Genomic DNA, 288,358 nt, shown 5'->3' on the forward strand with positions numbered 1-288,358 from the left:
ACAGCAATGCAACCTCTTTGTTTTTTCGTTTCAGTAAATTTTTTTTTAAGATTTATTTATCTTATTGGAAAGGCAGATGTTCAGAGAGGAGGAGAGACAGAGAGGAAGATCTTCCATCCTAGGGTTCACTCTCCAAGTCACCGCAATGGCTGGTGCCGCTCTGATCCGAAGCCAGGAGCCAAGAACTTCTTCCAAGTCTCCCACATGGGTGCAGGGTCCCAAGGCTTTGGGCTGTTTTCGACTACTTTGCCAGGCCACAAGCAGGGAGCTGGAAGGGAATTGGAGCTGCCGGGATTAGAACTGGCACCCTCTGGGATCCCGGTGTGTTCAAGGCGAGGACCTTAACCATTATGCTATTGTGCCAGGCCTGTTTTTAGTAGTTTTAATAGTATGCCATCTATTATACCTCATTTCCTAACTGTTTAATTTCCTATTTGCCAATGCTATTGAGCATCCTTTGACCTTTATTTGCCATTTGTCTGTTTTGGTGAAGTATCTATTTACATGCTTTTCTCATTTTATTGGTATTCATTTTCTTTATTAATTTTACAAATAAATTCTTAATTTTTATGATATAGTCCTTAGGATCAGGGGTTTCCCCTTCCATGCTCCTCTACCACCTTTCCCCAAATGTTTTCCCTTGTGTTGTAACAACAGTTCAGCTCTTCAACAAGAGTTGCAAGTCCATCATTCTGCTATTTAAGTGTATCCTGACATTGTAGGTATAGACAATTGTGTATACATATACATACATATATACTATATATATATCTGTTAATATTGTATTCTATAAGAAAGTTGCCTTACATTAGAGAGAACATATGGTATTTGCCCTTTTGAGATTGTTTCATGTCACTGGGCATAATGGTCTCTAGTGGGCACCTTTTGTTACAAACTATAGAATTTCATTCTTTTCAATGGCTGAGTAGTATTCCATTGAATGGATGTACTACAGTTTTTTTATTCACTCCTCTTTTATGGGCATTTGGGTTGCTTGCATGTCGTTGCTATGAGAAAATTTTGTTGCTATAAATATAGGAGTACAAGCCACTTTCTCATGTGTAGATTTCATTTCCTAACAGATGTTTCTGCATTTTGGATCAAGCTGTTTATCAGATAAGTATTTTGCAAACATATCTAAGTCTATGGCTTGTGTTTACATTCAGCTAACTTTTTTTTTTTAGTAGAGGATTTTTAACTTGTATTGAAGCTAACTAGGCAATTTAAAAAGCTCATGCATATTTGTCACAATTTGTTGGAAAGATGTTACTTTATCATTGAACCTTACAACTTTCTTGTTGATTAGTCTTACATTGGTTTGTTTCTGATTTTGTTCTGTTCCATTAATTTTTATAATTTTACTGTTTACTTAAGTGTTGTGTTACCTAATCTAAGTACTTAATCTTTACATATAAATTTTAGAATGACTCTTCTTGCCATCTGCAAGATGGCTTTATAGGATTTAATCAGAATTTCATTGAATCCATAGATTGAGTTATCAGTGTTGAATCTTTTGTATTATAGTTGTTCACAATTTCTAGAGATATTTTCTTAGGCTTACATGAAATAAATTTACTGCAAATGGCATTGCCTTTGTCACTTCAAGTTATGCTTGCTGTGTGTTGACCTCATGGAGTTTTATATATTGATCTTATGCCTTTTTGCCTTGCTGTACTAATTTATAAGTTATAAAACGATTTCTACATCATTAGTAGCAAAGATGTGGGTGTTTATTTCTACCTTGTCCTCATGCATTTTATTTCCTTTGTTTGGCATCGCACTAGATAGGACTTTTGGGAGAATACTAATTAGTAATAGAGAATACCTTTGCTTTCTCCCTTAAATGGGGAAACATGTGTAAGTTTTTTTTTTTTTCAAATATATACGGAGATATTTATGAGCTTGAGGATGTTCTTCCTCTGTCAAGTTTGCTAGGGAATTTTGTTAGGTTAGATTGGTTTGATTGTTGTAAGTAGTGTTTTAAATTATTAATTATTGCTAGGCTTCATCAAATTTTTTGGTACTTGATTGTACTATTTTTTTCTTGATTTAATCTTTTTCTTTAAGTTTTATTTAAATTGAAAAGGCAGATTTACAGACAGAAGGAGAGACAGAAAGATAAATCTTCCATCCACTGGTTAACTTCCTAAATGGCTGCAATGGCTAGAGCTGAGCAGAGCTGAAGCCAGGATCCAGGATCCAGGATCCAGGAATTTCTTCCAGCACTCTCACATGGATGCAGGGTCCCAAGAACTTGAACCATCATTCACTGCCTTCCCAGGCCACAAATGTGAAGTTGGATTGCAAGTGGAGCAACGAGGAAATGAAACAGCACCCCTATGGTGTGCAGTCACCACAAGCGGAATCTCAGTCTTCTATGCTATGTCAATGGACTGGATTCTCTTCTTTTAAAATGTCTGTGACATTTGCTTTTGTTGTTATTTTTAAATATATGTTGCCACACAAAAAGTCAGCATGACCTGGGCAGGATGGGGTGGGGTTGGGGTTCAGGGACTAGACCACAAATCCAGCTTGTAATAGGACATCACTTTTGGGAAATAGAGATGCTGACAGATAGTATATCTCAGATGTCAATAATAGAAACCAATCACTTCCTCTAGATCTATGTCACCAATAATGGGGAAAGACTTTCTCCAGTCACACTTTTTTATCAGGTCATCTGAGCCGTTTGGTTCAGACAAGATCACTGGAGGCCCAAGACACTTATTATTCTCAAAGAGAAGAAGGGATCCACGGATAATTGCTGAGAATGGCACCCACTAAACTGTCATATTGCCAACATTTTGCAATAAAGAGTAACTAAAACAGCTATTTTCTTCTTTAAAAAAAGATTTATTTATGTAATTGAAAGGCAGATTTACAGAGAGAAGTAGAGTTATATAGATATAGAGACCTTCTATCTGCTGGTTGACTCCTCAAGTGGATGTAACAGCAGTGGCTGAACAGCAGGATCCAGGAACTCCTGGATGGGAAGTGGAGTAGCTGGGCTACGAACCTGCACACATATGGGATGCTAACACCACTGGAAAAGTATTAGTCTGATACACAACCATGCTGGCGCCTAAATGTTTTCATGCATGTGTGTATTGAGCTACATCTCTTACAACCTTACACGCATATGTACCAAGAGCTTTAGGACAGCTGATATAGAAAATTTAATGTTAAGGCTTCCTGTGTCTAAACATAATGAAATGTTATAAAACTATAAGCTCTTTTTATGTATGTATGTATGTATGTATGTATTTATAAAGAGTCCGTTTACTGTGTCACTCCCAAATGCTTGCATCAGCTGGAACTCACAGAACTAAAGCTAGAAGCTGGACATTAAATGCTGATGTCCCATAGAAGGCAGGGTACAAGCCGAATCCTGCTACCTCCCATGGTATGCAGAGGTAGGAAGACAGAACTGACAACAGAGCCAGGCTCCGAACCATGGCATTGGCATAAGATCCAAACCTCGTAACCAGCAGCTTAAGCATCAGTTCACATGTTGGCATTCAACAGCCTTTCTAAAGATCTTATGTTGGGCTATTTAGCTTTTCTGCTTATCTCTGTGTCTTTTTTTTTTTTTGGAAGTGTTTTTTATTTGTTTTTTTAATTTTGAATTTTATGGTACAATTTCATAACCCAAAATCCCACCCCCAACTGATTTTCCCCATATTGTTACAATAGTATAATCCTTCATAAGGAGTTACAATTCCATCAGTCTGATAAACTGCTTTTCAATGAAAGTTTTTCTTCGCATTTAATTTACTATCTTAGTGATCAAAATCATTGTTAATAGTTTATCTTTCTAATCTTTGCATCAATGATTATGTTTAATCTTATTTCTTATTTTCTAAATTAGGTGATTTGTAAGTTTTTCAATTATCTTGATCTATCTTGCTGGAAGATTCATCCTTTTCATTCATTATTTTTCACTAAATGATTCATGCTTTTTTGTATTTTTTTGTTAATTACATTGTATTATGTGACACAGATTTATAGGCTTTTTAAGATATTCTCTGGTGTAGTTGTGTATTACATCAGTAAATTTCCTCTCCTATTTTTAAAATTCTGTTTTGCTTCATATTATTTTCCTAATATATTAAAATTAAAGCCTAAATCTTGAAATGCAATCTTGCTTTTTTTTTTTTTTTCAGGGATATAAAGTTAAAAATTTCTTTTTTTTTTTTTCAGTTTACCTGTTTTAAGCTTCATAGTTTAAACTTACCTGTTTAAGTTTTATAGTTGCTTTAGTAGGCCATATTTTTCTTTTGTTTTAGTCAAAATAATTTTGCGATTTACGTTGTGATTTACTCATTGATCCATGACTTTCTTTAGGATTGCTTTGGTTAGAATAAAGAGGAAATATCATTTTTGTACAATATGATGTGAAATTTTTTTTGCTGTATATATTTTGTGTTACATTGTTAGCTATATAGGTAAAATATATTTGTGCTTTGCCTGCTTTTTTGCCAATTATTGCGAACTTTTTTTTTAAAGATTTATTTTTATTATTTTTTATTGGAAAGGCGGATATACAGAGAGGAGAGACAGAGAGGAAGATCTTCCATCCGATGATTCACTCCCCAAGTGAGCCGCAACGGGCCGATACTATGCCGATCCGAAGCCAGGAGCCTCTTCCGGGTCTCCCACACGGGTGCAGGGTCCCAAAGCTTTGGGCCGTCCTCAACTGCTTTCCCAGGCCACAGGCAGGGAGCTGGAAGGGAAGCGGGGCTGCCGGGATTAGAACCGGTGCCCATATGGGATCCCGGGCGTGCAAGGCGAGGACCTTTAACCACTTGCGCCACCGCGCCGGGCCCTATTGCGAACTTTTTTACAGAAAATTTTAAATCTCTTGTTCTGACTGCAGCTACACCACTACACGTTTTTTATATTGACACTGTTAGTGAGTAAAGGTTTATTTGTAATTGTTCCTTTGTTTCTTTTTATTTCTAATAAAGTTTTTCACTTTAAAGTCTACTTTGATGTCATGATTACAGCTGCCCTAGGTATATTTTGATTAATATTTGCAGAGTTTATCTTTTCCCATTCTTTTAATTTAACCTCTTTAAATATTTGTTTATGGTGTGTGAGACTCATAAATTGATTCTGTGTTTTTATTTTGAATCAAATCTGGAATACGAATCTGTTTATAGGTAATTTATCACTGATATTTTTTTCCTCTTTATATGCTATTTACTTTTTACTTGCCCCTTCTGTTTCCTTGTTTTTTTTTTCTCTCTTGTTTTAATTCTTTTAGAGCAATCATGCTTTCTTAAAATTGTTCATTTAGCTTATGAGAGAAGATATATTATTGTTCTCTCCTTGCTTACTCTAAGGACGACACCGTGGATTCTTGGATGATTAGTGTCTATTCATGTATGATTTGTTCACTTCTCAGGAAATGTACCAAGTTAAAAACGCTCTTATTTTTTTAAATTTATTTTTTTAAAGATTCATTTAATTTTTATTGGAAATGCGGGTATACAGAGAGGAGAGACAGAGAGGAGGATCTTCCGTCCGATGATTCACTCCCCAAGTGAGCCGCAAGGGCCGATACTATGCTGATCCGAAGCCAGGAGCCTCTTCCGGGTCTCCCACGCGGGTGCAGGGTCCCAAAGCTTTGGGCCGTCCTCGACTGCTTTCCCAGGCCACAGGCAGGGAGCTGGAAGGGAAGCGGGGCCGCTGGGATAGAACCGGCGCCCATATGGGATCCCGGACGTGCAAGGCGAGGACCTTAACCACTGCGCCACCGCGCCGGGCCCTAAAAACGCTCTTAAATACTACTTATCACATTGAAGCTTTTCGTTCTTTTTGTAAAGTAATTTAACGACACATACAATCCACCATTTAAACCCCATTATTGCTGGTATACACTAGCAGAAGTCATTTTCATTTTCCTGCATATTTAATTATTCCAGTGTGTTTTCCCCTACCTGTATGTCTTGTGCTTCTGTTTGACATAATTTTCTTATGGCATTTCTGTGTAGGATCATTTTCCTTGACCCAAAGGGTAGCATTTGTATAGCTTTCCCTGTATTCTTGCTGTCATTGAATTTTCTTATTCTTTTTTTAATAAAATTCTATTCTTCATAAACTTTTAAAAAGTTATTCATTTAATGTTATGTATTTGAATGGCAAAATGACAGAGAGGAGGTGGGAACAGAGAGAGAGAGAGAGAAAGAGAGACAGTACAGCTGCTGCCGCATTTCCCCAAAGCTTGCAGCAGCCAGGGCTGGGCAGACCTGCAGCCGGGGGTCTCAGCTTGCAGCAGCCAGGGCTGGGCAGACCTGCAGCCGGGGCCTCGAGCTTATCCTAAAGGGCTGGTGGGAACTCAGGTAGTCCCTCCCAGTGTGTGCTTTGGCAAGATCTGGATCTGAACTGGGCGCAGGACTAGCTGCCAGGCAATTCCAGAGAGGATGGGGGGTCCTGATTGCACTGCTCAGTGCTCTGTATTGCAGCTTCTGCTCCTGTCATTGAATTTGATTGTAATATACTAGAAGATTTGTTTATCTCAATTTCTAAAAATATTTTCAATTGTCATATAATTTAAGGTAATTTTTATTTTTCTATACTTTTTAATTTTAATTTTATTGTATTGTTGCTTTTCCATTATTTCCTTTGAAAGGCATCTTAGTGTTTTACCGTCTTACTAAAAGAAATGTGATAATTTTTCTTAGTGATTTGATTTTTTTTCTTTTCATCTTTATTCTTCAGCAATTTTCCTTTAATTTGCCTAGGGATGTTTTTGAGTTTATATTTATAATGAGATACATAATTTTTAAATACATGGGTCAATTTATTTCATTAGTTAAAATTATATTTTTATCTTCTTATTTATATAAGCATTTCACTTTTTGTGTGTTTTCCCCCTCTTTGTCTTTTAATTATATTTTGTAACAATTTGAATCGTGGATGAAATAACTGATATGGCAAAAAATTATAGCATTCTCGCACTGTTTGACTGAGTGAGCATGTGCTTCTCTTTTTAGTTCACATATAAATTGCAGGTAGACCATTTCAATTCTATAAGGGGTTTTTAAAACTGGAAGCTAAATTTCAATCTTTTGGAGAATTGGCCTTTTTTTCTCCATTCTTTTTCTGCTAACCAAGTTATGGGAGTTGACTAAACCATACAGTTTGTTTTTTTCGTTAGTTGACAATGAATTCTATGTTATGTTTTATAATAGGATAAAAACTAAGTAGGCTTTGTTTTGCATAAATTTATCTTTTTCTTATAAGAAATGTTTCTTCACTGTGATTTAGTTCTTACTGTACTTACTTCAACAATGGTAAAGATATTTAAACACCTTTTAAAATTCATTCACTGAGCATTTGTTAGCATTTACCTATATTATTTGAGACCACAAATGGTGCTCTACATATATGAATGCAGTTGAATTAATGAAATTTGCAACTCAATAACAGAACAATAGGCAGCGAAATGACAGAAAAAAATAGTAGAAAAAAATGTTCCATGTGTATCAAGCATGTGCTGCAGGAATGCAGACAACAGAATATACAATTTTCCTAGTTTAGTTTAATGTAAAAAGTCCTAGAGGAGTTTTGAAGAATGAATTGGGTTATCAGGAGAGGGGCTGTTACTTCTGGTTAGGACACAACACGATGAAAGTTATAAAAAAGAGATAAGCCAGGGTGGTTTAAGAGGATAATCTGGTGGAAGAAAGTATGAATAATGTGGAAATGATTGCTGTGGGGGTGAGCCATGGCAGGGCACAGCTTATTCAAAAGCTAGTTTGTGAGATTCTTAAGCCAATGACTCTATTGCTACAAACATGGCCAAATATTGTTGTTTGGTGACTTAAGATGTGTGTGGGTTCTTTAATTACCTCGCAAGAGATTTGTTTACTGAGTAAAAAAACAAGAAACAATTGCTGCCTCTAGGGCTAAAAGTAACTAAGGAAACACACCTGTCTTTTTGGTCACCAACACTAATATTTTATTTTCTTACATCTTGAATGGTAAGCTGAAGCCTTAAGTTGGAACGGAATGCAGGCTGCTCTAGGGGAATGATTCAGAATGACTGTTAGACTTGCAAAACCAAATGTGGGTGGTTCTGTTGTGCAATCTTTTGCCTTAATCTTACTGCCTTTAATGAAATGCTTTGGCTTTCTCTTTAAGTGTGTTCCTGTTAGAAGGAGGATACGCATGAAGGTTCTTAATGGAACCTCATCATACTTAAGGTGTGATAGAGAAAAATTTTGCCTTAGGTTAAAATGTCCTGTTTTGTTACAGAAAAAGAGAGAAAAATAATCAAAGTCAGACCTAGAAGTTATTGTTTTACATTTGGGAGTTGTAAAATTCAGAGAATAAAGTAATTTGGTAAAGGCTGATTTCCATTTAAATGAATTATAATTTTATGATTTAATATCTGAAAAACCATACTGTTACAGGAGATAAAATCTGGCCATAAGTTAAGAGGAAAATCATTGTTTTTTTAAATAATAATGAGATCATGATTTATAGATTTTGGTTACCATTTTGAAAAAAATTAAAAATTACTTTTTTGAACAGCCTGTCATCACTTCAATGGCTTCAATCAGCACTCCTTCAGAAACTATGAGGGTATTTTATTTCTAGTGGAAAATGTAAGACAATAATGCAAATCTTCTGTGAACTTTTTGGAAACCATTCATATACATTTATTGTTTTCATGATAATAATTATCATCATTATTTGTAGCAGGAGTGTTTCTTTTTATTTTTCATAGGCACAGAAATTCCCTCTTCCTTTTTCCATTCCTCCCCTCTCTCTCCCCCCATATTATTAAAATAGTATTTGTTGTCTTCTAAAAGTCACGTTTGCCAGTAGTTTTCAGAGACAGTGATAATCAGAATTCAGGGCTATCTTTTGGAGATTAGTGTCTCCTGTAGATTATGAGACAATTGCTATATAATTACATAAATGAAACAATATATCCAAACTGAGAAAAGTGGAATGTAATTCTATGTTATCCAACAGTAAATGGATGGTGAATAAATCCTTACATTCCTTTTGTGACCTCAGGAACGGAGAGCAGGCTGTTGGTCCAATGACTTGCTTGGTGTAGAGAAAGCAGAAATTTTAGACTCTGTAGATAGAGGTTTCCACTGATGTTCTGCCAACAGTTCTCCTTAGTTCTTCATCCTGAAGTTAGCTTTGTTCCCCCAATTAAACTAGCACTTGCATTGGTTGATTGCATTTCTCCAATCCACTATTTTGTTGCTTTCAGAAACATTTCTACAATTCAGAGAATTTGTCTTGCCCTATAACATTCATATTCATATATTCCATATTCATATACAATCAAGTCCTACCCTTTGGCAGACGAACACTGCATAATCTTATAGAATCCCACCAACCTCATCAGATATGTGATCCGTCACTCTTCTCCAAACACTTTGCACCCAAAGGTCCAGCCTCAGTTAATTTTTGCTGCATAATTACTACTTTGCCTGAAATAGTCACATGCTATTGCTTTTTTTTTTTTTCTGGGAAGCATTCCATACCTTTTTTGTCTGGAAAATCACAATATCCAGGTCAAATGTGGCTTCCTTGCTGCATATCTCTCTTATACCCTAAGGAAGAATTAGTCACTTCCTTTATGGTGTCACTTCAGTGTTTTGTAGCTTTAGCATTTATATAAGTATTTCAAAGGTCTCTGTAAAATGGAATTAAAGACAGGTTTATTTGACTGCAAGATATTTTTATAATTTATGCAAATTTTCCTTATAACATACATTTTCCATTAATCTTTGAAGAACCCTAATCAGTTTTATCTCATTGAACTATAACTATTCAATGTGTTATTTCATAAATTGAATTGTGACGTTTCCAATGGTGAAAACTAGGTGTGATGCACTTCTAGATTCTTCTTGTGGCCTTCCCATAAGGATATATACTACCTCCTTTGCATATGTTATCACATGATTACATAAGGAAATATTAAGCATAGGCACCCCTTTATGTCAGACCTTCTTTATGCATAATCAAATGATGGCACTTGATATATTCCTAAAAGCTCGCTTGTATGAATGAAATCAAGAGCTCAGAGAATTCTTAAAAGTGATATTTTAAAGATCAAAATTAGACGACACTTTGGTAATTAAGAATAAATATGGACCCCATTTCAGTGACAGGTCTGTAAATGCAAAAGGTTGCTCTTTTAGCAGAGTCCTTTTCTTCTATCTATAGGAAAAATTGTCACTATTTGTTTTTATGCCACACAGTGTTTGTTTTCAACTCCCCAGAATTACAGTAGTAAATATACAACACTATGATATCTGAAATACATTTCCCAACTTCGGATGTATTCGAATAAGCATTGTTCAAAGTGTGTGGACTTTTGGAAAGATGTCATGGTCCCCATTGTAAAAGACACTGGACTTCTGCTTTAAGAAAAAAACAAAAACTTACAAGTTGACCTGCAAATGGACACTGTTATCCTTACCATCACTAACAACACATGTCCTAAATATCTAGAAAATGTAGGCTATTGGGCAAGCCTTGGAGAAGATAAGAGAAAGGAATTGACTGCTTTTTCTTCTGCTCTTCTACACTTTATCTCTTCATTCCTTACAGTTGACCCACACCCACTTTGAATGTTTTGTGTAGATTATTCCTTCTATTTTTGCTTAAGCAAAATCTTCCAGGCCTGTGACACCAGTGGACCAAATTTTAGGTCAAAGGTCAGTCTTCTTTGGTATCTAGTTGCATGCACAGGATTAATACAGACACATAACATGAGGAAATATAAATTGATTCCCAAGCTGCTGGCTTTGATACAAGAGGAATACAAGCTCATGCTACCTATGAAAATAATTGTGATTGGATAGTATTTTTAAGCCAATGAATATCTGTTTCTTGTAATTTTTGTATCTGTCACCTACTAGATTGAAGTGTTGACCCTTCAGGCACTGCTGTGTTAGGGGAGAGAAGTGCCAAGATAGAATTAAAAATTATGTGTTAGTATTTTCCTGTAGCTTTGATATAATTCTTTAACAGTAACAGGAAATTTGGACAAAGAAAAAATATAGGAAGGAAGATGAGGTTTGGCTTTCTCCAGACAATAAACTTTTCTCACTTAGAAAGAACCCGAACATTGAAGAGATGAGCAAAGAGGCATTGAGAGGCACTAGAAAGAAAACCTCAGCTCATTTTTTTCAAGAACAGAACTATTTGAGGGTAGCAAGGACAGAGCCCCAAACAACATCAGAAAACTCATTGTGATTCTGACCCTAACAGAGATTGAAGATAGATATTGGCATGGGAGAAATAAAACTTCCAGAAATGACACCCAGGGAATGGTGATTAAAACCATAGGGGATTACAATATCAAAAAGTAGGAATCTGAATGGACAACTCACTGAATGAGCCCATTAAAAACAACTTAGAGAAATTGTCAAGTGAAGTCAGTTTACTTGGATAAGCTGTTGCTTATGATGCTAGCATCTCATATCAATGTTGATTCATGCTCTAACTACTCTACTTCCAATCCAGTTTTTTGCTGCTGAAACTCGGAAGGCAACAGACAATGGCCCAAGAAATTGGGTCTGCAGATGTAAATGCTGCAGCCATTCTGGGGATGAGCCAGTTGATGGCCAAATTCTTCTCTCGTTCCCTCTCTTTCTCATACACACACACACACGTGGATATGGGTGTGAATATGCATTCCTTCCCTCTCTGTCACTGCATATTTGAAACAAATAAATGAATCTTTAAAAATATCAGGTAAATAAAAGATGAAGACTGAACTGTCAAGAACTCATTTTTCCAGATTTTTGGCCAAGCTGAATCTTGAAACAGAAATAAAACAAAAATGTAAGTTTTTTTCACTGAAATTCATATTTATTGCAAAAATGAGAAATGTAGAAAGTGTAGTTAGGATTGAAAGATATGTTAATTAGGAATAATGCAGTAATTCTGAGTTAGAATTTTTCAGGGGAAGCCCAGATGGTATGTGTATAGAGCCTCATATACAAAGATGTAAAAGACAAGATCATGGCTTTGAGAAGTTTGCAGCTAGCTTATAAAGATATATTCCTTCAAATATCAGTTGTAATACAAGGCATAAGTGTAGCAACTACAGAAATAATTCCGATGAGGAAAGGATAAGTGAGTTTTGAATAATTAAGAAAACTCCCACAACAGAGAAAAGGCCAACTTGAAGGCCTTGAGGGCAATATTGCACTTACACAAATGAAATAAACAAGATTTGGCGGGAAAGCTGATCACAGTGTATTTGAGGGATTGTGAAAACGGGCAATGTGTACAAATAGCTGCCTTGAAGTAGAACAGAGGTAAAGTACACTAAGGTGCTCTGGGATCAGGGAATAAAATGTGAGAAAGAACTTCCATCTGGAGTACAGGAGGAGCTAGTCAGGACTTTCTGTGAAAGACAACATATCAAAATTAGTAAGAGTAGCTGTTCTCAACAGGTGCTTCCAGCAAGTCAGGCACACTGTTAGAGAAGATTATCAACAAAGAACTTATTTCAGTGAGAACATGTTAATTCGTGCTCTGACTACTCTGCTTCCAATCCAGCTTCTTGCTGATACAATTTGGAAGGCAAAAGAAGAGTTAGAAAAACTAAGTATACAAACTTGAAGGCATCAAAATAATGACAGCTCAAGGTTAAATGTATCGAGATGGTAGATTTGCAGTGTTATCTTTTATATGTATTAGATTCTTTATGTGAACTTGTTTCGCAAGTTAAAGAAAATTCATTATCTAAAAGACAACATGATTATATAAGTGAAGTGAGCATATTTACTGTAAGAACTTAGTTTGCTCATTGAGGTTTGTTTTGTTGTTCATTGAGTTTTAAGATTGTATGAGAACCCAACCTTTTTCTGGAAACTGTTTTGAATAGATGTTACTGCGTCCAGTGTGGGTATATGCGAAAAAGAGTAATCTTCTGCAAATGTGACTCAAATTTGACCCTTTCTGCTCCAAATCCTCCACTTTTGACTTCCTTGCTTGGATGAAAATCAGTTTGTCCTTCATGGTTCTGCAAGATCTGCTTGGACATCGTGATATGACTGACTTTGTCTTCTGCTGCTCTGGGCCTGCTTTTTCACAGTATTTTGTCTATCTGCACTGGACTTCTTCCTATTTCTTTAACATTGCAAATATATTCCTATTCGGGCATCTTTGCATTAGTATCTCAAGATTCTTCTCAATTGTTCTCTCCAGAGAAGCATTGCTTAATCATCACATCTAATAAAAAAAAATCATCTCCTATCTCAATGTTCCTTATGTGTTTTTTTTTCTTTTGTTCTAGTTTCAGTTTTCTGTATTACTTGCACCCCAATAATGACCTTGCATTAGTTACTTATCTGTGTGGTTTCCATTTGCCCAGATTACTAGAATAAAAACTATTCAATCAGAGTCTTTAATTCCTGGCTTAGAAGCAGCTCGGGGCCAATATTACAGTGCAATGTATTAAGCTATCCCCTGCAAAGACAGCATCAGATAACGGCACCAGTTCAAGTCTCAGCTACTCCACGGCGCCAGTTCAAGTCTCAGCTGCTCCAATTCAAATCCATCTGCCTAGAAATGTTTCTGGAAAAGTAGCAGAATATGGACCAGGTTCCTGTACACATGTAGGCAACCCAGACAAGGCTCAGCTCCTGGCTTGGCTTTGTCACATTAGAAAAGTGAATCAGTGGATGGACAATTTCTTCATTTCTCTTTCTGTAATTCTGTCTTTCAAGTAAATAAAATAAAATTTCAAAAAGTAGCAGGCTTGACACCTAAAACTTTTAGGAACTCAATAAATATTTGAAAAAAACAAACAAATAATGTTATGATTGATATTATTTTCATCAGTGTTGTTAGTCATCACTATTTGAGAATCTACTAGCTGCCATGGACGTATTATTAAAGGTTACATGAAGTCATTACACTGAATTCTCACAACTCATTTCCTAAACCTCAGTCATGCAAAAGGGGGTAAAAAAGGAAAACTTGAGCAATGTCACTTAGCCAGTACACAGATATATTGACATTCAAACCCAGGACAGCTGAACTTCCACTTTCCTGTTGCTCCATCCATTATTTGTGCTAACCACCATGTTAGACCACAGAGCATATATAAAAACATCTGTACAATGTATAGAAATTGCAAAAATTAAAGTAGCTGTCTTCAACGCAGATCCCCAAGTTAAAGAGTTTGGGAGACAGTATCTGAGAGAATGTTATTGGGTTAATGTCTAGATACTCCAAGAAATTCTTAGATAAATTTTTCTCAGACTTAAAGGTACAGGATTTTGAAATCTCAAGCTTCATGGTCCCAGGTTGAGCTCTTCTGGGGGCAGTTTGACATGACAGAGTTCTGCTTCAAGTTCAATCTGTGGCCACACTGCCTGGCACTAAGCCTTTGGTTGGCATCCTTAACCTTCCTGCCAGTCTCCACCTACTGTTACTGTCTTCCCTTGAATAAATAACTTCATCAGTAAATCACTGGTACACTCTGAAATTTTGTTGCTTTGTATAACAGTATAGAATCATACATAAGATAGCGAAATCAGCCTCTCTGATGAGTACCAAAGTGAATGCTCCAGCCATACCTCAATTATCCCTGTGGATATTCATGCCTCTCTGTTCATTCATATTCTTTTCAGATTTGTAAATATGACATTTGTACTTACTCAACCCAAGCACTAGGGGTGACTTACCATAAAGTTAAGCATACTTTAAAGGTAAAAATCATTGTTGGAAAATCACCTGGGTGTGTTCATAGACCCTGATTCATTGCTTTATTGAACTCGAGCATAGATTTGATATAATTCATTTCCTTCCTACATTCCTGGCTGGTAAATCAGAGCAGGGATAGGGAGGGGCTGAGTGTCATTAAGCTTAATTTACTTGTCTATTTCTTCGCCCCTAGAGCTTGGGTTAATTGAAGAAGCTTTCAAGAGGATTAACTTTACTGCAAAAAGTACATTATATCTTCTTTCAAGGCAGGCTTTTGCTGCATTGGAGTAGCCGGAATACTTAGGTTTCTGAAGAATATATTTTCTGAGTTTGTCAGGTCTGCTTGTCCAGCTAAGCCCATAGAAGTCTTCATCTTCTGAAGGAATTTTTTTTTTCTTTGCTTTAGAAAGAGCCCAGACACAACAGTAGATTGGTACAGTAGTAAAAGCTAATTGCAACAGATGATCTGGACAAGACTTCTTTTTGTAATACCCAAGTGGGATTTCTAATCTATAGGAAGGTTTAGCAGAAAACACCAATCTCTGAACCATGGAAGGCTTGAACAATAAAGGTAGGTTGCAGGACTCATCTAATAGCACAGGGACTGAATTTGACTTTCAGGATAATGCTAGGTTACTATTACTTGGCTCAAGTTGAATTGAAGATTGCTTTGCACAAGAAAATCAGAGAAACATCTAGCATTTATGGCAAGTGCATTGTCCACACATGGAGAAGGGACCTTAGATGTCATCCACGCTCAGTCTTTGACTAGCTTCATGATGTCAGGAAACAAATTTACATTACCTGGGCAATAGAGCATTCTCCTGCAGAGTGAGGTGGATCCTTTGCGTTTCTATTGTCAATTTTTTACCATGTCATTACTTTGTAACAATATCCAGCATTTGTATGGGCTTGGAGTAATTTCTATGGCCTAGCCGTAGCACACAAGACTTTGAAACTCTTCATACAACATTCACACTAAGGCACAGGAGACTTCCTGCTTGTCCTACATGTATTGGTATCAAAACTTATTAGTTGAATGATCTGAGAGTGGATAGATCAACTATTAAGTTGAGAAATTTAGCTGAGCTGTGGAGAACCAGGAAAAAGACTTTTTTTTTTTGTGCAATGCTGGATTCCTTTCAGAGATAAACATTGCCCAAATTGGCAGAGTTACCTCTGTTTCCTGGACTCTGGACTTCTGATTATCTGAAAAACTGCCAGCATCTACTCCAGTGTCTAGCTCAATGAAATCACCTATTGACATGCTATGACATGTTATGACATTATGGTTTTATAATGTTCATCATACACTGCCATCAAAATACTTTTCTAACTAAAAGCTTATTTTCTTCCTTTAGTTACTCCTAAGCATTTCATATCAGTCTCACTGTTAGAGATATTTGTTAATGCATCTGACTATCTAACCAAATTGTAGACTATGTCAATCTAAAAAATAAGGATCGGGTCTTATTAACAACTCCTTTGCTGCTAATAGTGCTTCATGAAGACTGACATACAATCATGGACTTCCGAGATTGGTAGTATTAGCACATGCTGTTTTCAATCATGTTCAAAGAGGCAATAACATGCAAATGAGAAAGATTCTTCAGAATAAAAGACATTACTACAGCATTTTTCACTTCATGTCTGAATGGCTTTGGAAGACCATTTTAAATAGTCATATTTCTACTTTTCTTGTTTTTTTTTTAATTGGAAACACGGATATACAGAGAGAAGAGACAGAGAGGAAGATCTTCCGTCCCATGATTCACTCCCCAAGTGAGCACAACGGCCGATGCTATGCCAATCCAAAGCCAAAGCCAGGAGCCTCTTCCGGGTCTCCCACGCAGGTGCAGGGTCCCAAAGCTTTGGGCCGTCCTCGGCTGCTTTCCCAGGCCACAGGCAGGGAGCTGGAAGGGAAGCGGGGCTGCCGGGATTAGAACCGGTGCCCATATGGGATCCCCGGCGTGCAAGGCGAGGACCTTAACCACTGTGCCACCGCGCGGAGCCCTACTTTTCTTATTTATGTGATGGGTCATTTTAAGCATCAACTTAAATGGGTTAGGAAATACTCATATGCCTGAATCTATATTTCTGAAAGAGAGAATGAGAGAGTGAGTGTGTGTGTGTGTGTGTGTGTGTGTGTGTGTGCGTGTGTGTGTGTGTGTGTGTGTGTCACTGCATGTGTCACTGCATGTGTTTCTGATGGACACCGATAATATATCGAGGGCTTAAATAAAAGCAGAAGCTGATGGAAGGATAGGTTTTTTTTTTTTTCCTTCAATGCAAGCCACATCTTTTCCCTGCTTCACATGTCAGGGAATTGCATCATCCACCCTCATGCCCCGGCTCCGTTCTTGTAGCTTGCGACTCGTGAAGAATTCCAACGCTCGCTTTCCTGGTCCTGCAGCTTGTGAGCAGCAGATCACAAGATCCCTTATCCTCCGCAGTCATGTGCACAGACTCTTGTTTTTCCTGTTGCTCTTTTCTCTCTAAAAGCCCTGACTACTATAATCTTTCATAGGAAAATTTGCATTAGTCTCGTGATCTGAAATACAACTATCACTTCACTTGACTTGCAGGACTGTGTGGGTTTATAGAAGCTGAACAAAATTATAGATCTTAATGTAGCCACTGTCATGATTTTGTTATGATTATAACTCTATGATAAGTATCTGTACTGCAAGAAAGCAACAAAAATAGATGGAAGAAATTATTCCAAATTTAATAATCATATTGCTTTTAGTTCAATGTATTGGGAGGAAGTAACAGGGAATGATGTACAGATCTGATTGAAGATGAAGAGGATTCTTACATTGCCACTGTATTTGTTTATATGAAAAAAACTGCACATAGCTTTATACTAAGTTGGAAAAATCTTAGAATCATGATTTCCTGGAATAAACGTTTAAATGTGAATCATAGTATTTTCCCAATATTTCTATATTTAAAATATAATTTTATACATATAAAAGAAAACATTCATACCACACCACAGAGCATAAGGTATGATTTGTTGATATTATTATTTTTTCTTCAGGAACCATAACAGTGGCAAGCCGCCAGAGAATCGATCAGGTTCTGAAGTAAGGTATTTTTTGAGATTCAGGAAGACTCTGCGAGAGGCATCAGATGAACATGAAAAGAGCAAATGATATATCGAAACTTCAGCTCCTCACAGGTTACTTGTTTCTAGAAATTAAGAATAGACCCATCACCACAGCTCTGTCCCTTCCATAACAAGCAGACATCATTCCGTAGCTGATGTCTCTTTTAAGTGCGGCATGATTGAAAACAAAGCTTTAAGGAAAGAAATATACACACATCTTAAGATGAATTTTGAATATTTGAACATCAGGAATGCTATCAGATTTACTTTTCCTTTTCTTGGTAGTACTCTTATTTATTTTATATGAAAAATCTAGAAAATCACAACTCCCCCCTGCCACCACCCTTGGGTTGATATTGTTTTTTCTTTTTGTGAAAGAATAGTAAATGGTTCCCAGCTAGGATATCCATGGTGTGAACATAATCATGGAAGATGTCTATAACTTCTGTCTCAATTTTTGCATTTTTGCCAGCCATTTCTGCTTGTATCATTTGCAAGTTTTCCTTAGGCTTGTTAAATTTCACTATTTAATGTCAGTAATTGTAATTTTTTCTTCAAACAATGGGCTATGCAATATGGAACTATTTATTTCTGGACTAAATAAATGGAGAAAACTTAAAATTTTTATTGTTCTACTTTCTTAGAAATTAGGAAAACCAAGACCCATATCTACCACCCAAAACTACAATTTTTTTGCAGAAGTATTACACCATAGCAGGCCCTAGTTGCACTAACCTATGTCCCTTTCTTTCCTTGAAGAATTTCTCTTCCCATCTCAGTTCTTATTATCTCCTCATTCTGGTTTTGGAATCATTGATACAGCTGAAAAATCAAATAGAGAAAGAAAACTTAACGTATATCTTCTAAACCCTGGGGTAACATTTACTGCAAAAAATGTTCCAGGGTACAGTCTCCCATTTAGTAACGTGGTAGCTAAAAGGGACATTCCTTAGAACTTTTCTTCCAAACTTTGGAGGTCCAACAAGGGGATTTTAACAGTAGGAACCAAGCATTCACCCAAGATAAAGATAAAAGAGGTTTCTTATGTGAAATATAAAATACAATGGACAAATAGGAACCATTAAACTGTGCCTTAGCCCTGCTTAAAAGCTCTTCAGATGTTAATCCATTTGGTTCTCAGAACAAAATTTTGAGATAGCATAATTTTCTCTATTTTACACATAAGGCAAGCTAACCACAGAGAACCAGTAACTTTCCAAATGTTACCAACTTGTAACATTCAGAGATTAAGCTTACATTTACTCTTTCATATAGCATGTATTTCCCATTCTTCCATGAAAACATCAAGAATAAATTTAGTATAAAAATATTGAACATAGTAAATCCTACATAGTGAATATAACATTGTAAACAGATGTAATTTAAGTTATTAGACTTTCTCTGACTTCCATGGATTGTTGAGCTGGGAAAGACACTTGTAATATCTCTTCAGAATTCCAGGCTGAATGCAAGAATGATGTCATCTTTGGACCAAAGAACACCATAGAACTGGCTATGCAAATACATAGTTTATTGCTTGGATAGTCAGGTTTCATGATTTTTGTGTTGTTTTCATTCCCTGAGGGCAAAAATGGTGTCCATCATTCAAATGAGATTCTATTTTATGATTAAAAACAAAAGCAAAAAATAATCAAAATATGCAACAAAGTGACAGAAGCCAAAAAATATCACTTGCATGGCTTACAAAACAGACTTTGTTCCAATACTCCCACTGTGTGCATTGCTGAATTCTTCAGACCAAGGATGCTGGTGGATAAACAGCCAGCAGGATAGGTTGGAAAACAACAAAGCATACAGAGAGGGAGAGAAAGAACCGCTTGTAAGTAGCACTCAAAAATATTCACTGACAAGTTCCATTGAGAAGGAGATTAATTAATCACACACACACACAAAAAAAGACCTTGATGTGGCATAGAAGAGAGATCTCTTTTAAGTAGAGGTTAGTTTGGATTATACTGAAAATGGAAAAGGGAGGACTGGATCAGCTAATCCTAAAATGTCATTCATTGTTTGAGTGTGGCCTTATGTCAGCTGCTGACAGTTTCATTTTCTAACTCTGCTAGTTTTCCAGTCCATAACGTGAAGACTTTAATTTAGGTGATGCTTAAGGTCCTTCTTGGCCTGTGCTTTGATGACAGAACTGTGTTTCATAGAACTGTGATCTTTTCAATGATAAATTTTGCATAGTGATTTCCACCTGTCGGCATCAAAAGATGCTGAGTAACTCAAGACAAAAAGGACAAACACTTTCATAGCAGCAAAGCCCACGTGCCACCCCTGTGCAGATCTTAACCAAGCTGCCACCTAGCCACTGCAATTCTCACTTTATTAAGATTTACTGCCCCTGGTTTCCTCATCATGAATGCATGCAACCTATTTAATACAAAGAGGAGAGGAGTTATATAAGAGTATCATGGAAATAATTAGAGTGGAGATTAAGAAGAAAATAGTCTCGGTGAAGAGACAGGAAAGCTCTTTTCCTCAGGGAAAGAAAGGATAGATTACAATCATGGGAGGGATGTAGACATTTTCCATTCCTGCCACCCTCAGTAAGGGAGGTCAGAGTGTTACAGAGGCTGTGAGGATGAGCAAAGACTGTGGTATTGTACTGAAGGACGAGAGGTAATGAGGCAAGGCAGATGAGAGATGGAGGGGGAAAGCCAGCCAAAATGTACTCTCATGAATAGGATATTATGCTAGGGAAGAAGAAGCGCAGTATCTGAGGAGACAGACCTCTCATTGATTGCCAAATGTTGATTGAACATCAGCCAGCCATGAGACAGTGTGATGCCTTCCAGTGAGCCTCGGTGAACTGAGCTGAGACATGACTTCCTGCCTTGCATAGGACTCTCCAAGGCATCACAGGTCTGAGGGTGGTGGTTGGTAACAATGTGCTGCCGAGAAACCACCCGCAAAGAATGGTTTGAAATCCTAGGCAAAATGCAAGTAAACCTGGTGTCTTTTTTCCTAAAAGATTTACTTATTTCTTATTGCAAAGTGAGATATACGAAGAGGAGGAGAGACAGAGAGGAAAATCTGTCGTCTGATGATTAACTCCCCAGGTGACCATGACCAGTGCTGTGCCGATCTGAAGCCAGGAGCCAGGAGCCAGGAACCTCCTCCAGATCTCCCAAGCAGCTACAGGGTACCCAGGTGTTGGGCTGTCCTCGAATGCTTTCCCAGGCCACAAGCAGGGAGCTGGATGGGATGTGGAGCTGCCAGGATTAGAACTGGCGCCCATATGGGATCCTGGTACGTTCAAGATGAGTACTTTAGCCACTAGGCCATCACGCTGGGCCCAAACTTGGTGTCTTATCTACCATAAAAGGAATGAATGATCACTGAAAAGAGTGGAATACAGTATGACTAGCAGAGAAGAAAGAGGCAATAGATGTGATGAGGGCTCTGAGAATAACAAAGGACAGGGGAATGAAAAATCAGTAAGAAATTATATTCCTCTGTGCACATGCACATACACTCACACACACACTCTCTCTCTCACACACACACACACTAACACTCACACATACACACACTCATGAGGCAGCTTCAAAAAAGTTCAAGGAAAGAGGAAATAAAAGTCTATTTTATTTCAAAAAAGTTTGAGATTAATGCACGTGAGGGACTCTCAAAATGTAGAAACTTCTCTGAAAGCCATTTTGAAGAGTGGTGTTGGCAAGCATTCCCTGGGGCCTGTGCTGCATAGGTGAGATTCACAGAAGGGAGCATTTCCTTGAAGCATTCTTTCCTAACTTCTGTTTTGGATAATTGCAAATCTTGGTATTTGCTCTAAACCAAATGTGCTGGTACCTGGATGCCACTATAATTCCAAAATTCTTTAGAACAAAACTTCTGAACATTTCTCAAATACATTTGGCAGTAAGCCCTGTGGAATGACACAGCGGAATTCTCAATGCATTCCAGAACGCAGAATCTGACGCTGGGTTGATCCCCATAGTTTTTTCTTTCATTCTATTTTACAATTTCACCTTTTCTGTATCCTGTTTATTGTGAAAGCTTTCAAATGCTGCCTCCAGCTTTTAGTTATTAGTCAGCAAAGTAGTGTTAGGAAGGCATTGATAAACTGCACACATAGTTGATAGGGCTGATACACATTTAGCTAAGATGAGTAAAGGAGTGCTCATCTTACATGAAGATGTTTTCTAGAGTATAGGCATACCGAATCATTATGAAGTCATGGTAATTTCTCTTAAAGATACAATGGTGTTGTACCTGAGACAACAAAGCTGCCATCAGATGAGGTAAAGCGCTCGTCATGTTATTCCTGTCTGCCTGAACTTCCAAGTCCAACCTCTATGTTAGAAATATCTTCATATCCCTTTTTCGTTCTAACTTACTTTTATTCAAAGTAAAAATCACAGTTTGTACGAAGTGCTAGTCTTAGAGTTTTGATCAAAACCTCACGAGAAAAGCTAACCTGCCAGTCCACACCTGCCACTTGGCACACGGGTTCAGGTTGGTGAGAGAAGTTATGAATCTCATAAATTCAATGACACACCCAGCAAAAATGAAAGCACTTGAAATAAATGAAGTACTTTGATCTAAAACCAAACAAAATAGAAAATAAAACCAAAAAACCAAAACCGCAGAAAAATAAAATAAAATAAAAGCCACATTCTCTCTCTCTCTTTCTCTCTCTCTTTCTCTCTTTCACACACACACACACACTCACTCACACATGGGAACTTTCACCAATATGGGAAAATGGAACTTGGAGATAAAATATTAAAATCTATGAATAGTTTTTTCTTAAGACATTTTTGAAGTACCCTCATGTGCGCATGTGTGTCTCTGTGTGTGAATTTTTTATGTTCTATAGAAATTTTCCTAGAGATGGAATAGGTTTCTAGATCTTTTTAGGCTTCTACTTAATTCAGCTTAAAGTTTTGAAGCTAGTTTATTTAGAACTCTTTTATGTCATTTCTGCATAGAAATGCCATGCCATCTTCCTCTGCCTTCCCAGACACAGTAGCAGGAAGCTAGACTGGAAATGGAGATCACATGGAATGCTAATGTCACAGGCAAAACAACAACAACAAAACAAAAAAACCACTATGGTACCAGCTCCAAAACTTTTCATTTTATTGAAGATTTTGGGGTGCAAGGCATTAAATATCTGTCCAGGTCACCAGACTTGTTTTTGTATAGTGTTCCTTCTATTCCATATTTACATGTTTCCATGAAAGTTTACACATCGGCAAGGCTTCTGGTGGATGAATGTGTTCAAAGCACAACAGGACAACATGATGAGAATGAGAAAAATGAGAATGGACACTACATCTTATATATCTATAAAGAGGATGATGGGAAATCTATATTGTAGCTCTAATTGTCCAGTGTTATAGTTTAACTATTAAGGAACTGTAAAATAATAAAGAGAAAAGATGGCTATAGGGAAAATAAACCCATTCTCTTGCCAGGCAGTGGCATACTGCCTCAAGAGAAACAGTACATTCATCTGTCTAGGAAGGATACAACTTGGATTCCAGGTCACCCTTGCCCAAAATGCAGATGCTCAGGCCTGGCCTGGCAGCCTAGCCTAATCTAAACACCTTACCTTGCACACACCAGTATCCCATACGGGGGCTGGTTCCTGTACTGGCGGCCCCGCTTCCCATCCAGCTCCCTGCTTGTGTCCTGGGATAGCAGTCAAGGACAGCCCAAAGCCTTAGGACCCTGCACCAGTGTGGAAGATGCTGAAGAAGTTCCTGGCTCCTGCCTTCAGATTGGCTCATTTCCCGTGGTTGCAGCCACTTGGGGAATGAATCAACGAACAGAAGATCTATCTCTCCTCCTCTCTGTATATCTGTCTTTCCAATAAAAATAAATAAATCCTTAAAAAAAAAAGAAAAAATGCAGATGCTCTACCCATCAGGAGAAATTTGGCTCCTTGATCTCACACGTCATGTAAATTTTAGGCATCTCAAGTATATGTAATCAATATTATCTTTTGTTTTCTAATCGCTGTTAAATAACATTCTAAAATCGTTGCATATAACAGAAAAAAATGTAGTAATAATCCATTCTCTTCTAGGTGTAATTAACCATCTTAATTTTTTAAAGAAAAAAATTTGTGGATCTTGTGCAGTTGCCTAGTGATAAAAGTCCTCTCCTTGCACATGCTGGGATCCATATGGGTGCAATCCCAATCCCATATGGATCCCGTTCCCATCCAGCTCCCTGCTTGTGGTCTGGGAAGGTAGTTTATGACAGCCCAAAGCCTTCAGACCCTTCACCCATGTGGGATCCCTGGAAGAAGCTCCTGACTCCTGGCTTTGGAGTAGCTAGCTCTGGTTATAATGGTCACTTGGGGAGTGAATCAGTGGGTGAAAGATCTTCTTCTATGTCTCTCCTCTCCTCTCTGTATATCTAACTCTTAAAAAAAATCTTAAAAAAGAAAGCATTTATTGTAAAAATGGAGTAACAGAGAGAGAGACAAAGAGAAGGAGGCAAAGAGAGAAATCTTCCATCTTCTGGTTTACCTCCCAAATGACAGTAATAGACCTGGATAGGCCATCTGAGTTCAGGAAGCTGGACTTCACCTGGATCTTTCAAGTGAGCTAGAGGGGCCCACATATTTGAGCCATCCACCCCTGCTTTTCTCAGTGCAGCTGCAGGGAATTGAACATGAAGAGGAGCACCAAAATCTTGAATAAACACTCTGAGTGTCACTGTTGTAGGTTGTAATTTTTTTTTTAATTATGATTTATTTTTATTGGAAAGGCAGATATACAGAGAGGAGGAGAGACAGAGAGGAAGATCTTTCATCTGCTGATTCACTCCCTAAGCAGCTGCAATGGTCAGAAATGAGCCGATCAACAATCAAGAGCCTTTTCCTGGTCTCCCAAGCAGGTGCAGGCTCCCAAGGTTTTGGGCCATCCTCAACTGCTTTCCCAGGCCACAAGCAGGGAGCTGGATGGGAAGCGGGGCTGCTGGGAATGGAACTGGTGCCCACAAGGGATACTGATGTGTGCAAGATGAGGACATTAGCCACAAGGCTACTATGACAGTTCTTGTAGGTTGTAATTTAACTCCCTGTATTATAGTGCTAGCCCTATCCTCTAAAAATTTTTTGATTATATTAATTGTACTAATTAAATATATAATAATAAATGGGGACTGGAAGATAATTATAAAAAGAGTCTAGGGGCTGGTGTTGTGGCCTTGTGTTCTAATTCTCCACTTGTAGTGTCTCCATCTTATATGGGCAACTGGTTTGTGTTCTGATGCAGCTCCCTGCTTCTGACCTGCAAATGCAGCAGAGGATGCCTCAGATCCTTGAACCCCTGCACCCATGTGGGAAACCTGGAAGAAGCTCTTAGCATAAAATATGATCAATCTCATGTGTAATTATGAAGAATGTGGTGGGTACTTCCACATCCATATGTAAGTGTCTGAGTTGGAGAGTTTACTCCATTACTGAATCAGGCTTCCTGCAATTACGCACTCTGGGAGGAAGCTGGTGATAGCTCAAACACTTTAGTCTGGCACTCATATAGCAGAGCCAGGCTGAGGGTCCTGGCTGCTGACTTCAGCCTGACCCTGCTTAGGTTATTGCAGGTATATGGAAAGAGAATTAGCAACTTCTCTACTCCCTCTCTGTCTCCTTCTCCCTCCTTCCTCCTTTTCTCCTCTCCTTTTCCCATTCAGGCTCATAACATTTTAAAATTTATTTTTAATTTTCATATTGATTACATGGGTGAGAGGGTTGCAGACTGATATTGGTCTCTGATTGGGATAGATCAGGTTGAGAAGGGCGAGATGGTAGGTGAGACAAATGTTTCAGTTTTTATTCCTGTGTCCGAAGAGGCATGCAGGAATAAAGCATTACTCCTTGCTGTCCCCAGCCTCTGCGCCTGTGTGCACTGGCAGGTGCTACAGGCTAGTGAAAATGGCATGGAAGAACCCTTACCTGAGCCTCTCTGAGCCCCAGGCTTCACGTATCCCTGTGGGTGCTGCAGTCTTGTAAGGACCCAGCCCGCCTCCAGTCCAAGCTTTTCATCATGGGTGCAGCTGTCTATTCCAGCCCAGCTCACCCACGACCCCAGCTCTCACTTGAACATAATGCATTTTATATTTGAAAATGCTTTAATAGATTCTATAATAACTTAGGTAAAATATATTTTCTTAGTCTTTTCTGTATATTTCAGAGGACTTACAAGGAAGAATAAAAATCATGATTCCTATTATGACAAAAAGAATTGCTAAAAATTGAAAATAAACACTGAGTCAAAAAATCTGTGATGGTAAATAAGATTATAACCAGTTTTCATAGCTCTTTATGTTTCTCTTCCTCATAATGGCACCGATCTATCAATTATTTCTTTTTGAGAGATTTACTACTTAGATGTCTGGAAGAGATAAAGGAGTCTTTGATAGCCTTAATTTCAGCTGCCTCAGCCTTGCCTTATAGGAAAACAAAATCTTACCCTTAAATATCATGGATTGCATATGGTATTCTGTAAAGTTTGTAAGGCACTACATATCATCAATGATAGTCCATGAGAGAACAAATTACCCATTTAATAAAAATCATTAAGCCATTTTGATAGAGTTGATATTTTGATTAAATGGATATTCATAACTGAAAGATGATATTTAACACAGGGTTTAAAAGAGACAATGACCTATTTAGTACCCATCATGCATGATGTGCTGTTACAGAGATCAAAGGCCATGTGTATCACATTTCCACAGTGATGCTGAGGCCCAGACTGAGCAGCGTGGAGAAGTCAAGGAATACTGGGGGTACCTGGAGTCTAGGTCCCCTGGGAGAACAGTCCTTCTGATCCTATTAAATGAAGCACTAAACATGTAATTGTCCCAGATCCCAAATGAAAATGGAAAATGTCTTCATCTTTCCTCTTCAGTAAAGTAGTTACAATGAGACAAGAATTATTCGTGATACAGTAACAAAGCAAAAACCAAACCAAAACAAAAAACCCTCTGTGCCAATGTTATTTCTTCTTCATCTGATATAAATTCAACCAAAAGAAGGGAAGGATGGACAAAAAGGTAGACAACACGCACACATGTACACCAGTGCATTTTCTCAATGCATTTTTATTTTTTAAATTTTATTGCATGTCCTGGTAAACACAAATGGCTTCAAGATCTGCCTCTAGCTCATCAAAATATATAGCACAAAATACCAAAAGACAAGCAACGGAAACTTTAAAAAAAAAAAGTATCACATCTGTGAAAAAGAACCTTGACAAACATCGATAAGGCATATAAAACTTCTGACATTTGCTTAATTTTTGTAAAATTATAAAAATAATTAAAAAAAAACCACATCTCTTAAACATTCAATATCCCACATACTGTACTTTAGGGTAATATCAAGGAAATGAAGCTTTAAAGAATTTAAGGAAGAAAATTCTGCTCCTCACTTCTGTTTATAATCACCTCCAAAGAAATAACATTCAATTCTTTAGCTAACTGCATTGAGCTGAGTCAACAAGAATCCCATTAAGTCCTGGTTCAGTGGCCTGTTCTTAATAATCTTCAACCCCTTCTCCTGGCTACTCAAAGGAGCATGAATCACCACCCAGAAAGTTGTGCCCAGTTTTGGCCAATGCTAAACTCATGAAAAATAGTACAGGAATTTCTGAGTCCCTAGTACCACCTAAATAGTGCTGAAATAGTTCAGAAGTCCTAGGTTTATTCAAACACTCATGTCAAGTAAAGGAAGTCATTTATCCTCCTAACATCACCAAGACACAGCTTTCCTTTTACCCCTTAATGGGTTCGCAAAGCTGCATGCTTGCTCCAGAAATTAACCGTGCTTATCATTTAAGCACAATAATGTTGAAATCAAGGACTCACTCTCTTTAACGTACAAAATTAAAAAAAAAAAATAAAAAAACTCTTTCCCTCCCCTCCCCCTTTCAAATATGATATTATATCTTATTTGGCATGATATTTTTACTAAATGGTATTTTCATGAAAATACAAAAACAATACAAAACGTTTCAATTATGGCTCTGGAAAACCCACTATTCCCCAAGAAAAATTAATCAAAACACAAAGTATGCTGCATATACTATATATATATAGAAATATATATATATATATATATACATACTTTTCAGAGGAAACTCATACATTAGATTTTTTGAGCCAAATTAGCCCCTTTGCACTTTAAAATAAAAATGGTAGCATATGTGCAATGACAGCCCTTTACCAAAATATAGGGGATTATTTCAAAGCTCATTAGCATATATACAAAATATTTGTTTAATATTTTGAAGAAAACAGCATGTTTAAAAAAAAAACTGGGTGGGGTTGAGGGGATACTGTTCTAGAGATGTATTCCAACAGTTTTGAAGCAATTTGGGTCTCATGGTTGCAACAACAGCTTCCATTAGAGGTTGACTTTGGGATCTGCAGAAGCATTTTTATATCTGTGCACAGCCCCAAGGTGAGACAGACACATTTTTCTATCTGTGCACAGTCCCAAAGCGAGAGTTACTAATACTCTTATTCATTAAAAAGAGAAAGACAGGAAAAATCAGTGATGCAACCAATGTTTGGGAATGCTGATCTCATAGTTTTGCATCTTCTCAATCATTTGCCTATTTTAAATCTTCAACAGAGAAGGGGTAAGGAGTGCAGACATGCCGTTTCTTGACTGAAGTGTCCTTGGAAGGAACATTTACCGAGAAACACCATTATCTTTACTTTGAAAGATCATTTAGGAACTACAACTCACAGCTCACTGAGATGCCTTACTTTTTAGTAGACTCAATTTTTTTGAACGATTCCCACTTTTCCTGGATATTCCTAATAGACTAAAAATGGGACTGCTGCAAAGGTATCTATTCCAATTAAGTCAACTTGAATTCTACCAAAAAAAAAATACTAAATGTGCATTTAAGGTAGAGAAACTAGTAAAAAAAAAAAACCTATATTTAAAGGTTTGCATAATAGTGGAAAAATATTCCCAATCAACATGAAAATGCCATGCATTACATTTGAGGAGTTCCTGATAAATGCAGATACATGGTGTCAGATGCTTTGAAACTAGATGACTTTTTAGGCAGAAATTTAGACCGATATCCCTCATTCTCACCCTAAAGCAAGAGAGGATATATATGATGGTTCCATTAGGGTGTGATAACATGAACATGGGCTTTTTCTTGTGCCTGGACTTAATGTTAGCAAAGAGAGCTAACAATACTGGAAGGGAAATCAGTAATGAAAAATACACAACTGTGGAAAATCGTGTACATATATACAGTCTCAAACACTCGGCAAATGAGGATAAACGCAACTGGATCCACCTAGTGTTTGCTGTGGCATACCTTTTGCATTCAAGGGATTTAAGGAACTATATATCTTTATCACTCCTGTGTACCAAACTGCAGATACCTATTACCATCCTTAACACCTCTTGAGAACAGGGAAGTATAGATAAGTCATCCAAAAAAAAAAAAGTAAATAAAAAAGTAAGTGCAACTCAATTTCCTTTGCTTTAAATTACATTTTAGAAATAAATGCCCCCCACCCAAAATATATACTGCATATTTATATATTTATATATAGTCTTAGACTATAAGGCTGAAAATGCTTTATAAAAGTCAATGAGAGATCTCTGCAGCTTAAGGAGACACCCACTGCTTTTGCGCTCGTTTCTACCTAGCCATGACAACTCAGTCCAGCAAGCAATAGTTTTGAAGGCTTAAAGCCTGAGTCAGACTCAGAGGCCAGGTCAGACGTTGGGTAAAAGGACTCCTCTTCTCTTCCCCTTAGGAATTCAGATTGAGAAGAGAGAGAGGTGGAGCTAGGGGGAATGCTTTAATGATTAAGCAGGAGAACCCTATGAGGAGTAGCCGAGCACACGGAGAGCCCATCCAAGGAAGCTCATTCCCCCTCTTCCTTGATGCGCTGTTGCTTGTTTCGTCGGGCATCCATGTCAAAGTTGAAGTCATTCCACTCATCACGGGGTGGGAAAGAGATGGTCTGGCGGAGGGTGAAGCGCACAGCATCGATTACTCTCTCGCCTCGGGTCTCACTGGAACCCACGCTGACCGTAGAGGCACCACTTGGGGTCCGGAGGAGATGGGGAGGTGAGGAAAAGTCGTGCAGCTGCCGGTGGTCCAGGATGCCCTTCCAGATGGCATGTCGGAATTGCTCAGGGATTTTTAGAGTTGCCAAATCCTGTGTAACAGGGAAGGGATTCAGGCAGGTGTAGAACAAAGAGACAATTTGACATGTATTCTACACCACGTTATTATTTCCTGGCACTCTGACTTTTATAAATATTTCTACCTTTAAATTAGGAAATAAAATTAACTTTCGAACAGGCTCCAGTGTTCTGTAACTAAGCACATGGACACAGATGTGAGGTGTCATCTCTAGAAAATGCTTGTGGAAAATATTACACTTATTCCCTACTGGCCTCATTTCCTTCATTGGTAAACACAGAGGTAATAATTAGATGAGAATACAAGATTCCAAACCATAAATGTAAGTTCCTTCCAGCCCTTGAATCTACCTGGTTCTAGCTACTAGAAGTAAGGTATCATTAAAGGAATATCACCCCTACTGAGGGAGGGGATGGAGCAAGAAACATTCCCAATAGAGCTTAAGCAGCATTAGCATGCCAGGCACTGAGGTCATTGTTTGATATTCATGACCTCATTTGGTTTTCAGATTCTCAGTATATATTGCTACACATGTTTTGAAGATGGAGAAACTCAAGTTCTGAGAAGTTGACATGAATAAAAGGACACAGGAAGGCCTCTGAGTACAGAATTGACCTATTGACAAAAGGTTTCTTGCTGTTGGATTAATCAAGGCATCAAAAGGCAGGGTAATTGTGCGTGCACTGTATAAATTGATTAGATGGACAAGTAGGTTCCATCTTCACTAATCATGGTGACATTTCAGTGATAGCTCACTTTTTTTTTTTTTATACAACAGCCTAATGATTAGAAAACATATTGGTTTTGGAATAAAAAAATACAGGTTGAGGTTCCTATCATCACTAACAAACTATTGATTTTTAGCAGTTTTAGACTGTTCCTTTGGTAGCAAATTGGCATATCTCCTTTTTAAAGCCAACACATGTATTCAAATGTAAATGTGGCTACAAAAGTGTTACAAAAATATAAGAATTCATGTATGTTAAGAATGTATATTATTAGCTCTGAATATTTGGGGGAAACTTCGGTATTTAACACTACTCCTCTGTTAGAAAGTAATGCTAAATAACTAGACCTATTATGAGAGAGAAGCTGAAAAAGAGATATCTGTTTCTAGAAATATATAGGAAAAAACTGAGGTGTAGATATGAAAATTGTACAGATTCTCAATATTCCCAATGCAGTCAGAATTTCCCAATTGTGTGAATTTTCAGGCATCAGATTTGCTCCAAATTCCTTCTGTAGCAGAAAAATACATTAAGAAGAAAATAACCCACAAACAGATAAATGAGTGTAACTCTTTGTGCTTATTAAGTTTTTATAACTATGCTAGTCTCCATAGGTCTAAACTTCTTTGTAAACTATCATCCCCTAATCTCTAGGATTTTCTGGATAGATTTTTCACCAGTGACTGACAGATTAAAAGCTTGGACTAAACACTGGCACAACACTTGGTCAACACCAGTAGAGACAGTCTTCTCAACCCAGTTTGCAGATCCTAGTAGCCAGGGAAGCATCCTGAATACCTCCAGTAGGACAGGAGAGTAAATGGAACATCTGACTCCAAAAACAAGGGCAAGCAGAAGTTTCTCTGCACTGCCATTCAGGACTTAAGACAGGAAGCTCTCTCAAATATAAGACAACTCTGTCTATAGTAGAGAGAAGTGATGACAAAGATATTCAAATCTTGTTGGAACCTGCTTGTAAAACTTTCCCTAATGTCCATTCTATCACGGGGCAGCAGTTATGGGGTGTAGAAGGGTGGATAAAGAGTTCACATAGCATGTACTTGTCAGCACAGAGCTGGGGCATCCTCCTGCTGTAGGGGTATCTCAAGCAACGGTGCTCAAGGAGGGGAACAAAGAGGTTCCAATTACAGAAGCAGCAGAGGCAGAGATAGTCTTCTTCCACCAGTCCAAAGTACCCTCTGGAAGCAAGAGAGCACAGAGAACCTCAAAGAAAGCAATGTGAAGAACAGGATGAAAGAGCACTTGGATTGCTAAAAACCAACAGTAGTTCCCATGTGAGCAGCAGGACATGATGCAGAGTAGGAAGCAAGAAAAAGGTGTCCTCCCCTTCAGCTTATGACAGAAAGCAGAGAGCACAGCCAGAAGGGAATAATTTTCAACCCAATATCATTAACTGAAGCCTAGGTAACTCTTGGTTCTCATTGCTATTAAGAGCTTGGTTAGGACTTAAACCCATTATAAGTGATCATATCCTATTCTGATACAACTGAAAATAAATTAAGGAACTTAGATTTTTAATTAAGCATAAGTCAATCTCCTAAAGATTCTAGTTTAAGGAGAGGAAGAAAAGGCACATTGATACAATTCTGTACTAGACATTTATAAGCCAGGATTCTATTCCTGGTTATGTCATCATCTCATCATGAAAAGTGACTATTTTGTCATTTCTTCCATATTATTAAGTGAGAACAATATTTTCTTCATACTATCCTCTTTTATGATGTTAAAGAGAACATCAAAAAAGTTGTGTTAACTATTTAGGGATTACACATTTCTTGATGGTAGTATCAAATCTCTTCTTTCCCATTTTGTATATGATGGGTACAATACACAAATGACTAGTCAGACACCTAAGGAAGTCTAATTTAATTACTTTATTGTTTCTCTTCTGAATAGTCTGAGGTCTAGAAATCTTAGTCACCGGGTAATGGGTCCTATCCAAACAGGACTGGGGTCATGGCAAGAATAAATAAATAAATAAAACTTGTAGGGTTGGATCTCCAAGGTAGATGATACTAGAGGAAGGACATGAAGAAATACAACTCAAAAGAAAAGGCTAGCAGTTACTTACATCCATGGAGTAATGCTCAATCTGATAGATGGTGGTCAGCCCCTGGGTCGTGAAATAGTCCAGACATGATGAACAGCCCAACCTTGCTAAGAAACTGCAGAGGGAGGAGGGAAAAGGAAGGAAGAAACAGAAAAAGAAAGTTCACCCCAACTGCATTGGCGAGATAAAGGAAAACCCAACATTTTGCCCTTGGATGCCCTGCATCACAGAGTAGGGTAAGATAAAGTACATGTGCATGTGGTATTTGAGGATTGTAACTAATGAGTGACTTGCACTTTAAGTATTTAGGAAAGAAAATCAGCCATAGGTGTTCAAGTACTCAGTTATTGCTTTTTATTTAAAAAAAATTATATTCTGTGGAATTCTAATTTGTGGTGTGTCTTAGCAGTCATTGTGGAAGATACAATGAAGGAGTCTGTGAACTTATCAGAACTCTTGCCTCATGGCCCTTCATTTCAAAAAGAGCATCTCATCTAGTTGTATTTGTATTTGTGGTTTTTGAGAATGATTGATATGGTAAAGAAAAACTGTAAATCACTACTCTATAAAGTCATTAATGGTTTTTAAAGTGTATCCTCCTTTTCAACCCCTTCTATTTGGTGCCTTTCTGAGACTGATGACACTACTACATCATAACACATCCAGGTACTTGGAGGATTAGTCCATAGGCTCTTCTATCTCTGTCATGCATGGGCATGAATGTAAATCAATCTGCAGATAGAGGCAGAGGCAAAAATTATATAGTAATCACAAAATTTCGGAAGCTCCCTTTGCTTCTGTGCGTGTGTGTATGTGTGTGTGTGTATGTGTGTATGTGTATGTATGTGTATATATATATATGTTTATGTGTATATATATATATTTCCAGCTTTATGTGTTTCTTTTTTTTTAACTCCTCTATCCTGGTCTGTATCCACTTCTCATATGCAAAACAGTAGAAGCCTTTCGGTTCTTAAAATTTAATGTCACTTTGCTAACGTATAAGTTTTGATGGACATCCAACTCCAAAATTATGGTCCCTTGGTAGCTGAGAGCTGTGAGGCCTAGTAGCTGAGAGCTGTGAGGCCTAGAGAGCAAGAAAGGGAGAGAGACAGAAAGTGTACTTCCCTTTTGGAAAACCCAGCCCTGAGCACCAACTTGAGGGCCACAATTGACAGTGCAAAATGTGAGGGAGGAGGCAGGGAGTAAGTGAAGATGGGCAAGATAGACATGAAAACCATATGTCTATAAACACACATTTTCATCTTTTCCCACGCTCATTATAATAATGTAGTAATTCTCCTCAATTACCATTATTGACTACATGACAGATCAAACAGTGGCTGAACTTTAATCAAGAACTGCTTTTTTTTTTTCTCCAATTCTTTATCAACTTTGCCAGTGTCCACCCTCCACCAACCAGATATGTTTAGGATAGGCACCCAGGGGCATATGTTATGGACTCACCTGACAATGCTGCAATCTGTGGGGTACGGAGGTGGGGGAGTGCAGTGGGAGGTGGATGGCATGGAGAGAGGGGGAGGGAGGGCTTGGGTAGGGCTGAGTCCATTCATGTCTCCAGCCATTGGCATGTGGGTGCCCATCATAGGAACTGAACAGAAGCAGGGGGAATAGAGAGGGTTACTGCCATCATCACATTCCAGCATCCCAGGGCCCATCCTGCCTGGTTTAAGGTTGGGAAGGGACTTAGATACTGGCTTTTATTTTTTATCTTTTGTTTCATTATCCTGTCCCCTTCAAACATGTTGTATGTAATTATATAGAATAGTCACTGGACTCCACAATAATTACATATTTCTTGACCTCCATAGCTCCTCTGATAATCTGTTTCCACTTCTTTCTCTGTGTCTACGTCTGCGTCTAGCGGCACATTATTCCTAATGTTTATGCAGTACCCCTTCTATTTGCCTCCATGGGTTTTGCTTCATCTCTCTCACTATATGAATTTCCTCAAGCGCAGAGATGAGATGGCACTATGTTCAGATTCTTACCCACTTTAGCACTGCATACACAACTAAATGAATAAATGGACAAACTTGTGAGTGAAAGTGATATTTGTCATATTTATTTGTGAATTATGAAGGACATACTGTAATTTCTGTAAGGAAACATATCCGTAATAAGGAAGGACATCACTAAAGATTCCAATTCTCTTATGGATCACTGCTTGTCTCAAAATGTATAAGCATTCACTGATAAAGAAGAGAAGGTTAAAATGAATGCTATTTAGGAAGCAAGACTTTTTTTCAATTAACAAAAGAATTAAGGATATATAAATAAAAAAAGATAATTATGCTTTGTTTTGCTTGATTAATGGCAGTGTGTCCATGAGGAAAGGCCTCTGCTGACTAGCTAACTAGAGAGCACAACCCCAGCAGATTTTCCTGATTTACCCTCTAACTTTTCTTAGTTTAATCAAAGAATCACAAAGCATAAATATTCAAAGCAGATAAAATATAAAATGAAAATAACCATCCAATTTCTGCTATTTTGTCATCCTATATATCAAGTTGAAGATTCTTAGAACTTGTTAGAAGGAAAAAAAAGGAGAACACAAAATATTCATATCCTTTCACTATCAAAATAGCAGATCTGTAAAAAGATCTGGTTCTAAGTTCTAGAAAGCATTCTTCACTACTGAGAGCATGATTTGGTTTTAAAGTCTTGTTGCCACATCATGCAACCATACCATACATAACCAAATCTCATTGAAATGTGAATTTGTTCCAACAAACCATTCAGAGTCATAAACCTACCATGAGTTCTTTGAGAAACCACTCAAAGTGCTATACAAATGCAACTATGGATTTCAGTGAACAAGATGGTGGGGTGGGGATTATAAGGTACCTATTTAATCTTCTGCATCCCAAAATGTATTATAAATTCTTCTGGATTTTTACAATCCTTTTCTTCTGTTAAGTTGGGTATCTACTTTTCTAGTGGGCAGGATAATTATTTTAATAGCAAAACCATATGCCAATCAACATATATTTGGAGGCCCAATTTTCATTGTGCTTTAATTTAAATAATATGAAGAATTTGTATGTGAAAAAATAAAAGGCAAATCTCTCTATAGGTCAATCCCATAGTATGGGTGAGATAGAGCAGATGAGTTTAGAGGGCAAAGTCTGCAAGGAAATTAGCTTATAAGTGATTAAGAAAGCAGAGTGGCAACTTTACTGATGCAAAATTGAGTAACACAGCAAAGAATTTGTCTAGTTTTAATTTTACCATATTTATGCTACATCCTACAAGTTGGATACATTTCTTTTTGAGTCTTGCAAAAGTCCTAGGAAGTATATTCTTTCAGATCTCCTGATCACCACAGAAGGAACAGCTTTTCCCAGTCCACTAGTGTGTTCTCTCCTGAATCATACACCCAAACCACTCAGATGTTGGGATTCACCCCACTTATCTTAGAAACATCGTTTTACCCAATCCACAGCAGAGTTTCAACTACACTAGCCCTATTCATCCCCTGTTTGCTGATTAAAGATGAGGGGTGCTCTTACTGTTGGCTCCCATGCCATCGGGAATGGTGGTGGGAGTGAGGGCGTTGCGCTGCTGGGGGTTGATAAGCTGGCTCACAGAAGGCAGCTTGTTCATACTGTTCATTTTGTTCAGAGGTGGGGAGCTGTTACCGTATGACGACTGAGACTGAATTGAGGTCCTAGGAACACAAACACGGAAAGATGATCAGCATGGGACATTTCGAGCAAGGACTGGTAATTCCCAACAAGCCTCAGAGTAAAGTATGGCCTTGAATTATACACTTGCAAAAATATTCCTCCAGAATTAATGTAAATTATACACATACACACTTCTTGTGTGAATTAGTTACCAGAACTAAACTAGGCATACTAAAGTGAAATGGACGACACCTTTGAGATGCTCATAGAATGGCAGATAACACGAGGATGGTAATCCATCCTACCCTGTATGATGATTGTAAGAACTGACAAACAGAAGCTGAGAAAGAACTTTCTAGACCATGAAGCATTCATATTTTGTAATTACTATGACCACAGAATGAAGATTTGGCTTTCACCATTTTTCTAAGCCTGTATTGAGACAAGCTGTCTTTTAACAATCCTCTGATACATTACTTTATTCCTATTTTCCTTTTTTCCTGTAATTATATTTGAAGGACAAATAAAATGTCTAAATGTCTTCATAGGGTTTTGTTTTAAAAAAAACCTGTAATGCTGAATACTCTTTACATGTGCCTCAGTCAGTTACAATCATAGTAATCATCATACAATAGTATTAAATGTAAAATGATTATGTTTGAAATATTATAGCTGCAATGCTAATTTTTAAAACTGCCACTGTATTTTCTCCACAATTATATGGAATCAGGGAATTCTATATTCCACCCCTCTGAAGTGCTATAGGTAAGGGAATGTTAAAGCCATAAACCACACAACATTTGAATAAAATAGCAGGACAAAATTTAATGTACAATGTACAAGTCAAGTTCATTTTACCACCACAGCCTGCAGGATGGGAGGGCATTGATCGTCTCATTAGCACATCACAAGTACAATTATAGATCCAAATTATAGAAACAGGTATTTATAGATAGGATTATAAAGCCTCTCAGGTGTAATACACTTCAGGTTACCAAGCGCTCCTTCATACATGATTTCAATGATTATCACAACAGCCCTTTGGAGCAAAATATGGTATGACAGAAATAATGATTTCTTACACATAAATGAGTAAAAATGTTGTCTGAGATATATGTGTGTCCAAGATTATACAATACTAAATGGATAAGTTGAGGGTTAAATTAGGTCTTCTGGTATCTGGTCCAAGAGTTTAATTCACTCTATGGCACTTTCTTAGAAATAAGACAGTAATGGAAAGTAGGTTATAGGATGAAAACATAAGTGAAGTGGAAGAGGAAATGCAAGAGACTGAATTAGAGCAAGGAGCAAGATCTACAGTAAAGGGGTCACTCCAGCTATTAGCAAGCACTTCCATTACCACGCAATTCCTTTACATTGATATATTTAGACACATCCTCAAGCTCCTACTACAGTGTAGGGCACTACACAGGGCAAGTCAGCTAAGAGAAGTTTTGCTAGTTGCTTTTTCTCCAGTTTTCTTTTGCCACAGCAATTCAGTACTCGATATGCTACAAAGTAAAATTTTCAATGTAAGTTGGTCTTTTATTGCCTGAAGACCTTTACTAATATGGCCTGCTCTTCCAAGCCAATTGAAAACACAATAAGGTCTAATGAAAACATCACTTGAACCATAGTTTTCAGAATCAGGAAAATAAGGATACACTTACAAAGTCTGGGCGTTCCATGGATCCTCAGTTATCATAAGCGCCTTCTTCTGAATTCTGTTACAACATCCTTCTCCATGTCCCTAGGTTTATTATTTTGACAACCCTTTCATCAGTTAATGTAACGTTTTTACCACAATTGACTTAATTTAAGGAGGGTAGGTCATAAACCACAGACGAACAAAGAAAGAATATAGATTTTGGAGTCAACTAAACCATCTAGGCTAACTTTGGGATCTGATACAAATTAATTATGTGATTTTGAATATTAAATAAGTCTCTTGAGTCTCATATTTTTGATCTATACAATAGGCATAACAACTTTTCAGTGATCTTTTTCATGATAATTAAATGAGAAAATGCAAGAGTCATGGATGCTGATCACTGACTCGTAAGTGTGCAATAAGGTTTGCTTTCACTCTTACTTATAGCCCCAGATGTTGAACACTCTAGTAAATGGCTAAGGGAATGGGAGGTCCAAATTCAAGAATTAAAAGTAGCCAGAGAGATAAAAATTGTAAATCAAACAAATCTAGAAATCAAGACAAGCAAATAATTGGGGATAAGAGAATCTGAAAAGATCAGAAATTCTGAAAATATTTTCAACGTAGAGTGTCTTAAAGCCACAAGAAGGCAGATAAAGTAGTAGGTTGTTAATTTCACAATGTCAGGAGGAAAAAGAGCATTCTGATAGCCTTTGCACATTGAGTAAAAGGAAATGGAACTAGAAAAATTCACGGTCAATTTCAAGGCCTTGTAGGACAACCATATTCTCTCTATCACCATTACAGATGTAATGTCACAGTCCTTGAATAAACAGTCTTTGCAATTTCTGGGGTAAACTGAAGAGCAGCAAAATGCACTCTACAACAGCAAGATCTGTGCAGGTGATTTTTCTTACCCAGTACCCACCAAAATAACAGTCCAGAACATGGAGAGGCAATGCCCGTCAGGAAAAGTAGCACTATGTACACCTAACTCTGTTTTCTTTAGATGTTGATCAGATTCCTCTAGGAACTCAGTGGACAGGATATCACAAGTCATATGCAATGCCTCTTCAGTTTGGAGAGAAATTCAGGTGAAGGGAAGTTGTAGTTCATAGCTCTAACAAGGTAGGCATCTCTATGCATTGCTGGCATTTCAAATTTCAGGGATATTGGTATTAGATCATCTGGGATTAGAAGGTAAGTTTCCCAAGTCCAGCTCTGGTGATTACGTAGTAAGATGTCAAAATTCCTGAGAAGGCACAAGTTATTCTCTCCAACTACAAAATGCTGTGAATTCCATTATACCTGTGCTTTTTCTCTTTATTTTTTAAAATATTTTATACTTCTAATATATCATATAATTTGCTTGTAAAATGTATTAATAGTTAAGGCTAAAACTATTTTAATAAACCATTTCAGAAGTATAGAATTTAAGTAGGGAAACAGATATTGAAGATAAAACTGAACATTACTTGTATGAAAAAGGTCAAAAAAAGAAAAAGAGTCATGAAACATAAGAAAAAGAAGTATAGCTCCTCTAAATTTTGCCCAGTTCAGTACTGTCCCACTATGATCTTCCTCTAGATGGATGCAGCTACATTGAAAGGCTAAGGGCAGCAGTTATTTCCCAGCTTGGCCAAATGCCACTTTTAAATAATTCCATCTATTCAAATATGTACAGTTACAGATGAGATATTATAATCACACCAAACATTTACATTATCAGATAGTTCCCTCTATCAAAACTTAACACTACTACATCTAAAATAAATTCTAAGGCAATTTAACCAATGTAGTTAATTTTTAGTATTGATCACTTTGATAGAGTGTTCATTAAATAAAACTGCAAAAACAATGCCAGAATAAATCTCAGCAGGATCAAAATGACTGCTCTATTACTCATTGGCCTACACATGGCACTTCAAGTATTTACCCAAGAATATTTTAGAAATTCAGGGTCGGGGAAGGTGAGCAAAAGAGACAGAAACAAACAAACAAAAAAACCTGCAAGATAAACCAAGATGCAAAAGTTTATTGGAAATTGAAATCACACATCCATGAAAGCAATAGCCTCAGTAACAAGATATGGTTGTCTTGGTGATACAGAGTGAACTGATTTGGTGTGGGATGATTGGGAAGGAGAACCTGGGGAAATACATGTGAACAGTGGCAGAAACATGGTTGTTTTTATAATGGGTAGCACTGAGGGCGTGAAGTTCCAAATTAGTTACAGACTTGGAGAGAGGTCTTTGAACTCCATTTGGGGCACTTCATAATAGAAAGTGCTGGAGACAATATGAGACTGGGGTGGTTTTTATCTTCTTAATGTAACCACAATATTAGGTGACCAACCTCGGGGTGCACGCAACAGTTTTAGGTTAAGTCTCCAGGGTTTCACGCATCAGAAGGCTGTATTAGACCAGTTATATTGAGATGGTGGCAGACACAGGATCTCACAGAGCACTACTGAGCTTTTCATTTCCACATGAGGAGAAGATAATAATAAGGTAAGTTCTCAATAGGAGAAAAAAACAGGGACCTACTTCTCCCCCACCCCGCAAAGTGGTTGTACTAAGGAATTTTCACCCCTCTGCCCAGCAGTACATTTGACACCTTTGTTTGACACCATTTGCAATATTACTGCATGACCAGCATCCAAGGGCTCAACTGAGTGCCTAAGTCACCTACCATCTACCTAGGCACAGACAGAAACTATGTTTTTCTCCTTTTCTTAAAAAGACATCTTAAGTTTGAGACCTGCTCAAAAGCTTCTATATGGGTTTTAGAAACACAACAGAAGGTCATCGAGACAAGTTCCAATAAACATCTTAATGCCCCTCTCCCCATCTGACTCCCTTCCTCCCAGGAAACAAGCAGAAGCCCACAGACAAACACAGAAGTTCTTGAATGGCCAACACCAGATCTCAGGACACGAATCTGCAGAAAACACCCTTCCTAGTAATGTTTTGAGTCCCTTCCAAAGATTCTCCAATTACAGGCTGTGTTCCTCTGAGCAGTTGGGTCTCTGAGCCAAAGTGTCTTAAAGTCCTGCTTACGAGGGCTGGTTCACTCACATATACACAAGAACACACACAAGGACACACAACACACACACTTCCAACACAGAGGGAGGCTCTATGGATATACTGATCGGTTGGGAGGGTTGGAATGTCTAAAGAAGACGTCAGACTGTTTCGGAGTTTCTCTCCGGGGCTCCACAAGCTCATTCCTGAAGCAGGCTGAAAGGAGACTGCAGAGAGGAACCAGAGAAAAGAAAAGATGAAGGCTTAGGATGTCATGTATTCAAATCGACTGAGCTCAGAACACACTCCTCATACCTTCATGATCATAGCACTTGCAACAGACAGCCTGGGAAGTTTTTTTTTTTTTCTTTTCAACCTTTTTAAAACTCTTCAGTTAACTTTTCATTTTTACAAAGAAGAATTCATGAAATAAGGCAGTAGGAAATAATCAGATGTACACTTCAGAACCACCTGTGCAATTTACACAGAAAGAATGCATGTTCCAGGATCCCTTCTGAGACTAGGTTAAGGCCCCAGTACATATATGTTTAACAAGTTCCACTTAGTACAGTGCTTATCAGCATGGTTTATTGGATGCAATTAATTCAAGAAGGCAATGGAGAAACAAGAATAAGCTTTCAGCCTGGTAAAAATATCATCTGTTCAATTACTAAAGCTCATTAATGTTCTTGTCTAGTCTAACTATGAAATATGAAGAAATATGATCTTTTTCAGCACAATGTCTGTGTCATCACACATTGTAAAGCACTATTAATGAGTATTGTCTATGTGCCCACATTGAGACGGATAGTATCTTAATCCTTTCAGTCACAAGCTTGGCCTATAAATGCATACATCAAACTCATGAATGCAGCCTTTGCATAATTAAGAAATCAATTATGTCACAGGATTTCAGGGGGAAAAAAGCCCTTTTTATTTTTTAGAAGTTGTGTAACTCCATGAATAGCTTGGCAGTTATTTCCCAGAGTGTTTTTTTAAATCACCTTTGGCTATGTTCAGAAGAAAAGGCCGGTTCTATTTAGTACCGGCTGGAAGTCAGCAGGCCATCTCATCAGCAAGCATTAGTATCATCTTAGTTTATATGACACAATAAGGAACCAGTTTACTGCCAGCTGAACACTATAGCTCCAAACTCTGGATTGGTTATTAGAATTGATCATTTGCCATAAAGCGAAGATGAACATACAACAGCATGCTAAGATCATACAAGTGTTCTACCCATTAAAAGAGTATGTGAACTATAAATATTTAAAATTACTAACCTAGAACTTATACTATTGAGATGTGAGAAAGTGTGTTCATCTTTGATTTTTTATATTCATTACCAACTCACAGCCAATAAATTACTCTGAAAAATTCATAACATTACTCTGAAAAATTCATAACATAGCTGTGAAGTTAAGGTAACAATATGTCAACAGTAAAAATGTTTGCTGTTTCTTTAATCTATTTTGAACCATATTAAATTTCCAGTATTCTTCCAATTTTACCTAGAAAGCCGGACTTTCTAACACTCAGGAAATGTAAAGTAGGTTTCTATCAACAGCAAAACTAAGTCAATACCTTCTATCAGTTTCGAGATTTCTGTCCTCTGCTCTCTTCTAGATTGATAATCCTGAAATATCGCTTTCTTCTCTTTCAGTCACATGAATGTGATGGGAAAAAAGGCAATATTCTTGGTGATAACCACAACCAAGTCAGCTTAAGGAAATAGAATTTTAACTGGAAATGGCAAAGTACCATCTGATGGGCTTGAGCACACTGGCCAGGAGCAGGTGAAAGCTCAAATACTTGGATCTTACACGTGGATCTCTCACAATGGAGTCCTGTATAGTGTTCCTCCTGTTGGCTTTGACTTGGCCCCACTCTGGCTGTTGTGAACATTATAGGCAGCAAATCAAAAGATGACACAGGTTGGCCTCCAACTCTTTCCCTGTCTTTCAGATAAAAAAAAAATTCCACACAGAGTTTTTCATTATATGCATTTTCCCCAAATCTTGTGGAAACTCCTTATTTGCAGAGACTTCCAAAGAATTTTTTTAACCAAAAATTTAATCTTTTAATTGCTTTTCCCAGGAATTTTTTGAAATACATGTGTAGTTTGTGCTTTACTTTCATTAAACTTTAAAAAATAATTTAAATGTATTCTTACTAGAAAGGCAGTTTTACCAAGAGATGGAAAGACAGAAAGATCCACCATGCTCTGGCTCACTCCCCATATGATTACAATGGCCAGAGCTGAGCTGATCTGAAGCCAGAAGCCAAGAGCTTTTTCCAGATCTCCCATATGGGTGTGGGGTCCCAAAGTTTCGGACCATCCTTCACTGCTTTCCCAGGCTGTAAGCAGGGAACTGGATTGGAAGGGGAGCAGCTGGGACATGAACCAGTGCCCATATGGGATTCTGGCATTTGGAGGTAGAGAATTAGGCAGTTGAGCTAATGTGCCAGCCTATTTTATGAAAATTTGCTTAACCAGTTAAGCAGACCAGAGACTGCAATGTAAATCCTCTATGTTCCAATCTGATTTTGTAACATTACTGTAAACTGTATATGAAATCACCAGTATAGTCTCTGGGTGTCAGTTTGCCAAGATATAGTGGGAGAGACTGCAGAGCCTTCTGGACTCAGTTTTGTAGCATTATTGCTTGACTTGTGTTGCTACTGAAACACAATGGTCAAATCATACAGAAATGCACTACAGGCACAGGATAGACACTTGCATTCAAATTAAAAATTTGCCCTATAGAAGCTAAAATAAATAAATACATAAATAAAAATAATTTTCCTGAGAAATAGCAATGCAATTTTGTAACAAAGTGATGTAGGCTTGAAATCAGGATACCAGGCAAGATAAATGATGAAGTAAAAAAAAAAAAAAGTGGAAAAAAAGGATGAATCTGCTTTGAAATATAGAAATTCCAATACTGCAAAATATGTGTTAAGTCGGTTTTCTAAAACTGTCTGAAGAATCAATATCCCTTGAACACATAAAGGCAAGCCATCTAGTACAAAAAGGAGTCCAATTTTTTCAACGCAAATGCTGCCTTATGTAAACCTAACTTTACATATTTACACCCATATGAGCAAATCAACTAAAATCAAATGTCTTTCAAAAAGAATGCAGAGACTATTTATATTTGTGACAATTTGATTAACAAGAAATCTAACATTCACAAAAGCTTATGATCATGAAGGTAATTTTGAAAGATTTTTTTAAAAAGAAAACCATGCACAAATAAAAAGTTAGCAGAGAAAAAAAAATACAGCATAAAACTGACAAAATAGTTAAGCAGAAAATATTTGTCACCCTCACACTAATTTTCCTTTTACTATAAACGAAATTGATTCCTGAACAGTATAAAATCGGCAGTATGATCTTGAAGGCTATTCGCAGCATTTCCCAAGAAATGATTGCCAGAAAATTATATTTCCATTTTTTCTGATCATTGCAGCTTTTTCTTCGTATTAACATGAAAACAAAAGAATTGAAAAAATCTCAGCAGAAAAATGTCAGGATTTACATTGATGGATATCATTCATAGGAGGTCCATATATGTGTGATGTTGTAAAAGCATAATTAGACAAAATGTGTATATTTTCTCAAACGTTCACTTTACAGTCTGTTAGATTTTCATGCACAAGTTACCAGAGATGTGAGATATAACTCAAAATCATGCATATGTTACTTTTAATGGATCACACCAAAAATCAATATAGTTTCTCATTTTTCATTGTTTTTCTATGGCCACACATGCAAACAAACAAAAACCAAATGAAAATGTGTCCCTAAAGTCTTATGGTCTGTTTAACAAACTCAATTTTAAATAAAAGAGTCTTTTCAGATGAAATAAATTATTATAAGGCACATGGGTAATAAGTAAACTTTATTGAGAGCGATGCTAACCAGCGAGACGGGAAGCCCAGTGTCACTCACCATGTAGGAACAAAGGATTACGCATTTGCATGTGCCTCACTCCAGCAAGCACAGATAGCATTTGGCTCTACTGGAGGTCTATCCATGTGGATTACAAACTCTAAAACCACTGTACCAAACTATTCCCTTTCTTGTGTGATCCATGGATGTTACTTAAACGTTTGCTACTAATTTTTACAACTTTGAGACTGAATTTCTGGACCTTCATTAATATTCAAAGCATATTTTAATTACGAATTACCCATTGTGCTGCCAGATAAAGAAAGATAGGAACACCATCTTCTTTTTCCTTAATACTAATGCTAACGCATGGCAGATCTTTGATGAATAACTGTTAAATGAGTCAACTATTTGGTCTTATCTGATAAAGGGGCTGCATCATTAGCCATATTCCATTCCTACATGGACATACCTCACTTTCTAAGAAGAAAGAGATCTCTGTTAAAAATTGTTACAGTGCTTGTTAAACAATGGAATGTTGCTTAAGACATTCTAAAGTCATGTTAATACCTCCATATTTTGGATATATATATTAGCTTGTAACTACCAAATAACATCTGAGTCTCAAGAACCAACTAAAGAAGAACCACTCATCTACGGACTATAGTGATTGGTATAAATGGCAGTGATGAAGCCAGACTGGGCTCATAGATTGACAATGTTTTTGAGCATAAAAATGCAGTAGTGAGAATCAAAAGGAAAACAGTGTTTCACAGAATCTAAGAAAAAAACATACGAAGTTCAATTTCAGGGTCCACAAGTTAAGATTTTATTGCAATAACCTTTCCCACTTCACACTTATGTATTCCAGGTATCTGTTTTTTGTGCTGGAATCATGGGATGAATAGTTGCAAGAGGGCACAGAAAGTCTGAAGTGCCTACGACCAATATTTTACAAGAAACAGAAGCTGACCTATCTTTGTGCTAAATAGTCAAACTTTTCCTGTAAACTAGAAAAACAACAACAACAACAAAATAAACAGGCGACAGAAGAGCAGATCAGCCAGTTCAGCATAGTGCTTCACTGTGTGATTCTCCTGGGGACTTTTCAACCAGTTAAACTTCACCAGAGTGAACTGGAAGCAATTTGGAGTATTTTATGAACCACCAAATCTTGGGAAAGGCAGTTCTTTCCCTTAAGTCTATAAATGATTTCATGTCTTCATTTCTTTGATCCTTGTATGACTTATACGAGAACTAAATCGAATCTGTATTTGAATATATTAACGTGCATTTCCATATGATTTCACAGCAAATCCATGTGATCAGCACTAGGAATTCTGCCTGCAACCCTGAGTTCTAATTCTGTTAGAACACTTTGTGTCCCCAAGGAATCGGCTGATTAAACTTTCTGCAAAGCCTTAGGTAAAAATCCCCTGTAATTTCAATTTGCAAAGCTTTCATGCTAAACAGTAAATGGTGAGATTCTTTCCAGCCAAAAGGGTCTTAAACACCTAACAACTAAAAGTTCTTTGAAGAGAGAACATGCTTCTTTTCTCTTTCTTTGCTGCCCACTTCAGCCCACAGCCAATAGATGCTATCCAATACCTCCTGACTATCTGAGAGGCATTCTAGTCCACATTGACTTTTGTGGGTTAATAAAAGAAGTAGGATCCCTGTTTATTACACTCTCTATAGCTGTCTCTTTACAGTGGCTAATAACATATTGGGAAAGAGTATTATTGTATTGCTTGTATGAATTTATTTTAAAAGGTACTCTTTGTTTCAGGAAAGATAAATGTCTTATTTTTTAACTTCTTCATTTTTATTTTATTTTATTATTAATTTGCTTAAACTTAGAGGAAGGTAAGGCTTCGTTTCTTTTTTTCTGTAAGGGGGACTGTATTAGGTAGATCCTAAAAAGTATATACTTTATATTTATCTGCAAAGACTGGCAATTCTTCTTACATATATGAAAAAATCTTAATTCAATTAGCAAATGATTATTGTTAACCATTGAAAGTTAAGTATAAGCAGAGTTCTGATTAGCCAAATTCTTATGGATTTATAAAATCTACTCTTCTTATTAGTCATGAAACAATTGGCATTATTAAAGATTCAATATTCAATGTAAAATCTAACATACGAATTAGTTGTTTAGGTGACCAGCTTTGTGGCACAGCTGGTAAAACCACTACCTACAATGGGGTATCCTACACAGGCACTGATTCATGTCCTGGCTGCTCCATTTCCAATCCAACTTTCTGCTAATGTGCTGGGAAAAGTAGCAGCAGCAGCAGATGGTCCAAGTGTCTGGGCCCTGCCATGCATGTGGGAGAACTGGATGACGTGCCTGGTTCCTGGCTTCAGTCTACCTTGGCTGTTACAGCCATTTGGGCACTGAATCAACAGATGAAAGATCTTTCTCTTCTCATCTCTGTCTCTCCCTCTTTGTAATTCTGTCTTTCAAATAACAGGCAAAAGCAGTTGGGCTGTGTGTAATGCTAATATGTTTGCCAGATTCATGCATAAATGTGTGCTAAAACATACTATAGAGCAAGGATTCTAAATCACAGTATAGTACTGTTTTGTCCTCTCACACCAAGACATTTCCAGTAAGCATGCACTAGGTTTTAGAATCTTTCTCAACACAGCACTCATATAAGAAATCCTGTAGTAAAACCCATTTGCTCTAATTCTACAGAATTATTCCCAGACATGGACCTTGTGTGTCCTAGGAGATGCATGAGGCAATCCACTAGGATGAGGGAAGATTCTACATTTTTAAATATACATAATCTGTAATATACATTTAAATATACATATACTGTATCCTGGGAATTCGTTCATTGGTAGATATGTACGGATCAGAAACAGACCGAATTCTCGGTGATTCACTAGTCTGGAGTCATTATCAGAACACAGGAAAGTTGAAACTAAAACTGAAAGCCATACCAAGTAATGTCAAGCTAATGCAATCAGCCATTTCATAGTGTCATCTTCCCTGTTACCCATCTAGCTCCGAACCACTAATAGGAAAGCATCAGTCTTGCTCATGCTCCCTCAGGACATGTGGACACACTCACTGTTTCTGAAGTAAGTGCTGGTGCTGCTGCTGCTGTTGTTGTCTGTAGGTTTCAATCGTGTGCTGAGGAAGGTATTGCATGAGTTCCAGGGACTCCTTGATCTTCAACAGCATCTCATAAGTCTCGCGGCCCCTCACCTGTGTAAGAGGGTAAATGCAAAGAGGCAAAATAAAGAGCTGGAGTGCAATCTTCATGATGTATGGACTTGGGCTTTGCAAAACCTGCTACTCACTAACACTCATTTGTGACATCAGAAATCAGGACTGGTACTTTTGTGATCATTCAGAGACCTGCAGAGTGTAAACTAAAGCTAGAATCACCTGAACATATTCAAGCTGAGGGCAACAAGGAGATGCCCTTACAGTTTAAGCAAGGTTCTTTTGTGAGCTCTATTTAGCTTTGAATTTTCCACATTTTTCTGCTTCTTGTTGGTGATCTTGCTGTTTATAACAGCCTTTAAGGTAATGCCATCATGCTGTTTAGTACACTTATGTACAAGAAAGAATGCCTTGTGGAGAAAATAGATGTGTATGATGAGCATTGTCTAGGCATGGTCTATCCCCAGTGCTGTTGGCTGTGAATTCCATGCTATTAAGTCAATATTATATATCAAATAAGAAAACGTATTCCAGTAAACACGCAAAAAAGGTCATGCATATGTCTTATAACAAAAGCGTTGAGGTCAGAGGGCCATAGAATTGTAAATTTCTGCTGTCTGTAGGAGCATTGATGAAAACAAAGCTACCATGAAAACTGAGCATAATTTACTTCTATCCATGGAAGGACAAAAGTGTTCAGCCTGGCAAAAGTTTTAAAAAGCACAATTAGGACCACAGGCAAGCAATGTCCCTGCAGAGTGCTGACTGAAAGCCCCTTCACAGTATGCACTGTGGCATCTTACTCATCTCACTTCTATCCCAGCCTGAGGAAAGAAGCATAACATGTAAAAATTCAGAAATGAAAAGATTGTCTTAATTTGTTTGGATTATCTTCTCCACATCCAAGCCTCGGGGGGGACCTTCTCTATGAAGCCTCCCTAAACTGTACACATTTGGTCTGTATCTGGTTTTCCTTGTGTCTTCTGCATTCCACGCCCAGCAGTTACTTCATCATGTTGTAGCTGCCTGAGTCCTCAGTAGAAGGCAACCTCTTTAAAAGCAGAACTATGTCCTACAAATTGCTAAATGCCTAAGGTCCAGCCCATCTGGTATTATCAAATACCAACAAAATATATACTAAGTTAGTAATTTTTCACATACGTTGATTTTGCTAGTTTTTCACTTAAGATACAAATCATTACATGGTGCTGCTTCCAAGAGTACAGACTGAAATTTGATTGAACATAGCTTTTTCAGGGACAAGTCCAGACTAATACATACGTTTAATCTAATGCATCGGTTGAAATATGTGTATCCCATATCAGAATTCCTGGGTTAAATTACGAACTCTGCCTCCTCAATTAAGTTTCCAGAAAATATTCACCATAGAAATCAAATGATAATGGCTCAAGTAACTGAGTCTTTTTCACTCATGTTGGGACATGGACAGAATTTCGAGCTTCTGACTTAACCCCCAGCCATTGAATGTGTTCGCAGAATGGACCAAGAGTCGGGATCTCTCTTCCTTCTCCCTCTCTCCATTCCTTCCTTCTCTATGTCTTCCTCTCTCTCTTTTATCTTCCTCTCTGCCTCCCCTCCACCCGACTGTGTATTTCTCAAGTAAGTAAGTAAATAAATAAATAAATGATTTTGGATTTTTTTTAGGTATTTATCTCAGCATCTGAAAGCATATTATATCTTCGGAGACATTAGTACATCAAGTGTAATATTTTGCTGAAAACTCTAGTGAGTTTCTGTATTCAGCTTTACAAACAACACATGGACAATTCCAGGTAAGTCACTGTACAGTTGGCCAACCAGCAGTCTATTTCCTTAAGCACTGCAGCCCAAAGAACATGTGACAAAAGCTGTGACACACCCAAACCTGTTGAGTTGCTTCAACTTCAATCCCAGGGTGATAGTTTTAGATTGTTTTCATCCTGCTTGCCTTAGTTTACATTGCATTAAGGACTATTCGGTCCACCAAAAATCTATTGTCACTCTAGACAACAAAGAACTAATGTAGCAAGAATTCGACCAACTGGAAGCATAGTCTAATAGTGTAGCCTAACTTCTGATTTAGAGAGGTTCAATGTTCCCTGTGGAAGTGAATAATCTATTACATAACAATAGGACTGAAGCTTCCAGCTATGCACATACTACTGAGGACCGTGCCTTGTTGAGGTATTTTTCATAAAACTTCTTAAAAAAATCAAAACAAACTTTCTAGAACTGCTGTGTTATTAGCTTTTTATAATCTTTCTGACAATATTTAGACCATACTTTCCAGGATAATTTTATCATGAAATAATGAAGTGTATATTAAATTTAGACATAAATAAAAAATATTCTGTTGTGAAGATAGCTCTGATTGGGTGGATAGGTAAGAAAAGGAACTCATTCTATTACTACATTCTAAATTATGGAAAGATATAACATTTCCGTATTATTTATTTATTTGACAGAGAATCAGAGAGGGGGTGAGGCTTAAGCACAGACAACCCCCATCTGTTGCTTCAGTTCCCAAATGTCCATAATGGACAGGGATAGCTCAGGCCAAAGCCATCGTCTGGGAATGGGTGCAGAGAGCACCTGCTTCCTTCCAGAGTGTGGGTAGCAGACAGCTAGAATCAGGTGTGGTGCTGTAAACTTACACACTGCAATACAGGATATAAGAATGGTATGAGATACCCTAGCTACCAGACCAAATGCCTGACCCTCCTGCTTTAAATAATAGTAGTAATAATAATAATAATAGTAATAAATCACACTTACTTCATCTTACTAACCTGCTTCCCTCCCACCATTCTGCCATTATTACTAAATGCTTTAAACTCCCTTCAAAATGTGTATATTGAAATCCCAACTTCAGACATGATGGGATTAACTTTGTGAGGTGTTTGGATGGTAATTTAGGTTATAAGGGTGCTGTGTTTGTCAATGGCATTTGGGTCCTTATGAAGTGGACCCTACTGAACTCTTCAGTCTTACATCTGCCAGCTGAAGATACAGGAAAAAGTAGAAATTTACAAATGGGTAAAAGGCCTCATCAGCACCCCACCAGGTTGGCCCTTTGCAGGGAGTTCTTGTAGCCTCCAGAAGTTTAGGACATTAAAAAAAAATGATGCTAAGACACCTTTTTTGCCATTTCCAAAGGTAACTGGAGGATATCTGTATCGAAAAACTCCCACAAATATCATTACAATGAAGTAAAATAATGAGCACCCAAAGGAGACTCACTGGTAAGTACAAGAGCTCATCATCCGGGGATCTTCGTTTCTTGATGGATGTCATCTGGATACCGTGAGTGTTCTGACGAAAGGCTGGGAAAAAAAATACTAGTTTACCTCTTAGGAATATTTCTAAAGCAATGATATATATTAAACCTATTCAACAATTAAATATTAATATTAAATGCATATTAAACATGCAGTAGCACCAGAAACATGTTAAAAATTTTATTCTTAAGTATCCATTTAATTGGTGATGACTACTTTTACACCACATGCAGTCTGAGCAAGAACAAGCGCGGGAGCACCCAATGAAAGGAGGATGATCCTAACACTGAGCATCAGCCTTCAGCTTAGGTGGTGCAGAAAGAACTCTGCCTAGCCTGGGGCTTTCTGTGAATAGCTGCTCAGTACAAGAACAGAAATCAGTTTTGCATTTTATTTTTCAAGTAGGCGAATGCGTATTGTGGACATTGTCTTATTCAAGTGAATGAGTGGTAAGCTATCATAGTTTTCTGAAATATAAATTGTATCCAGGATTGAAAGAATAGAGACGATCGCTTTACAAAAATTCAGATAATTTCTTCTTATTGAAGATAATTAATTTGTAATCCAGGGAAGAGTTTAAAAATGAACTTACTATGCAAAGATAAGGGTAAAATAACTTTTATCAAATAAATACATAACTTTTTGAGGAATGACTAAAGACAGAAACAGCCTAACAGTCTAACATGTCATATCAAACACTTAAACTTGATGTGATAGGAGGTTCTCCAATAAAATATTTTGCATCTTCTGAATGATAATGGCTAAATCTTTGTCAGAAAATAAGGTACTGCACAAAATACTTTAAAATATTTGTTGGAGCTGGCACAATGTTGCAATTGGCTAATCCTCTGCCACCAGCTTGTCTTAATGGCGCTGATTTGTGTTCTGGCTGCTTCCCTCTCACCCAGCTCCCTGCTTGTGGCCTGGGAAAGTAGTTGAGGATGGCCCAATGCCTTGGGACACCTCATGATTTCAGGCTTCAAATTGGCTCAGCTCCAGCCATTACAGCCCTTTAGGGACTGAACCAATGGATGGAAGCTGTCTCTTACTCTCCTCTCTGTAAATCTGCTTTTCCAACAAAAATAAATAAATCTTAAAAAATTGTAAAAAAGTCAGGCTTATGCAATATATTTGTTGGGAGAAAATTGCAAGCATGTTAGAACATCTGTAAATATATGGTTTTCATACATCATGACCTGGAATTGTAGGCTCTGTGGTGGTACATGTCATCAGCAAATTGTGTTTGATGTTAGAACATAGAGCCAAAAGCCACCTCCAACTCCCAGCTGCAGTAACCCTGCTTCCATTTATTTTGCACTGTATACTCTTTGAAATACTTCACTTAAAACAAAACAACAAAAAAACAAAAACCCTCTTTGATTAAAAGGTGAAATTTGGAAAGCAACTAAGTAAGAGAGACCTTGAGATAGTCATAAAGTGAAACACACATAATTTTGATCTGCATATTCTCCAGAACCAGCTTTAGGACAGAGATTCCAAGTCTCGCTGTTTCCAGTCATGAGACAGGCAGATGCTATTTTCAAGCCTCATGTTCAGCCACAAAGATGTATTGATACCAACCAGTAAGATACTGATTCTCAACCTTTAACTGGTAGAATGACCAGAAGACCTTTCTACATACAGATTGCTCCATCTCTATTCCAGTTTCTGACAGAGCATATCTGGGACTTCAGAATTTCTGTTTTCACCCAGTTTCCAGACAGTGTTAATGCTGTTGGTGTGGAAGTCACATTATGGGAACACCACACCAAGAAATCCTAACTGTGACTGCTTTTTGGAGTTCACAGTGCACAGCTGCTGTCCTCCGTCAATGCCACAACTATTCCCATGAAACATGGGCAGTCATCTTGCCACTAAAACTCATGGATCTTCTCATAAATTTTCTTTATTTTCCCGCAATGTTTGTGGAGAACTCACTCCAACCTCTTTCATCCACTACATCTACTTACGGCGCTTCGTACCGTCACCATTCTTTGCGCTGTCCGAAACCTGCTGCTTTCGGATGCTGTCTTCATCTGCCTTCCGGTCTCTTCCTGGACAAGCACAGATGCGGGCCTCAAAGCAACGCCTGCCCAGGACTTGCCCACTTGGGAATAAGAGAAGAGAGGATACAGAGTTAAGTTGAAGGAATTTGAAAGGTCATTTGGACTTTTCCCCTGTCTATTTCTACTCTTGGCCATTCCCACCAGCTCATCCATGCATTCTTGGAGGATGCATCAAAATTACTTGGCAGAACACAAAAGTGCTTATATGCCACAAGCAACATTAGAAAATAACATTCCATTTGTTCTGCAAAGAACCTCCAAGCCATTAGCTGAACAGCTGTATTTAGCTACATATTTTGAAGGAAACTTGAGTTAAGCCAGTGGGTGTCTTGTGATAAAATCCCCTAAGGCAGCCCAGACTTACTCAAAGAAACTGCTAAATGCTTTGAGGGCCACATGAAAACAAACACTGTCTAATCAGAAACAATTCCAGCTGAATGTCAAGAATTCAGGTATGAAGTGAATTGCACACCTCCTCAGCTCTTTCTGCCTCCTCTACCTTTACCCACCCCTTTCTGACTCCACTTCCTTAGATCTTTTATGTAAGCATTTGCAGCATGGATTTAAAGCACAAAGGACAAAAATCACCAGCAGCTCTCTGATGCACTTGCAAAGTCCACAATAAAGCAGACACAATTTCACTTTGCCCTTAGCCCATGAAATTGTATTAGAATGCACAGCTCTACATATGTCACTTACTCTCTGGTTTCTAGAGTAACAATGATTAAAATTGGTCGGCGGTTCATCCCTCCAACACAACTGCTGTTACACATGAAATTGTACAGGACTGTCGTGAATTCAGTGCCCACCTGAGTAAAGAGGGAAAAGAACCTTTAGTTACAAAAAGGTCCCGCTTTTATTTACAAATTCCACTTCTGATGAAGTGAGATACTTCCTTCTATTAATGTAAACTTCATAGCCTACTGTCCATCTCTCTTGACCTCACCTTCTGAAAAACTTAAAACCTGATGCTTGTAATAGCGGATACATTTAGAGGTACATTAAATGAGGCAAGTTAATCTTTACAATAATTCAAATGAGCTATACTACATGTGCTAATATAATAGAAAAGCAAGGGTTAAAAATCATCAAAATTAGCAATAATGTTCCAAATGTACTTCTGAGAGTAGATAAAATGGAATGACAAATAGTTGAATGTACAACTCCATGAACAACACCAAAGAGCTCAAACATTCCTGAAAATGTAATTGTTTGTGCAATCCTCAGCTAAAATCAAGGCAACTGAAGTCTAGAGAGCAGGTTACACATCAGAGGTTCGAGAGAGCTGCAAAACAAAGAACTGCTGTGGTCGTTACTGTTATGTACCATCCGCCTTCCCAGTCTACCTTCAACAGCACTTACACGTGTGCTACCTATGCATTCAAACTTCAGCTAAGATATTGCATTGAGGCTCTTCAATTTCCAGAGTAAAATATTTACACCCATTATTCATGTATAATCACTACCAGTTCAATTTCTGGTTGGACAAAACAGTTATATATAAACCCAATTGCTAGTTGAATTATGATTTGCCTTTCAGATGGGAATATGAGTACAGAATCATGTTAATGAGTCTGTTTCATCCCTCTTTATGAGTTTGGAAAGTAGAGAATGTGGAAAAGAAGGATTGAAGAAAATTGAAAGGTCACACATTTGATCACAAGAATTAAGATATCAATAGATACTGGGCCTGGCAGTGTGGTCTAGCAGCTGAAGTCCTCACTTTGAACATGCCAGGATTCCATATTGGTGCTGGTTCTAATCCCAGCAGCTCCACTTCCCATCCAGCTCCCTGCTTGTGGCCTGGGAAAGCAGTCAAGGTCGGCCCAATGCTTTGGGACCCTGCACCCTTGTGGGATACCTGGAGGAAGTTCCTGGCTCCTGGCTATGGATTGGCATAGCACCGGCCATTGCGCTCACTTGGGGAGTGAATCATAGGATGGAAGATCTTGCTCTCTGTCTCTCCTCCTCTCTGTATATTTGACTTTGTAATAAAAATAAATAACTTTCCAGTAACTGCTATCAGCACTTTCTCATGCATGTTTTATTTACACACACACAAACACACACTCACACATATATATACACATATACTTATAGTTATACATGTATTATTGTTACTATTATTATACCTGTGGTGGCTCATAAGGTACCAGCACACTCTGTCTTCCTGTGATGGGGTCTTCTACATATTGAGCATGACTGTTCCCTTCTACTCGAATCAAATGACTAGGAGGGGCAATCTGGCCTGCAGAACAGAAAAGAAATATCATTACTTCTTTTCTCAGGATGAAATTGCAAGGACATGATGCTGACAGTCAAGAAATGACCTGTGTAATAAAGGAAATGCATATGTATTTTTTTTTTTTAAGGAGCGGATTCCAGTTGGGAACTTGTCCTGGCTGCTCTACTTCTCATCCAGCTCCCTGCTTGTGGCCTGGGAAAGCAGTAGAGAATGGCCCAAAGCCTTGGGACCCTGACCTGCATGAAGTCCTTGAAGAAGCTCGTGGATCCTGGTTTTGGATTGACTCAGCTCTGGTTGTTTCTGCTTAGCCCTGTATTTCTCTACTAGGCTATCCCTGGGCAGATCATTCTGAGAAAGATGAAAGATGAAAGATTGTGTAGCCTGAGGCAAACAGATCAGCTCTCACATTCCTGTCTTTATACCCTTTTATTTAAAGAAAAGAGAAAGAAAGGAAGAAAAGAGAGGGGGAAGGATGGGAGGAAGGAAGAACTGGAAGTAAACTGATGTCTAACCCTAACTCAGATTATACACTAGATATCAACAGTAAAGGAACAGTTCAGTCACTGTGTAAGCCACAGTTATTTATAATCATCATTAGACACTCCGTTAATGAAACAGGCAAATCTGAGTTTCCCTCAGATTGCATAACTCAATTAGACAAGTAGGAGTCCAAACAGTGATGCCCACAGGGCCTTTAGCTATAGATTTCACTTCTTACCTTCGTTGAATTCACGGCTAAGCTCATGGTTTGGGCACCGTTTGACCACTTCAGTGACATGTTCAGCTTTTTTGTAGACAGGCATGGCACGGATGACAGCTCCCTGAGGAGGTGGGGTCATCACCTTGATCTGAATGGGGCAAGTCTTTGCAATTTGGCAGTATAGTTTCTTCAGTTCCGTGGAATACTGCTTAGAAATTGGGTGGGAGTAGAGAAAAGGAGAGAACCAACAGGAGATGATATTATACACAAAATCATATTCACATTTATAGCCTTCACAACTATACCATTGGGTATTCTCATCTCTGGCAATCTTTTATGAAAGTTTATATGTATTAACCAATGAATAATTTTGTGCAATTTTAAGTTGATGTTTGTTTGAAACATTTATCAGAGTATATTTATATCACTATTGCCTGTTACCTTCCCTGTAGGATGAAAGTATGGCTTCAAACAATATTATGAGAAGCTTCAGACATTACCAGAAATTAAATGGAGAAAAATATTTTCATGCACTGACAGCAAATATTAAGTAACAGATGTCAGCTTAGCAGGTTCTAGTTATCCCGCCCTCATAATATTCCAGAGAAACTTACAAAAATTAGGTTTCATTCATCTTCATCTGGTCAACAGTAAAGTGATTTAAAAAAAAAAGATCTTAATATTTGAGTTTTGACCTGTGGCTGGCCAGCTGGAAAATTACAAAGCAAGTGCTCCCCTAGGCTACTCAACTGACACTGTCATACTGCAAGACATTTTAAGAGTTGGAAAGAACCATCCAATCCTACGGTTTCCAAATGACAGGCCTGGTATAATATAACTAGCCGCAACACCAAAAGATCCAGACACAGATCTTTTTACTGACTGAGCAAAATATTTCCTTCCCAGGATTCCTTCTTCAGGCGAGGAAGTTCAGCAGTGGTTGGCTGATGTAGAGTTAGGAAAAGCATAGTGGAGAAAGCATGAACCCTAATCCAAAGCAGAAAAAATAAGTCCTATCTTGTGGTGTTGCTTTTTCCTACCTGCACAGGACAAGTCTCCTTCCTCTCTCAGACTTTATCACCCCTGTTCTCTGAGTCAGGGTCCCATCCCGGCATTCCTCTTCTCTCAGCATTCACTGAAATTGCTGGCCAAGAGTGGGGCACCTAGTAACACTTATGAACACAAAGTCTAAACACACACACACACACACACACACACAGAGGTTGCAATCATGACTTGGCAACATCTTCCCAGAGGAGAGACACAAAAGCATGGGAGCCAGAGACCCACTATTGATAGGCCTCACCCCAACTCTGACTAAAGGCAAATATTTCATCCCAAATCATACTTAAAATGACTATTTTACTTCTTCCTTTAGAAATAAAATATTTACTTAAATTATATTCCTTTTCCTCCTATTTCAATATAAGAAATCTTTAGTTAAAATTTCCCAACGCAAGGAGAGGATTGCAAAATCCATTCTCCATGCCCACAGGCCAAGGATTAAACAAGGGTTTTAGATAGCTGGAAGTAATAGCAAACATGCCAAAAATAAACCACAAAAATAAAATTCTACTTGGGAAAACCCTGAATGAAATCTAAATGGATATTTTTGCTGCTATACTTTTAACCAATGACTTGATCTGAGGGGGTATCATATGAGGACATATCAAGATGTCGTTTGTATTGACTACTGTATTTCGGGCTTCTGTTAGCAGATGAATGACACATAATGTCACCATGAGTTTCTTAAGAGGGACCTTAGAAAAGATGTCTGAAAAATAAGTCCGTCAGCTTACACCTGTAGGCAGAAAAGGCATTCTTCCAAAAATGTAAAGATTGCAAAAATGATGGATAGGTGTTCATAGAGGGACAGGTCCATCACAGAAACATTCCAGCTGAATAATTAAATCACTACAAATCAAGCATGACAGAATAGATATACAAGTACCAAGAAAAAGTTTGCATAGTGTCAAAAAATAATTCATACTCAGTCTCAGGAATGGGAATAAGGTATATAATATCTGGATTTAAACATAATAATGCCAGGATACTTAAAAAGGTCCATGAAAAAAGAATATATTCATTAGGCACAAAAATAATTGAAATGCATGCATATAAGGAACTGTCCAAAGTTCATAAATATGTGTATTATGAAAGAAAACTGCATGGACTTCAACAATTTTTGGACCAAAAGTAATTGAGAAAAAATAATTTTTTCTCTACTCCGTTTTAGATGGACTTTTTGAAGCATCTCATGACTGCATCCTTTACAGAGATCTGTTATTAAAAACATAATCCCTTACAACCGTTCGAGGAAGTCATCACAGGCATACTGCCTCTAATATGAGACTTGTGGGACCAAAAGTTTCAGAACCCAGGATGGCGTGGTTTTCACAACAGGAGGCTTGTTCATGTAGTGTGTATTCTGTATACCTGCGGCAGGAATGAAGGAATTTATCCAGGATCACGCAGGAATATTTCTGCAGAAATCACATAGGTGCAAACTCACTGGGAAGCACTTTCGAGCCTCAGAGTTTGGGCTGGGTTTCACAAACTCAGGAAACAGAACAATTTTGGGGCTTCAAAGAGGTCGTTTCAGAATTTCAGACAACAGATAAAGGGCCTATATTATTTTCCCAGTCTCACAGATAAGAAAAGTAAGGTACGGAAAGGACTTGCCTGAGGTCACCCAGATCTGCTCTGTCGCAGTCTTATAACAACTGTGTCTTAGCTCTCAGCTCTCTTAGCTCAGCGGTCCAGATTGCTGCACTTCTGCATATTTCTGAATCCTAACACTATGGCCTCCTTCTGCATTGATTTTTATTGTATACCACCTTCGCAGGATTAAGACAGAGTTCAAAAGTGGTCTCCTACACATCGGCACTTTCTATGTTTATTCCTCAGTATAATATTTGCTCATTTGATTGCAATAGCTGGAGCTGAAACAGCCAAGCTAGGAGGAAGATGTAGCCTCAAACACCATCTGCCTTTGTTTGGTCAACAAAAATAAGAGCCGGCTCCTTTGCCTGACTTATTAACGACCCTGTATCAGGCCACTGTCTTCTACTTATTATTCAACTTCTCAACACCCGTTCAACACATACCACAAACATGAACATATTTCCAACACCACATTCTACACACATTTTGATGAAAACTTCTTAAAGACAACACACATTCATTACTCAACCATGCTTTCCCCATGTGCCACGCCCTTGTTTCTCCTCTGTTCCCTAAAAATGCCAGAGTAGCTCAGATATTATTTCTCAAGTAGAATTGCACCGGGTATTGTAGGACATATTTTCCAATTTTAATTTCTGACCAGGGTTCAGATGCATCATGATGGCTGCCTCTGGTTAAGTACCAGACAGGCTATTAACTTGTTGGAGCCTGGCAACCACTGTTCTTCACAAAGTCTCTACCATCACATTTGCTTCACTGTTTACAAATAGATTCTTTAAAGATGTGTTTTACAATATTAAACTCAATTTTCCTTATCTAATTAGGGGGCCTAATCCCCTAATCTCACTATAGATTTTTGTTTACAGATTTTATAGAAATGGAATATAGTAAATAATTTTACGTGATAATGAATTTAAAATTCATTCATGTTGCTTTATGTGCCACCATTCTGATTTTTCACTAAGATTACCCTTTTTTTTAATCAATTCATCAATCATTTCTAATTTTAAAATTAATTATATTGTGTAGGTTCTCCTTTGACCTCACTAAATTTACTGATTACTTTTTCTAGTTTTTAGTAGACACCTTAGGATTTTCTACGTAACTAATCATATCAAATGCAAAAGAGGAGGTTTTTCTTCTTCCTTTCAAAGCTGCACTCATGGGCCCAGTGCAGTAGCCTACTGGCTAAAGTCCTCACCTTGCACACGCTGGGATCCCATATGGGAACCAGTTCCAATCCCAGCATCCCTGCTTCCCCATCCAGCTCCCTGAATTTGGCCTGGAAAAGCAGTCCAGGACGCCCCAAAGCCTTGGGACCCTGCACCTGCATGAGAGACCAAGAACAGGCTTTGGGTTCCTGGCTTCAGACTGGTGCAGCTCTGGCCATTGTGGCCACTTAAAGAGTGAATCAGTTTTCAGAAGATCTTCCTTGCTGTCTCACCTCGTCTCTATTTCTGACTTTGCAGTATAAATATATAAATCTTTCAAAAGATGCACTCATTTTTAATATCTGAAGTGACTACTGAATACAGAAGCTCTATGATTAATCTAACTCACTCATTTCCCTTTGGTTTTAGAAAATGAGTAAGAAAATAATCTTGTAGTTTTGCTTGCTTGATTACTTAGCAAATGGACTTGTCAACACATAGAAAAGGGAAAGGATGATTTTAATTCTGAAAAAATAAGATATTATGAGGAAACTCTTACTTTCAAATAAAAAAGTAAATATTTCAAAACCTTAAGAAAATACTTATTTTGCTAGACTGTTTTAATTCATTTTTTATAATATTTCTCCTATACAATTTTTGAAGTTCCTTTGTGTAATGTCTGTTATAAAAGCTCATAATTTCTCAGATTTTCTGCATAGCATGTTTAATGTAGCGTAAATAACGTTGGGAAAAGTGTAAATCATTATTTCAACCTAGTAGGGAAATGCTTGTTGCCCAACAATAAAAATCTGCCAGAATTTGAATTTAATCATTCACAATTATAATTTAATCCATATTTATCTGCATATAGACAATAAAGTTCAACCATGTCAAATTACTAGAGTCATCTGTTTAACAAAGACTTTGATTCATCCACATACACATATTTTAAAATACATACTCATCTATCAGTAAATATGTGTGATATAATTTTACGTGTCCTTATATTTACCTGAATTACACTGCACCATATTTGTCCTTAATCATCTGCTATGTTCTCTTCCCTTACCTTAGAGATCTGTCAATGCTCTTATTTGCAAATGATTTCACTCATTTTACAGTTTTGATGAATGAGGAGTGTGAGATAATTGACAACAATCTTCTGCACTTCTGTATTTAGATATCCCATTATGTGTAGTTTGGCTCTTTAAAATATGTCTTATTTTGAAATTAGAACATGAAATACTATGATGGAGAAAAAAGAATAAAAGTGAAGAACACATATTTAAAGGAGCATACTTCCACATATAGGAGCACATGAACGTTGAGACTCATAAATTGCAGGCAAATTATGTGATCTCCCTGAACTTTGAATTAAATAAACCAAAATGGAAAAATGGGAAACATTTGTCAGATGAGCTATACTGGCTCTTGTGTTTAATGATTTGGTATAAATTCTTGTCAGAACACATTTACTGCATTCAAATACCAACTCTTCATACAACAATGTAGAACCTGACATATTGATTTAGTTTCTAATCAGAAACAGATCAAAAGAGAACTCACTATGTTTCTATATTCATGTGTCCATATTGAATAATTTGCTCGCTGCACAGAAGCATGATCATGAATAAACTGGCATTCTTTTCAGTTGGTAGCTACTCAAACCCAGAAAGCTTTGGAACAATCCTGAGCAAAGACCGTTTATAGTGTCACAGACCAGAACTATTTGAAAATGAACAAACTATCTTGCTAAACAACAGCCCTGACAAAAAGGGAAAGCAAGTTGTATCTAAGTTGTGTTTTCTTTGGGGAGGAAGAGGAGGAGCTTTGGCATATTGAGGGGTGAGCTGTTTAAGCCAAATATCATGTTCAAATAACATAACCACTGTGGATGTTGGAAAATAAGAGAAAATTCAGCTCCTTTACTAATAATATGTTGCATAAAGAAGCTGGGGGTGGGGCAATCCGAGTGACTAGGATCTAACCATCACCACCTGCCTCAGTGACATACTATATTGCATGATCTTGGCTGCCAGACTGGTAATTCAGTATCACGATGCATAGACATGCCAAAAAATGCCAGCGAATGCCAGCTTGCACCTGCATGACTTCAATAGCTTCCTCTGCTGAAGGAAAGACTCTCCTTCCCTACTACATCATAAATGAAAAAAACAAAACTACTTCATTTAATCTCTCCTGGAAAGAATGTCCTATGCATAAGCAAATTTCAAATCAGATCGCTTTCATGATGCTTACGTTTTTTTTTTTTTTTGATTTATTTATTTATTTTTATTGGAAAGGCAGATATACAGAGAGGAGAGTCAGAGAGGAAGATCTTCCGTCCAATGATTCACTCCCCAAGTGAGCCGCAACGGCCGATGTTATGCTGATCCAAAGCCAGGAGCCTCTTCCGGGTCTCCCACGCGGGTGCAGGGTCCCAAAGCTTTGGGCCGTCCTCGACTGCTTTCCCGGGCCACAGGCAGGGAGCTGGAAGGGAAGCGGGGCTGCTGGGATAGAACCAGCGCCCATATGGGATCCCGGGTGTGCAAGGCAAGGACCTTAACCACCGCACCACTGCACCAGGCCCTACAAATTGTTTTCTAATGTAATGATATATTCATTATGTTCGTTGGTCCATTAATTCTGAGAATATATAAATTTGACCTGTAAACATGGATACAGCTGTAGTCCATTGATAACTTAGGATATTAAAAAAGAGAGATAGTCCAAGAAAAAAAATTAATTAATAATTAGTGTCTCTTTATTTCTGGACTTATGAATACATTTGGCTTTATTTTTTTAGAAGAATGAAAAATAGTGAGGCCTCAAAAATAGTCAAAAAGATAGCCACCATCGCTAAGGTGAAATATTAGGTACACTCCTAATTTGTGTTTCTTATTTCTAAAGAGTGCAAAAAAATGGAGCAGGCAAAATGTGGCCTGTTCAAGCTCAAGTAAGCTAAATGACTTGGCAAGGGAAAACAAAGGAAGCTCTAAAGCTATCATGGCAGTTTGATTCATCCAAGGCTGGTCACGATGGAGTAAAAGGCCTGTCCTAATTAAAGCAGCATGATTTTAAAACACTCAGGGACTTGCTTTTTAAAACTGTATTTCAGCAAGTTTCCAAACAAATGTCCTTATATAAGGGTAAGAAAATGATAAAAGTAATAATTGAAATTAAATTCATACAGCAAAGATGGGTTATTGGATGATGACAAAATAAAATTGCAGCAGCTGATTTGGGTATGTTATGAGTGTTGTAAAGATTTTTTTTTTAATTTTAAGATTTATTTATGTTCATTCCCCAAGTGGCTGCAATGGCCAGAGCTGAGCGAATCCAAAACCAGGAGCCAGGAGCTTCTGGGTCTCCCATGCAGATTCAGGGTCCCAAGGCTTTGGGCTGTTCTCAACTGATTTCCCAGGCCACAACCAGGGAGCTGGAAGGGAAAGTGGAGCAGCCAGGATACAAATTGATGCCCTTACGGGATTCTGGCACCTGCAAGGTGAGGACTTTAGCCCATAGGTTACCATGCCAGGCCTGGCTAAGATTCTTAAGAAGAAAAAAAAAGAATACATGGACAGAAGACTATAACGATTAAAATATATTTTGACCAGAAGGCTTAGAAAAATGGATTCTAGAGGTCAACATAATAAAATGCAAAAATAATGCAAGTCATCAAAGGCTTGACACAACTACCATTTGGCACACTCAAAAGCACACATTTAATAACTTTGAGGCAGTATATTCAATAAACTACAAATATACTTAGATGTACCCAGACTTGTTCTCTACAAATAAACTCACCTAAGAAACATTAAACATTTAATTTCCAGGAATTATTAATTGATGATTAAAAGTGCAGTTTCAATTGTCTTAGGTTAAATATATCCACTTCAAACAAATTCCACTTCAGTGCTGGATAATGTCTTAAAATATCCGAAATAAAAAGTGCGCATGAATGCACATATGTCAGGGCGAAAATGAAAGAAGCATCATTCAAGAAGCACGCAAAGATGCTGCTGTCTTGAGCCCACTGTTTTATCATCTCTTTGCTGATCTGTACATGGGTCAGGGGCCAGGTAATGTTACCCTGGGAATCACAGACAGGCTACCATGAGGGAAAGATTCTAGTCCTCTGCTGGACAGCTGACCTTCCGTATCATCTGCAAAGATTCATTTCTGTTCTTCAGCCTCAACTTTTCATATACGCGTAAGAACTTCCTCCTTAAAACTGGATCTGCTGAAAAGGGAAGCAAAGGCAGCTTGCAAACAGGTCCTCAGTCGCATATCCTACTAGATCCACCATAAAGATCAGACAGCACCAGACCCCAAATCGGCTGCGTTGTCTTTTGGCAAGGTATTCATTTCTCCTCCCTGCCTCCCTTACTGCCTTTGCAGTCTGGCTGCCAGACATATACAAATCGTGTTCTCAAGACAGGCAAAAAAAGAAAAGAAAAAAAAAAAAGCCTTCCTCCAAGCACTTATTCTTAACGGCCCTAGCCAAAGAGCCGCCTGTTGCCACCTGTCAGTCCTGGGGATTAATTACCTGAGCCCAGGCTGGGAGCGGCACATTCTTGATGCAGCCTCACCCACAAATGTTGACATCAAGCAGGTGGGCTGTCTGCTACCTGCTTACCATGAAGACCAGCCGGGAGCCCAGGGGGCCTGGCAGGTGGGGGTTGGGAGATCCTTGGATTCAGTCAGAAAGCAGCAAAACTTCTGCAGTCAGGAATGTGTCCTGAGCCGGCACCAAGAAGTCACAGCCAGCTCTGAGGCCAGCCCTGGGCACTAGTTCGAGAAGCAGCTGTAACCTCTCTGCTGGAGGGCAGTGTGTTGGCACCAACATTGGGAAGGGGCAGAGCCTGCCAGTCTCATTTAAGTTGCTCGAGGGTATGAATTTGGAAATCAGTTTAAACAGATTTGCCAGACTTGATCGGTAATTTTGCAACTTTATCTCCCCAGGAGGGTAAAATGGCCTTTCATTGAGTGTCTCTTGCCAATGCAATCCCTGCTAACCCAGCCTGACCAGTAATACCATTCACAGTCACCTTCCCAAGGCAGACACTGGAAGGCACTCGCCAGGTATACAACAAGTGCTCAGTATATGTTAGCCTATGTTGGCATGTTTTCTGAAGCCACAACAACCATGAAAAAAGGTCAGGATGGTATGATTGCTGTTTTACGTGTGGAGTATCAGAGCTCAGAGGCTTAAAGCAATACTCTGACAAAGGACAAACTGAGCAATGGCTGCAGGTGGTTTGTATCCAGAGGACAGATGGAGCATCTGCAGAGGACCTTCCTGATTCCTTCCCATAAAACAGAGTGGGTTTCCCCCAGCCACATGGAGACAAATGGAGTCAGGATTCTTCCAGTAGGAAAACTGATGGTCAAAGAACTCTTAGCCTCATTCCTCCCAGACATATCTAGATTGTAAGTCTCTCATAAAAGAAGAAACAATGACACCAGAAATGAGCTATAAATCAGAATTAGAAGCTGACTTCTAATATCCAACCTCATCAGTTTTTTACTGTTTAATACATCTTTTCTTCCAAAAGACTTATCTTGGTGGTCGCATGGGTGCCAGGTGAGGTAGTGTTGTATACACTAGAGTACACACACACCCACACAGCCTAGAGACTAAATGCAGCATTGTCCATCCTCCAACTCTGACACAGCGCATGTCTAGCTCTGGGCACTGCTTCGGGTTTCAGGCATCCTTTGCCCTTAAGGTACAGGAGCTGGCATTCCTCCCTACTCATGTGACTCACTCTCCCAAGAGCCTACAAGAGCCTGGGCTACTCTATCTACCCTTTCTCTATCCTCTGGGCCCAAACACACACTCTGTTCCTTGCACAGCCCCTACCCTGGCATACCAAAAATGGAAATATCAGTTACGAAGGCAGCAGGTGTTTCCGGAGCTCACTGCCCACAGTGCCACAGATTCTCTGGTCTAAGACACAGTCTCACTTAGTGGCACTCCAGGAGTCTCACCCTTACGTAGCTACCACTCTTCATCCCCCAATGCTACAGTTGAAGAACACGGGCTGTACTTCTACATGCATACCTGTGCTTTATTTCTGAAATGGTTGTATTTTTTCTTGAATCTCTAATCCATACTGACAGTTACACCACTCCCAACAGAGGGAAATACAGAGACACTTATTTCTGGAGGCACTTATGACCCCATATCCATATAATGGCCCAGAGACTCTTTCCAAAGTAACACCAAAATATTAAGATATTAAATTTCTTTCACTGTGAATGTGTTGCTTGCTCTGGGGTTTTATTGAAGATCCATTGTAAAAGTGATTTCTCTATTTTAATAAAACTTATTTATTTGCATCCGTGAGATCCTCCTTGTGGGAAGAGTAAGAATACTAGGTAGGCTAGTATAATAGAACAGTATGTATTCACAGTAGGGAAGATAATGCCATCTATTAATTACTGTGAATGACATCATCACTCGCCCACCTATCTAGTTCCTAACAAATAACAGGCTCATAGCATATTTACTTCAACCTCTGGTAACACTGTAAAAATCATCTTCACTCCTTTGTTGTCAATAAAGACTCAGAACCAGAGGACCGAGAATGGGGCTAAGGGCAGTGGCTCAGCAGTTCTCCTCCTTCTAGAGCAGCACCCCTTATGGGTGCCAGTTTGTGTCACAGCTGCTCCACTTCCAATCCAGTTCTCTGCTTGTGGTGTGGGAAGGCAACAGAGGATGGTCCAAATCCCTTGGGCCCCTGTACCCATGTGGGAGACAGGGAAGAAGCTCAAGGCTCCTGGCTGCAGACTAGTCCAGCTCTGGCCATTGTAGCTTTATAGTTAATGAACCAACAGATGAAAGACCTCTCCTTCTTTTCTCTCTGTACAATTTGCCTTTCAAATAAAAAAATAAATGTGTATTTACTGAAGAAAAAGATTAAGACTTAGATGTAATACATTTGAATTCAAAATGCTTCTTAGCTTCTAAATCAAGAAAATTATTGAGAAGCCTTTTAAAAAGGGTAACATTTCTCATAGACACAGGGTTGTAAACAACCTGATCAATATCTCCCATGCATTTTCTGTGCACTCACTTTCCCCATCTTTCTCTTTCCTGCATTTAACACCATACACACACACACACACACACACACACACACACACACACACACACACTTAAGCTGTTTTTAATACCTGATGTGTTTGAAAATCTTTGAAGAGGGAAAAAAATAAAATGCAACTAATCTCTAAAACAGCTTCCAATTTCAAATTTCAATCCACCTGAATCATAGGTAGACAAGTATTTTGAGGCTTATCATGTTCAACAACTTACTGCCCCTGGATACATATTCATATACTCTAAGTAGAGGGGCTGGAGTGATAAAGCAACCAGAGCAAATATGAATCATGTTTGATATAAAGAAGTTAATATTTATTGAATTTATAGTGTAGGTTCCTTTCTAAGTTCTTTTCTGTCTCACTGATTTTCAAAGCACCTTGGGAAGTGGGTTCTAGTATCTTCATTTGCCAATTCTGTGAGTTGAGATTTCTTCACAGTTGTTGGTAGGAAAAGCCAGGTTCCATATCAGCTATCTCTCACCATGCAATGCCCTGGTCCCTCACCTGTATAGCAACAGCCAGCGTACTGGAAATGAGAACAGCACCCCTGCTGTAAACCCCCGTGTGTTACTAGAGTTAAGTAAAATAATTGCATGAGCATCAGTCATCATCTCTAAGATGGAGCTAACACAACTGCCCATTACAAATTCATTCTAAGCCTTAGTGGAAAGAAGCTCAGCATGTTCACTGACAAACATCTGCTCCAGGATAAATGCTTGATGAACAGCAGTCAGGGTTGTTGTATCACATAGTTTAGTCTCAGCAGTTTTTTCTACTCTGCACCTTTATTGTTAGAGCAATGATTACCTAAATTATTTTAGTGATGTAAGATATTCTCAGGACAATTTCTGAGAGTTCAGCCTGCACGGTAGTAGCTGTTACTAGTGTCAGAGGACTTACGTTCCTAGGGTGATGGGAAAGGGCATACCATCATTCTAATTGAACACGTTCTATTCGGACTCTCAATCTACTCCTGAAATTCCTTGCTTTATCCAAGGTGGGGGAGTATAGGTTCCACTCTATGGTTCTACACACTGCATTTAAACTACAGACCTACTATATTATGCTTCAGACAGAAACTAAGATTACCAAAGAGTCTTAAATTTCTTCATGAAAGCGCACCAACAATAATTGTTGAGAATCATTGTTACTATGATATTTTATATCTTTGATTCCTTTCACATCAGCAAAATGGATGCCCAGGGGTAAATATAATAGGATTTAAACATGACAGAAATGCACGTCAAATGGAGTCAACATAAGCAGAAAACATGCTTGTTGATCATTTTCAACTTTCTATTTATAGTACACCATATACTATACTATATAAATATATGTATATAGGGCCCAGCGCAGTGGTGCAGTGGTTAAGGTCCTCACCTTGCATGCCCGGGATCACATATGGGCACCGGTTCTATCCCGGCAGCCCTGCTTCCCTTCCAGCTCCCTGCCTGTGGCCCGGGAGGGCAGTCAAGGATGGCCCAAAACTTTGGGACCCTGCACCCGCGTGGGAGACCTGGAAGAGGCTCCTGGCTTTGGATCGGCATAGCATCTGCCGTTGCGCTCACTTGGGGAGTGAATCATCGGACGGAGGATCTTCCTCTCTGTCTCTCCTCTCTGTATATCCGCCTTTCCAATAAAATAAATAAATAAATAATAAATCTTGAAAAAATAAATATATGTATATATGTATGCATTATATAGTATATATCATAGTGTGCATGTACACTATACATGCACATCTGTAGTGTGTTTATATATACACATATATATACCATATATACTAAATATGAAAGTATATTTTAACTTATAATACCTGGTGCTTTTTAGTGTGCCATAATAGTAATTTATAAATACTATGATATACTATGAAAACCTTATAGAACTTTAAGGATCTTTGTACTATAGCTGCTTGCAAGTGAATAAAGATGAGACCAATTTATTTCATGGCTTTACCAGGTTACAGATAAATTGCGAACCTTCTTTGCTTCATACAAATATAGAAAACCAACACGCTGAAATGGTGAGATCCAAGAAACACTGTTAAGATTTTGCCAAAAAATAAAGGTAAAATAATAAATTAGATCAAATTTCTTCTTTGATACCTTTAAACTAATTCTTAAACTGTTCCTCCTTTTATAAATAAAGCTACAGGAATGGAAATAATTTTGAGATGTCTGCTTCCCTGGTTGTGAATTTGGCACTCTGCTGGGAACATGAACAGATGCCTATGTTAGCAGGGGCTGCAAGGCTGGGACTCAAACAATCCCTTTCCTCTACTTACAAAGCCTCTTAAAAGCTTATCATCATGTTACTTCCTATGTCTTAGAGTTCAAGCATTTGAGAAGGAAGCATGCTTCATCTTGATCACTTTTTCTGAATTCTTTATAAACTTAATATTCTAATTAGCTCCAACAAGGAAAAAAATGCAACATAACCATCTCAGTTACACCATGAAGTTATAGAGGATTCTGTGGAAATATTATAGTTAGAAAAGAATAACAATAAGTCCTCTAAGAGCAATTTCTGTCTGCAGTTATTTTGATGAACTATCAGAATCAAAAGGGAGGGAAATAGGTTAACACATTTACAATGAACAGTAAGGAAGTTAAAGAAGAGAGGAAGTAAGAGAGGTTTAAAGGGCGATGGGAAAGAAGGCAGGAGGAAGCCCAGGTGGCCACACAAAGCAAGTATGATAGCTCAGTTTATGTTCAACGTCCTGGGCAAACTATTTTGTTGCCTCACTGTTGCTCAGGCCACTGTGTTGAGAAAGATGAAAAACCGACTCTTTTTAAAGAGCTTTTACTTGGGCTGGGAATAAAGTTGCCACAGAAAATCCAACACATCTAATGAAAACAAACAAATAGCAAGATTACATTTTGTTTTTTAAGCATAATTGTCAAATAATGTATGAGAAACACATGGCTCTAAAATCACCTTTTTGTTATTTATCCAAAATTTTCTCTTTTTTAATATGCAATATAAAGCAACTTGATTTCCTGCTTTCTGTAAGTACAGTACCAAGAAGATAATCACAGTCCCCTTCTCCCCGCTCTCCCCATCAGAGCACCCCAGCTTCCTCCCTTCCCTCTCAGTCAGGCTTTGCAGGCATAATTTTAATCCACTCTGTACTCAGAGGTTTAATTTGCCATTAATCATAATTTTCAACAAACAACAAGTCTCAGACATTTATTATAAAAGCTTTCATATTGGATGATTTCTGGATATTTACCACATACGTTCAACAGGTATTAAAATTTAGCAGATCATTTATAACCAAGTGAGAATTTTACAGGCAGGAATGAAGGGGAGAAAGGAATAATTTGGCCAGAGGGGATAGCAGAGAATCAGTTCTGAGGGCAAGTAAACAAAGCAAGGGCTTGGCAGGGTGGCTCAGTTGGTCAACCCTCTGTCAGCAAGCGCCAGCATCCAGTATGGGCACTGTCTTGTGTCCTGCCTGCTCCACTTCCTCCCCAACTTCTTCCTCATGGCTTGAGAAAGCAGTGGAGGATGGTCCATGGCCTGGGAACCCTGCACCCACATGGAAAACCCGGAGGGGGCTCCTGGATCCCAGCTTCAGATTGGCTCAACTCCAGCTGCTGCAGCCCTTTTGGGAATGAATCAGTGGGTGGATGATCTTTCTTTTTGTCTCTGCTTTTCTCTGTAAATATGTCCTTCCAATAAAAATAAATAAATCTCTAAAATAAAAAAAAAGGAGGGGAAGGAGGAAGAGGAGAAGAAGGCGGCTGTTGATAAAGCAAAACTACTCTTTCCGTGACTGTGAAACACCACTTCCAGATGTTGGTCAGAGTACACATTTGGAACCATGGCACACAGTGCTCTTCACAGCTTACTCCTGCACTCTTCAAACTTTTTGTATAAGTGTCAGAAAAGTTGCATAGCATTTTAATTAAGAAGTGAAATTTGTCACACCTACCAATGTGACAAATTTGTTATGAGAATTAAATATGACAAATTCTGGTTATTTTACAAATAGAAAAAGGATTATTCCCACAAATGGAAAAGGTATCCCAAAAGGAACATTTTGACCAGAGTATGACATGCCAAGATGTCAACGTGCAGTAACCAAAAATGGATTATCAGAAATCCATGATTTGAGTTACGTGTCTAGAAACACTTTTGCATGACACTGAAAAGGAAGCGTGAGAATCCAATTCTAAAAGAAATGATGGATGGCACCAATTGTGCCAGCTGAACAATAGGTATGTACATATATGGATGGGCTTACCCTGGGACTAAGATAATAACAGGGATATGAGATGTTGCCAAAATTGAATTAGCAGGATGCCATCCTCTAAGTTTCTGAGATGAGAAATGATGGCATGCTATAGCTAATCAATGTCATTATTTCATAATCATGGGACAAATGTTTTGATTTGCCCAACCCTAGCGAGTTACACTTTCCAATGCTAACAATCACAGAATTATTTCCTACCAGTGGCCCTCCCACACTGAGTATATACTCAATTTCATATTGCAATGAATATATATACTCTTAAAATAGAAATCATTTGGTATTCTTGATTTTGAATATCAAATGTGTAAATCTGACTTATATCCATTCAAATTTCTGAGTAAAATGATCTTGTTTTCCAGTGGTAATGTTTTCATGAAGGGGAAAATGGAGTGAACCAATGGTAAAATCTCTTATAAACAGGAAACACCCATGGAAATAGACTTCTATCCATCCCAACAGATAGGTATCTGAAACACTTGCTTCAAAGCTTCAAAGACAGACACAGTGCTTAGTAACATTCGAGTAAGTGAGCGGAATCTTCCCCAGGTCCCATCAATGCAATAGCTTGAACTGAAACTTGTGCCAGTTGCAAACAAGTAGCTTCTGATTAAAAAAAAAAAAAGTAGCTGCTGAGCACTCAGAGAAAATGCACTACAATGACTCCAGTACATTATTTATGTCTGAGACACCAAGGAGCTGACATACATATACCATGGTCAATATTTCTACTCATTTTATCTTATTGGACACCAGTCCTAATTAAGACTCAGACTAAATAATAATACAAGAATTCCCAGAGAGCTAAGAAGACTACTGACCAAGATCACCTGTTTTAAATGCTTTAATAACCTGTAATTTATTCTCCCCCATTTAGAATATAACTTGAGAGAATATAACAATCCAACCACATTATTTCTCATTATGCATTTCTCACTTTATCTAGTATACTAGATTATATAAAATCTGAGAATGTAAAACTAGAGGATTTTACTCCTGGAACCCTCTAAGATCTTCCGGATCTTACATGCGTGAGATTCCAATCTGGGCACAGACAAGGTTTCACTCAGGTCAGAGGGAACTGAAGGTCTTAATCTCACAGGACATCTTTCTTAGGCCACTCATCCTACAGCCCATCAAAATGAACGCATTTCGAAACTACAACCTCGTTCTCAATCCTCAAAGTTAGAAAATTTGTATTCTTTCCGAGTTGTTACAAAAAAAAAAAATAGAGAAGGGAAGAATGAACATGAGATCAGCAACTGATTGTTGCATTTTAACAAAACCTTCAAATAGAGATATTGTCTTTCCCCCCAAAGAAATGACTGCTCTTTTGCAAAGGACTGGGGTGTACAGACTTAACAGTTCTGTTTCAGAAAAAAAAGAAGAGGATGCATTTGCTCTGTGCACTGCAGCAAACTCTCCCCTTAAACAAGCTGGGCATTAATGGTGATCCGCACGTGGATGAACACAGCTCTCCAGGTGGGGAGCCCAGATGACGCCCGCCGGGAAGGGTCTGTTCAGTGGGAACCGCAGCAGTGTGATGGTGGAGACCCTGAGCACAATCCACAATAGTCTCAACAGTCTTGTATTTTACTTCCAGTAGACATTTCTAGTGGAAAGTTCTTCATTTAGAATTCACCAGGGGCGATTCCATGCATTTACACGGTTCAAAGCTCCCCGTTACTAGCAAGTATGTAGGTGTAAGAATCTGTTTTTCAAATAGCGCATTAACAATTTCCCTCTAAGTCTCTCCTCCCAAACTTAAAAAAAAAAAGAATCTGTCAGACTATCAAAGCACTGTCAGTGCCAGTAAAACACATCATTAAGGTGAGTAATTTTCCTGTTTACTTCAAACACTTTTTTTCCCAAACTCCAACCTGGGCAGGTCTGATCAGGTAAGGCTTTGGAACGAGTAAAAGCGTCCCCAATTTCTACATAAATGCTGCAGGCCATGGGGTAAAGGCAAGTCTCAACTGAGCACTCCACGGTAGTCAAGCTTCCCGGCGCCTCTGGTCTTGTCTCCTTCATACCTTACAAGTATCGTCATGTCTCTTAACCTTCAAAATCGGTTTTATCTGCTCCACATATGCACAGTGCACACACATTCCACTTGTTTCCTTACTTTTGCTGGTAGCTAGTGTGTGTCCTTTCTTACCAAATATGCTTTGTAACAACCCTTTTTGTCTCATGCAACTATGAAAATGCAGCATTTTCCGCTCTAAATGTGCACATTCTTCCCACGAAGACAAATGGCAGTGCAACACCCCCACCCAAAAAAAAGCCTAGCTTTTAGATTGCTAAAACTTTACACTAGTTTTGAAATCTACTGGAATAGAGTTCTGACTTGACCATTTTGTCAGTGGAAATAAACAGTCTTGTTAATAAGTGTTTTCAAAGTCTATACAGATATATCTCTACTGTATAATTTGGAGTTTTATTTTTTTAAAAAAAAAGAGAAAATTACTGCTCTTGACAGGAGATTAGTCTTTCCATGTGATCTACTTCTAGGCAGACAGGAGGCTAAAGTTACAATCTAGCGCTAAAGCTATTTGGTCAATGTGTACAGCTGGGTTGTTTTCATATCATTCACTTCCCAATCTAAAAAACTGGGTGTTAGACGTATTTGAAGGTACTCAAAAATTTCCCGGAAAATGGAATTGAAAAATGAGCTTAGCTGGTGGGGAGGAGAGTTGGAATCATGATTTTTTTTTTCATTAAATGCATTTTCCATGACGTTTTGAAGACCACCCTCAGATAAGTCCCTGAATCACAGGAGAATTCATTCTCCTGTTAAGCACTTCACATTCTTCGGGTAAGAGGTGTTGGACTTGTTATTAAGACAATGCACTTACATAATCTTAAGCATGCTCACAAATTGGCAAGGCAGTTTTCAGGCCAAAAGCATACTGCTTACATTAGAGATGAGCCTGTTTATATTATGCTCTGAAGAACTTATTTGTTTCTACTTGTTCACCCTGTATTCTTTTTGCTGTCATTACAATCACCGCTATTACTTCCCCTTACCATATTTAATTTGGTATAAGTAGAACAGGGAAATGGAAAGGAAATTATGAATAGTATAGGTCTCAAGCAAGGAAATCCACATTATTCATCAATATTATTTTGATGAGGATAAAGCAAAGCAACCAGGCAGGAGAATACACCTAAGTAAAATCTAACTCTATTGGTTAATGTTTACCTGCCGAGAGGGAAGGAATCTCCAGTCCTATCCTTGTTTTTCTGTTTTCAAATACTAACTGATTGATTGATTAGAAAGGTGAAGTTACAGAGAAAGACAATTTTCGAGAGAGAGAGAAAGAGAAAGAGAGAGATAGAAAGAGAGAGAGATTATTGATCTTTCATCTGCTGGTTCACTCCCCAAATAGTTGCAACAGCCAAATTTGGGCCAGCCTGAAGCCAGCAGCTAGGAATTCCTTCCTGTTCCTGTTTAAGTGGAAAGGACCCAGTCCAGAGATTATACTCTGCTGTACCTGGAGACACTTTAACAGGCAGCTTCATTGGAAGTGGAGCAGTTGGGACTCAAACTCATATTTCAACATGGGATACCAGTGCTGTGTCAAAATGTCAGATGCCAACTCTTGCCCCTTATTTAGAGGTAATTTACTCCTCGATTTATGGCAAAGCTCTGTATTTATTAGGTAAATAACATTAGGAATTGAGCCATAAATAACAGTTTCTATAAAATTGGTATATTAATATCTACCTTACAGAACCACTGTAAAAACCAGTTATCACAACGTAGACGTTTTAAAGAGCTCTCTATATAATTCTCCATCAATAAATGGTAACTGCCAATTTCATGTCCATGGTCTAACTCTTGAAGAGTGGGACATCCCTGGCCAACTGCAGATATTACAACATATGGTCAAGAACAGACATAATTGACTGTACTGGTAAAGTTAAAATCTAGGTCAAACATCTTTTATGATAAAGTGAAGACAGATGTAAAGAGTTACTTATCTTACATTTTCATGCACGATTAGAACCTTTGGTTCTAACTGTCTCAAATTATAGCTATTTTGCCTGGTCAATAGAATCAGTATACTGGTATCTAAGCAAACAAGTACTGAGGAAAGTTGGTCCTGAGTGATTTCCTAGGACTTGTGCCTGGCCTATAATATCTATGCATTGCCAAAACCTCAGTTCACACCACAAAGAGAATAACCTATCAGTACAGTCCATCCAGCCACATGCAGCAAAATCTCACAACTTACTTTTTTTTTTTTCTATTGTACAATCATTTAGTAGTTTTCAATTGGAGGAAAAAATTAGTATTTTGACATCATCTGAAAGTTCACTTCTTTTCAACCGAAGCATTAAAACTTTCTTAGCACACCGTGTTTCAGGTCAAACAAAAAAATTCTAAAAATAATTTTATATATTATAAATCAAACTCTACTTCTTGTCAACAAAATGCTGCTTCTTTACATATGGTGCTTTTTGTAATAGATAAATAGTACAAGGAAGGAAAGTGGCACAGTGTTCAAACAGTACAAATTTAAGCTGATTTTCACTGCTGTCATAAAATGACACCTGATCAGAAAACCATTAACCCTAACTTTACTACTTAGTAGTTTACAGACAGGCCTGTCACTTTCACAAGAGTTTTTGTCGTCATCTTCCACAAGGCAATGATTATAACAACACTAAGCTGGGAGTACTGGTATGACATTTAAATGATAGAGAATTGAAAATATCCTGTTTGATAAATATATATGTAAAATAATCACTTTAATAAAATAATAAAAAAATTCTAAATAGAATTAGGGATTGTATCATTTTCTGCAACAGATTTATAATTTAAGCCAATTGATTCCAATGGGATAATAATAAATAAAATTAATCAATATGAGTAGAAACATTTAGAACACCAAAAAGAACTCAAGGCCCAAGGAAATCAAGCAGCAGACTTAAATACTATGTTTCACAAGAAAATTATAAGGACTAGCAGTACTGGCAAGATTGATCTCAACTAATGAGACTCTTCACCCTTACAGGTTTTCATTTGAGAAGCTGGCAGGATTGGCACTGGAACAGGAAACCACACAGACAACAGACATCGGCTGCTCCTCTGGCTTGGCACTTTAGCCAATCTGATCCAGCAAAAGCTGTGGCAGGAATGGCTGAGCAATTTCCATTTCCCTAGTTTTGTAAAGCAACAGTGTTACCAAATGCTTTCAAAGGGTTCAGAATTTTACAAATTGCTTTGCACTTAATTGCCCCAAACTTTCATTCAGTCTCTATTTACATATTCACTGCTGTTTTCAACTAATAGTTACTGAATGCCTTTACTCCTTACCTCTTTCAGGGTACGAAGGAATGTACATTTACTTCTTTCTATGAAATATATTAATGTGTCTTTTACTATGATGATACGCCTTTATTTCCCCTGCCAAACGGCTGAATTTCCAGAGATCTTACCTTATTCATCTTTGACACCCCTGATAGGCATGCTAAAATGATAGTTACAATGACAAAATTTCATGCAAGAAAAAGAAAAGTCAGACTTTGTATGAAACAATTAAGTAGGAAAATATATTGAAGATTAAATATATATCATTGATAGCTGTGATAGAAACTCACCATTATAAAAGTTTATAAATTTTCAATTCCTGTTACTAAGATGTAAGTTTTTCAGTCCAGTAAGTTTAATGTTATGATTCAGTTTAATGGTTTCAAAACATATGCAGATTTCTATTTATATAGAATGAAATGTATCCAATTTACTATTAAAACACAAGTTGTAGGGCCCAGCGGCATGGCCTAGCGGCTGAAGTCCTCACTTTGAACGCACTGGGATCCCATATGGGTGCCGGTTCTAGTCCCGGCAGCTCCACTTCCCATCCAGCTCCCTGCTTGTGGCCTGGGAAAGCAGTCAAGGTCGGCCCAATGCTTTGAGACCCTGCACCTGTGTGGGAGACCTGGAAGAAGTCCTTGGCTCCTGGCTCTGGATTGGCATAGCATAGGCCATTGCAGTCACTTGGGGAGTGAATCATCGGATGGAAGATCTTGCTCTCTGTCTCTTCTCCTCTCTGTATATCTGACTTTCCAATAAATAAATAAATCTTTTAAAAAATGCAAGTTGTAAATCAAGTTGAAGAAATACATATCAATAATTAACGTCTGCAACTGTGATAGACTATTACAAGGATAATTACAACCTTCAAAGGTTTATCTTTACTTACAACTGGATTCTCCTGGCCAAATCTAAAAATGTGAACTCCAGATGTACTTGAACTCTCTTCCTATATCAGTACTTTACTCTCTTACCAGAGCTCTCTTCCCTATAATACTCGAATCCTGTTCAACAATCATCGGCCTTTCTTTCCAGTGTCCATGCGAATAACAGTTGTCACGGCAGCTAATAATTAATCAGTATTAGCGACTCCTAGATTGCATAAAGATCATTATATATCAGACGAGACATCTGTGACATGAATACAGATCTACTCTGCAAAACAGCTTATCTGAGTTGAGAAAAAAAACCTCATTTTTGTTTGACAACTAAAGAATTAAAAGAGTAAATATTTAAAAACTGAGAACAGATTTTGGCACTAAATATAATTGGTAATAAAGAAAACAACATTGAAATCAACTTTTCTGAACATTGTCCAGTTACAAATTTAAAATAACACACATGCTCTTATCTAGCTCTTCCATACCCTTTCCCTAAGATGTTGGCTGAGCAATTAAGAGGAGTGAAAGGTGAAGTATCCACATTTCTAGGAAATGTCAAGTGAAACCTAGATGATTTGCATGGACTTAGCTTTCCAGATAAATGTTCAAACTCTTAATCGTAGTATCTCAAATGCCAATTAGGCTTGTCTCTGTAGTTAAGTCTTTAGGAACAGACTGTTCCAGACACTAAAGCAGAAAGAAACATTTAACTGTTTTCTTGAATTTTCTTTTCAGATTTTGTGGCCTCTAGTAGATGATTGACAAAAGTCTCCCTCTTAGACCAAATTTTTGAACTAGATTTAACTAGATTTAGAACTTAGAATCTTGCTTTGGGTAAGAGTAAAAATAAATAAGTCTATTGACAGTAAAAATCCTTTGCATGAAATTCCTGATCTCCAATGTTAACAAAATGGTAATGCAAGTATTTTATAATCCAATTTACTGAGCTGTCACTGAGGACCAATCATGAGCAACCAGACAAATGCATTTTTAATTAATGATTCTGTAAAACATTTTTTATTGAATAACATGCACTGGTTTTCATTATGCCACAAACCAAAGTGATAGATGATTCTTTTAAAAGAATTTCGATTGGAAAGTCATATATACAGAGAGCAGCAGAGACAGAGAGGAAGATTTTCCTTCCAATGGTTCACTCCCCAAGTGACTGCAAAGGCTGGAGCTAAGCCAATCTGAAGTCAAGATCCAGGAGCATCTTCCAGGTCTTCCAAGTAGGTGTAGGATCTCAATCCTTTGGGCCATCCTCCACTGCTTTCCCAGGCCACGAGCACAGAGATGAATAGGAAGTAGGGCCACTGGGATTGGAGTCAACTTTCATATGGGATCCTGATGTGTGCAAGGTGAGGAATTTAGCAGCAAGGCTAAATTTGTGGTTGGCCCAAAAGAAGATTTTTTACAGATTCTGTTAAATACATTTTTCACCAGTAAAAAGCTATACTAAGATAAGAAATAGAAGGCAGGCTTAAATAGTTAACCATATATGTATTTAACAAACAAGCAAATTGAAACCCAAGGAAGCAGAGGGAGCTGTTCAGAGCAATCATGCCAGGGACTCAGTTTCAAGTTATATCTGTCCTTCTTTCAACCAAGAAAACTTCAGCCCAAGAATTTTCAGTGCATGACAATGCCACTGATAACATGAATATCCTTTTGTCTCTCCAGCTATGTATATGTGATTTCTGTCATGCACAGAGCAATAGGAAAAATTCTTGAGGATAATCCTAAATAAAATAACACAGCACCCAAAAATCCTAAGACACTTGAGTAGCAGAGCATTGAGTTGATTGTGCTGCAATCATGATAAGATGTAACTCTAAAACAAATGCGTAGGAATTCTATAGGGATAAGAGTCATAACTTAACAATGGGAAGTGGGTTTCTATCTGCAAATCCACCCCAGCTCCACAGCCACCTTTATTCCACTTGTTTTTATCTCCTACCTAAGTTATTGCAATGAACTCTACATCAGCCTCTTTAACTTTAGTCTTCCAGTTCTTGAACTGCTGCCTATTATCTTCCTCCACTAGAATATAGTATCATTTCCTCTAAGCCCTCCAACTTTTCTCAAGGTTTGCAAGACTAGGGACAAATTACTAAGAATACTATTCAGAACCCATCTTAGGCTGGACTTTTTCCTGACACATTTCCTGCCATACTCTTCTTCCTGAAAACATTTTGCAGTTCAAGTTAGGATATGTCCAACTCTTAGACTTTTACAACACGTTCATCCCTCTATGATCTTTACTTACCCAGATCCACCCTCTACCTGGAATGTCTTTCTCTTGTTCCTCATTGCAAGACCCTGCTCGTCCTTTGAGCCACAACCTTAAACACCATGTCCTCTTGGAAACTAAGTAAACCACTTTGTTTTCTGTGTTGCACCACTTTGTTCAGAAGAGAAGCTGTGCCTAAAAATATCTGTTAAGACCCATTACCAGTGCTAGCACTAAGACACAGAAGAAGAGACAAAGTTATTGCCTCTGAACACTTCAGTATTTCTGTTAATAGGGTGGGGGGTTATTGACAAATAATATTTATCCTTCCAGTGCATATTAATGTATTAGTAGGAGTTTGCCTGAAATACAAAGTAGTGGTATGTAGAAAAGCATTACAGAGAGATTGTAGCACCTGTCACACTGAATTACACCTACATTCATAAGTTTGTCCTGATCAACTGTGATCTCTTTCAAGAAGGGCTAGCTTATCTATTATTGTGATTAACCCTGCAGCATCTGTTCCTAATATTAACTAACATGATTTTTCAACGGCTTGCTAAGTAGCTGGCACTGGACTGTGAGCTTAACACACTTGCATTTTCATCAACCTTCAAAGCAATATTATTTCCAACTGGACAAAGAAGAATCTGATCACTTCCTTGTTAAGCCAGCTAGTAAATGAAGAGGATACATCAGATTTTGTTTTCCCCAGGTACTCAAGGAATGTACTTTGAAACTAACGGTATGGCTCAGGGAACTATCATGAATAAGATTTAATAATAATGGGCTTTCAACCTAACTTGAACGAAGGTACTTAGGCACATGTGTCTATAATCATCTGACTTAAAACATGAGGGGAATTCTGTGAGAACCATTGTAAGTGTTCACTTGGTTCGTGGGGTGGTTATTAATTCTGGAGCTTCTGAGAATATCAGTTTTAAATATTAGCAGCAAAATATTTGATAATTTCTCATAATAATGGACCTCTATACATAGCTGTCCACTTCTGACATTGACTTACGAAGCATCCTTTTATCGTTTTATTTGGGACTTTCACTAACATTTGAATACTTCCATATTTTCTTCATATTTTTTCTAAATATTCATCTTTCTTGAGAAGTCAGATTTACAAAAAGCAGGAGAGACAGCAAGAAAGATCTTCTAACCACTGGTTCTACTCCCCAAAGGGCCACAATTGCCAGAGCTGAGCCAATCTGAAGCCAGGAGCCTCTTCTGGGTCTCCCACATGGGCGCAATGTCCTGAGACCTTGGGCCATCTTCTACTACTTTCCAAGACCACCAGCAAGGAGCTGGAAGGGAAGTGGAGCAGCCAGGATACAAACTGGCACCCATATGGGATGCTGGTACATGCATGGTGATGACTTTAGCCACTAGACTATTGCACCAGGCCCCATATTTTATTATATATATGATTTTTTTTCTCTCAAATAAAGGTTATGCAGATATTGGAAGGCCAATTTAAGTTAAAAATAAATAAAAGAGAGCCAGCATTTTGGTATAGTAGGTTGAGTCATCACCTGACCCAGCTGTTCTATTTCTAATCCAGTTCCCTGCTAATGCACATGGTACAAGCAGCAGAAGATGGCATCGTTGAGTTTTTGGCCTGCACCACCCTTGTGGATGACTCAAATAGAGCCCCAGCTCTGGCCCTGAGGAGGCTGTTGTAGCCATCTGCAAGGTCAATCACCAAATGGAAGAAATTCCCCTCCTGCCTGCAACTCTCATTTTCTAATAAATGAATCTTAATACATATCTATATATCTATATCTATACATATATATATATATATACATATATATAGAGAGAGAGAGAAAGAGTCAGAGGCACACAATCATTTTTAAAGAATATATGTACAAAAAAGAATTCAATTCCTCGGTGTGAAGTAATGGTTTTTTCCTAAGAAGTTGGTCAAACAGAGTTAATCTCTATTCATTTAAATGACAACAAACCTGTGGATTTTTCAGGTTGACATATGTCTTAGTATATGATATTTACAGTTGACTCAGGCAACATAAAATGGTTGGATTTGATAATCTAGACAACTCTATTTACACTAACCTTCCCTATGGAAGCTCAAAAAATTCTTTTCACTAAAAAAGAACTAAACATTGAAATGCACACAATATTTTCTTTCTGTATTACTTATTCCTTTCTTTCTTTTACAGTTTGCTGCATGTACATCATGTTGTTGACACAACAGGACAGAAAGGCAAGCAAAGAGATGGATGTGGAGAACTGCAGTGGAAGAGATCATAGAGGCAGGAGCAATCAGAAGACTGATCTTTGGTCTGAATTCTGAGTGTTTGCTACCATCGATAACATGTAATGCCACTTCTCCCAAACAATGTTTTAAAATACCTGCTATTCTTAGCACAAATCAAAACTATGATGAGTGGAAATAATTGCAAAGCCAAATTTATTTTGCCTACTAATACAGTAATAGATTAATTTATCCCTTATAGTCCTAATTCACTTTATAATGATAACTATTCTTGTACTACTTAGCTCACTCTCAGCATTGCCAGCACTACATGGACAGGGATTGGCAACATGACATAACAGGTCAAAGCACCACTGCCATGCCAGAATCCCACATAGGACTGTCTCATTCCCCATCTGCTCAACTTGTGATCCAGCTCCTGCTGATGTGTATGGGCATAGGATTGTCCACTGCAATTTCACCCCAACATCCAAATGGGAGACTTGAAGAAGCTCCTGGATTTTGATTCTAGTATAACCAGCTGTTGTGGTCATTGGGGAGTTAACAAGCAGATGGAAGATATTCATTCATTCTCTTTCAATCTCTCTCTCTCTTTTCAAATAAATAAAAAAAAAGTTATAAATATCACTGGGGATATATATTTTAACCACAAAGATGCAGATATACAGATATAGATACATAATTTAACATATATATAATAAACAGGAGATATATATATATGTATATATATATATATCCTATTAAATGATGAAATAGCATCTCAGGAGGAATCTTACAAAACAGTATAAATCTTTTTTAAGTAGACATGTTTGAACAGGCAGAAAAACATAAACAAGTCTTGGCCCTATCTCATACAAACTGGGATGGTTAGAGATGTTCTCCTGCAAGCTACATCTTGCCTCTTACAAGAACATTCATCTCCCAAACACATCATTTCATCTACTTTGCCTGAAGCAAAAAGCACACACACAGAATCACAAGGTTTTTGTTATTATGTTAAATCTTAAACTCTCCAACTCATTCTGCATACTTATAGAAGAAATGGACCAAACATATGATATCTAAAATGCCATTGCTGGATAATAGCTTGATCTATTTTGTCCCCACACAAGTATGATGACAGTGGAATCTGACCTATATATCTTTTTCCTTCCTTCCATCCTTTCCCTGCCCTCCCTCTCTTTCTCTTCCTTACTTGCTTTCTTCCTTTTTTATTTTATTTTATTTGGTAACCTACAAAACTGATGAACTGATGCCTGGGCCAACACTGACTCATACATATAGCAGGAGACATGAGCTCATGTCATGATTCAGTTGTGAGAATTCCAGTGCTTCAAGAGGAAAGTAAGTTCCTGGTAGGTCCGAATTGTGAGCTAGGCACAGATGCCGAGCATCATGAGAAAATAGTCAATAAGGAATTAATTATATAGAAAAACAAAGCAGCAATCTGCATGGCATATCCCAGTTACAAGAGTTCTGTATGACTAGCACCTACTTCTTACAGTCGTTTCAGTCAGCCTAGCAGAACATGGTTAATTTTGTTTGTTTGTTTGTTTGTTTTATTACAGGTGCTTCTCTTCAAGAAGAAAAGAAAAGCAAGCAGATTTAGGTCAAGTTTTGGAGGAGTTAGCAGGCTTTTGATAGGAAGTTGGGAAATAGGCCAGAAAAAAAAACTGTCTCACTCTAACAATACCTCCAGTGTGGACTCTAGGTGAAAGCACATGAATGCTTATTTGCAAGACAGAAAATTTCACTGATGTCCAGTTGGCTCTATCCTGAGGCAGCACTAGCAGCATCAAGACGAGAACCTCCCTACGTTACAAACCTTGTTCACCTCATTACATCCTCACAACCACCCTGAAGGAGAGGAATTATTATCCTCACGGTTAAAAAACAATTAGAAACTAAAGTGCCAGGAAGATAAACCAATTTGCCAACACCCCAGCCAGAGAAGGGCAGTCTAACCATTAGCGACAGATCTCTACTAACGTGCTCACAAGTCCTCCTAGGACTTTCCAGTTGTCTGCCTTTCTTTTCAACCTGGCCCCTAGAAGCAGGGGCCTCCTCAAGTACCTTGTCTTGTCTCTGTCCTTCCAGGATGCAGTGAGCCACCTCACCACGTCCACACTCATGCCCTCTGTGTGACTCTGTACTCCCTGGACACCGTGCAAACTGCTCTTCTTTGCTCTAATGCCTCTCCCTTCCACCTCCAAGCATGGTCATTTTAATCTTGCATGCAAATGTGGCGTAATAATTCTTTTGTTCAAAAAGTATTCAGTGTCAGCACGCTGTCACTGGGATAATCCAAATGTTGCCTTATCCTGCATAGCTGGCAGCATCCTTCTCACTGAACCTTGCTTTATGTATTTCCCTAAGCAGACAGAATGGTAGAATTGCCACCTGGAGGAAGAACAGTGGGTTTGCCCCGTATTTCGACTTAGACTTCTGTTGCTAACTGGAAAGCCCACTCCTCATCCCTTCTTCATCAACTGTCTAGCACAGAGGAGCTCAATGCCGTGCTTTGTTTCTTTCTGGTCATAACAGATTCCTCTTTGTGAAGTGCAGATTTTTAATTCAAGGAGAACTTCAGAGATTCCTTTATAGTCTTTCATCTAAAACTTGAATCAAGGGTGTCACCTCTATTTCCACTTTGCCCAGGGGTTGAAGTTCCTCATCAGCAAAAGCAATGTGTTGTCCTTCCAAAGATCCCTAGGCAAGCATCACTTTGAGCGGGAACCTGCATCTCTGTCAATTCCTCTTATGCGCAGTTTTCGCCACTATGAGCCCTGCAAACAATTCTGGTTTATGGAAACCTGAAAAAAGAAAGGAATTCTACACAACTGATGAGCTCTGCCACTGTTTTGTTTTATGAGTTGCAGACTAATGGAAGCTGCCAAAATCACCCATCTTCCAGTGCTCTCCCCCAGCATGCTTTAGTTTATCTCTAAATTCAGCTTCTTAGAGAATTGGTGAAAAATTTGTATCTTAGGGTTGCATGGCAATATGTTCTGGTGTAACTCAAAGCCAAAAGGTAATGTTATATGTCCTTCTGGAACTTTAACTTAAACATTTTAAAGTTAAATGTTTATACAAAGAAATGCTTATGCTAAAATGCATGTTTATATTAAAATTCAAACTTGAAATAATTTTAAAGAAATGATATGTATCTTTGGATTACTTCAGATGATACTCTTAGGGTAATCAATGTAGATATTTTCTTTTTCTCTATTTCTAATTTAGGTCTTATATACCATAAAAGCTGCTTACACTATAGAATGAACTGTATGCTATGATTCCTATCAAATAGGAGTAAAAGAAATTTTAGTCTAAATTCAAATCTTAAATCTATGATTTCTGATAATAAAACAGCATTTACCAAGCCCTGGGATGGATATTTTATAACACTGCTACCAACAGGAATATTATACCCAAAGACAAAGTGACTAACAGGCCACGTTGGTAGAGTATGGCACAATTCAACTCTAGATATCTGAGCACAAAGATGAGTTCTCCTTTAAATTGCCTTGCCTTACAGGGAACTATAGTTTGTCCATTACTAAGAGTCACACACTCTGCTTCAAAGAAGCCAGAATGTACTGAACGCCCACAGCCTTCAGGCTTTGCCTGTAAGCCATCTCCTGTAGTTTACAGAACTACATGCTTTATGTTTCATCCTAATTTAGCAGTGGAGGGTATATTATTTTAAATCAAGAATGTGTGCAGATGATTTTAATTTTTCATTTTCTTGTTTTTAAAGTCTAAATTCCAATGTCAAATGAATTAAGAAAACAATAAATTAGGCATTGATCTAGGGCCCAAAAGCATATGCCCAAAGGACAGCTTCAAAATAAATTAACAAACCAGTTAAGAAAAGAAAATCTGTTCTCTTGGAAAGCTTGTAAGCAAGACTTATAAGGATATAACCTTTCATTGTTCAAAGGACAATGTGGGCAGTACCCTGGCAAGCTCCCCTTCTAATTCTCCCTTTTCTAACATGTTCTGTCCTGAGGCACCTTCCACCCCTGAGCAGTTGAGAGTCTAGTGAGGACAATGGCAGTGATGGAAAGGCAGCCCAGGTCTGTTTTTCTCTATCTGGAGACTGTGTCCCTCTAAGCAGTAGAGATCAGAGTGGTGGTCAGGAGAAGCCTTGAAGGCAGGCAGTATAAACATAATGATGAAATCATAGTCTGTAGATTTACACTTTGTCAGAGTTAGGGGGAATAAAATCTAAACTTCAAAATAATTGTAATAAACAAACAGGATTTAACATATAGAAAGCATATCAACAAAATTTTGTGTCTGTGTAAAATAGCATTGCAACCATACAATGTAGCTCTAGCTAACAACATAGACACAAGTAAAGGGAAAGGCCCTGAAGATTCTGCTGATAATGTTTTTCTTTTTCTAAACCACAAATATTTACCTTCTTTCATGGAAGTTTCAAAGAAGTATAGAAAATCTTGCAGAATTACATATGTATTCATTAATTAAGACCACTTAAAGTATTGAGTATATTTTGAAGAAACTGCAATTATTAGAAAGTATTACTTGGCCAAAAAAAAATGTTTTTTAGGCAAATGAAAGAAACCCTCTATTCTCTCTTTATCTGAGAAGCACAAGTCAACTCTCCTAAGAAAACTGAAGGAAAGAAGAGGTATAGTCTCACATTGTGAGACAAACACACCCTGTACATGACAGAAGGCAGTAATTACGGAATCGAGATTTCGGATTTATAAGGTTGCATATGACTTTGTCTAGATTCCTCCTCCATATTAAAGTCCACATCCATAACAATGTAGCATCAGAGTCACTAAAGTGTGTTAGAAAACATCACACAAGCATATGCTATAAAATTGTGTGCTTCTGTGAAAGATTCCACTCGCAAATTTCTTATTAGAAATTCATTCTCACTCTCACTTTCTCCCTCCCGTTCTTTCTTGTTCTTTCTCTGATTATCCTCTTCCCACCACCCCCCTCCCTTCTAATCCCATGGCTTCTAAAACAGTAATTATTCTTGGGAGAGGGGTGAGAGAAGAGTCTATAAAAATGAAGACTGCTTCCAGCACAGTTGTTAACAACTATTAGCACCTGCATCCAAGCTAGCTGTGCAGAGAAGCATGAGGATTGAAAACCACTGTGTGCTAGATAGAAAATCAGTTCTTGAATATGTATGAATTATAGAAATTTTACACTAGCTATATATTTCATTGAGCCCTGAGTAGAAAACCAGCCAGGAAATTCCTACTGCTTCTGCTAGTTCTCGTGCTGGGAAAGTGAGTCACCTTTCCCTAGACCTCAGGATACCCATCTACCGTGCTAGCATTTGGTGATTCTAGGAAATAAACACAAATACCTGAAAACAAGCCTTTGTTCTACCTTTATGTAACAGTTACAGACTGTAGTCTTCAAAAGGAAAAAAGTAATTAGAATCAATCACCAGTGGTGTTATGAAAGACCAATAAAATTCACCAAAACAAGACGTGGACTCAATCTAGATGTCTATCAGTTGATGAGTGGATAAAGCATATATGTTACATGTGCACAATGGGATACTATTCAGCCAGAAATACACCAAATCCTGACTTTTGCAACAAGTAGATTCAACTGGTTATTATGCCTAGTGAAATAAGCCATATTCCAAGAGAGAAATGCCCCACGCTTTCTCCTATTTGTGGTAGTGAATATATAGATAGAACAGAAAAAAAATCATGAGTGAAATTTACATCTTGGGCTTTACTTATTTTTTTGCAGCCATTATGTGTATCTTTCTGAATGATCATCTTTTCTACTTTTTATTTTTCAAATAGAAAGAAGAGAGATGGAGGAGAGGAGTAATGAGGGAGGGACATGGCATTACATTAGAATTGCAGTTGCAAAGCATATGATATCTGTTTCACTTATATTAATATAAAATTAAAAAGAATAAGTTATTTTGTGATCACTCATTATCGATGATTGTATCTTAACAATTTTATTTCTTTATATGTTTGAGAGGTAGAGAAAAAGAGAGCAATAGAGAACACACATGCTCCCATCTGTTCTTCTACTCCCCAGATGCCTACAAGGGCAAGGGTTTGTCAGGCCCATGGGACAAAGAACACAATCTAAGTCTGCCCATGTGAGTGGCAGGAATCTGATTACTTGAACCACAAGCACTGCCTCTCAGGGTCTGTGTCTGCAGAAACCTGGCTTCAGAGCAGCATGCCAAGCTAGCTGTGCTTATAATGGAGGCAGTGTCTTGACTCCCAGGTTAAGCAATACTTCATCAACTCTCTTTTTATAACATTGATTTGGGAAATGGCAAAAACTGTTATTTGCCATTCCTCCCACTATATTGTATTATCATATATTATATATTTGATATTCAATATTAGATTTATATATTCAAGATTATATATTATATATATATATATTATATTGTCTTCCTCCCACTCACTCCTCCATCACCATTTCCTCCATATTATTATAGGTCTTCTTCAGCAACAGTCACAAATCCAACATTCTGCTATTTTAGTGTATCATGACACTACACATATAGAAAAAGGTAGGAAATCCAGTATCATACTGTCAAGGAACAATGAACAGTTTCATTGGGAGTCCTTTTAACTGGAATAGAGATGCATACTGCAATATATTTTAACTTCCTGGTATGTTAGTGTCCATTATACATTTCATCTATGAGAATATACATATATATATGTCTACCCATTGATCTATTGATCTTGTATTTTGTATGAAATTTGCCTTTTATCAGTGAGAATATATGATATTTGTCCTTTCGGGATTGGCCTATTTCACTGAAAATAATGGTCTCCCAGTTGGGACCATCTTACTGCAAATGGTAGAATTTCATTTTCTTATGCAAGTTTGAACAAGAAGAAATTATCACAACAAGGATATGTATTCAAGCATTCATTCTATGGGAGTCCAGGAAACATCATTCTAACTAAGGAAGTACGGAAAGTATTATTCCAAATTTCTGTTGTGAGAAAATATTTTCTATTTATTCACTGGTCAATTTGCTTAGTTTGATCATCAGGTAGCCGCCACGTCCCAACAGGTTAATTTGCTAAGTTCAGGATTTAATTTGCTAAGTAAGTTTGAAAAAGTAAGTGGAGGTAATGAATTTGAATGGATGGTGAGTGATGTCAAACTCTTGATTCACAACACAAATTCATTTCCACATTCCTTCTCTATTCTAAAGGCAAAGGACTAGTTTCTCCAACAAACACTCCAAGCTTTCCCCTTGTGGTGTCTTCTGGAGTTGTCTATCATCTCAAGACGACTCTGCTTTGGGCAGGGCAATTGAGGCACGGCGATTACACACACAAGCTATATTTTTAAATTCAATATAATATAGTATGCTTTTTCTTTTAAGCAAATTATCAGTAATATAAAATTGATTTAACTTCTGCATGTTAATAACAGCTTATATTATACAAACTTTTTAGTATCATTCCTAACAAAAGGAATTCCTCGTATAATTACCTTTCCAATATCCCTACAAAAAAATTTTCAATAATATAGGCTTCTTATTCAATGTTAAATACATCAAGATTCTGGAAGGCTGGAATATTAAGATATTTAGCGACAGAAACCAACTTTTGATGAATCATATTTTTAAAAATCACATTATAAATAAACTTAAAGCATATATGACAAGTGTGCAAGATACTTAGGTAAACTTTACAGGATCATGAGATTTTCTTATAATAAATTATCAGTGATTTATAGTGGAATTGCTTGGCTTTTTGACATTCAGTTAATCATATGTGTGACTTACTGGATTATGATTCCTTGGTTAGAAATGTGGTATGCAATTACATTTTCCTTATGGGAAAACATGATTTGCTTTTCCAAGAATACAAAACAAGGGGAAAAATTGTAGAAGCATTATATTCACTTCCTGGCTATAGATTCATAAATATGAAAATCTCAAATGAACCAGGGGATGGAAATTGCTAACTTTCCATCTCTTCTTGTAACTCTTTCAAATAAATACATCTTCAGAAAAAGAAAAGAAAATCTAAACGAGCAAAAAGTTGGAAGAAATAAATAAACAAAATGAGAGGTAGGAGAAAAGATTCTTTTTTAGCCTACATTATCTAATTGTAACTTCTGTGAATTAATTCCACTATACTTAATTAGAGCAATATATTTTATGCATATAAATATGCACATTTATGTTTACATTTGGAAGAAAAAGTGTAATTATCTCTTAATCTAATAAAAATGATTGTAGATGAAAATTTGTTCCTTGGTTTTGACGAAATGTCACCAATAAAACACTGAGGCAGTGAAACAAAATAGCTGATTGACAGATACAGGATCCAATTTCACATATTTTTCAAAAAACATCTTTCACATTAGGAAAATTACACACTTTCTTTCAATTTTAATGTCTAGGGACTTATGTATTAGTTCACTTTATGAATTTTTGTGGGTGAAACCCCAAGAGAGCCGTCTGATCTTTAAGCATGGATATCGTGTAGTTTTCAAGCACATAAATCTAAGGGGAAAAAATCCAGGAAGATATAATAACATATTAGAGTTTCGTCTCCCTGGCTCCCAAAGAACTTCATAAACTTTAATTAAGCCTCACAGCAATCCTGCCAAGTAAATATTATAATACCCATTTAACAAGTGGGCAGAAGTAGAGCCACCTGCCCTAGCTCAGACAGCTTGTTAGTACACAAAACTCATCTTCCTGAGATCTGTATTCTACTTAATGAGCCACACTCCTCAAGAGCCTGTCAGATGACTTGTCAATTTCAAATCTGAGCTCTGAAGTTAGGTAACCACCTTTTCCTCTTTAATACAACTTGGAAACCATTCAAAGAAAAAGTAATGTCTTTTGATATAGTCTGCTCAACTTATTCATTATATTTTTCACAAGAGTTGGTGCGGATGATGCTGGCTAAACAACATAAAAGAAAACACAAATTAAAATGTCATTAGAGTCACACTAACCTGAGAAGGCTCATTCTAGTTGTGAAGAAACTTTCCCTGGTTTGGGTCATAACAAGTTAGCACTAAGGTCCCTGACAACCACCAAATTTTAAATTTCAGATGAGATGAGCTTGACGAGAGTCACAATCACTACTAAAAGCCAGAGGAGAGGCATCTATGGAGATCATCACCTGCAACCAACCCTTGCTCTAACAAACAACAACAGCAACAACAACCAGAAACCTACCATATCAACAAAACATCCTTGGGGTTCCAAAGATCTAATATTCATCCTTCTAATTTATAACAAATTTCAGATTTGTGGTATTGGTAAGAAAAGCTGTTGTTGGGGCTCAGGGCAGTGGCTCAGTTAATTAATTCTCACGTTGCAAGTGCCAGGATCCCTTATGGGTGAGTCCATGTCCTGGCTGCTCCACTTCCCATAAACCTCCCTGCTTATGGCCTGGGAAAGCAGTAGAGGTTGATTCAAAGCCTTGGGACCCTGCACCCATACTAGAGGACCCCCCCCCCCAGGAAGTTCTTGGCTCTTGGGTCCTGGCTTCAGATTGGCTTAGCTCCAGCTGTTGCATCCATTTAGGGAATGAATCAGCAGATGGAAGATCTTTCTCTCTGTCCTTTTTTCTGTAAATCTTATCTGCCTTTTCAAATAAAAACAAGTAAGTTTTTTTTTTAAAAAAAAGAAAAGCTGTTAACTATAGTGACTTGAGTAGATAAACTAATTGCAGCTGACATAAAACCATGACGCTTTTTCCTCATGATCTGACTTACATCCTGAGAAACACACAACTGGTATTCACCAAAGGGAAGGAGGATTATGACACAGAAATTGTTAAACAATGGCAAAGGATAATTTGGGGAGATGCAAGCAAAAGTTGCAAAGATCATATATAGGAATGCGCCCAGAGTAACAACCCCACAGAAAAATACATACACCATGTAGGGTTGATTTCCAAATTTACATTAATTTTTGTGGATCTCCATCAAGCTTTATAACATTTTACACTTTTCTTAAGTTGCTAAAAATTCTTAGGACATTATTCTCTGTTTCTCCTTCAGTTTTCAGGTGATTTTGGTTCCAGCACACTCTGTTCATTAATCACAAAACTGATACAGTCCTTTAAATTTCACTGTCTTCTTCTAATTATAGCTTTGCTCAATTTTAGATAACTAAGGTAGAATTTCAGAAGCCCATTAACAATAAGAACAAAACCAATAAATCTTTTCTTTATGCTAAATATTCCACACTGCACAGCATTTGATTTTCTTATAAAAGTTAATAGGAAGTAGAAAAAAGGAAGATCATTTAGTGGAAAAAAAAACACTGAAAAAAACATAAACCTCAATAATGTATTCTTAGTTAAAAGTAACAGTTAATTTATTCATATGAATTTTGTTTTTTTAAAAAATACTTGTTTTGTTTATTTGAAGGGCAATGTTATATAGAGAGATTTTTTCCATCTGACAATTCACTATGAATTTTGGAACTAATAGTTAATTTTTCTAAAATACATACAATAATTCTTAACTTAGCTGTTTATTCAAGCTTGCAGTATTTTAACTTTAATCTTTCCATGCCATTTTTGCCACATTGTCTGTTTTTCCCAATAGTGGTTATCTTTTTAAAAAAAAATCACTAGTATTAAAAGTTGTGAAACTATTATAGCAAAGTGAGGATGTTTTCTTTATGAATTAAGCTTTTCATGTTAAGCCTACTTTGCTCCCAAGACAACAGCCTGGGCTTATAATGCAGCTGTCCCTGCAGACACTGCATTTTCAGGCCATCATACCACAATACCTAATGATCATTTGGCTCATTTATGCTAACTCCATAGCCCCAGTGACATCTGGGTTTGCTACCTCAAGGTAGCTGTTAGTTGAGGTGATTTGCTAAGTGCAAAGGGTGTAATGATCTGATTCCTGCTCCTGAAAGAAAGCTCCAAGAGGATTTGTTTAGACCATAATCTTTTGCATATTAATTGATCACTTCAGGAAAGCAGGAAAATAAACATATCATGAGGACAATATCAAACTGACTACTACTAGTGACGCAAGTGAAGAAGGTACAGATAGAGGAGAAGGAGAAAGGGGTGGCAGATGAGTGGGAGAAGGAAGGAGAAAGTTTTTTTGTTGCTGTTTTACTATCATTGCAAAAAGAAATATATGCGCTTTGTTCAATGATTTTGAATCTGCAGCAGTCTTATAATATTCAGAAGAAATAAATTAGTACTAAACCTTTTTCTTTTAAATGGAAACTCTAATTTTAGCTATCACACTATTTATCACAGTGTGAGTTTGTGATAAATAGTAGGAGGAATTGGCTTATTACATTTGCACTAACCGGAAGTCAATCTACACATTCTGTGAACGTGCCGATTTAGGGATGCTGCTGTAGACTGGGAAACTCATACAGTGCAGCACGCTTTACAGTGGACAAGCACATTAAATTACAAAACCTGGAGGTGATTGAGCAAGCTCCATGAACCATCACCAGGAATCCTCAAGTGCTTTATTTGGGACACACTTCCTCAACACTCTGTGAAGAAATAGCAGGTTATCGAGGCTTTATCATTTTCTTCACCACGGGAGGTACACAAAAAGGCCACTTCGTTATACCTCATGTGACTTACAGAATCGTTAGGCAAGAAGTGCAATAAGCTTTCTAATTGAACAAATACATCACCTGCCTAAGTTACTGACTTCTGTTCTTTCCCAATGAAATATAGGGGGTCATTCAAAACAAGAGCGGTTCAAACCTCAGTTAGGGTTAAGCATGAATGGGAGAAGTGTTTTCTTTGTGAAAGGAAGCTGATAAATCATACTGAGCACTGAAAACTTTGTCTGTACATCATGTCCTTTGATGGCTATTCTTATGAGCCTCTAAATTCCAGAGGGCCACGCAAGAGGCTGGCTTGCATTAGATTTCTGCAGAGCTGGCAGCCTTTTTCTGAGAGTCTTACATTACAGGTAACCTGATGACAGGGTGGGTGGGCCACAGGCAGGCATCTGGGCTCGCCTTGTGAGCCAAGGGGAGTGAGCTTGCCGAGACTGTGACAGATCTGTTGGGATCAATGGGACTCTGCGGGAACTGGCTGTTCCTCTTTCATATGCCACCTCCCTAATCTCTCCACTTGCTCAAGTCAGATTCTTCAAAGCTCTGAACATGACACAAGGTTGTCACGATTAGGAAAGGTGAAAGAATGCTCTCTATAAATCATGGCTACATGCAGAAGGGAACACATTCACAGACACTTAATGATCAGAGTCTGAGTGGAGGGACACTGTTGCGAACTGCAATTATTTTCTTTAACCCCCAGGATGATACAAGCCAACTTTCTTTAGGGTATGCGGCAAACTGCATATTGTGGTGGACCTGAGGTCAGTGTTTCTTCCCTGTAAGACCCCGGAGTTTACAAAAAGAGAAAGACACAATAGCAAAAAATGATCCTACCTCCCAAGGGCAGGATCATTTGCTCCGTGTGAGCACAGCCCAAGGATTTTCATGGTGAATGCACAGAGAGAGTAGTGTGTGCAGTGGGCTATGAAAAATAAGTCTCCAGACAAAGGAGTGTGAAGTCAGTCATAAAAACAGACTGCCCAGTATTCACCAGGTCACATCATTGAAGTTCAGCACAGAAAAATCCCTCTGCTTCGCAGAGTACTCCTTGCAAGTATTTCCTTCATGCAAGCAGGTGCCACACAGAGCTTTTCTTTCCTTATCAGCAGCTCACAGAAGATTCCAAATCAGGACACATGACTCTTTGTCCTGGTCATATAGTATTTTATTATAGGGATGCCATTCACTGTGGATATTTGGCACACAGATTAAGACAGTGCTACAGATGCGTCTATTCCCAGTGGAACTGCTTTGTTTGAATCCTGGCTTTGCTTTTGACTCAAGCAACTACATTCCTGTCGTACACATGAAGATAGACATGGTGTTCCAGGCTCTGGCTTCAGTCTGGTCGATCTCTGGCCATGACAGGCATTTGTGGAGTGAGCCAATCTCTGTCTACCTTTTGAGTAACTTAAAAAAAAAAAAATTCAAAGGAATGTGGCACAAATTTTAGGAGATGGAAAATATTTTAAATGTTTTATTATTATAATTTTCCATGATGTACTTCTATAAGAATTCTTTTCTACCCTCCACCATCCTCCCTCTCAGTTTTCTCCACCACCATTTTCCACCATATTATTATAGTAGAATAGCTCTTTAATAACAGTTACAAGTTTAATACTGCTATGTAAGTGTATCAAGGCCTTGTAAGGTAATGGTAGAAAATGTAGTATTCAATTGTCCCTATATATTTAAGAGTTATTTTGGAAGTCCTTTTTCCATTTGGGAGTAGAAATGCCACATGTTTTCACTTTCCAATTATTATTTATTTGAAAGGCAGAGAGCCAGAATAAAATCTGGCATTCGTGGTTCATATACAAAACGTTCAGAACATCCAGATTTGAACCAGGCCAAAACCAGGTCTTGAGAAATTAACTCAAATAACCTACACATAAATACTTGAGCCATCCTCTTCTACCTCCTAAAATATGTGTTATTATAAAGCTAGTGTAAAAAGTGAACTAAGACTCAAACCCAGGCATTCCCATATTTCATGCAATAATCCAACAGACACCCCAATCACTGTCAAAAACAGCCCTTAGCCCTTGTTTATTGAACTGGTTCCATGCTTGTGAGTGGTTAGGTTCTAGTACTATGTATAAATTAATATGCAAATTATTCAATAATAAGTGAGAACCACTGTTTTCCTTTATGTGATACAGGAACATGGAAAAAACATGAAGCAGCAAATTGGAAATAATGAATAAAAACCCAAAGTAAACAGGTCCTTGAATCTGGAAAGAGTCCTTTCTGCTGCTGGCCAACGCACACTGCACCAGCTCAGGCAGGTTCAGGAGAGCCCACAGTTGCTGCTGCAGTCTGCATTCGGGAGCAGCTATTGCCATCCCAAGCCACCTATCCCTACACTTGGAGAATGGCTATTAGCCCAGTGCCTCAGACTATGCATACTAACAGCATAAAAACATAAATGAAAAGTAATATATATTTTCCTCTCCATTTTCTCAAAGTATTGGCTCTCAGAAAAATAAACCTTCAGCCAAACTACAGTAAACTCCTGAAAAATAAGGGATTTGAATTCAGATTCAGTAAAGAGCAATAGTCCTAGGACTATCTTGATACTTACAGGTACATTTGCACATCATGCAATCTTTACGGTAAAGAAAGTATTGCTGACTCTACTTTAGGTGGGGAAAATCAATTTAGAAAGATTGGATTTGAGGGGGGCATGCCCTACATGCTGCTAGAAAGTTTCATACAGTTGGAATCTACACTTCAGTTTCTTACCATCTCTAAAATGCCTTTGTGGTGGATGATTCCCAGCTACAACACTAGACCACTATTATACTATGATAAGTGATAAGACTCTACAATCAGTGCCAATTAAATTGTGGCATAAAAGGAAAATCTGAAACTAAATTAAGTGTCGATTTGGCAGAATTATATACGTGATTGTGAAATGGAGAATATAGAAACATATTATCACACTTTAAGTCACTGGAAAAAATTTAAAATATTTTAATTTTGTAGAAACAATCATATTCATCATTTAAATTAAAATTCAAAGAAAAATTCATATATATGAATTCATATATATATGAATATGAATTCATATATATATACATATGCTCAAGCATGCCCCTGACTCTATCAATAAAGGGAAGTCACTGCTTCAAGAGTCAAGACTAGCTAAAGACTGAAACTGTGATTGAGAAAGCCTCTAGTTCAACTCCTTCCATGTCCAATTATTAAGTCTGTGGCCTTGACCTCTTAAAGCTTCCTCATTTATAAAACCTGGAAGAACAGACTTGCCTCTAAAGTTCACGTAAGACAAATGTATGAGAAAATGATTTCAAGTGTGGAGTCTTTGTGTAGAAGCAGTACGTGTAATTTGACTCAAAGGACAAGAAGCTACTGTGCAGAAGATGCAAGTCTTATATGTTTTTAGGTGATCTCAGCAACCAGTGAAATAAAGGTCCAAGCTTCTTGGGTTCAGAAAAATACTACTGGGAATAAGCCTAGTCACAAGCAAGAAAGAACTTTAACAAAAAAAATCAGTATTATATATTAATAGGATAATTATTCTGCAAAATACATAGAATAGAGAATGGAAATCCAAGAGAAGTCAAACTGCCTATCATCAGTCAGTTAGGAATGGCAGACAAAGTAGTCAACAGGAATCTAAATTCTTCCAGAAATTTCTTATGCTTATTCTTAAGTCTATCATCTTAAGGAAACAAGGCAGGTTTCATTGTCCTCATTCTCATCCGAGGTACAGTGTGAGTTCGGCCTTTGCTGAGGACACAGGGCTGATGAAGCCATCATGTGGGTGCCTTTCCTCCCCGGGGTCTCCCCTTCTACTCAGGCCATTCTTAGGACTGTTGTCACATAGCAGGACAATTTGCCAGTGAGCCCCATCAAAACGTTTTCCTTCTTTGTCACCTGAAATTTAGGCAGAGATACCCAACATTTTTTGTCTGTGACAATTTACTTCTCTGGGAGAAGGACATTGAGTGATGATAGTTTAGGATCGTGGGAACTTTTTAAAATTCCTTAAGATTTCTGCACAATTCTCAGAATCATGATTTCAGAAGGGAAATCAGTTTTTGACTTGGTGACCCTCTACACCCACAATCTTTTCAGCTGTGCCAACCTTTACAACAGAGTGGATTGCTGAGTAAACGAAACGATTGTCAGCTTGAAGATCAGCAATTTTAAGTGTTCCACTGGTGTCTTAAGACACATCAATATTCCAGCCACAAAATTGTTATTTTAGCAGTTTCTCAGTAAAATGTCACTTAAGTCCATCAACAAACTATTTAAGGGTTATAAGCTCTTCTGTTTACTGACCGACAGAACCATCTCCAAGATTACTAACAGAAGAAACTAAAGATTGTGACTCCTTTTAAATAACACAAGGTAGGAAGGTCAAGTTTAAGCTAACAGTTATAGTTGAAATATAAAATGCAAAAGGAAAGAGCTAAAATAAAATTACTTTTAGAAAGCTCTTAAAAACCCAACATAAAATGGTGAAAAAAGCAAGAAAGAATATATATTCCAATATACTCCAGTATACTCCAGAAGAAGTAAGAAACCACCACCCCTGATGATTGCATCCCATACTGGAGTGCTGGTTCAAGTCTTGGCTGCTCTGCTTCCTACTCAATACACTGCCAGTACACATGGGAAAACAGTGGAAGATGGCATAAACGTTTGGACCTTGCCACTTCTGTTTTGGAGGAGATAGAGCTTCAGTCTCCTGACTACCAAATGGCCTAGCCCTGGCAACCCTGTCCATTTGGGGAGTAAATCAGTCACTGGAATATCCTTCTGTCTCTTCTCTCTATATTGCTCTGCCTTTCAAATAAATAAATCCTTTAGACACAAGTAAGCAATTCACTTGTTCTCAATACAATTATATCACATTTTTTACTTGGCACCAACCTATACTTCCTTTATTCACTTTAAAAAGGGACATTTATTTATTTATGTGAAAGAGTTATAGAGAAGGAGACAGAAATCTTCCATCTGTTGGTTCACTTCCCAAGTAGACCCCATGACCAGGGGTGGTCCTGGAAGAAGCCAGGAAAATTACCCAGATCTCCCATATGGGTAGCAAGGGCCCAAATATTTGAGCTATTTTCCACTCCTTTTCCAAAGCCATTATCACCCATATGGGATACGAACACTCAACGCAATAGCTTAGCCTGTTATACCATGAAGCAGGCTTCTCACTTTCGAAAAGTGCACCTCACTGTGCCATTTCCTTGTTCACAATAATGATAATGGCAGTGCTATACCTGATGGAGACTGCGGGCACGTGATTTTTAAATGATAGTAATCATTTTGATAACACTATACATGTTCCCAAAATATTTCACACAAAAAAGCTCACATGAATACAATGCAGGCTGGCACCCTGTGGCTAAAATACCAGGGTGGATGTTTAAGTGGTAGATCCAGACTTTTCTCACCAAATGGTACTACTGCTCTTTTCCTCTTGCTCAATGTTAAACATTCAACAATAAAATTTGCATGTTGAAATTGGAATCTCTAATCCTGGCAGTTTGAGGCATCCTTACATTTAGGGATCACCTTGGTGACAAGTGCACCCCTGCTCTTACCGTCCAGGTAGCCGACTTGGCGGTGCTCGACTGTTGGAAAGACACGTCGAAGCTGTGTGGGCCTGGGTAGTCGGTGTTGGAGGGGATGGCAGGCGAAGGCGAGAGGGCATCGAAGGTAGAGCTGGGCTGAGCATATGGAGAGGGTGCCGTGACACTGTTCTGTGCATGGTCTGTGTTGTAGGGGCTGGTAGACGAGGAGCCATTCTGGATCTGCTGGTCCATGCTGTTCAGAAGCCCCAGGTTCGTATACTGTGGCTGCGAAAAAATATATATATAGAAATGCCCATATTAGCCTCACACTCTGCAGATCACTCCACTGAAGAGATGCTCACATCTGAAACACTTCACATCAAAAATCTAATCATCTATTTGGAATAAACAGAAATAGTAAGACCACCCTCTGTGTAGGTGTGTGTGTGTGTGTGTGTGTGTGTAGCAACCATATATCATGCTGTCTGTACCACTTTTGGAGCTTTTGGAGACTGGCTTCCTCAAGAATGTTTAATGGCAGAAAGTTAGGATAACTTACTCAACACCCATGCCAAGTGTGCCCAGTGCTCACTACTGCCTAGGAATTCTTAATAGAAGACTACTACTTGTTATTTATTCAGGAATATGTAAGTATGGATGTATTTGATGATGTTCCTAATGAGAAAGACTACTTCTGGGATTGAATATCTTAAATTAGGGGGAAAAAGAAAGAATGGAAATGGATCAAAAATATTAGGGAAACCCAACTACAATAATTAGAACATAACAGGACATCTAAATATGGCCTCCTTTTTGGATATTTTTTTTTCAATTCCTGCTACTATTTTCTGCCATGTAAGTAAAGAAAAGATCATTGCATCATGAATTAGAGTCAATGATTGATCAATTCAAAGCATGCTAGCTCATATAGCCCTCTAGGCAATGCAGAGTCCCCAAAGCACAGGCCCAAGTACAAAGTGAGTATTCAGCAAAATTTTAACAGTAATACTGCATTGATTTCTTCCCAATTTACCTTTAAGGAATTTTATTGCCTTACTATCAGAGTTGGAAGCAACTGCCCATGCATTGCTTATAGAATTGGAATTTTGAAATTCAACTTTCTGCATCTGGGTCCCGGGCTCTGCCCATGCCATCACAACTCTCAGTCTGGTCAGATAAATTGCACATTGCTCATTCCCCCACCTTAGTGAAAGAGAGCCCATTTCTAGAAGGAACAACTGATCTTTGGGTCAGGATTTCATTGGTGACACACTGGGATACATGGAAATCTCGTTTCTTCAAGAGCAGAGAATGGAAGAAAAGCAACCAGGGAAACACAGCCCTTTATAAAGCAAACAAGGGCCCTGGATCTCCAAATGAAGCATACCTGAGAACCCCAGCCTATGTTAAAATCTGGAGAAGGGCAGCCTCTCAAAGGAAGAAGGGGGTTGGAAAATGTTTCATTTTTAGCTGTAGGATCAATAAAATTATTTTATTGTACTTCCATTCTTTCATGTGGGGAAGAAAAGTGGACACTGCCATTTCATTCAATCCAAAGAGCATGTGTCTAAATGTTAACTGTCGCATGCCCACTCCATTCCATTCATGCATTCGCATTCCACTGCCGAATGTCACGTCCCCATTTGCTCTGCAAATAACTATGAATCTCTTTACACTTATCCCCTTGCTGACAAGAGCAGCTGCTGCTCTTGCCTTCTTTCCCCTCCAGCTTCCATAGCTTCTAGCCCTACCCCATGTTTTCAGCTTTGCCTCCTAACAGGTGTGGCAAAACTGCAGGTAAAATAACTAGAGGAGAAAAAAAAAAAATCCCGAGGCCAAGACTGGTACAAATATGTCCACACCCCTGGCTGAACTAAAGCTCTTAGGTATCCAAGCCTGAGGCAACAGCCCGGGTAGGGGATTGAAAAGATATTATTTGTGTTCAAGTTAAGGGTCAGTATACAAAGCACTCCTGCAAGTCCTGTAGGAATCAGATAATGCTCCCAAAGGCGCGTGCTTCCCTAGAGCAGTACAATTAGGGAGGCAGTGGGCCCTGACAAAAAGGACAAAGAAACTGGCTGAGCACTTTCTCCCAGGCAGTAAAACGCCTGGTGGGCCACCCCTTCCTCCTCCTAGCTACACACAAGAAACTTCAGCTAATTGTGAGGTTGGATGAGAACAAAGAAACATGGGTCCTTTGAATTTTCCTCCCTATATATATAAACAGAAGAGTTTTGAGGCCCAGCTTTAAAAGCCATTGAGCAAACACTCACTGAATCTCTGAGGACTTAAGAAAAAGAAAAATTCCATTTACCAAGGCATTACAAAGGAGACCCCTGGACTAGCAATGCGACTGAGCGTATTGGGTGGCACCAAAGAAGCAGAAATTGTATTCTAAAAGTCAATAAGCACGGTACCTGCAGGCAAGTCTCTTCCATGATTTTGTAAAATTCAAGGTAAAATATTACACTTCAAAACACGAGGATTGTCTCTATGCTGAAACCTCAATTTGTAAAGCAGAAATTTAGATCTCTCAGAGTTGAGCAAAATTACCATCTTACCATGTTACCTTGATTTGAAGGGAGACTGCCTATGTTAACCGAGTGCAGTTAAAGGCCAGGTACAAATCAATATTGCCAAGAAGAGCAAGTGTCACCAAGGCAGAACCAGCAAAATAATTTGCCATGCTCAAAGTGAATAATATTTGTCTCTTACTTTCCTCCTAATAAAACTGGTAGAGTGAAAGAAATAGTGCTTGCCCCTCTTATTTACTCCCAGAAATTCCACAAACAGAAGGGAAAGACATGTTATATTGGAATGCTATAGCAGCACTGACTGACAATGACAAACAAGTGTCTTACAGATGAAGGTGTGACACCTTTATACGTCACTCACCTGCCCTCAGAAGAACTCTATGAGGTCCCAAGGGTGTGTGTCTCTCTGTGTGCATTTTAGTAAGCAAAAACTATTAGAACATTTGTAATAAAATTGGCAGATTCTCCCTCACTAACCTCAAAATACCTTGATCTCAAAATATTCTTACATAATGAATGAAAATCTTATGTATCTATCCTACTATATCTGGAGAAAGAAGCAATCTTCTTTCCTCATGATATACAACACAAAAATGAACATGATTGGGCCCAGCATGACGGCTCAATGAACTATTCCTACTCTTGCAGGCACTGGGATCCTGTCTAGTGACTGCTTCATGTCCCAGCTGCTCCACTTTCCATTTCCTGCAGATGGCCCAGGAAATTAGTTGGAGGATGGCCCAGACCCTTGGGATCCTGCAACCACATGTGTGACCCAAAAGAAAGCTCTCCCTGGCTTTGGATATGTTCAGCTCTAACCATTGTGGCTACTTGGGAGTGAACCAGCAAATAGAAGATATTTTTGTCTTTCCTTCTCTGTAAATCTGCCTTTCCAATAAATAAACAAAAAAAACAAATAAATCTAAAAAAAATGATGAACATTCATCTTATATCTACTATATGAGTTTCAAAGAAAAGTTCCTCCAAGGTCAAACACATGCATCATTTCCTATAAAATAACTTAGAAAACTTAGTGTTTCAGTCCTTGAAAGTCAGCAATATCAAGAGTTGGAATATCTATCTGGAGGCTCATCAGACACTCCCTGATCTGCCTACGGAAGTGTGAAGCACATGCTTATAGCAACATAACATACTCCGAGCACAGAACTGCCGAATGATGCTCTGTGACATGGCTTCGGTGTACTAGGTTGTGCATACCCAGGGTCTGGATATCTGTTTGCTATTACCATAAAGAACAAATACAACTACTCATTCCTATATAGAGAGGAGCAGTTTCTTACACTTTTCCCTCCACCCATAAGTCCTTCTGCATTCTCACTTCTCTCTGGAAAGGTTAATCTATTTCTTCACTAAACTTAAATTCAGGGCCCAGTGTGATGGTCTAGCAGCTAAAGCCCTTGCCTTGAACACGCCGGAATCCCATATGGGTCCTGGTTCTAATCCTGGCAGCTCTGCTTCCCATCCAGCTCTCTGCTTGTGGCCTGGGAAAACAGTCGAGGACGGCCCAAAACCTTGGGACACTGCATCCGTGTGGGAGACCCGGAAGAGCTCCTGGCTCCTGGCTTCAGATAGGCGCAGCACAGACCATTGTGGTCACTTGGGGGAGTGAATCATCGGACGGAAGATCTTATCCTGTGTCTCTCCTCTCTCTCTCTCTCTCTCTCTCTCTCTCTCTCTCTGACTTTGCAATAAAAGGGTTAAAACAGCAATGCTCATGAATTCAGTAGTGTGTGACTACATTGTGCCATAAAGAGGGTTTACTAGTAAATACTGAGATGTCTACTTACTTAAAGTTGGCGTTATAATTACTTTGTTTTGAAAGAATGCAGCATTAAAAACCCCAATTAGTTCATTGGTCTTTGTAACGGAAATAAGGGCAGAAGTATAATCTGTGTACCCAAAATTCTCTCTCCATCAGTTTACCTGCATCAGAGATGGATGCAGTCTCTCCCAGATGCTGCTCTCTGCAGCAACAGATTTTGTGCAAACACGGCATTACAAACCAACAATACATAGCAAGAGAATATCAGAAAGAGAAATGGAGAGCAAATCAGGGATAGAAGAGGCTCACATTGTGATGCAAAATCATATTTCACCTCACATCCAACGAACCCTTACTAGAGCAAATGATGATTTGCCCAAATTTCATTTGGAGGAAATTCTACTTACAAGCCTGAGTGAGCGTAAATGCAGTTAGATAGTGCCAGCATCGTGCCTTAATAAGCTCCCACCTGTGGAGCCAGCATCCCATATGGACATCAGTTTGAGTCCTGGGTGCTCCACTTCGGATCCAGCCCTCTGCTTATGGCCTGGGAAAGCAACAGAGGATAGCTCAAGATCTTATGTCCCTAAACCATGTGCATCGTGCAAAGAGGCCCCTTCAGAGTGAACCATATTTAGCTGTTGCAGCCATTTGAGGAGTGAATCAGCAGATGGAAGATCATAAAAAAAAAACAAAAAACAAAAAACAAAACAAAAAAGACTAGGTATTTGGAATTTATCAGCCTTACATCCTGGTAAAGACCCTGCTATGAATTGAGACGTGGGGACACAGGCTTCTAAATCCCATCAATGCTTTTAATGCACTAGTGCCACTCTTAGGCATGGTAACCTAACAACATGGATCTTAGTTTCTTATAAGAAAGTCAATGTGGAATATGTCTGTGGAGAAGGTGAGCCACTTCCAATATCTTGCTACCGTAGGTAAGTCCACCCTCATGTGCATGGCTGTTGGAGACTTCTGCCATGAGAGGGCTCGCACATGGTCCTCACGGCAGAACATTGCCCTGGCTAAACCTCAAAATACGCTTTGTTTCAGGCAGCAAATATGGCTTCTTAAGCTGGTCTAATCATTCACCTAAGGCTTCAGGGAAGAGCAATTGTGAACATTCTACAGCCCCTTCTGAAAAAAAAAAAAATCAGTTTTGTTCCTGACCCTGGCTTTACAAAGCATTCATTCGATTATACTCAAGCAGACAACATTATGTCTCATAATGTCAGGGAGATGGTGCATTTTCAACGAGCACAGCCTAAGGGAGAAATACTCATCATTTTTAAGTCTTCTACCTCATATCTCAAAAAACAAGCATTTGTTTTATGCTAGAATTAAACACAATTGACTTAAAATGCCCCATTCTAGCTTAAAAAGATATTTGTATGATAAGATCAAATTAAACCACTATCCACCTTAAAATTTATTTTGCTTCATTTTGTCCCTCAAAAACATTTTTTAAGATACAAAATATTTCAATCTTTTTGTCTTCTAAAATTTCTCTAAAAGTGAATATTTAAAAGTAAAATATACCTACACCTTCTAAGAACAAAATGTAAGACTAAAGATCTTGAGCACACACAAGCACAGAAAGATAATAGGCTTGAGGTTTGCTAAAATGCTTTATGTCTGATATCAAATGTGCAGATTCTGTCAGAGTCAAAATTCTGTAATTGAAGAGAGATGTTCCTACAAACTTCAAATAAGGTACAAGAAATAAATACAAAGTTGGTTGATCAGGTATAAACTTTGACAGAATCTATAATTTTAATCTTGTCATTCTTTCTCTGGATATAAGAAAAATAGAGTTTGAAGACACTTTAAACCATCAGCAACCAATGTTTTGATAGAACTAATTTTCAGACACATGAACATTAAGAGAAAATAATACATAATCATAGCAATTTTTGGTAAAAGGTTGTCGGTAGAGGTCGGCACAATAACACAGCATAACCCTCTGCTCTGTGGCACTGGTATCCAACATGCGCACAAGTTCTTGCCCCAACTGTTCCATTTCAAACCCAGCTTCCTGTTTATGACCTGGGAAAGCACTGGGGATGGTTCAAGTTCTTGGGACTCTGCACCCATAGTGTTCCTGGCTCCAGCTTCAGATTAGCTCAGTTCCAGCCATTGCAGCCGTTTGGGGAGTGAACTGGCTGATACAAGATCTCTCTTTTACCTTCTCTCTATCAAAATAAAAATAAATAAGTTGTAAAACAATTGTAAAACAATTGTGACATGAAAATGAAGGCATCGGATTTAGTAAATTAATGATACCCATCAATTATAAAAATTAAAGTTCTATAATAAATTTTGCATTCACATTCAATGCACTCTGTGAAAGTACTATTAGCTGTTGTTACTATGGTAGGTGATTCTTGTACTGAGTCCTTATCGTGTGCCTTCCAGCATTCACATGCTTTGAGCGTTTTCTCCATTTAATCATCATGGATAGGTGGTATTATTATTCCATGCTGTATACATATTTTACGGATGAGGAAACTGAAGCTCCACAAGATTAAGTAACCTGTCCTAAGATGTGACAAGAGCTTGACCGTGAAACCAGTAAATCTGGCTCAAGAACCCGCTTTCTCAAGCAGCCTTCATTCTAACAGCACGTAAATAAGTGCTTAGATTTCTATATGGAAGTTTATGTAAAAGACTCAAAGAAAGTACTCAGCTTGTTTTGGTTTTTTTGTTTGTTTGTTTGTTTGAACGGTAGAGTAACAGGGGGAGGGGGTGGGAGGTTAGAGACAGAAGAGAAGTCTTCCAGCTGGTTTACTCCTCAAATTGCCACAATTGCTAGAGTGGACCCAGACTGAGCCTGGATCTGGGTCCACAATATGGGTTGGGGCTGGCCTGCTTCTAGTGTCTTCTGCTCTCCCAGGTGCATTAACTGCACCTCGATTCAGAAGATGAGCAGCAGGGAGCAGTTAAACCGGTACTCTGAAATGGGATCCTACATGGCAAGAGGCAGCATAACTTCCTGCACCACAACCCTGGCCCTCTTTCATTGTTCAAAGCAAATCCCTTCAGTCCTTTTCCCTCTGTTGATGCAGGTTCTTTCCCAACTCACGCTTCAGCTCTCAGTTACATGTCATCCCCAGAAGCGTTGCTTGCTTTGTCACATAGAATGTTCTCTCATTTCAGCTTCTCAGTGCACTTTCCCTTGCCATCACTTTGAAATTAAATGTCTTATTTCTAATGTGGGTATTTTGGACTATAGTCTAATTTCATAACCCATTATATCTGGTGTATGTAGTGCTGATTCCATACTACCTGGCACAGTGTCTGAGACATACTAGATGCTCAGAAATAATCAGTTCACTTAAAATGCAAAACACTTCATTAAAATTTCCCTTCAGAAAGTATCACTTCTTCTAATGCAACTAAGTATTGATTTTTATCATGACACAAGTGGTCTACAAACAATTTATTTGCATATGCCCATCAGCAAACATCGTAGTGCATTCTCAAAAACTGTATGACCTTGGTGTTTTGCTTTGTCTTGGTAGGTGGGAATTGTGCCTTGAGCTTGAGCTTTTATGGGAACTGGTAACAGAATAGCCAGTCCTGTCACTCACTATGCAATGAGTAATACTTGGTAGTTCACACCTAGCTGGCAAGTTTATTAATGAGCTTCTACTTCCTTAAAATGAACACATGTACACTTTGGTGCCAAGGCAGTGCCTTTACAACCAGTGGTCTAGGTTTTGTTTCTAACACATTTAGATCATCTGTACAACCCAAATCTTGTTGGTAACATAATTATTTGCTTCCCACTGACAGTGATTTTAGCCAAATGCAAGTTATTTTGGAAAGAAACCACACAGAAACAACCCCAAAATAAGAGGTTTCGTTTCTAGTAGATATGCCACAAAACAGGACCCTTCCTGTCTAATTTTCTGACTTACTGCCCAGTTAGCCAAAATTCGGGCTAGCATGATGACAGAGTTTAATGGCTTCACAAAGGCCTGTGTTGAGGAACTGAGACTGTAGTTTATCAGCCTTATAAGCCTTTTTTTTTTTTTTTGCAAATGCCATTCCCACACTACAACATGCACTGAAGTGGTAGAAACATTGGTATTTATTTACATGTGGAAAACTAAAGCATGCAACAAGGGCTAGCCTATTAAACAGACACACAGAATTTGCATGTGTTCTAATGAGGAACATGGCTTCATGGAATCTCATTTCCTTTTCCTTGCCAAGTGTTTTTGCTGATTGCTACATTTTTATTGTATTTGAAGTAATTAAAGTTTTCAGTGATTTACCATGCTATGTAATTAGACGTGGTGACTTACGTAACATTGGAGTGTTCCCGTATGCTGTCACTCCTCCCTGCAGAATAAAACTGAAGTTTCCAGCTATGTGAAAAACAGGCCTTGGTTTGAAAAGCACGCATCGAATCATGTCATTCTACTTGCCCGTTCTAAAAGTAACAATCCATCCATCAGTTTGGTCATTACCATAGCTCATTAGTGTCTCATCTGAGTTTAAAAAAATTAGTTGGGCCACTATTTTTAAGAGTAAAATAGCTTCAAAATTTCGAAGTAATTCTTTAGTAATAAATAGAAAGAAGAGAGTGGTTTTAAACCATCAAGCTATTCACCCGCATCCAAGTACCCACATCTCGCATGATGATCCGAAGCCATACAAGAGGATAGCAACAAAGAAACAAAGCAAACACTTCCAAACAGTGACTGTGCCACTAGATAAAGATCCTCATCTGTTTACTTTCTTCAAATCGAAATGTATTTCTGACTTCACTGGGCAACGTCTTATGTACAAACAGCATAAACTTTACATCATGTATCTGTTAGAAGAAAAGTCATTTCTTACTCAGGGAACTGCCACTTGAAGTATAATGAAAATAATACTGGGTCAACTTGAAAGAATGAGAGTTATAAGATATTAAGGAGACCACACAACTGAGTTACCTGCAGAACATACAGATGAATGAGGCTTGTATATATGCACAGGATTGCTGTATGTTTTGCACAGGTCAGTTACAATTCATCTTTTCTTTCAGTGTATACAGCTGCCATATTTCTACCTGAAGACACTCCTTTAAGCATATATAAAAGATGACGTAAGTCCCACTGCATTCAAGGAGCATAATTTAGAGGAACCTTATCTTTACAGAGGACAGGGAGATACAATCGTAACACCACTTCTGCCCTCCAACAGTCTTCACTGGAAAGATGGCAGGGAGGCTCCTGGTACACCCAGAGAGCCTTGTACAAGAAACAGAGACGTCAAAGAGCTTAGAGAGCAGAGACAGAGATTATTGTCATCTAAGGAACCAAGATGTTCTTAAGGGTAAGGTTGATCCTCAGCTGGAACTGAGAGATTGGCCTAAGTATTTAGGACTAGAGGGCTTGGAGTACACAATACTCAGAAAAACACCTTCCTATGCTGATTTCAAACATACTCAAACACATAACTATTTTCTGCTAAAGCATTTCTTAAACCAAAAGTTTATTTCAACCTTTCTCCCTACCCAGAATTACAGTTTCTGTGTATAGACCCTGTGTCCCTCAACCTTAGTCAGGGGACAGAGCCTTACATATCCTCTTTAAAACTAATCAATCCATTCTCCAAATATCTCATGTTTCCCTTTGAGGGGCTAATGATTTTCCTTTTAATTCTGATTCCATCAATAGAGTGACACTAATCCAGACTGATTTGAGTAAACAGGGCATATTCCCCATTGTCTCTGTGATCTGAGAAAGAATGAACTTGAGAAAGATCACCGCCTGGATTGGAAATGGCCCCTTTGGGTGTTTTTGCGCAAGCTTAAAAGGGAAAAGAAAATGCCTGTGCAGAGTTCTGTCCAGGGCCAGCTCACTTTGGGGGTGGTGATTCTAAGATGGGTATTATATTAAACTGCTCCTATTAGTGGCTTTAGCACCAATAAGAAAGTAGAACTTTTTCTTTTGTAGTGTGTCCAGAAGAGCTGACAAGACTGTTTCACAAATTCCTGCCTCTGGCAACTAATGCAGGCTGAGTCAAACTTCCCTCTTTCAGCTTTTCTAAGGAGATCTTTTTTGTTTTCCATTTAAGAAACACAGACAAAATGTAATTCATATTACAAGTTTTGCATGAAATATCAATTTATGCTCTACATGCTTTTGCTCACACTCCAAAAGCATCTTCTCCCCCCACCACTACCAACACTAGAACCAACAGAGTTTATTTTAGCACCATTTGCTGAGTTTCTAAATTGGCGAGCAAACATAATTTCATGAAACCATTGCTGTTTGAAACTCCATAATAGTTTAATTTCACTCCAGTTTTGGAAATGAAACTTCAACAATGCTATTTATAATCAGTGTTTAAAGTGAGTCATTATGAAACATGAAATAAAGATATTTTCAAATTTCTGAAAAGTCCAATGAGATGCTTCACTTAATCATGAATTACTTCACAAAATTACTTCACTACTTCACAGTTAAAGTGTCTTTTGTGAAACCTCAATATTTCTTTTAAAGTAAGCAAAGAGTTAAAAAACAGAACAGTAGTTTAAGGTTGGGTACTTTCAAAATATATGTAAGTGGAGGATTATGTTGTAAGAGAAGGAAATGGATAGTAGGCCTAAAGGTCTTGGATTTATCATGGAATCCAGTTCATCCTATTTATTCCCTTTGCCTTGAATCCAGCTAACAACTTCCCCCCACCCATGACCCACCCTTATCTGTCCTTCTTCTTCCTAGCATTTTCCTCTTTGTAGCCTTTAGTTTTTTCCTAGATAAGAAGGAAGTGAGAAATGAAATTGTGGAAAGAGAAAATATAAATATATATGAGGACATGCCATTTCCAAATATTTCTCTTCAAATATTGGATGCGTGTCCTTGTCCCAGAGATAAATTTGAAATTTTTATGGCAAAGACTTTGAAACCACTATACCCATATCTTAAATTTCTGCCTTTTATTCTAACTTGTTGGCTTTGTCTTTTGCATGAAACATTTTGATTTCTTCTTGACCTAATTTTTTTCCAGCTGGGATTCTCACTTTGAACAAGTAACACACTGGATATATCCTCCTGCATACTTAGTTCTACGGTAAATATGTTCACTTGGACCTGCAACCAGAGAAAAGGACTTAGTGTCCTGATACTTCGACTACCATTAAATACAGTTAACTATAAACTAACATAGCAAATCGATCTGTTCTTTATTTCTAGATATGATTAATTTGAAAATAAAAAAAAATGTCATGCCCAAATACAATAGGAGGCATTGTACCTGTATCCATAGAAGCCCAGCAATAGGAACAGGCAGTCTGCTATCTCCCCAAGTCCAACTAATCATTTGACTGAATCTTATCTTTCTTGTGTAAAGGATGCCATTTTTTTTTTTTACCCATGGAGCACATAGTCAAAATTTTGAATCTTGAAATCTGAACACCATCCACTTTCAACACACGTGACACGTGACATAGCTCGTGGTAGTATAAGAAGTCCCTGCCATCTTTTTTTTTCCATTTCTATGAAAGCTTTGCATTGTAACACAAATATTAACTGCATTTCACTGCCAAGTCAAAATATTCTCTTTTCAAATCCAAATACCATGCTCTTTCCTCTGGCTCATTCCTCTGGTTTTTGCAGTAATTTTCTACCCTCTAGATAGAACAGCTTTCTTGGCTAGATTCTGAACCTCACAACACTACCTTCATGACAGTTGAACTCCATTTCACTGTTTGAGAGTGTTAGTGCTTCTTGCCAATTCTGCTTTACACTGGAGCATCTGTAGAGAGCTTACATACTCCCTAGAACCATGGCTTCTCAGAGGCTAACGATTGTGACATAATCTTTGTCTTCCTCACAGTGTCTATCGCTGTGATTGTGCTTCATTAATTCTTAGCAAATGTTAGGTTGTTTGGAAATACTTCCTTAGTGAGGGAAATAATATAAATCATGTGTTCCTTCTTTATAAAACAGATGATTATATCTGGTTTCCATCCAATCAATATTCTTTTTTCACTTTGGGGTAGGTCATTGTACAGAAAGAATCAAATGAAGAATCAAGGTCTATATAAAGATCCAATATTGAAGAGATCAAAGGGCAGAGAATACATGACTTGTATGAGGATCCCAAAGCCAATCATCCCTACCTTTCTAAAACCTCAAAGTAACGGACACTCCTACAACGCAAATGTGCAATTCCGAGAAACATGTACTTTTAGACTGTCTAAAACAAAATTATTTATACCACCAAAGTGCTCTCCACCAGAGCTCCAATCACATCAGTATTCTATTCAAAATCCTTTCATGGCTTTGTATTGCCACTGCATTAAATTTAAACTCCTCTCAGTGTTATGGCTCTCTTCGGACCGCTCAGCCCTACAAACTCAACTTTCCTAGTCATCACCTGCTCTCAATTGCACCTGAACTATTTAATATTTCTGGGCAGATGCTTATTCTTTACCTGAAATTCCCTCTCCTCTTACACTTGCAGTATTTGGAAGGACCCATCTGCCTTCTCCCGTTCAGCTGCATCTTCCACATTCTTGGAGGCTTTCTTGACCCTCCAACCCCAAGGGACTCTTTCCCTCCCACACTTTTTACTATCAGATGCCCATATTTTAGATGGTAATAGTATCTTCTAGATATTCTAACTGTATGCATAACTGGGATATTCACTCAGTGAATGATAAACTTCTTAGTGGAGGAAATATTTGTTATTCATTTTCAAATCTTATAAGCCATCTAATACACAAAAGAGACTCAGTAAACATTTATTTAAAAAGAGTAAGTCAGTCACTTTTCATAACCTTTGCTTCTCCTTCAAAATGGAATTTTTCACAAATATTGACACAGTACAAAACAAACAAAATAGTGAAAATATAACATATTCAGAGAAGTAACATATTAATAAGCTGCAGCTCACTATCTTTATGTACCTCAAAATTGCATTCCTAAAAGAATACTAGAAATAATTCAATACTTTATGCTAATTGCTTCACCTTGACACTTCAGTCCATTATCTTATATCATTATATTACCTTACTGGAAATCTTTCATAGCCATCATTAAATTTTCACTGGATAGGAATGTTATTTCAGTCATCTGAACTTTTCTCATTACACATCAAAAGTCAATTGAGAGTTCACTTAACTAGGAAAATATTTCATCTTCAGAGTAGTAAACTTTGATGGACATTACAGAAACAACTAGGCTATTTTCACTGGGATGCCTTTATTTACCTTTACTCACGCTTCCTTGTATATTGACAGAAGCAGGAGAAAAAAAAGTGTAATTTCATAATGGTAGTATGAAGGGAGGATTTTTTTTTACTCATTTGTTTAAATTCCATCAGTTCAGGTTCCACCCAAAGAAATCCTATGCATATAAAACCAATCTAAAATACTCTTGTGGTCACATTTTCTCAATGTTAAACTGAGGTCCCTTTCTGACAAACAAAAGTTCAGATCTCTACTTCTTTAATAGGTAGATTGTAGGATCTAAACTCTGGAATGTCTTTTAAGAAAGTTTTTAGCAACTTTGCATTCAGAAAATATTGTCAGTATGATGTAAAAAAAAAAAAGTCCCCCATCTTTCTGGTTGCAATAGAAGCCCCCAGCACCCATCCATGTGTTCCACTGTGTTTCCTACGCCACTGTTGAGGATCACTGCTCTTCTAAAAAACAAAACAACAAACATGCTTTTCCTTATCTATTATCACCAAATTGTTTTTTTCTCAATAGTAGTGAAGGGAGGTTTGATCTATGATCTAAGATCTCTTTCTCCTACTCCCCTCTGGGCTTGAGGGCACCCAATTGGAAAATAAGCAGTGCAATCTGAGGCCACAGCACTCACTAAAGAGTACAGCCTGGCACACACCTGAATTAAGCCTGCAACTCTGCTTCTAAACCATGACGCTGTTTTTTTGCTCGGGATGCTAAATATCACAGAAGCACAAAAGGGAAAAGTTTAAACTAATATTTTTAGTAATAATCAGGAGGAAAAATCACTCCAAGTAAAAACAGACTGTGTTTCCGCAGTCAGTGGAAACCATGTTGGGATAGGAAACACTTTTCCTTGATCAGGCAGGCCCAACAGTCAATCAAATGACAATGGCCTTGACTCCCAGAGTTAATGTTGCTGTCTTGTCTTGCTTTCAACCAGCTTTGCACAACAGCTTTTAGAGGGGAATGATTCTAGAGCATTCAATCTCTCCTGGACATTAAAGTAAAAAAAAAAAAATAAGTAAATGGAACATGATATTACATGAGGATATTTGAAAAATTTTATGAAAAATGGAACTAGAAGAGAATACACACTTTAACATTTTACAAACTTCTCCAGTAAGCTCTCACAACTACAGAAAACAAACATTTCTAACTTCCATTTGCAACATTCAGTGCTTGTGTATAGACAGCTGGAATTTCCCTTTAAAAATTCTGTTCAAAAGCACTGGAACTCGCTCACCAAAGTACCTTCCCATCTTTGTTCAAAACCCCAGATGGGAAAATGTGATAAACATCATTTTGCAAAGAGGTTTGTTTTCTCTCTCTCTCTCTCTCTCTCTCTCTCTGCTCCACCCCGGAACGAACACACACACACACACTCATCCACTCCATCTTTTTTGAAAACAGTGTTGCACTAAACCTTAAGCTGCGAAGAAGGCCCTGCCTACCAAGCCTCCCCACTTCCATGTCTGATGAGTCTCAGAGCAACCTAGCAAGACGGTGGAGCTTGCTGGAGGCCGTTTCCCTGTCACCCAACAGGAGAATATCAAGTGCTGTTACATCCTGACCATGTTCTTATCCTCTCCAGACCCTCTTCTCTGCATTAGAACCTTCTCCAAATCCCATTTTGCTTGGAGGAATAGACCTAGCAAGCTAAATCAAGGAGAGGAAAGAAGGAAATATCCTTATATATATATATTTTTTTTTTCAGTTATCAACTCAGAAAAGTTACCAGTAAATTAAATTTAAAACAAAAAACAAAACCCTGTGAAGTCAGAAACCTGGTATAGTTTTTAAAGATTTTTAACTCAGTAGTAGTTGTCTACCTTTGTTAGTCTTAATTTCCCCAATCTGAATGCAGTGGTGCCGTTGTTATAGCAACTGAATATTTAGACATAAATCCCCAAATGTTACAAATTTTCCATAAAAATGTCCAGGTTTTCCGAGTCCTATCACCCTCGGCATTTCGCGTAGAGTTCTCAGATGTAGAACTCCACCGTCCCAGAGGACTCGGAAGTATAATCCGCTACAGAAAAGAAACCCGGCCTAAGTAACAGGATGGAGAATGAGCCGTGACGATACTGTATCACACACGCACGTCGGCGGAAGGATATGAAAATTCTGAAGACAGCGGCCAGACAACACAGGCAGGTAGGGAAATTCAGCCATGTTTTTCACAGCTATCCTCTGTGTGCCTCAGCAACATTCCAGAAGACAACAGATAAGCCATACCTTGGAGCTCCTGCCCACGCATTTGCCTAAAGATTTTGAAAAATTTAAACCAGTGTAGAAATATTTCCGTCCATCCTATTCTCACATACGGCGACTTCTTCCCTGTCATAAAAGGTGGAATTCCTATCAATACCTTCTCCTCAAAGCATTTACACAGTTTTTTTTTTTCCCTGACATTGTAATGTGACTTAAGGTTTTTTTTTTTCCCCACTTTGCATCAACTTTGTAAGTTTCCTTTAGAGACCTCTGAACCAACTTTTGCTTCTTTCCATTCTACAGAGATACACATAGTCAGACCTCAGACGCTGGAATAAACCCTGAGAGACAGCTTGTGAACAAAGACAAGCTGAGGGAGGTTATGAAAGAGAAATCATTTTCTTAATGACGGAAACGAGACACAGTTGCGTCCAACAGAAACAACAGAACATCTGGAGAATCTCCTCCAGTTTTACAAAGCTCACTTTAAATAGTAAGGCCAAACAAGAAACACGAGTTTCTCTCCTGACGGCAGGCAAGCCTGCTTGAATATTTGCAAGGAGCATACACGTTTCCTTTTCCTTCTGTTGATCACTTGATATTTCCCCTGGTATATTGACACAGTTCAGGTGTCTAGACAATAGTGTGGTCAGCACCACAGCGCCGGTCCGGCCTGGCTGCCCTTTGCCGGGCTCTTCCGCTTGCGGTCTGCACCACAGCCCTATGCATCTTGTTTTGATTTTTTTTTTTTTTTTAAGAATCTCAGGTTAAGTACACTTGTCTAACTTTTCAAGCATTCACCTGCGTGTATTTTCCTCGGAAACACCGACCTCTCCCCCACAGCACCCCCCTATCTGATTAGTGTCAACAGAGCTGCCCCATTGTGGGGAATGTAAACTAATATTGTTGTTAGACCTCCCTCCACCTTAGGAAACTTCCTCAAAGCCCTGCCGTCGCTTCAGAAGGGCGTCCCCCTCCCACCTTATCACTTGGTCCAGTGGGCTAAATCCTGAAGACAAACCTGATGCGATCAGAAAGGCAAGGCATTGGTACCCTAAGTTAAACTCCGCATGTAAAAACAACGCTTTTCATAGATGCTCTTAAATATACTGAGTAATGCATTCTTTTTCCAAAACAATTTTGTCATAGCACATAAAATGTCTACTTCAATCTCTAGAAAACAGGGACTTCACTAAAGTCCCCTTGGGATTTAGGCGGATCTTGGCGCTGAGATAATTAAAAAGTAAAATGGCTTTAAAAGTATCTCGCCTGTTGTTTTAGGGGAAAAAAAAAAAGTTTTCATTTGCTTTTAGGATGAAGTCTGGAGCTAGTACTAGGCTAAGAAGTTAAGAGCCAGTCGAGCTGTTTGTCTTGCTGGTATGTGAATCCCAGCACAGTAGTCATTTCACTGTCTCCAGCACTGGGATCTGCCCGCTCCATCTGTTCTTATCAAAAGTGGTTTTCTAAACTGCTGGATATTGGGTTTCTTCAAAGACATAATGTCACCCAGGTTTTTTTTTTTTTTTCTTTTCCCTTTTCTCCCACATTTCATCTCCCACTTAAAAAAAAAAAAAGCAAGAAAAAGAGCAGGATAGAAAATCTTAGAGGCACCATAGGAAACATTAGCGAAGAAAGTGAGATTCCTATAGACAACTTGCAAAAACATTACACTGGGTGACCAAGAACAACAAACATATTTTTAATCTAAAAAGATAAAAAAAAAATAAAATAAAAAGGCAATCTCTAATTGGAATGCTAAAATCTAAAAATCCTTACCTCACTAAATTGAGTCTGGGCATTGTTTTCCAGGTACAACATGTTAGCTGTAAGATTGATCAAAGCTGCTGTCTTCTCTTCTGGTTCCAGGATTTTACCAGCCCCCCACCCCCTCGGAGACCCCTAACAGTCTGAATCTCCTAAGAAGGTAACAGCACTCAAGGCCCTCTCTCTCCTTCTGTCTCTGCACACAACCTAAGGTTCCCTGATATATACTCAACTATAGGCATGAGGGGGCGGGACTCTTCTCTTTACCTGTCCAATCCATCAACTTCCACCTGGACTCCTCCACTCCAATGGAGTGAGGCCTCTCCCATCTCATTAAGTAGTTAGAATTCCTTATCACCAATCTTTAAAAGAAAAAGAAAGAAGAAGAAAAAAAAAAAAAACCACACACACACACACACACACAGAGGACAGAGACAGACAGGAAAACTTTCCCTGTCTCTTTCATAAGAAAGTGCACTCTGTCCTAAAAACCAAATCTCCCCAAACAAACTATTCCACCAAGATTCAGAGAAAGCATTTCAGAAAGTTAGTTTATACTTTGTAACTGAAGAGCAACACTTCAGGGAAAGTTTTATAGAAGAATTTTTTTTTTTGTCTGCTAATTTTTTCAATCTAGGCTTGAGGTTTTAAAAAGAACTATTACACAAAAAGAGGAATTAGACGAAAGTACTCAATTCCATTGTCGTTTCTTAAAATATAAACATTAAAATCTACTGATAGATGATGTCTTTTCAACTTATTCTTCTCAAAGAAATACCAGTGGTTTCATATCAAGCAATGCCAATACAAACCACTTGTCTTCTCAAAGCGTGCTTTAGCAACAATTCAAACTCTTAGTCCCGTTAACTTGTAAAAACAAACAAACACCTATATTACAACAGGAAATGAAAATTCTGGGAAACATGCCATTCATAAAAAAAAAAAGCATGCGCTGGATTTTTTTTTTTTCTCTATGTGTTCTTACCCTCTTTTTAATAATGCTCCTAGAAAATATCATTTCTGTGTTTGGGTAATAAAATAATATTCTTAAGCATGTTGTTATTTAAATGATTAATAAAATAGACCATAAAGAAGCAGGGAAATTTTCTGTGCACCTTAACATATATCTATATGAATGCTAAGAACATCCATATAGAATTTGGACTCAATTGTCATAATTTAGCAAGTATGAAATGTGGTTGAATGCTGTTATTTGATTCATTACAACACTTTCTTCTTACTACCAAATGTTCATAATTCAATAGACATATCTAAGCCTCATTTTCTCTCACCACTCAGGAAGCCAATTTCCTCTCTCTCTCTCTGGGCATGTTGGCTATAAATGAATAATTTCATTTCCTCTAAATTTTGGAGGATTCAAAGAAAATTAGGATATTCTATTCAGAAATCAATTTTGCAAATATTTTTGTGACCTTGAGTTTACCTTGTTTTTACTTCTGCTTTGCAGTCCAAAAAATGGATGTGCTCTCTGGGTGGTCAGAGAGGTGATATAAATCTCAAAACTTCGAAATTACTCATATTAATGTTGAGTACTTAACAACAGCAAAAGTACCTCTCCCATTACATAATTTTTAGAATATTCAAGAATATAGGAATCATGGAATACTACACATTCATATCATACAAAACATTCAGTTGTTCACTCAAATATTGGGTGGGCAGGCTAATTCTTCCATTCCCCATAATTAACCAGATAAACACTGTCTATAAAGAAAATAATTTTACTTACAAACCTCAGTATAGTGCTGTGCACCATATATTTAAATCTGTACTCACTGACAGTTTAAAGATCAATCGTGAAAAGCAGATGGTTGCTCCCTTGAAGATAAGTTCTAGCCTAGCAATTCAAATATTTGGGGGCCCCAAGAATCTTTTAGGCTTCTTTTGAAAAACATATTTTTGGCTCAGGCTCTAGTGCCACAGACTCTACCTCTAACTTTCCAGTCCCAAAGCTGGATTTCATGTAGCCTGTTGGGCAGATCTGAATGAACCCCTGCTACAGAGCTTAGGCTGCTAGCACAACTGCCCACAAAGCCATTACTGGATTCTTTTACCAACTAAAGGAATTTGTACCTTTAAAACTAAGGTTTGTGGTGTCAAATGTCAATGATATAGAATCAGAAGGAAACCATTTTTCACTGTCTAAAGATTTCCAGCAGAACTCGTGGATATATAAGTCAGATTCCTTCTCAATAGCCCTCCATGTTATAACACACTTACTGTAATTCTGCACAAAACTTAAGGCAATATCTTCAAAGCTCACTGAGAACTTCAGGTGGTTGTGGAAGAGAGCACTGGACTGGGAGTTAAAAGATAGGGGCGGCAGTCCCAGCTCTGTGTTGAGCCAGCTCTGCGCCTTTAGGGCAAATTACTTAACCTCCCTTGCTGCTGAGTCTTCATTGGTGAAATAAGGAACAGGACTAAACAATTTCTAAAGACATTACCAACATAAAAGTCTCTGACTTTGTCCAAAATACAGGAAGGGGCTGAAAGGATTACTTACAATTTTCTTGGCCTTCAATTTGTGCCTCTCTGTATCGTACCACTGAAGCCGTTGAGTTGCGCAAACACTAAGGTACTTAAAGTACATTTCTTTTCATTAAGATTTATTTATTTTTTATTGGAACGTCATACATATAGAGAGAAGGAGAGACAGAGAGAAAGATTTTCCATCTTCTGGGTCACTTTCTAACTGGCTGCAACGGCAGGAACTGAGCCAATCTGAAGCCAGGAGCCAGAAACTTCTTCCAGGTTTCTCTCGCAGGTGCAGTGTCTCATGGCTTTGGGCCACGCCCAATTGCTTACCCAGGGTCCAAGTAGAAAGCTGAATGGGAAGTGGAGTGGCTGGGATATGAACCGACTCCTACATGGGATCTCAGCACAAGCAAGGTGAGGACTTTAGCCACATATTTTATTTTATTTTATTTTTGATGATCTTTACATAATTAACTAGGGTGGGAAGAGTTCAGGATCAGGGGAAAGTGGGTGAGACCATTGTTTCTTAATTTTCCTGTATCTGGTGAAAGTAGAAAGATAAGGGGAGGAGCCACACCCAGACACCCAACCACCTCAGTACCCGGATGTCATCCAAAAGTCCCCAATGTGGAGCATATTCCAAAGGTTCTGCTCAAGCAGTTTTAATAGCTCTGAAATGCTATCGATCTCACAGACACAAGGATGAGGATATCCTTCCAAGGTTTATTAGCTGACACAGGCCACTTCTGAGTCTCTGTTCACTCAGAAATTGGCTGTTACGCATCACTGAGGTAGTTGATCAATTTGTTCTGTCCTCCTTCCTCTGCAGTGGTACCAGGTGTCCCCTGTAGAATCATTGGTCTGACATATACTCCATGTGCTTCTGAGTAATCCACTGCTCCGTCAGAGCCACTGAGAAGGCCCAGTTCTGACACATACACTCCATTTTCAGACTACAAGTCCTGCCACCCTCCCCGGAGCTGGAGTTTTGAGTCCAGTGGCTTAGCTGAGAGGACCCTCAAAGAAATCTCATCTGATCTGATCTCAGGCCTATCTCTTGTACGTGCATCCACTTACATGGGGTCCAGTTCATTCTGCCACCCACATCAGCCTATATCCACACCAGTCATTGCAATTACTAGGTCACATCTATCATAACTATCTCCAGTCCTATTTCCTTTTTTTAAAAAATTCACTTTTATTGAAAAGTCAAATAGATAGAGACAGAAAGGAAGATCTCCCATCTGCTAAATCACTCCCCAAGCAGCTGCAATTGCTAGAGCTGAGCCGATCCGAAGCCAGGAGTCTCTTCCAAGTCTACCACCTTGGTGCAGGGTCCCAAACCTTGGGCCATCTTCGACCACCCTCCCTGGCCACAAGCAGGTGGCTAGATGGGAAGCAGGGCTGCCAGGATTAGAACCAGTGCCCATATGTGATCACGTGTGCCCAAAACGAGGACCCCAAATGCTGGGCTACCATGCCGGACCCCAATCCCATTTCTTATGGCTCAGCCCAGCCCTGTCCTCCAGAGTCAGCACTCACATATATTGGAAGCTGCAGTCTAGTCAAAGCAACCCCCCAGTAACTCTAGTGGGCTGGCCCCCAGTCCTGGTTTCTGTGCCTGCCAGCATGTACAATGGACTAGCACACTCTGTCTCACCTTCCATTCAGCTCTTGTACACAAATTGGGCATTGAAGCCTAAGTCATCTCAATCAACTCTATCCTCCAGGCCACACTCATGACAATAGGTTTCATCACCTGTCTAGCTAGACCCAACCCCACGTAGGTTTTCATGTTCACAGTGAGAGTTTCAGCCCAACAGAGAGGTGCCCAGAGATTCCCTAATGGGCCAACTACCAGTCCTGGATCTTGTACTTGAAGTGTTCTGCAGCCTAGCTCAACAGGACTTGTCCCCAGTCCCAGTACTCACCAGCTGATGCTGTGCAAAGTCAAACCCACTTGCCCTTATTCTGGCTCATGCCAGTGGATACAGTTAGCCCAACCTATCTCTACCCCCAAACCAGTTCACAGGCAGAACAACAGGTATTATAGCCCTGCCCAACCCAAGCTGCCCATAGTCTTAGTTCTCAAGCTCAATGGCAGGAGGAGTGGCCCAGCAGGAGTCTTTACAGCTCCACTACAGGGCTAACACTCTCCCACACATCAGGTCTCACTTGTGCTGGTGGGCGCTTTGGTCCCATCTAGCATGGCCCATGTCACCATGTCATTTGCCAGAAGGTGCTGTAGCCTGGCTTGGCCTGGTCTGCCCACAGTTCCAGCTTATGCTTATGTGTATTGCCGCTCAACCTGGCCCAGTCAGCCCCTAGTCCTGGTCCTAACATATATTGGCTAGTTCTGTGAACCAACCTAGCCCATCCTGCACACTTATCCTGGTCTCAGATCTGCGAATTGGTGTTATGAACTGGCCACCATGGCCCACCCAGAGAGCTGAGCCACACGTATTCCAGTGGATACTGTAACCCAGCCTGGTTTGAACTGCTCTTTGTTCTTGCATTATGTTGCATACAAGGAACTGGGTCCTGCAGGAACTGGGTCCTGACAAAAGAGTTCCCCAAGCTCCTCTATCAGATCTCTTCCCACTGCAGATCTTGTACAAACTGGTGGGTCTTTGGCTCAGGCTGACTTGGTCTATCTCCTATTGTGGCAGGAACAGTGGCCTTGCCAAACTGGCCCACACCCATTCTGGTTCTTACTGTTGGGAATTACAGCCCAGCCACCCCTGGTCCAATCTAGACACAGTTCTCATGTGGCTCAGCAGAAGCTGAGACCTAGCCCAGCCCATCCTACATCTATCCTGGCTCTCATGAGTACCAGTGTGTACTAAAGCCTAGCCTCATCTTGTGAACCTTAGATCCAATCCACTCCCATGCTGAAGGGATACTGCAGCCAGGTCCAGCCCAGAAAGCCACCTGCATTCCAGGCCTCAGGCTTACCAGTGGGAACCATAACCCAGTCAGGGTATCTCCCTAGCTCCCTGCTGATTGGACCTGTTTCCAGCCACAAGCTGTATGGGTGCCAGTAACCATGGCAGATGCAGCTATCTGGGGAGTAAGCCAGCAGATGGAAGATCCCTCTGTCTCCACCCACCCCTGTAAGTTTAACTTTCAAAGAAATAAATACAATTTTAAAAATAAATAAACAAAAATAAAAGTCCCTACAATGAGGGAGTAGACTTTTAGTGCAACAGTTAAGATGCCAGTATCTTATGCTGGCATACCTGAGACCCAGTTCTAGCTCAGGTTCTGATTTCAGATTCCTAGGTGTAACGGCTCAAATATTTGATTTCCTGCCATTCACATGGGAGACATGGATTTAGTATCGAATCCCTGGCTTTGGCCTGATCCAGCCCTGGCTGGGTGTAGGCATTTGGTGAGTGAACGAACACATGAAAATTCTCTATAAAACATTCTTTCTGTTTTATCCCCACCCCCGTTTTTCAAATACCTTTTAAAAAACGTATTTAAAGGATGTGGAAATTCAAATCTAATAAAGTTCTGTAATCATAATACAGCATATTACTATAGAGTCATATTACATTTTTTGAATATTTTCACATACATTTTTTTTTTACTTTCTAGAATATTTCTTTGAGAAACAATGGAGAATCTACTCCCAACCACAAAATGTATAACTTGATCTCACATAGACTTTTCTGACTCAAACAGCAAAAAATCAGTGGCTTGGTTTTATAGCAACTGTTAAAACTGTAGGAAAGAACAGGTACCTGGGTGAAATTTAAAAGGGAATCTGTAATGGCATCTTCACTTCACCCCTTCCTTTTAGAGCTCCATCACCCTCACTCCAGCTTTCCTAATGAGCTACTTTGATCGTGTTACTCCTTAGGGAGCCTCAATACCATTAAGGAAAGCCAACTACCTAGACTGGAATTCAAGATCCTTCAGACACTAGCCCTGAGCTACCTCCAGTTTCATCACCCCTACATTCCACTGCTGGTCCCACCTAACCAACTCCGCTTCCCTGTTCACTCTGATCCCTGAGCTTAAAGGGCCCTCATTCTTTTTATTTTATATATCAAAGCATCTTTACTTAAATCTTACCATTGTGAGTACTTCTCCAATTATCTAATTGAAGTCATATCTGAAAACAGTAACAAAATTCTACTTTTCAATGCTAGAAATATATATTTATGTATCTCTTGTTAGACTGTGAATGTTTTTAAATCAGAGTACATTTCTGCTTCTCATATTATATGCAGTAAGTAAAGGCTCAATGAAGTTCAATTAAACAATTTGATCCTTAAGAGAACCAGAATTCATGACAGTATATTCTTTACCAAAGTACTTATTATATGAGCCAGACACGAGTTACTTTCCTTTAAGAATCATCTTAGGATTTAATTAAAGAAGAGGGTAAAACCATGCTTTCAGTCTACACTCAGTATCCAAAACTTTGCTAAGGGATAAACATTTCAGTTTGATAATGCTGTATTAGTCAAATTAGGTTCATTTCTTAGAATATATACAAGAGCTGATAAATATTGGGACTTCCAAGATACTATAGGTTCCAGCTTTGAGTCCTCACCCTCTCTGCAATGACCACTGGGGTTGCTCCAGAGCCCCCCCTCCAAACACACACACAAGTTAGAATAGATAGGCAGAGAACAAAAAAGAAAGCCTGATGACTCATACACACTTCACTACGGAGGACACAAAGATTAAGTACTCCTCACCAAGGTATTCAGAATTTTTCTGCATACCCCTCCTAAACTGTTTCGCACCTCAATTGTTGAAATGTCATCGAAGAAGTCACAGGATGTGGTTAAGAACTTACTTACTTGATACTATGTCAGTTCCACAATATTGTATATTGTTGCTGATGTTATTTTGGGGCTTGTAACTGACCCGGATTTTACTTTGTTGGCTCTAACTTTGGCAGAGAGGGTCTCCCCAAGAAGCTGTTGAACTTATCCAGACGATGAGATGCTGGACTCTATGCTAGGTATAGGCTCACAGGGAAGGAATCTCAACTGAACTTGAACTGTGGATACGCAACAAGGGGGAGGAATCCACCACGGGGGGAGGAGTGGGGAAGAGAGGGGGGAACTCCAGTACCTAAAAAGCGTTATCACATAATGCAATGTAATAAATTGGAAAAAAAAAAGAAAAAGTAAAATATGTATTTTTAACATCAGCTACCATTACAATTAAGAAAATACAATGAATAACTTTCAAAGCTCCGATTCATCTTCTGAGAGAGATGATTTCCGTTGCTTCTGGTCTTAGAGAATTGACACATTTAGGGTTTGTAGAAGCTACTGAAGACCACTCAATTAATTCATCAAAGCAAGATACATGATCAGTTTTATTTTAAGATCACCAGCAAGGCTCTGAAATAGAGTAACCCTATGGGCAGAGGAAGGAGGATGTGTTCTGCCTTTCATCCAAAAGCTGTATCTAGGATATGATTTTGTAGCTTTCCTTCCACTTCCCTGCTTGTGGTCTGGGAAGGCAGTCAAGGACAGCCAAAAGCCTTGGACTCTGTACCTGCCTGGGCGACCTTGAAGAGGCTTCGGGCTCCTGGCTTAGTTTTGTTGCAGCTCTGGCCATTGCAGCCACTTCACGAATGAATCATCAGATCTTCCTCTCTGTCTTTCTTCCTCTCTGTATATCTGACTTTCCAGTAGAAATAAACAAATCTTTTTAAAAAGTATGGGGGTTATGGGACTGCTATTGTGGCATCCCAGAATCCCACCGGGGTCCTGACTGGTGCTCCAGCTGCTTTATTTCCCATCAAGATCATGGTCAATGACCTGGAAGCAACAGAAGATGCTTGGGGCTATGCTACCCATGTGGGAGACCTGAATAAAGCTTCTGGCTCCTCTCTTCGGCTTGGCCTGCACTGGCTTTGCAGTCATTTTAGGAGTAAGCCGTAAGATGGAAGATCTCTCTCTATATATAGGTCTCTGTCACTCTTACAAGTAAATTAATAAATCTTGCTTTTTTTTTCTTTCAAAAAAGCTTTTATGTTTCCCAAATAATCTTACAATTTAAAAAAATGACAAAAATCAATGATAAACTACCAAATTATGGTAACTAAAGTCTCTACTTAATAATCTTCCTCTTGTGTATACAGAAGTCAGTAAAACTATGCATCTCCACTTCCAATTCAAAAATGGGCTCCCAATGAAACTGCTAAATATATTTCAATAAGAAAATTCTGGACTCTCTGCCATTGTCCATACCTACAATGAATGGGGAATCAGGATGGTTTGTGAAGGACTCTACTACTGCAGTAACATTGAGGGAATTAGTAGAGGTGAGGATTTTTTTTGGGGGGGAGAGGGGAGGAAGGGAAATCCCAAAGCTTATAGAAGTATATCATAAAATAATCATGATTTTTAAAAAGATCAGATTCCATATATCTCTTCTATTTTTAATTATCATAGTGTCACAAGCATTATTTGATTTCTTAAGTATCCCTACAAGAAAGAGCATTGAGACAAAAGTAATAGACTTGAGTTGTTTGCTGGGTGTAGCATCAAATTGTTTTCAAAGTGACAAACAGCAAATTACAATTGTATGATGGTAATTTCCACAGCATCTAGGATATTTTCTAACTTCGTAAATAAAAATGTCATTCTTTTAATAGGAATTCCCTTGTTTGCTAGTGAGATTAAAAGCATTTCAATATGTTCATCAACTTTTGTGTATCTTTCATAAGTGACTTATTCATCTCCTTTCTTATTCCATACCTGCCCCCATTGAGTTTTGCTTATTAATCAATATGTTAATCTATTCATATAGTTGCCAAAAATTTCCAAGTCACTTTTCTTTTTCCTATTATTTACTAAGATACTTCAAAAAGTTGTTAAATGAAATTTTTCATAATATGAAATTTGAATTTTCTGAAGATCCATTATACATGGGAATAAAACTTTCATTACTTTCATAAATAAAAAGGATGGCTTTTTATTTTGTTTATTTTAAAAATATGCTGTTAAAATGTAGACAATATAAATTATTTAGAAGAAAATGAAGTCAGTATTTCTGAAATACTTCTGCAATAGTTGCAAAACCTACAAACAACAAAAAAGCTGTAAATTTGCTTCTAGAGTTAAATATTACACAGATACGCTTGTTTTAGAGTGTATTCATGTCATTAACCAGTAAAGAAATATATTTGAGTACATGTGCACACACACAAACATGTACATGTATATTCAGGGCAACTCTAAAATTAACTTGCTAATATGAATATATTCTTAGATCGTTAAACATTTTTTAATGATTTTAGGCTGCTGTATAGTCTTAATTAATATACCATTGACTATTTGATTTGCTTCCGTTTTAAAACATTTAAATACTTTCTAAAGGCAGAGACAGAGGTAGACAGACAGGCAAGAACCCAACTACCAGAGAAATCACTGCTGTCTCCCAGGGTTTGCATTGAAGGGAGATGGAAGCTGGCGCCAGGGATCTAACCTCGATCATATTGTAGGGTGTAAAACTGCCTTACCCAGCTTCTGAAGCACTAGGCCAAATGCTCATGCCAACTTCCATTTTTTAAACACTAGTAAGTAGGATAAAAGTAGGAATTAACAGAAGCCGAATTATGCATTTAAAAAGCAAAACTAGTTTGAGGGCAGCTAGATATCACCACATTGAGTTCCAGATATTAAACTACTTTAAAATGAAGTACATTATTGTACAACAGAATTTGCCATACTATAAAAGCACTGGCAGCTAATATTTAAGATATTTGTTAGTATTTTAGAGGAAAATACTGTGAACAAAACTACTTCCTCCTATCACTATAATAAATTATTCACAAAAATGTATACCTCCTTCCCAGTTCCATTGACCGCTATATTTGGAAAGATAAATGCTTTACCTCACACCAACTTGTGTCTGAACTTTGTTGTAGCTTCATTTCTTTTTTGAACCTTTTACCCTCCAAACAAAATATCAGCCATGATTGTAACATTTAAATCCCCACCCAACATTTTAGCAGCAGTCATTTTATAATAGGTTCTGAATAAATTTCAGTACAGTTTTAATCATTTTATTTCTTTACATTTGTTTTTCTGACTATGGCATCTAACATACTGCAAAATCATATTTTAAACACAAGATTGTTTTTTAAACCCAAGATTGTCTGCTGTCAATAGTAAGACTAATACTATGTTTCTGTTCTACTCCTTCCTACTTAGGCAGGGGCATAGAAATTGCAGTCAGTTGCCAGCAATGAATGGAAAGAATTCCGGATCAGCAACAGAAACCAGAGGTCTGAGTCTCGCCTATATGATATTCAGCTAGTCCATTTTGAGGATAGATTCATGTAAAAACATTCACTCAAGCTATTTGCATAACACTGAGGTATATTCCAATGTATTTCTAGGTATTAATAATTCATGCCACCTAAAGCCCTAGAAAAGGCAAACATTTTGGTCCCAGAACAATAGATCAACTGACTAATATTCCACCTCCAAGAGCCAGGATTCCCTATGGGTGCTGGTTCATTCCAAGTTGTTCCAATTCTTACCCAGCTCTCTGCTTATGGCCTGAGAAAGCAGCAGAGGATGGGCCAATGCCTCGAGACCCTACAGCCGTACAGGAGACACAGGGAAGATCCTAGCTCCTGGTTTTGGATCAGTTCAGGTCTAGCCATTGTGGCCATTTGGGAAGTGAACCAGCAGATGTAAGATCTTTCTATGTTTGTTTCTCCTAACACTGCAACTGTCTTTTGTGTAAAATTGAATATTGAAAAAAGAAACGCCTTGCCTTTAAAGCACTGTCCTCAGTTGTCAAGGATTTGGGCACAGCGATGACTCCTTCAGTAAATTATTCCCTGAAACAAAAGATTTTTACTGCCTCCCCTCAGTTCTTCCAACTGATAACCTGACTTCATATTCTTACATACTTGGCCTCCGCAATGACTGGTCCTTGCCTTTTTAGAGTTCACATTTACCTATTTAGCCATGATCTTACTTTCACTGCTGATAAGGAAAGATAATTCCCCTTCCAGGTATATATCAAGTATCTGTTCCTTGTGGGATTTTCTTTCTTAACACATCATGAAGCAGTTAAATTTATATACCTGTTGGTTTTGACCAAGCTTATGGTATAGATTATTTGGGCCTCTCTTTCAGTTGCTTTATTTTTTTTTCTCCTTAGCAAGAGAAAGAGGCAGGATGGAAGATACCTCATTCTTCCTGGAGGCTGTATTTTGAAGCATCTCATTTTTCTTTCTTACGTAAACCATCTCCACCCATTCCAGGGGGGGAAAAATCCTTAGGCAAAAGTACAAAGGAGATATATTTATTCTGGAATTCTGGATGAATTCCAGGTTGGAGAATTACATTTTTCTCTTACAGAATTCCAATACCTTCTCTGATTTCCCCCGCTGCTGGTCTCCCCTTTCGTTGCAGGGTATGTGTGCACTCTCACAGCCACAGGTCAGCTACAGGAAGTCACAGTCTTCTGACTTAAGAAAGTGTGGACAATTCCCAAGCTGTCTGCACAGAGCATCCTACTGTTCATCACGGACCACGGGAGTTTACTGAAACAATTCCAAGTTACCTACTTCACGTATCATCTCTGCCACACTGTTAAGGATTGCACCACCATACATTCTAATGCTTAAAACATTATGTAATGGTGGCTTGTATCTTTTTAAGCATCATGTTGCTGACTCTGTGACTATGAAGTGACCTTGTTTGAGCTCCAGCCTATTTCTGAGTCCCTAACTACAAAGTAATACAAAGGATAAGAGTAGTCTTATAGCCTTTCTCGGTTTCTTTCTGGGCCTGATGCTCAAACTTTCCAGACACTTATGGAAGACACTGCTACCTTGCTTTGTAACTGTTTTGATTATTTTTTTGTGGAAAACATCCAAACAACACACAAAACATGAAAAATTACTTCGAAAAAGTATCAAAATGATCAGAAAAGAGAAAGACAGAATCCATAGCTTTACCCAGGATGAGTGGCATCCCTATTACTTCCAGCAGATGGATTGAGGTGACTTAGGTATGACAACCATCATGCTCTTTTATAAAAGTGGGAGACATGGATTACTTCACAAGGCACAAATGTCACCAGACTGGTGTCCTTCTTCTGTGGCAATAGTTCATGGGAAGAGAGACACCTATCTCTATAAATCAACCTAAATGTTACCCTAAGTGTCAAGTTGAATGCTTTTAATCCATAGGTATTCACCTACTTTCTTGAATACATAAATACAGATTTTTTTTCTTGTATTCAATTTTTGTGCACTGCACACACACGAAAAACAGCTCCATGGCAAGGGTTGCACCTAGTTTAGTTCTCAATTTCTCCAGCTTGGATAGTGGGCCAAGGATGCATTCCTTTTCTTTTTGCTGCAAAGCATCTTCAAAAGCCCATGGAAAATAATGTCATGGGAAGAATTGTGCTGAATTTTTCAAACACAACTTTCAACAACAGTAAATTTATTTGCAATTTCCACAAATCATTTGAAGCACTTTAAGAGATGCTTCATTCATATAATCAGCATGTGAATTTGGGCATGATCTTTTTCCCCGCAAATTTCAGATAAGCAAATAAGGCTACATAGGAGTTAAATGATACTGAAATTCAAATTCGCACATGAATTATGCATGAGATTGGAGCTTGGAACTCAGGACTTGACGGTAAACTTCAGGTTCTCTTGGCTGCACAAGCAGCTCTCACAGAGATCATTTCTCATAGGTATTTCCCAACAGAAGAAGATTTAGTCGCATACCAGATCACCTTTAGTATTTACTTGCACCCTAAAGGAGAATGGGACTCATTCCTATGGTTTCTTTTACCTTTAGCAGTTTTCCCCCTACACACTGATCATCTGTGCTTTCTACTGTTACAAACACTGTAAACTGACATGACTCCAACTCCCCAAGCCAGATTCACAGCTTGATTAGAACGGAGAACAACCAAGAAGGTGTGCCTTTCTGACCCAGGTGGTTAAGCCAGCTCTTCTGGCCCGTGGATCCTGTTGCTTTGATTTTGTAAGAAAACATTTTTTTTTTTGGCTTCGATCATTAACTGCACAACTGTCAGAAGCAGATTTTTAAAACTCATGCTGAGTAACACTTCTGAAAAATACAACTAATTTCCAGCAATCACAGGTACTGATCAGAAGTAAACAAAAATTCAAGATCATGGGCTCTTGTCAGCAATGATGAAATTATTTTTCCCCAAAAGAGAATCCAGTATGGGTGTTTCAAAATGATAAAAGGAACCTTTGCCAAAGTTTGACTTTATTATACAGAATCTGAACTCACATGTTCAGCAAGAGGGAGATGAGACACACAAAGAGATGTACAATCTATAAGACAGCTAGCTCAAACAAACAAACAACAATAAAATGCAATTGAGTTGTGCAACTGAAATGGAAACACTACCTTCATTTTCATGAATTTCTTGTATTCTTTTTTTACATGCCTTTGTACCCACTGAATCTTGACATCTTCTGTGGGTAAAGGCCTTACGCTGCAATGTCAGAAGGCTCAGGTGATGACAACAATGTCAGTCATAAGGTCTGAATAGACTCTGACCTGACTAAGATACTGAGGTGTTGGAGCATCCCTTTGAGACATACAAGAGTGGGGGAGCAGAGATTTCCCATGTTCATGGGCTTAGAATTAAATGTAAGTGCATTTTCAGTGAACTTAGTTTCTTTTAACACTTTCATAAAAATACTTATTTTTAATAATTTTTTGTTGGCGTGATAGCAAATTCTTAATTATATTCAATAACTAAAAAATAGCTAAAGCTCATGCACAGTGTTGGTAGCCATTTTTCCCACATTTACACTTTTATGCACTCACATTTCCTTTTAACTATTAACTACAATCTTTCTTGTAGAACGCAGAGACAAGAAGGACTCACTCCCAATTAGCAGGCAGAGTCTTCTAAAGTTGAGGATTTGTAAGAAAGAGGAAAGGGGAAAAGGGAAGAAAGCATTCCTCCAATGGACTCCCGATTCGAACTGTTAAATCCATCTTAACAATCGGATGCTGGACTTTCTACCACTGTCCATACCTACAATGTCAGGATATACTTAAAAAGCAGAATGATGGGCTTATGATTGTAAATGAAGGACTGCACTGTTGTAATAATCTAGGGAAATCAGGGGAGAATGCAGGTGACTTGAGCATGGGGGAAGGGAAATCCCAGAGCCCATGGAACTCTGTCAAAAAATAATAAATTCTTCTTAAAAAGCAAACACATAAAAATAAAAATAGAGAAGAAAACAAGTAAACAAAAAAGCACGTTTAAAATAAAACAACAACAACACAACAAAAACAATAATGACAACAATAACAAACAAAACAGGGACCTGGTGAGGTAAGCCTGGAAGGACAGGCAAAAGAGCCATTGGAGTCAGAATGGCACGCTGGAAGAAAAGCATGGTGCGTTTGAATTCTCTGCAATTTCCTCACATTTAAAGATAATTTAAATTGCAAGAAGACTTCCTGCCTTGTAAATAAAGGTGCATGATAGAATACCTTCTATTTCATATGGCATTATTTTATTAGATTTTTTTGGATTAAAATGGATTTTTTTTTCATGTGAACAGAAAGAATTGTCAGAAACACTGAAGTTTTGACAATAACTTTCTGCTACCACCATTATCAAAGATCAACATCAACTTACCCCCATCCTCACCCACCCAACACATAGAAGTGTGCCAAGTCCACCCAATTGTCACCATATACCCACCAACAGATCCACCAGATATTGCATGCTATATCCTTTTTTTTTTAGACTGACCTGCAGGGCTAATCAGAGTTAAACTTTCTGTGGCCTGGGACTAAAACTTCCACTCAGACCTACAGAACCTAACAAGTCTTCTTCATACCGATTCCCAGCCTTAAAGGATTTGGAAAAGCAAGGGCTGTCCCATGATGCTAAGATAAATTCGGAAATCCAAATACAAGAATCCATTTCTCTTCTGTAGAACCATGAATCTTGAGCAGTTAGTGGTCAATTAAGCATTCACTCATAAATCCTTTTTCTGTTATTTTTCAGGATTATAATTGACACACCCATCATGAGAATGCCATTGTCTTCTTATGTCCCAGCACAAACAACAAGGTAGGGAAGAAGGGCTGTGACATTGTTTCTAAAGGAAAATGACAAGATAAAGGATGAGAAAGAGTATATGACATTATGGTGATGAAGTTCGAGCAACAATTCTAAGCACCGGAAGAAAAACTGACCTAAAGATAATTATATCATTAAGAGGATTTCAAAATTACGAAACCAAACCTTGTCTTTTTGAAATAAGCTACATAAAGTCCAAATATAGAAAATGAGTGTTTTAACTTTTGCAATTATCAGAGTCTCCTTATCTTCTTGTTTTGTATTGGATCTCATGTGAAGAATACATTTTTAATTGCATGTAACTATGAAAACATTCATGTATTTCTATATTTGGCCCACAGCCTCCATACCAAAAGTACCATAAGTGCATCTTATACACCTGATGTGGTTGCCTCTAGTTCTGCCTTGAATAAAATCTTTCAGTCTGGTGACTAGTAAAGGCCTTCTTTACAACAACACTATGATATTTGGAAAAGGTAATCTCTGGATTTTGGGGGAGAAAATGTTTGAAGTTACATATTTAATCTTAAACAAGTACAACCAATGCATGAATTAAATGAGATTAAGAGTCAATAAAAACTAGTAACAGGATGCCTCAAGTATTCAAAGAAGTATAGCACACATCCAAATGCATTAGAATTCTTGAGACAAAAATATAAGTAAATAAAAACAACAACAAAACCGATAAAAAAAAAAATTGGAGCTAAAGAGCTTCCCCAAGTAAATAGAAAACTAAATGAACACAGAAGTGGAAAACACAGCACATTAGGACCTAGGTGATTGTCTAGGAATAGTTTTCACCTTATACTTAAAGGGTAGAACCTAGAATCTAGCAAGAACAGCAGTTGTCTCCTGGGTTTGGGCCAAAGATAGGAAAATAAGAATAATTTGGAGAAGTCTGATTTTTTAATCATAAAGACTTTATTGTTGGGCCAGGTGCAGAAGTCTAGTGGCTAAAGTCATCACCTTGCACTCCGTGGGATCCCATATGGGCGCTGATTCATGCCCCACCAGTACTACTTCCCATCCCACTCCTTGTTTGTGGCCTGGAAAAGCATCAAAGATAGCCCAAACCTTTAGGGCCCTGCAACTGTGTAAGAAACCTGGAAGAAGCTCCAAGATCCTGGCTTCAGATCAGCTTAGCTCCGGGCATTGTGGCCACATGGGGAGTGAATTAGTGGACAGAATATCTGTCTATCCTCCTCTCTGCAAGTCTAACCTTCCAATAAAAATAAATATTTAAAAAAAATTCATTGTCAGTTGTCTTATAGCAGGAGCTTAGCCCAGGAGATAAGTCACCAATTGTGATGCCTCAGTCCCATATCAGGGTACTTGGATCAAGTCCAAGCTGCTCTGCTTGTCATCAAACTTCCTGCTCCTGGGCATCCTGGAGGAAAGTGATTGAAAACTCAGGTATTCGGGTCACTGCCACTCAATCCTGAGACACACACTGAATTCTGGCTTCTTGGCTCTGACATAATGCAACCCTGGCTATTGTGGGCACATGGAAAATAAATTAATGGATGCCAGAACTTTCTCTCTTTCTATCTTTGTGTCTTCACTAATTAAATAAAATAACAGCAAATAAACACCCTCAAACAATAAATAACTAGACTCAGTATGGAAAACAACTTGTTCAAATGTAGTTCTGTAAGTTGATTTTCATTGTGTTGGGAAAATATATATCAATAATGAACAAACGAGGACCTTGGTTTTGAGGATATATTTGGTAACAGTACTTGTTAGTATCCCATTCATACTTTATAATTAAAACATTGACTTGTTCTGTCTGATGCTATATTTTCAAATCCCTTTATATGCTTTGAAGAATAAAGGCTTAGAGTCAAAAGTCCTATCTTAATGTACAGGTTCTTCAATGTATAAATTCCATGGCCCTTAGGAAAACTTGAAACTCTACCCATTTATTCAAACAGAAAACAGCTACCTGTATAATTTCACTCATAAACCAAATGGAGATTGGAAAGAAAAAAAAAAAACAGAAGAAATAGCAGTGGAAGATGGCCCAAGTGCTTGGGGCGATGTACCCACACAGGAGTCCTGGAACAGGTTTCTAGCTCCTGGCTCCTGGCTTTGGATTGTCTCAGTTCTAGCTATTGAAACAATTTGGAGAGCAACCCATGATTGGAGACAGCATACTCTCTCTCTCTCTCTCTCTCTCTCTATCTATCTCTCTCTCTGCATGTAACCCTGTTTTTCAAATGAAATAAAAAAAAACTTTAAAAAAATGAAACCCACAGTGAGGGTTGTCAAATGATGTCTAGCTCATTTTTAAATTCTAAAGTAAAAGGGAAAATGAAACAGATTTAAATTATCAATAGTATATTGAGATGGCCAAAGCATTGATGTATACAGTAGCGTTTTAGAGTCTGTTAAGTAAGAAACAAAGCTACATGTGGCAGCTAATATTGTTTTCCATTTCTCATGGGCATCAACTTCTGAATTTGGAGTCATAGGACTAAAAGGAAACAATTTTGGTTTGGCAACTTACCCTCTTGTCTGAATTAACAGGCTGTGTAGAAAATTACTGAAAGCATCCTCAAAGAGATCTGTAATAGGGTCCATCAAGCTTATTAAACATAGCTTCACTTTGCAATGGTTGCCTGGAGCCTGGAGCTATAGTGGCCTGAAGTTTACTGAAAGATTTACTGTCTAAGGACTCTGACCTAAAATAAGATTCACAAGGGACATTTTTGAGGACAAAACATAAATGCAAGAAAGTGAGTTACTCAGAGGGAATACGTCTGATACAATAAAAAGAGATTTAAAAATACAGTAAATGCCTTACTTGGTAGAAAAATGTATTAAAAACTATATAGAAAGCATTGTATTAAGATTAAGATGACTTTAACAGTGATTGTATCACATCATAGAGGCTTCATTTCCCAGAAAAAGAAAAAAAAAGGGGGGTACCACTGGAAAACCTCAGTGAGGTACTAATCATGGAGGAAGACCATGGTGCTAAAGGACCAATTCCATTCTCTCCACCCACTGAAGGACCTTGAAGGTTGAGGACACAGCTGCCTTCAGATGCTCAGATAAAAGACACTAAGTGCAAAGTAGTAGTATTATGTACTTATTACCCCCACTTAACTGCTTATTTCTTCCTTTAAGTCCTTCTTCTGTCTGCAATATCAACCACTTCCCTGGCAGCTTGTCCTACCACAAAGGGAGGATTTGACCCCCCTTTTAGCCCCCTCTAGAAGCAGCAGACTCATGCAAAACTAATTTATTGCACCACCAAGACTGTGGGACAAGACTGTCTGAAGGCTAGGGATGACTTATTCTCACAGTACAATTCTTAAACTTGAAGAAGGAATTGAAGTGATTTTTCTATCAGCTAGGATGCAATCTAGCCACAAAACTTAGAATCAAGTAAGCATCAAACAATCAGAGGAAGTCTTGATACTTTCTCCATGTCTATGTGTGCTACAGTTGTGTAAAACGCCAGTCTGAGGGCAATAGTGTAATACTGAAAACTTTGGCCTTCTCAGGTTAGAATGATGTGTTGACTAATGAAAGTTCCAATTGGTTTCAAGCAACACTACACAGGAACATCATGCTTTAAAGGAGGAATACTTCAATCAGGAAGCCTGGATTCTAAGACAGTTGTTTCAGTAGCTGGCAATGTTACTTTACTTCTCTGAGCTCCACTCTCCTTCTTGGTAAAAAGCACCAATTATTGGATGGTCTCTAAAGTCAAATCCAATATGAACATTGTAACTGAACAAAGCATTAGGTTATTTAAAAAAAAAAAAATCTCTCCATCAAATAGCTGTTCCTCTGGGGAAATATGCACAAAGCTTTGGGCCAGGGACAGGAAGAAATTAGCAGAATGTCTATACAAACTCCTAGAGTCATTATAATGATTTGTTTATTTAACTGTCTTCATTAGCTGCTATTACTACATCAAAGAAGTGTTTCCAAATCCTTACAATTAGCCATGTAAACAAAAGCATAATTTATCACTTTGCTCAACGAATACCGTTTCTGATATGCTAACACATCTTACCTGGGATGATATCATTTCAAAACCTATTAGCTGGTAAAATGAATATCATACAAACTTCTAAACAGGAAGTTAAAAGCACAATTGAAGGAGAAATGAATGAAACAATATGTTTTTGAATGTTTAAATGAACTGACCTGTTGAACAACATGAAAAGACAGGGCTCACGTATTTCCTGTGCTAGCTCAATGACAACCAAGATCACTCTCACATAAACAAGCAATCAACAAAATAAGTTTGGATTCAATCAGTGACTAGGACCAAATTGAGCAGGTCTACATTATTGAGTAGGACCTATTCTACTCAGCAGTTTTAGAACAGTTTATGGATGTTATGAAAAGAAAGGTCATCATGAAAAGCCACTGAAAGTGAAGGGGTCTTCGGTGATGATGAGCACTGTTGAGGCCTTGAACCCTCAAGTTTTTGTTCTTTCAGCTTTATTCTAAGTATTATCTTCAGGAAGCATAACATGAAACCACACTAAAGGAAACGGACAATAGAACAAGGTCCGTATTTTTACATGCTCAACAGTACTATAAAAATATTATGAGTACTTTTGATCACACATACTAACCTGTACACTAATGAAGTTAAGTGGCTTTTAATAACATTTAATTAAACCCAAAATTCAAAGAGATAATGGACTTAAAATAGCCTCAGACAGACATACCATGTTATGAAGATCAAGAGTGATAATGGATGTGGAATAATTTTTTAAACTGCAGAGGTTACTCAAACAATATATTTTATTTATCTGTTTGCTTTTGATGAATAGGTATCATTTTCTAAATTCTTTCTGTAATTGGCTTTGGATTATTCAAACAAAACCTCTGACATATTGCATGATTTATACACTGGAAATGACTAGTGAATTTCAAGAGACGACTTGCAGCATTAAACATTTTGTCCTGCCTAGCAGTCTGTAGCCATGACTTGGATTAGCCACTTCAAATTTGCATAGTCTCCAGAAAAAAATGTTCTTCAAAAGGAAAAAAGAACAGCCTTCAACACACAATACTTTTCAATAATTCACCAAATGTCTAAACTTCTGTTGCTTAATTATTTTGCAAATTGCTTAATAGATGTCAAAGAAGCATTTTTAATTGATTTTTACACATTCCGGAAGAAAAGAAAAGTAACAGACAACATATGGGAATGGAAAAATAATTCAACCAAGAAGGGAAAGGCAGTATTGAAGGACTTGTGTTCCGTTTCCAACTTTTACAGTAAAATGGCAAGGGAGTGTTCATGACTCTGTACTGCCTTCCTGAAGGAGCTAGCATTTAAGCAGCAGAGATAACCTGATGGTCTCCACAATGCCTTCAGTAAACATTTGCTGAGTTCCAAATGTATACGGTTTTTAACATGCTTAAGAGAAGAAAGACACAATTCAGCTTTCAGAGATGTGAGCCTGGTGAACAAGCTGTTGCATTTATGAATTGCTTTGTGATTCATTATTGGAATACTATCAATTATGACAATTTTCAAGCTTTTTAAAAAAATGCACTCAATAAGATTTTATGCGGAAAGTGAGCGATCAAGTTGGACAGAATATCTTAATTTAGAGACAATTACCATGCTAACAAGGACATATTTCTATTGTATTCTAATAAATCTTCATTGAAGGTTAGTGACAAGGAATCCCAGAATCATAATTGCCTAAGATGGTCATTTGGAAATGTGCTTGGATATGTAAATGGACATAGTTATATAACATGATTCATTCCTCTTTCGAAACATCCGTTAAAATGTATAAAACCCTTTTTATCTCCCTCCCTTCCCCCAGATACAGAAAAACAACAAAAAAAAGGAAAAGACAGAGAGAGAATGTGGAAATATTGGTCTTACCCACTTTCCTGTAGCCCTTGACCCTTTGTGCCCTAATCAACTATGTTAAGATCATCAAAATAAAATGATAATTTTAAAAATAAATAAAAAATAGTATGTTATAATTTCATTCAGGATTGTGAAATAATTTGACAAATCAGAATTAAGAGTTGAAAAAGCAAAGTTTTAAGAAAGTACAATCTAAAGTATTTTAAGTAAATTACGTAAATTACACAGTAGTAGAAATAACATTGCCGTCAAAATTAAGAGCGGAATTAGATCTTGTTATTTATGAAACTTTGTAACATCTATGTGAAACAATGCCATAAACTGCATTTATTTAAACAGGCTGTATTATTCAGCGCTTAAAGAGGAAACAATAAATACTTAAGAAAATCCAACATTTATTGAGCAGTGCAATTATGATCAATGCTTTGTATCACAATATCATTTGATTTTCACAATAAACATATCAATAGAACTTACAAGAAAAAACACCTAAATCTTCAAAAGGATTTAGATATCTGTATTCAGTTTTTTTCTTGAATACAGAACCCAAACTATTTGGCATTTAAAATAAATCTCTAATAAAAATTGTTCTAGGCTTTAGCAGCAAAAGTCCTCACCTTGAACGCACCAAGATTCCATATGGGCACCTGTTCTAATCCCAGCAGCCCTGCTTCCCATCCAGCTCCTTGCTTGTGGCTTAGGAAAGCAGTTGAGGACAGCCCAAAGCCTTGAGACCCTGCACCCGCATGGGGGACAAGGAAGAGGCTCCTGGCTCCTGGCTTCGGATTGGCTCAAGCTCCAGCTGTTGCGGCCTCTTGGGGTGTGAATCATCAGAAGGAAGATCTCTCCTCCTGTTTGTACATACAACTTTCCAATAAAAATAAATAAAATCTTCTTAAAATTTTTTTATATGCCAGTATACAATATGAAATTCCAAGTTTGTGAGTTATTCTTTAAAAAAAAAGCTGGGTGTTTGTATCCTGACATAAAGGTATGTAGATTTGATTATCAGTTATCTGGATTATTTTGCAGGTGATAAAACTGAAACTAGAGACGAACAGTGACATGTGTCAGCTCCCACATCTAAATGGTACAGAATTCATGATCTGCATCCAGATTCCAAACTTTCTCTAGACAACTACAACTACTGCTTGTGAGAGTGTTCGAATTCGAACTTTTTCTTCCACTCTAAAATGAAGGCTTATTTCTCTTGTCTATCAGGCAATTTAGCACCCTGGATTCCACAAAGCAAATCTTGAGCCTCATGATTTTCTGTTTAGCTCTTTTTCTTAAGCTGAATTTCTTGAATGATAATTCTGGTCAGCTCTATGATGCTACTGCCAAAGAAAGTTAAAAATTAAAAAAAAAAAGTTCCAAGTGACTCAAATGATTCTGGGAATTCCTTCAAAAACAAGAGCAGCAAAGAAGTATCTACGAATCCTTTGCTATTCATATTTTAAAGAGGGGAATTGAGAAGTTCAACTTGAACAACACCGTGAATGGCATTCCATTTCTCCTGCACAACTGAGACAATGATAATTTTATTCTTTATCTCTTACGCTGGACTCAAATCAAAAACTATTTTTATTCAGTGATAAACTCTGTAGGATAAAAATAAGAAAATGCTATGTATGTCTTAACAAATTAATTTTTGGGTAGGATTGGATGAACTGATGCCGAAAAAGAAAAAAAAAAATCACTGTCATTTCAGTTATTCCCTAAGATGCTGTTGTACCCTGCTGACAAGTTCTGAAATCTATACTTCCTAGCCATCAAACTTCTCAGAATAGATTAAGAATTTTCACATGCTTGTATAAAGACTGAATTTGCCATGTGGAGAAATTTGTGTCAATACTCAATTTGTACCTTTTGCTTCCCATTTTAAAGTTTGCTAATGAAAATGTCAGCCAAGACGATCTGTACTGGATAGCTTCATAAAATCAGCCCTAGTCTCCAGGTAGAGAAGAAATAGGAGGTGCGTGATGAGAAAGAAAGATTATATCAAGAGCATTTAATATCTGTTACCCCCAAAGAACAGAATGAAGGAAAAACATGCTTTGCATTTGAAAAGAAACAGGTAAGTCCTCTCATAACCGCATTTGGTTTTATTCTTATTCAAAAGTAGTATGTAGGTCAGGACTTTTCATTTTAAACTGAAAAAGAGATCCTGTGCCCAATATTTATCACTGCTTTAAAATTATATATATATATATATATGAGTATATATAGATATGGTGTTTTATATATATATATATGATTTCCACTTTTGAAAAGAATCAAATTCAGAAGAAATCTGAATGAGGAGACAGTCTGTGGAAAGACATTCCAAGGAACTGGTTAGACAAGTAGTTGTTTGGAAGGAACACGGCCTGAGGGGCTGGAGAGGAAGACAGAGGTGGCAGGTTAGGGGAGGAGCGCAGGAGTAACAGAAGGAGTGGGTTACTGCTCCTTTCACCAGCTCCAGACAGTATTCATATTTATGACTAATCTTTATTAGGGTAATCCCTTACCGCCCACCCCACCTCCACAAAAGGCTCTGGTAGGAAGCATTCATTTTCTCAGATATAAAAATGTTGCTTTTGTGTTTGAGCTTTTAGTCTGCATCTCTCCCCACCCTGAGGAACAGAAAAGCAAGCCAGTATCACGAGCTCTTTAAATCCTATGCAGCACACTTGAGAAGTGAATTTATCTTAGAGTGCTTCCTATAAGTTACATTGCTTTATTTCTTCTTTCACTAATGGTGGTTGAAAATGTGCTTGCAGCTGCTAGTAACCAATCAGCCATATTGAAACACAAGAACAGTCCTAATAAGGTACAATTCAGACCTACGGGATTGCTTTACAGAATATGAAAGAATGAAGTTTTCACCTGGCCCAGCTTCATGCTTTTATCCATAAGGAAAACAAGACATGGAGCTATTTGTCTACCAAAAGGAAATTAAGTACTGACAGCAAGATGAAGACCAGAAGAGAAAACTCATGGCAACTAGGCCAATATTAACCAAATTTCACTACTGCTGTATTTTAAATGATAAAAAAAATGACACAATTATAAAGGCCCGTGATATTTATTTTGTTTGTTTGCAAGGTTGTCAGAGAAGAAGGGAGGGTGGGATGGAGAATGGGAAGAGTGGTAACTGGATGTTAAGGAAATGACAGAATAAGATTGGGAAGACACAAAGAGAGGCAGGGAAGGAGAGAGGGAGAGAGATCCAGATAGTGTGGGGATTTACTCCTCTAATGCCCACAATAGGCAATGTTACAGGAATTCAATCTCTGGGTACCCTATTGGTGACAGACACCCAAACACTTAAGGGGTCACTTGCTACCTTCCAGGGTGCACACCCACAGGGAGCTGGAATTAGGAGTGCAAGAGGGATTTGAGCCCAGGAACTTGAATATCGAATGACAGCATGTAAACTGGGCCCTTACATGGTATGCCGAATTCCTAATCTTATACCTCCAATTATATATTTTATATCTCCATGCTAAGCCAAAGGATTTCCAGAGAAGTTAATGTTACACATTATATATTATTTCTTGAATTAACAAATGTAACGGTCAATATACTTGAATGTGTTTGTTTGCCAGTATCAATTTTTCACAAAATAGACTTTTTTCCTCCTCCATAGCCTTGTTTGTGTTCCTTCTGCCCATTCAATTTCAAGAGGCTGATATTGTCTCTTTTCCTAATAGGCTTACTGTTGAAAAGAAAATGAAATATCCTGGTTAAATGGGAAGCTGCCTTTACCTGTGCTGATTCATCAGGATAGTCATTGGCACTAGATCCATAGTGTTCCAATGAAGTCCCAGGACGAGAGAAACCAAGACACCCAACAGCTAAAAGCCATATTCTATAGGTCTACCTAGTTCTACTTAAAACACAAGTAATCACATCCAATGGAACAAGGTATACCACATGCTATGGCAAATCAGAGACTGCATTTCTGAATCAACATCCGGCACTACAGAGGCACAAAATCAAGATGTTAAATACTTGCTCTTGGGGTCAGTGCAATGGGACATTTGGCTCAGCCTCTATTCACAAGTAGTAGCATTCTGTATGGGTACCAGTTCATATCCCAACTGCTCCACTTCTCATCTAGCTCCCTGCTTCTGGCCTGGAAAAGCAACAGAGGCTGGTCCAAGGCCTTAAAAGCTGACTCCTGAATGGGAGGCCTAGAAGAGGCTCCTGGCTCCTGGCTATGGGTTGGCTCAGCTCTGGCCATTGTGGCCATTTGGGGAGTGAATCAGCAAATGTAAAATCTTCCTGTCTCTTCTAATCCGTGTAAATCTGCCTTTCCATTAAAAATAAAATACATCTTTTGAAAAAAATTTTTAAAAAATTGCTTGCTCTCCTTCTGCTTTTTTAAGAGGGTGTGGTGAGAAATGAATTGAATAATACCCAATAAAAGCTCTCAGCTTTTTGGCAGGAGGATAGGTAAACAAAATAAAGTTAGAATTGCTTTCTTAAAGAAAAATACAAGTGAATTGTTTGCGCTTCTGAAGCACAAAGAATAACTTTAATAGACAAAGGAGACAAGAATTAAGCTCCCATTACTGCAAATGAGCATCTGACTAGGCCAATCTGTGTTTACAAACTAAATGGACACAATCCAGTGTGTTGTGGGAGCAGGAGAGTGTTTGGTGTGTATTTTCTTTGTTAATTTTTAAAGCTTAACCTGAAAAAGACTTAATTAATCCTTCCAATATGAAATAATCCACCAAGCTATTGGTGTCAGATGCCTTGTTTAATAGCTGTAATTGAGCAAATTACAAATACGACTTTCCATTTCTTGAAAGCAGGATGTGTATTCCCTCACTAGATTGTAAACCGACGCAGTCTTCACACCTGTTTCTATAGCAAGGATCTTAGTCTATTATCAAATATTGGGAAAACAAAAGTAGACAATGAATAGAGCCTTAGATGAAAAGAATCCTTGCCAGAGGTTCTTAATCATAACCTTAAGACACCCACTTCTTTGCACAATAAACACACAAGAGTACACAGGCTACAATCCAGGACGTGGACAGGTATCTCCACATCTCCATGACTCAAAGTCCATGAAAACCAGCTTCACAATCGCCCTAGAAATCTAGAAAGCCAAATCAAGCTGACCCTTAACATCACAGCATTTGTCAAATTCATATTATACTCAAGTCAGACGCCTTAGATTGATAGCCTACATATATGTTCTATATGTCCAGGAAATTTTTTTTATAAAGTAGATCAAAATATTCTAGGTGAGTTAAGAATGTCCTAGTCGGGCCCGGCGAGGTGGCGCAAATGGTTAAGGTCCTCACCTTGCATGCCCGGGATCCCATATGGACACCGGTTCTAATCCCAGCAGCCCCGCTTCCCTTCCAGCTCCCTGCCTGTGGCCCGGGAAAGCAGTCGAGGACGGCCCAAAGCTTTGGGACCCTGCACTTGTGTGTAGGAGACCCGGAAGAGGCTCCTGGCTTCGGATCAGCATAGCATCTGCCGTTGTGCTCACTTGGGGAATGAATCATTGGACGGAAGATCTTCCTCTCTGTCTCTCCTCTCTGTATATCCGCCTTTCCAATAAAAACATAATAAAAATAAATCTTAAAAAAAAAAGAATGTCCGAGTTTGCTTTAATGCAGCATCATCATTCCTTGTTATCTTAAAATTGATAACTTAGATCTTCACACACGTGAGCTGGCAGCTGATTCACGAATTAGATTGCTTCAATGATGCCTTCCCCTCTCTTTCTCTTTAAAATTATCAAATTATGTTTTGAGTTATCAAATGGAGGTGATCATTAGAAGACCTACGAAGCTGACATCTGTACCTTTCTCATGAGCTTAGCATTAGGCATTTTGAAAAGAGTTTTTTATATCCTTTTAATTTCCCACAATAAACAAGAAAGATTGGGAATTCATATCAAGATTTATACTTCATGTATTCATTCATTTCCCAGATTAATTCAAATTAGAAGCATTAAATCTAGTTGGCTTTTAGCCCACTGAGCTCCTTAACATAAAGGACATTGATTCAAGCGAGGTCATGACAGAAATAGCGTAGTAAAGTTGTGTAACATAGCACTCATCGTCAATAATTGCTCAGTTGTTCACTGCTAGGTGCTGGTTTGTTGTCTTTTTTCTTCATCCATCAATACTTGAGAAGCAAACACTTTGCTTGCTACAGTCATTTAGAACACATACAACCACCGAATTTCTACAACTCTAAGTTAAAGGCAGTGATAGACTTAGCTCAATGATTTCAACCTTAAACTTCAGGAAGAGGTCTTCAACTTTGTAGGTAATCAGAAAATGTTAATTTGATGGGTAAAATCAAAAGCCTAAATTATGATAATTTTTTAAAAGATTATTTAGTTTTATTGCAAAGTCAGATATACAGAGAGGAGGAGACACAGAGAGTAAGATATTCTGTCAGATGATTCACTCCCCAAGTAAGCGCAACGGCTGGAGCTAAGCCCATGCAAAACCAGGATCCAGGAACTTCCTCCAGGTTTCCCATATGCGTTCAAGGTCCCAAGGCCTTGGGCCATCCCTGAATGATTTCCCAGGCCACAAGCAGGGAAATAGATGGGAATTGGAGCTGCCAGGATCAGAACCGGCACCCATATGGGATCCCAGTACGTTCAAGGCAAGGCCTTTAGCCACAAAGCCACCATGCCAGGCCCATAGGATGATAAATTTTTAAATGAAATATTTTTTGCAATTGAAGAAACCCAGGTATGAGAATTCCCCTAATATTTTACTGATAAAGACACACATAGCTGCCTGTTAAGCTTGGTTTTTTTTCTATTGCATTATATTGAGCTTTTACATTTCTAGTGGCATAATCAAGCGTAAATCTGCTCCCATTTTTTAAGATGAGTCACAATCAAAGGTAGACATTTAGGAGACTGGACTAAGAGGTTTTTCTCTGTTATTATAACTGTGTACCATTTGGTTAATCACTTGACAAACCCTGGGTTTCTCCATCTACAAAACCATATTTAACCAGTGGATTACACTCAAACATCTGAATCAACTGGAGGGCTGTGGAATGGTTGCTTGCTCCCTTTCCATTCAATAACATCCAAGAATTTTCATTTCCAAGAAAAATGAACTAATTTTGATGCTGCTGTCCCCAAATTCACACTCTAAGAATCACTGGATTAAATTATATGGAGAGCCATACAGCTCTGAGCTCATTAGCATGCTAAGATCCAAATCCAGGTATATTGGTATATTGACTTTTTTTCTTTTTCTTTCTTAAGACTTATTTATTTTCCTTGGGAAAAGGGATTTACAAAGAAAAGGAGAGGCGAAGAGAAAGATGTTCCATCCACCGGCTCACTCACTAGTCGACTGCAACAGCTGAAATTGAGTCAATCCAAAGCCAGGAGCCAGGAAGCTCCTCTGGATCTTCCATACAGGCACAGGGTCCCAGTGCTGTGGACCATCCTCTACTACTTCCCCATTCCACAAGCAAGTGGAGCAGCTGGGACAGAACTGATGCCCATACAGGATGCTGGTGCTGCAAAGCAGAGGGGTAGCCAGTTGAGCTATCATGCCAGTTCTGGTATATTGGAGTATAAAGCTCATCCTTTTAAATATTCTATTGGAAAATGGAATATTTCCATACATTAAGATGACTGGATAGGACTCAGCGTTGTGGTGTAATTGGTTAAGCGACCACCTAAGATGCCAGCATTGCATGAGTGCTGGTTTGATTATCAGTTGTTCCATTTCTGATCTAGCCTTCTGTTAATATTCTTCAGAGGAAAGCAGAGGATGGATCAAGTGCTTGGGCCCCTGACACTAATGTGGGGGACTGAGAGGCTCCATACTTAGGCTGGCTCAATCCCAGGCTTTGCAGACAACTGGGGAATGAACCCATAGGGCAGAAAACAAAAGAAAGGAAATCCTCTATTTCTCCTTCTCACCTTCCCTTCCTATCTCTCCCTCTTCTTTCTCTCCTCACCTCCCCTTCCTTAGTTTCTTCTCTCCCTTTTTCTTCCTCTACCCTTCTCTCTCCCTTCCTTCCTCTTGTTTTTTTTAAATTTATCTATTTTTATTACAAAGTCAGACAGAGATGAAAAGAGACAGAGAGCAAGATCTTCTGTCCGATGATTCATTCCCCAAGTGAGCGCAATGGCTGGTGCTGTGCCAATCAGAAGACAGGATCCAGGAACTTCCTCCAGGTCTCCCACATGGGTGCAGGGTCCCCAGGCTTTGGGCCATCCTCAATTGCTTTCCCAGGCCAAAAACAGGGAGCTGGATGGGAAGTGGAGCTGCCAGGATTAGAACCAGCGCTCATATGGGATCCCGGCATGCCCAAGGCAAGGATTTTAGCCACTAGACCACGCTGCAGGCCCCCTTCCTCTCTTTCAAATAGCAAATATTTTAAAAACAACAGATTACTGAATGACTCCCAATAGTCAAACAAAAATACATATAGTAAATAAAGTAAAAAGGTTCTTGTTAATTGTTTCAACATTGTTCATGTGGAGCACACTGGCTTTCAAAAGAGTTCTATATGCATTAATTCCTGGGCTTGACAACTCACTAGTTCCAAAAGGATCACATTTCTTTTTGTTTGTTTGTTTGAAAAATGTATTTATTCATTTATTTATTGGAAAGACAGATTTGCAGAGAGAAGGAAAGACAAAGATCTTCCAACCACTGGTTCACTCCGCAAGTAGCCACAATGGCTAGAGCTGAGTAAATCAGAAGCCAAGAGCTGCTTCTGAGTCTCCCATATAGGTCAGGGTTCCAAAGCTTTGGGCTGTCCTCCTCTGCTCTCCCAGGCTGTAAGCTGGAAGGAACGTGGAACAGCCAAGATACAAATTGGTGCCCATATCAGATCCCGAGCATACAAGATGAGGACTTGAGCCACTAGGCTATTGCACTGGGCCCAGAGATCACATTCCAGAGCAGCCATTACCACTGAGCACTGGCCACGTGCAGTGTGTTGTGCAAGGTCTCTAACAAGCTTTGTCTAAATTTTAAAAAATAGTTCTTCCTCCAGGTGTCCCTATTATCATCATCTCACTTTACATATGGGGTACTGAAGCTTGGAAACATTCTAAATTTACTTAAGGTCACTCAAGTAGTGAATGACAGAACTAGACTGAAACACAGGCACTCATCCAACTCCAGAACTTGAACTATTTTAATGGATGAAGAGCAGGTCTAGAAAGTTAGCGAGCTGAATTTAGCTTAGACGTTATCACAAACTGTTAGCAATTGCAGAGAGGCCACCAGTCATTTTTGAGATCTTGGTTTTCCTGTACACTAAATAAAACTGCCCTAGAACTTGAGCATGTCTAACGTGCTTAAATACAGTATTTTAGAATCTTCTAACTTTTGTAGAGGATGACAGTGTTTTCATACCCAGGATGGGACAGATGACTAACAGTGCATGACTTCAAACAAATCATATTCTTCCTAAGTCAGCATGTTAGGATTTCAACCCGAGCAGTATGCAAGGGCAGAATCAGCTCCTGGGCTTCTGCTGAAATCCCTTTGTATTTATCTGCCCTCTTCAACTCTGTCATTCTGAGTGCATACACACAGCGCAGTGTCCTAAGTAACATTGCTGGGGTTACACCAGAGACAGGTGTGAGGGGAGCTATTCCCCCGAGGCTATCATTTCCAACTCTCTCCTCAAAAGAAGAGGGAGGGGAAAGCAGGAAAGGGTTTCTTTTCAGATTAAACACTGCAACTGCAAACACCTTCCCCTAGGCAATGAATTCTCTACTGGTTCTGCTGCAGTTTACCCAAACACCAAAGTAAAAAGCAAACAGCCCCTTTTGTAAGGGAAGAGCTGTCACCTGTCAGGTGATATTTGTGAATTTCTAGAGAAAAGAAAAAGAGAAAAATCTTTGCCTTATTTTATTAAGCAGCCTGTTTGTTCAAGGTTTGAAAGCATGCTTGTATTGAACGTCAAGTCCCAGCCTTGGCACTCTTAAACAAAGTGACGCCTAACTACTCGCTAAGCCATACAAAGAACAGAAAAACAGTCTTATGGGCACACCTGAAGTCTGGCTCAACTCAGAGTACAGGGACTCACTCTATAAGCAGCACAGCAGCTGTGTACCCATTTCCAAGAATTAGACAGTTGTTGCTACAAGGAATGCATTTTATTATTTGTTTGCTTCATTTATATTCAGAAAATAAATACAGAAAAACTCCAAAATGGATTCCCATTGTGTTTCAATGATGTCTTACTGCTCCTAATCAGGGGTAAGATTACTAGGAATAGAAAAAAATGAGCCTTAAGTAGAACCAGACAACCTGTGCTGTGGCACAGCAAGTAAAGCCATCACCACTTGCAGTATCAACCTTCCACATGGGCACTGATTGGAGTCTTGGCTGTTCCACTTCCAATCTAGCTCCCTGCTAATATGCTTAGGAAAGCATCGAGGATGCCCAACATCCTTGGTCCTTTCTAGCTCCAGCCAGTTAACATTTGGGAAGTGAATCAGTGGATAGAAGCGTGCTTTCACTCTCACACACACACATACACATGTACTCTTGTTCTGTTTCTCTATAACTCTTTCAAGTAAACAAATAAATCCTTTAAAAAGAAGAAACACTAAAAAGATAAGAGGTTTTCCTGTTATGCCTGTTCACATGTTCAAGGCCAGCCCCAATCAGAAAGCTTGCCAATATGCTGTACCAATTCAGATTTCACCTCTTTCCTCATAATCTCCCATTTCCTGTAGGCCTTTGCATCCCACAGCTAGAGATACATGCTGTATTCTCCAAGATATCGTACTCATCTCCTGCCAAAGCTAATGTCCCTTTCAAAAACAGCAAAGACAGGTGTATCAAGATGGATTATTCTATCCTGATGCGCTGAATATCTTCAGTGAGTCAATGATTTGCATTTTTAGGAAAAATATATAACCATATTGATTTCATGTTTGTGTATATGTTTGTACATTGTGTGAGCATATATTTACAACAATAAAACTCCAAAAATAAATTTGAAAGATTAGTGTCCACTCAGTTTCACCTAATAATTGTATTTCTAAATATCTGGCATTCAGAAAATACTATCCAGTTAAATTTTTCACTAAAAATCTTGGAAGACCATAATTAAGTAAAGCATAGTATATCTATGAATGAATGTACAAAATGATATATAATATAGCAATTAGGTTGTTTCAATATTGTTAAATAACAAAGTTTTAGTGTAATGCAAAAAAAACCACCTTAGAATGCAAAATATGTTTAAATTTATGATCCCAAACATCCTTAATACAAATCTCTTCTTGAAAAAATAACAAAAAAACATAAATGATCAGAATCAACATCATACTTTAGGGAAATAAAAACTTAACTATATATAAATATGAACATCTACATATAAAATTCTAATAATATTTGTTTATTCCTTCTGTGATTCAGAAATTTATTAAGTTATTCAATTCTTATGAAAAATAATATATCTTTACTTTTAAATATTTGTATGAAAAATAACAGATAACTTGTAACAAGTGTGCCACATTTTAATCAAGTATATATTTATATGCCAGGAATTTTGAATCAAGTAAGTAAATGAAGTAAACCACAGCTCAATGTGATGATTCAATAGCTCAATTGGCTAATCCTCTCCCTTCAAGCGCCAAGATCACATACATTTGCTGGTTTGTGTCCCAGCTACTTTACTTTCCATCCAGTTACTGGCTTGTGGCCTGGGAAAACACCCTTTGGGACAGCTGGAAGAGGGTTCTGGCTTTGGATTAGCTCTACTCCTGCCATTGTGGCCACTTGGGGAGTGAACTAATGGATGGAAGATCTTTCTCCCTCTCTCTGTAAATCTGTCTTTCCAACTAAAGTAGATAAATCTGCGAGGTTCAATAGTGATAGATATGATGTCCAACTAGGCATATAAGGAAAGAGGTTCATAGAACTCTAAAGTGCTTGACTATAAACCCCATGTTATAATTTTAAAATAATTCACAGAAAATAATTGAACTCATATTAAGTATCACTTGGTCCGAAATCTAAAACAAAAACACTCATCAATGTTGCCTGTACTGAATTTGAACACTTTTCTGGAGGAACAGAAAAGGGGTTATGAAGATGTATGGAGCTTTGAAATCCACATGGAAATGAATGGAGAAAACAAAAGAAAAGCAGTAGTGCTGGAGAGAGCTTGGCTGTAGAAATCAGTGTAGGCAAAAACAAGAATGACAAACGGCCTCATATATATCAAGCTCCGAACACTGGTGTTGGACTCACATTTAGATGACTCCGTGCATCCAGAAGCCTTGAAGAAAAACACATGTAGAAAATCATAGCTGCTAGCATGATATCAGGGATTGAATTTTTTTTCTGTTTTCTAAAGCTTGGTGGTAGAAGGCATGCAGGGAAGCTCATGTGGATAATTCACATGATTTGTTATTACTGACAAGCTCATTGCAGCTCTCCTGGAATGAAGTCTGTAATTACTAACAAACACTACAGAGAAATACTACTGGGCCACAGAAATCATATGGGTATTGCTTGATATAAGTAAAAACAAATTTATTAAATGAAGATTGAAAGTAATTTTCTTATCAATCCATTATGAATAGTTCTGTACTATAAGAGAATATCAATAAGTGTAGTTCAAAATATGTCACATATGATTGATAGTGAATTTGGGTGTGTGTGTGTGCGTGTTTGAATGTCTGCTTGGAGAGGCACAGAGAGAATATTTATAAAATATTGATCACTGAAAAATTCAGCAAATAAGAGTGTTGACTCAGTTTAAGCTCCAGTTCCCCAAAATATAGATTTTTAAAAAACATTTATATGCAAAAGCTGCAAGTTTCATATCATTCCCTAATGTTCAATAAGAACTATAACTTTGACACAAAGAGGCAAAGAGGTAAATATCTTACTCAACAAGATATTATTCTTCCCTTGAGATTATTACTTTGGCAGTTAACACAGAAAACATAAATGGTGGAGATTTTAATAGTCACATAAAGCAAAAGGTCAGAGAGAGGAGTGGTTTTTGATATCAATACTATGCTAAAGATTTCACATTCCATTGGGTTGTTCATATGTTGATTCTCAGTAAACAAGAAGTAATGAATACTGAACACCTTTGAGTAATCACCAAAAAACTGTGAAAACAGAAAAAGCCAAAACTCAACAGATACACTAAAACTGAATACTAAATAATACAGGTCAAATAATTTAAAGAGAGAGAGAAGGAGGGAGAAGGAGGCAGTGTTAGAGTAAGCTGGAGAGATTAAAACAAAAGAATAACGGAGGACTAAAACAAAAAATAAACACTGCAACTGAAACAGCATGCCAGAAACTACAATATATCTAAATGATGCAAACACACCAACTAAAGGTCAGATTGTCAGAATGCACAAAAATGGCCCATTCATAAGAATATGTGGTATAGAAACAACACATCAAATAAAGGCCTTTTAAAAAAACTAAAGGAAACACATATTGTGTGTATATTGTTCAATTTTTTGCACTAAATACATTTTAATCGCTTTTTCCATAAACTCTCTGAAATACTTCCATATCATGACCATTGTCCGCTGAAAATAAAAGATGAAGATTTAACATGTAGATATAAATCAACGGAATTTAGGTGAAAAATTAACAAGTTAAAGATAAAATAGAACTAGAACAAATACAATTCTATTAACAGAAACAGAGAGAAGTTTTAAATAATAATAGAATGGTCAGCACACCAAGGAAATATAACAGTCATAACTATGACAGAGCTCTAAGATGCATACAGCAAAAGCTCACAGATATAAGAGGACAGAAGCAAAGGCATAGCTCTAGGTGAATAAGACTCTTCAGTAATGAATTGAAATAGTAGAAAAATCAGAAGGGAGAATTTCACAGTAGTATAAACTGCGTGTAATCCAAATTTCTAGAACATTCCACCCAACAAAAGAAGGCACACTCTGTTAGAGGTACTTTTATCACCTTTGATTCATCCAATTGGCGTGTGGGGGGGATTCATCTATTACTTTACTTTTCATCTTCATATTAATTTTAGAAATAGAGAGATTGAAAGAGAGAAGTGATAGAGATAGAAGGAGTGAAAGCTTCCCATCACTGTTGACTGCCTGCAGCCCTCAGTGTCTGGCCATACTGAAGCTGTGGGAGCTGAGCATCAAGCTAAGTCGGCTATGCGGGTGGCACTCAACCAACCGATTGAGACATTTTCTTCTGCCTCTGAGTGTGTATAAAACGCAGGGACCCACATAGAGCAAAGTCAGGACTTGAATCCAGGTACCCTGATAAAGTCTGTAAACAGATCATATAGAATTGTACCTGATGGACCAAAAGTTCACCTCTATGCTTCTCTTACTAGTTCTTAAACATTAAATTCATTAACAATCACACATTCATCATGATTTATAATCTTTAAGCTTATATCAATTGTCTATACAAACCTCTCACTAAGCTCTTCAGTCTTAAATTCACCTAAATTTTTACCACTATGCTTTTACAAGTTATTTTTCTAACAGTCATTCAAAACTTTTCCTTATTTTGAGGAATTTGATTTATAGTTCATGACATACATAAAAATCATCTCTGTAAAAACAATTCACAAGTAAAAGAAGTCTGAAATATAAAGTGATTTTATCAAAATCAGAATTAATATATAAACGGGGTCCAGTCAGACGGTTCAATGGCTAAATCCTTGCCTTGTAAGACACTGGGATCCCATATGGGCACTGGTTCATGTCCAGGCTATTCTACATCACATGCAGCTTCATGCTTTACATACTGGGAATTGCATAGAGGATAACACAAAGCCTTGGGATCCAGCACCCACATGGGAGACCTGAAACAAGTTCCTGGCTTCTGGTTTTGGATTGGCTCAGCTCTTGTCATTGTGGCCATTTGAGGAGGGAACCAGAGGATAGAAGATCAGATCTTTCCATCTTAAAAAATAATAAATAAATAAATAAAGGCTTTGGAAACACAGGCCACCTCCTGGAAAAAAGCCATTTTAATTGATTAGTTATATTACTTTAAGACAGAGTTATGTAGTAAAAGAAGAGAGGAAGAGACAAATCTCCCATCTTCTAATTCACTCACCAAATGCCTGTGACAGCACTTAAGTGAGACTGAGCCTGTGGGTGGGATCTTAATCCGGCTTTCCTAGGTGGGGAGCAGGGAATGAACTACCTGAGCCATCACTACAGACTTCCAGGGTGCACCTCAGCAGAAGGTTGGACTTGATAAAGGATCCATGCACTCCAACACAGAATGCAAGTGTCACAAATGGCATCTTAACCAATAAAACAAATACTCATCTCTGAACAACTTTAGACAAATGAGATTCATCTACATTTATTAGCCCAATACACTTCACATTAAAATCTTTTTAATCATAAGAATACATATATTCCCTGTAACTCCAATTTCCTATTCAAATAATCAGAGCTGAACACTGCAATTTAATTTCGTTACTGATGATCAAGGAGCAAGTCATGTAAAAAATCAGTAAAAATGAAATGAATTTCTGACTTTCAAGATTTCTGTCTTCAATAATCTGACAATGAAGATAGCTAATGAAAAGCTTTCGGTAACTTTCTGACTGTTTTCATAAGTCCAAGAATCAAAATAGAAAAATCCACAAAAGGAAAACAAATATATATCATTGAGTAGGCAGGTGTCACCATCATCTTAAGAAACTATATTATGTCCTGAATGTTTAGATTAGGATGTAGACACAACTATGGTAAACAAGAACACTTTTCGACTGCTTGAACGTCCTATCTCTTGGAATTCTTTCATTTCACTAGTTTAGAGAAGTGTATGTGTATTGCTGCTAAGAATGCAACATGGACATTGATTTTTTTCTAGTCAATTTAGAGATGAAACTGGTGTATTTTCAGAATCAAAACTGGTGTAGTTGTTTCCTGTTAGCTTTCCTCATTTCATCATTTCCCATCAAGAATTGCATTATGTTTCAAAAAATAAATAGTAAAAGGTGCAATCAAATGGTGTATCAAATAAAAAAGCCAACGATTGTATAAAACTTTGTTTTTCAATAATGTCAGTAGGTACTCCATGATACCTCACACTTTTTATTACTCTTTCCATCTATTTTCATAAAAAAAAAAGTTTTAATGGAGAAAACTGTAGGACGTAATGTTGTGAATAAATCATTTTTATAAAATCTTTGGGAGTAAATGTCTGCCATAACAGGTAAGTTACCATCTAGGAACCCCACATCCAATATCAGAGTGTCTAGTTCCAGTCCTGACCTAACTACTGACTTCAGTTCTGGGTCATGCACATCCTAGGAAGCAGACCATACTTCAAGTTAATGGGTCCCTGCCACCTGGGTGGAACACATGGGCTATGTTGCACGCTCCTGACTTTGGCAAGGCCCAGCCACAGCTTTTGAAATCATTTGGGGAATGAGTGAACAAGTGGGTGAAGATCAATTTTTATCTGTCTCACTGTATTTTTGTTTCTGTCTCTAACATTTCAAATGCAATGAAAACCAAGTAAAACAAATGTAGAAATAAACTCCAGCAGTATTAACTGCAAAACACATAAAATCCCTTCAACAAGTGTTTTTTCCTCATTGACTTATTAAACTCCTCAGCTGCCTGGGAGGTAAGTGACACATAAGGTGCATTTTGTAAATTAGAAACTAGCCTAAGGTCAGGAGTGATGCAGTGATACAATGATAAGCCGGTCTTTTGTACCAGCTAACTTTTTTCATTTTATCCTGTGACCAAATATTTCAGCTTGTCTTACACAGGGACATTCTTTCTACTTCCTTCATAAAAGGATAGTTTCATGACTGATACATGCAGCCGTGGAGACAGAGAGCAATATGTCTATGCATACAGAGCAAGTTTGGGCTCCCGGTGAAATGGTTGAAGATGTCCTGACAGTAGGATGATGGGCTCTCTGACACTGTCCATGCCAGCATTGTCACGAGACACTTAAATGACAGCACGATGGACTTACGACTGTTCATGAAAGACACTCATTGCAAAACTAGAGGGCAAATCAGTGGTAAATCAGAGAATTTGGGGAGGTGGACAGGAAATCCCATTCCCTGTTAAGCTGTGTCATAAAAAGTAAAAATTAAATAAAGGACAGTTTTATGGGATCTATAATCACTCTAAACTGGAATTGGCAATGAGGAACAATTCTAAAAGGTAAAGAATTACATTCAAGCTCACAGCCTCCCAGTAGCTGAAGAAACACACATCTTGGAGCATAAAGGTCAATATATAAATGACACTGAGTCTTCTCACAGCCACTCATCTTATTCTTGCCACAGTGGCCTGGTTATGTACCATTTAAAAGTTTTGGCAGAGAAGTACACAGCAGGGCCCCTGACTGAAGAGTAGGACCATGCCACTCACCCACATGGGGTCACTGAGGTCCGAGTCCTGCATGCGGATGCAGTCCATGCTAATCTCAATCTTGTTGGTTGCACCATTTTCTGATGGTTCATCCACAAAGTTCAAGTCAATGGGCTGAACTGAACATATAGGTCTACCATCAAAGAAAGAAACAAAGTGTGTTAGACACGGAAAGAAATGAAAACACACTCACCCAAGTGGCAACAATGAGCCCTTTTCTATTGCAAAACTAGCAAGACTCCTGAGTGGCTTGAATTCCCTAGGTCTGCATCCTGGTTTACCCTCTTACTAGACAATTTCAAGTCGCTGGGATCTAAGCCCTGCTTGTTAAATGGGCATAATGGTCCCTAACCCTCTCAAAGAAAGTTCTGATCAGAAAGCAGGGTAGAAGGGATGTGTCAAAGATATTTCATGTTGATGCCTCTTAGAGTCCCCCAAGCTTAGATATTGCTTTCATTTTCTCCTTAATTACTCACCAATCCAAATTGCCATCTGATAAAAGTAAAAATATTTTATAGCAAGGCATACATGAATAAGTGACCCACAAATCTCAATATATTCCCTTCTCAGAGAATACTTGCAATGTAGTAGTTGGCAAGTCTTCAAACTAAAGGAATGCATTTTGATCATAAAAATTGTAATTTCTTTGGAAGAGGCAGAAGAACACTTTTAGACCCTCAAAATGTATAAGTGCATCATCTTACAGTACATTTTTTCATTGTTAGAAGCTCAAAAATATCATTAAACTCTGAACACAGAGATGATATTGAAGGGCATGGATTTTCCAAGTGATATTTAACCAACTTTTACTGATAGAAACATGCTCCCAGTAAAAATATTTCGGTTCTTTACTTTTGTCTACATATGAATAAGTACAAATTTTCTTTCTTGCTTGATACTTACTGTTCCAGAAAATCCCAGATATGCTGGAACACTTCTGGACTGAGGAATTCACTCGGTTGTGTGCTCTGGGACATGGCAGATCGGTAATAACTTTCTTTCCAAGAGAAATGAGCTGGGGTTTCTACGAAACTTAAAAAAAAAAAAACAAAAGAGAAAGTAGGATTATAGTTTCTATATTTATGATGCTGAACATTTAAAGCAAATTCTATTAAGAAGATATCCAATGTTACCATGCTTATGTATCTAGCACCCTTACAAGATGCAAACTGCTATTTCTCTGGGCAAAACCACAGGCCCCATTTTGCCACACAATCAGACAGACCTCCAATGCTAGACAATCACTTCTGTTATCAAAGTTCTTCTCTCCTAATTAATAATAGTGTTATTATGCTTCGCATTTCCACAACCCAACATCTGTGTACTGTAGGTTTCAAAAAGAAAATAAACATTCCCTCATTAAGCCTGAGAAATGGTCGGACCCATCATTAAGTCTATATTCGTATCTCTACTGATTATCTACCAATTCTGTGGCCAGCAGTTAAAAAGCAGAATTCAAAAAGAGAAAGGAGCTCAAAAATCTTTTCATTTCACCCTCAGATTAATCACCTCTGTCTTAAGTACAGTCTTTGCTTCACATTCAAAGAAAACAAACTTGAACTTCCAGGCTTTCTCGAATTTTCTTTAATCACCAGTTATTTACCTTGATGTCTGTGTAGGTAGTTCTTAATTGGAGTGTGAAATTCTATGTTACACTGTGGGGTAAGCAAACATCTGAATTTGGCAAATGAATGCTGTTTCTGTTTGCTTCATTTTGCTGCTGAATCCTCAAGTTTACCTCCAGTTTACATGTGCGTGTATACATAGATTTAATTTGATTCCTGTGTATTTGAAAAGAAATACTCCTTTTATCAGGGGTTGTGTTTACTGACTTTCGACATTGAATAGATCTTACCATATAATCATTAGGATTTGATCAATTTTACACCAGAATAAAATCTATTGAGGCCCTACTCATTTTGTTTATAATAAAGGGTTAAAGAATATACTAGGATAGCCAATCATCGTACATTTCCAAATATATGACTTTTAGTTACACACGAATAATAACATCAGCTTTTCTTACATGATAATTTCCAAGTGATGTACACAAGATAATGTGCAGGTGCACGCAGCATGGGCAGGCATTGTGGTTTAGTGGGTGAAGTTGCCTCTTGCAAAGATAGTATCACATATGGGCACAGGTTAATAATGTTGTGGCTGTTCACTTCTGATTCATCTCCCTGCTAATGATTTGGGGAAAACAGCACAAGATGACCCGAGAGGCTGAGACCCTGACACTTCTGGGAAACCCAGATACAGCTCTTGGTTCCTGGCTTTATTTCGCCCAGCCCTGGCCATTGATGCCATTTGCAAAGTGAAACAGCAGCAGGATGATGGATTCTCTTTTCCTCTCTCTGTAAATCTCTCAAATGAATAAATGCTTATTATTATTATCTTCATTAGTATTTTTACTACACCAGCTTTGCCTTCCCACGTGATGGCCTTTATACGCGGAACAGATACGGGAAACGTTCAAAGCCATTCAAATAGTAAATAATAAAGCCTGGATTTAAATTAGGATCCTACGATTTCAAAACTGATGCTTCATTAAATTGCAAATTTACTTTCTAATTTTCATTATTACAAAACAAGTGATAGATCATAAGCATGAGATTTGTTAAAACTGTAACATCCTACTAAGGTCTGTCTTATCATAAAAGGCATCCCTTCTCCATATAATCAAGAAATGGCATAGGGGTACTAGTAATGACAGCTGAGTGTTCTTACAGAAAGGAGCTTCAACGTCACCATTAGGCTCGCAAAAGTAGTATAGGCTCAAAAGAGCAAGAGCACCAATCTAACCTGGAAGATTTTTCAGTCCTTGGATAAACTGTTTCAAAATTCTAACTATAACTTGTTCATACTACTTCACTCTTCCAAACTACCACATTACTGCTTAAGCTTTTATTACCAATCTCTCTTAAGTTTCTCAAAAAAAACAAAATGAATTTTCCAGTTAACCTCACAAAGTGTACACATTTCCATTCATTTTTAGTTCACAAGTCACTAGCCTATTTTTTAGAAATATTTTTTGTTATTGCAAAGTCAAATATACAGAGAGCAGAAGAGAAGGAGAGGGAGATCTTCCGTCCAATGATTCACTCCCTAAGCGACTGCAACAGCCAGATCTTCGCTGATCTGAAGCCAGGAGCTTTTTCTCGGTCTCCCACGTGGTTACAGGATCCCAAGGCTTTGGGCCAGCCTCAACTGCTTTCCCAGGCCACAAGCAGAGAGCTGGATGGGAAGTAGAACTCCCAGGACTGGAACAAGCACCTATATGGGATCCCAGCACACTCAAGGAAAGGACTTTAGCTGCTAGGCTACTGCACTAGATCCCTCTCCTATTTTTTTTTTTTTTTAAGATTTATTTGTTTTTATTGGAACTTCAGATTTACAGCGAGGAGGACAGACAGAAAGACCTTCCATCCTCTGGTTCACTCCCCAAATGGCCACAAGGGCCAGAGATGAACTGATCCAAAGCCAGGACCAAGAAGCTTTTTCTGGGTCTCATATGCTAGTGCAGGATCCCTAGGCTTTAGGAAAGTGGAGCAGCCAGGACAAGAACTGGCACCCATATGGGATCCTGGGGCGCGAAGGTGAGCATTTTAGCCTTTAAGCTACTATGCCAGGCCACTTCCCTGCCATTTGAGTAACTATTATTATTGTCATGCCTAGTTTAAAGGATACCAAAGATACCTTAATGCCTTTTAGTGAATTGCCTTGGCAGTCTCCAAGCTCCCTGAATTTATTCAGGTTCTTGAGAAATTGCCTCCGAGTAGTCACCGACATTCTCAACATGAGCCCCGTTAGCATCGTTCCTACTTGAGTGGAAATCATTTCTTTTCAATTGTGTGTTGAAGCCTGTTCTTTCTCCTGCCCTACATCCAAGCCCATATGCCAGCCTCACTTTTGGCAAACAGCAGAGAGAAAGATAAAATGCGTTTCCAGTGTATCTTATGCCTTAGTATTAATTTGCCATAATTTGAACAAACTGTAAAGAGAAATTCCTTTTTATATATAACTGAACTGATTCAATTCTTAAGCAAGCTTGTCTATTTCTGCACCAATTGCTCCCCGACCGTGTCACTCCATTAAGGTGACTCCCTTTTCAGAAGCCCCTCTCCCTTTGTGCTAGGGTCCATCTTAAGACCAGATTACCCCAAGTTTTTTTTTTTTCTCCTGTGACTCTTCTCTTCTAGCTTTCACCACAAATTCTTTTCATCAAAGTTCTGCACATTCCACACCTATTCAGCATCTTTTTTTTTTTTAAGTTGTTTACTGAACTGAATGGGAAAGTAGAAGAGAGATCAAGAAAAGAGAATTCTTCTATACGCCGATTCACTTTCCCATGTAGCCACAATAGCAGGAGCCGAGCCACTGGTGCAGGCGGGGCTCACCGCCAGGCCGCCCTGGCTGTGACAGAGCAGCCTTGAATTCCAAAGTCTGAGCGCTTCCTCTTCAAGTACTAAAACCTCTCAAATTCACACCCAGTTACCCATTCTCTAGCCTAGCCAGTTTTTGCCTTGGCAGTGAATTTTTCTCACTTTCCATTCCACAAGGGTTTTGTTCTGTCTTCATTTCCTGTGAGCATTTTCTCCCATCCAAAGTGTGACAAGTGCTCCACAGGTAGCACTTACTTCGGGGACCCCCTCAGGATTCACCACTGTGCCCCAGCAAAGCCTATTCATTCCTTTGGGCAAACCTACTGGTCTAAATTATTCAATCAACTATAATCTGGTGTGTGTGTGTGTGTGTGTGTGTGTAATCACTTTTCTCTCTAAGATTTTCCTATTTTTCTTTGAAAGGCAGATTTATATAGAGAAGGGGAGACAGAGACATGAAGATCTTCTCTCTGCTGGCTCACTCCCAAAGGCTACAATGGCTGAAGCTGAGGTGATCCAAAGCCAGAAGTCGGGAGCTTCTTCCAGGTCTCCCATGCAGGTGCAGGCATCCAAGGATGTGAGCTGAACTCTGCTGCTTTCCCAGGCCACAAGCAGGGAGGTGGATAGGAAACAGAACATCCAGGAGAAAAACTGATGCCCATATGGGATCCTGGCTCTTGCAAGGAGATGATTCACTGGTTGAGCTATCATGAGGTTCTCTACCTAGCATGTTTCAAGTCTTCTTTTCCTTGTTTCATTCCATGGCAATCTGACAATGTTTAAAAAGTATTTCTGGTACTGGCACAATAGCCTAGCTGCTAAGCCCTCACCTTGCATGTGCCAGGATCCCCTATGGTCACCAGTTCTAATCCAGGTTCCCCGTTTGTGCCCTGGGAAAGCAGTTGAGTATAGCCCAAAGCCTTGGGACCCTGCACCTGCGTGGAAGACCCAGAACAGGCTCCTGGCTCCTGGTTCTGGATTTGTGCAGCTCCAGGGATGTGACCACTTGGGGAGTGAATTGACAGACAGAAGATCTTCTTCTCCTTCTGTCCTCCTCTCTGTATGTCTGATTTTCATTTTTGGGGTTCTTTTTTGTTTGGTTTTCTTTTTGTATATCTTTCAATAAAAATAAAAAAATCTTTAAAATTGTATTTCCATTTGGCTAATGCAAGTCTGTTGTCCCAACTTACAAATGAAAGACTGGGAGTCCAAAATCACATTGCTATTTTACTGGGATTTTGCAGGTCAGGACTGTAGCATGGAAACACTGGGAATGGTAACAGGCGGATCTTTGGGATGTATCTCTCCTCTCTATTCCTAACAGAACCCTCACATGCAATCAGGACATTCATGCTCATCCACTGACTAAGTGAGTGGCCTGAGTTCACACAGACTGGAGTAGGTATAAAAACAAAAGTTGGAATGACTTCATAGGATTTATTCTTTCTGATACATCAGAATGATCTGTGTAAAGAGTGAAGCATTTTTTTCAAAAATGGGTTCAGAAAACTATAAAACTCAAGCACAAGAACTTAGAAAAGACTGACAGCTTCCAAATGCCAAGGGAGACTTTAGTGTGATGATATAGCAAATAAGTAGGTTTTCTAATTGGGACTGGTGCTGTGTTGTTGCAGGCTAGGCCTCGATCTGTGGTGCCAGCATTCCATATGGGTATCGGTTCATGACCTAGCCGGTCCATTTTCAATACAGCTCCCTGCTAATGTGCCCGGGAAAGCAGTGGGGATGGTCCAAGTCCTTGGGTCCCTACGTCCACGTGGAAGACCTGAAAGAAGCTCCAGGCTCTGACTTTAGATCAGGCCAACTCTGGCCTTTGTGGTCTAAAAATTATATGTATTATGTATAATATTGTATTATATATAAATATGTATTTATATTTGTATTATATATTTATATTGATAATATAAAATATATAGCTAAACACTTTCCAGTTTTAATATATGTGCGTACGAAGTAAGCACTTTCATTTCTTCCCAAAGCAGAAATGGAGTACACTGTGAAAATTTCTCTTGATTCTCCAAAAATTGTTATTGTGAAACTTATCTTTTAAATCTGACATGTTATAAACATATTAAGCGTATATAAATCTCTGTGTTAACATATTTGTAAATGCAAAATATTTCATATAGAAATATATCTAATTATATGTAATTATATAATGCAAAAATTTTAAATTGTATATTATAAATGTAAAGTTTATAAGATAAGGTTCCCAATAGTAAACATGAGAGATCAAGAGAAATTTATACAATGATTCTATTTCTGCTTTAGAGTGAACTATGCCTTAATTTAGAAATGTGTCTTCACACATAAAGAATAAAATGTTATCTAAGAATACATGTACAAGCATTAATGCTCCATGCAGATACATTCCTTTTAACCAAATCATCAAGGGTCTTTTCTGGTTCCTGCTGGTATAGATCACATTTCAACTTATGGGAAAGTTTTCTATTCACACAGGTACTACAGAGGATGGTTCTTAAAGATAGGAAACGTTTCAGGGGTGGACACTTGGCATGGTAACAACACCTACAATGCTACAATTCCATACTAGAATGTCTGTTCCAGTTTTGCTCCACTTCTGAATCCAACACACTCTGGGAGGCAAGCTGACCTGAACAGAGTTCCCTACTCACATCTTTGACCTGGTACAATTGAAGCTGTTAGAGGTATTTCACGAGTAAACTAGCAGATAAAAACATCTCTTTGTTTCTCTCTGACATTCAGAAAGCAGCAGCTCTCTGTATTTTGTCATTTTACACTTTGGATGAATACTTTTTCACTGTTAATAAATGGATATCCTAAATTCAAGTGAAAATACTCCTTAAAACAATTTTTTTTAAACTTTCTAGTCTTCGTACTTTTTAGATTCATACAAACTGACACAGGGTGGGTATCAAGTAAATGCTTGCTGCGAAAGTATTTGAGAAGTATGCCACCGATGGCAATGCCAACATTCAGAGCAGACTGCTAACGTTCAATTGTTTTCATGAGCGAGGTAGTCTGTGAGGTACCTTGCATTAATTTTCACAGCTTCCCAGGAGGTGGATATCAACATGATCCCATTTTGCAGATAAGGAAGGGCTTACTGTCTCATGGCTATGGGTAAGACGGGTCTCTGCTTTTACACAAGCCCTAGTCTGCTTTGTGCCAAGGTTCCTGATTTTGGGGGAGCTACTCAAGCTCTGTCAATGTCAGAGCTTATCTGCCACCATGAGGAAGAGACCGCAACCTCACCAGAGAAAAGGCCTGGAATTCTTACTTTCCCTCACAAGGAAAGGAGGCATTACATTTGAAGTTCAACAAAATCAGAACACATTTACAAGTTAATTACTTCCTGTGCCTACCTCCCAGAAATTTCATTATTAAATGATTTACTATGAGGCCCTTATAGTTGCACGTAGACAAAAACATTTTAATTCACCTAAATTCCCATACGCAAAGCACCCTGTTAACTCCTGCATTTTCTCTATCCAACCCCTCCCAGGAAGGACATCACAGTCACGCTGGCTCAGATGTCATGAATGAAACAGTGTGGTGTAATACTTAGAACTGATATAACAATTAGTATCGAAATACATGCTTCATGGTAGGCGTCACTGTAAGTGTGTTTTGGACATTAATTCCCTTAACGGTCTCATGATAAGATTTTGCTATTAGAACCTTATTTTATAGATGAGGGAACTCAAACCCATTTACATATCCAGCCCCAATGTACCCAAAGTTACATACCTAGAAAATAACATGAACAAATATCCAAACTTAGCCAACTGCTTCCTAACTCTCACATTGTGCTGAATTTTCCAGGTCAGAACCCAGAATGGGGGTCAGATCCTTCTTTCACAGTCCTAAGTTTTCACTACTTCGTATCATTGGCAAGTCCCTGTTCTCCTCTGAAGTTCAAGTTTCTAATCTCAGCACTTGACTCCAATGAGTTCTTACCGTCTCTGGTCCAAAGAGTCTATCATTCATTTCCTGGGAGCCTTCTGACTTTGTTATCTGATGGACTAAGGTCTAAAGACTCCTGACAACAAAGGCATACTCCTTCTCCTAGGGTTGCCCCATTATTTCTCTTTTTTTTTACCTGCCCGTTCAAGACACTTCCTTCCGAGTCACTTGTCCTTTGTTATTCTTTCTTGCCGAGGAAACCAAAGATCCTTCAGTGGCGGCGAGGGCAAACCTGTCTTCACAGATTCCTCTAACGCCTGCCGCCTTTGTTGAATCTGGCTTTTTGGCTGCACCCACCTGAGACCGCTTGAGCCTCATTACTTCCCAAGGACGGCCCCGTGGCTTCTTCTTGGCCCCTCCTCCCAACTCGCTTCAACCACAGCACTCTTGGGACCAAAGGCATCCTCAGTGACAACTTCCCATTCTACTGTTCCCACCACTTCCAGGTGAGGTTATTAACCATGACTTTCTGTGCAAATCTGCCTGGATGTCAGAATACCTGAGATGGCTGAGATGGCTGGCCATGACCTCAGTTCTTTCAAATCAGAGTTTGGGAAAGTAGATTCTGGACAAGAGTGTTATTTAGAAGTTCCCAAAGAGAGTCTAAACCAGCTGAGAATCATTGCAAGTTGGGCCCAATGGTTCACAATTGCTGAGAATAAATATATCCAGAGCACCTGGGCAGCTGCAGATTACCGACTACCACGGGGGAGTCTGGGCATGTGCTGCTAACGAGCAAATGACTCCCAGCTGGTGTGCGGGAGCCCTTTTAAGAAACCAACTTCCAGCTGAACCTCCATTGCACCCTCCTGCCACCCACCTTCAAAGAATAAGCCCAAGTTCATATTTCTGATCACAAAGGGAAACACAGAGAAATAAAAACAGATGCAAGTATGGTCCATATTCTTTTACAGTGTCTGCACTAATTGGCTAGGTAACTGGGAGAACCTTTTCCTCTTTTGGCTTGGTTTCCCATTTGGGGAACAGGAGGTTATTGGATTATTAGACAATCACTAAGCTTCCTTCCCAGTTTATGTGTCTGTTATTTTAAGACCCACCATCTATTGTTCCTCCCTTTTACACAAGCAGCACTAGTTGTGTCTGCATTGTGCTGACAATAGGTATTCTACTTGGACAGATCTATTCACGACACCTGATGAAGACAGCTCAATGTACATCAATATCATGGCTCTATGCTTTTCCTCCAACTTACTTATCATGCTAAGATCTATAGGCCCAAAATTGAGGTCAAGTTTCCGAAACTCCACAAAGACTTTCCACACTGGCTTTCGCTGATAGTAATCCCATCTGAAGGCCAGTCGCTCCTCATTTCTAGCAGTCCTACCTCCTGCAGGTAAATGTTTTGTGAAAGTGGCCTAAAGAGACGTTGCAGGTTTGTGGACAGGTGTCCACGTTCTAACTTTCCACCTGTGCAGTGTTGCACAAAGGTGTGCCTCCGTCATAACTGTAAGGGGTTTGCTTACTTGCTTTACTTAGTGTGAGAGGCCTGAGTCTGCTCCAAAGTGCTGGGTGCTGAATGTGTAGTAGAGTAGCCGCTTTTCTCGCCCTTTCCTTTCCTTACCTGCTTCACATCCTTGAAACAGAAGTACTTGCTAAAATGATCAGTGAGAAAGGTCTCTATGTCATTGAATGAAGATATTCTGCTTTTGATGATCTTGGAAATAATACAGGCATGCTATTTTGACTGAATTAAAAAAAAAATGAGGAGTGTTCATAGACTTTGACCTTTCCTCCAGTGAGTTGGATCCTCCACTTCGACCTCTTTTATTAACTTTTTGCATCTGAAGACAGAATACCTATCCATTAATTCAATCCTCAAATTCCCACACAGTTGGGGCTGGATTGAGGCTGGAGTTGGACACCAGGAGCTCAATCCAGCTCTCCCCAAGGGTGGCCAGAACCCAGTGACTTGAACTGTAACCACTGCTTCCCCTAGGGACTGCCTTAGCCAGCAGTTGGAGTCAGGAACTGGAGCAGGGCCGTGCGGCACACACTTCAGTATGGAGTGTGGCTGTCTTAACTATGAGTGGGCCAAATGGCTGTCCCTGTACTTGTCTTTTCACTCCGATTTCCCACAAACTGAAGTGTCCTCCTCTAATGTTTCCAAATGGTTTGCGAATAAAAACCTATTTAAGACAAATTAGATGCAAAATGATAACACATGAAGTTATACAGTGTGGGCACACTTTATAGCTGCTGAGCAATCAGGTCATGAGACTTCTGCAAACAAGGGGAGATGGTCCACAAAAGGCTGACGGGTAGTTTTAAATAGATGCTGTTTGTGTGTGCTATAAGAAAAAAACAAAACAACAACAACAACAAAGAACCTGCAATTAAAGGGGGCAGCCCTGCGTCCCAGTGAGGTAAGTCCTTGCTTCTAATCTTGGTTCAGACAAGCCAGCTAGGAACACTCCCTCTTGTATTATGACCTTTATACTTATCACTAGTTTATTGGTACTGTGATCTTTATTTTAGCAATTAAAGAATCAGTACTAGTTGACTAAGTCATGTCTATGGCTGAGAGATGCTGGAGATTCTTGCATATGACACTTTAAATTCATAATCTGTCTGCCCCGCCTTGAAAAGCAGAATTGCTATTTTAGTTAGCTAACTTAAAATGTAGTAAGTGTCAACTTTCTAAATGATGACAAGGATTTTTAACCTTAGCTTGCTCAATGCTATTTATGTAATATACTTAGATTTATTTTTCCCTTTAAATAATCCATTCCAAAATAAAAGGATCATTCCTCTCTCAGTAGCCTATGTTTTCTTATTCATTCATGGCTTCTTGATCATGGAAACTTGTCGCTAAAGACACTGAGAAATGAAAGCCCTTGACTTGTAGATGCTTTTGACTGACCTGTTTGCTATCTGATCTGGTTCATTCTCTTAAACATGATCCCTATCTATTTGGTGAATACTATGTGTTCCCTGTATACCAGAGCATCCCCTTAAATGAACAACCCACCTCCTGCAATCCCCACACATACACTTAACAGAGAGAGGGAAAGAAGGGAGGAGGGGGAGTATGTGTGTCTGAGAGAGAGAGAGAGAGAGAGAGAGAGAGAGATTATCATCTGCTGGCTCATTCGCCTAATTCCCAGACTGACACCACAGCAGCATTCAGCATAGGGCAATCTGAACTCCACCACAGCCAGAACTCCACCAGCAACCAGGTGGGAAGGTACATTCACCAGGAGCTCTAGAGGTGAACCGAGACAAAGAACTGCCTGTCCTGCTGGTCTGTTTGATTTGACTAGGAGCAGAGACAGAGTGACAGGTCCTAAACAGGTGGTATGGGAACAGGGTGGATTTCCTAGCCCAGTCGGCCTCCTATAACTGTATTGAGCAGAGTTTTAAAGAGGCAAGGGCTATGGGGCAGGATTGCGCATGCACAGAGCAGGAGTGAACTCATTTCTGGCTCAGTGAACTGCAACAACGTGGCATCCTACAGATTCCACCCAAAGTAAGTCTGGATAACCCTCAGAACTGATGGCCAGCAGATCAAGAACTCTAGTAGTGGCACATCAGATGCCATTTCTTACAGGCAAAGAATTTAAGACTGCAGGGGACAACATGAGTTGCACATTTGCTGAACTGGGAGAGAACTCATTGAGTTCAGTGCATTGCACTGGTCACACAGGAAAATAATACCAACTACGGCATTGTGTGGGCCAAATAGATCCATGTGGCTCTCAGACCTAACAGCCAATAGGTTCCAGCAAGATCAGCACCACCTGGTGTCTCCCTGATCCTGGGACCTGCTCCAACCAAAAGTGGGAAAAAATTTGTACAGACAACAGTGCAGCCTCAGCACAATATCACAGGAGGTAGAGATTGGTGAGCCAGGAGTTGGGGTTACGGTGTTCTTTGTGGAAATCTAACATAAGAACCCAGACCTGAAACGCACTGGAGGGAGTAGCACAATTGGCAGCAAGCAAAGAGTTGTGTGCCAACTGCAATAAGTAACATCAAACTGTAGACCTGTGGGTAACAGAGGTTAGAAACCTGCCCCACCCAAGAAGAAGAATCTGATAACCAGAAGTACAATGACTAAGAGCAAAAGAAGAGACTGAGGCACAATGAATATTATGGAAAACTCCCCTGTAAAGGAACAAAACCATTTGCCAACCTCATAGTTAACTGAGGAAGACATCAAGAAAATGGGGGATACAGAATTCAAAACATTTGTTATAAAACTTTTATCAATAACAAGCAGCACATAAGCAGGCATTCAAGGAATTGAAGGAATATGTTACACTGGAAATAAATCAAATGAAAGCTGGTATATCAGAAATGCAGAATACAGTGCAGCAAATTAAAACTACAATGAAGAGTCTCCAAAATAGAATCAAGGAGGCAGAAGAAAGAATCTCAGAATTGGAAGATATTTCCTGTCACCAGGGGGAAACAAACAAAGCTGGAAGCAGAGCTGGATCAGGCCAAAAAAAGTATTCAAGAAATGAAAGACACTATTAAAAGGCCAAATATAAGAGTTATGGGAGTCCCAGAAGGTGTAGAAAGAGAAGCTAGGTTTACAACTGTATTTAATAAAATAATAAGGGAAAATTTCCCTAATCTGGATAAAGAATTTGGAAACAAGATCCAGGAGGGGCATAGAACTTTCAACAGGCTTGACCAAAAGTGATCTTCACCACAACACATGATAATCAAGCTCTCTTCAATTGAACATAAGGAAAATGTGCACGTGAAAAAAAAATCAACTGACATATACAGGAATGCCAATTAAACTCACTTCCTTTATAGGAGACCTCTCACAAGAAACTCTACAGGCAAGAAGAGAAGAGGATGGAGTGACATATTCCAGATTCTACAAGAAAAAAAAATTGTTGACCCAGGATAACGTACTTGGCAAAAGTTTCCTTTGTCTTTGCAAATGAAATAAAATTCTTCCACAGGAAAGAAAAGTTCAAATATTATGCTTTTTCCAAACCTGTCCTACAAATGATACTTCAAGATGTTCTCTTGACAGAGAAGAGGAATAGCACCTACCATGACCAAAGGCAAATGTGAAGAACATCCCAGTAAAATAACAACAGAAGACTAAATCAATTAATAGTCCATTGCTAAAATAACAGAACCAAATTACTACCCATTCATATTAACCCTGAATGTAATGGTTTAAACTCATCAATTAAATGTCATAGATTAGTAGACTCAATTAAAAAACAAAATCCGTCGATTTGTTGCCTGCATGAGACATTTCTCACCAACAAAGATCAGCAGAAACTATATCTCATGGATTTTGATTTGTTTGGTAGTTTCATCTCTTCAAAACACTTTCTTCAGATTAAATTCTTCAATGACTCATAGATCATACAGTAGCATTCTTTTCTTCAAGAAGGCTCTTGATTTTCTTTTTCATTTCTTCAGGGAAATATTAGTCATTCAGTAGCATGTTGTTTAACTTTCTGGTGTTGTTAATTTCTTTTTTCTTTTCTTCCTGTTGTTGATTATGTTTTGTGGCTTTTCATTTAAAAGGATGCATACTAGCTGTGTATTGGAAACTATCATATCCAGTAGCATGTTATTTAACTTCATGGCACTGTAAATTTCTATTTTTCTTCCTGTTGTTGATTTTGTATCGTGGCTTTTCATTTAAGGGGGTGTATAGTAACTGTGTAATGGAGACTATCATATCCAGATGTGAGGATACAATGCAGTATGCATCTCTACTTCCAGACAAAGATGGACTCCCAGTGAAACTGTTTGCTCTATCTTGACAATAGGATGCTAGACTCTCTGCCATTGTCCATGCCCACAATAAAGGACCTAAGACTGTAAATGAAGAACTATGCTAGAGTAATGCTATAGAGGAACTCAGTGAGGAGGGAGGGAATAGGAAGGGATTTGGTAAATCCTAGGACCCATGGAACTGTATCATAAGATGAAAATAATAAAAAGAAGTAAATTTTTTTAAGAAGATGTGGAAACTTAGAAACAAATTTATAGTTGAAAACAGTATGAGCATTGAAATGTGCATTCTAGTGTTTCAGGAGTTGTGGCTATCAACAGTATGAAATCCACCTAAAATACCAAAAGATTGGAATAACTCTGTCTTGGATGAGATAACAACCCAGATAGGTAGATAACTAAAAAAAAAGATAGGGAAGAATGAGTTAGTGCCATAATAGGAAAAAAAAATAAGAATGTGGATCTATCACAAAATTCTTCAGTTCTGTCAGGGTCAGAACTATGTGTATTTTGCTTCTCAATTGTAGTTACTAATGTGAAACTTGAAAAGACACTGAGTATTTTTGAAACATTCCTATGTTGGATCACGATGGGGAATTGTGTCTAAAAGGGAAAAAAGAGGATCCCAGGATCTTTTCAACTGCAAATTAAAACATGTGAAGACTACCATAAAACATGTAAAATATTAAACCTTCAAAATGTTCTTAAAATCAAGTTATTAAAAATTGAAGAAAAAGTTTTATCATGAAGTCTCACTGTAACTATGGTCTTTAGCAAACACAGTTCCCTTGGAATTTGGAATTTTACCTTACAAGAAAAAGGATAAACACAAATATATTTTACAGAAAGTAGAATTATTCACAAAATGAAGGCATCTAGTACAGTTAAAGAATATCAACTTCGGTAACAGAAAATTCAACAAAGATAAAGAGTGTAACTTTGAGAATTGTGTTTTTGGCACACTTCTCATTTGACCTTGAGTTCCTCATTTCTGAAGCAAGCTTAAAAATATTTAGTAGATTATGTGGCCTTGAAATTAAATTAGAGCTATATGAAGTATTTGCTACAGTACCTACCTAGCACTCAGTAAGTGGTAGCTAATGGTTGTAACTATTCTAACTTGTGTCTTAAAGTTGAATCCCACTTCCTGAGAATAATGAGGCAGAGCAGTCATAAGGAAGGGCACGATTCTGCACTTGTAATCCTTGATAGTCACATGGAATCATTCCGCAGATCTTCCTATAGCCTCTTGCTCATTAACAAAAGAAAACCGGAAAACAAAAGTGGTGCACAGAAACAGATGTAGTGACACCAACAATGGCATTCTCTGTGGTTTATGTGTGGTACTCGAGTTCTTCACACGGTTAGGTGCTCTTAGCTTTTGTGTAGGATTTAGCATACTTTGCTGGCTATACATCCCACCAGTATAGCAATGGGCTCAGACTCAGTTCTTGTTAAGGAAATAAAATCATTCACCATCCATGTTAGTATATGGTTATAATGATGTGCTGATATGTCTACACTTAATAGGTATCAGTGTTTATATAGGCATAGTCTTTACAGGAAATGTAGCACCTTGATATACTAAGCGTATCATTCCTGTGAATTTATCTTCATCTGATCAGGAAGTATCCTCAATGATTTTTCGCTGCAGATTGACACCAAATGGAAAGAAAATGTCATCATGTCAAAGCAAATTCTACCATCAAACAGTATTGCTCATTTGCACCAAGTCTTTTGAGAAGACTTTCTGTGAAGTTTTCCTACAAGAGGTAATGACTGAGAGATTTCAGATTTTCCCATCTAATGACTCAGCTGTTTTCTTAAGCCTCAAAGACTTTCCTTGGTCCTCTCTCCAGCCAGCCCTTAGGTGAAGAGAAGAGGGGACAAGGAAAGAAAACAGCGGCTGGTATGGTAATCTGAAGACAAGCCTTGAAGTAACATGAAGTGTTCCTGCACATGTCTCATCTCTTGAAACTGAGTCCCACAGATGTGTCCAAGTTCACAGGAAGCTGAATTATATTGCCAACTGTTGCCAAGAGAAAAATAAAGTTGCTTGATGAAGAGAGAACAGTGTCACCTCTCTGATTTGGTGACGGAACTAATGTTTCTGATTTTGTTTGGTTTGGTTATGGTTTGTGCTTTTACAAAAAACCTTTTATTTTCCTTTTTTAAAGATGCCTTTCATTTGAATGTGGGTGAACAAAAGATAACTTTTCTCTTAATGGTATGCTGGATTAACTCTATGGCATATATTTATCCCTATTTTTCATATTCCCTCCTAAGAAACCAGAAGTCTCCATTTATGAGGAAACTTTGGAAAGATAATAAAAGAGCTGTCCAACTAAAGAGACTCTACCAATGACTGTGAAGTACACCACTGATGGAAAGAAATAAACCTTTTCAGAGAGATTCCTAAGGAAAAAAAAAAAAAGAAAGAAAGTAATTTATCACCTAAGTGAAAAGAAAGGAAACTCCCCTGGATTTCCAGTCAGTTGACTGCAAGCACACAATTTTACCAATCCCTGCCCAAACAAAATAGTTTCCCCTGTAGTTACCCTCTGATGTTGACATTTCTGCAATATTCCCTGTTGTATTTAGATCTTGGGCTATGCGTCTACCTAATTTAGGTGGATAACCTTTGGGACATTTCCTAAGCCCTGATCTCTGCATAGAACTCTGGAAGCTTTCAGAAAAGTACCAGGGTTAAGAGGGAATACCGAACCCATGACCGACTTACCAAATGTCAGGGGGGAAAGTAGCTGAACTCACAACTTGGGAGAGAAAATAGTTAGATATTTGGTAATGCCTTCAGCATATTATATCATGCAAGAATCATGTGTTGTTATATGTCAAACACACATTCACAGACACAAATGTGCAATTTTATTTACACTATGTCTTTATTCACCTATAAGTGGCAATATAATATTGTACTTAGTATTTGAATATGTCATTTAAACTGGAGAGATGCAACCTAACTTTGTGCAAAATACCTTTTAATTTTCATATATTTAAGAATGCAAGGGAAGAATTAAAAATATGCATTGGAGGCCACGGTGCCATGGCCTAGTAGCTGAAGTCCTCACCTTGCATGCGTGGCATCCCATATGGGCGCCAGCTCATATCCTGCAGTTTCACTTCCATCCAGCTCTTCCATCCAACTGGCCTGGGAAAGCAGTTGAGTATGGCCCAAAGCCTTTGGATCATAAACCAGCATGGGAGACCCAGAAGAAGTTTCTGGCTCCTGGCTTCAGATTGACTCAGCTCCAGCCATTGTGGCTTCTTGGGGAGTAAACCATTGGATGGAAGATCTTTCCCTCTGTCTCTACTTATCTCTGTAAATCCGACTTTCCAATAAGATAAATGAATTTTTAAATAAATATGTAGTGTAGAGAAAAGGGGAGAGATTTCTACAGTGAATACAACACTTTCCACTTGATTAAATTTGTGATTTGGGACATCTGATTAATGTAGTGCTTACTATAGAATTTTCATTAATATAGTATATAGTCATAAATACAAAGAATGAATCAATTACTAGTTATTTATTCAAGTGCTGATAACCACATTCTTGCCCACTGTTGAAACAAGTTAGCACTTTGTTCATTTTGCAAGCATTTCCTAAGTGTTAGTGACTTCCCAGGTAGTGTGTTAAGAGCTTGGAATACAGACGATGAATAATAGAACAGTGTAAGAGCCCATAAGAGAGGGTGGGGAGGGAGATGTGTGGTCATGGAGGCCAGAGTGAGGGCGAGATTTGTTTATCTCTCCTTTTGTATCTGTCCCTAAGAAGAATCAGGAATTTTAGTCCTGCCATTTTTCTGTGCTCTCTGGGGGAATTCCTGCTCAAGCCTACTCCTTCCTTTGTGTTTTAAGATGTAGCAATCATAAAACCTCCCAGAATCCCTGCATTTATGCAGAGATTTCCCACGTCACTTCTTGTCTCAGTTATGTTTAATGGCTCCCTGTCAAGTTTGAAATCCAAACTCAACAGCATGACTCTGAAAATGCATGATGATCTGACCCTAACCGCATCATGCAATGAAATATTATTTATATCCAAACCTCAATTTGCCAAGTGTCCTTGCATTGTATAGCTTTACTCTTTGCTTTTGCTTTTATTCAATCTGAAATACCTTTTTCACAGCTGTTACCTGAATGTTTATGCACCCTAAAACTCATGTCCCAAAACTTAATCATCTCAGTGGATCATCTTAAGGCATGGCGCTGTAGGTGATTAGATAAGATAGAGCTTCTAAGAATAAAAAGGATGTCTTACTAGCCTTGTCCCTTCATACAGTAAGGACAAAGAAAGAAAACATCCTCCGTGAGAAGACAAGGTCTAACCAGAGGATGAATCTATTGACACATTAATCTTAGACTGAGAAGCCACCAAAATTGTAATAAATTTCTTTTGTTTCTAATCCACCAACTTTATGGTAGTTTTTGAGGGGATCCTGAATGAGCTAAGATATTTATTAAACACCTTGCTTATCTTCACATTCATCTTAAAGTTTTATTTTTGTTCCCCAAAGTAATTGTGTCATCTTGTATAGCTCTGTGTCAAAGAACTAGCTCTTCCTGAATTCTAAATTGTACAGCTCTTAGTTGTTTATATGTTTCTCTGCTATCTTTTTGTCTGGTGAGAGTAAAATGAATTATTGTATCACAATATCCACTACTTCCCCCCATTATGGTGCTTGTGCGAGATATGTACCCAGTAAAAGCATATTTATTTGAGTCTCTCTGTTTCCTTTCTGCAGAAATTCCTTCTGAAACTCTCCAGAGGAAGGGAGACAGGTTCTGCCTAGCATGTTGCTGATGTATTTCGGAATCCTCTATACTCTCCTTACTTTGTGTCTTGATGTTGCCTCTCTTCTGTCAATCTGATGACCTACCTACGTTTTCCTATCAATGATGAAACTCCACCAGTCCACTTATTTGTCATTCATATTCTTGACTAAAGCTCCTACTAGTAATACTAAAAGATTCAGCTGGGCCTAACTAGAGACAACATGCTCTCCTGAAGGTAACCAGGAGATAGTCTTATAATTGTCAGAGAGTACCAGGGGTGCCGGTTATAAAAGTGCTGCTTCAATACAGAACATCACAGAGGTCTGACAACCCCCACTGAACTTCTCTAATTCTCAGCACTTGTTCTTTGTTTTTTCCCCTCTACTAAAGCACTTCCATCTTTTAAATTGTTTTCATTTTATTTGGTTGGATGAAAAGTCACAAACAAGCAGTAACCTCATCTGCAGGTTCACTGCCCAAATGCCCCCCACCCCATAACCTAGAGCAGGCATGCCCAGTGCCAGAAACAAAGAGCTCACTACCTGTCTCCTTTGTGAGTGGCAGTGGTCCATGTGCTTGGGTCATCACCTGCTGCCTCTCAGGTTCTACATGCCTAGGAAGCTGAAATCGGTTGTAGAGCCGGAGCTCGAATTCCGGCTCCCTGATATGGGGTGCAGACATCCCCAATAGTGTCTTCACTACCGTGTCAGACGCCTCAGTTTGTATCTAATACCCCATTGCTTTAAGCCTGAAGCCAGTGAAACTTCCTCTTCAAAATTTTTCCCATTTTCTGTGATTCCCTCGTGATACTCTAGCACCTTTTCTAAAGCACTGGTGCAGTACCCATCAGCATTTTCCTCACATGAACCCTGTTCATGCATTAGCCTTGGCTTAATCATGTTGTCCATCTTTAACCTACCTTGCAAAGGACCTTATGCACTTTAAACTCCCAATACATAATGTTGATTTAAATGAACATCCATTTTATACCTGAGCAATAACAATTGGATTCTTGGCTCCAAATTCCACAAGGACATTTTCTGGAAAGCAAAATGTAGATGAGAGAAGCTATTTGCTTTCAGTGATTAAGTGAGGTCCTTGAGTCAACTAGAATACCAGCAGCAACAGCAAAGTCAGAAGTCTCGTGTCTTATAATATACGATGTGCACTAGGGTACTCAGACAGTGGCATGATTCCCAACAGCTCTATACACAATTTCCAAATGCCCAAGAGAATGGAGAGGCATAATTGGTGAAAACACTCTTGAAGCTGAAGTTATTTATCGTTTTTGGAGGAGAGAAAAGCAGTTTGATGAGTGTGCTTTTAAAACTCTAGGAACTTGGCAGCAGCCAGAGTGCAGGAATTCCCCCCGCTCTGCATTTTAACACTGCTGTGATTTGTAGACATCACTACTTAATGAAGCACACAGCTGTGCAAGAAGAGCAGGAGGAGGAGTTTGGCAATTAAAAGCCAGCAGGAAATCTGGCAATCCCAGTCATCTGGAATTTCCCTAACGCTGTCAAGCTATCCCTTATTCCATCAGGCACTCTCCGAGAAGATCGTTTTAAGAAGATAAATAACTGAGCACAGAAATGATACCATAAGACCTGCCTTGTAACTCAAGTTTAGCACACGTAGGTTTGTAAATCCAAGGACCAGAACTGGAAAAACCAGCAAGCCAAAATTAGAAATGGTCCAGATCTTCAGTTGAAATGGTAATGGAAACACTGAAGGAGGCTAAGTAAGATCTGTCTTTGGTTACTATTATAAATGATTTCCTTTAACTTAATTATCTGTTCCCCTTCTTAATTTGGCTGCAAACAAAAGTTTCTAGATCAGCAGTTTGAAATTGAGAACACTTCTAGTATTCTGTAAAGCTCAGGTTTGTGGCTGAATTCAGATCCCAGCTCAGGATCCTTTTCCAGCTCGGGATCCTATGTTCATGAAAGCCGGGCCAGTTAGTTCAGTTACTTTCTCCTCCTCTGCAGTAGTTATTACCACTAACTCTCCTAGCTCCCTAGGAGAGTTATCTGATACAATGAACTTACAAGTGCATGCAGTTTTGTTTTCCCCTTTCTTTCTCTGGCTCAAGCCCCAACACATAATGGAAATAGCAAAGAAAAATAATAAATAGGGAAGAGGAATAATGAAAGATCAGGCATGCATGAGCACACACACACACACACACACACACTCTTGCTATTTGTTAATGTTCTGTGAATCAAAGCTATACTAGATCCACAAATTAAAATGTTTTGGGGTAGATTCTATTTAGATTTCAAAAACAAGAGCATCATGATAATTTGTTATATATGAAAATTTCAAATCATATTAAATAGGAAAAAATTTATTTAATATTGTATTGTATGCATTTTCAGTAAGGTTATATAATATTTATTGACATAAACAAAGCATGTTTGGAAGAAAAACACATTTCAGCAAACATGCAAATTTAAATTATGCAAAAGATAAATACTATAAGCTAATGGATTAAAGTAAAATATAGTAAATGGGAAAAATACATACAACCATATGGGAACAATAATGAAATTTACTACAGAAAACCACTTGTGATTTTTAGTCTGTGAGAGATTTCCTTTCTTGCAGAAATGTTGACAAAAATAAGTCAGCCCTCTAAAACCCATGCTAATCTGTTTAATTTGCCTGTTGTTCTACCAGTTTCTTGGAGTCATGCTATAAAATAATCTAAGAGGAGTAATCCCATTTTAAATATTGTAGAAAGGAAATATTCTCCTCCCTGTGCAGATAATGGTATATCCTAGCATTTTAGGCAATGCCTATCTTAGAGCACAACAAAATAATAGATACATCAATAATGGAACCCTGTATCTCAAAGTACTGTGTAGTTTTGATAACTTCATACCCTAGTCAGTCTTTTTGAACACACATACTCTCATCTATAACTTGCCCTTTGTTCTGCACACCTGTTTCTGAGTCTACCACTAGCCACTGTGGCATACTATTTCTCACTAATGATATGCCATTTGAATTAGTTCTCTGAAATTAATTTTTCACAGCCTATAGAAGAAATTAACCAATCAGTCCAAATTCAGTTATCTGGCTTATCTGTTGGTGTTCATATTTTTGGTAGTTAATACATGTTATGGTTTGAACAGGACATGACACCTTGCCAACATCAGGCAGATTAAAATCCCCAAACCCTGTGTTAAGAGTTGACAGGGCTTTACCTGTGGAAAGCAGCTCCTAAGAGAGGGATGAATTAGGCTTAGCTTCTCTCTCTTTCCTGGTTCACCACGTTCCTTTGCTCATAAGATGGCTATGAGATGCCATACTCAGGGGCCTCTGGATCTTGATTTGTGAATTTCCAAACTGTAAGCCAAACTGTCTTCTCTTTGGAGTGGCCCCTCAATACTGAAATCAGCTGTCTCTATTCAAGCAACCTGCAGGACCTGTTCAAGGAGAGTTGGGAGGAGCAGCCTAGAGGAAGCCCACAAAGCTCTAACAGTGTTTTAGGGACAATTCTGATGAGGGAGTAGAATGCCAGAATGCTTATCAAAACGTGAACAGGAAGGCTATGCTGGTGCAGTCTCAGATGGAAGTCATCGTTCTGTTGGGGGTCAGACTGAAGATCATGTTGTGGCAAAGAGCCAGGCTATAATGTGTCTATGTTCAGAGACTGTGCAATGCTGAGTTTGGGAAGGTAGGCTTGTTTGACAGATTTCAAAGCAGCGAAATAATCAGATGGCAGCTTCCGTGTTACTGACTTCTGTCAGTCTTACAGTGATAATCAGCAGTCAAAAGGGAGCAGACAGAAAGAGCTGGGCAATTCTTAGCCTGCCCAGTAAAGTAGGTGGAAAACTATTTTTCAGAACAGGAAGGCTAGATAGAGGAATCACTTGTGAAAGCAATGGGCTTAAACAAATAGGAACCCTATGTTACTGGAGAAGAAGACAATAGGAAGAAGTCTAGCAAGGTATTTCGGGGGTCTTTGGGACAGACAGGAGAGGATGATACATGAGTATATGCTTCAAAACACTTCCAGGGTAGAACTCTTTCAGACAAGAGCCTTAGGTTATCCTCTTATCCTGTTCAATCAAAAATGATTCAATATTCTGGTGTTGGGATAAAGATGGGGATTCTAATGGGGGCGGAACCTTGGCATTTTCTTCATCTCATGCTGGTTTTGCAGATTTGGAAATCGCAAATATAATGTGATACTGTGCTTGTGCATGAGAAGTTCAAAGGAAGGCCCACGAGCCAGGCAGAGCTGGTGCACAGGCTTGCAGTTGCTGCATGGAGCAATGTACAGCACAGCTGGAAGAACACAAATGCAGCAGAAAACCCAGAAAACTGGAGGAGGTGGCAGTGACTTACTGAGGAAGGCTGTAAGCAATATTCCAGGCAAGCTCAGTGTCTAACCTCAGAAATAAGCCAAGTGGTTAAAGAATAAGAAATCCTAGCATAGGGTGGCGTCCACAGAGATTCCAAAAGATGCTCTGGATGAAGTAGAGGTCAGATAAGATCTGGCACTAGGAAAAAGTTGTTGCATAAAGAACCTTCAAGAAAGGATGACCAAGTGGCAGTGTGGAAGACAGTTACCACCAGAGAGCAACACAAAGAAGTACAAAGAGAGGATTAAAGCATTCCATGGGACTGGCAAGGTGTCATGGCAGGACTGGACAGAACAGCAGGCTGGACCCAGGGTGTCAGGTTTCAACATCTCATCTGCTGCCCTACTTTGGCCTGGACATGCTATGTATTTTTCTGTCTCCCCTACTGGGAATGAAAAAGTATCTGTGCCAGTCACACCATTGTATTTTGGAAACATAACTTGGTGTTTGTGTTTGTTTGTTCATTGTTTTGTTTTGGTTTTACAAGTTCACAGCTAAAGGAGTTTGTTTTGCGTCTCAGATGAGACTGAATGTTTGAGTTCATGTTGGATTAATTTAGCCTTTGAGACCTTTGGAGAGGCAGTGATTGCATGTTTTATGAAAATAAAAGTGTAGGGGAAGCTGTGAAGAATGCTACGGTCTCAAGATTGAATTCGGTCAGACATTTAAACTCCACAGTTTTATGTTAACATTTCGTGGATTGAGGGTGGTACTTGATCTATAGAGGGCTTCTTGCAGGAAGCACTGGCTAGGGGTCCTTAGCAGTTCTTTCAAGAACACTAGCTATTTAGGCTGACTTATCCTCAAAGCCTTTATTTGCTGACTTGTCCCGTGAACGCTCCCCTGTACAGGCTCCACCATTGCCAGGCTAATGAGGCCACATGAACTCCCAATGAGAATGTGCAAGTAATTTCTTCCATGTGGCTCCTCTCAGATATTTTATCTAAAGTAACAAAAAAAAATGACTAATAAAACACACAACTGGAAAGCCAGACATAGACACAGACTGTATTTTGTTCCCACAATAGCAGATAGATTTCCTTAATTGACTATGTGACTTTTGACCACCAGCGCAGGCAGAGAAATTGTTTTCTGAAACTACTCTCAAGTTTGAAATTAAAAGCTAGTACATAGTTATCAAATTCAGTCCAAGTCAACCATTTTTAAATGCTGGCTATTTTCATGGTTGCTTTAAGACTAGTTTCAATACAATGATCAAGGTTATAAAAACAGCAGCTTGGGCCTGGCACACTAGCCTAGTGGTTAAAGTCCTCGCCCTGCATGCACCAGATCCCATATGGGCACCGCTTCCTGTCCAAGCTTCTCCACTTCCCTTCCAGCTCCCTGCTTGTGGCCTGGGAGAGCAGCAGGGAATGGCCCAAAGCCCTGGCACCCTGCACTGACAATGTGGGAGACCGGGAAGAAACTCCTGGCTCCTGGCTTTGGATTGCCTCAGCTCCAGCCATTGTGGCCACTGGGAACTGAACTAGCAGATGGAAGATTATTCTTTCTGTAAATCTGACTTTCCAATTGAATAAAAAATAAATCATAAAAAAAAAATCCCCAACAACTTAATTTAAATGAAGAGCAAAGAAGAAGGCAATAAAAATATATAACTATGAAATAGAATAAAGTGCAACAAAACAAAATAAAGTATATCAAATCTCATTTCCTGTAGTATGGATAAGCATTTACTTATGAAATTCTGGGTTTAATTTATAAACCTAAACTTCTTTGCATGTTTGTGTGTGTGTTCATCTGTGCATATTGCACAGTTGGTGAATAAATAGCTTACTTTTTGATAGCTAGTTTTCAAGAATATTGCGAATGCACTCTAAAGAATTGCTAAAGATAATTAACATTAGCTCACAAAAGCAATTTTTTTTGAAATTCTAATTTTTGAAGTTCTAATCCTGCTTGATTTATAATTTATTATGCTATTGTTCATAACGCTTATAATAATATTAAGATTCATATTTATAACAGTTTTGTTTCTTAAAGTAATCATTTTCTAAGATAATGATTTAAATTATAAATAACTAGCGTTTTCCTTTATAATGTTTCATTATAAATTATGTAAAAAAACACCAAAAATTTGATTATACTACAGCTGTAAATGAATTATTTTTCTCTGACATGGCATACCTGTGGCTGGAAATGGACCTTGGGTGTAAGGAGCATTTTAAAACAATAAAAACATAAACAATGACTATAGCTCAATGGCAGCAAAGAGTAATGCATTGAAAATTTAACATAAAAGATTGGCCTTAGTGTTTTCCATGCAGTCTAATACTATAGATAGTCATTAAAATGATGTCCCTGAAAAATTTAGAAAAATGTCTACATGATATATTTAAGTAATACAATTTTGTCTGTACTGTGATTACGAACATGCGAATAGTATGCAAGCATCTAGCTAGAGTTTGGATGGGAATAGGAAAATAGAAGTTTAATTTGCTGCAGTGATCAAACAGATATTGCTATGTGCTGTTTAAAATAATTTTTACATAATTTTATCATAAAATCATAATATTAGGAATAATTGTTTGCTTCTAAAATGTAATCGATGTTAACAACAAGTATGAGCAAAGCTAAAACACTTCTTGTATATATGCCACTAAAATGTTAGCAAAATCAGCAAGTAAAGAAGGCTTTCAAGAAGTGGTAGCAAAAGGAAGTGAGAGTTGTCCATTTAGGGGTCCGTTGTGTGTGCAGAAATAAGTATGCAAGATATTGCAGCAAGCTCCTCCCAGAATTATTTGATCTGCTTAAGCTCGCTAACAGAGCAGGAGTCTGAATTCTGAATCACTTCTGTGTTAAGCAATGTTACAGACCCTTTTCTCAGGCCAGACCACATCCAGGAAACAAAACTGGTAACAACGAGTGTTCTACTTTTAATTTTCACCTGGCTTATACGGAGGAAGAAAGTAGCTTATTCTGATTTGTTGGTGCTGGGTGGAAGACAGTACCCTGCGTCTGTTGGGTAGCTGAACATCACAAGGTACTGACAACTCCTAAGAAGCAGACAGTCTCCAGACCAAAGATGAGAATTAAAGACTAAAGTCAGAAAGGCACATTTATTTCTTTCCTTTTTCAATTTAAAATCTTCTTCATAATTTTCATTGTGTGCCAACTGTTTTTAAATTGCAAGAAGTGGGTGAGCTGTACAAAATTATAACTTTTTCTTTAACTCTGCTAGTCAGGTGAATCTCAGCCTTCTTGTAAACCCCAAAGACCCTAACATGTCACAGATGCTATTCCTGGACCATAGGAATCATTAGCTCCCAATAGAGTGACATTTTCACCCTGATATGAGCAATTCAAAGTCATTTGCCCTGACACACCATCTAAGGAAACAAATTCAGCAAAAGTATCAACAGAGACAGAGGTTGTGTCCTAAAAAGTTACCCTCATCCTGTATTAGCATGTCTTGGAGACTGTCTCAGCTCCTCCATTTCCAATCAAGTTACCTTGTAATGTGCCTGAGAGTCAGCGGGTGACCTTGGACCCCTGATACTCATAAAACTCAAATAAGATGCCTGACTGCTGGCTCTGGCTTTCTTGGACCCATCTCTTACAAGCATACAGACTGTAAACTAGAGGCAGAAATATTTGTCTCTTTAGTTATCCTTTTCTTTCACTGTCACTCATCCTTTCAAATAAGTAAATAATTTTTCAAGTCCTTGCATGATGGTTCAATGGCTAAGTCCTCACTTTGCAAGCTTCAGGATCCCATATGGGTGCCAGTTTGTGTCCTGGCTGCTCTGCTTCTTATCCAGTTCTCTGTGTCTGGCCTGGGAAAGCTGTAATGGATGATTCAAAACCTTGGGACCCTGCATCAGCCTGAGAGACCCAGAAGGGGCTCTTGGCTACTGACTTTGGATTGGCTCATCTCTGGATGTTATGGCTATTTAGGGAGTGAACCAGTGGATGGAAGATCTTTCTGTCTGTCTCTCCTGTCCATCAATCTGATCTATAATTTCAATAAAAATTAATTAATTTTTTGTCAGAAAAGAAATATTCCATCTTTGGGAAAACTATGCTCAACATAAAGTTACATCTGCTGTGTTTTCATGCGGGGAATATGTTGTGCCTATTCTGCGTGAGCACCATGAAAAGCCCTGGGAACAGAGTGCTGGAGAGAAAAATCTTGTTTTTCCTTGAACTTGCAGCCTAACACAGGAGAGAGACAGCAATGAAGCATAGCGACTACTCCCATAGATGCTGACACGTGTATGAACAGAGGGTACAATAAAAATGGGCATTAGGCTGTCTCTGCCTGATGTCAAGGTAATACTTAAACTGAAATACGAGCTGTAAGTATATATTACCTAAGCACTGAGATGTTCAGGAAGCTGTAAAAGCTGCTTTGTAGGCTATGGGGACTTTCACAAGGCAAGTGAGGACAATTGGATTTTGAAAGAGCAGTTTCAAATACTGCCATGTAGAGTACCAGCAAAAGGAGATCCTAAGAAGAAAATAGCCACGAGCCAACATGACCTCACCACAGGACAGAAGCCCATACAAATGTGCTCTTGTATGTACATACACTTTTGTGTACAGAGCATGTTAAATCTCTACTGTTGTGCTAGATTTTCAAGCAGTTTATTGCACTGCGGTGTGGAGGTATGGGTCAAATCTGATCGATAAGTGAATGGACAGTATGGATGGCTTAGTTGGTTCCAGTGGAAATCCAAAGAAAATTTCTCTAGGACAGGGAAGGAGAAATACCTTTAAATTTCACTAACATGTAGCTGGTTATTTCATTTTCCACGTAAATGTATGTGTACTGGAGATTTGGGGGCTACCACGTGAATCTCATTGATGATACCCTGTCAGCAGCAGAGATGATGAGACTGTCCTGGGTGAATTGGTATAACAAGGACTATGTTTTGGCCTCACTTGTTTCAGTATTTAACTGCGTGACTGAATAATCATTGCCACTTTCTTAGCTAATCATTTTTTTGCAAAGAGAAAGCTGACATTCTGTTTTGTCCTTTTAAAGCATTTTTATTAATCTCTATTTTATTTGAAAAGCAGAGAAACAGAAAGGGCAATTGTTTCACACTCCAAATGCCTACATCAGCCAGATCAGGCCAGGCCTAAATCAAGAGTCCAGAACCACATCCAGGGCTGCCATAAAAGGGTCAGACCTGGACAGATTGGAGCCATCGTCTCTTGCCTCTCTGGGTCCACACTAAAGGGAGTCTGAATTGGAAGCCCAGGAGTGGAGATTTTAATCAGATACTCTGGTACTGGTATCCCAAGTGGTGCCTTAAACATTGTGCCCATCCCTTACTTTCTCACATTTTATTTCCTTCTGTTTAGAAAAAATGAAATTCTGTCATAAGTCAAAATTCTCCTATCTATAACCACAATGTGGGGTGTCAGTGTGCCTTCTTGCTTTTCTCTAGGTCAGAGTTTAGGGAATCTGGGTTTTGAAAATCACGTTTATTTAAGATCCTAACTGCTCTGCTCTTTATGTGTTCTTTCAGTTCTATAATATTCAAACCCTAATCACCCTGGCGCCACCTCCCTTTTTTCCTTTCAGAGGCACCTTCTGCTTGGACACAGCGGCGAGAGGTGTTTGTGAAGATGGAATGGACTTTGGATTCAACACCAGTTCCTGCTCTGTCTGCATCACTCTCCAGCAGGCTGGGCAAGCGATGTAAGCTCTCCAGGCTCATTTGCAAAATGGAAATGATAACTTCTCTTCTCCTGTACACCTCAACGGGATTAAACTTGATAATTCATGTGCATTAAATAGCACAACGCTTGGCACACATTGCCTGAGTGAGGGTTTATCATCGATCATTAATGATGTAATTCATTCATTTCTGGTATAATCAATCAAAGGTCAGGACAGAAGTTGTTTTGATCACTTTACAGAAGAGCAGGGGAAGGTCTGAGTTCCCTAAGATCTCATTTCAAATGATAGAATGAACACACTCCAGTATGAATGTATGCATCTTGATGTACTTAATCCTGTTTCAAACTTCGTTGGAAACAGCAAAGCAACCCTGGTAACCTTCTATACTGCTCAACCTCCCTGTCTCCATATCTCTTTCATGTCTCAGACACCCTTGCTTTTCACACACTTGCCAGGGCCCAGTGCCTGGGACCCAGACAGGGGAGAAAGCTTTCCGGAATGCACTCTTAGATTCCTACTTACCTTGTGAATGAGTAAAGAATTTAAGGCCCTAGGGAAGAGGTGACTTACCAATCAAACCTCCTCTTCTCTTAGTCAAAAAACAATAGAGAGATAATCTATGACAGCAAGCAAAAAGCTCCCTAATGCCCTCAAGTTGCAGTGGGGCCCCTGGAGGATTGCAAATCTGAATCATTTTGGCTCAGAAGGAAGTTGGTTTCAAATGTGCCTTCGGAAAGTGGAGATTCATTGTCCATAAATCTTCCCTGCAGTTTGTGTCTGATGTTCAACATTCACTTAAAACCTTTAATTCCCCCCAGGGAAGCCGCTGAAACAACAGAAGCCCACTGGAAGCTTAGTAACTAACCTGCTAATGCAGCCCCAGAACCAAGGCAACCCCAAAGGCCAAATCATCAGGAACAAGAACAGCCAAACACAGGCTCCCAGACTCCTCTAGGTAACTAAAAACAGACTTCTCTGGCTAACCCAATACTGTTAGGGAAATCTCTAGCTCCCTGAAATAATGCATTTGCCCTCAGAAAATACACATTTATAGAAAGGTTTTGTTAAGGCTAAATTGTGCAGAGCATGTTCATCTACTTGGGAAAGAACAATCACATCAAAAATGTTCCAATTAACAAAAGCCTATCAGATTCAAGAATGCATTTGACTAATACTAAATACCACTATGTATCACTCATTAGCATCTTAGCTTTTTCAAAATAGCAAAATAAACTATTTAAGGTCATGTACTGGGCACGAAAAGTGGCCTCTATATCAAGTTCAAGTGCAGCCCTCTTTTCACGAGAACTTGGAATTTATACCTCATGTTTCATTTCTATTGGAGTAAATATTGTCCAATAAGTTATTAGTTTGCATTCCTCCTACCATTTCTTAGTAATCTTAAAAATTATGCATCTTCAATTGTTTCTTATATATCCTTTTCTCAGGTGTACTGAAAGCTGGTTTTTCAATGTTCAAATGGACTTTCACTTTTCTTTAAAGATTTTATTTGTATTGGAAAGTCTGATACACAGGAGGAGAGAGAGGGAAATCTTCCGTCTGATGATTCACTCCCCAAGTGGCCACAATGGCCAAAGTTGCACTGATTGGAAGCCAGGAGCCAGGAACCTCTTCCCAATCTCCCACGTGGGTTCAGGGTCCCAAGGCTTTGGGCTGTCCTTGACTACTTTCCCAGGCCACAAGCAAGGAGCTAAATAGGAAAAGGGACTGCCAGGATTAGAACTGGTGCCCATATATAGGATCCCATCGTGTGCAAGGAGAAGACTTTAGCTGTGAAGCTACTGCACCAGGCCCTCTCCCTTTTTAAAAAGATTTATTTTATTTTTATTGGAAAGACAGATCTACAAATAAGTAGAAAAAGAAAAATCATTCATCTGCTAGTTTACTTTCCATGTGGTCGCAACAGTAGAAGCTGAACCTACCCCAAGCCAGGAGCCAGAAGCCTCCTCCAGATCTCCCATATGGGTAGAGGTACCCAAGGCTATGAGCCATCCTCTGTTGCTTTCTCAGGCCACAAACAGTGAGCTGGATAGGACATGGAGCAACTGGTGCCCATATATGATCCTAGTGCTTGAAGGGGGAGTATTAGCCAAGAGAAGCATTATGTCCGGGCCATTTTCCTGATCTGTTATTATGGGTATGGCTTACTCAAATTTTTATGCTAATCTCTTCCTTTAACAATTTCATCTTTTCACGTGTTATGATCCTAAGAATGGAGAATCACATACATTGTAACCCCAAGAGAGATTTCCATAACCATTGCATTCTCACAGACTAATTCTTAATTCCTTCTTGTAACACAATAACTCTTAATGAGTAGATGCTGAAGTGACATCCCTGCAATACAAAAGCCTTTCTTCATATATAATGCAATGATAGGCTAGCAATGAAAATTAAAATAACCTCTGTTGAGTTCTATTCTGTGCTGGACTGGAAGCACCTTCTTCCTCCTTTGCTCCACATTTGCCATGAGATATGTACCATTTATTTTCTTCTTTTCCCAAAGTAGGACACTAAGTCCCACAAAAGCTTCATGACTTTAAGAAGTCAACAAGATGACAACCAGGCAAAACAATCATTCTAACCTAGACTAGTTTCTAGTGCCTGTGTTATTTAATTTTCTTTATTGTAGAAAATAATAGTTCTGAATTGCATCATGGCATTGCAAGAAAATAACTGAAATCTCTAGTTCCAAAGTCTAGTTCTCATTTTAGAAAACTATGAAATCAATAATTATGCTTCTTTCTGATACCAAATACCATTGACTTTCTGGTTTGAATGGGCCTTGGTAATCTACCTAACCAAGTTAAGTAAAATCATATCTGCTACATTTTAATTTCTGAAAAATATTTGGTAATATTAGTATGATCCAGGCTCCTCATGTCCCCAGCATGGGATATTATGATTATTACCATTCCCATAATCATTTCTCAACTTATTTCTGGAATAGTTACAGAATATAAAGAAATTCACTATCATAGCTTCAAGAAGTAGAGAAGTCAGAGCCACTAGATACTTGTGTTTATTGTTCTTGTGTATCTACTCATCTCATTAGATACATTACAGCATTATTAAGATAAAAATGAGAATTTTGCCTTGACCACATCAAGGGAGATAAAACAGCTTATTGTATGACAGCTGTCCAGTCAGTAATTCCCATGAATCTCTGATGCTAAGTGGTGATTACACATTTTTGCCTTACCTAATTGCCTGCCTGATACTGGGTTCCTACATTCACAGCTACAGAATTGGTGTGCATGTGGTCTATACCACGTGGGACTCCCATTTTTCAATCTGCAATTTTTGGAGAATAGTAAACACTGAAGTAGCAGGGTTATAGATAGAAACAAATGATGCACTGCCCAGCAAGCAACAAAGGCAGTGCCTGACTCAGAGTAAGATCTTCAATAATATCTATGTAGTAGGGGTCGATATATTTGATAAAGCTGGATCTGCTGACGAGGGCACTATTGTTTCATCACCACTGTGTTACTTAAGATGAAGCCATATCAGAAAACCATCCTGCCAGTTTTTCCACTCAGCATAGCACTGCCCTACAGCTGCTGTTTAACAACCTCAATTAGAAAAATCCAAAGGATCATCTTTAGGAGCCTCTGGGAAGGCATTTAACCTCAAGTTATTGCACAACCTGTTGATCCACCTTTTATCAAGGCTCACTCCAGACACTTCAAATGTCCATGCAGATTAAGTGGCTAAGACTTCTAAAAGGTACAAGGGGATTTATCCACTCAGCACTGTAATCAGACAAACGTTCCCTCATCACCAAAGAGCATCAGCACTCGTAACTCCCGTGTTTCTAAATCAAGATAGTGCCAAACTGGGATAGCATAAAATACATTCCTTTAGTTGCTAACATCCAAACTGGTAAACATTTTTGCAAGGAGTCATAACTCAGGCTTAATTAACACTATTAGAATTTAAAGTATGAAGATTCTTTTTTCTTTTAGCTGAAGAGAAGAGATTCAAATTCTAATAGCAGAGGTGAGTTTCAACAAAATCAAATGCTGCTATAAATAAGGGTGTATCACAATACTAAGATTAACAGTTTAATCAACAATATCAGGTTTAACTTACATATATAGTAATACCATTTTTCTGATTCAAGTTTATTTGTACAGTGGCACAAAAGGATATCAGCCCCATGTAGAATTCAGTTCAAGGATAACACCTATCTGTCTGTTCTCACATTGGCAGACCGGTGCTGTGACTTTGGACTCTTCTTGAGGATCTGAGAATGTTCAAATGCCTGATTTAAAACTAAAACTTCAGACTGGAACTAGAACTTAAGCTGTAGCTTTAGCCTTAACCACTGGCTAGAAAAGTGTAAGATTCTTGGCAAGGTAGATGCAGGTTCACTCTATGAGCTTGGAGTGGGCATTGTCAGAAAATCAGCTGAGCTCGTGGCTAGCACCCTTTGAGATATGGGGCTTACAGACATCCTGGACAGCTAGCTCGGCGTGGGAGCTCACAGCCGAGACGTTTGTGGCCTGCGGCGACCTCAGGCCCTTCTTCATGTGTTACCTGGCAAGGCACATATTCCTCAAGAAACAGAGAACACTTAGATTTATATCGTTGTTGGGGTTTCTCCATACCACTTCTGTTCTATTTTCAGGACCGGCTGTGTATGATAGTATTCTTCTGTTCACCCATGTGTGTGTCACAATAGTGCACAAGTGGTTAATTGATGATAACTACACTGAAACTCGTTGTTATCTAATCATTTGAATATAGTCTCTAGGTTCCCCTTCAGTCTCAACACAACATAGGAAAGATGTTCACAATTAAATCAGATGCAGATTCACAGTGTTCTAACAAGAAACTCAAAACAGATCATGAAACTAAATGTGAAATATAATATATAATTAACATTTCTAGATGAAAATACAGGTAAGCTCTAGATGGTTTTGAGTTTGATGGTGAATTTTACATAAAACACCAAAAGTAGATTATCTGAAAGAAAATAATTAATTGGAATTTCTTAAAGTTAAAGCACTTTATTAAAGAAATTGGTAAGAGGGTGAAAAAGTAAGTCCCAGACTGATGGAAAGAATTTGTTAAAAAAAAAAAAATAAAGTACACATATCTGGCAGCAAACTTGTTTCCAAAATGGACAAGAATACCCAATTCAGTAATAAAACCTATTATAAAATAGGCAAATAATGGCATGGTGCCATAGCATATTGGCTAATTCCTCACCTTGCATCTGCCAGGATCCCATATGGGTGCCAGTTTGTGTCCCGGCAGCCCCGCTTTCCATCCAGCTCCCTGCTTATGGGCTGGGAGAGCAGTGGAGGATGGTGCAAGGCCTTGGGACCCTGCACCCACATGAAAGACCTGGAGGAGGTTCCTAGCTCTTGTCTTTGGATCATCTCAGGTCTGGCTATTGTGGCCACTTGGCAAGTGAACTAGTGGACAGAGGATCTTTCTCTCTGCATCTCCTTCTCTCTGATTATCTGCCTTTCCAATAAAAAAAAAAACATAAAAAAGTAGGCAAACAATTAGAGAAGAAACCCCAAATAACTATACAGGTGATTGAGAGATTCTCAACATCATTTATTCTTAGGAAAATGTTATTTTAAAACAGAGTGCTAACACAACATATAATGGCTAAAATCTGTAAACATACCCATCAATTGCTAGTGGAATTAAGAGTAATATACCCACTTATTTGATGTTTGTTGGAATGCAAAATGGCATATACTCATGGGAACACAGGTACACAGCTTCTTACGTTCAAGAACAGCATCACCATTACACCCACCAAACTGTTCTTTTATTTACTCAACTGATTTGAATACTTAAGTCTATATAGTAAGATACACTGCATTTGTTCCCGAGTTTTCTTCATAATCACCACAAAGTGAAAGCAATCAATATGCTTTCTAATACGTAAGAGAATATATATTTTTCAACAATAAGATGTAATGAGCTACTGAATCATGACAAGATCTGTAGAATCCATGAAACATCACATGGAAGATCTTTCTCTCTGTGTCTCCTTTTTTCTGTAATGTTCTTATCCAGTAAAATAAATACATGTTAATAAAAAGAGGTTCCTATGGATATGTGTACTGACATTAGTTCCTGTGCCCCCACAATACTCTATCACCAAAGAAAATACTGAACACCAAACTCAGTTGTTACTACCATTCTCTTTTAATCAGAAGTGAGTACAGTTGGATGAATAGCTGATTCTGTCACTGAAGTTGGAAATAAGCAGGATGATTCTGGAATATCTACATCTCACTTTACCTCCTCATGAAATTATGAAAAGGATGTGTGAATCTCTTAACTATGAAAAGGTACTATAAGGTAAAATGTTAACCAGGAAAATTAAAGGTGGGTGTATGGGTGCATCTTTTACTATCCAATGGATACTTATATAAATCTCAAAAATGTTCTAAATAAAAAAGGTTAGCTAAAGATTGAAAATAATTCAAAATGGTTAAGGATTCACTATTGTGTTGATCTTACCTAATTCTTTAGTCAAATCTCTGTTCCTCTCCTTACCCTTTTAGCAGAAATAACATCAAGATAGCAGTCTATGACATTCTGAGACATAATTCATTTATAGAAGTGCATCATTATATATACACATTTTATGTAAAATAATCACAGAGTAACAGATAATATTTCAATATTATTGCTTAGATACCAGAAACATCAAAATGATTTTCAACGTTCCATGCACTGGATCTTCCCCATAACCATGTGAGGTCATTGTATATAATCTTTGTCATCACCGTCCCCATTTTAGAGATGAGAACTCCATGTACACAGAGATAAATTACCCTACCCAGCATTGCTTACATAGTGATCAGACAGCATCACGTTCCCCAGGTTCAAACATATGCTACTGCATGTTATCTTGCATTGCTTCAATTTTGCTATAGTCACTTTTACCCAAGTAAGTATTTCTCTTGCTTTTCACATTGGCACAAATTGCAAATAATCTTCCTTATTCAACTTTAATGCAATAGCTCATTTCTTTGCATTCATAGCATTTGATGCTTTGTGAAATAATTTGTTGGTTGCTGGTACAAAATCTATTTTAATTTAGTTCTCATTATCACAGAAATACATGGTTCCATCTTTTTTTTTTTTTTTAGATTTATTTTATTTTTTATTGGAAAGGTGGATATACAGAGAGGAGAGACAGAGAGGAAGATCTTCCGTCTGATGATTCACTCCCCAAGTGAGTGCAACGGCAGATGCTATGCCGATCCGAAGCCAGGAGCCTCTTCCAGGTCTCCCACGCGGGTGCAGGGTCCCAAAGGTTTGGGCCGTCTTCGACTGCTTTCCCGGGCCACAGGCAGGGAGCTGGAAGGGAAGCGGGGCTGCTGGGATTAGAACCGGCATCCATATGGGACCCCAGGGCGTGCAAGGTGAGGACCTTAACTACTGCGCCACCACGCCGGCCCATGGTTCCATCTTTTTCCTTGGTTTTATTTAATGTGTGCTTTGATGGAAATAATTTCTTGGGTATCTATTCATCAAAATCATTCTGAATAACATAATTAAGGAAAGAGTAACTAAAGTAAAATGGGTAAGTATTTGTACTGCTAGTTTGAATTCTAAAATGAATATACTTTAATGTATCACTTTCTCTCCATTTGCCATTTTCCTTAAATAATAATAAAATGTAAATTCTGGAACCAAAGCAACAACATGAGCTATTACCATTTCTTTAGTCTTGCAGTCACGCCTGACGGGATGATTGAAATTGGACATAAGTTAAATATTTCAAAAGTGGGCTCCTATGACATGTTCTGTTAGAGCATGATGATTCCATTTGGTTGATACAGGTTGGGATATGAGAGTACCCCATAAAGTTTAAGAATGATGGGGCCTGGGGAAATGACTCAGTGGCTAAATCCTTCCTCCTTCAAGTGCTGGGATCTCATATGGGTACCAGTTCATGTTGCAGCTGCTCCATTTCCCATCCACCTCCGTGCTTGTGGCCTGGGAAACTAGTAACAGATGACCCAAAGGTTTGGGACCCTGCACCTACGTGGGTGACTCAGAAACAGCTCCTGGCTCCTGGCTTTGGGTCAGCTCAGCTCTGGCCATTGTGGCTGCTTGAAGAACGTGTGGAAGTTCTTTCACCCTGTCTCTGCTTGTCTGTCTGAATCTGCCTTTCCAAGAGAAACAAGTCTTTTTTTTTTGTTTTAATATGAACGATGTAATTTAAAATAATCTATTTTTGAGTTAAAGAATTAAATCGTGCAGTTTTATCAGAATACACATTTTATTATGAATGTTTTTAAAGATTTTATTGATTTTTTTTTATTCAAAAGTCAGATTTACAGAGAAAACAGAGAGAAAAATTTTCCATCCACTGGTTCACTCCTCAAGTGGCTGTAACAGCCAGGACTGAGCCCTTACAAAGCTAGAAGCTGGAGTTTCTTCCTGAACTCCCATGCGGTGCAGGGTCCCTAGGTTTTGGGCTATCCTTGACTGCTCTCCGAAGCCTGAAGCAGGGAGCTGAAAGCGGAAGTGGAGCAACCAGGATACGAACCGGCACCCATAGGGGGATCCCTGCACATGCAAAGTGAGGACTTCAGCCACGAGGCTACTATGCCAGACCTTTACCATGAATCTTCTGAAGATCGAATTGATTTCAGCTTTTTTGGCACTAAAATACTGTTAACCATTTAATTTTCTTATCCATAAACATTGTGAAGCATCATTGTATAGAAATGCTTTTATACAGTTTTTTCTTAAGACATTTTCATTTCCAGGGCATCCCTCTTTTGTGTCTGCACTATGGCTGTGGTATTTACATACCTATACTCTTGCCAATGGCTGGCCCTGTAATGATCCTGTAATGATTTAATCCACACTGCATCTGACTTCAGGAATCAGAAAGGGCAAACTCTGACCTGGAGGTGAGTAGGCTCGTGGTCATCGGTAGTTGTGAATGACTTCCAGCAGTTCCTGGCTCCCAGTATCTCAACAGCTTCACCTCACACTGCCATACTCTCTCCATGAAAAAGACCGTTAAGTCACCCTTCGCTCAGTTGTACACAGGGGCTTTTTTTTTCCCATCCCACATTTGAGAAGAAAGTATTTGTATTTGTGTAGCATTTTATAACTCTCTAATTTTATGCCTTTAAATAATGTAGAACTCATCTCTGTGTATGGAATGAGAAAAGGCTCTATTTTCTTCACTGTGACTATTTTCTATCTTTAGCCAATTGAATTGTGAACCACGTCATATTCCTTTTGGAATGAGATGTAATCTATATTAGAGAAGTAACACAGAAAAGGAAGAGAAAAGATGGAAAAAACAGATGACAAAGGTATAGAGACAGGAACAGAAAATAGAAAAATACAAGGAAGAAATCTGTAGAAAACAAATGGAAAGATGAGAAAACAGGAAGAAAAAGAAGCAACTGAGAGGCATTAGTTCTGAAAACAAAGACAAAAATACCTCCCAGACAAAAATATTTTGAAAGTATATATCAGAACTTTCACAAGGAGCACATTACCAAGAAAATAAAAATGTAGTATTTATTCTATTTGGGTCATGACCATCTAATAAAATGCACCAGTGCTCATTTTGTACACAATTTTGTTACATTTGCACATATACAATTTTTATGGAGACCTTAGAAGCTTATAAATAAATCACAAATTCTTTAAGTGGAGAATTTATGCTGTAGCACCAACAGTGTCAGTGCTACGTCCTTGGACATGCTAAACACACCTCAGGATTTCAGTTTCCCCAGCTCTCTCACAAGGAAGGTTTGGATATTATTCACACTGTCACGTGAGCTTGCTGATAGATAAGAAGGAAGTATGCGGATAAAACACCACGAGTCAGAAAATGTGCCACTGACCAGTGACACGATTCAACGAGTTTACCTTCCTTCTCCGAGGTTTCTGTATGTCTCTGAAAAGTGAGGAATGAATATAAGATGTCCCATGCTTAAGATGGGGCAGGGAACATCTTCATCTGTCTAATAGACATTTAGAGCTTGAATCACCTGCTCTAAACGGAATTTCTTTCAAGACCTCTCAAGCCATCACTTAGCTGACAAGACAACATATTTGCTTCTGGCTAGGTTCCAGGGTGTAACAGATGAGGAGGGAGCTGTAGCAGTGGTTATCCGGTTTTTGGATTAGCTCCTTTGCCAAGCATGATGGCCATAAACCTTTGAAGAATTGAGCCCTATCAGCAGCCACATCTTCACAAGCAAAAGGGCACAGTGATAAGAAATCAGTTGAAGTTTGAGACAGAATAGGTCAGGAAGTGTCTTCAGAGCCAGAGGAGACTAAACAGCTGTTTTGTAGACATAAGGGTGTTGTAGCCAATACTCAAAGTGTCAGATGTCTGTATAAATTGCATTCTCTTAAACAACTAAATGTCTGCTTGTAATCAAGCCGCTTACCCCAGGCACAGGAGGACCAGAATAAATCTTTGTTATCTTAGGAAAGATCACACCCTGTGTTCATGCTTCACTGTTAACACTTGTGAATGTTTGGGACCTAGAGGTCTGGAGACTTGAGTTAAACTATAATCTTATTCTAGGTCTCAAGTTCCTCTAAAATGTGGATGAGAGGATTATAGAAAATCATCTCTAAGGCATATGATATCCAGAAGATTTCAATTATTTTGCATTTTCTTCAAAAACAAAGTTTCTTAAACCTCAGTTGCCCCTGGCCTCAAGTCTCTTAAAAATGACAGACAGTGGGGCCCGGCGCAGTGACGCAAGTGGTTAAAGTCCCCGCCTTGCACGCCCGGGATCCCATATGGGCGCTTCCCATCCAGCTCCCTGCCTGTGGCCTGGGAAAGCAGTCAAGGACGGCCCAAAGCTTTTGGACCCTGCACCCGCGTGGGAGACCCGGGAGAGGCTCCTGGCTTTGGATCGGCATAGCATCTGCCGTTGCGCTCACTTGGGGAGTGAATCATCGGACAGAAGATCCTCCTCTCTGTATATCCGCCTTTCCAATAAAAATAAAATCTTAAAAAAATAATAATGACAGACAGTGAACCTAATTTCTGGTCTGTTTCACATAACCATTAATTGTACATATAACAGAATCACAGTGCTGTACTAGTGGAAATAAAGGGGAAATAAGTATTTATTAGCCATCTATTGCATTTCAGAGCATTGCAAGACAGTATTTCTGCTCTTCCAGCTCCCTGTTCATGTTAAAAAATGATTCATTTATTTGCATTGGAAAGTCAGATATGCAGAGAGGAAGATAGCGAGGAAGACCTTCTGTCAGTTGATTCACTCCCCAAGCAGCCATAACAGCCGGAGCTGAGCCAATCTGAAGCCAGGAGCCAGGAGCTTCTTCTGGGTCTCCCATGTGTGTACAGCGTCTCATGGCTTTGGGCTGTACTCTACTGCTTGCCCCAGCCAGGAGCAGGGAGCTGGAAGGGAAGTGGAGCAGCCAGAACACAAACCAATGCCCATGTGCAATTCTGGCACATGCAAGACAAGGGCTTTAGCAACTAGGCTACTGCACCATGTCATCCTTGTTTATTTTAAAGCTACATTCTTGAGTTCGTAATGTTTTAAGGCTGTTGTCCTACAAAAGAAAAATAAATTATCCAGATTCAGGCCCACCATTTAAAAGAGGCCATTCTCTTTTAGTCTTCCATCAAATACACAGTTACTAAACACCTGTTACAAATCAGACCTGCTGGAAATACACCGATTAGATATTTATAGTTTTATGAATTCTACAGGACATAATGCACTTAACAGAGACTTTCACAGTAATAACCACATGAAATTGGAGAAAGACCAGCTACAACTCAATGGAGCTTTGGAGAGCTCCATTCTGAATGGGTCTTAGAGAAGAAAAGAAGCAGGAGTGAGAAGAATCAAGGCAGAGGACCGAGAAGAGATGGGGCACATAAAACCAGGAGAGCAGAGAAGAGAGAAGAGGAAGAGAGCAGAGAGCAGAGGAAGAACAACATACAAGAGGCAAAACAGGAAGATCAACACAAGCACAGGCAACAGTAGCATCGAGGATTTCTTGGCTCTCCAACTTTACAAACGCCAGCTTTTCCCAGTTCAGTAACGTGCTTGCCCTTCCCAGCGGTCTCCTGTAACACCCCCTCCATGTCTTGCAGTCTCCTTTCAGAAGCTCATTCTGCACTACTGCAATCTACTCACAGATCTCCAGTTTCCCTTACATTTAAAATGATGCCATATGTGTTTTAGTAAAAATCATTACTTTCAGCATACCCTTCTTGGCTGTATCTTCTTTTAATTTTGCCTGGGGCTTTTCCTGCTTTGTGGCCTCCCATAATATCTTTCATGTTTTCTCTAAACTACTCCACTCCATATTTATTTCTTTGATTATCTCTCTGGCATCCAAGTATATGAGCACATTCTCACTATAAAAGTACAAATAATGCTGAAGATTACAGAGAAGATTATAGAGTACCATATGAGAGTCTCCGTTTTACCCATACTTTCATTCTCAGAGTCAGCATAATTATCACATACTTTTCTATTTTTACTTACATATAGATTTCTTCATGCTCCCATTTCCTGAGGGCAAAAATTGTGTAATATGCTAAAATATGTTTAGGTTAATTTGATTCTACTTATACTCTTCAATGAAGGGTTGCATCTTCTTTCTGCCCTAATCTGTTCTAGCCTTCTCCTCTCGTTTTCAGGATCACTAAAACATTCAGAATCACTAAAACAAAACTTTATTTATATCTTTATAACTACTCACAAATAATTCTCCCTTTCTGAAATTTCCTTTCCCACTTGTTTGAATATGTTCAATGCAGTTGATTACTCTTCAACCTTAACCTTCAAAACACTCTGTGTTCCAGGCATTTATAGTGTGTGTCATTGTATGACTGTAGGATTTTAGGTTTTGTTTTGTTTGCTTGCTTGCTAGTTTTGATACAAAGATTTTCTCTTGAGTTCATGAGGCCTAGCAAACACCTGGCTGGCAGGGTTATCAAGTAACTACTGAGTTACTGAATGGAAGGATAAAGAATAAAAAATATCTCTTTAAGGTAACAGGACTAGCTAATCAAAAGTGTGGTAATGATTTTATAGAAAGCCCACATCATTCAGTTATCTTAGTCACTCATATCCTGTTTTACGGTCACATTGATTTTTCAGCAACTGCCTTGCTGCAGTTGCTAAAGCTACCAATGTCTGGGATGTAATCAAATCCTGTTATGTTCAAATTTTGAAAGTAAAACTTCACTAGACCTATTTTTTTCTCCTAGGTGACATGTTGGAATTCTGCAGATTTCCTTCTGGTGAGAACAGTGGGCACTTTGCACTCTGAGAGCAGGTGCTGAGTTGTTGTTATTCCAGGTCATGCAAGACAGAGATTCTATGAATTCAGAAGTGATGAGCAGAGGATAGGACTGGCGGGCTACTGCGATGACTTCATGTTCAAGTATAAAGAGAAGACCAAGTCTCAACAAAGGAGCAGAGAATGAAATCATCTTTTTGGCTGTGTCTGAGAACTGAAACTGTTCCATTCTATGGTGGGGCATTCAGTATACTAAATATGATAGGGGGTGTATCTGATTCGCCGGATGCAGGGGAAGAAATATAGCTCTTCATGTTTTAGAAATGTCATTTTTTTCCCCTGCAGCCAACTGCATCTGCTGCTTTGACATCTTGTATTTCAGCAACTGAGTTATCAAAAAAAATTTGTCGCTGGAAGTGGATGAGTTACACATGTTACAAATTGTTAACAAAATATCACATAGATGAAAGACAAAGCCAAGGTTACTATATCTGGCTTCATCCTGATGTCACCATTTATTGTCGCATGGGTCTTCAGCTATGTAGAGGATTCCTTTATGCCTATTTTATCATGTATACGTATGTAATAATAACATATATATATATAATATGCTCATGTAACTCAAAGATTTTTTTTATTAAACTCAAATGAACAGAAACATACAAAACACTGAGCTGTAAGCCTAAAATATTGTTGTTCAATACAAGCTGGATAGCATTGCTTCTTTGTATGTCTCCATAATTATTAAGAATTTGAATCATGGAACAAGATAAACCCTAACTTATATCTCAGCTTTAGGATTTACTAGCCACACAGAACAGGCAAATTAATTTCCCAATATCACTGGATTTTCTGTACCACGGAAATGATAAAACATCTAAAGCAAAAAAGAAAAAAAAAACTTGTGAACATTAAATGAGTTAGTTTATGGAAGCAGTCTAAGCAGTCAGCACTTGGATCATGTATGATACCTTCCCTGTGCGTGACACTCAGTGATTAAGGCTCCAGAGATCCAAGGACTCAATGTCTAAGAGTCCCAGTGTAGTGTAACATAGTGTAGCATAGTGAGAAGAAATGAAATTGTGGCTGGGCAATGAAACGAAAGAGCACTTGCAATACGTAGAGAAGATCTAAAGATGAAGAAGGCAGGGTGGTGCCTGTGTTACTCTTGAGCACGAATTTTCAGAGCACAAAAAGTATGGAATTTTTGCAGGTAAATAAATTAGCTAAGTCATCGAAAATATTTTATTGCTGCTGTCCTAAGGACTTTACCATGTACAGTTGGTTAGTTTATCAGAAAAGGATAGCTTGTGTGTGATTTGTTTTTCTTTGTTTTCTGGCAAAGCTGATCCGTTTTCAGTAGTACAGTGGCCACTTGTCCTCTTACTTTGATGAATTACCTATTAATGTCCTTTATTAATTCATTTGAGATTCTTTACTACTAACATCTGCAGTCTACCATATATTGACATATTTCCACTAGTCTGATTTCCAATTTACATATAGTACTCTCATTTGAGGAGGTAAAGACAGTTAAAGCATTACACAAATTTGTCAGGCTGCAGTGATGGCTTAACTGGCTAATCCTCCACCTTACAGCACTGTCATCCTATGTGGATGCCAGTTTGTGTCTCAGCTACTCCACTTTCAATTCAGCTCCCTGCTTATAATTTTGAAAAGTGGTAGAAAATGGCCCGCAACATCTTAGAAATCTTATGTACGTATGAGACCTAGAAGAAGCTCCTGGCTCTTGACTTGGGAGCCTGTTCTGGGCATTGTGGCCCTACTGGGAGTGAAGCAGTGGAAGGAAGATCTCGCTCTCTTTTTCTCTGTAAATATGCCTTTTAAAAAATAATAAAAATTTATGTCAACCATGAAGTTTAAAAAATAAAAAAAAAAATCAATTTGTCCTTTTTTTTTAAAGATTTATTTTTATCATTTTTTTATTGGAAAGGCGGATATACAGAGAGGAAGGTCTTCCGTCCGATGATTCACTCCCTAAGTGAGCGCAACGGCCGGTGCTATGCCGATCTGAAGCCAGGAGCCTCTTCCGGGTCTCCCACGCGGGTGCAGGGTCTCCACTGCTCTCTCGGGCCACAGGCAGGGAGCTGGAAGGGAAGCGGGGCTGCCGGGATAGAACCAGCGCCCATATGGGATCCCAGGCGTGCAAGGCGAGGACCTTAACCACTGTGCCACGGCGCCGGGCCCCAATTTGTCTTTTTTAATGACATCTATGTTAGTTTCACATGGAGAGTCTGTTCCTTCAAATTTTGATAATGTTCAATTACAGGAGCTTTTTTTTTTTTTTTTATAATTTGGACACTTTGATATTTATCCTTCCTTTGCCTTTCATTGGCAATGACTACTGGTAATTTCTCCTTAGCTCTGATATATAAATCAAAGAAAAGAATCTACTACCTAAATTTTTATATTATGTTTGGTAGTTGCCTATTTTCCTTCATATTGACTAGACAATTTTGTCTTTAAGATCTAAAAAGTATTTGTCATTATTTCTGTTTTGTTAACATAATATTATAGTGCTTTTATTTTGGAAGTGATAATTTGAGTTTCATTTTTATATTTTTTAATCACTTATTTCTTCAGCTCTTTCATCAAGTTCTAAAAACAAAATAAAGTCTTTAGAATTACGATTGAAATTATATTACATTTGTATGAGAGAATTTCCATCTTGACATAGTTAAGTAGCCAGAAAATATTATTTTTATATTTTCCTACATTTGTTCATTTATATTTATCCATGATCATTTAAAGTTTTTATCATTTATATATGGTACATTTTGTTATTTTTTTAAAATGTTTGGTCTCTAGTGTTATTCTAAATAATGCAGTTTTCCACTACAATTTTCTCATAATTTCCTAAATTATTTAGAAAACACTAGTGTTTAAGTAATTAAATAATGACTTATAACCCAACTAAATTACAAGCTATACAATTTATGGGTATGGGAATGACAGCAACAAGATCTTGAAATGGAAGATTCCAGATCTCATCCCCTTCATAATTTGAGACACTGACTTATGAAACTTCACAGGAGTCAGAGAAGCTAGGTGAGAGTGAATGGGTGCTTTGCGCTTCCATCCAAACCTTGGTAGTGTGAAAGGAAATACTACCTACTTAAGTGAAGGACTAAGCAAGTTCTGACTCCACCATGAACTGAAACCAGGCCTGCCCCATAGACCCTAGCTCTTAGTGTCCTCTGCCGGCACTGCAGACATATTCCAAGCTCACTTTGAAGGCTCTTTGGTATGACTGAACACTGCACAACGTATTGCATTTAGCTCAAGACATAAGTTAGTACCCCAACACTGCAAAGAGTTGTAAAGAATATTAACGACCACACATTAGTAGCTAAAAAAATTAATAAAGTTTTAATGACCTTTTATTTTGTAGTCTTCTTGAGCTTTGAAAATAAATATGAAATCATGTTTCCTTTTTGCGTTTTTCAATGATGAATATTAAATTTATTTCCTGTTGAGTGATTACAAAACCCACAAGGTAGGATCAAGTGCAAGGTTCAATGCGATCTCAGGCTGGGCCCCTCAGGCCCAGGTTTCAGGACAGCCCTCAGAGACATGGGCTCTAAGTACACCCTTACTTGTCAGGCCTTCTCCGGTTCCTTCTCCAGTGCCAGACAAAAACAACAGAAACAGATGCAAGGACTTCTCTTTTGGCCTCAGGCTCCAGGAAGGTCCTGTGAACTCAGCAACAGGCATACTCAAAGGCATCAAGCTGACATTGCTAAAAATTCCAGCTATAAATTCAACACAGACCCCTGAATCAGAGCCACTCAGAATCTCTAGATGGATGGAAGGGTGGTTTTCCTTGCCAAGTCAATCATCAAAAAAATTGAGGAGGTGCCTGTTTTCCAAGATGTATAAGCACAAATGTAGGGCCACAAGGATCATACGTGATGATCTGGCATATGTAGTACTAACAAATGAACAAAGTTAAGCACCACTGACTTCGTTCTCCCAAGGGAAGAAGTATGAACTGCCAAGAAACCGTTAAGAATAATCATGCTAAGGAACCAGAAGAACACACAAGAAACTAATCATCAGGCAATCTGGACAAAAAAAAAAAAAGGTCAACAGAGAGAAAACAGTTAAATCTGGAAAAAAAATACCAAAAGGAAAATTTCCAGAGAGCACCAATAATAGATATGATCAATCAAAGAGTCAGTTTGAAAGAGATCATTTGAAATTATCCAGACATTGGAGCAAATTAGGAGAAAAAGGGAGGGAGTCATTGAGAAGAATCTGATTTTACTCCTCATTTTGAAACTTTAGCAAAATATGCCAGGATGAATAATGTACAAATAAAAGAATTTATGGGCCGAGTGTATGGTGGGCAGAATCAGACTGGACTGCAACACCCATTGATCTGTGTGGAAGATAGGGCTGGAAATAGCTGATCCAGCAATTGCAACCACCAACACATGCATAAGCTGACTGGGTGACGAACTGTGCTGGACCCTGTACTGGCATACACACATAGGAATCAAGCCTGGGATCACCTCACATGAAGTTTCTTTGAGGATCCCTCCAATTGAACTGCTGATCTCAGAACCCCAACCATGAAGAAAAGTGCAGGTTCCGAGGTCTGACCATGGAGTGCAAGTTTCAGAGCTGAACCTCCTCAGAGGCTCAGACTTAACAGTGGACAGTATATCCAGGTGTACATGGAAGATATGGCAGTCCATTGGAGCCTACAGAGGACGCCTGGTACTGCAACAGAGGAAGAAGGACAGAACGAATTAATATCTACCCCACGCATGTGTTGGCAGTTGAAAATCTGGGCTAATGGAAACTCTATGGTAGATTGTGTCAGCCAGTAGATTCTGAAGAGATTTCATCATGCTTGGAATGGCGAGATTGGCAGTAAATCAGAACTGTTGGATTATCAAACCACTTGAGCAAGAACCTCAGAGCATGCCCCATGTTGGAGACCTGGGATGGATGGTAGGCTGGGTGGGGCTTCTCCCTTTATTCTGACCTTACCCCAGATCTAGAAAAAAATAACAATAATAATATGGAAACCATGGTCTTACTCATTTACCTGTAGCCCTTGACCCCTGTACCCTAATCAACTATGTAAAGATTATCAAAATAAAATAATAATAGAAAAAGTAAAGAACTTATTTATCTCACAATTCTGAAGGTTGAAAGGAAGAGCAAGAGAAATGGTTGCCTAGAGAACAGATTAACCAAGCGGAGTGGCCTTGATTTTATGCAACCTGCTGTCATGAGAATGGCCACACTGGGAGATCCCCATGAGCTATTTCAGAAGTGATCATGACTCAGTCACCTCAAATTAGGCCTAGTTTCTTAAAGATTCTGCCACCCAAATCTGTATCACAATCATGTAAGATTTTTGACATAAAACCACATATGCATACAATAAGAGAAAGGAATAGAAAGTTTATTTTAAAAAATGCAGATTTTTCTCAAAGCTAGAGAGGAAAGCAAATATCCAGATCTAATTTAAACAATGCTAATTAGGTTAAATATAAAAGAACTTTGCAACACTTTATATTCTTATTACTGAATAAGTACCAAAGGCAATTTTTATATTAATTTTTAAAGATTTTTTTACTTTACTTTAAAGTCAAGATACAGAGGGAGAGAGAGAGAGAAAAGAAAGAGGGAGAGTGTTCTTCAACTGAAGACACCATAGCCAGAGTTGCACCAGTTTGAAGCTGGGAGACAGGAGCTTCTTCTAGGTTTCCCACATGGTGCAGGGATCCAAGGATACAGATTATCCTCCTCTGCTTTCTCAGGTCATGAGCAAGGAGCTGGATCATCAGGGGAGTGGACAGGACTCAGTTTATGCTAGTATGGTATGCTGGCACAACAGGCAGAGAATTAGCCAGTTACACAAACCCTCAGAGAGAATTTTCAAAACAGCAAGAGCAAAATTGCTCAAAATACATAAAAGGATATTTCAAATCCTGAGACTATCAGAAAATTTACAATCAGAAATCAGGAGAGAGTGTGAGGATACATTCATAGTGTTAGAGAAAATGAAAAATGCAAAACAAGAGAGAGCCAGAAAAAGAGATAGAGAGATAAACATCTTCCCAGATGAAACCCAAAGAAGCTCACCGTAGAGTGGCCTGCTTCACATGAAATGCTCAAAAGAATCTAAAAGTTGAAATGAAGAGCACTTACTAATAATATAAAAACACAGAAGTACAACACTCACCATAATAAGATATTTAAATTCTGAATGTTCTAATATTATAATAATGTTTCCCAAATCATCTTTAGTTCTTGCTAAAGGATAAAAATAAAATAACTTAAAATAGTTATGAATAAGATAATTAATTAATTTATATCTAGTATAAAAGCTATTAATTGTGATAGTAGTAACTCACAGTATGGTGGTACAAGATGCTAAATTGTACCATTTAACGTCATTATCAGCTTAAATTAGACTGCTAAAACTGTAAAAGTCTTTTAATCTAAGCCCACAATAACAACATGGAAAACCTTAAAGTAGACATATAAAAGATTAAGAGAAAGGAATCAAAATTAAACACTCAAAAAGAAAATACGAAATCACAGGAAAGAGAATAAGAAGGGGAAGGTGAACGTATAAAAAGAATCAGAAAAGAAAGTGAGGATGGTAAGTCCTTATCTATCAATAAGTATCTTAAGTTTAGAAGGGTGAAATTTCAATCAGGACTTTTTTTTTCTATTCATAACTGCCTTTAAACACACTGGGTGTTTTTCACCCAAACCAGGAAGGGTTGTTGCCTCTACTCACTTCCCCAGTTCAATGTTGTTCTCTTCTAGAAACACCCGTCCAGGCACAAGGAAAAATAGTGGTTAGCTAAGTGAATATCTCCTACACCAGTCAATTTCTTACATTAACTAATCACAGAAATAAATTAATTTTTAATAAATGTAAGAACATTGAAATCATATTTTTCAATAATAAAGACATGAAATACTCAACAATATTCAGAGAAAACTGGAAAATATGTGACTTACACAATACAGATGTTGAACTCCCAAACAAAGAATCAAAGATGGAATCAGAAGACATAACAAAGCGAAAATGAAAGCCCAATATACAAATATTAATGAAGCAAAAGAAATGACATGTATGCAAATCAGAAATAAGTATGCTTTAGCCTCTTTCACAGACATCATAATCTCACTTTTACAAAATCCTAAAAAACTACATCAAAAACAAAATTTATCAACTAATTCAGCAATACTAGTATAACAAACTAGTATAATAACATGTAGTAAACAAATAAAACAAATTAAAATGATCAGGAGTAAATTTTAAAATAAGCAAAATATTTGTGCACAAAAAAACATAGAGCATTGATGAAAAGAGTCTTAAGACCTAAATCAATGGAAATGTATTCTGTTTTCTTAGATCAGAAAAGTCAGTGTTAGAAAATGTCCAAACTTCCCCAAAAGTCCTAACTATTCCATATGATCAGCACCCAAATTTCATTTATGTTTCTCAAAGAAATTAAAGGAAAGAAAAACCAATTCTAAAATTACATGGAAACGCAGAAGGCTCCAAAACAGATAAAGAAGTCTAGCACTAAAAGCATAAAAACTGAGACATGATTATTTCTGATTGTAAAATTTCTACACATCTGTAATAATCAAAAGAGCATTGCCATAACAGTATATATATAATGACTATATATAGGTATATATTGTGTTGTATATATCACATTTATAGTGTGATATATCCTATGTTTCATATATATATACATGTATATGTAGAAATGAGTACCAAAATGTAAAAAATGCACTTGGTTTATTTTTGACAAAGTGCCAAAATCACAAAATGAGAGTCTTTTCAATAAGCACTGCAAGAAAACTTCAAAATATCTTCTCAAAAAAACCTTTAGATTCTTATCTCACATCATAGGTAAAAATTAATTCAGTATGAACTACAGACATACATAAAATCTGAGACAATAAAATGATAGAAAAAAAACATAAGCCAAAAGCTTCAGTTTTAGTATAAAATAAGCTTTGTAATAGATTTTTTCCCAGTTGTCTGCTAACAATGAGTACATTTAAGACAGAAGATGATAAACTGTGATGCTTGTTAATCTGACAGTTGAAACACACTTTTGAATTAGAATATTTTTAATGTATAAATTGTTTGTTAGGACACAACCCAATTGCCAGTTAATGAATACTTATTTATTATGAACTTCAAACAATTCAATGAAAAGAAAATAAGCAACCTAATTTTTAACATAGATCAAGTAGCTGAATACACATTTCTCAAACAAAGTATTACAGATTGTCACCAAGCTTATGAAACAATGGTAAACATAGTTAATGTAAGAGGAATTAAAAGCCAAATGAGATATCATCTCACCCGTGGCAGAATGGCTACTATCAAAAATACAAAAGAAAGCAAGTGCTGTTGAATATCTGAAGATGGAATGATTGAACATCATGGTAGGAATGTTAATTGGAATAGTTGTTATACAGAAAAAAGGACACAGGTTCCTCAAAGAATTCATGAAGAAATTATTGTATGAGCCAGAAATACCATTGCTAGGCTTATATCCTACAACAAAAAGATAAATTTAGTATCTTTTGAAGATATTTGTCACTGTTAACATTAGACAATATGTGAAATAAACTCTGCTCCACCTATGAAGAATGAAAAACGAAAAGGCATCTCAACTCTTAAAATAAAAACTTTATAACTGTAAAGAAAGGAGATGCTATCATTCACAACTTCAACAATCTTGGAGAAAATTAACCTAAGTAAGATAAGCCCTTTACAGAAAGACAAGTACTGCATGATATACTTTATCAGTGAAACAGAGAAACAGAATAGGATGATGGTTGCCAAGGTCAGAGGGATTATGGTAAATGAATAGATGTTGGATAAAAGACACAGAATTTCAGTCATACAGGACGCGTCAATTGGAAGAGTTAAGTACTACAATGGTGACTACAGTTAAAACCTGTCAATTACATGCTTGCAAAAAGTTTACAGTGGATTCTAAATGTTCCTATTTCACAAACATAAGTAACCAACATCGGAAGATGAATATTTAATCTGCTTGATGGAGAAACATTTTTAACGGTGCAGGTGGATATAAAGAAACCATGGTGTATATAAATTGATGTTTTAATTATGACTTGATAAATATGAAAAAAAAAATCTGTTTCTAAAAGGAATGAGCATGTCAATGGCCATAGGAAGGTTTCTGATTCTATTGGAAAAAGGAGTTGTGGGAGGATAAGCCAATTTTATTCCTTGGGTGAACTAATTTAAAAAAGCAGAAGAGCATTTTGCGTAAGAACTAAACCACTATCTTGTTCCTCATAAATGGGCTGACATTCAGTAGATCAGAGGGCTTAATTAAGTAACACTCTATCTCCAGGCTCTGGGTGGTTTCATGGTGGTTTCCTTGTCTTTGATGCAGCCTGCTCAGCCTACTGGTCTTTGCAAGGGCAAGAAGGACACCAGCATGCCACAGCATTCCTCCATGAAAACCTGTTCATGACTCAAAGATCATTCGGAAAGAAAGGCAGCAATGTGGATACAAACCAAGTAGTCTAGCAGAAAAAAATTTCAGTTGAGACTCTGGGAACTATTTGTCTTCTGATTTAGTGATATGACCTGGGGAACACTATAGCCAATCTGATCTTTTTTTTTTTTTTTGAAGGAAGGAGTTTTGGTTTCTTTTTACGTTTATCATTTTAATATACAGTTCCATATTCACTTATCAACTTCCCAGTGCCCCCCAAACTAGTTTGTCTATATCATTATTAACATTTAGTTCTTCGTACTCAGTCATATGTCCATCATTGCAGGCATGGACAATGGCAGAGTCCAGAATCCCATTGTCAAGATATAGTAAACAGTTTCATTGTAAGTCCATCTTTGTCTGGAAGAAGAAATGCATACTACACTGCATCCTCACATCTGGATGTTAGTCTCCATTTTACAGCTACTGTACATCCCCTTAAATGAAAAGTCATAATACAAAATCAACAATAGAAAGAAAAATATTTACAATGACATGTAGTTAAATGACATGTTACTAGATATGACAGTCTCCATTACACAGTTACTATACATCCCCTTTGATGAAAAGCCACAAAACAAAATCAACATCAGGAAGAAAAAAGAAATTAACAACACCAAGAAGTTAAATAACATGCTATTAAATGACTAATGTGTAGCTGAAGAAATAAAAATCAAGAACCTTCTAGAAGAAAATGCTGCCACTGCATGATGTATGACTCATTGAATGATTTAATCAGAAGAAAGTGTTTTGAAGAGATGAAACCAACAGAAAACAACAAAACCCATGTAATATAGTTTCCGCTGATCTTTGTTGAAGTGTGTCTCCTCCAGACAATAAAGAAATGGGTTTTGTTTTTTAATCCAGTCTACTAATCTATGACATTTGATTTAGCTTAAGTCATTTACATTCAGAGTTTAATATGTATGGGTGGTACTTTGGTCCTGTCATTGTAGGAATGGGTTGTTCATTGGTTTAGTCTTCAGTTGTCACTTTACTGGGATGTTCTTCCCATTTGCATTTGGTTATGGTAGGTGCTATTCCTCTTCTCTGTCAAGAGAACATCTTGAAGTATCATTTGTAGGGCAGGTTTGAAAGAGGCAAATTATTTTAACTTTACTGTGGAAGAATTTTATTTGATTTTCAAAGATAAAAGAAAGCTTTGCTGGATAAGTTATCCTAGGCTGACAATTTTTTTCTTTTAGAATCTGGAATATGTCCCTCCATTCTCTTCTTGCCTGTAGGGTTTCCTGTGAGAGATCTCCTGTGAGTTTAATTGGCATTCCTTTATATATCCATCCATTTAAATGTGTCCTTACCCTCTTTTGCCATCTTGATTCTTCCGCCAATCTGATCTTTATCAACCCATAATGATACACTGCATTTTTAAAATAAGTTTTTAAAGATTTATTTATTTATTGGAAAGTCAGATATACAGAGAGGCGGAGAGACAGAGGGTAAGATCTTCCGTCCGATGATTCACTCCCCAAGTGAGTGCAATGGTCAGTGCTGCGGCAATCTGAAGCCAGGAGCCAGGAACTTCTTCTGGGTCTTCCCACACAGATGTAGGGTCCCAAAGCCTTGGGCCGTCCTTGACTGCTTTCCCAGGCCACAAGCAGGGAGCTGGATGGGAAGTGGAGCTGCTGGGATTAGAACGGGCGCCCATATGGAATCCTGGGGCATTCAAGGCGAGGACTTTAGCTGCTAGGTCATGCCACTGGGCCCAATACACTGCATTCTTAAGTGTAATCAAAATTACTTTTATAATCTTTGGAAAAGAATGACCCATGAATGTAACCTTTTTTTTTTTTAATTTAATACAACTAAATATACAATGCTTGTTTCTGATAGAGCTCATTCTGCTGGAGTCTGAATGTCTGTGCCCTCTCAAATTCAAATGTTGAAATTCTAGTGGTGATATTAGATGATGGATTAGCAATTAAGACACTGGTTAATATGCTGGGGTTCCACATTGAAGGGACTGGGTCAAATGCCTGATTTAAGCCCTTGATCCCAGCTATCTGCTAACGTACTCCTTGGGAGGCATTGGTGGTAAATTCAAGTATATGAGATACCGAGATTGAATTCTAACCTCCTGGTTCCAGCCTGACCTTGGCTATTGCAGGCATCTGATGAGTGGACAAGCAAATGTGAGCGATCTTTCTCTTTCTCTCTTATATGCCCTGATTTTTAAATAAATGTACTTAAGTGTTAAAGTGTACTTAAATGTACATAAGTGTGAAAAATTAAGTCTTTAAGAAGTGACTGGGTCATGAGGGAGAGATCTTATATTTGGGATTAATGCATTTATAAAACATCCTCCACAGAATCAGTGTTTTCCACCATGTGAAGACAGACAGATGGTACCACTATGACTTGCCACCAGGTACCACACTCCAGCACGTGATTTGTGTACTACTGGAAATAAATAAGAAACACATTTCTGTTATCTGTGAGCCACCTAGCATAGAAATTTTTCCCCTCAAAACAGAAAAAGCTAATACTTGCCAAATATTCCAAAATACAGCCTCAGTGGAATGAACAAAATGTACACGGTCTCCCTACACACTGTTCTAGGTAGATTTTTTCACACATGGTTGTCAACAGCTTTGCTTTTCTGGCATTTCAGCCTCAGCCACTGGACTCAGTTCTATGCCAGCTCTCACTTGCCACTTGGATACAGTCCCATCTCAACTTCATTTTACATGTTTTCAATGTTTTCTCAGACACTGAGGAAACATGCTCATCTTGATACATGCCCATCATGTACAGTCAGGGGAGTGAATGTCTCAAGTGATGTTCTGTTGAAGGAGCCTGACCATAAACATTCTGGCCTCCTGTCTGATAAGGGAAAATCTCAGAAGCCCTGTGTTTCTTTCACGTCTCTTTGGAAACAAGCTTGTTGTCCACAGTAATGATCTCATCAAATCACTCTAACTTTTGTTCCTCTGTTCCTACTTCTTGGAACTATCCCTTAAATGAAGTACCAGCTTCCAAGACCTTCCTGAGGCTCAGCTCGTATTTAGGACATTTCAGATTATCATACCAAACTCTAAAGACAGTCATGACTTTTAGAAATAGGCAGATTTGGGAATGGTTCAGAATGAATGGATCCTAATCAGAAGTCCTGGAATACTGCACTTTCATTCTCATATGGATTGAATTTCCTACACTGACATTCTCTTGTGCCATTTGCCACTTTCCTAGAGATCTGGAATAATGTATGTGTGCAAGTACATGGCATTTTATTATTTATCTTCAGAATTTATTACTAAATAAAATACCTACTAATAAATAAAGGGGTAAAAGATCCCCTGGTTTTCTCACCGTTATAATTTTCACTTATGTATCAACTCCATTGTGTGGGATTTGTTTTAAAGATTGATTTTATTATTATTAGGAAGGAGATCAGATTTTACAGAGAGAAGGAGAGACAGAGGAAGATCTTTCATCTGTTGGTTCACTCCCCATGTGACCATAACAGCTGCAGCTAAGCCAATCTGAAGCCAGGAACAGGAGCTTCCTCTGTATGTCCCATGTAGTTAAAGGGTCCCAAGGATGTGGGTCATTCTCTGTTGCTTTCCCGGGCCATAAGCAGGGAGCTGGATGGGAAGAGGAATAGGCTGGGCACAAATCCACATCCATATAGAATCCTAGCTTGTGCAAGGTGGGTATAGAACCACTGAGCCATTGTGCCAGGCCCCATTGTGTTGGCTGTATTCAAAGCCTCACCTATAATGTCGATTGTGATAGTAATAAATACGAATATCTCAGTTTTCAACTTATGCATCATGATAATACAATGAAATTGTTTCCATTTGATAAACTTATACTAGACCCTATAATCCTAATTATCTTATTTCTAATTCTAACAACTGTGAATTTTAGTAAGGTTGATATTGATTTAGAAACTGAGTTCAAGTCAGGTAAATGTGGAAGTGAAAGAGATGCACATAACAGAACCATGAGTTTTTAAATCTAGGTAGATCAGATGTCAAAACACATTACTAAATTGTGTTTGGCAGTTTAATAGAGCTATCTTGCCTATCTTCTGTTAAATTCTTCCTAAACACTATATGGTGTTATTTCTAATCCAATGGCAAATTGTATTTTTGTTTTCTAATCATTAACTGATGCTATAAGGAAATGAAGAGTTTCTGTATAAATATATAAAATTCTCAAGTTTACATATTTATTTCAATGTGTTTTATAATTAGACATTTCTTTGGTTATTTTAGATACTTCAAGTCTTTCTGATTTATACTGCTCATCTTTTTAGATGCCTGTTTTGACTGGAACTTCTGGAGTATATTGCATATTTGGCAAAGGAAATATCGTCTCCCTGTTGTACAGGTCAAATGCAGCTGGAGGAACTTGTGGTGCAGAGTCCTGGTTGGACTGAGGATGACAGCCTACTTTCTTCCCACTTCCTGGAATTGTTATCATGACGGATACTAAATATGCCAAATGCTTTTTTACATGTGTTCCAGAGGCTATGTGATTTTCTCCTTTCTTCTGGTAATATGGTACATTAAATTAATTAATTTTTCAGTTTTTAAATCAACCTAGCATTTCTGGGGAAAAACATTAAAATTTGTTGCTCATAAAAGATATTATTGTTAGTCATCTGTGATGTTTCAAGGCAGATTTTTGGTTTTCAGCTATTAATTTTTTTCTGCTGATTTCTATTTGATTTCATTTTATAGTTACTATTCCTCCCTTTAGGTTCTTCACATGTTTAACACTAAGCACTTGTTTGCCTTTCATCCTCTGCAACTGTTGGTAAGTCGCCTACTTTATGTCTTTCTTTGCCAAACCAAACCTCAGCGCTAACTCAACTTGCTTTTTATTGACTTCATTTTCAGTCCGTAATAAATTTGTATTTTATACTGGTTAATATACTATAGATTTGCCTTTTTTTTTCACTTTTTCTCTGATAATTTTTGAGTAGGAAACTCTATAGCTAAATATTTGCCACAAATTTACATTAGTTTCATGTGTGCTTTGTTAGAAATAGCTGTCCAAGGCCTGAGTTGTTTCTCAACAGTTACCTCTTTGGTGAAACTTCATGTATAGACATTTTTTTATATTATGATTATTAAAGTTAAACTTTAATGAACAGGTATAAAAGACCTTCCGCTAGAAGAGGACTCAACAAACCATAGCCTGTGGGTCAAATCTAGACCAAAGCTTGGGAACTGTGTCATTAAACATTTACTGCAATGCAACCGCACCCATTTACTGAAATATTGACTATGGATGTTTTCATGCCACAAAAAGTAGAGTTAAATCATGGCAAGAGAGACCACTTACTGAAATTATCTGTTGCCCTCTGTTATAGGGCATGGCCATAGTATAGGTCATGGCTTTTTTGATGTCTCAATGGATGCTGAGGATATTAATAAAGTTTCCCCATCCTAGATGAATTTGAGGACCAGTCTCTCAAAACTCTCCCTAACCCTTCATTCCGTCTGCACTGCTCAAGATTCTAGTACTTAACAATCTCTCTTGGCCTGGCGGCCTGGCCTAGTGGCTAAAGTCCTCGCCTTGAACATGCTGGAATCCTGTATGGGTGCCAGTTCTAATCCCGGCAGCTCCACTTCCCATCCAGCTCCCTGCTTGTGGCCTGGGAAAGCAGTCCAGGACGGCCCAAAGCTCTGGGACCCTGCACCCGTGTGGGAAGACCCAGAAGAGGCTCCTGGCTCCTGGCTTCAGATCAGTGCAGCACCAGCCGTTGCGCTCACTTGGGGAGTGATTCATTGGACAGAATATATTATTCTCTGTCTCTCTTCCTCTCTGTCTATCTGACTTTGTAATAAAAAAAAAAAAAAATCTCTTTCTGAGCTTGGAAAGCTCAACCCTTGTCCAGATATTTTGGGAGGAGCACTCACTCGCTCAGTCCCACAGGTGCTAATTTCTTGAGTAACTCTGAATTCAAATATCTGCTTGCAACCGGGTGGAACTGTTGTGCCCTGTTTGGACTTCAAAATGTAGCAAATTGTCGTTTTATCAATTGTTGGATGAAGCACAGGACACACTTCCTGAGATCTTCTTAAGCACTGAATATGTACAATTGTGTTCTTTCCAACATTAGTATGCCCGGTTATTGCCACAGGCATAGGTTTCTTTACTATCATTTAAAAATGTCTCACCTATTTTGTTGCAAGTGCATAGGACTAAATAAGTGTATTTACACAATTACACATTTTCAATAGGTCTTGAACCTGCAATGAGACTACCCTCATGATATAGCTTGAGAACTAGGCATGTAGACTAAACACGTTAGCGTTTGAGGTTCCTAATACCTTACAAGATAATCTGGGGCCTGGTGCGAAAGTGTAGAGGTTAAAGTCCTCACCTTGAATGCACCGGGATCCCATATGGGCACCAGTTCTAAACCTGGTTGCCCTGCTTCCCATCCAGCTCCCTGCTTGTTGCCTGGGAATGCAGTCAAGGACGGTCGAAAGTTTTGGGACTCTGCATCCACTTGGGAGACCCGGAAAGAGGCTCCTGGTTTTGGATTGGCTCAGCTCCAGCCTTTGCGGCCCCTTGGGCAGTGACCATCAGTTGGAATATCTTCTCTGTCTCTCCTCCTGCCTGTATGTCTGCCTTTCCAATAAAAATAAATAAATCTTTAAAAAATAGATTATCTAACAGATCAAACATTATTTTGTATTACTTAGTACTAATTTTCTCCATTTAATGTTTCCCAATCATTTGTTAATATTCATTTCTCTTTTTTTCTCTTTTTGCTAGTAAAATGGTGGAATTCACAGTAGTTGGATTTTGAACAGCTTCAACCTTGTTCTTTGGCAAAAACATTCAACATTATTACTCATTTATTTCATTTTTCTTTTCCTTCAATGCATTAAAGGAATAATTTCTCTTAGTCATCATTTTTATACTACTTGGTGTGATATTATTCAGGAGTTTTGAGTCATAGTATAATATTTATTTCTATCTCTTTCAATGAAGATGAATTTCTCTGCTAGGCTCACATTTTTAATAGCCTAAAATAAGAATACATTGCTGTTTTAATAGCTAACAGAATTCCAAGGATAATATCTAATTAAACATTACTCTTCATTCAAAAATAAGAAATATGGATAATAGTGACATACTTCACAAATATTTTACGGCCACGAACAACATGGAAAACTAAGAGACCCTAGTAAATATTTCAATAACAACAATTCTTCCTTTACAATGGAAAACTATATATACTTTCAGTTAGATATTAGACAGTCAATAGTCATTATTATACAAGCATGTACTTGGAATATTCATACTTTTACTTTTTAAAGTTTCTTTGTAGTTACATTTCTCAAAGAAGATACAGGTTCAAATAACACTTTCGTATATAGGAAGCTATAATTAAGTCAACGTTGTATTTAAAAAACAGACCAGTCTTTAAAATAGAAGTGCTAATAAGACCTTACATGAACTTCTCTAACTGTCTCGCTGGTAAAAATCAACTGACTTTTATGTATAAAATGGTAGATGGTGTATTAGGTTTCTTTTCTTAAAAGTTCATTTTATTTTTATTGGAAAGGCAGATATTCAGAGAGAAGAAGATAGAGGGAGATTTTCCATCACTGGTTCTCCCCTCAAGTGGCCACAATTATCAGAGCTGAGCCAACCTGAAGCTGGGTTGCAGGAGACTCCTCCAGGTATCCTACATCGTTGCAGGGTCGCAAGCCCTTAGTCCATCCTCGACTGCTTTCCCAGGCCACAAGCAGGGAGCTGGGTGGGAAGTGGAGCAGCCAGGATATGAGCTGGCATCCACATGGGATCCTGGCACATGCAAGGCGAGGATTTAGCCACTAGGCTTTCACATCAGGCCCAGTTAAGTTACTCTACTGCAAGTAATAGATAAGCCAATAAAAAGGGTTTTAAACTACTATGTTTTTCAAACGCCAAACTGCCTAGAGAGTGACTCCAGATTAATTAATGCGGTGCTTCAAGGGCAACATCAAGACCTCCATTTTTACTCTTCCTGACCTGCCATTGTCAACATATTGCAAGCTAATTGCAAAGGCTGCACATACTTCATTTGACTCCCTCTCAAGCTAATCTGATCTTTTTCCGAAGATTTATTTATTTATTTGTTTTGGGGAGGTGGAGTACTCCTCTGATGACTTTCATGGCTGAGACTTGGTCAGACACAGGTCAGGATTCAGAAATTCCTTTGGGGTCTACCACCAGGGTGGCAGGGACCCAAGCACCGGAGTGCATCATTAGATAGCTGAATTCAATTCATATTCATTAAAATTCATGCTTTGTACTATAAAGTTTTACTAGTTTTTATGAATGTCCAGTTTTCCTAGATTTCAAAAATGCATTACAGATTTATCTAAACCTACCTTCTTATAACACTCTAACACTATCACTATAGTGAGGATATTTTAAAAAACAGAACTCTCTCCCTTCTCTCTTTCTTTCTGCAGTTCTGCCTTTTAAACAAATAATTTTTAAATGAATAGACAGAACGACCAATTCATATCTAAACTCATGTGATATTTTTGTTCGTTAAACTAAATTATGTTTTAATCACCCAGGGCATTGTGGCTGTTACTGCCTCAAACAGTATTCTTTTAGGTCCATCAAACATTTGAAGAGATTTTATCCTATCTTCATGTATTTTTCTATTCTATATTTTTAATATTTTATAATCTATTTTTCACTGATTGCATGGTCCAAACACTCATGTCATTTTTTTTTCTCTACCAGGACATTAATTGTGATGGAACACTAGTTATGAAAATATCCTTTCCTTTAACAGGGTTGAGCTTCTAGAAAAGTGCAGCCTTCTGGAGAACAAACCCATGTGGAGTTTTGGTAAGATCTCTATGCATGCTTGACAAGGTTCTGCATACTCTCCTGTCCCCTGAAGGATCTTTTTGGGATCCTCACAAGAATCTAGTGGAGTTCCTACTAGCAATGTCTTTAAAAAATATGGATCTTCCCTAAGATGATAGGCCTAAGAATTTCCTTCCTCTTAAAATAGTCCACCCAGCCTCCAAGAATTCATCAAAATCACCAGATCCGAGGTTCCGATAGGTGCTTCTTGCAAATTTGTGGCTTCTGTCCAGCTAAACATTTCCCTTGTAGGCCTCAGCCTCTCCGGATTTTGTGGTGGCCATTTGTCCTAAAATAAGTTCTCTGAAAGAGCCAAGAAAAGTTTCTCATTTGTGTTGCTTTTCCTTGGGGTAAGAGAAGGTGTGAAAAATCTCCAAGTTTCTATTATGGATTTAACTAAGCTTCCCCAAACAATTTTCAAATATATTTACAGTAGCAGATATCTAGTTTCCATTTGCAATGTGCTCCAGTAAACTAAAAGGAGCTAAACATGTTCATCAGTGTTCTTTGCACTCCCGCAGATGCTGCCACTTCCGGGACAGATTAACTATAGCATTTATTCGTAAATAATGTTCAAGGCTTGAAATCACCAGAAACTCATTGCAGACTGCTGTAGATCAATACTTGCCTCATGATATTTCCACCCAGGTGTTCTCAGTGCAATGCTGAAACTAAAATTTGGCTTTCATCCATTAATACAATTAGGATTCCTTCCAGCTCACGAAGCTGAATAAGAAACTACACTAAGGGCATGTGACAATGGAAAACAAGCGGACATGGCATGGAAAGAGCTGGGTCAGGACGTTTTAATATTGAAATCTGTGTATGGAATATTGGTCCAGATCAAATATCTAAATAACATGTCATTAACATACATGAAATTATTTTAAAATTTCTGATTTTTTGTTAATTTATTCTCTTAATCATTTATTTATATGTAGAGATTTATATGTAGTTTTCTAAATAGTCACTAAGCATTAGCACAACTGAGAACTCAATGCACTAGTAATGCATCTCTCATACAAAGATTCAGATGAAGAATATATGTCAAAGTCAATTTATACAAAATTAAAACATTTACTAGCAACTTGTTCGCTTCTTACCGCTTAATACATTTCTTCAACAGCAGCATAAAATACTTTATTGTTCTGACATAAAATGCCAAAAACAAAACAACAATTTGATCTAATATTAATCTGATTTGTTGTCATATAGAATGTAAAGGAAAATGTGTCACCATTCACAGATACTTCAGCTTAACAATTCTTTCTCTCTTTCACTTTGACATGACCTCTGTTATTCTGGTTCTTTGGAATGCATGTTTTAGAGCTTAGCTCTAACATTATTTTATCTAAATAAATATTTGATTTATTCAGCAGGAATTTTCAACTGATTTTGAATGCTTTTTGACATTTCACAAATGAGACACACAATTTCCCAGCTTCAACAAAGAAGGACAAAGTCGTCTATGAAATAAACTAGAGATTAGATATATAGCATTCCTTGTGGATAACATAAACACACATATACAATGGATATAGGTATTAATTCATTGGAAGTACGGATATATGGATTAATTCTAAAATCTTTTCAGCCCTACTAGAAGACAGACTGAAACTCACACATTTTCCCACACCACATTAAAGGATAGAGAAGTCTCTTCCAGCATGCAATTTGTCACTAAATTAGGGAAGACTAAGGATCTAACGTAGTATAATAATTTAAAAAATACACTCGTTTTAATATAAATTATACACAATTTAGGGCAAAAACTAAAAATTAATGAATCAAGAAGTATTCACTTAACAATTATAGTGCATAGAAATTTGACTATTGTATATGCAAACAGAACCTGATTTAAGATTTTATTTACTTTTATTGCAAAGTCAGATATACAGAGAGGAGGAGAGACAGAGAGGAAGATTTTCCCTCCAATGATTCATTCCCCAAGTGACTGCAATGGCCGGTGCTTCACTGATCCGAAGCCAAGAGCCAGGAACCTCCTCCAGTCTCCCACACAGGTGCAGGGTCCCAAAGCATTGGGCCGTCCTGGACTGCTTTCCCAGGCCACAAGCAGGGAGCTGGATGGGAAGTGGAGCTGCCAGGATTAGAACCAGCACCTATATGGGATCCTGGTACATTCAAGATGAGGATTTTAAGCCACTAGACCACTCTGCCGGGTCCAAACAGAATATAATTTTAAGTGAACTTGGGAAAATTAACTTTGGAAGAGTGATTTTTAAAAAAAATTTGGTAACTACCAAAATCAAAAGCTGAAATCAACTGCCTTCCTTCCCAAGAAGCTCCTCTTGTGCAATTCAAACTAGCAAAAATCCAATTGACACAATCTCTCTCATATTTTCTACAATGCCATATGCTTCCTGCAACATTTTAAAGTTAATCTGAAGACTCTCTGATGAGACAACTACAAGGAAAAATAAATATATGTCAACCAATAGAACTCTAAGTCAGTCACATCTTTTATTGTAAAAGGTAAATCAATGCCTTTCTTGTTTATACATTTTAATTGCTTGTGTTTCATGAAGCAAGACATGTTGACCTGGTTTGTGCTGACACATCAGGCTTCTAAGCTCTCAAGGTTGAGAACAAGCTTTGGATTGACATATGGGAGTACTTTAATTCAATGTGGGAAGCAGATGTGTTTCCAAAGATGTCACCCAAGCCCAAAGCACAGTACATATTTATCAACAATTCTTTTGGTTGACTTTGAAATGTGTCCTTGATGCTACCATAGTTAGCCATCTTGAGACTAAATTGAGCACCATGAATTCTCACAGAGGAAGTCATCCTTAACCTTAGTCTCTACATCTATTTTGCAACGTACAAGAAAAATAATTCTTTCATGCAAAAACAGTAAAATCCCTTATCAGAGAAAAATTAATCCCCCATTAATGCACCTTTAATATCCTTCAATACTCCTGTTCATTGATCTCATGGCCAATTTACTGTTCTTATTCACTGTGATCCAGACTCTCTTACATTCCCTGCCTGGAAGGCAATTCTTTCTCTGTCAATTTTTGATAAAATAAAAATCATGTCTTGAATTGAAGGCAGATACAGAGAGAGGGAGAGAGACAATGAGAGATGGGAAAGAAAGAAAGAGAGAGAAAAAACAGGTTGAGAAAGAGAGTGACAGCTATCCTCAGATTCTCCACCAAATAGCCAGGCTGAAGCCAGCAGCCAAGAGCTTCATCGTTTCCTCCCATCAGTACAGGGTCCAAAGACCTGAACATTTCATGCTACTTTTTCAGTTGCATTAGCAGGGAGCTGAATCAAAAGTGCAACAGCTGGGATGTAAACCAGCACTTAGAGAAATGTTTATCGCACAGGCAGCAGTTTAACATGCTGCACCAGAGCATTGGCCCCCTATCTACAAATTTCATTTTCATTTCTTTTAGACTTCTGCTCAAGAGTCCAGAGTTACATTATATGACCAGTCTCAGAGGACTATCACAATTAATTAATTAGTTAATCAATTAAAAGACACTTTATAGAGAGAGACATGGAGGCAGAGCAAGAGCAAGATCTTCCATTCACTGACTCATTATCAAAATGGCTACAATAGCAGAGCTGCGCAGATTGGATTCTGGTAGCCTGAAACTTCTTCCCAGCCTCCCACATGGGTGCAAGGGCTCGAGCATTTGGGTTATCCTCTGCTGCTTTCAGGCCATTAGCAGAAAGGCTGGACATGAACTGGTGCCTGTACAGGATGTTGATGCTTACAGGCAGAGAATTAGCCTGATACAGCCTTGTGCCAATCCCAGATTATCACATTTAATAGAGCACTATTTCTATTGTTCTATCATTATACCCCTTATTTTGCTTCATTTTCACACAGAGGCATTACTATTCCACATATCCTGTCCTTATTTTTGAACTGAAGAAATAATTCCATGATAACATGAATGTCTTTTTGCTCCTTAGATCCTATAATAAGACATGGTTCATAAATTCATATTTTAAAATGAGAAGTGTGCAATACAAATTCTACTATTTTGTATATTCCTGAAATCTGATTCTGTCTTTAACTGGTGGATTTCTCATAAACTTAAGAGATATGAGTCAATCACTGTCTTAACACAAATGGTCACCATTTTAGAATTGCAGGAACACAAGCAAGTCTTTCAACATGCTTCATTATGAAACAGTATGAATGTCACAATAGCCATTGCTAGATCAAACTGAACGACAATATTGATACTCATGTTCCTCTCTGGTTAAAATGATCTTTCTCACCGTGTATTTAAAACTATCCACCTGCAGGCTGACAAACAACATCGGTGGCTATTGTTAGGGCTGTTGGAGTTCTTGGAAGTGACAAAGTGCTGGACAGATGTTATTATTTATAGTCTGCTTCTGTTTAATAAAAAAAGGACCCATGAGCTTCTGTTGCCAAAAGAAGCATTAGTTAGCCAGATTGGCAATTAGTGTCAGGGATGCCATTGGTTGAAACTCGACAGCATTCTTTATGTCACGAAAATCATAGCACGATCTTGTGATCGGGGAAGCTGATTTCAGACCCGTGTGAGGCTCGAATTCCAACAGCATTTGCACTGCACATTTTCACCTGTTTCAGTGCAGCAGCTAAACATATCCTATCAAAGAATAAATCCTAGCAGTAGCCAGTGAACATTCTCACTCTCAAACAGATGACTTCCATTTATTACATTTTTACATATTTTCTTAATAGAAAAATCAAGAGTTTCCAACAGATTGAAAGAAGCCACGGTAAAAAGGAAAAAAAGAAACCACATTACAAAGTAACATGGGACGTTACAAGGTAACAAAGTGATGTCATCATGAAATTCAGGGGATAAATCTGCTGCCATACATTTTGGAAGACATGGGGTTGCTGATTCATTGCATTAAATAATTTGATAACAGCAGTGTTGCCGGGCAATATGTTAGTATCTTCTGCTTCTGCTGGCCCCTTAAGAAAGGAGTAATGTGTTTGGAAGGAATTGTTTCAGTGAAAAATGGGCATCATAGATACTTTTCTGAAAATGGGAAGCTTTCAGGTGACACAAGCTGGTATGAAAGCAAAGGTACCCAACTGGAGGAAAACTCAGAATCATCAGGTAAAACTAGAGAAGAACCAGGATTCTAATAGGGTTGAATATTTGTGGAATGTGCTGTTTGTAAACTCATGAATTTCAATAAAGAAATTTAATGAAGAAGAGACATGGAATTTTCCACAAAAATTCAAGAGGAAAAGCACTGAGTTTTAAGGATCCATGAAAGATGAGAGATTTTTAAAGAAATGACCCCAAGCTTTCAAATAGGCTATTTCCAAGCTTTTAAAGTTGAGTTCCTGTCTTAGATCTTACTTCAATAAAAGTATTTCCCTTCAGTGGTTCAGGAGCCTGTCCTGGAATTTTTCTCTCTGGGCTTGTATTATTAACAGTGAGATTGAAACACTTTCTTTAGAATCAGACCACCTCTGGAATATAAAATAAGCAGTTTCTAGGTCTCAGGCATAAGTTTCATTTATATGGAAAAATCATTCCCACATGGAATGTACTGAGAGTTAAAGCACTGATCACAGAAACAAATAATATAGTTGAATTCAGCATCCTACTTTCTCCAGCAATATCTGGTTGCTTTACCTAAGCAAGTCGCAAACTTTCTGTAACTCAATCTCTTATCTACACAGTAAGAAACATAACAACTAATATTTGGTCTTTACTATGTGCCACATGCTGTTTTAAACAGTTCATGTATTAACTTATTTAATTTTCAAAGCAACCAAATTAAGTAGGCAACACTAATTTTTGTTTTAATTTAAACAAGAAAAAGAAAAAAAAAAACAGACAAGGAGAAATGAAGACAATAACATTTGCCAAGGTGATCTCAGGACACAGTGCGCTGTCTATTGATGAGCAACACATAACATTAGTAGTGAGAAAACATCTTAAGGTGTTCTGAGGATTGAATGTGTAAAATAAAATATGTGAAGAGGTAAGAACAGTTTCTGCATCATAGCAAGAATTTCATAAGTTCTAAAAATGTTGCTATTTGTATTTCTCTATTTCTAAAGTTATAGAATCAAAAGTAAAGATCTTTCAAAATTAGTAATTGTGGTTCCTACATGTTGTTTTCCTAGTCAAGTGTTTAAAAATCACTTATCATTGTTGGCTGTTAAGTTACTAAAATCTGAAAACAATAGGTAAAATTCAAAGCTAGAGTTGTTTGGCAAAGAAAAAATACTCGCTTAAGTGGAATTTAATTTTTTAAAACAAAAAGACTTTATTTGCTTTAAAGGGAAAGCTACAGAGAAAGAGAGGGAGAGAAGGAGAGTCTCCATCCACCAGTTCACTCTCCAAATGACTGCACATCTTCCCAAATGGGCAGGGGAGCAGCCGGTACTTGAACTAGCACCCATATACGAAGTTGGTACAACAGGCAGCAACTTAAACCAGCCCCTTTCTAGAATTTTGCATAAGTCTGCAGCATTTCAATTTCAACTGTCTTGCTTTGTAGATGGTCACATATTTGAGGGCAGAAATAGTGTTTTTGGTTAAGTGGCCCTGACTCAAATAAGAGTAAATATATGAAGCAGGCTTTCCATTTCTAAATGGATGGTCTTGGTCAAGTTAGCTTTGTTGGGTTATTTTCTTCCTCTGCAAACTGGGGTTACCACTTAACTAAAATTTACATGAATGATTTAGTAAGAGTAAATTATGTGATTGATCAAATTGTATGTTTTACTTTTAAGAAATAGATGATCCATTGATCTGTGCTAACAAAATAACTTTAAACCTGGGTTCTTAAATAATGCTTAAAATCTACAACGAAACAGGTAACCAACATAAAGGTTCAATAAAAAGGCAATTAGCAAAAAGAGTAAGCTGTACTAGTATGGTACGATCCTGGTAGAGTGGCTTACATGACAAACGTAAAATGTATGACAACCGGAAAGTGCTTACTATGCAGTTTATATAATGAAAACAACTTTTAACTATCATTCTATCTTTATGCATAAAAATATTATAGGACTAGTCTGACTCCGTTTGGCTGTTGAGGCCATTTGAAAAATAAACCAGGAGATGGAGGAGATTACTTTCCTCCCCCTCTGTTAATGTGTGTGTCTATCAAATAAATACCATGAACAATATTAAACTAAAAGCAAATATTGATTTTTACTGTCTGTAGTTTGAGATGAGTGTGAACTATAAACCATTCTTATTTTCCCTTTTCTATTATTCCTTGTCTCCACAAACACCATTTGTCAGCTTAATTAGTGGCTAGTTTCCAATTCTTCATTAAAATGTAATTAGATCTACAATGAACTGAAACAAATTTTCTATAAAATGAACAGCTCTATTTTGTGAGACTTCTTTGTTACAAATAGGTATACATACACACAGTCATACATACACATATACATATTGAACATAGAAGATGTTCAATGATTTCTTAATCTAGTTTATAAAATTGCCTAATTTCACTTTTATAAGGTTTAAATTGGTTAAAAAAAAACAGTCTGCAATATTTTTAGCTTCTTCAGGCATATAGTATATTATCTCACAAAGTAATGAAATGCTTGGCTCCTGTGAAAGTGATAAAGAAAAAAGAATCCATGAAGATAAAAAGATAGAGGAAAAAACATGCTTTCTGGTTAAGACTTCAAAGTAACCAGTGCTTTTAATAACAGAACTATATTTGTATTTTATGTAAAAAAGTTAATTTGGGACCTTGAGTGTCCTGTGGAATGGCCAGTAGTATGTATGTAAACAGAGCAATATAGCAGATTCGTACTCAGTAAGAAGGCACAAATCAACATGAGTGTACACAAAGTATCAGTAAGAACCCCATGACCAGGAGGGTACACATTCATATCAGTACCAACCTGAAGTTTGTTATCTATTAATATTTCTGTATTAATGAAGAAATGTCAACTAATGTCACATTCATTCCTGCAATGCTAAAAATTAACTTATTTAGGTACAAATATTAATTATATTGGCATCAAGTTGAAACCAAAAATAAATTACTGAAAATCTGTTGACTGCTCCAAATGTAGTTTGAACATTCTTATCATTTAGAGAGTTTTCATTTATTGCCTGAGAGAACAAAAATATTGAAAGAAAGGTATCATACCGGAAACATACAACTTATGAACGTTTTCTATTTAGAAGTTGTTGTAAGGTTTAAAAAAAGTGTGATTTCCTCAATAAACAAGGCAATGAACATACTCTGGTTATGAAGTAAATGGCATTATTCAATTTAAGCACAGAAATGGCTTTCATGAGCAAAAAAAAAAAAAATTTAAAGAAGAAAAGCTAATGATACATTGCAGAAAAATTATTTTGTTTGGTAATTTTTTTAACTTAGAAAACACAGAGATCCCATCTTCTGATTTTCTCCGCAAATACTTGCATTGGCCCCAATGACACAGGCCTACTAAAAGCTTAGCAGGAAACTGATTGCTTGGACTGTAACAAGTGCCTAACCAACTCTGCATTGGCAGAAAGTTACAGTCCATAACTAGGGCCCGGAATCAAAACGAAACTCTCCAATGCGGAATGGAGCTATCTGGAGCACTAAACTGAACACTCACTTCCTAAATTTGGCATATTAAGCAAGACCTAAAAATGAGTCACTTTGATGAAATAGCAGGATATTGCGGGGGTTAGGGTTAATGCAGCTAACAAAGTTAAAGAGTGACATAATTTCAAAGCAAGAGTTTCATTGTAGTGTTACCTGTAGCATGAATTTTTATGTATTCTGTTATTTATTCTAACCCACAACAACACTTTTTAAAAACTGACATTAAAAAGCTTTGCTGAAACCCATGAAGTTGCGTAAATTATTGCACCAGTTTTTAATTTTATATTTCAGATCCAAAAAGCTTTTCAGTCTCACCATTAAATATCAATGTTGCCCTTAATTGAGTTAATTAAATTAACGGAAATTGAAAATAGGTGCTTCCTGTTAGTCTTGATAGATTACATTTGTTCATTTGAAACCAAAACAAAGGTGAAAACATGAAAGCAATAAGAGATTCTGTAGTGTTATATTTCATTTTCTTAAATTTATAATTCCAGTCTAACTTCAAAGAATCATTCATAAGAACAGAATCAGTTGTAAGTGGAGAGACAGAAGGCGAACAGCAGTAACAAAAGAAAGAATGGAGACAATTAGCACTCTGCATCTAAATTATCCTGCAAATATCACAGCTTCAGATAAAATAGAAATGTTAATAACTGTCATTTTCCAAACCTTGACTAACCAACAAGCACACATCAGCCATGTCCATTTCTCATCCTCTTTTTAATAGAACAAAGTGACTTTCAGGGTTTGGAAAATGCATAATTACATAGACCGGAGTCTTTGGACTTTGATCGTAATTACAGTGCATTATCCATCCATCACTTGTTGCTTGAGAATTATTCTTTGTTGAATTCTTTAAAGGAGATAGAAAGTGTGTCACAACAAATTTCAGCTTCAAAACAACTAATCAGAACTTGGTTCTTCCATCATCAAACAGATTGAAAACTGCTACTTCAATCTCACAATCCACTTGGCTTTTAAACAAAGTGAGAACATGAAGTCTCTGGCAGGGCATGAATCTCTTCATTAATGTTCTCTGGGCATCTTTATGTACGAGGTCATGAGGGCATTAAGTCTCACTTTGCCTCATTATAGGTAGTGGCTTTAACATTAAGAGTATGGACAAGAGAAAAAAGTCTGTGGTGCTTGATAAAATGCTTGTTTTACCTTTATTTCCATTATTATGCTTTCACAGAGTGACTTCAATATAATCTCAAACTAAAAATTAACTGGAAATCTAATTGCATAGTTTCATAAACATATAAAGCAAAATAGTTATTGTTTGCCATGCCAATTCTGAGACTACATCCACACCACTGCCGACCCCACTGTTTTCGAAAGAGTGACAGAGAGAACAGAGATCTTCCAATCTGAAATGTCTTTAACAGACAGAGTGGAGCCCATTCGAAGCCAGACGCTTCTTCCGGGTCTCCAATATGGATTCAGGAGCAGAGGGCAGAGGGAGCTGGATGGAAGTTGGAAAGGATGGGACTTGAACTTGCACCCATATGGGAAGCTATCCCTGCAGGTAGACACTTTGCTTGCCATGCTGCAGCTCTGGCTTCCATCCAGCACCTGTCTAATCTCCCTTTGATTTTTTGGATTGCAAAACATTTAGTTCTACTTTGGAATCCTGAGATTTGACATTGTGTCTCACATAAACCTTTCCCACTCAGTAGTAAAAAAACAAACAAAAAACAAAAAAAAAACAATTCATAGAACTGCTTAATTCAAGTATTAATTAAACCATAACTTTAATTTCCATAGATACAATTTGGGGATAAATGTTAGCAGATTAATTTTCTACTGCTGTTATAATACATTTCCATAAATTCAGTGGCTTGAACCACCACAAATTTATTTTAGTTCTATAGGAAATAATCTTAATATAGGTTTCACTACACTGAAATCAAGACTATACCTGTAGATAGTTGCAGGCAAATATCTACGGATTGCCTTCTCCTGCTTCCAGAGGTTCCTTGGCACATGACTCCTTTTCATTTTCAGAACAACCTGTCAAGTCTTTCACATTATTTCATTTTTCATTCCTCTGCCTTCCTTCTACTTTTATAGACTCGCAATTACATCATATTTGCATGAAAAAAATGTGCTAATCTACATATCTTAAAAGCTGTCCGTTAAAACCTTTAATTCTATCTACAGTGGTAATTCTCCTTTGCCTTGTAATATAACACACTCACATGTATCAAGCATTTCTTGTAAAGTGATTGTCTTTGGAAAGATTATTCTACCTAATACAACTGCCTACTTCCCAAGCAGACCAAGCATAAATTCATTGAGAAGCACTTTGTTAATTAGAATATTTTATGCAAATCTAACAAAATGGCTTGTTCTACATTAAACTCAAGAGACTTGAATTGTTATTGTGGTTTAGCTATAATTTTACTGTATAATCTCAGATAATTCAACTCTGGATTCAGATTTTTCAATTCTCAGTATAAGAATTGAAATAAAAGTCAAATTGTTGCTAAGAATCATGATTATTTTAGTTCTTAATTTACAGTTGTTACAGGATAAAACCAAGCTCAGGGAAGGCCTACATGAAAACATGGTGTTGCTGGGAAGAAAACATCAGCTTGTTGACATTAATGGGGTAAGTTTAGTAGAGTTCAGTTGGCTTCAGTTCCAGGTTGTGAGCAGTGGGTCAGATTGCTTTCCCTGCTTTCTTGCTTTGCTTATTAGGAACTCTGGTTTAGACAGCTAAAGGGATCTCATGAAGGACTCATTATCAGTTATTGTGGAGTTAAAACTATAATCCAGATTTGTACACAAGTTCTATGTGTGCTTGGTTACACATTTCTGTATCTCCCTCCGCTCAAAAGCAGTAGCTAGAATCACCATAGCACTGCACCCCTGGCAATTTACCATAGATCAGAATGGTATTTTGAAACTTAGACTAGTGAAAATTAGAAGGATTTATAGCACCTATCTTGAATATGATTGAAGTTAGAGCCTATAAATAAGCATAACAGTATTTCTTGAATTAAAGGCTCCCAATTGGATTTGTCCTCCACCTTACTTTACGTCAAATACTGATTATTAAAAAAAGCCAACAAATAGAAGCATGTAGGCTCACTCCTTTCAGTCAGAGACCCTAAGTGATACAGAGAAGGCTGAAAGCTCATTTGTTCAATGAACAATCACACCATAGTTGCTTCACCTTAAGAAGTATATAATGATCTGCTTGGTGATACAGCCAGTTAAGTCACCTTTGTGGTGCTGGCATTCCGTATCAAATACCAGATTTCCATCCAGGCTACTCTAATTCCTCTTCAGCAACATGTTAAGGCACTTGGGAAAGCAAAGGATTATGATCAAATTATCTTGACCATTGACACCTGTGCGTGGCACCCAGATTCAGTGATTTCTGGCTTCAACGTGGCTCATCCTTGGTTTTGCAGCTATGTGGGGAGAAAAACACACACAGTCTCATACACACATACACACACACGCACCCAGGGGAAAGATTCTCTCTCTGTAGGTGGTTGTCTCTGTCTCCCCCTCTTTCTGTGACACTGCTTTACAAGTACATGAATCTTCTCTTAAAAGAAGGTATATTAAATTATTATATGCTTTATATCAATTGTTTTGAAAATTCTCATATGCACAGAAACACCTATATTTTTATTTGTCATTATTCAGCAGAAAATAAGACCATGCAATCGAGCTTAGCATGATGGCTAAGTTTCTAAATCATGCCCTGTACGGGCTTGAATCCTGTATGGGTGCTGGTTCCTGTTCCAGCTGCTGCTCCACTTCCATCCAGCTCCCTTCTGGTCGCCTGGGAAAGCAGTAGAGGATGGCCCAAAGCCTTGGGACCCTGCACATACATGAGAGACCTGAAAGAAGATCCTTGCTCCTAGCTTTGGATGGTGTAAGCTCCGGCTGTTGCGCATACTTAGGGAGTGAACCAGTGAACAAAGGATATTTCGTATATCTCCTTTCTCTGTAGATCTCCTTTCTCAATAAGGAAAAAAGAAAGAAAGAAACTTAAAAAAAAAAAAAAACATGAACCTGGCTAAAGAAAGGACAATTGAAGACAGATATATTTTGTGGCTCTCTGAAATCTACAGTGGCTGCACAGGATTACCGTAACTAAGTTTGAAGGAAAAGGAGGGTTGGGAACAGATATCAACCTACTGCCTATAGAACCCAGAGTCTTTCCGAGAAGATCTTCAGGGAGATGCCCATGTCTCTCCCTCTCTCCTGGCCGTGCAGTCTGTCCTGAGAGGTTCACACTGATTAAGATCCACAAGAAACCAAAAGAGAAAGAACAGTCCATGTGGTCTTTATGAGTCAGCTTTGTGGGCACAGAAGATTAAGAAACATACAGAGTGCGCACGTAGGGATAGGCCGAGGACCCCCAACTCAAGCCATTTCCCTACTGGATGCGATGCTATCTGACAAATGAAATAATCTGCCACTGTAATTTAGAAAGCACAGTTAATAAAGTTGGCCGTTAAGCTAGAAAGCATAAAATTTGCAACTAATTTGTTAATTCACATAAGAAACACCTGTTATTCATCAATACACTATTTTAACAGTTTTGAGAACTGTTCTTTTGAGAACAGGCTAACAAAAGAAAGAAAACAAAACACTGTGCAACAGATTCAGATTACAATGATGCTTAAATTTACCTTATTTTTAGCCCTAAGAGATCACCATGTTTTAAAATTTAATTTTGATTGATTTTTTATCATTTTAACTGACTGACGTCTTGGAAAGATATTTTGAAAGTTCTTAGTCCATTATTCAGTTACAATGTATTTTACATCATAGGCATATGTTGAAATATTATATTTATCCCATAAAATTGATACATAATAAATATTAATCCAAAATGTAAAAGGTGATTAACTCATTAAATGTATCAGTTTACGATGAAGGAGACTCTAAAACTCAGAGAATGTAAAAATGCCCAAATATAATTCAAACTAAGGAACAAAAATTTTAATTTATTCACTATTGAAATTTAGATTCATGTTGAGAGTTCAGCTACCAAAAAATAGCAACCTAGAGATATAGCGCATTGTGTTGCTTGTTTGAAAAAAAAAATAACTAAAACTACTTACTTATTTATTGAATAACATAAGCATAAAATTTATTTCTACTAGGACTAATTTGGTAATAAAATGATAATATAAGTGATTATTTTCAATTTCTCTTGTACTTTGAAATCATCAGTTCATCAAAAAGCAAATTAACAGTGTGAGTTTGACATGGCAATCAAATCGCTGTGTCACATACCTCTTGTGTCTCATTTCAAAATGCTTTGTTTAAATTCCTGCTTACTCTGCTTTTGATCTAGCCCCCAGCTACCGGCCACCCTGGCAGGCACCATGTGCTGGCTTCAGCACTCAGGTACTTGTCACTCACGTAGCCATTAGGATTGCATTCTGGGCTCCTACCCTTATTCTAGCCCAGTCCTGGCCACTGCAGGCGTTTAACAGAGTGAACCAGCAGATAAAAGATGTCTGTGTGTATTTCTCTCCCTAAAATTCAAAAATGTGTATTAGAAGCTGCTTTCTCAGAAAAGCATCAGCATTCAATGTCTGGGCATTCATTTTATAACGTATCTTTTGAGACATCAGCATCCAATTTGGAGTGCTTGGATTCAACGCTAAACTCTATTCCCACTTCAGTTCCCTGCTAGTGCATATCCTGGGACCTAGCAGGTGATTCCTCAACTAACTGGGGTTCTGGGGTTCAATCACCTGGGTAGGAGACTTGGATCAAGTTCACTAACTTTAGCCTTGCCAGCTACAGCTATCGCAGGTTTCTAGGGTGTAAATTGTGGTAGAAGATTCTCTCTTTCACTCTTCTTTCAATCTCTTCTCATTTTTTCTCTATGCTGTTCAAATTAAATGATTTTTTAAAAATCAGTAATAAATGAAAAAAATCCTTTCACCTATTTTGAGACAAAATGAAAATATAAAATTTCTCTTTCACAATTTCTTTCTAAAGACAAGGTCAGGAAAGACAAGTTTAACTATGTCAAGACTATGATTGTGGAATGATTAAATTTGGTCTTTCTTAAAATAGGTTTTGTAAGCTGAGAACTACTGGTTTGTCTGCTAGAAAAACCCATTCACGTATTAGCACCAAAGACAATACTGTTTTATCTTTGCTTTGAAAATACATAGTTTAACATACATTTCCTGTAGTTATATTGCATTTATCCATTATTTTATTGGGTAAGTAAAATTAGTGACAATTAAGTCATTACACTAAATGAAAGCTAAAATACTTGCGGAAAACATGTCTGATATTGAATATTTACGTACTGTAGAAATAAGCATTATTCCACATCTTACTCATTTTTTGTATCTGCAGTTTGTTCTATGGATTCTTCTCTTAGTAACATGAATTTTTTCTCTTTGATTTCTTTTGTGTTATATTCTTATTCCAACAGGCAGAAAGTATTCTAAAACACAACAGTTTATTATTTAAATGACTGTTCCTTCATCTCTCTGAACCATAGTCTAACAGCTTGCCAGAACCATCTCTATCTCCTCCAAGAGTGTTATTCAAAGTGATAAAAGTTTAGAGCAGTCTAGGAATACAGTAGAAAATACTGCTGTTTATACTCTTACAATATGTCAAAAATGAAGATGATAATCCTCCATGAACTAACAGGTTGTGAAAACAACAGTAAACACAACTTCTCTCTCATTATCTATGTTTAAAGCTACTATCGGGTCTAGACGGTGTGCCGATCTGGAATGTGGGTTGTTCATCAACAGAGGAACATTTCTTCTCTAGCTGCTACTGAATTCAAACACCCACTTTAAGGAAAATGTTCTCAAAGGAAGCTATAATGTCAAGTTTCATCCCAATTATGTTCTTAGAAATAGTATTTCAAAAAAGGCTTTATTTTGCATTTTTATTGAACCAATCACGAAAACTCCAACTAAATCTAATTTTTAACTTTTCGGAGAAAAATCATTAACTTTTGCTAAGACAAGGTTGTTGCTGGCAATCAGAGAGGGGTAGGCACTTTCTCATTCATTCACATTACTACCCGGAAGGGCAACCACAAGCTTGTTCCTTTCTGTCCTTTTCCTTTTCCTCTTGTATTTTCCCGTTCCCTCCACTGCTCCATTTACCTGTCTACCTTAATTCCCTTCCTCTGCTTTTTCACATAGCCCAACTGAAACCCAATAGAAAGAGAAAAACACATTGGTGTCCTACATATTGGCAAATCATATTAATGAGGAAAGATCACACTTCTTTCATAACCCCCTAGGCAATGCCACTGTAACTGAGTCTTGTCCAGAAGGAACAGACTCCACTTCCAGTACACAGCTCCAGCAGGCACAGGTGGTGACTGACAAATTAACCCCTTTGTTTCCCTACCATTTTTAACACACAGAGGACCTCACATCTCAGTGCTATAAAGAATGAAATCCCAACATAAAATCTAATGCTATTAAATTAACAGCATCACACTGCTGCACACGACTCAAATATCTCTCATAACTTTATGACTGGAAAAACACTGTTCAGATTTCATTTACCAGTTTAAAAATAGCAAGCCCTAATTTGAAACACTCACTCACACTCATACACAAACATACACACAATTGTGTGCTCTCACTAATATTTCTTCTCAATGCTAGGCAAATATTTCTTCTTATAAATACAAACAGAATCCGCAAGCTCTAAAATTTCAATTTGTCAAAAGATGTCTATTATGAACCAATTCAGACAGAAAATATTCCTTAGATCCAAATGACAAGCCATAGTCTGTGTGTGACATAACAATGATTATTTATCTATTTTTAAAGTAAATCAAAATAATTTTATGTTAAAGATCATCCACAGATCATTATATCCATGCCCAATGAAATCTCCTGTTCCTGTGTGGAAGGATGCTGAGCAAGATAAGTATTAAATTTCAAATATCTTAAATTGGTATTATAATACTCCAATTTTTTGTCATTTAATAGATCCAGACATTGACCAAAAGGGCAATTCAGAAAAGATAATCATAGACCACTATAAATCCATAGCAACTCTGGCATAATCTCACTGAAATCAGTAAACAAGGAGGGGTTACAGTTCCTGCGTAGCAGAAGCACTCATCATACACAAGTCAGTTTTCATAGAAGCTACGTCACAAACTCACCGCTGGATGTAAGGGTCAGGGCAGTACTGTAGGGTGGCGCATCGTGAAGTTTCAAAATTCATTTCCTCCAACTCTCTTTGATATCAACAAATGGAGAATTATAGAAAATATACATATACACCTGTGTAGATATAGGTATAAAGCCAAGAGTCTAAAGGCAATAGGGTCAAAAGCTATCAGACATAGAAGTGGAGACACTTCCTTCCTTCACACATATTCACAAGGAGGCGGAGCGTATCTTCATTTTAGCCAATGAAATCCATCAAGTGATTTAGACATCATAAACAGTAGATTCTTACCAGCTGGGCATCCTCTCTAAGCTTGTTCTTAGCCCTGTCGCACAGCTTTAGAGTCCTGGACATTTAGTAGCCACTCTTCTTGCTGGCAATTTGGAGGCATCGCTGAACTTCTGATCTCTCTTGTGATTGGATGTTGGCATGAATGGCATCACAGTTTAATTTCAGCAGTCTGGACTTCTGTAACAGATCTGAACTGATCAGAGTTCACCCTGCTTCCACAAACTAGCTTTTTCTTCTGTCTGGACAATACTCTGATTTGAAGACGTCAGTGACAGCCCCTGGGGTTAAAATGTTTTTGCAGAGCTGCTTGGGGAAGTTTTTTTTTTTTTTTTCTACTCCACCCCTCCCTTTCCCCCTTCAGTCTCCCTTTCAGCCAACCGCCTGTTGTGGTCACAATCTCAAATAGCAAAGACAGGGAAATTCCTTGATTATATTTAACCTAGAACTCACTCTTCGTTTCAACGAAGAGAAAGAGAGATCCATTCACCTCTTCCTTGGAAGTATTACCTACCCTAAATAAAAGAAAGTAAACTGTTTTGAATTTTTAAAATATCTTACCTGAAACACGCACAAAATAATTTTCTTTAAGCTATTTTAAGGTAAGCATTAATATGACATTTTACAATATTTTGAGGCTGACACATTTTTTTCAAATGAAAAATGATTTCATTTGATACTTAAAACATTCTAGCTTGTCTTCATCACTATCAGCCCATTAGACTCACTTACTAATGCTTTTTTATTTTTGTTATGTAGGGGTTTTTTTTTTTTTTACTTGATCTGCTTTGGAATGAAACCATAAAATTGCTCAGACATTCCAAAACTTAGTGGCAGTGAAAAACGCTACATTCAGAAAGTTTTACTTCTTTTTTGAATATGACTGTAAGCCTATCTTGACTGTGGATCTGGAAATTGAATGAAATATGATTCAGAGGCTAAATTAGAATAGACTGCAACAGAAAAAAAAGGTGTGTGTCCAGTGTCACTAACATGGACAGCCCGTGTCTTCCATTCATTCCTTAATCAGAGGACATCTGTAAACTGGTGACAGCCCAAATGACAAAGTTGTGAAACAATTTAAAATCCTTTGCAGATAAGTCTCTTATTTCCCTATAGGAAATTCTAGTTCAAAACATGCTTCATAAAAATACTTTATTTATTGCTTCAGCCAGGATGGAAGAGAGAAGCTATTTAAAACTTGACATTCTCTTCCTTTACTTAGCCTAAGAGTGTCTAACATCTGTGAATTGTGAAATTCACAAACAAGCTGGCCTGAGCTCCAGCCAAATCAAACAGCTTGTTCTAAAAAAAATGTGAATTTTGAAGGGAGGATCATTTCACTAATTAATTATAGATTTGTTCATTGGAGTTATAATGGTTGTTTTGCTTCCAGGCCATTCACAAAAACACATGACTTGAAAACAAAATTACAAATTGAAAATAATTTATTTCTTGTGACCATAGCTAAGTGGTTTCATTACAGGAGGCACACTTTCTCCATTTATAAAACAAAGGATGAAATTATGGTTTTTAATGCATAGCTTCCCCAATGTTAATGCGACCACCAGTCAACTAGAAATCTTGCTCATTGTACTTCTAGTTAAGTAGCTGGGGTGGGGCCCGAGACTGCATGGCTCACACATTCCCAGGCTCTAGCAGTGCTGCTGCTCCTTGACCACACTTTAGAGTAGCAAAGCTTGCTAGCTTTGATATTGATCAAACAGTGGCTCTAGGAAATAAGAAACATCACTTCTAAACACTTAATTGCCATCCAAGTTTACAGAGCTAACATTGTATAGTTAATTTATAAACATTTCAAGTATATTCTCTGAAATATTCATAGCTTAGTTATTTTATAGTTTTAAAAATACCATTTAAAATGCATGCTTTGGAATCTGTATTTGATACAAAATCTTAAATTTACTTATGTAAGGACTATTAGGAAGAAAACATATTTTGTTAAGTAATGATGGAAAGAGTTCGTTTTCATTGTGTTATGAATATAATATTATCTTGGGTATGAAAAAAAGCAAAATTTATAAAAATCTTTAGCATACTTGTAGCACACCAAAGCAGCCACAGCCTTGGAAAATAATGAACAACTATACTGTAATTTATATAATTGACTCATATTTACATTGCATTCCCCCACTGGAATTGTGTGATTTTTCAAATGTATGAATTATTTCTTTAGTATACAAGGCTGATTCTTTGCTAAGACTTTAACCTTTTAGTCGGGGTCTATCAAATAGGGTGCACAGAAGCCTAGGATATGACTTGATTAATTGATGTACCTGAAGATCCGTGATTTGTATGAATTGAATGAGAAAGGGCTTAAGGAAGCAACAGAAGTTAAGACACTGAACACAAAAGAGACACTTTCTTTGTAAGAGAAACAGAGACTTTTTCCTTTCCATTTTCCTGGCAGTCAGTAATACACAAACTGCAAAACTCAAGTACTTATGATACAAACCTTCTCATTTATAGCTGTGGGAGTTATGTCACAAATACTCTGATTTATACACAGTCACCTCTAGGATACATGTTTTTTTATTTGCTCTCCTGCTTTGAATAATATTATTTTGTCTTCCACTAAGGGATATTTTTAGGCATGCCATTAGATAGCTCTAATTCTCCCCTTCTTTTCCTTGCTCCTAGCCTTTCTGCCTCTTCCATCCTAAATTTCCAATAAATATATTTTTAATTGTTTTTAATCTATTTGCACATATTTTCTTTATGACCATCCAGTAATATTGCTTAATTCTTCTAAACAAAAGAAAATGTTGCCCTGCCTCTGAATCATCCTTGTCTACCTATGTCTGTACACTAGCATCTACAGTTTTCTTCTAGATCCCAGAACTTCTTCAGTAAAATTCATGTCCTGTATTGGGCTATGAATAATTGAAAGAAAACTTGCTACCTAATTCATCACTGTATCTACAGGGACTGGCAAAATGCTACTCAATGAATGAATAACATGTTTACATTTTCTCAAATATCATCTAAAAATATAACAACTGGCCAAAAAATATTTCTGTTAACACTTGACTTTTAAACTAATTTTGATTCACATTTTAATTTACTTGAATGGCAGAGGGACAGATAAACACAAATGTGCACACAAAGAAAAATAGTGTACATGTGTACAGAGAGAGACAGAGAGAGAGAGAGCACACCTTTGGCTCATTCCTCAAATGTCTTCAACAGCTACAAGTTTGGATCAAGTAAAATGCATGAAGCAGGAAGTCAATCAGGTCTCCTGCTTAGTTGGCAGAGCTCAAACGCCTTGAGCTGCCTCTCATCATGCGTATTAGCTGGGAGCTAGAATCAGAGGCAGAGCAGTAACTCAAACCCAGGCTCTCTGATGTGGGAGGCGAGTATCTTCTTATTGTACCAAATACTGATCTATCACTTTATTTTAATCAACTTTCCTGGGATATAAATCACATGCCATGAAACTCACCAAATCCAAGAATGGAGATTGAGATGTTTGGCACATGCAGCTATCAGTATAGCAGCACTTCAGCACTTGTCCTCCCAAACTCATGTAACTTTTTTGATTGTGATGTCTTAATCTTAATTGCTGATGGATTAATTAAAGGTGGATATATTGTTTAATTTAATGTCTGGGAGGTGGAATTGGTGACTTAAGATATTAGGGACACCCCGTCAAAATATGGTTCTCTCACGAGGGATGCTATTTTAATTTCAAGTTTTATTTAGGTGTTGGAGAGGTGGAATTGGTGTCTTAAGACATTAGGGGCAGCACTGAAACAGTGATTCTGCCACAAGGGTTATTATTTTAAATTCAAGCCTGATTAGGTTCTTTCTGTGATTCTTAACTCTAAATATTACACCTATCCATGTACCATGATGAGCCTCCACACACACACACACACACAGTGCTACTGACAACTCTTTTTGAATTTTAGCATCTTTAAGGAATAATCATATAATATAGTAATAATAACAACAAAAATACTCAAAGGATCAAAAATGTCATATTTTGAATAGGTTGTCTTTTTTCATCATTCCATACTTGTAGCTGTAGTTTCAGTAACAGTTTTCTTAGCATCCTTTGATATGGCAATAGAAACCGACTCTAACTAAAGCACCAAATGTAAAGATATGTAAAAGTAAATTTCAAAATTCAGAAAGGAAAAGAAAGTTGAAAAATGAGGTCTTACAAGGGGCTGGAACCAGTAGTCTGAGTGCTCTCAGTAGAACTGAGCAGAGTTCCTTCAAGGTGTGACTCAGAGCTAACACGCTGCTTTAGTCTGTTTAAAGTCAAGTTTCCAGAAGAGAGATTTCATGTTGAGCCGAGAGATCTCTGAGTACCTTGATTGAGTCACCACTGAAACCCAGAAAAGAGAGTGTTCAAAGTAAAACAGAGGTTCTGTTAACTAAGGAAAGGACAACAGATACAAGACGGTGGAAAAGCACAGAGACTCCCAGCAGGATCTTGACATAGATGAACTTCCTTTCCTCCCCAACACTGGGAGGCTGTGATTGTGTGGTCACTGTGTGATTAGAGAAGCTGGATTCCACGGTGTCAGGCAAACTCAACAGGTCCTATTTTCGCCACTTCATTCTGGCATTTACAATATGAGAACCCGGAGAGAATCACATTGCACGTGAAAGGATAAATTTACCAGACATTCACCAAAATAGAAGAGATTGAGGAGTCTAATGATTTTCAGTTGCATGACACTTTGCCATATAAAATTTCATTTCAAAGCTACCCTCTATTTTACAGAGCCACACATCAAAGCCATGAATTTGGAAATCCTGCTAACCAGAAGGGTTATTTGCCAGTCTCATATCTCCCAGGTATAAAGTAAGACAGAACTTTAACTTATACAAAAGGTGGCTAAATGTTGTTCTTGTTGTTAATTCAATGAAAATGAAAGACACTATGAGTTTACCCATGTGCTTCTTCTAATTTAACCTCAATCTTATCACAGTTCATTGAAATGTATCAACCAGAAAAAGATATGCTTAAGCAACTGTCACAGTTGTTGTCACAGTGTACTGAGAGGAGGGGATGCTTTCAGGCAGGGCTATCCTCAGCCCTCTATTCAGAGGGCATAGGTGGAAAATACAGAAGACAATCGGGGAGGGTGGAAGTTGGCAGTTTCCCTCAGAGACAAACTCGATACCCTCAAAGTCACACCCAGTGTCTGAAAGCAATGTGGGTGGGCTTCTTTTCCAGACATCCCCGAACAGCTGTGTGGAGGCTGCTCCTTACTCCCACGCCTCCTTTGCACAAAGCCCACAGTGAGAGATAAATAAGGACACACAGGAAGTACTTATTTGGGACTAGCCATGTTTTTGTTTCTTTTTTTTTTTTCCTGAACCACTTGTCAGTTGTGACTGTGATGCACACTGACTCCAAATGTTTCTCTCTGTGTTTCCTACTATTTGGACATCTCTTACTCAATCACAGTTCATTGATATCATGAAATCAGCATCCATGAATATTATAATCACTTTATTCAGAGTTGCTAACTGTCTCAATAATGTCCTTTATACCAAGAGAGTCCTCAATCACACATTGCATTTAATTGTTCTATTTCTTCTGTCACATTCATGAAGAGTTCTTCAGTCTTTGTATTTTATGATGTAAACATTATTAAAGAAATCAGGCCAATTATTTGGTAGAATGTACCTTACTTTAGATCTAACTGATGCTCATTTATTGTTAGAATCAATTATGCATTGTAGAAATGAATATATTTGCACTTAGGTATATTGGGAATTAAACAAGTTTAAGTAGGCACAATGGGGTTTTCCCCAGACCTCATTTCAGAAGCAGTTCTTCTGCAGACTTGAAAAAACTAAACCTCAACACAATGTTATTTGTTTTGTCATATGTTCTTGTGAAATATAAACATGTGATATTTTGAACTACAGTTGATTAGCATTAATACTACTTTCTATTTGGATTTTTCCTTCATCATCATTTATCACAGATTGGTGTAACAGCCTTGCGATTTAGGATCCAGACAAGAGCAAATTGAGTACAGGATATGTTAAGCTTGGGTTTGAGAGAATGCACTTAAGTGGCTTGTAGTTCTGTTTAGATAGACAAATTATTGCTACCTATCCTGGCATTATGAATGGCTTCCAAGCATTCTACTGCTTCTGTGCCGATTCATTATGTGGAAAGTCACTGAAGCCTCAAAACCAGAATCTAAGTCACAGTGTGAATATTTCCTAGAGTGATGGGGGTAAGAACTACATGAACCCCCCCTTCCCTTATCAGACATATAATACTGTGAACACATAAATCAGTATCATCTACAGCTACTCAAAATAGGTTTTATCACGCTTACTACTCAACGTATATAATTATGAAAGTATATTAGGTTATGTGGTCACTTGTGATGAAAATGCAGGACATTGAATTGTTTTTATTCTGTTCTTGTAGGAACACAAATATGTGGCAGTACCATAAACACCAAATATGTCTGAAAAGTATTACACTGGATACACAGAAAGAAAAGCTGCATTCATAATCTAAGAGATTCTGTTCAACATCAAGGATCTGCAAGTGAATGCAAGGAAAAGACCCTTAAATGTGTACAAGAAAAAAAAAATCAATTGACATAGAGGAATATCAATCAGACTCAGCTGACCTCTCACAGGAAACCCTACAGGCCAGAAGAGAATGTAGTGACATACTCCAGATTCCAAAAGAAAAAGAAAAAATGGCCCAGAATAATGTACTTAGCAAAGCTTTTCTTTGTCTTTGAAAATGGAATAACATTTTTCACAGTAAATAAAGCTCAAATAATATGCCTCTTCCAGACCTGCCCTACGAATGATACTTCATGTTTTCTTGACAGAGAAAAGGAATAGCACTCACAAAAACCAAAGGCAAATATGAAAAACATTCCTATAAAGTAACAACAAAAGACTAAATTAAACAATGAACAACACATCGCTAAAAGGATAGGACCAAATTAGCACCCATTCATATTAACTCTGAATGTAAATGGCTTAAACTCATCAGACAAACATCATAGATTAGTAGACTGAGTCGAAAAACAAATCTCATCTCATTGTTGCCTACAGGAAGCACATCTCACCAAAGATCAGCTGAAATTGTATCTCATGAACTTTGATGTTTTTATTTTTATTTTCATTTCTTCAACACAGTTTTTTTCCCTCACATTAAATTATTCATTGACTCATAGATCATACAATAGCATAATTTTCTTCAAGAAGTTTCTTGATGTTGTTTTTCATTTCTGAAGCAACACATTAGTCATTCAGTAGCATGTTATTGAACTTCAGGGCAGTATAAATTTCTATACTTCTTGTTGCTGAGTTTGTTTTGTGGCTTTTTCATTTAAGGGTATGTACAATAACTGTAATGGAGACTATCATATCTAGATATGAGGATACAATGCAGAATATATCTCTACTTCCAGATCATAGATGGACTCTCAATGAAACTGTTGAATATATCTGGACAATAAGATGCTGGACTCTGCCGTTGTCCATGCCCACAAACTTCCTAGATTGAGTTATGACTGTTTAGGGGAAATCAGTGTGTGTGTGATGAGGGGTGGTAAAGAGGGAGATCAGGAGAGGGTAAGAAAAATCCCAGGGCCTATCGAATTGTATCATAAAATAATAATAAAAATAATTTTAAAAAGAGAAATAAAGGTTTAACAGATCTTATAAAATACTTGTAAGATTAAAACAGACAGATAATTTCAGGCACAAACTAAGGGCTAATAAAGAATGGCATTTATTTAGGCATGAAATTTCAATTTTTAAATAACAAATTTCTCTGTATTTGTTGCATGATGATGTGAATATACTTAATACTACCAGGCTTTATTCCTAAAAGTAGTTAAGATAGTAAATATTAAATGCTTTCAATATTATTTAACTCTAAAAGATATGCAGGAAAATGAAGAAGTTAATAATCAGGATAAATAACAAGGCTAACAAAACTAAGAGGGAATCATATTTGTTTGAACTTGTCTACGGTCATCCCAGCAGCCAATGTGAGATAGATACAGTAATAGGTTAGTCATGTATGCTGAATGAATTTTAAGGTGATAAAATATACTGAGTGTTCCATACAAATGGATCTTTAGGTTCACTGTTTATTTCTAGCATTTGTTTGAATATTGATTGCAAAGTAATGAGCATGAATTATATAATGAGATTAATTTTAATGGGTTTATGGTATGATTCTGTCAAAGCAGTGATTAATACATATAACATGAAGGTTTCATGAGAGCCTTCCCTGTGTAGACATCCATGTGTTGGTTGGTGTTACAGAGAGCAGAATGGAAATAACAATCTTCTATGTGCAAATAGCTCTCGGTAGAGTTGTCAATGATTTTCTTTAACTTGATTGCTTTTTCAAACTTCATAGACAAAAGAGTGATGATGACAGCTGTTTCCCTGAGTTACTAATTACCAATTTCCCTACTGGGCTTTTAGCTTGTGATGTCTGGTGCCTGATTAATACTGGTAAGAATATGTTTACTAGTAGTCGCAAAACATGTGTGTGGGTGGGAGAGAACAGAATGCAACATTCATATTTACTTTCCTGTGGTTAGTTTGATCCCTGGAGAGACAGCTGGGGCTGAACCTCAAGCACAGACACACATTTGCAAATGTGTGCCTTCTTTCTGTACTGATCATCACAAAGTTATAAAAACAACAGTTTCTGGAAGAAAAGGAGATGGAACTGAACCAAAAAAACCAAAGGCTTCATTGGCATTATCTAACACCTATGTCAAGATGACATCTATTTGATATGCAGCTTCCCGAAACACAGTGTTTACCTATGGAATGTGGTTCACATAAGAGAGGCTGCAAATGTTTTGCATGTCTTTTCTAATAATCATATTCAAATTAGAAATAGAATTTAGAGATAATACACTTAGAAATCCTCCCAGCAAATAGAATGCCTTGAAAATAACTAGTCTTTGTAGAATGGTTTAGATTTTGAAGAACACTTTCACAGACATTATCTCATTGCAGCCTCCCAACTGTCATGTGAAGTGGATGCCTGGGAGGAGTGATGTCATTGCATCCATCTCGTGCATGAGGAAGCCACAACTCAGACAGATTAAGAGCAAACTCACAGTCACACAGTCATATAACCACCAGTTTCCGTGGCTGTAATGGGCCAAGCTCTGACTCTCAGTGTTGAATTCAAACACCGAGTAAAGTAACATTCATTAAATGCCCACAGTGCACTTGATGTTGCACAGGGCTTAGAGGAAATCAGGGTGAATAAAGACGTTCTCCTTAGATTTCATCTTTGAAACCAGAAATTTTAGACTGTTTCTCATTTCCTAAATATCATATGTCCATTATCTATGTGCAAGATCACTGAGATCTTTGTGAGGCAGTCAAATTAGAAACCATTATCTTCATTTTACACAGTAAGAGACAGTGTGACTTGGCAATAGTACTTCAGCCAGATAGTGGTAGAACAAGTGTTTGAATACAGGCAAATCTTTTTCGTAAAATTATGATCACATTTTTGATTATCAAAAAGGACCACAGCCCATGTGCGTATTTTTAAATCTCAGCATCCCATGTTCCTAAGTATCTTTTCCTTGATTCAGTAAGCCTCTGATAACATGAGCCACACAAATGCCAATCCCTAAAGGAGGCATGAGCTCATGATGGGAACCCATATTTGGGCCAGAAGTCAAGAATGTTAACTGCTTATTTTGAAATCTGGGTCATGCCCAGTGTTAACTGTATGGGGGTTAGTATACTGGTAAAGCACTTTTATAAGCTGGAAATGACTTTTAAGGCATTCTTACAGAGAAATCCACATAGGATAATACTTAAGTGAGTCTTGTTTACAACACCAACTCCGAGACACATTTGTAAGGTGTATAAATTTAAGTTGTTCCTTTGAAAAACCTTAATCTGAAAACAAAGCTAGCTTTGTTGTTGTCACACTATTTTGTCACTCAGCTGCTAGCATATTTAACCTTCCTAGATGCAGTTACCTCTAAATATTTTTAAGCAGAATAAGCAATTTTCCTGTGAGCCTAGTCTACCATTATTACTTTGATAATGATTCCAGGAAAATATTTTCAAAATAAATGTCTTCCTTCATTTTCAGATTATAATACTTGACTGCAGGTATGCATAGACACATTCAAATTGAAATAACAGACTTCAATAGATGACAGTTATAAGACATAGTGATACTATGTATATAGACACGTATGTGTATATGCACATATATGTGCATGAACGGAGGTATTTGCAAAAGTCCATTCATAACTTTGCCAAACCAATAGTTAAGAATATTATACTACTAGAGTTTAATGATCTGTGATTACTTAAAATTTAAAAAGCTGTTTAACGTGGTGCAAAATATTTTTAATTCCACACATAGCTTTTTCATAAAGTATATTTTCTATGTAGCTTTAAAAGACCCCTGGCATATCTATGGAAGATTCATAGCAATCTATGCAGCATAAGCTCATACTGTAGAAAATGTATTCAGGCAATTATTGTAAAAGACAATGCAAAGAACAGGACATTAATTAGTCCTGAATAGTAATTATTTCTGAGTTTTGGAATGCAAAAAGGCATTTTTCCTTTTTACTTTTTCATAGTTTTTCAATTTTGTACAATGAAAATATACTGTTGTTCTATAAAGATATAATCCAAAAGAGAAAAAAAGAAGCAGTAAAATAATTTTTTCTGGAGAACATGTAAACATGAAATAAATGTATATGACAAATTCAGTGCTTTTATGATTTTGTTAATGGTTGTGGATTCGTGTGACATAGGATCACCAGACCAGAGCATGGCATTTCACATTGATTTGTCTTGACTAACAATCACTAACTCACAGCAAAAAGTGACTGCTATGATATGTTCATGAGGAGCCGGCAATCAGTAATGGAAATGCAGGTTATTTCTTCTGATGCAGACCCCATAATTGCACTCAAAACCTCTGCTTTTGGGTTCATGCTGCATTCACAATGAGCTAACTTCTCTAAAGGCTGCTTCCAACCAGTAACTGAACCTAGTGGTCCTAGAACATCAGGCTTATCTCAATGACCACCATGGAGCACTTCATTGGAGATTTGATTCAACAATGCCTCATTGGACGTGTCAGATTCACCCACTCCCCTGCTCAAACTCTGCACTTCAGTATGAAACATTTTTCTGCTGAACCCTACCTCTAGTATGCTTTCAGCTAGCAGGGAGAATGTTAATTACTCTCTATTCTGCTTCCCTTCCATTGATTTTCTTTTTCTTCTTTATCTGTCATGAATATTCTTCCTAAAAATAATTTCTGCACATCCAGTCCCATCTTCAGATCTTCTTCTCAGGAAATATCAGATGTTACCTTCTGAAGAGTGCTCCAAGATTGGACTAGGAAGTTGAGGCTTTGGGATTGTATTACTCAAGAAAATAGAATGGACTCCTGAGGTATACAGAGCATGGCAAATTTTCTGGCTAATGTTGGAGGCCAGATTACTATGGAAGACACTATGTTGAGTTGGAAAACTTTAGTTGGAACAGTTGACTCTCATGAGTGCTAACATTCAGGCATTAGGAAAATACAGGAGGAACAGTATGTAAAAGGGCAGCAGAATTACGTAAGTATTACTCAGTTGTATTGACACTCTGCAGAAATTGAGGTTTCTTAACAAGCAAAAGTTAAATGTGAGACCTGTTGTCCTCTGGGTTAGCTAATAGATAGACAAGAACTTCTTTGCAAGAATATGCAAACCTAAGCAGCTGAGATTTCATAGCTATAATCAAATAACTCCCAAGAATGTGATTGCTCAGACAAGGCTATTTGGAAATACTTGGGACCCTGAAATATGGGATGTGGATATTCAGTTCATATCTCTGGTAAGTTGGCTGTGCAAGATTCACATTAAACTCTTAGAGATTGTAAAGATGGGCAGCCTTGAGAATGTGGGGGGGATGGGTACTCTGTGCCACTGCTGGTGGGATTGTGGACTTGGACAAACACTGTGCAAGTTAACATGGGGAGTATAAGACAGTTGAATATTCATCTGCCATATTAAACAGCAATCCACTTCTAGGAATATATCCAAGGGAAGTGAACCCTACATTTGAGAAAATAAACTGTATCTCTATGTGCATAACAGTATAGTTCATAATATCAAAGACAAGGAAACAACCTAGATGCCTATTGAGATAGGTTTAGATTTAAAAAAAAATTGTAGTACATCCACTCTACGGATTACTACTAAGCCATTAAAAAGAATCAAATTCTACCGTTTGTAACAAAATAATTCCAACTAGAGACCATATGCTCAGTGAAATAAGCCAATCTCAAAAGGAAAAAACATCATGTATTCTCTCTGATACAAGACAGAGTTGATGCAAAATACAAAACATAACTCAGCACATAGACAAACAATGAAATGGAGACCAGAGTACTGGGAAACAAAGAAGGACTGTGGTATGCTTCTCTAACCTAAATAAAAGAAGGTCCCAAATAAAACTGTTAAATATACCTTTTTAAATATTTTTATTTTGAATTATGTGGTACATTGTTGTATAGGCTGGGATTCCCCCCCCCAAAATCCCACCCCCTCGTCAGATTTTTCCCATTTTGTTGCAATAGTGTAGTTCTTCATAAGGAATCATAATTCGATCAGTCTCTTCTTTAAGTGTACCCTGACATTGTTAGTACAGACAATGTCAGACAGTCCAGCATCCCATTGTCTACACATGTCCAACAGTTTCATTGGGAATCCATCTTTGTCTGGATGCAGGGATGCATGTTCCATCGTACCCCCACAAATAATCTCTTTTCTCTAGTCGAATTCATTACATACTCATGAGTTATACGATGGCATCATTTTTCCCAAAAGACTTCTGTGTTTCCTTTTTGTCACTCATGTGTTGGTTATTCAGTGGCGTGTTATTTTTTCAAGGTGCTATAATTTGTTGTTGATGCTGTTGATGTGGCTGTTCTAATTCATACTGGTTGTTGACCTTGTTTCACGGCTTCTCACTTAACTATACCTTGACAAGATACTAGACACTTTACTATTGTCCATGCCTACAATGTCATAACGCATATAAAGACAGGAATATTGGAGTCATGACTGCAGCTGAAGGACTGTGCTATTGTAATATACAGGGGACAGTTGGGAGAGGAGAAGACAGAGTAAGGAAATGGAGTTAAATGGAAAAAGCCGTATGTCTATAAAACTGTATAATAAATAGTAAAAGTCAAACCAAATAAAAAAACTAGGAAAAAACATACACATAAAGATGAACACCTTTTAGTTTTTAAAAATAATTTTTTCTCTTGCTAACTCACCAAATTTGAATAACATCCAGAGATGTGTCAGGTCAAATTAGAAGCCAGGAATTTCATTCAGTCTTCACACATGGGCAGCAAGGACCACGTATATGTCATCTAATAATTTGCCAGAGTAAAAATTAGCAGGAAGCTGGAACAAAAGCATAGCTGGAACTTGAACAAAATACTGATTATAGGATATGGATGTTCTAAATAGCATCTCAACATCTGCACCAGGTATTCCCCTGGGGAACACATTTTCCTGGTTGGAGCTATCAACCTCATACTGAAAGATGTTACAGAATCCTTTCTGTGAAAATCAACAAAGGGATTTCCATAATGGCCTTGCATATATTAACAGAAGCCACGAAAATTCCTGGGATGGGATTTTGAGGGTTTTTGATCTAGGGAGTTATAAAAGACCAAATAAGGAAGAGTTCATTGGACATGGCAAATTTTCTCATTTTTTCACTGGTCCTTTTAAGTACCTCTGTGGATATGGCAAAGTTACTGCTAGGTGGGCTGTTAGCAGTTTGGTCAAATGAAAACTTATGTGAGTTTCCATGCAGGATGGCATAAAGTAAATCCAAATGCTAAATGAAGTAGACATGCCAAAACAGCTATACAATGTGAAGTCAAAGATCCTTAAGAGGAATATGCTAGATGTGGAGGCCAAGACACACCTGATTCACAAAGGCCATCAAGAATGTGATGGAAAGAATGATAGAAACACTATGGTACTCGGATCTCTAAGATAAAGTTACCTGCACCACTATGGAAGTTGAACCTGTGGCAATTCCTTTAAGCATCTATAGACAGACCTACAGCCAGGGCTACTTTTAAGAATGTGCACTGAACTATGTCCTTAAAAGGAGTCCTCCCTTGATTTATGGAGGTTGCTTCAGGAGGTGAAGGAAGGTTGAAATTGAACAGTGACAACCTTCAGGGACACATGAGGATGTCCTCGGAAGACACTAGATAAAGAAAACTTTCCCCTAGGCTACAGGTGTTAGCAGTGAACCTGGTCACCTACTTTGTGAAGGAAAAATGACCTGAGGTAATAAATAAAATATTGACTGGGCAGTGACTAATGGCTTGGCTATCTCATCAGAGGCCTAAAAATAAAGGGGCGGGGGTCAGGAAGGCTGTAGATAAGTAGATTGTGGCCATATTAAAAAGGCAATGCCACAAGCTTTGTCATGTTAACTCGAATTACAACTCAGAAAAAGGGACCAAACAAGTAAAAATTATATACATGTAACAAACACCAATCAAGGAACATGAAAATAGTCTGGGAGGATGAATAATGGGAAAGAATGAAGTATAGTTGTAGTGGTGAACATGGTTTAGACTAAAAAGTTAGTAGTGTTCGAGATGAAGAGGGTGTCACAGCAACAGTAGTAGTAGAGCAGCTGTCAGGTGGGGCACAGCAGACCTTGAGGTGGGAGAGGGCTAGCGATACCCAGGAGATGGAAAGAGAGCAGTGCATATGGTTATCATGAGAAAGTGATGGCACAGAAGAACACTGACACATGCAGATACAGTAAGATACCAAGTCATGAGAAGTATCTGAGTTTAATTAAAAAGTAAAGCAAAATTTGAAACATATTACTCAGAGATATAACATGTGTTATAAATATTACTATAAAATGATGTGTTTAAAATATTACTCTGGCATGCCTCCAGCACAGAAGTGAAATATAAAGATCAGTCAGGAAACTGCAATGATCATCATGTGCATTAATAACCATTCCGATCAAAGAAGTGCGTCTTCCTCCTTGAGTGAGAAGTAACTATATAGTTGTATGACTTTACTGTTACAGTTGACCTACCAGTCTCTCACATTCTGACCAGTTCAGTTCCCTCTGTATCTGTGATAGTCTATACATGAAGCTCAAAAAAATCATGCTGGCTTCACATTAACACCTCATTTCCCGTGCTATATCCTCTCAAACAGAATTTGAAACTCAACTTGCAATACCAATTTTGAATCAGATACACTCAGCTTTAGTCTTTACTCTCCAAGCCAATATGAAAGAGAAACAAAAGAACAAAAGTAATAAGGGGAAATTAAATTGGAATGGGTACAGAGAATAGTGTAAATAGGACTTATTTTTTAGGACTTCTTACAAAGGGATTAATGCAATAGAAATGGAAAGGAATAAATTTCCACTTAGCTTTATTGAGCCAATGTAATTGCCTTGATGGTTGCCTTGATGCTGATCATACAAGGCACTACTTCTCAAAGAAAGAATCCTGGGAACCCCAGATGCAGTCCTTTGAATACTGTTAAAGCAACCAGTGGGTGATGATAACCCACAACTCCATTAATACTATCATAATTCCATTCTCATCTGCGTGCTATTAATGGTGTCAATAGGTTGAATGTTACTGTTTTCCAACCGACAAAAGGAGAAGCATTGACTTAGATAAGCTTGAATTAGAATTTGTTTATCAAGTTAAGCCATTGCTGTGCTGTAGTAGTTCAAGCTGTTTCCTATACTGCCAATATTCCAAGTGGGTGCCAGGTTGAGTCCCAGCTTCTCCACTGCTGATAATGTGCCTGGAAAAATAGTAGAAGATGGCTTGGGTGCTTGGGCCCCTCCACTTGGAGGACCCAAAAGAAGCTCCTTGTTTTGGCCTAACAAAGTCCTGGACTTACTTATGGGTACTGAACCAGCAAATGGAAGACTTCTGACTCTTCTTCTCTGTAACTGGCTTTCAAATAAATTAATTAATTTTAGAGAAATACAGAGAAACAGAAAATAGGTGTCTGCATTAAAGTGATTTCTTGTTTATAGTTTGTGAATATTTTTCTTTAGAAAACTGCCCTTAGCTACATAATAAGACAATTTAAGAGCATAGTAATAGTACAGCCTAGTAGTATCTCAACTAGATAACAAGAAAAAGCCAAGAAAATTTCATTATATGAAATTACAGTAGCTGTCCTCTGAATCCTAAAATTGATTCTTATAAGTACTTACTAATTAAATTCACACTTGCATTTCTAAATCATGGATTGGAGATTACTTAAAGTTAGGAATTTATAAAGTTTATAGGATATGTAACTGTTTTGAGTATCAAAGTGCTGCAACTGTGGGTTTCTTTGAAAAGAGACTAACAGAATCTTAGTGCTTGTGAAACAAATTATGGCAGAGCTGATTGGGATTCTTAATTACAGCTGAAAATAAAACATGGGATAAAATAACTTCAGGCATGATTTATATAAATAGCTGATAATGTATTTAAGTCACATTCTCCTTTAAAATTGTTTAGAAATGAGGCTCAATGTCAACAAAGTCAAGTCAACTGAACAAAAATAGCAAAATATGAAGCAAGTTTTATATCACCTGCACTTTCTAGAATTTTGAACTGTCATGGTTTAATGATCTGTCATTGTCTTTTCTCACAGTGGAAAACATCATTGTCTCCATTAGCTCTGCTTACTAATTGTCTAAGAATCCAGATTCATGAGCTAAAGATTAATGGGAAGAAAACTCATTTCTAGAACTCCTGATGATAAATGAGCAGGGAATGTAAGGGTTAAGAACCTGGAGTTTTGGGCCCGGCGCGGTGGCGCAAGTGGTTAAAGGTCCTCACCTTGCACGCCCAGGATCCCATATGGGCGCCGGTTCTAATCCCGGCAGCCCCGCTTCCCTTCCAGCTCCCTGCCTGTGGCCTGGGAAAGCATTCGAGGACGGCCCAAAGCTTTGGGACCCTGCACCCGCGTGGGAGACCTGGAAGAGGCTCCTGGCTTCGGACCGGCATAGCATCTGCCGTTGCACTCACTTGGGGAGTGAATCATCTGACGGAAGATCTTCCTCTCTGTCTCTCCTCTCTGTATATCCGCCTCTCCAATAAAAAAATAATAAAAATAAATCTTTAAAAAAAAAAAAAAGAACCTGGAGTTTTTTATGCAGAGCCTATCCAGTGCTCTCATTTCCTATGAACTCTCTTTAACCAATCTGATGGCAAACTGAAGAAATGACTCTCCTCAAGATTTACCAGTTTTTCTAGAGTATACAGGTCATCTTTCCTAACACACACAAACGCGTGCAAGCATATACATCTTTCTTAACTATTTTCTACAAGCTAAATGACTTTTTACAAACCAAAATAGATTATTGTATATTTTAACAGAATGCTCTAATTAATAGTCTTGCAATCTCAAGAATTTTCACGATCCAAGATTTTTACATCTAAACCAATTTATAAATTTCTCCTCTTAGTGTATTTTCTTTGAATTAAATCAGGCATTTAGTTACATTTGTTAGCCTTTCATTAGTATTTTCATCAAATACTAGAATATTGGAATCACAGGGCAGATATTTAGCCTAGCAGTTAAGACAGCCTGTTAACCATTGGACTATGGGGATTCAGTAGGTAGATTCTGCCGTTGGGTCCAGCTGCTTGCTAATACAGACCCTGGAGCAACCGTGATAGATCAGTTAACTGAGCTCCTGCCACACCTGTAGGTGACCGGGATTTGCCCCCAGCTCACTGCTTTGATCGCAGCACACTCCCAGGTGAGGAGGTCGACTGGTGGATGGCGCTTTCTCTGCATTTGTCTGCATTTTGCCTAACTAAATATTAGAAAAAGTGGAATCTCAATTTTGAAACATTGCATATAGCATTTAAACATACTCTGATCATGTTAAAAATGCATAAATGCATACAAATATAACATATTAAAAGCCTCTAATAGTTATTCAATATTTGTCATTGCCTTCTGGATTTGTTTGAAAGCATACACATTTTTCTATTCACAAGAAATTTGAAAGTTTGAATTATAAAAATATATATATATTATATATATAGTACTCTTGCACTCGCTTCAGCGGCACATACACTATAGTGCTACTAACAACATAAAAATTGTCTGTATATTATACTTTATGGAAACATTATTTCTATTTCTGTAACAGAGAGGCACGGGGGAGAAACAGAGGGACAGAGATGTAGAACACGTGGTAGTTCACTCTGCAGATGGCCGCCAGAAGCCCTGGGCCTGAAGAAAGCCGACAACCAGGAGCTTCTTCCCGGTCTTCCATGTGGGTGGAAGGGGCCCTAACACCTGAGCCAGTTTCAGCTGCTCTGCCCAGGAACAGCAGGTAGCTGCATTGGACACACAACAGTGGGGCTTTACGAAGCGGGGACCATTGTCTACGTAGGTGTCAGCATCCCATGCAGGGGTTTCACCAACCCCATGTAGTCCACTTTTAAAAATCATATGATGGAAAACAATTTCTATTATATTAACAATAATCGTAATTATCATTTTGTGGTATTTTATTTCATAAATATTTCATGTTTTTATACTTCATATTAATGGACTTGAAATGCCTCCTCTTCACCTTTTACTGCAATAAACTTTTTGATTTTCACAAAGGAAAAATGCCATTTGAATTATCAGAGAAGGTCACAATGTATATCATCTTATGAATTACTTCTTAAAATTGAGCTAACCTTTTCAATCTGTGAAGTAATGGTGGATTAATCTTTGGATTGTGAAGAAAATTCAAAATATGGAATTTTTTAAATTAAAGGAAAATAAGAAAAGAGTGTTGGTGTATAAGAGTGAGTGTGGGAGTCAGTGATGAGGGTGGGTGTGTGTCATTATGTTCTTAGAGCTGCATATACAGGGCCCAGGGCGATAGCTTAATGGTTAAGGCCTTCGCCTTGAACGTGCCAGGGTTCCATATGGGTGCCGATTCTAATCCCGGCAGCCCCGCTTCCCATCCAGCTCCCTGCCTGTGGCCCGGGAGAGCAGTCGAGGACGGCCCAAACCTTTGGGACCCTGCACCTGCGTGGGAGACCCGGAAAAGGCTCCTGGCTTCGGATTGGCTCAGCACCGGCCATTGCAACCACTTGGGGAGTGAATCATCAGATGGAAGATCTTCCTCTCTGTTTCTTCTCCTCTCTGTACATATTCCTTTCCAGTAAAACAAACAAATCTTACAAAAAAAAAAAAAGCTGCATATATAAAGTTCCAGTGTAGTAGTAGTCTAGTGGCTTTAGTCCTTGCCTTGTGCGCGGTAGCCTTTTGGTTAAAGTCCTCCCTTGCTTGTGCCGGGTCCCATATGGGTGCTGGTTCTAATCCTGGCGGGCCCCACTTCCCATCCAGTTCCCTGCCAGTCGCCTGGGAAAGCAGTCAAGGACAGTCCAACTCCATGGGGCCCTGTACCCACTTGGGAGACCCAGCGGAGACTCCTGGCTCCTGGCTTGGGATCAGCTCAGCTCCAGCCTTTGAGGCCACTTGGTTATTGAATCATTGGACAAAAGATCTTCCTCTCTGTCTCTCTCTAACTTTCCAATTTAAAAGCTGCATATATAAAGTACACCAAATATATTCCATTTTTACAAATAAAAAATAGTTTCTATAGAGTTTCAAAGATACATAAAAGTTCACGGGACATTTGCAAAGAGACTAAAAGCTGTAACTACAGACACTAGACATTTTTCATTAGTTTCCCCAGTAGTTTCTGTTTATTTGCCCCAGGATATAATCCATGTCACCCCAGTGCTTCCGTGGTGGCTCTAATTTGTGTCAGTTTTTTTTTTTTTTTCATTTCCTGGTTTTGAAGCTTCTGAAGAATCCTCAGCAGGTATTTGGTAGAAGGTGTTTCCACTTTTATTAGACTGTAATTTCCTAGTTATTCACTGAGGTTATGAGTGTTGAATAGAATACAAAACAGAAGATGCTTCCTCGTTGCTTCATGCTGGGCTCTATGTAATATAATAACTTGTCAAGGGCTATGTTAACCTTGCCATGCTTTGAAAATGGCACCAGGAGTTGTAACAGTAGATTACATCGGCTTGGACAATCCAATGAGTGTTAAAAATTCTGATGTTCTCTACAGTTGGAAAAAAAATACTTACTAATTTCCACAGAATGGGAAAGATCAAACATGTATTATTATATTTACAAGTATATGCCAGCATTTTAGAATATGATAGAAGGGCATTTAATCTTTTAATATTATGTCATGGATACTAGTGTTTGTGCTCTCGCTCTCTATCTTTGTTCTTAGTTTAATTAAAGTTCCAGTGATGACTCTATAACCCTAGTTGTTTGGGAGATGACACTCATGCTTAATACACCATAATTTTTCATTGAGATTTTATTCAAAAAACATCTAACCGTGGGATTGATTTGTTTCCGTGTAAAACATTTTGGATTTATGGTGTTCTTGATACTATTGGCTGTCTTTTATGTGCGTGGGAAAATCATTAGCCAATTTTCTATTAAAATACTGACTATATTCCATCGTTCTTGTCTTTCAACTTTCTTTAAACACTTTTTTTTGCTTTTAAAAATCTCTGTGCTTCTGTGTTCCATTTTGAATGATTCTTTCAAATTTGTCTTTTACTTTGCTAACACTACCATGTCAGTATACTGCTAAATACATAGCTGATTTTAAGTTTCATTGTATGTATATTTATATCTAGTATTTTTTTATTATTTTTGAAATGTTTGGATGTTGTATAGTTTCCACAGATAGTGTTCATATTTGCTTTCATTCTCTTAAATATAGAAATACATTAATTAATGACTTATTGTTGTATTTCAAGTTATCTGAAAACTTAGTGTTTTAAAACTATATCATTTTATTATTTCTCAATTTCTGTGAGTTAGGATTCAAGACAGAATGTAGCTGTATGTCTGCTTGAGTGATTCTTACACAGTTGACAACTCTGGTATCGAGGTTGTACTGCATCTGGCGACTTGAATTTAAGCATGTATGTGTGTGCTTGTGTGCTTGTGTGCTTGCTGGATTCAGCCTCTTTCAGGCTGTTAATTTAGGATATAAGCTTCTCACTTACTGTTGCCTGTAGGTCACACTCAGTTCTCTGCCACATGGACCTCTCCAACTTCCCAGCTTGCTTTGTCAAAACAGGCATGTTAGGAAAACATGAAATAAAAGGGTTGACAGAAGACACTGCCATACATTTCCTGAGATTGACATTCCCTATGTTTAATAAACGCTATTCACTAGAGAAATTGCTATAAACAACCCTCCCAAACAAAACCTGGTTTCAAGTAATGGCTTCAGCTCGCAGTTAGCTTTCTGCTGAAGTAGACTCAGGAGAGCAGTACTGTGGTTTAAGTAGCCACGTCTCTGCCACCCACAGTGGGGACCTGGAGTGAGTTCGCATCTCCTGGCTTCTACCCTGCTCATGCCTGGCTGTTGTGAGCATTTATGGAAACAACCAGCAAAATGAGCGGTCTCTCACTATCTCAATCTCTCTCTCTGTATATATTTGCTCCAATCGTAAGAATAATAGTCATAATAGTAATATTGTGGAAAATAATTGTGTGAAGCTATTGAAAATATTTCATCCTGCATGTGGTATTGGATACCATAGCGGTAATGTAGGAAGATATACTTAAATATGCCTTGCATTAGGCGAGCACCTTTTTCTAATGACTTATTTATTTGAAAATAAGGGTTACAGAGAGCGAGAAAGTCCATCTCCAGGTGTCCTCCTAGAATGGTTAAAATAGTCAGGGCTGAGTCAGACCACACAGCTTTCAGAAAAACTATTTTTCCAATGACATGTTAACTAATGATGTGATATTTCTTCTCAAATTTAAATGAAACAGTTGTTGAGTTGCAATAATTTGTAGTTTAACATTAAGAACATCCTTCATTGTTAGATTGAAAATTATGAATCAGCAAGGCAACCTCTTCATTTCTCTTTATTTGTAGGAATTGTACCCAAAGGAGGTCAATGTTCTTTCAATTCTACCTGTGGTCTCCTGGAGAAAATCAAAGAAACTTAGAAGAAAACCACAATGTCAAATAATTCTGCTTCCTCTGTTCCTCTCAGAAGTGGTAAAATCAATGTGTGATGAGGGTGCGTTCAGCCTAGTGGTTGATCTATCCACATTCCCTGCTGGAGGGCCAGGATTTGATTTCTAGCTCTGTCTCCAACTCCATGTTTTTTGCCAAAGTAGAACATGAGAGGCAGCAGCGATGATGAAAGTAACTGGGTTCCTGTCCACATGGCTCTTACCCGACCCTGGAACCAGGCATTATGGTCGTTGGAGAAGGAACCGATAGATGGGAGGTTTCTGTCTTCCCATCTCCTGCTTTCTCTAATAAATACACATTAAAGAGCTTTATAAAATAAAAACCTTAAAATCAATATCTACATATTTATTATAGATAAATTAAATACATCAGTAAACTCAGGAATAAATGATAGGAATAGGAAAGCCATAGAAAGAAAAAGGAGGTAGAGTGTAAGGAAAATGGGAAAGAGAGAAAAGGTGAGGGGCAAGGCAAACAAGAAGATTGGGAAGACCTAGACAGACTGTGTTGTCCAACTTCTTCACCTTCTGAGAAAAAAGAAGTCAAAAGAGAGATCATGACTGACATTAGAATAATTGGGAAGGTGGGACAAGCACCATAGCCATCTGCTTTGAAGCCAGTACTAGTCCCATTGTACATTATTCTTGACAGAGAAGGCAAAAGAAATATATATATACAGATATATATATTTATATATATATATAAGATATATCTGGCAACTAGATAAATAAAAAGACCATTTGTTTTCATTCAGTATTAACCCTATGAGATTATTTACAAGTGCATTTGAGCTGTATATAAATTAATCCTCGCCCCGGGAATATATCTATTGCAGCTCTTTGGCTTGGTGGTATTAAAATGAAACATGGACCACTATGGTAACAATAGTGTTCATTATTTAATAGCAGACTCAATGAGCTATAGAATTGAACACATATTAACCCAGAATTTGAAAACAGAACTTCTGATATGAAAAGTATGTGTGCATCACGGTCATGGTGCAGGAGCCTTTCCCGGCAACCCGTAGAAGAAGCCTAAAATTGCAGTCAAAGAGAGCATTTTCAGGTGTGGATGCACCACTGGCTGAACAAGGTGATTTTACTGTGCATTACACTGTAATTATAACTACACTGTAGCCATCTGCTCCACTTCATTCCCTAATTATAGATGCAAGACACATTTCACAACTCCCACCCATAAAAAAAGATCTGAGGGATTGCATGACAGGCTTGCTCTGCACTCCCCTCCTTTCTTGGCCTGTGGATTCTCCCTTCAACAGTGTATTTGAACAGATCAAGAGAATGTTTGTGACACACCAATCACTCCAGAAGGGCTGAGTGTCTGAGCTTGTTCCATCCATTAACAATTGTCTTTTACCATGATTATGTACATTTTGGCCCACCCTTCCCATTGTCATATGTGACTTCCTGTTCATATATACTTTTCTACATAGAGTCCCTACCTTTAAAGATAATTCTGTTTTACATTTTTATAAGTGTTAACACTTTAAACATCTTGTTAGCTCCTAAGAATCCTACTTTGAGAAAGCTCCCATCGGCCTCCTATTTGAGTGTGGAATAGGTGGAAAACATAAAGGTTTTTTTTTTTTTTTTCAATTAAAACAGTTGATCAGTGGCAGAACCCATCTGTAAGGCACATCCAAATGTGCTGATTGATATATGTTAACAAACATTACTGTCTTGTTTCCTTTGAACACATAATCTGAATTTTCATTGAGTTAACAGAGTGTAATGGGGCCAGCTCACGGTTACGGGAGCAAATGATGGCTAATTCTTTGCAACGCTATTTTCAGTGACATTGTGTTGGGGCCTGGAAGTTAGCCACCATTGTGAGGCTGTGCAATAGACCCAAACTATTAATCATAGCTTTCTATGCTTTCCCAAGTGATAGCTATTAGTAGTTTACCATAATGCCAGATGACATGGGGAGTATGTCTATGTGTCCTCAAAAAATAAAAACATATTTGGTGCACAAGGCTCACTTTATCTTTGAACTTGAATTGGCTGAATATGAGGATAAGCTAAGCCAAACAACTAGACACTTTCCTTTCGGTGTAGAGATAGGATAGAAACCTGAGAGAACAAGGGTTCTTATTCCAGGTAGGGAAATCAGAAATTATTAATGAATTTGTTGGCTTTAAACGTTTCCATGGTTTCAAACCCCAAAAAATCAGCCATGCAGGTATTCTGGAGGCCAAAAGATAATGGACAGTCCCAAAGCAGGGGGAAAAGCAGTCAGTCCTTGGCAGCCTCTTCACTGTGTAGATGACATTGGTAGAAGACAGAGATCCTCTCTGGGAGCATGATTTAGGCATTTCTGAAGATTAAATAAGCACAAGTGTCCCTTTTCAGGGATTCCAAAGGTGAAACAATTCAGAAATTTCTACGTTTTTTTTTTTTCCTCCCACCCAAATGTTTAGGCCTTTTAAAGTTGCCTGTAACCATTCATCAGATTATAGTTTAAGACCAAAATAAAAAGAATACCTCTATTGTAACTTAACTAAAATCTAAGCATCATTTCTGAGAACAAGGCTAAGTAGCAACTTTCTAGGCAGACAATCATGTGTACATTTTTACATGTCAGATCTTAAGGTAACAGAAGCACAATGCTGAATCTCAGCACAGTTGTAGTGGTTAAATTTTCAATTAGCAAAGACAACTGCATTAGATAGTATGTATGCTTTCTAGTGAGATATGAATTTATCTAAGTGCTGATTCAAAAAAAATGTTTTATGGTAACCTCAAAGGTATTTACCTAAAAAAAAAATGGGAAGATTAAGTACTAACATGTAATTACCAGATTCAGTTAGTCCCTTTTGCAACTTGTATTGATTCTGTCTTTGGAAATTCCATGAAAGGCAAGTTTTTTTTTTTTCAATTAATAGAGTACCTAATGTGGGAGCTGGTTTGTCTAACTGGACACTCACCTTTGCTACTTACAAGTGGTTAGATCTTTAGTGAATTACTTGAACCTTATGTGTTTTTACTTCTTTGCATGCTATGCAACAATAATAGAAGCCTATTCCTCCTAGGGTTATTTTAATGATTAGTTATATATGTAGCATGCATACAATGGTTTCTGACATGTAGTAAATGTCCAATTTGTGCTAATATTCAGCTCAACCAGCTTATTCATTTTATAAGATTAAAAACTAAATCCTGTAGATGTTCAATGCGTTGTCCACATCCGCAGGTCAGATTCTGGGTAGATTTGGGTTTAGAATCTGGCTTCCTGTGGAGGAGCCTGGGAAAGCTGCTGAAGAGGTCCAAGTGCTTTGGGCTGTTGTCTTGTTCAGGTCTGCGCTGCATTGTTGCTTTTCTGACTAGATGACTTGTTATTGCTAAAGGGGGAATTAGTTGCCTATTATTATTACATTGTTGTTTACTTCTCTCAATTTCTATTCATATCTTCTTTATGTATTTGCATGCCTTAATTTATGTATTTGCATGCCTTAATTTTGATATGTATTTATCATCATTAGATATTCTTTGCTAATTGTTTAATCTATCACTGAGCAGAGGCACTTCTCTTTTGGCTATCATTTGTGTCAACGATGCCTTTCTATTCCCTCTGCTTCAGCCTGAATGTTTTACAGTCATTTAATTATTGCATTAGTCTCTGTCTAACTGATCTAATTTTTTGAACAGAGACCAATAAGGAAAGTTTAGAACAGATAAGAAACAGTCAGCTTGGACACCCATATACCTTACTAGGTAGGACACATAAATCCGCTACTCCTCGCTAAGGTATTGAAGATTTCTCTGCACACCCCTCCTAAAACTGTTCTGCTCCTCAATTGTTAACATGTGGCATGTTTGAGTTATAAGCCTGTTTGGACTATCCTAAAATTCGCAAAGTTCAGTAAAAATCACGCTTGAATACTATAAGCTACTAAATATAAAAATTGAAAATAGACATGAGACAGCTGTATAGTACCCTATAACCATTTTTAGGTGTATAGCAGCCGGTTGTGTATAAACTAAAATTGAAATATCAATGAAGTAGTCACAGGATGTGGTTAAGAACTTGCATTCACTAACATATTGGTCATCAATATCACATCAGTTAATTTTATGATGTAAATTGTTGTTGAAGTTGTGTAGTGGCTTTTCATTGGAGGGGATGATATTCTGCCAGCTCTACTTTCAGACCAAGGATGGTCTCCCAATGAAACTGTTGAATTTATCTGGATAATAAAATGCTGGACTCTCTGCAGGGTCAATGCCTGCATAAAGGAATCATGACTGGTTATGAATAATACTACTGCAACAATGTGGAAGAATTCAATATGGGGAGAGGGCTTGGGGTAGGGTTGAGGGAATTCCAGAGTCTATGAAACTGTGTCATAAAATGAAATTAAAAATAATAATTATTACATTAGGAGTTATGAAACTTATTTAGCCACTCTGATTAGAGGAGTTAAAGGAACAATGGAACAATGGAAAGGAATTACTATTGGCATTTTGTTATTTAATTTATGTTTGTAATTTCTGATTTTTTCTGATTATTTATGATATTCTTATGCTTTCACTCCTTTTTTGCATATTTTGCATTGGTATCTGTACATTTTTTAAAAAGTGAACAGTTTTCCACATTTGATCCAGAGATTTTGAGTGGTTCCTGGTAAGACCTGCTGGTGGGTTTTGTTACTTGAGTTCTTGTGAGAGAATACTTGGAGCCAGAATCTGACACATGGATATGCACTGGGTGACCTAGTGCTTTGAATGGAGTTTCTTAAGCCAAGTCTACCTCTGGGTTAAGGTACAACTACCAGTGCTAATGATTTCTGGATCATGTTTGTTGCTTGATGCAGATATGGAAATGCCAAATCCATATCTTTACCTTGGAGTGTAGAGTATGTCTAAAAAACTGCAAAATAGGGGCTGGTGTGGATCTGGAACAAGATTTGTAGCAGAATGACAGTATCTGGCCTGGAGAGTCAGTTTTGTGGGCCCCAGGGTTTATGGAGGAGATTGTCATACTGGAGTAACACAGACAAGCTAATGCTGTTTTAGTTATTCTTTGCACAAGTGGTGGAATTATCTCCTTCCATAGGGCAGCATAAGGTCTTGGGAGAAGAGATGGCATAATAATATGAAATGCATTTTCCTATATGTTGGATGTACCTTTTCTCTTTCTACATTCTACATAGGTACTGTGCATCCTTTTATTTCATTCTATCATTAAGCTTCATTTATTTGATACCTCAATTTACAATGATACCTCAATTAACACGGTCTTTGGGACAAAGCTCCTTTATAATCAAGTTGGCAGCATTGACAAGAGCTTATAAGCATGTATCAGGCGACCTCATGTCATTTAGCACAGTGACAATGTTTCAATGACATTGCATTTGTACACATAATAAATTTATTGTGTATAGCTACCATTGGTATAAACAGTCAATAACAGAAAGCGATCCCAAACACCCATAGTATTGTTTAGCTTGTTCTCTCCTCTTGCCTTTTACTTTCGTCTTTTTCTGACATATAGTGATCTATCTTTACCCATTCACAGGTCTGATGTCCCGTGTTCTTGAACTATCCACCTCTGCCCATTCAAAAGAGAAAAGAATGTCCTGTGGGAAGCTATTCATATCTGTGGCTTCAATTATGAGGTTGTACACATTTATGTAATGTGCAGTACACATTGTAAAATTAAATCTTCCAACAGTGCTAAGGACAGATGGAAAATAGAAAAATCACTGGAAAGAGTGTTGCACAATCTACTTCTGGAAGGCTCCATTGCTGAATCATCACACACTCCAGAAGACTCAGCTATTTTGCTAAATTGCATTTACCACATTTACAAAATGAAAGGATGATGACTTCTAAGGAACTACCTAGATCTAACTTTCTTAAGGGCACAAAATCCACAAATGAAAACCCACAGCTTAATTCCAAGGACTGATACAATTGGAAACAGAAAGTTTGGAATAATGCTGTCTTGTGATCAGAATCACAAAGGGAAATGTAGATTTACAATATTTCTTTTGAAGTAAAAAGGAAAATTCTGGGATGCTTAGTAATCCCTTAGGGAAAAGGGTGGGGAATTACAGACTCAGGTAGTGTGACGCCATGCTTGATTCCCAGAATCTGGACGGAAGTTTCAAGAATCAGGAGGTGAGTCAGTGATCTTCCCTCTGCAATCATGGAAGTGTTCATCAAAAGAAACCCTTCCTCCATCAGCTTTTGTCTCTGAGTTCCTGAGATGAGCTTAGCTCCTTTATTCATTCACATACAAAGCAAGAAGGAAATGCTGTGGCATTAATATATCCCTTAACAAGTGGATAAGCAGGCCAGCTTCCTCCCACTAGTTCTCCTGCACAATCACTGGCTCCACTTATTGGCTTGGTCAAAGGAGGTACTCAGTGTACATCATTAAGTACTCAGGGACGTACTGTTTTCATGAGGAAACAGTGAACACTCAATCTGTAAATCTTCCAAGACTTAAGCAAGAACTCCCCCAAGCTTGGAATTCTGCTGTAATTAACACAAGGAACTTAAAGTACATCAAGTCCCATTTCACTGTGGCTAACATATTTAAAATTATCATCTCTTCTCCTTTGAAGCTGTACTGCTTCCAAAGTTGTTAGAATCTCAACTTATAGGAACTTTCATGATATGTTCTTTTTGTGGGAGAATGTTCCACAGCTCTTTTGAGAGATATTCAAGTATAGTCTGAATGTTCTCTTTAATGGGAGAAAAACTCTGAGCGTCCAGAGGTCAGCAGAGAATGATTTGTTAAATGTGTCCACTCTTTCAGAATCATTAGAAAAGCACCTACAAGAATGGAGAGACCTAGTGCACATTGAGACACAACCCCCTGAAGGTACTCTTCTTATTTCTCTCTCTGAGTCTGTCTATTCTGGAAAAATCATCCCGTGATTTTTCCATTGGCCCAAATCCTGTATACTTGTCAAAATCGCAGCTCAAATGTCATCCAGAAAGACTCCTTAACTACCCCTGCCAACACTGCATGACTGTTTTTGCAGTCTCTTGGAACTCTTCCCTTTATTCCTGTGTGTGTTTGCTTTGTTGTATCAAAAGATGTTAGAACAGACTGAAGCAGAGTAGAGGGTTCTTACACTCAAGGGGTCCTAACTTCTCCACCTGAAATAATGTGTCACTTTGGAGAAGTAACTTATTTGAATCTTATTTTTCTCCTTTATAAACGTAGTACATCCATTCTGAAGAGTTTTCTGAGGGTCAAATGGAATAAAACATGCAAAACGCTTGGCTCAAAGCAAAAGTTTCAAAGTTACTTAAGTTCATCTTTTGTTTCCTTTACTATGAGGAAACTCAGACACTCCTTGGGGGAAGATTTTCTTGCTTTTTATGATTTGGGTACCTCTCTTGTCCCAACCTCATCTGACTAAGTCATCATTCTGTACTTACAGTGAAATAGGAAAGAAGGCATTGGCTAAGTAAGGAGGAGACAACTATACTTCTTTCAATAGGGTTGCTTCGTTGAGTATCTGGTATCTGCTTTGTATATCTGGTTATCTGATCTATTTTGATGTTTACAATAAAATTCCATGATCAGTATCATTCTTCATTTACAGCTGAAAAATGTAGACTACAACCTTAGTGACTGATTCAGAATCACTCGCAGGATAGGATCAGAGAATCAAACATGGGTCTTCCTTTTTTCTAAAATGCAAAATTTATCCACTGTGTATTGCAATCTAAATGACCTGTTTTGTTGCTGCTCTTGGAAAATGTTAGCACTGCCTTTTGATGTCAGTACTGGGGAAGAAGAGGGGAAAATTCTTTGTAGATCAGAGAGAACAAAGGGCAGCGAGGACATCAGATGACCTGACCTGGTCCTGCCTTGCCTGCGGGAATCCTTCCTGACAGATTTGCTCTGTAACCTCGGGTGCAAGGATTTACCTGTGGGAATAACTGAGTCCTTCCCTCACTCCAAAGTCTGTGTCTGACGTGCCAAACTCTTCCCCAGGGGAGTTCTTGCTTTTCTTCCAGTCTTGTCTTTGCTTGTCTCCAGACAGACCCACAGTTCCCTCTCCACCCTCCATCCTTGGATTTTGCAAGGGCCCTGGAGCCTTTTGGGGAACATTGCTTCTTCCTCGTGGATTTGTCCCTTAAAGTTCATTAATGTCTTTTTCCCTGGCACAGCCACTTCAATGTCCCCAAGCTTTTGGCTCAGACCCACAGATCCACAGTTAAGAGGAAAGTCAGGCCAAGTGGTTCAGTGATCCCTGGGTAGAGGAAAGCTCACACAACTATTGATGCAACGATTGCTCACAGATTTTAATCACATTGCTTCTCCACACACCCAGCTGCCCCCAATTCACCCTGAGATGCAGGGCCGAGTCACGCACGTGCTTCTGAAAGGAGCACTTGGCACTGGCCCTTCTTTCCCCAGGGCATGGCTAGGGATTATGTGCAACCAATAACTTGCCATTAAGGGTGCATTGCATGAAGACAACCATTTCAGGTGCAGGCTTGTTCCCTCACTCCCGCTGAACTCATGACATAAGAGCAGACTGCCGGCTTAAGTCTGGTCTTAACCGAAGAACACTGACCTTCCCTCTTTCCTCTTTGTGATCCAAAGATTCCCAGAAACTTTTGACAGTGGGTCACTGTTAGTTTTGTCCCCTTTTCCTTGTCTTGGTTTAGTCAGGGGGGAAACGAGGGAGATCTAGTTAGAACTGAGACAAAATCACAGATTTTATTCTAGCCCCTGCCTCTGGAAAGCACTCTGAGGACTGTATACGTAGTCATGAGGGCATTTCAGATGAGAGGGCAGCGGAGCAGGGAGTCAAGCGTGCTCTTCACACCTGTTCAACATACTCAGCAAAAGTAGAAGGAGCTAAACTCTCCTGTGGAGTGCCAGGGCAAGTGTCCTCTTGGAACAGCAGACACTGTGAAGCAGCTTGGTCTCTAGAGTCTGAAGCAACATGAAAACGAAACTATATTGCTTTGATAATTACCATTTGCCAGACACCATGTGAGTGGCCAATATATTTGATTCACTTCACTATTTTGGCGATATTCTAAGGGGTGGGGGTACTATAATGACTATTGTAACATGATTCCTTGAGCTATAGAATACAAGAATGTAAGCAACAGAAAGAGTCTTGTTTCAGATCCACCTACCTGGGGTCAAGACCTTGGCATAGCAGGGTAAACTTTCCACTGTGGCACCAGCATCCAATTTGAGGGGTGGGTTGAGTCCCAGCAGCTCCACTTCTGGTCCAGCTTTCTGCTAATGGCCTAGGAAAGCAGCAGAAGAAGACCCTAAGCCTTAGGCCTCTGAACTCACATAGGAGACCTGGAAGAAGTTACTGGCTCCTAGCTTCAGGTAGGCCCAGTTCTGGCCATTTTGACCATTTGGGGCATGAACTACAGATAGACGATTTCTTCTTTCTCTTTCTCTATTTCTCTCTAATAGTCTGCATTTCAAATAAGAAATAGATCTTAGGTCTCTTGATTATAGAGATCCTTTGGTTCTGCAGTTCTTACAAGCAATTATCAACTTTGAAATCTAATTGTTCCTTATCTGTTGAGTTTGGGTGCTTTGGAAGTCAATGTGATTGCATAGGTATTGAGTGCTACACCCATACCTGGGACATGAGAGAATATAACCAACGATATTGCTCTTGGGATATTTCAAAATAAAATGCAAAGAGGCACATGCTGCTCTTGGGATTTCAATTGTGCAATCTATAAAATGAACAAAATGCTGGAATTCTATCATGTTCCTTTACAACATGATATTTAAAGAGTCTAAATAGCATATCTTAAGGTTTTCTTAATAAAATCTCTGTGAAAACATAAGCTACAAAATAGACCTCCTGCAGGCACCAAATTGAGTATTTGATATTATTCAATTAAGTTGGTTTTGACTGAATTTGAGCACCTTTTGCACAAACAATGACTCAGAAAATTAATTGGCCTCTACCTTAATTAAATAATAATTCAGGTTAATGCCAATTAAAATACCACATCTGAGTCAATTTGCTGCAGCAAGGTGTATTTAATGCAGGAAACATGCTCCTCGGCTTGTGGAGCTGGGCTGATGACTGAGGTGTTAAGGCTCCTGATTTCCAGATAGGCACTCTGGGTTCTGAACCACAGGGTGAAAATTCCCAAGGGCCATGGGTGCAGCACTTTCTGATGAGATCTCGCATACCTTAGCTTTCTTCATCAGATTATTTTACAGGTCTTATTAGCATTAAAGACACAGAGGAAAACCTAATAGCAGTACTGAGTCTTCCAGATGTATTTCTAGAAGCCAAGTCATTTTCATCTAGTACAACATTCTCCCAGAAATCTCCAGTGGTGGCTGCAATGAAGAGACTTTTTGACTTCCCTGAACTTTACTATGATCTCACTCATTACATTCCTGAATAATTAAATAATGGAATCCTTAAACCATAATGTAGATTTCTTCGCTGTTGCAACTAGATTCAAGCCTTCTCTCCTTTCAAACAATATGACTTTTGTTGGAGCTGATTTAAGGTACGTCCCATATTCCATAGCAAATTTTGCGTTTGTTTGTAGTTACGTTATATCCCACTTTAATTGTATCTTATTTTCTTAACTTGATTTTTATATTAATAAAGGTGGCCTTTTAAAGTAATCTATAGCATAAATTTTCCTGTGTATTCATTCTTGAGAGCCTTATTAGTGCATCTGAATGTTCACATCTCAAATTCTGGTGTTGAAATTCTAGCCCCCAACATGACAGTATTAGGACATGAATCCTTTCCAATCCTTTCCAAAAGTGATTCAATCATGAGGATTGAACTCCCAGGAAGGACATTAGGGCCCTTACAAACAACGAAGTTCAGAAAAACTCAAGGCCTTTCACGAATGGGTCTGCACCTTGCACATAATCTGCCAGTACCTTGTTCTTAGATTTCTTTAGTTTCAAGATCTATAAGAAGTAAAGTTTTTTTTTTTTTAAATTATCAGTTACCCAGTTTATGATTTATTTTTCTGTCACAGCAGCTCTCTAAGAAGATAAAATCCAATGGGGATTTTGAACTTTGGGCAAGTACTTCTGCTTTTTAGAATAAGCAGCTCTAAGCTCAAGAAGTATAAGTAGTCAGTCCAATGTCTTTGATATAGTTCCTCCTCTGCATCACTGTCTTGAGACACTAGACTGAACAGTGGAATAATCCAACAAGGATCAGAAAGCAAAGACTGGAAATTGTGTTCTTGCTTCTTGCATTGGCCATAAAATTTTATGACAAGGGGCCAACATTGTAACATAGGTAAAGCTATCACCTGTGACCTGGATAGCCTTATTCAACTATCAACTAACGTTCTGGGAAAAGCAGCAGAGGGCCCAAGTAGTTGGATATTTGTTACACATATGTGAGACAGGTTTGAAGTTTCTGGATTCTGCCTCCTGACTTCTGCCTGGCTCATCTCTGGCTGCTGCAGCCATGTGGGGAATGAACCAGAGGATGAAAAATCCATTTTTCGTTCTCTGCCCACCATCCTGTAATTCTGACTTTCAAACAAGTAGATAAACTTTAAAGCTACATAAAGAACTGCTTTTCTTCATCTATCAGTTTAAGTAGAGACCCTTTGATGATGAGATCCAAAAATAACAACCAATATGGAGTGAAATAATTATTTTGCAAATGCGTAACCCAATGAGGACAACTAAAAATGGCAAAACATTGTGCACTTGTTACTTTTCTATTAAAACGTGGAGAGTTGTTCCTTACTCCCAAACCCAGACAGGTCTTACTGATTTGCCTGATTCATAGACCTTGGCAGAATGGAGATCTTGGGGCTCCCAAGGCAGCTTGAAGAAGATTCACACCTGGAAGTATTAGCTGCTCAGAATGCTGAGTTACTGTCCAAGGTCAACTGGCATAAAAGCATCATGTTTATGTACTTGTAACATGTACTTACCCTTGTGAAAAGTCTCAGTCAGTTCCAATCTCTGACCCATTAGGACCAAGGCACAAAGCAAACACATGGAGCTCAGACTCTAGACCAAGCATCTACTTGTTAAATCTACTGAGTGATTACCTGTGTAGAATAGAAGTGTTGCTTGGATAAGCCCCTCAATTATTCTTCATGTGATAAATCATGATTGAGAGGTAGACATGAGACATCTGTTATTCATTAAGAGAGAACTGAAATACCAATGGGAAGGGGAATGGTAATAATACAATGCTTGTAACATGCTGCTTTCTTCAATGAAATTGGAAGTAAAATGTAAAAATAGTGGCAATTTACTCCTACTCCACAACAAACAGTACACTTTATTTCCCCCCAACTATGTGCTCCTTTCCTTGTTCCCTTTCATTTGTAAGTGCAATCCACCTCCTGAGAACATCAAACTCAGTAAGAACTGCCTGTTAACCTGAAGTCTTACAATGTATACAGATGAAAAATTCATAATTACAATAAAAATAGTTGCCACATATATAAGTACATAGACTTTGGATTCAGCCTAATGGAACAAAATCCTTTTGTCTTATGGGAATGTTCTTATCCTCTCATAGGCTGAGTAAATACTCATGTTAGAAATAGGGATAGTATAACACTCCTAGAGATTTTAGTATCAAACAATACACATGATACTTATTAACTATATATATTGATGTACATAATTACAGTAAGCTATATTATCTAATTGAGGTATGTAAAGAAGCAGTGGCAGCATCAGGGAAGGGTGCCTAGCTGCACCGAGGACAGGTGGCTCCACAAGGGATTCAGGAATTGTGGAGCTTGCTAAGGTTGTCAATGAGAAAAAGTTCGTGCCTGAAATGGGAATCTCTGCACGCCAAGTTGCTAGGTCTTTTGGTGTGGGGACTAAAGTAGTTTGCCACAAGAAGTCAGTTGATCTCCTAGAGGAGCGACAGCATATTAAATAACCAGTGTCTGTGTCTTTTCCTGAAACTTTACACATTCACTGACACCAATAAAGTTTAGTCAACTTCATGAAACGGGAAGCCCTGGACTTGGGCCTATGAACAGACTTCATGTCTACCCATGTAACAAGCTCATGCTTGTATTGTTTGTGCCAGATTTTGAGTGTTCAAATGACAAAAGATGCCCAACCTCAAGCCAGGTTATGCTGTCTACTTGGCTATTAAGTGATTCCATAGTGCTGCATTATTTATAGTGGAGAACATCCATGTAAAACTACCATGTAAAACATGCCACATGCCACATAAATCTATTCTTGGACCTGGAGTGGCTTAAGTCCTTGCCTTGAATGTGCCAGGATCCCATATGGGGGCTGTTTCTAATCGAGGCAGTTCCACTTCCCTCTCTGCTTGTGGCCTGCGAAAGCAGTTGAGGATGACCCAAAACCTTGGGATCCTGCACCCCATGTGGAAGACTTAGAGGAAGTTCCTGGCTTCTGGTTTCGGATTGGCTCAGCACTGGCTGATGCAGGCACTTGGGGAGTGAATCATTAGAGGGAAGATATTTCTCTCTGTCTTTCTTCCTCTCTATATATATCTGACTTTGCAATAAAAATAAATAAATCTTAAAAAAATCTATGCATTCTTTGTGCCTTCCTCATTTATCTATTCATGCACCATTACCCAGTAAGGGAGGTACCTAGGCAAGTATTACACTGCTAGGAGAAAAGCAGTTAATAGCTGGTGGGCATTCTGGGCCTGGATAATGACACATTTGTATTAATTATACCAGTGTGCCTGGTATAGTTGCTTATTCTTTTTTATTTCTATTTTTTTCAGTTATGTGGTGGCAGATGTCAGCACCCCAGCAAAAGGAATCTAGGTACCTGCACCCAAGTGTGCATACGACGTGGGTGGGAAGGCAAGCCCAGGGTGGCATACCACACTGCCAGAGGACCAAGCCTGAGGTTCTGTGTACTCACAGCCATGGGGAGCAGTGGGAAGGGGATCTGGGGATGTTTGGGAAGAGTGACTGCTGACAGGTTATGAGTGACGTTTGGGAGACTTCTACCAATCAGGCTACTGCAGTTGCAGGTAAATGAAGGGATTAATACAGGGTCATTTGGAGGAAGGTAACCAAAGTACATTTTATGGCTACAGCAATACATTTGCCCACATGGGAGTCCTGAGCTGGTTTTGTGGTGTCAAGCATTATCTACTGACACACAAGGAAGTTGGGGGCTGGGGAGTAGTACTTGCCATTGACAGTACCTGCCAATGAGTGTGAGGGTAGGGAGTGGTCCATGTCAGACTGGGCCATGACACTACTCAGAATATGAGAGAGCCAGGTCTGGAAGTAGATTCTGTGGGAAATTTGTGAGCTCATCCCTATGGCACTGCCTTACCAGTTGGTTTGTTCAAAGGCTGGAAGTGGTGATGGGTTAAGTGAGGCATATCCATGGAGCTCACTAATGCTCACAGGCACTGGGTTGGTTAAGCCCAGAGTGCAGCACATATAGGCACACACAAGGATTTGGTGTGGGACAGGCCATGTTGCAATTTCCACCAGCAAACACAGAGGCCAACACTATGCAGCAGAGCATACTACGCAGGGTAAGGGCCTAGCACTCCCTGGCATTCATGAAATCTGGGTCTGGGGGTAGACCTGGCCAGGGAACTTGGGGAACTCCCCTGGTAGGCTGTAACTCCCATTTCTGAACATGTGAGTTGGCTGGGTTTTGGTCAGGCTGGGCAGGCCTACTTCATTCATCAGAGGGAATGTAGGTTTGCTCTGGGGTGGTGGACCAGGCAGGACTCAGGCAAATCGAAGCATACTAGCATGTGCAGGAGCCAGAATCTGGTGCAGGTCATGCTGGGTGGGCTATGCTATCATACTTAGTGGTTTGCATGAAAGCCAGGGATCTGAGCAAGTAGGGCAAGGTTAGGCAGCAGAAAGCACCAGAAAACGTTGTGATTTGGAGTGGGTCACGCCAGATCAGGCTGCACCATCAGTGCCAAAGGCCAAAATGGGTCACAACAGCCACTGGTACACACAAGATATGTAGCTGGTAGCAGGCCTGGTGAGGGAATTGAGGAGATACCCTAGCTAGGCTGTAGTTCCTAATAGTAAGTGTGACAGCTGGAATGAGAGTGGCAACCTTGGATGGACATGCGTGCAAAATAATTCAGCATGGGTGTAGACTTAGTTTGTGGTGTGCCAGACTGGGCAAGGCTCCAGCACCTAATGATGCTTGCAAAAGTCAGACTGGTTGTGGTATAGGTTGGGCTAGGCCTTGGCACCTACTGAACCATGTAAGAGTTGTGTCTGGGGGTGGGCCAGGCATGGCAGGGCTGGGTTGTAGAAAAGCTAAAATTGGTTTGGGCTGGTCAGGCAAGGCCACTATAACTGGCAGGACAGGAGGTGGGCCAAGTCAGGCTAGGCCAAGACCCTGCCGCTGTGCACGAGATCTGCCCTTGGAAAGTGACCTGCTATAGGAGCCTGGAGAACACATCTGTTGCCATGCATTTCCCTTAGGTGAGTGCAAGAACCAAGGCTGGGAGCAGCCCAGACCTAGCCAACTTACAGTTTACAGCATATGTGTGAATCAGGACTCAGAGTGGAGCATGTTGGGCCAGTGCATAGCACCCACTGGCAGATGTGAAAACTAGGAAGAGGTACAGAACAGGTGAGGTTATGGCAAAACACCAGCCAGTTGGGCCCGGCGCGGTGGCGCAAGTGGTTAAAGGTCCTCGCCTTGCACGCCTGGGATCCCATATGGGCGCCGGTTCTAATCCCGGCAGCCCCGCTTCCCTTCCAGCTCCCTGCCCGTGGCCCGGGAAGGCAGTCAAGGACGGCCCAAGGCTTTGGGAACCTGCACCCGCGTGGGAGACCCGGAAGAGGCTCCTGGCTTCGGATCGGCATAGTATCGGCCTGTTGCGCTCACTTGGGGAGTGAATCATCGGACGGAAGATCTTCCTCTCTGTCTCTCCTCTATGTATATCCGCCTTTCCAATGAAAAATAATAAAAATAAATCTTTAAAAAAAAAAAAAAAACACCAGCCAGTTGATATTAGGGCTGGGACTGCATGCTGGCTTGGCTGGGGTAGGAAGCAACACCCAACAGTATAACCTGTTACTGTGGGCTTACTGGGCCAAGCCAGGCTATAGCACACACCATTGAATGCCAAGACAAGTAAGCCACGCCAGGCTCGGCCATACAATGCACCAGCATACATAAGACATGGCAGGGGGAGATGAGCCAGGTAAGGAGGTTGTGAGGACTACCCTGCTGGTCTACTGTTCCTGCTTGTGAGCATGAGAGATGGGACTGGGGCACACCAGGCAGGGCAGGGCCATAAAACCTGCTGCAAGTAAGCTGGGTTGAGGAAGAACCAGGCTAGGCTAAGTGACCATATCCATTGGAGCACGCATAAGCCAGAGTAAATGTGGGCATGTTGGGCTTTGCTGCAGCATCAGCAAGCAGGTGCTGGGATTGGGTGTAAGTCTTGTGAGGCTAGACCACCGAACCCCCTGGAAGGTATAAGATCTGGACTGGAAGTGGGGTTAGTAGAGAAAAGGTCAGCATCCCTCCAATATGCTGCTGGTCCCATCAGAGATCATGGGAATCAGCGTTGGAAACAGACCTAGCTGGACTGGCAGTGGCACCCAGCAGCATAAGTGTTGTTGGGATACAGAGGTTTGGTCAGGCTGAGTATGGCTGCAATATCCATTGATGTGTGTGACAGATAAATTGGATGTGGGACAGACTGGATCAGTCTTCTACACACACTGGCATGCACAAGAACCAAGGCTGGGGGCAGGACCAGTGGGAATTATTAAGGGTCACTCCAACTAGCTTGCAGCTTCAGTAGGTGTGCATGAGGGCTGAGGGTGAGGTGGGCAGGAATGGGCTGAATGTAGCATCCATTGGTTTGCATATGAGATGGAACTGGTTATAAATCTACAGGGAGACTGCAACTACCAGTGTGTGTGTAGGCTGGTCTGAGTGACAGACTAAGCAGACTCCTACACTAGCTGGCACACACAGGAATCAGGTCTGGGGCAACCTCTAGTGAGGTGTCTTTGGGGACCTGCCAACTGGACAACTAGACTCTGAGCTCCAACCACAGGGTAAAATCACAGGATGTATTTTCTGACTGTGGAGTGCATGTGTCAGAGACAGGTCTTTGTTGTTGTTCAGTAGATGGCATACCCAGATGCAAATGAGAGACATGACAATCAGTTCATTGAAACCAGCAGAAGATGTCTAGTACCATGTAGGGAAGAACAAATTGGACATTTCTCCTGGCCAAGCTTTGACGGCAAATATCTGCACGAGTGGAGACTTTAAGGTGGTCTATATCAGATGGACCTTGGAACAATTTCTTTAACCTTGGAGCAATGAAATAAACAGCATTTCAGAACTATCAAAACAGCTTGAGCTATAACTTGGGAGCTTGCTTCACAGTGGGGACCCTGGGATGACATTAAGTGCCCATCCCCCATCGCTGGGTGCTGATTTAGTTGGGCTGGTGGTAGCAGCCATCTCCCCTTATCTCCCCATTTTCCCTAGGTACAGGAAGAGAGAAAAAAAAAGACATTGGAGGTATTTGTTTCATCCACTTTCACCCACTCCTTGACCCTCCCTACCCTAATGTGTGGTTCTCATGGGCATACATCCTACTTAACTATGTAAACATCATCCAAAATAAAATAAATTTATCATTAAAAAAAGTGCCAATAAGAATCTAGGAAATTTGTAGGATACAAATTAATATACAACAATTAGTCTTGCTTAAAAAGAATCTGAGAAGCAATGTCATTCCCAATAGTTACAAAAATAGATGCTTTGAGATACATTTATGCAAAGATGTGAAGGATCACTACAACGAAAAATAGAAAATACTAATAAAATGAATGTAAAGACTGCCCATGTTTATGGATTGGAAGAATTAGTATTATCAAAATGTTCTTACTATCAAATGGAATTTATATGCTCAATCCAATATCAATCAAAATACCAAAAACATTCCTCAAAGAATTAGAAATAAAAATTCCAAAATTCATATTGGAAACATAAAAGACCCTGAACATTAATGAAATCCTGAGTGATAAGGAAAAGTTTGGTGCCACCACAATATCAGGACTATCAAACCAAAATAGCTTGGTACTGGCAATGGAGTGAGATCAATGGATTAGAAGAAAAACTTTGAAAATGAATCCATACTCTTACAAACGTTTTTGTGCTTGTTTTCAAATTGTGCTTAAAAAAATCTTTGAAGTAAAAACAGTCTTTTCAATAAATGGAGCTGAAAAAACTGAATTTCCAAATGCAGGAATTTTAAAGACCCCCTTATTTAAAAATTAGCTCAAATTGAATCAAGAATATCACATAAGAAATGAAACTATTAGGAAACAAACAAGGGAAACACTTTCATTTTGGATAAAATTCCAAAAGCAAAGACAATGAAAAATCAAAACAAGTATGTACGATTATATGAAACTGAGAAGCTATTTCATTGCCAAAACAAATAAATAAATAATAAATAAGTAACATAGTGAAGGAATATCTAAAAGAATGGGTAAAATATTTTTAAATTGTCTATCTGATAAAAGATTAATATTTAGAATACATTAAAAAACTCAAGAAATCCAACAACAACAAAATAAATAATCCAATTAAGACATTCAAAGAGACTGAATAGGCATTTTTCACAAGAGGAAATGCAAATGCCAAACAAACGCATTGAAAAACTGAAGGTCACTAACCATCAGGGAAATCAATTTATATACATGAAAATCATAGTGAGATATCATCTCAATCCCATTAGAAAGACAATTGGCATAAGGTTAAAACTACAACTGATATTGAAGTTGTAGAGAAAAGGGAACCTTAATACATTCTTTGCAGAAATGGAACTTAACAAAGCCATCATGTAAAACAGCATGGAGATTCTTCAAAAAACACACAAATCAAATGAATCTAACATGTAACCCAGCTAATCATTTTTGAGAATTTATCCTAATGGAACACATTTGGTATTTATAAATAATACCTGTATTCTCATGTGTATTAAACCTCACTTCATAATAACAAATATATGGACTCAACCTTGATATCTTTGAATGGATGATTGAATAAAATGTATTATATATACACAATTAAAATATTAATAGAAATGATGAAATCCTAACATTTACAACAAAATGACTGGAACTGGAAGATATGTTAGATAAAATAGAGCAGGTACAAAAGGACATAAGCTATACGCTTATATAGAGACTTATAAATATTATTTTTATTGAGTTCAATCCATCATATAATTTACTCTTCTTTCATCACTTTGTTATTTTATATTAATCACATAATGTATATTGATATTTTCATTTTTGATGTTTACAATACAGTGTTTATAACAAAAATCTAAAATTTACAAATCTCTGTTTATTGTAATCTTCTATGTAGTTTCCTGTGTATTTATTTTGAAATAAAAATTTTAAAAGCAAAAACTACATCCACTGTACTTGAATGCAATGCCAAATGGATAGTAATGGATCAAGAATGTAACAGTATTACTGACACTGATTAGGAGGAAGGCAATGCAATTGAGCTTGGCAAAGAGTAAAGTTTTGTTTAGTCACTGAGACTGTTGCAGAACCTCAGAAAATAAGCAGAGGTCACAGTTTAAGGCAATTTGGCAAATCACTTGCTACTACTTCCAACTGAATGGCCCAGCAATGGTCAATCAGGGACTATAAGGAGACTTCAGCATCTGTTCACTGTCTGGGTCTTATCCAACACCTGAGGCAGAAGTTGAGGCAATGAGGTGATTCAAAGGAACAGCTGCAACATAATTTCAGACAGTCAACATACATATAAGGAAACAAATGGGTAAGCACTGGGCAGCTTCGCTAGTTTCACCAATGCTGTGGTTGTTAAATGAAGTTCCTGGCGAGGTAGTCTAGTGGCTAAAGTCCTCCCTTTGCACACGCCGGGATCCCATATGGATGCTGGTTCTAATCCCGGTGGCCTGACTTCCCAACCAGCTCCCTGCTTGTGGATGCGAAAGCAGGGGAGGACAGCCCAAAGCCTTGGGACCCTGCACCCGCACAGAACACCTGAAAGAGGCTCTGAGCTCCTGGCTTTAGATCAGCACAACTCTGACGTTGCATTCGCTTGGGGAGTGAGTCAACGGACAAAAGACCTTCCTTTCTCTTTCTTCTTCTCTTTCTATATCTTCTTTCCAATAAAAATAAATAAATCTTTAAAATCCTATTATCAAGGAATGTTGAATTACATGTTCTAGAGTCTAGACTTTTTATTACCTCTGTCTACAGCTGTGACAAGCCCCTCTAGACAGATGCTTCATAAATCACACAAGTTTCTTAAATGCATATTGTTCATTAATTTTATATATTACAGAATAAAATTGAAGAAAGAAGGCAAGGGAATAAAATTTAAAATATCTTAAGAAAGTTTCTTCTTATATGTCTGAAGATTGCTTCTCTAAGCATATAGTCAGTTTTCACTTACTTTTTCTTCTCATTGACAGGAGGCACTGTGTCATTTAGAAACAGATACCTGTTAAACTCTTCTTATTTAATATTAATAATCACAACTAAAATTTGTATATAACTTTTCAAACTTAATGTCAATATATTGCATATTATTTCATTTATCTTTATACAAATCTGTATTTGGTACCAAAAGGAAGATTGTTGTCCTTATTTCACAAACAGAGAATGAATTTTTAGTAAAATGAATTCCCCACTATCACATAGGGAGTAAATAATAGTGACTGGTTTTGAATCAATTCTGAGTGTTGTTCTAGAACTTTTCTCTTGAATGAAAATTACTGCTGGTGGTGGATGCAAGTTCTGTTGCTGCTCTGGAATAGAAATCGCTGGGAAGTTCAAAGGGAAGATCCTGACTGTCAGCTCATAGGGAGAAATTAGGCATGAGAGGCTAAGAAACAGTGGAATAAACAAAGGCTGGACGAGAGCCTGATGTTTTTTGATCTTCCCTTTGGGAAGAGCTTCAGGCTCAGCCTTAAGCCTTCACTTCACACACAGCCTGACCCTCACTGAAAGCAGGAGTATGTAAAGTGACCAGGAATGCAAGGACTGACAGCAGCAACTCTCTTACAAGTTGCTTTTATACTCTAAGCATTCGCTTTGATTTTATTCTGAGAAGCAGAGAGACATGGAGAGTCTCTGATGCCATGTTTCACTCTCCAGATGCCCACAATGGTTCAGGAACTGAACCCCAGGAATTCAGGGCAGGTCTCCAAAGTGTTTGTCAGGGACCCAACAACTTGAATCTTCACCTGCTACCTCCCAGAGTGTGTACTAACAGGAATATGGGATGAGGACCCGGGGTGGGAAGGAACATCTTAACTGGTATCCTAACCAGTGAGCTAAATGCTCTTCTCTAATAACCCATCACAAAAACAAAATACAACAAAAGCAAACAAAAAGAACTAATGAGTCTTAAATGCAGAGCATGAAGACTGTTTCTTCAACACAATCTATTATAATGTCAAATTCCTTTGAAGAGCTTTCTTAGAACTTGTCGAAGAAAAATGTGTAAACCTTCTATAATATATCTTGGATGCTTTTATGATCATCTGTGCCCAGCTTCTTTAATACAAGCCGTCCAAACAAGCCCTTGGTGAGCATCTACCATGATCACAGGAAGACTAATCTGATGGCAGGTTGAGGATGGAGGGGGCAGGGACCTTGTGGGATCAATCTCAATGCAAAATCAAGAAGACAGATTATTGGGACAAAGATAATGCAAGATATTGCAGGTGTCTAAAGAAGAAGCTGCATGTAGATAGTATTTTGTAATTAGAATACATAGACTTGGGTTATTGAAACAATGTGGCATAATCCACGTGAAGGACTTACTATTATATATGTTTATCAGATGCTTCTAGCCCAACATGTATTTTAAAAATGCTTTAATGAATTAAAATTATGCAGCCCTTGGAGTCCGTACTGATAGTCCTTGGTGAGGATCTGGGAGTCTTCAGGTTTGGGATATGAGCCTCCTCCTGTCCACTGGTTCCACTCTGGGGTCCCCCCCTGCTCCATATGCATGACCTCCTGTTAAGAGGCTGTCAGGATCGCTCCTTATTCCCCCCCTTATGCCTGTGTAGCTTTACTATTGTCTAGTGCCGACTCGAGTCTGTTGTCTATGAGTTACCAGATTTGATCGTGATAGGCTATATTTCACGTCTTCTTCACATTTTGGGGGGAGATGGAAGATTTTTCTGCATTCCCTCCCTATTACGGAATAACATATGGTATTAAGAGTATTTTAGGTTTTACAGTTCTAAGATGTAGATCATAAGCAGTTTGACTCACATTAATTGTTGATTTCTAGATTATCAGTATGGACACCAAGGACTACATCCCAACTGCCAAGGAGACCATGGGGAATAGGAATGCCTCGGAGGGCGAGAACTCTGAGGTCACCCACCCCCATCTGGAGCTTCCACAGGGGATGGAAGAAGTCCAAACTCTGCTGTGCAGAAACCAGCATCATCGGAACGACAACCAGGAGCCCTGAGCGGTCTGCAGAGACAGAAGAATAATAAACTTCCTTCGGGACTAGGGAGGCAGGCTTTCTCTGGTCCTTGCCTAGCTCCAGCTCTGGGCCCCCACCCTCTCTCACGGTGACCATTAGGATCACTCCAGAAACCCCTCAAAACAAACGAACAAACATACAAACAAACAAAAAACCTAGAATAGACAGACAACAACAAGGAAAGCTTAGACTCAGACACGAAATGGCCAGCGTGGATTCATTCATACCTCACTAGGTGGGACGCAAAGATTAGTCACGCCTCACTGGGTTATTGGGGATTTCTATGCACACCCCTCCTACAAAAATGTTCTGTACCTGAACTGATGACACTTGTCTTGCTAGAGTTATAAACCAGTTCAGACCATCCGAAAAACAACCAAGTTCAGCAAAATTATGCTTCAACACTATAAACAGTTAAATACTAAAATGAAAATAGACATGAGACAGCTGAATAGTAATCTATTGCCATTTTGAGGTGTATAAAACCCGGTTGAATATAAACCAAAATTGAAATGTCTATGAAGAAGTCACAGGATGTAGTTAAGAACCTGCATTTTCCTATTAACATATTTGTTAATCAATACCATGTCAATTAATGCCATAATGTTGTAAATTGGGGCTTTTAATTGATTGGGATGATACTTTGCTGGCTTTACCTTCAGACCAGAGATGGTCTCACCAAGAAATTTTTTGAACTCACTAGGATAATAAGATTCTAGACTTTATGCTTGGTAAATACTTCCAATAAAAGAATCTCAACTGAATTTGAACTGTGGTAATGCAGCAAGGTGGAGATATCCACCATGGCAAAAGGTTTCGAGAGGGATGGGGGGGGAATCCCAGTGCCTATAACACTGTGTCACATAATGCAGTGCAATTAATAAAAAAAATTATGCAGCATGAAACAATATCAAGATATCAAGTGCTATACAAATTCTGTTAATTTATATAATCCCTTTGGTTAGAAAACAATAGAATTATTTTACTAGGAGAGGAAAAATGAGCAACACTGGATTTGATTGAAATGAAATGAAAGTGGCTTTTGAGTCTTGAATGAGTCTTGACAGGATACCATTCAGCCATAGATCTTGATTGCCAAAAACAGTAAACTACAAGATTTTCTTTTTTGAATTAGAGAGATTTACTTAAGAATTGTAACATGACAACATAACAGCATTGCTTTGAAGGAAGCCAACAGTGTCGCTGCTGGTTCCAAATGAACAGCTGTCATGGCCAACTACTCGTTGTCATTTTCTCTCTTGGGGTGCTTTTCTTCGCCTCCCAAGATTCAAAAGAATGGTAACTGAAAAGCTGACATGAACATGAGTGACAGTAAGTGTTCCAAGACAGCCAGTTGATTGACTGATAGGTGATGAAGGATGTTGTCTAAAAGAACAGAAAGCTGTGTTTCCTTTTTGAAACCATTCACGCTTGGACAACACAGTTAGACAATCAGAGATTTCTAAATTTAATGCAAATTCCACTTTCAAAAAGCAAACAACGATCAAAAACATTGTCCATCAGGAACTACATGCATTATTAATTGTAAAAGTAATTCAAACATCAGAAAGTGCCTTTTCCACCTGTAGAGAAGCCAAAAATCCCATTTGATGGAATGACAGTAAAAAGAACACAGGTATGAAAATTTTACCTAATCATAACCATAGCAAATCCTCATGTCTTTAAAAATAATTTCTCTTACTTTCTCCATTTAGAAACTCTTTACTAGAAGGATAGGGAAGGAAGCTTCAAGATCAAAATATACTTATCAGAAGTTGAGAAGAATGATGCCTTATCAGAAGGTCTGTGGCAGATTATTGGTAGAGAAACATTACATTTGGTCCATTTTCCCAATATTCACTGTTGTTTTGCCTTTTGTTTTTAATCCCATTAAATTTTTCCATAGAACACAAGTTGCCCCCCTCAAAATATAATAAATCATAGTGAATTTATCCTCAAAAAGATTAAATATACAGATTATTAAAACTGTAGTAGTATAACATTTTATAAGAGGGATCATTAAAAAACAAATATACCATATTTTTCCCTATATGCTAGACCTGCAATTTAAAACAAACAAAAAGATTAAATACAAACACAGGTAGCATATTGGGGTATCTCAAGAGATAGTATTGAATCTAAAACTCAAGCATAGAAAGTGGCATACCTGGAACCACAGTGAGTCAAGAGGGTGGAAGAAATGAATCTGAATAGAGAGATACACAGAAGAGGTGTCTTTAAAGTGTAAATTACCTCAGTGACGAATACTGGCAGCCTCAAATTTTACAGGAATTGGAAACCCCGAACAAATAGCCTGGCTTCTCTGTCCTGCACACTCCTTATCTCCTATTGGGGATACCCAATGGCTGAACATCGTTGAAAGGAAGAAGACATATTAATACAGTCTCTGCAATCAGACTCTTGTGGCATCGAGTGATGGAGTGATGGGGACTGAGTACTGATAGGGAGATGGAAGATATTTTTTTTCAAAAACATACACTGTAATTTCTTTCTATCTCATTCTCTACCATACTCACCAAACTTGAAAAAAAAAAAGACACACAGGAAAAGATAGCAAAAAGGAAAGTGAGAGAGCAGAACATAACTCTAAAACAAGCTAAAAACATGCCATGCAGGGCACTTATGGGAATTTCCCACTGACCACCTGCTTTTAAATGTGTGTGGGGGAAATTCTAAGAGGCTTTGGGATTCAGGGGCCAGAGTGAAAAACAACCTTTAGAATTGCAGCTGCAGTTTATTTTTATTTGAGCAATTTGATACACATATTTCAACCAATGGGAGGGCTTGCTGGCTGGTGCTACCAGGGCTGTATGAGAATTTCTATAATACACAGTGTTGTGGTACTCTGAGAACTCGGATCAAAAGGATACCCACAGCAAAGACAGAAAAGTTTTATTTATATGGAAATTTACTATGTTTAAAGAGATCTGAGCCAAATATTATTGCTGCAGTAAGGAAAATAGGTCTGGGAGAAATACTGATAACCTACACAGCTAGGGAGGGACACCAAACTCAAGGCTTCCCAGTTTCAGGGGTATTTGCACTCTACATGGTACCTTACCACTTGTATGGATTCAAACTTTGGGAGCTATGGTTTAATTTCTCTAAATCCCAATCTCTAATAGTCATGACTTATACATAGATTATGTTCTGTACATTTTATCAAGCTTTCATACAATCCTAGCAGAGAATTTGTGTCAGCTAGCGTTTAGCATTTGGTGACACCACTGTAAATGTGAGATAGGGCGTTTTTGTTTTCATTAAGTCTAGGACGTGACATAGAATTTATTAGTTGAACCAAAGATTCTAAACATTTTGTGATGTGTGGGTCAATATTGTACAATAAAGAACTGTCACGCCTAAACATGTACCAAAAGTATTCCAATTGTGAAACAGTTCAAATTAAATTGACAATTGACCCTTCATAGCTAGCCAAGACTATCTAAACAAGTGTCTATTAAACATTAGTAGGAAAGTTCTTCTTACTCATGCAGCTCATTTAGTTTACTCTCTAAAGAACTGGGTATTATAATGTAGCCTAGAATCTACATTGTAAAATGTGTATTACTTAACAGACAACACTATGGAACACTAGCCAAAGCTTATTAAGAAGGATCACACTCCAAAAGTTACTTTTCAAAATTATAGATTTTTCACTTAACAGCTAACATCTTATCCATCAAGCATCCAACTCTCTGTTGGTCTACTGTCAGTCCATAAAATCTATTTACCATTTAGTACCCATATTACGTTTCATGGTAATATATTTTCCTGAGTAGTTCTCCTATCACTTGTTCTTGATATTCCACATACATTAATTAAAGGAGTATCTATAGCTTATGTACCAAAATGTGTTTTACAAAATTCTTCACCAGATGCCATAGTACAGCCAAGTTAGAGAAACAATGCTTTAGATCATGGCAAATCAAAGTATAGTCTGCTAGCCATTACCTTTACTCTGTCATTTCTAGTGCTGCTTCTTTACATGAACACCTATCCCAGCTCCATTACTTTAAGAACTTCATCACATCCTCCACAACCTTCTCTCTGTCTCTTTCCTTGACTATCACCAAATTGCTGATTAGCCACTGGAATTTATGGTGTGACTCTGTACTATCTCCATATAACTTTCTGATTTTATATTCAACAGAGTGACAATGAATACCATATAACAGGGATGCCGTGCTATTTTTGTTTCCTATCCTGGAAATGTCTTAGCATGCTTGCATGCATGTATCCAGTCTTCTGAACCCTTCATTTTTATTCACATGAAACATTTTTGGGCTCTGTTATAGATGTCATGGATTTGTCTAATTCATTTTTTCTTTTCCCAGTATCTATCAAAGTTCTCGGCACATATCTGAGTGTCAGTATATGCTTTCAAAGTAAAATATAAGTGATCATTTTTAATGAAGGCTGTCCAAAGATTCAATTGAAGAAATTATGAAGAGACAGTTCATAACACAGAACACCGATCTTTCAACCCAGATGCAAAAGAAGATCATTGTCTTAGGAAGCACACTCCAGTATCCTATCTACAGAGGTAGCGTTGGTGTGGACTTTTCATTGTAGATGATGAAGGGCTTCCTCAAACAGTATAGATTTGATTGAATATGAGATATTCCCTGAAGTAAAAATCTTGAAAGTCAGAAGTTTGAGAATTCTTGCATCGAGACTCCAGAGAGGCCAGGTTGCCCCAGTCCTTGTAAATTAGATGGATATATATGAGTAAGTATGGTCTCCCTCATTGTCATTTGTAATCTTTCATTTGGACTGGAAAAGTCTCTACCAACATGTTCAAATAAAACTTCCCCCAGGGTACATGGCACGGCAGAAATGCCTGTGGATAACCAAACCCACAGTCACATCACCAGCAAAATGACTCAACAAAGTGAGTCAGTCTTTTGCTTCATTTCCACAGCATGGTAGAAGAGGGTAAGTACTGTAGACTGTTCAACTCAGCAGCATTTATATAGCTCCAAAACGTACACATAAAGAATGTTCCTCCCGCAGGGGTGTCCTCTTAGGTCACACTAATCCTGCTGAGCTGCTTCCAAATGCATCTCAAGCAAAGCATCTGCAATTCCAAAGAATCCGAGTATCAACAAGTCCTTGAATCATCTGATTATGAAACTTATTCAATGTTGGAAAAATATAGGGATGGGTTTTAAAACTCTACTGTAGGAGTAATGCATGCACAGCATAAAACATTAAATACACATACACACAATATGAGAACAAATGATCTGAAACAAAAACTCTGTTAGCATTTTTTATAATCATCAAGATTTTATACTGTATGTTTATATACTCTTAATATTTATCAAAAATGAGATAATAATGTATGTGATTTGAAATCTGCCTTTTATCACACCAGAGCTATGTATCATTGCAGTATTCCATTACAGTTAATATTTAATTTTATGATTTTATAAAACAATATTCTGTGCACAGTTTAGAGTTGTTCTTATTATCTATATTTATTAAAAGCATATAATCACCATAATGTTGGGACAAGCTATACTTTTACATGTGTCTCAGGTACTACTTAGGATGATTTCGTGGAAATGGAAATGTGAAATCCTGAAATGGAAGGCACTGCAGAGAGCCCTCAGTTAGCTGTGCCTGTGTCCTGCCATCAGTGCATTGCAGCCAGCATTCATTGCTCCACACCACCATCTCCCAAATTACCATCTCAGAAAAGTGTGTGCATCTGTCTATATGTTAGCTTGACTGGTCAATTTCCAGAGAAATTGCAACTTCATTTTATTGGCTATTTGGATATTTGTGTGCATGTTCATGACATTTGGGTATTTCTTTTTAACTGTGGGGTCATCTTTTTCTCACATATGTATAGCAGTTATGTATGGGTTAGAATCGCCACTTGAATAAATCCTGGCATACGTTTTCCTAAAGTATCATTTCTTTTTAAGAGAATGAGAAAGTAAATGAGAGAGAGAGAAAGATCTTACATGCTCTGGTTCACTTTCCAAATGCCTACAAAAGAAGTGGGACAAACAAGAATGCAATTTGCGTATTCCTATCGACTGAGAAGAAGGCAAGTGCTTGAATCATTACTCTGCCTTCCAGGATGCACACTTGTAAGACGCTAGACCAAAAAGGAAGCAGAAATTCTCTGAAACACAGGCATATTGGGTTAGGTTAAGCCAGGAAATCCATCTCAATCTTTAATATGGGTGACAGAAACCCAAATATTTCAGTGGCCTTCTGGTAAGTTCTCAGTGATACTAGCAGGTAGTTGGATGTGAAGTGCAGCAACTGGGACTAGAACTGGCACTTCAAAATGGGAAGCTGCATTGCAACTGGCAGCTTAACCTGCTGTATCAGTATTGGCCCCTGCCTTTCTAGTTTGCTGATTTTTGTTTCATTGTTACATTAACTGATACTTGTTCTATCTGTTCACTTACAAAGCATGTGAAATACAGATTCACACACACACACACACACACGCACCCATAAAGAGAGAGGGAGAGAAAGATCTCCCATTCCAATGGTTGACTCTGTAAATGTACACCAAGGCCTGTAATGTACAAAGAGCACAATGATGTAAGCCACCATGTGCTGCCCCTCATGCTAAACGCCCACATCTCTCATCTCTATCACTGCCTTTAATCTTCTTACTTGGATTTTAATTTGTGCTTCTGTTTCTAATCTTGTAAAATTATTGCTGCAGTCATTTATTTATAAGCTTTATTTTTAATTTTTTTTAAGATTTATTTATTTTATTGGAAAGGCAGATGTACAGAGAGGAGGAGAGACAGAGAGGAAGAGAGACAGAGGGGAAGAGTTTGTATTCAATGATTCACTCCCCAAGTGGCTGCAACAGCCAGTACTGCACTGATCTGAAGCCAGGAGCCAGGAACTTCTTTCCTGGTATCCCACGCGGTTGCAGGGTCCCAAGGCTTTGGACCGTCCTCTACTGCTTTCCCAGGCCACAAACAGGGAGCCAGATGGGAAGTGGAGCTGCTGGGATTAGAACTGCCACCCATATGGGATCCCAGCACATCCAAGGTGAGGACCTTATCCATTATGCTATCGTGCCAGACCCGATAAGCTTTATTTTAATGTAACAGGCATTTGTGTTATAAACCTCCTAGCAGTACAGTTTGCTAGCAATCTACATATTTTAATTCCATTTTATTACAATAATATTTTTAATTGTCTTTCAATCCATGAGATATTTAGAAATGTGTTATTTAATTTCTGAGTATTTATAAGTATTTTTGGAACTTTTCCAGGGTTCTATACTTTTATTGATTCATAATTTAATTCAGTGTTAGATCACAATGGTCAATATGATGATATTCAGAGACTGAGCACTTTTCAGGTGTTTAGGCCATGAAACCCTATTGTAAGTAGAATTAGATAATCTCAGAAAGGGGCCTGATTGAAGGGCTTTGCTGTTTTATAATCATTTTCAATTAGCAATAATCGCGCCTCGGATAAACCTCATTGGCTATGATACTGCCACTGCACAAAGCTTATATAATCATTTTCAAAAGAGATTTTCCACATAGAGGTTAGAATGTGTTCCTTCTTATAAATGGCAAAAATTTACTGCATTGTTTTCTAACTTAACAATAATTCTGATTTGGGGGTAATTCATATTTGTATTTCCAGATGTATATAGTATATATATATTTTTTTTCTTCTGCCTCCTCTGTCTTGAATTTTTCTACTTCACTCTAGTCATAAATGACATGGTGTGATTTTTTTGCAGTTATATTTTATTTTTCGTTCATTGAGCTACTTGTGTTGTAGATACTTTTTTCTGTCTTTTCTGCTTTGCATTTGTATTTATATAATTTCAGTTGATACTTCTCCAAGCTTATTATTTCTCCAGTGATGTGGCTAGTATAGTGTTCATTTCTAACGTTGTACTTCTGTTGCTAGAGGTCCAGTTGGTGCTGTTTCTATAACAACCACATTCCCACTGATGTGCTTTACATATCCTCTAGCCTCTAGAAGGTGTTGAATACAGTGATGATAGTTCTTTTGATCCTTTTGCATGAAAATTTTTATCAGTTTATCTGCTTTCCTAATAATGTTCAAATTCAAAATTCCACCTTGCTGAGTTACTGAAGAGATTTATGCTCCTAGAAATACACTTTGGCTTTGTTCTGGTATACAGCTAGGATAAAGGGAAGCAGTTTTATCCTGTTGAGTCTTACTATTAAGCCTTGCTAGGTGGGACAGTTGTATTTAGTCTAGGATTTATTTTTCCCCACTACTGAAGTAGGGCTCTTTTTGGTTGTTTGATTTGCACATGAATTAATAAGGATTTCCTTTCTGTCTGCTGAGTACAGACAGTATCCCTCTGTGTAAGCTCTAATTACCTCTGCCTCTCATCCTTCCAAATGCCGTTTCTCCTTCCTTGCCCAGGTGCATTTGCTAGGCAGTGTTCTGAGGACCTCTGCGAGGAGCCCTCTCCACATCGCTACTGTTCTCTTTTCTCTAGAATTCTCTGCTGTGAACTCCAGCTTCCCTTCCTTCCTTAGACTCTGAGCTTTCCCTGCTCAATTCTGGAAGACCTCAAAGAACTCCTGACCAACAATAAACTTAGATTATTGTTGAGTCAACTTCTCTGTGCTTCCTGCTTTTCAAGAATCATTGTCTGATTTCCTGACGCCAAGGTCTTAAGAACCAGCGTTTGATGTGCTTTGCCTGTTTCGTTGTCATTGTTTCAGGTGGCTGGGGAATTTGGACCCTATTACTCTATTTGACCAGAAGCAAAAGCCTAAAGTTATTAATGTTAATGTCCTGAACAATAGGAGTACCACTGCTTAGCTTACCACTTTATACTTTTTGTCTTGTTTCAAGTATCTTTTGCTGTTTTCTCTGTAAGTTTTAAAGTGATGCCACCAATATTTTCTAGTTGACCTAGAAAAGATATTGTATATGATAAAAAGTAGGGAATTAAAATTAGATTTTTTTCTTCTAAAAAGAGACATACATATTATTTACATGCATTAAATCTTTAACTTTATAATACTATCTCAGTTTAGTAAGGCCACTTAGTAAGGCCATACGTAGTAGAAATCAAGTAACATATGAGTAATACAAGTTTATCTTTCACAGAACCAGAGAATTTGAGATCAAAGTGGTAGAAGACTTGGTCATCTATAGGAATGCTTTCTTCATGGGTAAAAAAAAAAAATGCCTTGTCACTACATACTTTTTAGTCAAAAAAGCAGATCAAAGTCCCTTATCCTTTTATGTATGAACCTAGATCCCACATATGAGAGATATACCTTTGTAATGATATCACCTAACTTCTTTATTGGAGACTAGGTCTCAATTTATATTTTGAGGGGGAATGAAGAGGGAGGTAAAATCTTTTTTTTCTTTAAAGCGATGTATTTATTTTTATTGGAACGGCAGATATACAGAGAGGAGGAGAGACAGAGAGGAAGATCTTCTGTCCGATAATTCACTCCCCAGGTGATCTCAATGGCTGGAGCTGTGCCCATCCAAAGGCAGGACCCAGGAGTTTCTTCTAGGTCTCCCAAACGGGTGCAGAGTCCCAGGGGTTTGGACCGTCCTCGACTGCTTTCCCACGCTACAAGTAGGGAGCTGGATGGTGAGCCGGCTGCCAGGATTAGAACTGGTACCCATGTAGGATCCCAGCACATGCAAGGTGAGGACTTTAGCCATTAGGCCACCGTGTTAGATCCAAATCTTGAAGAAGATATTGGGAAAAGGATAAGCATTAGAAAAATTTCCTAAATGGGAATGGGTCCACTCCTTACATGTCACACTACTGAATTTGAGGTAGGTTAAAGTCAGGAGCTTGGAATGCAGTATATTCCATCACATTGGGAAGAACGGTCCAAGACTTTGAGACATCAACATCTGCTTCCCAGAAGTAGGGCCAGAACTTCAAGTTCAGCCACAGCGATATGAGCTGTAGAAGTCTTAAACATCTTACCATGCATAGGTTTTGTGTTGCAAACATTTTCCAGAATAATTTTGTCATGCTTTTCAAATGAAATCTTTCTGTTGCCAATTTGCTCATTAAGTCTTGAGTTCATAGCTGCCTCTTAGCAAAATCCTTACAGGAAGTAATAGAGAAAGTGTTTGCCAGTCTCTTCTTGGGTTAATATCTTCTGACTTTTTATAACAAGCAGTGTTCATATTGAAGAAAGTAAAGGCTTTCTGCTTTTGTGATTTCTGCCTTACTTGCTTGGCTGAGGGCTGTGTGAACTCCAGGCCTGACAGCCTAAATGACACCCGGCAGGACACCTGGCAGGTCATGTAGGCAGA

The 288,358-nt window shown here is 38.2% G+C and overlaps 1 protein-coding gene and 1 non-coding gene across 10 annotated transcripts; both read right to left on the minus strand.

Annotated features, from left to right (window-relative positions):
• Positions 1-29,424: 29,424 nt before the first annotated feature.
• Positions 29,425-233,754, minus strand: TP63 (tumor protein p63). 9 transcript variants are annotated; one of them, XM_041002852.1, is made up of 14 exons: positions 233,160-233,754; positions 156,730-156,858; positions 155,827-155,959; positions 99,544-99,798; positions 56,519-56,705; positions 55,688-55,803; positions 54,255-54,364; positions 53,472-53,596; positions 51,452-51,534; positions 48,114-48,250; positions 36,339-36,496; positions 34,273-34,417; positions 32,827-32,920; positions 29,425-30,019 (listed from the first exon to the last, which is right to left on the minus strand). In XM_041002852.1, exons 1-14 carry the CDS (start codon positions 233,219-233,221, stop codon positions 29,723-29,725), a joined length of 2,031 nt encoding a protein of 676 aa, XP_040858786.1. In that variant the 5' UTR covers positions 233,222-233,754; the 3' UTR covers positions 29,425-29,722. The 9 variants fall into 9 exon arrangements, with proteins under 9 accessions (XP_040858786.1, XP_040858785.1, XP_040858789.1 ...); XM_041002851.1 differs by having other exon boundaries at positions 53,460-53,596; positions 233,160-233,257; XM_041002854.1 differs by lacking the exon at positions 32,827-32,920 and having other exon boundaries at positions 29,903-30,019; positions 53,460-53,596; positions 233,160-233,257.
• Positions 233,755-285,440: 51,686 nt separating this feature from the next.
• Positions 285,441-285,577, minus strand: LOC121171410. Its single transcript, XR_005886121.1, has one exon. It is a non-coding gene; the product is annotated as a U4 spliceosomal RNA (small nuclear RNA).
• Between the last annotated feature and the right edge of the window lie 2,781 nt (positions 285,578-288,358).

Source organism: Ochotona curzoniae, unplaced genomic scaffold, assembly GCF_017591425.1.
Source record: "Ochotona curzoniae isolate NIBS_2020 unplaced genomic scaffold, NIBS_Ocur_1.0 scaffold_2587, whole genome shotgun sequence".
In the NCBI taxonomy this organism is placed as follows: Eukaryota; Metazoa; Chordata; class Mammalia; order Lagomorpha; family Ochotonidae; genus Ochotona; species Ochotona curzoniae.

Coding starts and splice junctions, on each gene's coding strand:
- TP63 (XM_041002851.1), bottom strand. CDS start 233,221: ATGAATTTTGAAACTTCACGATGCGCCACCCTACAGTACTGCCCTGAC. Junction 36,497..48,113: donor CAGCACTTACTTCAGAAACA/GTGAGTGTGTCC, acceptor TTGTGTTCCTAG/GACCTCAATTCAGTCTCAGT. Junction 32,921..34,272: donor ACAGATTGCAGCATTGTCAG/GTGAGTCCATAA, acceptor CTCCCTCTGCAG/TTTCTTAGCAAGGTTGGGCT.